This window comes from Tamandua tetradactyla, chromosome 3, assembly GCF_023851605.1.
Source record: "Tamandua tetradactyla isolate mTamTet1 chromosome 3, mTamTet1.pri, whole genome shotgun sequence".
Taxonomy (NCBI): Eukaryota; Metazoa; Chordata; class Mammalia; order Pilosa; family Myrmecophagidae; genus Tamandua; species Tamandua tetradactyla.
In genome coordinates this window covers 23,971,411-24,259,768 of record NC_135329.1, presented here as the reverse complement: position 1 = coordinate 24,259,768, position 288,358 = coordinate 23,971,411, and the positions used below count along the sequence as shown (strand labels likewise).

General features: G+C 43.1%; 4 protein-coding genes, 5 long non-coding RNA genes and 1 pseudogene across 24 annotated transcripts; 5 read left to right on the top strand and 5 right to left on the bottom strand.

Moving 5' to 3' along the window:
• The first annotated feature begins 26,852 nt into the window (after positions 1-26,852).
• On the top strand, positions 26,853-59,366 carry ENTPD4 (ectonucleoside triphosphate diphosphohydrolase 4). 7 transcript variants are annotated; one of them, XM_077152805.1, is made up of 15 exons: positions 26,853-27,029; positions 31,679-31,721; positions 31,997-32,097; positions 33,348-33,449; positions 34,847-35,044; positions 35,577-35,782; positions 38,778-38,928; positions 39,439-39,542; positions 41,682-41,741; positions 42,011-42,165; positions 43,870-44,036; positions 50,053-50,377; positions 52,146-52,231; positions 53,135-53,296; positions 55,146-59,366. In XM_077152805.1, the coding sequence occupies exons 4-15, from the start codon at positions 33,442-33,444 to the stop codon at positions 55,372-55,374; spliced, it is 1,851 nt and encodes a 616-aa protein (XP_077008920.1). In that variant the 5' UTR covers positions 26,853-27,029; positions 31,679-31,721; positions 31,997-32,097; positions 33,348-33,441; the 3' UTR covers positions 55,375-59,366. The 7 variants fall into 7 exon arrangements, with proteins under 7 accessions (XP_077008920.1, XP_077008919.1, XP_077008924.1 ...); XM_077152804.1 differs by having other exon boundaries at positions 31,676-31,721; XM_077152809.1 differs by lacking the exon at positions 31,679-31,721 and having other exon boundaries at positions 42,011-42,141.
• A 29,477-nt stretch (positions 59,367-88,843) lies between these two features.
• LOC143677148 (uncharacterized) lies at positions 88,844-95,622 on the bottom strand. The gene is made up of 3 exons (XR_013172405.1): positions 95,491-95,622; positions 91,396-91,601; positions 88,844-91,135 (listed from the first exon to the last, which is right to left on the bottom strand). It is a non-coding gene; the product is annotated as an uncharacterized LOC143677148 (long non-coding RNA).
• On the top strand, positions 95,212-190,256 carry LOXL2 (lysyl oxidase like 2). Of its 6 annotated transcripts, none has more exons than XM_077152793.1 (14): positions 95,212-95,396; positions 121,902-122,337; positions 127,318-127,493; positions 142,338-142,549; positions 146,734-146,956; positions 149,900-150,083; positions 156,591-156,742; positions 164,565-164,732; positions 171,654-171,816; positions 176,976-177,219; positions 183,688-183,803; positions 184,875-185,011; positions 188,258-188,369; positions 189,227-190,256. In XM_077152793.1, exons 2-14 carry the CDS (start codon positions 121,980-121,982, stop codon positions 189,304-189,306), a joined length of 2,325 nt encoding a protein of 774 aa, XP_077008908.1. In that variant the 5' UTR covers positions 95,212-95,396; positions 121,902-121,979; the 3' UTR covers positions 189,307-190,256. The 6 variants fall into 6 exon arrangements, with proteins under 6 accessions (XP_077008908.1, XP_077008907.1, XP_077008905.1 ...); XM_077152792.1 differs by having other exon boundaries at positions 149,882-150,083; XM_077152790.1 differs by lacking the exon at positions 189,227-190,256 and adding an exon at positions 188,482-188,988 and having other exon boundaries at positions 149,882-150,083.
• On the bottom strand, positions 95,726-108,054 carry LOC143677150 (uncharacterized). Its single transcript, XR_013172407.1, has 3 exons — positions 107,951-108,054; positions 107,368-107,570; positions 95,726-96,050 (listed from the first exon to the last, which is right to left on the bottom strand). It is a non-coding gene; the product is annotated as an uncharacterized LOC143677150 (long non-coding RNA).
• A 985-nt stretch (positions 190,257-191,241) lies between the features above and the next one.
• Positions 191,242-201,435, bottom strand: R3HCC1 (R3H domain and coiled-coil containing 1). Its single transcript, XM_077152797.1, has 8 exons — positions 201,259-201,435; positions 200,501-200,628; positions 199,944-200,081; positions 196,882-197,479; positions 195,599-195,771; positions 194,556-194,626; positions 192,961-193,056; positions 191,242-191,561 (listed from the first exon to the last, which is right to left on the bottom strand). The coding sequence occupies exons 1-8, from the start codon at positions 201,418-201,420 to the stop codon at positions 191,431-191,433; spliced, it is 1,497 nt and encodes a 498-aa protein (XP_077008912.1). The 5' UTR covers positions 201,421-201,435; the 3' UTR covers positions 191,242-191,430.
• A 300-nt stretch (positions 201,436-201,735) lies between these two features.
• Positions 201,736-205,542, bottom strand: LOC143677149 (uncharacterized). Its single transcript, XR_013172406.1, has 3 exons — positions 205,462-205,542; positions 202,834-202,942; positions 201,736-202,259 (listed from the first exon to the last, which is right to left on the bottom strand). It is a non-coding gene; the product is annotated as an uncharacterized LOC143677149 (long non-coding RNA).
• A 42-nt stretch (positions 205,543-205,584) lies between these two features.
• LOC143677146 (uncharacterized) lies at positions 205,585-225,382 on the top strand. Its single transcript, XR_013172402.1, has 2 exons — positions 205,585-205,933; positions 225,165-225,382. It is a non-coding gene; the product is annotated as an uncharacterized LOC143677146 (long non-coding RNA).
• A 222-nt stretch (positions 225,383-225,604) lies between these two features.
• CHMP7 (charged multivesicular body protein 7) lies at positions 225,605-237,585 on the bottom strand. 4 transcript variants are annotated; one of them, XM_077152800.1, is made up of 11 exons: positions 237,472-237,585; positions 237,026-237,205; positions 234,779-234,950; positions 229,242-229,427; positions 228,971-229,104; positions 227,907-227,955; positions 227,531-227,650; positions 227,143-227,241; positions 226,848-226,908; positions 226,171-226,350; positions 225,605-225,931 (listed from the first exon to the last, which is right to left on the bottom strand). In XM_077152800.1, the coding sequence occupies exons 2-11, from the start codon at positions 237,166-237,168 to the stop codon at positions 225,879-225,881; spliced, it is 1,197 nt and encodes a 398-aa protein (XP_077008915.1). In that variant the 5' UTR covers positions 237,169-237,205; positions 237,472-237,585; the 3' UTR covers positions 225,605-225,878. The 4 variants fall into 4 exon arrangements, with proteins under 4 accessions (XP_077008915.1, XP_077008914.1, XP_077008916.1 ...); XM_077152799.1 differs by having other exon boundaries at positions 237,416-237,532; XM_077152801.1 differs by lacking the exon at positions 237,472-237,585 and adding an exon at positions 237,445-237,459.
• Positions 237,362-256,957, top strand: LOC143677147 (uncharacterized). 2 transcript variants are annotated; one of them, XR_013172404.1, is made up of 5 exons: positions 237,367-237,765; positions 237,983-238,242; positions 242,702-242,861; positions 256,385-256,577; positions 256,851-256,957. It is a non-coding gene; the product is annotated as an uncharacterized LOC143677147 (long non-coding RNA). The 2 variants fall into 2 exon arrangements; XR_013172403.1 differs by lacking the exons at positions 256,385-256,577; positions 256,851-256,957 and having other exon boundaries at positions 237,362-237,765; positions 242,702-243,701.
• Positions 256,958-257,822: 865 nt separating this feature from the next.
• LOC143675514 (SEC14 domain and spectrin repeat-containing protein 1-like) lies at positions 257,823-262,350 on the top strand (annotated as a pseudogene).
• Positions 262,351-288,358: the final 26,008 nt, after the last annotated feature.

The following is a 288,358-nucleotide window of genomic DNA, read 5'->3' as shown; positions in this document are numbered from 1 at the left end:
AAGTGGTTCCTCGAAGGAAAACTGCAATGCTATTATTAAGAGAAAGGGGGCCAGTACTGGGCAGGCAAAACATCAGATGTCCACATCAGGTATATACAGATCAGCATGGGGATGTGATACTGAATCATCACAAAAGTTTGGATTTGGACTTCTGGTGGTCACTAAGAAAAACAGGGATAGGAGGCAGGATGGGCTTAGCACTGACAACTTTTTAGAGAAAGTGGACAGTTTTAGCGTCCCGTGCACTCGATCACCAGTATGGGGCTTTGTGCACAGCCCCACCTGCTGTTTTGTCGTGGCATAGAAGGCAGAGCCAAGGCACAAGGCGCAATGACTGCTTGCTCCTTCAGCTTCAGATGGTTTGGCAGCCCAGGAAAGGCAACACAACATTTGAAAAATGTTTGAATGCAATGGGGAAAGTTTGAGGAGGAAATGTTGTGGATGCATTTTTGTGCTGATGGAAAGGATCCAGTAAAAGAAGAGAAAGCAATGATTCAGGACAAAGAGAAGATAAATTACCACTGCCAAGATAGCAGCTCTTGGCAATCTTAAGAATTGACCTTTGGGAGACAGATGAAATTTAATCCATGTGGCACCAGAGTACAAAAAAAAACAAAAAACATCAATTAGTGTAAGCTAGAAGAAACTTTTGGTTTAATAATTACAACTAAAATGTTTAATGAAGAAGTGGGTTTCCTTCTAAGGTAGTGAGTTCCCTATTCCTCGAAGTGTTTAAGCAATGGTTTGAATGTCTCTAGTTAGAGATATTATATAAAGACTCCTGTATGAGTTGTGAGATCAAACTCAGAACTCTTTTATTAAAAACTGCTTTATTGGGGTGTAATTAGCAAAAAATACTTCAAGTATATAATTTGATAAGTTTTGACATGTGTATACACCTGCGAAAGCTTTACCACCATCAAGACAGTGGACATAAGGATCATCCTCAAAAGTTTCCTCATGCATCTTAACTTTGTAAAAAAAAATTTTATTAGACAAGTTGCAGGTTTATGGAAGAATCATGCAGAACATACAGAGTTCCCATATACCCCCTCACAAATGCAGATTTCCATGCTATTAGCTCTTTGCATTAGAGTGGCAATTTTGTTACAATTGATGAAACAATATTATTATAATTATATTATGAATTATAGTCCATAGATTTTATGAGGCTTCTCTGTGTTGTACAGCCCTATGGTTTTAAAAAACTGTTCCCCTTTTAATCACATTCAAATATATAATCCAGTGGTGTTAATTGTATTCACAATGTTGTGTTACCATTACCACAATGCATTACCAAAACTTTCCATCACCCCAAGCAGAAACTCTATACCAGTTAAGCATTAGCTCCTCATTCCATAGCCCCATCCAGGCCCCTGGCAACCTGTATTCTAGTTCCTGACTTGATGGATTTCCTAATTCTAATTATTTCATATGAGCGAGCTCATACAATCTTTGCCTTTTTGTGTCAGGCTTACGTCACCAAACACGATGTCTTCAAGATGCATCAATATTTTCACATGTATCAGAACCGCATGACTTGGTATGGCTGAATAATATTCCACTATATATATCACATTTTGTTTGTCCATTCATCTGTTGATGGACACTTGGGTTGCTTCCATCTCTTGGAAATTTTGAGTAATGTGGCTATGACTATCAGGGTAGAAATGTCTATATTTGGAATATGTGTTTAGAAATGGGATTGCCTGGTTATTACTTTGTGAGGAACCAGGATTTTCCACAATGACTGCACCATTTTGCATTCCCACCAACTATAGACGAGTGTTTCTATTTTCCACATCCTCTACAACACTTGTTATTTTCATTTTTTGAATACTAGCCATTCTTGTTGGTGTAAAATGGTATCTCATTATGGATTTGATTTGCATTTTCCTAATGACTGACAATGTTGACCATGTTTTCATATACTTGCTGACCATTTGTATGTCTTTGGAGAAATGTTTATTCAAGTCCTTTGCCTACTTTTTAATTGGTTCGTTTGTCTTTTGTTGTTGTATTGTAGGATTTATTTACATATTCAGAGTATTAAACTTTTATCAACATGTGGTTTCCAATTATTTTCTCCCATTCTGTAGGTTGTCTTTCTATTTTCACGATAAAATCCTTTGATGCACAAAAATTCTTAATTCTGAAGTTCCATTTATCTATTTTGTTGTTGTTGTTGCTCATACTTTTAGTACAAAATCCAAGAAGCCTGCCTGACACGAGGTCCTGAAGATGCTTCTCTGTTTTCTTCTAGGAGTTTTATAACTTTGGTTCTATACTTAGGTCTTTGATTCATTTTGGGTTCATTTCTGTATATGGTGTGACAGGGGCCCACCTTCTTTCTTGTGCATATGCATACTCAGCTTTCCTAGCACCATTAGTTGCAGCAACTATTCTTTCCTCATTGAGTGAACTTTTTTTTCCTTGTAAAAAAAAAATTTGACCTCTTAACAATATTTAGTTTTCTAATCCATAATCACAGAATGTATTTCCATTTATTTAGGTCTTTTAAAAATTTCTTTTTCTGGGAGGTTTTTGATGGTTGACTCAATCTATTTACTTGTTATTGGTCTGTTGTTATCTTCTGTTTCTTCTTGTGTCAGTGTAGGTAGTTTTTACCTTTGAGGGATTTGTCCACTTCATCTAGGTTACCTAATTTGTTGGAGTAAGTTGTTCACAGCATCCTCTTATAATTCTTCCTGTGAGATTGGTAGTAGTGTCCCCTCTTTGATTTCTGCTTTTGTTATTCACATTCTCGCTTTTTTTTTTGGTCAATTTCAGTGATCTTTTCAAAGAACTAACTTTTGATTTCCTTGATTCTTTATTGTTTTTTTGTTTGTTTGTTTGCTTGTTTGTTGTTTTTGTGGGGGTTTTTTTTGGGTGCATGATCCAGGAATCGAATCCGGGTCTCCTGCATGGAAGGCAAGCATTCTACCACCGAACCACCTTTATTGTTTTTTAATTCTCTATTTCATTTATTTCTCCTCTGATCTTTATTATTTCCTTACTTTTGCTCACTTTGGATTTAGTTTTCTCTTCGTTTTCTAGATCCTCCATTGTGAGGTTAGATTCCTAATCTGAGATCTTTTTCTTTTTCAATGTAAACATTTAGAGGTATAAATTTCCCTCTCAGTACTGCCTTTGCTGCATTCCATAAATTTTGGTATGTTGTATTTTCATTTTCATTTCCTCCCAAGGTATTTCCTAAACTGCTTTGCAATTTCTTCTTTGACCTATTGGTTGTTTAATAAAGTACTGTTAATTTCCACATATTTGTAATTTTCCATTTTCCCATTTGTTATTGATTTCTAGCCAAATTCCATTATGGTTGGAGGAGATACATTATATGATTTCAATATATTTAAATTTATGGCTATTTGTTTTGTGACCTAACATATGGTCTATCCTGGAGGATGAACTATATGCAGTAGAGGAAAATGTGTATTCTGCTGCTATTGGGTGAAGTATCCTATATAGGTGTGTTAGGTCTAGTTGGTTTAGAGTATTGTTCAAGTTTTCTATTTCTTTATTGACTTTCTGTCTATATGAAAGTGGTATATTGAAGTCTCCCTATTATTAATGTAGGACCTCTATTGCTCCTTGCAAATCTGTCAATGTTTGCTTCATATAGTTTGGGTCTCTACCATTAGGTGAATAGATATTTAAAATTGTATGTCTGCTTGTTGAATTGCGCCCTTTATCAGTGAATAGTAGCCTTTCTCACCCCTTGTAACAGTTCGTGACTTCAAATTTTTTTTTTATCTGACGTAAACATAGCTTACCCCATTTCTCTCTTGGTCATTCTTTGCATGGTATACATTTTTCCATCCTTTCCCTTTAAACCCACTTGTGTCTTTGATCTTAAAGTGAATACCTTGCAAATAGCATATGGGCTTGATCACGTTTGTTTTTTTAATCCATTCTCCTTTTGATTGACGAGTTTAATAATCCATTTACCTTTAAAGTTACTACTGATAATGCGGACATCCTATCATTTTTTTCTATGTGGTCTTCGTAAGTCTTGTAACTTTTTTGTCCCTCAATTCTGTGAACGCCTACTTTCATATTTATGTGATTTTTTTTTAGCATACTATTTTGAGTCCCTTCTCATCTCCTTCTGTTGATATGTTCAGATATTTTCTTCATGTTTACCATGGAGCTTAAATGTAACATCCTAAATTTATGACAATTATGTCTGATTCGATGCCAATGTAACGTCAGCAGTGTACCCTTCTGCCTCCCCGCCTTTCTGTTCTCATTGCTAATTTTATCATTATCTACTGCATGTCACATGCATTTATCGGTATTTTTATGCATTTACATTTTAGAATAGATAAGGACTAAAGAGTAGAGTTACAAACCAAAAAATACAATACAATAGTCCTGGTATTTGTAATTACCATATCAGTATCCCTCCCAGAGTTCTTTTTTTCTTAATGTCGCTCCATCCCACCATCTAGTGTTCTTTCCTTTCAGTCTGAAAAACTCCCTTTAGCACAGCTTGTAGGGAAGGTCAAGTGTGATGAACTCCCTCACTTTTGTCTATCTGGAAATATCTTCATTTCTTCCTCTATTTTGAAAGAGTCTCACTGGATATAAAATCCTTTGTGGGCCGTTGTTTCCTTTCAGCACATCAGACAGTCTGTCCCGCTGCCTTCTAGCCTCCACGTTTTCTGATGAGAAGTCGGTGCTTAATCTTATCGGGACTCCCTTGTACCTCACACATTGCTTTTTTCCTGCAGATTTCAGAACTCTCTCCTTGTCTTTGGCATTCAACGGTTTGACTACCGTATGTGTAGGCATGTATATCTCTGAGTTTATCATGTCTGGGGTTTGTTGAGCTCTTGATTAGGAGTATTCTTTTCTTTTGTTAACTTTAGGAAGTTCTGGGTCATTATGTATTTGAATATTCCTTCCACCCCTTTCTCTCATTCTCCTCCTTCTAGGACCCCCAGAATGCACATGTTACTATGCCTGATGGTGTCCTACCCTTCTCTTAGGCGCTGCTCACTTTTTTTCATTCTTTTTTTCTTTCTGCTCAGCCTGAATCATTTCAGTTTCTTGTCTTCACATTCATAGATTCTTACTTCTGCCAGCTCCAATCAACTTTTGAAATCTTCTTGGGAATTTTTCATTTCAATTATTGTGGTTTTTAACTTCACTCATTCTTTTTAAAAAGTTTTATCTCTTAATGGAGAGCCTCATATTGTTCATTCATTGTTTTCCTGATATCTTTAGTTGTTTCTCTGGGTGTACCTTTATCTCTTTGAGCATATTGAAGATCACTCTTAAATTTGTCTGTAATGTCTAGAGTCTGGTCTTCTTCATTGATTGTCTGGATTTTTATCATATTTCCTGTTTCTTTATTTGTCTTATAATCTTTTATTGCACGCTGTGCATTTTAATATTTTAAAGGGTTAGTTCCTGAGCCGTCTGTTCCTTGAGCTTGTATCCAGCTAGTGTTACGGCAGAGATTTCCTTGAGTTCTAGGAATTAACAAAAACAAAGAAACCAAGGCAATAAAATAATCGTCACAGTTTGAAAATTAGCTCTGTGTTAGTGTTTCCTTTAGTGTGTAGCACTTCTAACAAGAAGATCAGCCCAAGGTGAAAGAAACATGATGGGTCTTTGCCTTCTTTTCTGACCCTGAGTCTTGACCTAGGCATGTGCTTGCTCATGGACTTAGGAATTCCTCCCATTTATAGATATCCGTGGATAATCCTTTACTCCAGGCTGCTTCACCTCAATTGTTTTTTATGCTACTTCAGCTGTCTGTAAGCTGCTTCTGCCTGGCAGTCTTGTTCTGAGAGGGCAAGCCAGGAATGAGTTTTCTGGCTCGGTCTTTCAGACTGCCACCTGAGCCGGGGAGGAATTTCCTGGTTGCATCTTCCATACTGCCACCTGATAGATTGGTACCGATGTAGTGGCACCCCAGTATGCACATAGGGGTTGTTCTGCTCCCTCCGGAACAGGGCCAGGGACCCACGATAGGACCACAGGCTGGCTCTCCCCAGCCTGGGGAGAGGTGGTAGAGGGGCCAGCAAGAGTGACAGGAGTTTCTTCTACCATTTTTATAGCTACATTTTCTTGATTTGGCGCTCATCCATTTACTGCAAACTTTAACTTTTCCAGAGTATTGAGAAATCTGGCTCTGCCAGTTTTTGCTAATTGTTCAAAGATTCTGTGGGGAAATAGTATCCCGGAGCATCTTATGTGGCCATCTAGGTCAATCAGCCATCCCAGAATACTTTTAAGGTATCTTCCAGATCTAAATTCTGTGATTTTACTCACACCCAGAAGGAAGAAGAAATCATCAGTAAAATAGTCCAAGAGCTAGAAATTGTCTCCAGTGCCCTCTTACTTCCATTTTTTAAATTTCCTTTTCCTAAAAAAAAAAAAAATTTCCTTTTCCTGGTTGCAGGCACTGCCATAATATCTGTATGCACTTGATGCTTTCATGACGTCTACTGTATTCCCATCCAGTCACAATATCCCTACTGCAAAATTAGTCCCTGTTTCCCCAACAAAATTTCCAGGATCTGAAACCCATTGTCAACAATAGAGATAGGAACTAATGCTGGAATATCAGAATTTGAGGAACTGAGCCCTATTCGAGGAACTATAAACTTAGAATATATGCCATTTAATTTTAATAACTTTTCATTTCTTATCTTCTCTATTCATTTTTATGTGCTTTGATTAATCTTGGCTCTTCCAATCAGATTTCTGTAACCCATGCAAGGAGTCATATAATAAAATCTTCTAACCCTCCGCAAAACTTAATAATACAGTAATAGGAGATTAGTTCCATCCAAGATCCGTAAGTTAGTTCATTTTTTAAAAAAATGTATGGAGGACCACCTATGCAAGGAACTGCGATAGCTGAAAGAGTGCAAAGATGAATCAGACAGAGCCTTGCTGCATCTGAGAAAGTGAGACAAATAGTGCTTACAAAATGCCAGGACCTGTGTTACACACCTTCCATCATTATCTCATTACACTCTTATACCATTCCATAAGGGAAGGGTCATTAGATTCATTTTCTAAATAAGGCTGATGCCCAGAGAGGATTTGGCCAAGAAAGTGAGAGCCAAAACTCACCCATGTCAGTCTGACTCCATGCTTCCTATAAACAAATAAACACAATACAATCCAAGATAAATTTGCTTTCACGGAAGAAGACGTTTTCTTTTTGAGAGTCCCTAGGTACAAAAAGACCACATTTTACCTTTGGATGGAGAGGATGTATAGAGCAAAAACACCCTAGTTTAGTCCTAGAGGAAACCCAAATGGAATAAAGTAAAACCATGGACAGAGTGTTGGGTCTTACCCAGGAGAACTCTGCAAGTGTCCCTGTCAAAATGGGTGATAGAACCAACTTCACAGAAGTGCCACCGGTGTGGCCGCTGCGCTGCTGCGGAGACCACGAGCTTGGCCGCCATCTAGTGGCGTATCCGAGGCCTGCAATTGTCAGACTCAAAAAAGGATGTGGTGGCGACATGCCTCTATGATCTATGAAAAGCCAAGATTCCGAGTCAGCCGTAGTGAGTCCTGAATCCTAGGCCCAGAACCCAATGCGGCATCACAAAAGAAATTCATCTGCTGCCCATATGCCATCAGATCTGTATGCCCGAAATGAGTGGCCACTCCTAGTTTACACCCTCACATTCCAGGCTTTCAAGAGAGAAGTCTGAACCCCTTCTTTACTCTTCTTTGTATTTCCTTCATTTTAATCATGAATGGGGGCTTGGGTGGGGAAGAACTCACCTAATCTAGTCTTGCAGCTCTAACACACACACACACACACACACACACACACACACACACACACACACACACCACCTGTTGCCTGGTTCATTCATCATAGACCCTTTCCAGGGGTACTTTTTCTAAACACAAGAGCTAGGTGGGCAAAATCCAGCAGCCTGGGGAGGCAAAGGGATGAGGACCACCAAGGAAGAATATGCTTTCCTTGTGAAAGGAACCCCTGTAAAGGGAGTTTTGGAAACAAGGGCATCCTCAGCAACTTCATGATGTACAGGATTCAACTTTGAGCCTTTGCCCTCCCCAACTCCTCTCCCTTTTTACCTATTGCCACAGTATGTCACCCTGCCCCGCCCCCACCTTCCAACAAGTGCAGTCAGTTATATAGAGGTTGGACCCGGACAAGAAGCAAGGTAGTCTGCTTCAGTGGTCCAGAGATGCTAGCCCAGCCTTAGTGCCAGAGGGGATGAAGAGCCCAGAGAATCTTCTCGGAATATTACAGGATGATGCACAGTTCTTTGGGCATATAGTGAATTTTGTAATTGTCTCACCCCATTTGGTCATTCATTATTTAGGTGAATGAATAATATTTCGCATCCTGTAAATGCAAATATCTTTTTCTAATTTTGTTTCCATTTTAGGTCTTCTGGTAAGCAGAATGATGTCCGTCTCTCTCATCCCCCCAAGGCACCCATTCCTAATGCCCAGACCCCATGAATGCATGATCTTACATGGCCAAGGGAATTTTATAGATGCGATTGAGGTTAAGGACCTCTAGTGGGGGAGAGCATTTTGGATTACTCAGCTGGGTCTCATCTTATCACGTGAGTCCTTCACAGTCAGAGCAACCTTTCCACTGTGGTCAAAGGGAGATGTGGTTATGGAAGAAGAATCAGAGACAGATTTGATGTTACTGGCTCTGAAGATGGATGAAGGAGGCCACACATGAGCCAGGGAACACAGGCTGCCTCTAGAAACTAGAAAAGGAAAGATTCTCTCCTAAAGTCTCCAGAAAAGAAAGCAGCCCTGACAACAACTTGACTTCAGCCCAGTTAGACCGCCGAATTGTAAGATCCTGAATTTGTGTTATTTTAAGCCATTAAGTTTGTGGTGGATGTGGGAGCAACAGTAAAAAACCACTACAGATCTTCTTTAGGTTTTGTGATCTTGATATCTCAATATCAAAGCAGTTCTCAATACCACTTGCTACTCCTGCCAAGAGGCAGGAGATGTGCTGCCTCTAGGAGACTTTGTGTTCTGAACAGGCCCATATTTTCGGATTTTGTTGAGGACCTGGGAGAAAATACATCATTTCTGTTAATAATCTGCTTTAGGACTCAGATAATATTCACTTCAAAAACCAAAAGATCTCCTGTGTTCCACCTGATGGGCTCGGTCATGAGTGCTCCTGACCCCCTATGAATGGCTTCAGGATCTTTAGAGAGACCAAAATTAGGGGGCTCTTGGAGATGGCTTCTGTGCTCTGCATCATTAACCTAGACACCTTCTGAAGAGAGCAGAACATGCACTTCACAGAGGACACAAATTACTGTCTCTGCTCTATAAGGAATGCACATTGAATCATAAAGTTGTTCATACCCCATTAACGCAGTAATTCCATTTCAGGAACTTATCCTAAGGAGCTAATTCAAAAGAAGCAAACTGAAATGGGAAAATTTTCATAATGTCCTTTGTAACAGTAAAAGCAACAACAACCGAAATGATCTAGATTCCAACATAAGGACATTTTAATAAATGGATTCAAACCAGCATGGAACCATTAAAAATGACAAGTTGTCAATATTTTAGAACTATAGAGAAATGCGCTTATTATGTTAAGTGAAAAACAGCATATTATAAAATATATTCATTCCTTAACATTTATTGAGCACATACTCTGTATCAGTTATTATACCAAGCACCAGGCAATTGAAAGAAGCCAAAACAGACAAGCCCAGTGCCCTTATGGACTGAGATATGACTTCATTGCAAAAATGTTAAATGATCTATGCAAGTGGAAGGTAATGTACTAAAAAACGAAGGAAATTGTTTTGTGAGGGCCTGGAAAATATTCTATTTAATCTTCTTTATCTTTTCCTTTATAAAAAATATATCAAGGAAAAATATATATTGAGGGATAGAGCAGGAAGAAACACGAACATCTTGACCTAAGTCAACAGCAGAGCAGAAGGAGTAGCAGACTTATCACTGAGGAAGCAGGGCCTGGATGTACTGTTTAGAAAAACAACAAAACACAACCTGGCAGGTCAAGAGGCCAGCCTTTTCCCCAGCGGGGGAGAAGGAATCCAGCTGTACACACAGGTCCTTCCTGGGGTTATCCTTGGGAGGCCACATTTGGGCCTGAGCTGACACCCTCTATGTATTTGGAGAACTTTCAGTGGGCCTGAGGGACAGCCACACCTGTTTCCACCTGTCTCCCCAGGGCTGCTGAGAGGTTAACTGAAAGCACATGCACTGTGTAATGCATTATCTTTGCGCTACTGTCTGTGTGGGGCAAGCCATCTACTCTGAGCCTCAGTTTCCTTGGATGATCAGGGAAAATTTGGACATGCCAATTTCTAGGTGCCTTTTATAGACTGAAGCTGTGGGAGCTGTGCTAGGCTCTAGGCCAAATGAGGCACAGCCTCTGACTACCAGCAAATAGTCTGAAGACGCTTTTATGATGCTGCAGACATGAAGACCATTTAGACAACTGGATAACTATTGAGAAAATGAGGAAGGTGAGAGAGAGGCTGATTTGGCAATGTGCACTAATTGCCCAACAAGTCTATGTAGGGTAGGGTGTAATTAGGAAAGTCATCTTAAGAGATCAGTTCGTCTCCCTTGGTTCACTCTTCACTGACAAATAGGAGTTCCTTTTTCTCCCCCATTCATACATTTCATTATATATGAGGATGAATTATGATCATTCCCTTTTAGAAGGGAGAGCAGGGATTTGAATGCATTACACCTGGCTACAGAGCCTGCACTCAGCCACTACAGCTATACCAAGTCACTTTCTATTGGAAAAGATGGCTAGAATGGTTGTAATTGAGCAATTAGATTTTCTTTCCCTCTCAACAAAGTTGGGTGAAAAACAGCGAATTTCTTTTCTGAAATCACCATAGAAAGGATGCCATTCAAACAGCACATGTGCCCAAAATGAGACTGGTAGGTAGGGTCCCCAACTCATCCTAGTTTGCCTGGAACTTTCCCCATTTAGCACTGAAAGTAGTTTGGCTTCCTATTCAGCATTGCCCATCAGTGTCCGTGTAAAGTGTTCTCACTTGTGATCTGGACTGACCAGGCAGCTCTCAACTGAGCCCAGGATGGGGAACCCACCCATTGCCTATTCCCTTTCCCTTTCTCTTTTTAAGTTATATCTCAAAATTTCCAAAATTAACAAACACTCTGTACCCATCAAGTGATAACTCCTCTTTACCTCCTCCCCTATCCCCTTGTAACTTCTGTTTTCTGCTTCTATGAATTTGCTATTTCCAGGTATTTAATAAAAATGGAATGATACAATATTTGTCCTTGTTTACCTTGCATATTTCACTTAGCATAATGTTTTAAAGATTCACCCATGCTGTAGAATGTATCAGAACTTCATTATTTTTTATGGCGGAATAATATCCTAATGTATGTGTATACCATATTTTGTTTATTCATTCATATGTTGATGGACACCTGGGTTACTTCCATCTTTTGGCAATTTCGAATAATGCTATGAACACCAATATGCAAATATCTGTTCTAACCTCTGTTTTCCATTTCTTTGTGCATATACCTAGGAATGGAATTGCTGGATCATATGGTAATTCTGTATAACTGTTCAAGGAGCCACTATACTGCTTTCCACAGTTATTTATTTATTTGCGTGGGCAGGCACTGGGAATCGAACCCGGGTCTCTGGCATGGCAGGTGAGAATTCTGCCACTGTGCCACCGTCACACCGGCCCCCACAGTCATTTTTCATAATAATGATAATAAATAGCTGAAATTCATCAACTCTGTGCTCAGCACTCCACTTGGATTAATCCTCACAGCAACCCAAATACGTGGGTAATATTAATTCCATTTTACCTTTGAGAAAATGAGAGTTTAAAAAATTTTATAACTTGCTCAAGGTCTCTCCTAACTATACATGGGCCAATAACTTGGTTGAGACTACTGAACCCATACATTATCATTGCAATTGGACCTTGTTTCTGATTAATTCTATGAGTTTCTGCAAAACCAGCAAATATAAAAGTCAACTCTGCCCTCTCCATTTCCCCACCTCCAACCCAAAGTCACCAGTTAATCTCCCATCTAACTATATTTTGTGTCGCCATGATCTGAAATTGCTGCCCAAATAACATTTCTTTTTAGCAACAATATGGAAAAAGATGCAAACAAAACAAATTCCCGTTTCCTCCTCTCAGCCTGTCATGTGGTAAACACTTCTGTTCCAGCCCTAGTCACCTTCACCTTACCCTGTCTAGCACCCTTCTAGTCCTTTATATTGTACCTCAGGGCACAAGTTCTTAAGTTTGAGCATGCATAAGAGTCACCTGGAGGGCATAAAGCACACCCCCAGAGTTGCTGACTCAGTAGGTTTGGGCAAAGAATTTGTGTTGCCAGTAAATTTCCAGGTGAGGCTGATGCTGCTGGTCCTGGGGCCACACTTGAAGAACCACTGCTCTGGGGAACCTCTGCTGTTTTATTTTTTCCTCTGTTGCTAACCTTTTCCTTAAACTCCTCCCAATGTCTTAAATGTAGGGACACTTAAGTTTCCCTGGAAGGCACTCTTCCCAGGGTTTCTTCTCTTGGATCTTCCACCATAGGCGAGGAGGAGTGGTCCCCACTGACATTTCTAATCCCTCTGTCTCACATTTCTTGATTTCTCCCACTCTAACAATCAGTTCCCACACCAGCCACTTGTGGCGAGCTTGACCATACCGTGGTCCTTCCCATCACAAACAGGAGGGGGACTTCAGTCACCATTCCAGGTAACACCACCATCTCCCTGCTGCTTCCTGGGTCTGGAGAAAGTCACTGCTGGAGAGAGTCACAAACCTAGGACTGAGTCCGAAGTGGATCCAAGCCTACTGACCTCAGTTGGGTGCTGACGACTGTTCAGTTATCTTTGTAATCATTCCTAGGTGGCTCCCTGTCACATTCCCGATGGTTCTAATTTTAACCTTCTGCCAATCCCCTCAGTCTCCTACCTGCTCCATACACTCCTCTCCGGGTTAATGGCCTTGCCACCAGAGAGCCTGGCAAAATGGAGATGAGCCATGAGCTACCTCAGCTTCCTTCTTATTCACTTCAAAACATCTCTGATTCTTCATGCATTCTCTCTTCCTTCCCTCCAGGCTCAAAAGAAGAGGGACTTTCCTTGCTTCTCACACCAATCGCTTTCTTAGTGACCTCAATCCCATCTCATTCCTCCTCTTCAGGTGGCTTATTCCTACTATTTCCACCCCTCTTGGGTGGTTACAGTCTTGGCAGGGCCCGGGGAAAGAGTGTGTATACACATGTAAAAGGTTTTAAGATTATATATCCAGATAACCAGAAATAAAGTGTTTTCTCTTTCCTACTTGAAAGAACATTTCTTTATAACAATATTGAAAAAGATGCAAAGCTATGGTTTCTGTATGACTGAAAGTCAACGAAATAACAAGGATCCAGCAGTGCTCATTGACCACACTCTCCACCAGGCATTTCGACAAAGTAGCTTGGGCCTGCCCTCTCCCCCTGGGCAACAGCAGAAAGATTCTGCAAGCCAAGTCCAGACCTCACCCTCTGGCAAATAGGTTTGCCACCAGCAGGCTGTACATTCCTGTGTTTGCCAGAGAGCCAGGCAAGAGACATGTACAGTTATAAAGGGCCCCGTGCTTAGAGCAGCCTTGCAACTGGTTTCATGTTTTGCTGCTACTGTCCTTAAGTTCCTTATAATTTTTGAACCCAGAGATATGCATTTTCATTTTTTCCTGGGCCTTTCAAACTCTGTAGCCAATCCTAGGTAGCAATATCCTCTACTAAGAGGTCTGGATTCCGGCTTGGGAGGAAAGGGCAAGAGGGCTGGGAGTGTGCTTTCCTGGTTTTAATTCCCTATACTGTGCATTTTAAAAAGGAAGGAGAGTATAGGGTGGAAGGGAGACAGCTTGCAATTTTAGATAGGGTTAGAGAAGGTACCACAGAGAAAGATGTTGGATTGAGAATACACATTATACTCCACCTCAATTCCAACAGAAATGACAGAAAATGTAAAAACAGCATTCAACCTGCATACTCCCTTTGGAAAAAGTGCCATACAATTGGCAGAACTCTAAGGAATTTCCTGCTAGTCACAGGACACATGGGATCATAAAAAGGAGAACACAAAATTATGAGGAAAGCTAAAGCTTATCTCTGCATCATCCACTGCTTTCTCTACCTTTTCCCTGCCTTCTTTTCAGTGAGTTGAAGTAGATTCAGCAGAGAGGTGATCTCTTTTGTCAAGTTCCATCTGTCTTCATAATTCTTCTCCTTCTGATCAAGAAGAAAAGCAATATTATTTATTCATTCATTCCTGAACGGCATAACAAGCATATTTTGAGTACTCTATGTGCCAAGCTCCATGCTAAGTAAGGTAAAGGATGCAGAGCTGAAATCCCAGGACCTGTCTTCAAAGAGCTTAGAGTTTAATTGAAGAAGATATGGGAGATAAGATACACGTACAAATGACTATTATTCAAAGCCAAGAAGGATAATGAGTAAACTGGATGGCAAAACGTGAATTCAAAAAATTCTGACAGATAAAGCTGCTAGCCATACTTGAACAAGATGAAATGTAATTCAATTCAGTTCAAGGAAACATTACTGAGCACCTACTCTAACACATACCACCTGGATTTGTTTGGAGATAGGACAAAAGTAGAAGTATTCCTCAGGGGGGGAGGGACTTCGCTCCCTGTGGGAAAGAAATTTATTCTTCCCTGTGGGAGACAAGGTAGCTAGTCTTCTTAGTTTTGCAGGGCATAGGGCTGGGGAAACATCCTGGGAACACATAATTAATTTGTTGAATTGAACTCGTGTTTCCTCGGGTTAGGAAAACCCAGAGGAGTAAGAGGGTAGCAGAGACCAACACCAGTTAATACCAAACAATGTATTAGTGTTGAGAGTGATAAAGGAGAGACCTTCTCTGTCAGGTGAGGTTAGGGACAACCTCACAATAATACAATTTCCGAGAAGCAAACTGAAAAACGAGTAGGAGTTATCTAGGCAGCCAAGAGAGAGGAAGCATGTAAAGACCTAAGGCATGAAAATAAGGCACAGTTGGGGAGCATAGCTAGACATGATAGGACATGGGGAATGTATGGGGAGGTGTTAGCACGTGAGGCTCAAAGAGTCAGGAGGCTCTCAATTATGGCCTTGGGGTGCCATGCCAACAAGGCAGATGGGAGGCCAGTCTGTCTATGACATCTAATCAGCCATTGAGTCCCAGACCTGATTTGGTCAGGAGTTTCAACTCTATCCTAGAGGAGATGAGGAGTTCATGAATGATGCTGAGGAGTATGGTATGGCAGCTGGGGCGAGGAAGGGACATAGAAGGGGTGACGTTCCAGAGGACTAGTAAACAGTCTGCTTCTTCCTGCCAGGTCTAGATCATTTGAGAAACAAGGCAAAAACTAGATGAAAACCAAAATATCATCTTAATTGCAAATGAAACTATTTCAGAATGTGGCTTATATATCTGATCAGGACAACCTGAGTCATGCGCCCATCCAGAAATGATCACTGTGATCAGGTGATGAAATTGTCCTGCTTTGCCAGGCCAGGACTGCATTTTCTGTCCCAAATGGACTGGGGTGTAAGGTAGACATATTTGTACGGAAATCTGATGTACTTACCCAAAATGGAGGGAATGTGTCTCAAGCAGCAAAGGCAGCCTGTCCAGTACCTATTTTATGTGTGTATGTGTGTGTGTGTGTGTGCTTAATGGCCCATAGGACCCTCTACAGTGCTGCTTGATCACTCTACTAGAACAAAAAAAGGTGAAGGAAGTCCTTAATGTTTTTTCTTACAGACCATTTTTCACTCTACAACTTGCTTAACTCATCCCTCCTGTGAGACAGGTAGGAGTTTATTCTCTCTTCTTGTATATAAATGCATAGGGAAATTTTACCTTTTCAACCTTACCAGTTTCAATGCACTGTTTATTTAAAAATTATTTTATCTAAGTTTTTTTATTAGAGAAGTTGTAGGTTTACAGATAAATCATACATAAAGTTTCCATATACCACCTTATTAACACTCTGCATTAGTGTGGTACATTTGTTACAGTTCATGAAAACACATTTTTATAGTCCACAGAGGAAACCTTTAATTTTGGCCTTGCTCTGAACAAGTCATTTTCTCTTTCTGGATTGTAAGTGTTCTCTCTCCACCACAAAACACCATAAAAGTAAAAATTCTCTAAGCCTGTTCTCTGCCTTAGGAATGCTGGGCTTATAAATGAGGTTATGTCTGTGAAGTGCTATAATCTCCTTGGAGACAAAAGCTATGTGAATACATAGGATTATTAACCAAACTATGCAAAGCCATGAGTGTACATGAATGCTTTGGAAAGCAAACAGGACTGGAGGGAGGCAATAGAACTCATCAGTTTCTAGGTCCTCATGATTCTGTTGTTTCCGTCACATCTAGGAACTCATAGTCACCCTTACCTCCAAGTACAGGAGAGGTAGTTAATGGTGCAAGCATCACTTCTAGCCAACTTAGACTCCCTGAAACAATGGGTTAAAACATTTTCAGAACAAAATCAGCAGAATTGCAAGTCGTTGCCATGTTGAAGGGTTTTTCAGACAGGTAATTAAAAAGACATCTTGTCTAAAGCAAAAAAAAAAATGTTTATTTGGTACAAAATTTATATTTTGACTAGTGCATTTCCTAATATATCTTATGTAGATAGCTTGATTGAACACCATAAGTACTAGGAATCTTGGGTAGGACATGAGATTTTGTTGGTTTGTCCAGAGTGATGCCCCGATGAATCCCAGAGTGATTTGATCAATAAGTGGAAAAGTATTTGCAAAGTCCCCTTCAGGGAATGGTGACAGTGGGGAGAAATTCAACTTCCCCGAGTTGATTTCTTGATATTCTCACAAGCAGTGTGGACAACCAGAGCTATAGGCTGAGCCCCCAGTCTTGGGCTTTGTTCATATGAAGCTTACCCACAAAGGATAGGTCAAGTCTACTTAAAATTTAGGCCTAAGAGTCACCCCCAAGAGAGCCTCTTTTGTTGCTCAGATGTGGCCTCTCTCTCCAGCCAACATGACGAGCAGTGTCACCACCCTCCCCCTCTCTACGTGGGACATGACTCCCAGGGGTGTGGACCTTTCTGGCAACGTGGGACAGAGATCCTGGAATGAGCTGAGACTCAGCATCAAGGGATTGAAAAAATCTTCTCGACCAAAAGGGGGAAGAGTGAAATGAGACAAAGTGTCAATTGCTGAGAGATTCCAAACAGAGTCCAGAGGTTATCCTGGAGGTTATTCTCATGCATTAAGTAGATATCACCTTGTTATTCAAGATATAATGGAGAAGCTGGAGGGAACTGCCTGAAAATGTAGAGCTGTGTTCCAATAGCCATGTTTCTTGATGATGACTGAATAATGATATAGCTTTCACAATGTGACTGTGTGATTGTGAAAACCTTGTGTCTGATGCTCCTTTTATCTACCTTGTCAACAGACAAGTAGAACATATGGAATAAAAATAAATAATAGGGGGAACAAATGTTAAAATAAATTTAGTTTGAAATGCTAGTGATCAATGAAAGCGAGGGGTAAGGGGTATGGAAGGTATAATCATTTTTTTTCTGTTTTCATTTTATTTCTTTTTCTGTTGTCTTTTTATTTCTTTTTCTGAATTGATGCAAATGTTCTAAGAAATGATGAATATGCAACTAAGTGATGATATTGTGAATTACTGATTATATATGTAGAACAGAATGATCACATGTTAATGTTTTAGTTTGTTGTTAATTTTTTTAAATTAACAAATAAATAAATTTTTTAAAAAAGACGTCTTGTGTGGGTTTTAAATACTGATCATTGTCCACCTGCCCTAATCCATCAATCAAGGTTCCCACATGCACAGTTCTAAAGGAACCTGAAATTCAATCAAAAAGGAAAGGGCTCTTCTATCTTATTTTCTGTTTCATACGAACAGGAAGAGGAGGAGGAAAGGAAAGAAGTTGTTTCTAGTACTCTCTCTTAGAGGTCAGGAATTTCAGACCTGGAAAGGACCTGAGTGTTCCACCTATATATCTCCCCACAACCTTTATTTTTTCTAATTATGTGCACATGATGAGGCCCAGAGAGGTTAATTAAATTGTCTAAGCTTACATAGTCAGTTAATAGCATAGCAGGGACTAGAATTCAGGTTTCCTTCCTCCCAATTTGCAATTCTTCACACTATTTCATTCTGCCTCCCTTCCATTTTTATGACCTTGAGCAAGTCACTTTCCCCCTATGTCCCAGACATCCATTCAATCATATTTAGTGTCTTTTTATTCACATGGCTATTGCCTCATAGTAGCAAGATGGCTTCTCAATTCTAGGTGTCACATTCTTTTCAATACTTCTTTTAATACTTTAAAAATACCAGTCATGTGATGAGATGCTTTGTTCTTACAACCTTGCTAAATTCACTTACTAATTGTAGTAGATACTTCTGCAGATCCCTTTGGATTTTCTATATTAAAAAGCAAGTTGTGGGTGGTGCGACAGTGGCTCAGTGGCAGAATTCTCACCTGCCATGCCCAAGACCAGGGTTCAATTGCTGGTGCCTGCCAACACCAAAAAAAAAAAAAAAAAAAAAAAGCAAGTTGTTTCGAATAAGAAGTTTTACTTCCTCTTTTCCAATCTTTATTCTTTTTTTTTCTTGCACTATCACACTGCCTAGGACCTCTATTACAATGTTGAATAGAAGTGATAGGAAAATGAATCACTGCCATTTCCCAGTCTTAGGGAGAAAGTATTCCCTTTTTCAAAATTTATTAACATGTTAATTGTAGTTCTTTTGCAAATACCCTATCAGACTGAGAAATATTGCCATAGTTGGTGAGGGTTGTTAAAAAAAAATTGTGACTAGGTTTGTCAAATGCTTTTTTATATCTATTGAATGATCATATAAATTTCCTCTTTATCCTGTTTATGTAAGAATGGCTTTGACGCTGATTTCAAATGTTGAACCAAAACTTTGCATTCTCTGAAAAAATCCCAGTTTGTGATGTTATTTCATTCTGTTTAGACATTCCTGAATTTGATTTACCAATATTTTGTTAAGAATTTTTCCACCTATGTTCATAAGGAATATTGGCTTGCAATTATTTCCCTTTTAAAGTCTTGGTATTAAGATTATGCTAGCCTTCTATAATCAGGAAAGAGTTTGTGTAAGATTGTATTGTTTCTTCCTTAAAGAGCTGATAAAATTTACCTATGAGACCATGTGGGCCTGGAATTATCTTTGTGAAATCTTAAAAAATATAGGGCTATTAAGATGTTCTATTTTCTCTTGTGTCAGTTTTGGGAAGTTGTGCTTTTCAAGGAATTGTCCATTTCACCTAAATTATTGAAATTATCAGGACTAGGTTGCTCATGATTTCTTATTATTGTTTTTAATGTCATAGGATCTGACTGGATGCCCCTTTTATTACTCTTGATATTGGTTATTTGTATTTTCTTTCTTTTTTCCTAATAAATATTGTTAAGAGTTTATCAATTTTATTAACCTTTCACTGAACCAACTTGCCATCTTGTTAATTTTTGTGACTAATTTTTTGTTCCCCTGCTACTCACTTAGGGTTCAATTTGCCTTCTTATTCTAACTTCTTAAGGTGGAAACTTAGATAATTGATTAAAAATTTTTTTCTTCACAAAATAAACCTTTAAAGCTATCAATTTCTCTTTATGTATTTCTTTAGCTGCATTCCACAAATTTTGATGTATTGTATTTTCAATATAATTCTATTTGAAATATTTTATAATACTCTTAGAATGGTGCCTGGTATAAAGTAGGTGCTCTGTAAGAGTTACCTCCTGTTAACTCAGTTTTGTGTTTCTCTTCTCACAAGTGAGAATAAGCTGAGAGACCACAGCTCTGCCTTTTCCCCTTCAGAGCCCAGAATCCTTCCTTTAGACCCAGACCTCACCCTGTATCATTTAATTCCTAATCATCCTGCAAGTGTGAGCTCAATATCACTTCCTCAGTGAAACCTTCCCTGACTCCTCACATGTTACCTATTTTCATCCTGTCCTATTTTTTCCTAGAACTTATCAAATAGTTATTTTATATTAATTATTAAGAAATATCAATGGTATAATATGTACTGGGGTAGCGTTTCCATAGAGGTCCTGAAGAGAGATTACTATTAAGCCAAGCCAGAATTTCAAATGGTAAAGATTTTGAAGGACAGAAAAATTTGAGTCTGGCCCTAAAATCACAGCATGTTAGTGTCTACCTACTTCAGCTTCTCAAATGCTGACCCTAGATACATGTCTGTGTTAGTTTGAAAGCTGCCAGAATGTGATATAGAAGAACTGGAATGGCTTTTTTTTCATGATATGAACTGCATTAATTAAGTTCACTTGCCATCAAAAGTTAGAAAGACATAATTGTCGTAAGAGAAGCTTCTCCTGTCACAGAGAAGCTGATTCCTGCAGTCCCCATGGGAATAAGAAAGCAAAAGACAAACTTCTGTGGCTACTGTTGGCTTCCCTGTTTTGTTTATTTCTTCAGTGATTCATGGATTATAAGTCAGTGTTTTCTTAGTTGTCTTTGCAGTCATGCTCCACTCCCAATCATGCAGTCATCACATTTATTGAGTGTCTGCTGTGTACCAGGCATCCATTGTTCTAGGTCCTGGGGTGTTAGCAGTGAGCAGGTCAGAAGTGATCCTCAAGGAGCTTACATTTAAATATGTTACCAAGTAAAACCACAAGATTTCTTCCATTTTATTACGTGGTAGGTGCTATAAAGATTTTGTAGGGATGGTCTGGAAAGACCTCCCTGAGCAGGTGATGTTTGAATTCAGACCTGGGTGAAAAGTGAAGATGCAGCCTTGCCTTGGGGAAAGTTTCTGCAAGAAATTGCAGCCAAGAAAAACCCTGAGTTATAAGTAGGCCCAGCGTGTTAGAGGGAGAGAAAGGAGGCTGGTTCAACTGTGGTGCAAGAATCCATGGACAGTGGAGGGAGAGGAGGTTAGATGTAGTGATATATCTTTTTTTTTTTTAACTTTTATTACATAGTATAACATATATACAAAGCAAAGAAATAAAAAAGCAATAGTTTTCAAAGCACTCTTCAACAAGTGGTTACAGGACAGACCCCAGAGTGTGTCATGGGCTACCATATGATCCTCTCATATTTTTCCTTCTAGCTGCTCCAGAATATAGGAGGCTAGAGGGCTTAAATACGTTTTATCATCACAATCTACTTTTTTTGTGAAAAATAACATATGCACAAAAAGTTATAAATTTCAAAGCACAGCACCACAATTAGTTGTAGAACATATTTCAGAGTTTGACATAGGTTGCAATTTCCCAATTTTAGGTTTCTACTTCCAGCTGCTCTAAAATACTGGAGACTAAAAGAGATATCAATTTAATGATTCAGCATTCACATTCATTTGTTAAATCCTCTCTTCTCTGTATAACCCCACCATCACATTTTTTTTCACAATATCATCACATAGTTGTATATTCATATCATGATCATTTCTTAGAACATTTGTATCAGTTCAGAAAAAGAAATAAAAAGAAAACAGAAAGAAATTCATACATACCATACCCCTTACCCCTCCCTTTCATTGATCACTAGCATTTCAATCTACTAAATTTATTTTAACATTTGTTCCCCCTATTATTTATTTTTAATCAGTATATTTTACTCATCTGTGGGAATGACTTTTTAAAAGAGGAATTTAATAAGTTACAAGTTTAGAGTTCTAAGCCTATAAAAATGTCCAACTAGGCATCCATGGAAAGATACCATAATTCAAGGAAGCTGATGGGTGAGGAACACCTCTGTTAGTGGGATAGTCAGATAGCTGGCATCTGCTGGTTCCTTGCTCTTGGGCTCCGTTGCTTTCAGCCTCTGTTCCTTCAGGCATTCCTCACTTTATTTCTCCAGGGCTGGCTTTCATCTCTTGGCTTCCCTTGGCTCTTTCCCGGTTCTGGCTTGCTTAACATCTCATGACAACATTTTCTCGGCTCCAAGCATCTCCAAACATCTGTGTCTCTGTTCTTCACAGGTCTGCGTCTGTGTCAGCTCTGCTGTGAAGCTTCTGTCGGCTCTGCCTGCTCTGCCTGCTCTGTCATTTCTGTCAGCGCTGAAGTTTTTTGTTGCTCTGTTGGTTCTGAAACTTTTCCCAAAATGTTTCCTCTTTTAAAGGATTCCAATATCAAGACCCACCTCAAATGGGAGGAGCCACATCTCCATGGATATATCCAATCAAATGATTTGAACCTATATTTCAAAATCAGGATTAAAAGAAATGGCTGCTCCCACAAGATTGGATCTGGATTAAAACGTGGCTTTTCTAGGGAGCATAATACTTTCAAACTGGCACAACGTCATGGGTGTTTTTTTTTTAATGTATAAATTATCCAAACTGGTAACTTTCCATGGCAAAAGATTACCAAAGAATGTTAAAGCAGGAGACAGAATATTAAAGCAGGAGACAGGCTAGTTCTGCCTCTAGGCGATCTAGGGTAACTCACTCAACCTCTCTGAGTTTCAGGTTCCTTAACTATAAAAGGAGGTGGATGGGACTACAAGATTTCTACAGCCCTGTCGGTTTTAACATTTTATGTCTTTATCCTTCAGTGACACCAGTGATTCTTATATTTGTGCTCTTTTTCTTGTCTTCCATTTCCCTGAGATCCAATTCAAATTTTTCCATCTTTTGCCATTTGCTGTTTTGAGTGTTTGAAATCAGTTGTCTTGCCCTCTAGTTCACTTATTCTTTCTTCTGCCTCTTCAAATCTGCTGTTGTGTATCTCTAGTATGTTTTTTATTTGATCTACTGCATCTTTAATCTCTGTGATATCCACTACTTTTTTTTTTTTATTTTTTATTTTTTATTTTTTTTTTTTAAGAGAGAGGGAGGAAGGGAAGGAAAGACAGAGAGAAGGAAGGAAGGATGGAAGGGAGGAAGAAAGGGAAACATCTTTAAACATTTTCTTGTTTTATTGTATTTTGTTTATTTGTTTGTTTTTTACATGGGCTGGGGCCGGGAATCGAACCGAGGTCCTCCGGCATGGCAGGCAAGCACTTTGCCCGCTGAGCCACCGCGGCCCGCCCAATATCCACTACTTTTATATTTATTCTTTCAAATTCCTCTTTATGCTCCTCTAGTGTCTTCCTGATTTTCTTTATGGCATGAGCCATCTCATTTACTTTATTAGAGTTATATGAACATCTTTGATCAGTTGTTCCAATGTCTGTGTCTCCTCTGGTGTTTTAATTTGGTCATTAGACTAGGCTATTCTGTCTTCATCACGATATGATTGGTGATCTGCTGTCTTTAGGGCATGTAGATATCTTGATTGGTTTACTTTGGAAGTTGATTTCCTTCAGTACTCTAAAGCTTTGTATTTGCGGGATGGATGTGGAGCAGAGTGTGGGGTGTGGGGCGGGGCACAATAGTGTGGTGATGCATTGCAGCTCTGGTACAGGTACAGGTTAGGGGTGCCGCAATGGTGCCTGTGAGCATGGGGTGAGAGCTGCTGGGTTGTGGAGGTGGGGTGCGGGGGCCGAGGGTTCGGGGTGCAACTCAGGCAGACCTTGGACAGCAGGAGCAGGGTACAGTGTGGGGGACACAGAGGTAGAGCACGGTGGGAGGCAGATGGGGAGCCTGTGTTCATGCACGGGGGCTGGTGTTCAGGTAGGATGTGGGTGGGCATGTGAGCATCATGGGTATCAGGGTGGAGGGTAGTTGGCACAGAGGTCTGGGCAGGGTGCGGTTGTGACCTTGCACAGGGGGAGGGGTCTAGAGAGCCCTGGATGTGGCTGTGGGAGTGTCAGGGGCAGACACAGGTCATGGAGGTTGCAGGATGTGGGTTGCGGGGGGTGGCATCAGGTGGGCGGTGCCCTGGCACAGGTGCACAGGTGTGAAGGGTGTTGGAGCAGGTGTCCACGTGTGTGCAGGGCAGGAGTTATGAAGCACAAATTCATCCATGAGCACCTGCCATGTGTGGGAACAGGGTGCTTATGCTGGGGGGGAGGGGAGGATGGCATATGTACACATTTGTGAAAGGAGCTTGGGGTGCAGAGGTCAAGAAGTCACGGCAGGAATGCATAGATGCTTGGCGGTGGGTCTGTGGGGCGGGACCCTGTGCTGATCTAGGGGCCTGGGCCCTTTTGTGTCACATGCAAAGTTCACGGGCAGTGGGCTGGGGTGGTATCTGTGTGGGCTGGGGGTGGGTGTGGCTCAATTGCGTAGGTCAGCACTTGCTCAAAGCTGGGGGCGTGACTGGGGACCACGTGTGGATCTGGGAGGGCAGTAAACTGATCTATGCATGCACAAAACTCAGGGTGGAGGATGGGGGGGGGTGTTTTGCATGACTGTATGTGCTGGGTGTGGGTGTAGCCTGGGTATGGAGGTAAGCACCCGCAGCTTTTATGCGCTGGTGACTGCCTACAGGGGACAGGGAGAAGGAGGGAGGGTCTCAGGAGGGGTGGGGCGAAAGTGGACTTGCGCAAAAGAGGTGGGTTGGGCTGGGGTAGGCTTGGGTGCACTTGGGGTGGGGGTGCGGGGCAGTATGTGCAGGTGTGGGCAGTGGTGAGCAGGGGGTGTTTGGAGTGTGGGATGGGGAGTGGGTGATGGCATTCAGGTGCGTGGGGTGTGGGGGGAGTTGCGGGGCGTGGGGCTGCAGCAGAGGGTTGTGCATTCAAGGAACATGGCTTGGTTTATTTTGCTAGGCCCCATCTCCCCATCTGAGCACTCCTGAGGGCTCCGGGATCCATTTGGAAAGGGGTACATTAGGCTGTTTGCCCCAGCTAGAAGGTCTCTGGTTCTCTGAGCCTCAGTTCTTCTGCTTTTGCAACCAGGGTCTCTCTATGTGGTGTAAAAGACCCTTCTAGGTCACACCTTGGAATCACCACCTCAGTCACCTTCCTGTCCCTTCTCTAGCTGTTCCTTGGAGCAGGTGTGAACTTGGCCTATCCTATTCCACCATCTTCCCGGAGCTTATCCATTCTGTTTTATGATCCTAATGTGGGTCAATCTTAAGTCAGTATCTACTTCTAAAGTCTCCCTGTTCACTGCTAGCCTTCTTCCAAAGAACACTATCTGAATCCAGGCATGAAACATTACCATGAGGAGGAGGTGACCCAAGTTGGTGCTTGGCCAAGGAGGATTCTGCATTAAAATTTATAACTACTTCTGTCCAAGTTTGTTTTATACAAGAAGAGGGATGCAGTAGGCATTTCAAAGACTTTCATTTTTAAAAATGTTTTAAGGTTGCTAGACTACTTACTAGTTTGCTAAAGCTGCCAGAATGCAATATACCAGAAATGGAGTGGTTTTTTTCTTTTTCTGCATTGCCAGGCACTGGGAATCGAACCTGGGTCTCCTGGCATGGCAGGTGAGAATTCTGCCACTGAGCCACCATTGCCTGCCCTGGAATGGTTTTATAAAGGGAATTTATTACAAGTTTACAGTTTTAAGGCCAGAAAAACGTCCAAAGTAAGGCATCCAGGAAAGGATACCTTGACTCAAGAAGCACCAATGTTTGTCATATGGGAAGACATGTGGCTGACATCTGCAGGTCCTTATTCCCAGTTCCATTGCTTCCAGGTTCTGATGCCAGTGGTTTCCTCTCTAAGCATCTGTGGGCCTTCACTTAGCTCCTCCAGGACACAATTCTGGGTTCTGGCTTGCTTAGCATCTCATGGGATGGCACATGGTGGTATTTTCTGGGCTCTGCCCATGTCTAGGCATCTGCTCTCTTGCTGGCACTCCAAGCATCTCCAAACATTCGTGTCTCTGGCAGCTCTGAAGCAACTGTTCTCCAAGCACCCGCATCTGAGGTTTCTCCAAAATGTTTCCCCTTTTACAGGACTCTAGTAAACTAGTCAAGACCCAACTTGAATGGATACAGTCACATTTTCATCTAAGTAAAATGCCACACCCACAATTGAGTGTGTTACATCTCCATGGAAGCAATCTAACCAAAAGGTCACACCCACAACTGGATGTGTCACATCTCCATGGAAACAATCCAGTCAGTTTCCTACCCTAAACAATAGATCTAGCCCCACAAAATTGGATTAGAATTAAAACACGACTTTTCTGCGGTACACAATAGTTTCAAACCCGCACAGCTACTCACTTCATGTCTCAGTGTATTCGTCTGGATAACAGAGGGGAAAAAGAATGAAACCCATGATTCCCAAAGTTCTCTTCCAGTTCTCACATGCTAAGGCTCTGTGAATTTAAGACAGTTTATTCCTAAACTAGAACTGGCTCTTGAGACAAGTTCAGGCCATTGGGGTCAATGCCAGGGAGCGTACTCTTCCACATATTATCTCTTCCCATAAACATTGTATATGTCAGGGGTGGAAGGGGTTGTCTTCCAGGAATAAGCTCTAATATATGCAAATTTGGCAATGACTAAAGGATCTCGAGGGTCATTGAATGAATTTGAGCCTTAGTTTCCCAAGCAGGTAAACAGGGATAGCTATGGACCAAATAGTAAAATGTCAAGAGATGACAACTAGGCAAAGATGCTTAGTTCTCGTTAGGGTTTCAACTGTTGTTTTCCATATTTCTTAGACGCACACAGGAAAATTAAACTGCGGTGTCGTAAGCAGGTTAAGTCCAGTTACCAACCGCAGGCCTACGACCAGACAGTGCAGGAGGGGCGGTAACCACAGTATGGGGTACACTTCTCTTCACATTTTGCATTCCCGGCTCACGGCTACGCCTGCGCGGTTACGCGGGAGAACCCGCACTAAGCTGCCCCGCGTCCGGCCCCAGGCCCCGCCCCCGGGCAGCGTGCGCCCTCCCGCCGGCGACGTGCGCGCTCCGGGCGCGGGCGGTGACGTGACACCCGCGGGAGCCGGGCTGAGGTGCGGCTCGCGGGACCGAGCGGAGACTCCGGGAACCGGGTTCGTGCCGCCGCCTCCGCTGCCCAGACGCGGTGGCCGTGATGCGCCCCGCTGGCGGGCCTAAGCTCCCTGGAGCTCCGGCCGCCGAGTGGGGTGTAGCCGAGCAGGTGAGGCCCGGCTCCCCGGCGCTGACGAGGGGAGGGCGGGCTGCTCCAGCGGGCGGCCTTGGTGGGGACTGTTGGAGTTCGGGGGGCCCCGGGGTGGGGGGCGATGCTCTGGCCTCGGGACTAGCCCCTCCCCTCCGAGCGCCCGAGGTCCGGTTGGGAACTCTTCCCCGAGCCTGGCGGCGTTTCCCCCCCGCGTTGGTGTCCGCGCCGCTGCCAGCCAGGCTCTGAGGACCATCCGCTGACCGCTGGCGTTGGTCGCAGCCGCCTCCGGGCGCGGGCACGGGCACATCCGGGCGCCCCCGCTGTCAGGCTGTGACCCGGGCTGGCAGGTGCTCTCCCCCAGCCCCTGGCTGCAGAAGCCTTGGCAGTCATGCTGCTCGCCTGGTTTGCTGACTGCTCACACGTTGGCAGGTCTCGCCCGCACGAGGGAGGGGACCTGGCGAGGGAGAACGGATGCTGCACCGAGGACCCAGTGGGTCTCGCTGCTGTTTCATCATTGTTTACGCACGTTCAGCCATATGTTTGCTTTGCTCTGCTTTTACTAAGGTTCATGCCTTAGATTTTTCCTTGGGCATATGAAGCTGTTGTGCAATAAGTGACAGTGCAGAGAAGTGTTTCTCAAACTTGAGTTAAATATGGTCACCTATTCAAGAGACAGTTCTTTCATTTTTGAGACTGTGTGCCAGAACCTGCAGGAGTCCCCCCAGACCCCAGTTAGATGAACCTTGGTGTAGAGTATTTTGAGAGAATGACGTTTGTCACTATGTAGGAAAGAAAAGAGCTGCCCTATAACCAGGGATTTCCATGCTACAACGTAAACTAGAGCTATTAAAGAATTCCTAGAGACTCAAATCCCCAGTTTAATTTCACATTGTAGTCTTTAGTGTGTTCTGCTTTACATAATGAAAATACCGAATTGTCCAGCTTTGAGGAGGGCTAAAACAATCGTATTCTCTGGGTTATGTATATTTGATGTTCTGGTCTTTGTATCAGGTTTGCAAATTCTGTTTAATACCGCAGCAGAATTGTAAATGGCATAGTGATTTGTATACATGGTTTATATCTGTGTTTACCTTGTGATTTACACCTGTCTTTGTTGCGTATTGAATCAGTGACATACATTTATTTCCTAGCCCACACAAGATTTCTGCCCTTGAGTATATAACTAGAAAGAAGAGAAAAAATTGAAAATTGATCTAAGGAATTATATTCTCCATGTATTTATTCAGTATGTTTATATAGAATAGACTATATACTAGTCTATATATATGATGAGAAAATTCAGAGTGAGAAAACATTAGGATGTAGACTAAGTTAAGTCTTGACGAAGAAAAATATTGACCTTTATCTGGAGGGAAAGACGTATAATATTGAGAGGACATTTTAGTTCGGAGGAAGTGACATTAGTAAAGGTTGGAAGCATAAGTGAGAACAGTTTGCGTGGGAGAGAGGAAGGAGACCCGCTTCACTAGTGCAGACTGGATGTTGTCTAAGGGGTGATGAGAGAACAGGATGGTGAGAGAACGTGGGACCAGTTGAGGGAAAGTTTCAGGTGCCACAGGAAAGTTGGTGTTGACCCATAGACTTCCAGAACGTCCTTGAGCTTGCCGTACATTGTTGGCAGTGCTTTACAGAGATGAATCAGCATCTTTGAACAGCAGTGTTCAAAGTGAAGACAGAAGGTGGGTTCCCTGCAAGAGGTCTGTCTTGAGGTAATGATGTCTGCTATGGTCCCTCTTAGATTTTGGTAAAATTGGCAGGACTTGGTGAGTGATATAATGTGGGAAGGGAAAGGAGAAGTGGGAGCCAAAGTTGAGAATGAGATGAGCCCAATCAATGGTGATGCCTTTCTTAGATGTGGGGAATTGTGGAAAGTGTCAAAAAATTGTGACCCCAGATTTAATCTAGTTGAGTTTGCAGTAAGAGAGCTTGAGTAAGCTCAGGGTGTGGAACTGGAGCTTCTGAGGAAGGGCTGAGATGGGACTCACAGATTTGGGAAGCGATACAGGAAAAGTGTAAACTTAAAATTGTAACCAGAATTTTGCAAATGAATAGCAAGAAGTAGGGAGATATTTGATTAGGACTTGATATTGAAAAGTAAATATTAAATATAAAGACAAATATTGAAGAAAATAGAGACCATAAATGCAACTCCATGCCTTCTTCTTAAAACAAAGAATGAATCAGATATGTTTTGATGTAACACTTCCCCACAACTGTGTAATAGTGCCCACAGAATTCTTCACTTTACTTTGGACTCTCACGTTCATAAATGAAGTTAATTTTTATAGAGTTTTGCCCAAGTATTTGAGGGCTTCTTAAATTTTTCAAGGTCCTCTTGCAATCCTTTGATAACCATATCATTCTCTTTTAAAGCACCTTTCATAAATCATTTCACAAATCATCTTATTTTTTCTTATTCAGAGTTCTAGCTCTTCCAGAGTCTTGTCAGTTGCGATTCTGTAGTATTACCAAGAGTTTGCTTCCCTGAGGTCTGGTGCCAAGATTTTTAGCAGTACAATTGGAGTTTATGTTTTAACATCAATTACTATATTGTTAACTGCTGAGCAATAATCAGCCATAATTTTGTCCTAAAAAAAAGTAATTACTTGGGCAGTTTGTAAGTTGTGCTATTTTCTCTTTGCCTTTAAACACAAATTTTATAACTTACAAAAATATCTATTCTTTTTGTTGAAGTCCTCACTTATCTCAAAAAGAAGACCAGATTAAATAAAGGTAATTTAGTATGCTATGGTCATTCTAACCGTGCCCCTTCCTGATTACTTCCTGGATATTCATATTTTCCCTATACCAAATGACAAACCCCTTGAAATTTGGAGTTAGGTTTGTTACTCCTCCTGTAACCCTCATGTCATCTTACCTAATACTGGTCATTGAATTTTTAAGGATTTTTCTTCCCCTGAGGGCCAGTTTGCCTTTAACTGTGACTTTAAACTGTTAAGTAAAACTTTCTTTTCTTTGTTCTTGGTTAGCTATCACATAATTATCATGGATTTAAAATGTATATATTCTGATCGGAATTCCTATGTCATGGAGAGTTTTTAAAAGATAGGCTTTCTCAGGTTATCGAGAAGAGGATTTGGTGCTGGAAACTGGAGATATCATCAAAGGTAGCTTGTTAAAAATAGTTCTGTTGTTTCTTATGATGATAAAATTAATATGTGCCCTTTGAAAAATATAGGGAAGCCTAGGGAAGAAAATAAAGATGATCTATAATTTAACTTCCTAAAGATAACTAACCACTGTTAACATTTTGATTTCTCTCCATCTTTTTTTCCCAGTGCAGGCGAAATTTTTTCACTTAATATATTTTGGCTGTCTTTCCATGTCAATAAATACAAATATACATCATCACCTTTAATAGTCCATTGTATTACATTGCATTGTGCTTAATTTAACTCACCCCCTTTAATAGGTATTTAGTTTGGCAACAGTGTTTTACTATATAAACAATACTGTGATGAATATCCTTATTCCTATATTAGGAAATTTATCTTAATAATTCTTGGGATGGATAAGGAAACAGTTTGGGTTTATGGAGAGTAAGGAAACCCTCACAGAAGAATGATGCTTGACTTGTGTCATGAGAGTTATGTTGGAAGTGCAGCAGAGAGATACACAAGAGAGAGTTCATTCTACAAATGCAGAAGAATGTAGGGCCAAGTCAGTGATCTTTCGCTTGTGTTAAGCAGGAGAGTTCTGTCAGGGTATGGGGCCAGTAAGGTAGACCAGGGACCAGATCAGTGCTGCCCAAAGGAACTTTCTGCAGTGATGTCAAAGTTTTCTGTCTTGAACTGTGCTATAACACACGTATAGAGGTGAGTGTTTTATATCTTTATATCCCTTGCAGTGTGTCTAGTATGTCTGAGGAGCTGAATTTGAAATATTATTTAATTTTGTATAGTTTAAATTTAAATAGTCACAAGTGGCAAGTGTCTACCCTTGAACAGTGCAGGTTAGACCATGAGGAAACATCCTAAGCAGTAGGATTTTTTCTTAAGTGAGAGAGAAAAGTTGAGAGTGGGGTCATGATTCCTGTTTATTTTGGAGTAATCCTTCTAATATAGAGATTCTTTTTAGGTCCTAGAGCTCTGAAACTTGACTTCTTGCCAGGCACTGTTCTGGGCGCTGTGTTGCTAGACCTGCAGCAGTTAACCAAGTAGGCACACACAAGCTGTGGTGAAGTTTGCATTCTGGAAGAGGAGACAAATAATAAACAAGAGAAATGCAAACACACACACAATATGTTAGAGGACAAGAGCAGCATAGCATTATGACTAAGAATATGAATTCTGAAGCTGGACTGTAGTTTTGAATCCCAGCTCTGTCTTTTATTAGCTGTGTGACCATGGGCAAGTTACTTACCCTCTGCCTCATCTGTAAAATGTTCTGATAATAGAATCTACCTTACAGGTTGCTGTGAGGAATACATGGATATTTGTTGTGTTTGAAACAGGGTCTGGCCATAGTAAGCACTGTATAAGTATTTAATAAATTAGTAAGTTCATGCTAAGGACTCATATCAGGGTAGGGAGATCGGTAGAGAAGAGAGTTTGCTGAGAAGGTGACATTTGAGTAAAGACCTGAAGAAAATAAGAAATTAAGATGTTCTGATTGTTTTCAAGCAGAGGGAGCAGCAAGTTCAGAGGCACTGAGACCACAAAGTTCCTGGTACGTTTGATGACGGTGAGAATGCTAGTGTGGCTGGAGCAGAGTGGAAAAGGGGAGAATAATAGAGGATGAGGTCAGAGCAGAAATAGGTGGCTAGATTCTATAGAATTTCAAAGGTCATAGAAAAGAGTTTGGCTTTTACATTAAGGGAGATGGGAGCCATTGTGGGGTTTTGAGTGCAAAGGTGACACGATCGTGGACCCAGGATAGAGGGGGCAGGACAGGGGGAGAGACTGTATATAGCAACTTCAAATGTATTCTGTGATTCTTCACAGATGAAGAATGTGTGTCTCAGTGTGTTGGATGAAGAATTGGAGAGCCACTGGATCGAGAGTGCAGGTGGAAACCAGTTTGACTGCTGTGCTGACAGACCCAGGCAAGAGATAAGAACTTGTCCACAGGCAGAAATGATAAAGGGAGAGAGCAGAGTTTAGATAAATTGAGGACAAAGAAACAGAAGGAATGGGTAAGAGATTGGAGATGGAAGATGAAAGGGGAGGTAGGTTTCAGGCATGACTCCTGGTTTCTGGCTCCAGCAATGTGGTGCAGTTGAGATTGGGACTTCTAGGGAGGAACCAGTTGAAAGAAGAGGGAATGAGGATTGTAGTTTCGAAATTTTTTATGTTTCTGTTAGGTGGATTTTATTTAATTTTAAATAAATAAAATGATGACAGTAGGCAATTGAAGATAATATGTTTGTAGCTCAGAAACCTGCAGTGGAAAAAGAAATTCTCATGTTATCTGGTCATTTAAGTAGTAAATGAGGTTGAGTAGAGTAGAATTAGAAAAGAATGGAACCAAGACAGATAAAACCCTGGGGAATATAAGTATAGAAGGGGTTGGCAGAAAAGGAAGAGACCTAAAGGATCCTGAGAAGCTGTTTTTGAAGAGCTAAGAAGCAGACAAGTCGAGACAATTGTCTTGCAAAGCCTGGAAGTGGTAAAATAGTGCTAAGAGATCAAGAATAATAAAGACTAAAGACATTCTTTCAAGAGCTAAGAAGCAGACTAGCTGAGACAGCTGTCTTGAGAAGCCTGGAAGAGGTAAAATAGTACCAAGAGATCAAGAACGATGAAGACTAAAGATGTTCATTGAATCTGACACGTTGGACTGTACTACCACCCATGTCAAATTTTCTCTGAGATTTGAGGTCTGGGGGCTGGAGGAGGGACAATAATGGTGAAAGTAAAAGAGAACTAACTTGCGTGGTACTTTGTTCATAAGAGATGTCCAATGGATATTTATTAAATGAATGGATAGTTCAAATTCCCATTCACTTAATCATTATTTCCTATGGCCATCCCAAATCTTCTTTAACATTCAGTACCACAAGGGATTTAAGAGTTCTTCTATTTAAAACCTGATATTTTAGGGTCACGGAGATGCTCTAAGGTAGTGATCATTAATTAATGCCAGACTATTTTTATCTCTGTTGATTTAAGCCTATATCTCTAACAGTATGAAATTAACTTTGAAGTGTATTACTCAAAATTAACCCTTCCAGCAGTTTAAGTGCAAAGATTGTATGCCAGATTATGTGTTGTTGCATTTAAGCAAGCACTTGAACAAGAACCTAATTTTCTTTGATTGTGTCATCTTTGTGATTTTTCTCACTTCCTGGAACAGGAGGGCTCTAACTCTGTGAGGACCCCATTGTTTCTGTAATTGTGTATGAGAAGAACTAACTCCCAGAACATTGCCTGATTTCTGACCTGTCAGTATGGGGAGGTGAGTGATGGTGCATAATCACTGGCACTGTAAAACCTGAGGTTTTGGTGCCATAGAAAAAGGTCTTAAGAAGAAAAAACCAATCTCAATCCCAACTGAAAAGTTTTAGAAGTTTTGCCACACTTGTGTTGAACACCTTTAGCCTTCTAGGGTCCAGTGGAGCGCCTATCACAGAAAGTGATAATGCAAAGTGGGTTTTACAGGGATCAGTGGACTCCATGGTAAAGGGCATGTAGGCTGGGATCTGAAAGGGGGTTGTATTAAGCTCATGATAACTATCTGTAAGCCTGTAAGATATGGGGAGGGGGATGATGAATTCAATGGAGTGGCCCAAGAACTAGAGACGAGAAACTACAAATGAAAATTCCATTGGGTCAGCAGGATACTGCCCCCTTTAGTGAGATAGGTTATTCTCTTTTTAAAAGGAAGAGTGTGAAAATCAACTAAAACAATGAGATCCATCCTAAATACACTGAGGTTTTTAAGCCTGATGATAGTTCCTTTCATTCCTCACAGAAGTTGAGAAGAAAAGTTCCTGTTTATTTTCAAAGTGTGTTACAAGAATATTTCTAAAACCTGGATGAACAAAATTCATTAATTGACATTGTTATGGGGATATTGTCAGATACTATTTTCTCCCATCATTCGGTCATCTGCCTTGGAATTCAGTGTTAAGATCAATGTTTTGGTCACAAAGATGTTCAGACAGATTTGCAGGCCTACCTCATAGTATGCATTTCTGTGTACTACGTTTTCTTTTGGTTTCCTCATACTTAAACCTGATTTCATTATCAATTTGTATATTTATCTTATTGAATTTATTCTTGTAAGCCATTTCTAATCCTTTTTGGAACACATCAGGGTACAAATAAAAATATACACCTCCATGGCCTCCTAGCTTCGGTTGTGTACAATGAAGGCAAAGACACTTCATCTTGCTTTGCATTCAATAAAGTGTCAGACAATTAAGTATGTATTTGTACCCTTCATGTTGCGCCAACAATCTTGTTTCGGCATTATCATCCTCATCATGGTATATTCTAGTTTAAGCAAAAAGAAAAGAGCACTAGAATGTTTTGGTATAATCAATGGCTTTATGAATTCCCTTTCAAAAAGTAATAAAATCCCTCCTATTACATGAAAAAAATCTGCATAGTGCTCTCAAAAACAAAAAAACCCACATATGTATCATAAACCATCAGGACTGGATTCTCATAGAATTTTATACCAGTGGCTTCAGCAGCAAAATAGCAATGTGGAAGATGCTGGTATACAGATACCTACAGGCAGGGAAAAACAGGTAGCTCGAGCTGAGCATCTTACTGTAGGGTCAGTTTAGGTGAGGGGGCCTCTCTGGAACAGATTGCTTTAAACTCTTTTTGTTTTTTTAATTTCAGGATCAACATCTCCTGTCTTTTTCCTGCTTCCTGGCATTTTAGCATCTCTCCAGTAGGGTGTCCTCGAATTCTGAATACCAATTTACGCCAAATTATTGTCATCAGCATCCTGGCTGCTGCTGTTTCACTTTTATACTTTTCTGTTGTTATAATCCGAAATAAATATGGGTGGTTATCCAGAGACAAGAAGTTTCAAAGGTAAGAGGTAAAAACGTTGTTTTCCAGATAGGGTACAAACCTCCATTTAATGGCTGCAAGACATTTGTGGTTAGGTCTGAGTTTAAGGAACCTGTGGATTTAGGATATGTACTGTATTGTTGTGTACTGAGTACAGCATGGCATAAAAAATTAAATTGTCTAAGACTGGCTAACTGCTGACTATCAAATCCACATTATGAAAGACACCAGAAAATTATTTAAACATAGTTTCCTGTGATACCTTTTATGGTGATTTTTAAGTTAATGTTAATAGTTAGAAAATACGGAGTTTTGCTTTTCACAACTTGTTTGAACTTTCTTAGAGGAATGCTAAATGTGTATCTGATTTTGATTATCTTTATCATGACTCATTTTATTTTCTTTAGGCTAATCATTTGGTAGTTATAAAAAATTTATAGTGGGTAGTATTGCACAGCTTAGAAATCACTGGCATGATATTTATTACATTTTCTCTGTTAGATTTAGGGTGATAGTCTTTTTCTAAATAGAAGTGTTTGTTTTTCTAAACAAGGTACTTGGCACGAGTCACTGACATTGAAGCTACTGACACCAATAACCCCAATGTGAACTATGGTATCATGGTAGACTGTGGTAGCAGTGGGTCTCGAGTATTTGTGTACTGCTGGCCCAGGCATAATGGCAATCCTCGTGATCTGTTGGATATTAGACAAATGAGGGATAAAAACCGAAAGCCAGTGGTCATGAAAATAAAACCCGGTATGTGAATGATAAATATCTGATTGGTAACCATATTCCTATATCGTGTCCTTTCATTCTCTGTGATGTCTTTTATATATTTCCCTTTCTCTTCTCACAGTCATCACCCTAATTCAGAGATCATACCAGGACCCAGTGGTCTCCTTTCTTCGCTTTCTTTTTCTGTTGTCTGTCCATCTTGCATAAGATGACTAAAACCTTCATAAAAAAATCCAAAAACTATTTCTTTCTTTTTGTCTTCTGCAGAATTTACTCAAAGTTTGCTAGTTGCCATTAATTATGGAGGTTTTTTCCTCCCTGTTTGGTAGCCTTTGGTCTCTATTCTTAATGACAAGGTGATTTCAGAAATTTATGAAAGTCTTTGCTCTTTAATAAATTGGTATATGTTTGTCACTTTTAAAAATTGCTGCCGAAATAATAATCTAGGTTACTTAATAGGGGTGACCATAGAATTTAAAAGAGTTAAAGAAATTATGTCCAGGTTTTAAGATATCTTGATTTCTAAGCCCGTGAAATATGTGAAAATTGGAATTTGCCTTCACACATTAGAAAATGTAATTTAGTGGTTCTCAATCTTTTTCTGTGTTTTTACTCTTTCCATGGGCAGAACCTTTCTATCAGGTGTGTTAGAGATGGAAAGTGTCAGAAGCACATTGAAACAGGCCCGGTCTTCATAATTGATAATCACTTTTGTAACAGTGGACCATAGACTTAGTAGAGACGTAGTACATTTATTGTCCTCCATTTTAGAAATGTAAGTAAAAATGATATTCAGTTTTAACATGTTAAAATTACTGGTCCTATTAAAAAGGTTCCAAGCCACATTCCATTAGACTCTAACTCATTCTTCATTGAATAATTCAAGCCCTCTTCCTTAATCAGGTAGCCCTTAGGAAGTTAATTATTCTTTGGTGCTTGGGTAGCTATGGCACCAGCATATTACTCAGGCATTTAAAAAAAAAAACCTAGCTCATTTTTCAGGTTAAAGGGAGGGAACTAATCTAAGTCCATATACAGCATTATTTTGATAGCAGAATACAATTCCATAGATGAAGATAAATTTTTATAATAAGGCTTAGTGAATGGATGTTATGATTTTTAGTTATCTCTTTTCCTACCCCTTAAATTTTTATGTATTCCTAAGTTAGAAACATTTTAAAGGTTAAAGTAATATTGATCAAGTACATTCACCAAAAGACTGAAAAACAAAACTATAGAGCACACCATAAAGCATTCAAAAAATTCTGGACCTTTGCATTTCTTGTTCTGTAGTTTCACACACCAGATGCCTTGGAGTTGTGTTTAAAAGAAAAAGAAAAAGCACAGCTAGAGCATTATTCCAGGGCATACACCAGAATCTTGCTAAAATCAGGCTTCACAAAGTGGGACAGATGGGTCTCTCTGACTCTACACTAAGTGTTTGCAGTGAAAATAAAAAGGAGGTTTTTTTTATATCTCTTTGCTGTTCTGAGTGATGGACCCCAAGTATGGTAGTATAAAAAAGCTCTAGAAATTTCCTTGTTGAACAGATTCTGGCTACTGTGGGGCTTTATATCCTTTGGAATAGCACTGTACATGGAGTCAAAAGATTTTTAAACCGTTCTTGGCTAATACTTTTGACAAAACATTTCATCTTTCTGGGCCACATTTTCCTAATCTATGAAATAAGGATTTTTTTTTTACTTTTGAAGTCTCTCTTATAGTTGATATTGTGTGATCTTATTAGTCCACATGATTGCTGGAAATATTCGCTCACTCATGCTCATTCAACAAATAGTTTTTGAGTACCTACTATTTTCAGGCACTGTGTTAGGTGCTGGGAATATTAATTTGAACACGATACAGTTTGTGGTTTGTGCGACAGTTTATTGAAACTTCTAGTTGTTATGTAACAGGTAAGTTAAATAGGTAATTTAGATCTGATGTATTGAATGCTACAACTAGAGGTAGAGATAAGCATGGAATGCAGTGAGAACACTTAGGAGTGGGACTTAAATAATCTTCATGGCTCTGTTAGGGAAGATTTCCATGGAGGAAGTATCCCTAAAGATGAGCTGGAATAAGCCTGGTGAAAGGGGGTGGGGAGAGGGTAGAGAGGTGGATAGACAAAGAGAAATCTATTCCCAGCAGAGATGCAAAGGCCCTCAGGTATTTAGATATGCATTAAAGAAACATTAGTTCAGTATAGCCTAAGGCTGAATGGGAAGAGTTAAAGTTGGGGTGCATATGCTGGGCAGGGTTTGCTAATCTAAAGAGTTGGACTTTATCTCGAAGGCATTGAGGAGCCACAAAAAGGATTTTAATCCAGGAAGAGACACCCACCATTTGGATAGGAGTGGTGGGGAGATGACCATAACTGGAGGCTAGGAGGTATTGCATTGGGGATGAGAAGAGAACCCAGAGAGAGGATTTTTTCCAGGATACTGGTGTGGGGCACAGAGTGGCCATCGATGGTGGTCACTGAAGTAGGTAACAAGCAGTAAGACCAGGTATGTAGTGGAAGCTGAGTTCAGATTTGGATATGTTGAGTTTGGGGTGCCAGTGAGGGCAGCTGCATGGTGAAAGCCTGTAGACAGTTGCCACATACAGATCTGGAGGTTGGGAAAGAGATCTGGTTGCTGTTGGTAAGATTTGGAGAGCGTATAGGTTGTGATGGCAGTCGGGGAAGTGAGTGAGCTTGCCTAAGGAAAGTGAGAATATTTTTCCTAAGGTTGGGGGTGATCTCATTTGCAGTTGCTGCCAAGTTCTTGACCATTAGCTGCTCAATCAGTTTTGAGCTTTTCGATGATTGAGAAGAGGGAATAGAACTGAATATTTAGTGACATCTACATTTAAGAAAAAGAGGCTGTGAAATTAGTTCTCAAGAGGGGCAGGGAAAAGCTAAGAGTGTATGGTATCTAGCTTGTATTTCTTTCAATTAGCTGCATTGAAGAAATATACCTTATAAGTTAAAATAGTCGTTAACTGAAGTGTCATGCTTTGTTTTGTTTTTTAGGCATTTCAGAATTTGCTTCCTCTCCAGAGAAAGTCAGTGATTATGTTTTTCCGCTCTTGAACTTTGCTGCAGAGCATGTGCCCCGAGCAAAGCATAAAGAGACCCCTCTCTACATTCTCTGCACAGCTGGGATGAGAATCCTTCCGGAAAGGTGATCTTCCCATGAGGGCAGGCCTGTGGAGTTGTGGTTATCTTCCTCTTCCTCCACCTTCTCCTCCTCCTTCTTTATTTGATAAGGAAGGCATTAAAAATTCTTTCTTCCAATTTGGGGAATGGTACCAGAATTATTACTTTAGCTGGAACCAACCAGTTATCTTTTAATTTATTCATTTGTAACTACATATAGTAAACTATAAAGTTGTCAATAAAAAAAAAGTCTTCTATTTTATTAATTAAAGGAACAGTTGCATTTATAGCTTCACATATAGGAATCACTAATTCACATGTTCTGTGGCTTCACATCTGGGAATCACTCATTCACGTTTATTTTGAAAATTCTTTTCTAAAATACAGTCTTTTCAACAAATTGCTTTGATTTTAAAATTAACTTTTTGATATAGGCTTATCCCAGGGTGAGAGCTTTTCTGTTTTTGTTTTTTCCTTCTCAAAACAGGAAAATTCAGATTGTAATATTTTGTTATGTAAATATTTTTCCTTATAGCCAGCAGAAAGCCATCCTGGAAGACCTTTTGACTGATATCCCTGTGCACTTTGACTTTCTATTTTCTGACTCTCATGCGGAAGTAATTTCAGGGAAGCAAGAAGGTTGGTATATTGGCCTTCAGCTTAAAATTTGGGAAGCCATGCCTTTAAACTGTCCCCATTTTTCCAGTGTACAACTTATTAAATTACTCTTAATGTCTTAAAACTTGAAAATCCATAGCCTTGAAATATTACAATTTTTAATGACTAGTTTCTCATATGAATGGCCTTTATTACTCAAACATTGAGCCCCTTAAAAATAACTTAATTTATCTTCTCCATAATTAAGGAACATATGTTGGACTCCATTAGAAAAAGATGGAAAAAGTTTGTGTTCCTTGCTAAGTTATACAGCTTTTTGGAATTATGATAATTATTGATCCACTGGAGAGTTCTACTGATTTACTTACTAGGAAGGAAAAATTCTTCTTGACTTTGAAACACTGAGAAAATATTAGTTCTGTTTTCAAAGAGATAATTTTACCTGAAAGTAAAAAGAATCAATGAAATTATTTTGGGAATAGCTTCCTAGAAACGGAGATCAAAAAGCATTTATTTCAAAATTATCATTTCAGCAAATACCTCCTATGTGAAAAGCGCTGCAGAAAATACAAAAATAGATGAAATTAAAATATTGCCATTGAGCTACTTGTACATATGTGAGGTCTGCAGTTAACTGCTATACAAGGTAGAGTTTGTTTGTCTTTTTTTAACATGGGCAGGCACCAGGAATCGAACCAGGTTCTCCGGCATAGTAGGCGAGAACTCTGCCTGCTGAGCACTCTGCCTGCTGAGCCACTGTGGTCTGCCCCAAGGTAGAGTTTTGGTGATATAAATAAGATATAGAAAAAATACCATGGGAGCACAGAAGAGGGAAAAGTCTCTCTTCCAGCTCAGGTTTCTTTCAGCATCATGTTTGAACTGTGTCTCAAGAGTAGTTATAAATAGAACATGGTAAAAGTAGATGTGCTTGTTAGGTTCAGGTTTCAGCTTGGCCAGGTGATGATGCCCTGTTGCTATGGACTTAAATCATCAGCATGCGAAATTCATCTATGGCTAATTACATCTGCAGTCGCCTAAGAGGAGTGCCTTCTGCAATGGAATGATGTTTAATTTAATTAGCTGGAGGTTTAAGAGAGAGGTCAGAAGAGAGCTCAGCAGCTCAGCATACCTCATCTCAGTTCTCACCCCTCAGCCCAAGATGTTCTTAGATACAGAAAGGAATTGCCCCAGGGAAAGCCGTTGGAACCCAAAAGCCACGAGAGAAGGCCAGCAGTTATTGCTTGTGTGCCTTCTCATGTGACAGGGAAACTTAGATGAAAGCTAGCTGCCTTTCCTCTGAAGAACTATAAATTTGTAACTAAATAAATCCCCTTATTAAAAGCCGAGCCATCTCTGGTGTGTTGCATTCTGGTAGCTTTAGCAAACTAAAACAGTAGAGCTCTGAGGGAGGGATAGATTCACATTCCTAGTAGAAGAAATTATTTGAGTGAAAACATAAGTCAAAAAGAATGCACTTTGGCTGGAGGAACAAAAATATTTTAGTTTGGCTGGATGGTGGCCCTTTGAAAAGTACTGGTAATGTTAAAAGTTGGACAGGTAGGTTATGGTCAGATCATGAAGATCTTAAATTGTCAGGCTAAGGAATTGGGACTCCATTCTGTAAATCAGTCTACAGCAGAGTGTAGATTGGGTGAGGCAGAAAAATTTATTAGATGGGCTTCTCTCTCTAACAGCTTAAATCAAAGTGACAGTGAAAATGGGTAGTGATTGGGTATAGGAAATGTAAAAGGATCACTCAGACTTGGCAACTGAATGAATATGTGGGATAAAGGAAAGGGGAAAGTAAGAAAGATGACTTGAGTTTGAGTTTTTAAAACCTTGCAATTGATAGGTTTAACATCATAAAAAGTAAAAACTGTTGTATTTTGAAACAAACCATAAATTTCAAAGGAAACTAGCACCTGGGGAACTGTTTTAAACATATATAAATGGATATAAAACTATAAATATTAAGGCTGAAAGTTCTTGGAAAACTATTAGGAAAAGACATACGTTAAGAGTAATGTGTTATTTCAGATGATGTTTCCACAGATTATCAGAGATAGAATGAGATGTTTGCATGGACTGTTTTGGAAAGAGTTACACAAGATGTGTTAAAATTTTATTTTTTCTTATCTTTACTCCATGAAACGTGTATAGGTGTATATGCTTGGATTGGCATTAATTTTGTTCTTGGACGATTTGAACATATTGAAGATGGTAAGTATAATATTTCCAACTAAAATGTAGTTTTTCTGTTTAATTGAAAGAATAAATAAGAAGTTAAATTTTGTAGCACAGCTAAGTGTATATGAGTAGAGTCAGAGCAGCTGCATTTTAATACAATTAAATTTCATTTTAGTTGAGAGAAGTAGTCCGGATTTGCCTAAATATGTTTGAAATGTATCGTGAAAACAAGATGACTCTCTTCAAAACATACAGTTTTTTGGGTTAATTCTGTTCCAATGAATGTTTCTTGTTCTTTTCAGATGATGAGGCAGTTGTGGAAGTTAACATTCCTGGTAGTGAAAGCAGCGAAGCCATTACCCGTAAAAGAACAGCGGGTATTCTCGACATGGGAGGCGTGTCAACTCAGATAGCATATGAAGTCCCCAAAACTGTAAGCTTTGCCTCCTCACAGCAGGTTATTATCTGTACAAATTTCCTTCTGTTTGATTTGGTTTTCATTTAACATGTCTCCATCCGTTTTTGTTTTGTTTTCTGAATCTGAAAGCATCTTTACATGTTTGCTGAGGTACCACCTTCTCAACCCAGGAGAAAGCAGACAGGAAGAAAACAAGGCAAACCTCAGCTAAGCCAATTGTATTTGTTCATTGAAATCATCTGGTTTGTTTTATGAACTTACTGAGAGTTCTCTGTGGTATATATGTCAATCATACTTGCATTTGTGTTTTTATTTTATCTTTGCTCAATCACTTCCTTTCTCTACAGATTTTGTTAGACTTAAATAACAGTATCAAATTTCTTAAGTTGGTGGAAAAAAACTTTTTTTCCCTCATAGCTCAGACAGCTTTTAAACTTTCGGGAAAGGATTGAGGTTTGTATCCAGTACTTCCACAGTGCAGTTTAGTATGTCTTTTCTCCTTTACTCTTCAGTGCTCTCAGTCAGTCACTGCTTGACAGTTTCTCAGTAGGCTAGATGGCCTTGTATAGAGAATATCAGAATGAAAACCTGCCTTTGGGTTTCCACCTGTACTTCTGAATTGCTACGTCTTTATTACTCTGTTTCTATTCAGCTGTAAATTAATACCAAAGCTTGGTTTCTACATTTTCTCCTAGGAGATAGGGATGCAGCATAGTGTGATGGTTAAAAGTGAGGGCTATAGAGGGGAACAAGCCTGGGTTTCATCAACATTCTCTATTCCTACTAGTTATGTGACTTTGTGGAAATGACTTTACTTCTCTGAGCTGGTTTCTTCATCTGTAAAAGTTCCTACAATATAGGATTATTAAAGGATTAGATGAGATAATGTACATATTACAGGCACCTAGTATGTCCTCAATAAATGTCAGCCAATATATTTATTAAGGTGGTCTATAAATTTTTGAGCTCCTTGGAAAAAGCTTTGTGAATATTCAAGTAGTTATGCCTCTAGGAACTACTAATATATTATTTATAAAAAAAAGTTTTAATTTTTTTCTTCAATGTAAAGTAAAATGTACATATAAAGAAAGCTTAGAAAAATACTGAAAACTCAAGGTTAAAAATTTCCCATGGACGTTTCATCCAAAAAAAAACCCATTATTAGCATTTTGCTGTATTTTTTTGCACTTATTTTTTTTTAAATATGGTTGTTATAATTATACTGTTTATACAATTTCATGTCCTTTATTTAACAGTACATAGCATGTTCCATTATTACATAGTTTTCTTAACATTCTTTAAGTGCCCTAAACTGCTGATATGCCATAGTTAACTAAACCCTTCCTTGATATTATATATTTAGATGGCATCCAGCTTTTTCTATCATAGAACTGCAATGGATATCTTTGTGTATAGAGCCATTCTATGTTTAAGATTATTTCCAGAAACTAGGATTCCATAAATAGATTTACTAAGTCAGAGGATATGAACCATATTGCTAAATTCCTTTTTCAAAGAATCAATTATAGTATCACAAATATGCAATACATCTGAAATTTAAGTCAAAATTGTCATACTGAATTATGAAGGATGCTTAAAAAGAATTTGGGAAATGCAGAAGCAGAAATTTTGCCTCTCTCAGATGAGAATCTTTTTAGATTCTTTTTAGAGGAGTGTATTTGTCAGGAGGTAGTTATTTTTTATTGCTTAAAATTTTGAAATTTGTTATCTCTATGTTTGCAGGAGGAAGTAGCTAAAAACTTGTTAGCTGAATTTAACTTGGGATGTGATGTTCACCAAACTGAGCATGTATACAGAGTCTATGTGGCGACATTTCTTGGGTTTGGTGGCAATGCTGCTCGACAGAGATATGAGGACAGAATATTTGCCAGCACAGTTCAAAAGAACAGGTAAAGCACAGTCTACTACCCATTCAAACCTAGGTCTCTCCTCATTAAAAAAAATACGTAATCCAGACACACATGTTGAATTCATTTAACAAAAGTATATCTGCACTGTTAGCTTTATATTACTCACTACCATCTGAGTTGGGAGAAAGGATTAAGGACATCAGGGTATTCTGCCTTCAGCCCTGTAACCCACCAGAATCCAAAGAAAGATCTCTGTCTTTCTCTGACGTGTGCATTCTAGGTCCTCAGCTCATCTGATGAAGTAGAAATTTCGCTTTTGGGATAGTAAATGGTTTTGAGCCTTGGATGATGCTATTCTTGATTGCAAATTGTTTGGGAAACTCAATACCTAACTGATGTCTTGTAGGCATACAGTAAATATATGTCTTATTGTTAATGATAAATTGAAATATGTAAAGTTCTGGATACTTTATGAAAATCAGCCTGTACATTTATCTAGTAGTGAAGAACTGTGGTGAAGGAGGTTATTCCAGAGAAAAAAATGATCTAAAGCCAAAATTAGTGGTTGTTAAACATTTTTATTAGTGAAAGTTTTAAAAATAAGTTTATGTAGAATCCTAGTACAGAAAATATATAAGACAAACAAAAGCAACACGTTATCAGCATAAGTTTATTTTAAGAATATGGTGATTATTTATTTGAAATTAATCTGTAAGAATAGAAAAGCTGTTTAGGTAAGTAGAAAAATATAGTATCTGGAATTATTTAAAATATCCTATTAAGTTCTGTGTTTTATTTAATTTTAAAAATTTTTATTATATATACAACATAAAATTACCCATTTTAATGACTTTTCAAGTACACACTTCAGTAGTATTGCTTACATTCACAATGTCGTGCTACTATAATTACCATCCATTACCAAAATTTTTCTGTGAACCCAAACAGAAACTATATCCATTAAGCATTAAGTACCTGTTCACTTCTGCACTTGCTATTGCTGCTGATAACCTGTAATCTACTTCCTATATTTGCATATTTTATTTATTTATTATAAGTAAAATCATGTAGTATTTATCCTTTTCTGTCTATTGTATCTGGCTTATTTCACTCAACATGATGTCTTCAAGGTTCATCCACATTGAGCCTATATTAGAACATCATTCCTTGTTACAATTGAATGATGTCCCATTGTGTGTATATACTGCATTCTTTTACTGGGAACTCAGTTTGTGTCTGTGTTTTGGCTATTCTGAATAATGCTGCTATGAACATGGGTGCACAACTATCTGTTTAAGTCTCTTCTTTAAATTCTTTGTGGTATATACTGAGAAATGAGATTGCTAGATCATCTGGTAATTCCATGTTTAACTTTTTGAGAAACCACCAAAATGTTTTTCACAGCAACTGTACCACTTTACATTGCTACCAACAGTGTAAAAGGGTTACTATTTCTCTGCGTCCTTGTCATCACACACTAATTTATGTTGTGGTTTTTTTTTAATAATAGCCATTGTAAAGGGTTTGAGGTGGTAACTTGTGGTTTTGATTTGCATTTCCCTGATGCCTAATGATATAGAGCATTTTTTCATGTGCTTCTTTTCATCTGTAAAATTTCTTTGGAGAAATATCTATTCAAGTCCTCTGTCTATTTTTTAATTGTGTTTTGTCTTTTTGTTCAGTTATAGGAGTTATTTATTTAGTCTAGATTTTAAACTCTTAATGGATATATAGTTTTCAATCTCTTACTGTATTCTGTAGGTTGTCTTTTTATTTTCTTGATAATGCCTTTGATGCACAAAAGTTTTTAATATTGATGAAATACAGTTTATCATTTTTTGTTGTTGTTGCTTTTGCTCCTCATGTAAAGTCCAAGAATCCATTGCCTTGTACAAAGTCCTAAAGATTTTCCCCAATGTTTTCTTCTAAGAATTTTATAGTTTTAGTCATTATATTTAGGTCTTTCATCCATTTTGAGTTAATTTTTGTATATGGTGTAAGGCAGGGGTCCACCTTCATTTTTTTGCATATAAACTTTTTGCATCCAGTTTTCCCAGCACCATTTATTTAAGAGATTGTGCTTTCTCCATTGTGTGGTCTTGACACCCTTGCAACAATCAGTTGACCATACCTGTAAGGGTGTATTTCTGAACTCTCAATTTGATTCCATTTGTCCATCCTTGTGCCAGTACCACTCTGTTTTGACTACTGTAGCTTTGTAATAAGTTTTGAAATCAGCAAATATGAGTCCTCCAACTTTGTTCTTCTTTTTCAAGGTAGTTTTGGCTATATAAGGCCCCTTACTCTTCTGTATGAATTTGATGGTTGGCTTTTCCATTTCTGCAAGAAGGCTGTTGGAATTTTAATTGAGATTGTGTTGAATTTGTAAATTGCTTTGGGTGATATTGACATCTTAACATTGTTACAACTTCCAATCCATGAATATGAAATATCTTTCTATTTATTTAGGTCTTCTTTAATTTCTTTCAGCAACATTTTGTTGTTTTCTCTGTATGAATCCTTTATATCCTTGGTTAGGTGTATTCCTGAGTATACAATAGGAGTTGTAAATGGAATTGTTTTCATGATTTCCTTTTTAGATGATTCATTACTGGCATATAGAAACACCACTAATTTTTGTGGGTTGCTCTTGTACCCTGCTACTTTGCTGAATTCATTTGTTAGTTCTAGTAGCCTTCTTGGAGATTCTTTAGGATTTTCTATATGTAGGATCATGTCATCTGAAAACAGGGATAATTTTACTTTTTCCTTTCCAACTTGGGTGCCTTTTTTCTTTCTTGCCTAATTACTTGGGCCAGAACTGCCAGTACAGTAGGTTGAATACCAGTGTAAAAGCTAGCATTCTTGTCTTGTTTGTGATCATGGAGGAGAACCTTTCATTCTTTCATCACTGAGCATGGTGTTAGCTGTGGATTTTTCATACATGCCCTTTTTCAGGTTAAGGAAGTTCCCTTCTATTCCTAGTTTTCTGAGTGTTTTGTCAAAAAGGAGTGTTGGATTTCTTTCTGTTGTTTTTTCAGCATCAACTGAGATGCTGAAATTTTTCTTTTTTACTGTCATTCTGTTAATGCGTTATATTACATTAATTGATGACCCACCAGTACATTTCTGCAGTAAATCCCACTTGGTTATGGTGTATGATCCTCTTAATGTGCTGATGGATTTGGTCTATTGGTATTTTGTTGAAGATTTTTGCACCTGTATTCATAAAGGATATTGATCTGTAATTTTCTTTTTTTGTGATATCATTTTTCTGGCTTTGGTATATATAAGCCTAGTAATTATATATGCTCGCCTCATATAATGAGTTAGGCAGTGTTCCCTTCTGTTCATTTTTTTGGAATGAGAAGGATTGGTGTTTAATTCTTGGAATGTTTGGTAAAACTCACCCATGAAGCCATCTGGACCTAGGTTTTTCTTTTTTGGGGGATTTTTGATTGCTGACTTAATCTCTTTGTTATTGGTCTGCTGAGATCTTCTGTTTTTTTTGACCCTGTTTAGGTCAAACAAATTTCTAAGAATTTGTCCTTTTCATCTCGGTTATATAATTTTTTGGCTTACAGTTGTTCATAGTATCCTCTTTAATTGTTTTCATTTCTGTTAATTAGGTAGTAATATCTCCTCTTTCATTTCTGATTTTTATTATTTGAATTCTCTTTTCTTCTTTGTCAGCCTAGCTAAAGGACTGTCAGTTTTATTGAAATTTTCACAGAAACATTTTTCTTTGATTTTTCTCTGTTGTTTTTCTATTCGCTACTTCATTTATCTCTGTTCTAACCTTTATTTCCTTCATTTTACTTACTCTGGGTTTAATTTGCACTTCTTTTTTCTGTTTCTTCCAGAAGCAAGGTTACGTTACTGATTTGAGATCTTTCTTCTTTTTTAATGTAAGGCTTTACAGCTTGTTTGTTTTGATGGAATAATTTTGAGGGAAAAAATTATACTTTATAGAGATAAATGACAGTATGTCGTTTGATAAATTTAATCTTAACAAATGTGTGAAGGCCTGAACTTTTAAAAAGGCCAAGAAAGAACTATTCAGTACCACATTTACCAGAAATTCACATATGTGCTTGGAAAAGTAATAAGAAGCTTTTTCTTGTATCTGCTTCAAAAGTTAATTGAATAATATTAAAAGAGCTTTTTTTAAAAATTATTACATAATACATTCTGGGATATATTTTTTATAATCTTAAAATTGAAATGTTTTATAAATGACATTTGAACCAAGATTTTTGCAGCCACTGAATACCTTCTTCTGGAACCCTAATTTTTACTAAAATTGGTTTTAGTTTCAAGAAGTTTTATATAATGAGCAATTTAGTGTGATTCTTCTTAATTTAAATGTAATGTGTCTAAAGATAGTAGCATGAGGTATACATTTGACTTGTCTTGGACTTTTGTCAGAATTATAAATGTTACTTATCATTTTTCTCATATATCTTGAGCCTTGAAATGCATGATTACTTCTTAACCATTAGTAGTGGCAATAGATTTTTTAACTAAATTAAGATTTTTAAAGGCAAAAACCTTTATATTTGGGTGGTACGATGGTGAATCAGTAGCAGAATTCTCGCCTGCCATGCTCAGACCTGGGTTCGTTTCCCAATGCCAGCTCATGCGAAAAAAAAACTTTATATTTTACATTCAAGTGCTTTTTCAGTTGCCTGATGTTAGGACTACTCAGCTTTTCAGTTGAATGGAATGTAAAACCTGATTTTCTATCTGTGTCTGAATATTGAGTTCAACTACTCATCTAATAAACACCTTTTGAGTCCATGTGATTTCATGATATCAAACACTAGCATAATTTTAGCTTTAGCTTTCATAAGCTAGAAGTCTCTCCTTTGCTTATATGTTAATACACATAATTGGACAACAGATCTTAACTCCCAGAAATTTAGTTAGGAAGTAGTAAACCTAGTCCATTTCACTTGGAAAACACAAGTTAAAGTTAAGGTTTCTTTTCTGGAAGACTTCTCTGAGCCTATGTACATAGGAACTCTATTATCTGCTGCATTTGGACTGATATTTGATTAATGTAAAAAAAAAGCTAAAACATGGAATCTTATAAATATACTTACATTTTTGGATATTTTGTTCCACACGAAGGCCTTTTCTTAGAACATATACATTCATTAGAGTTTTCCATCATTTTTACTGCATGCATTGCACCCACTCATCCTGATGTCAGTTTGGATTTTTCTACAGAATATTAAGGACTTAAAGACATCTGTGAGTAATTTAATACCATATCCTTCCAGATTTTTGTCAGTTTTTAATTTTTTTTAATCTTGCCCATATCTAATTTGACAACAGTTTTCTAGCAATGTGCCTTTATAGTATTTTTCTAAAGGATCTAAGCTAGGACCACTTATCTTTTTTTTTTTTTTAAAGGAAAGACAGAGAGAAGGAAGGAAGGATAGAAGGAAGGAAGGAAGGAAGAAAGGGAAACATCTTTAAACATTTTCTTGTTTTATTGTATTCTGTTTCTCCGTTTTTGTTACATGGGCTGGGGCCGGGAATCGAACCGAGGTCCTCCGGCACAGCAGGCAAGCACTTTGCCCGCTGCGCCACCGCGGCCCGCCCCACTTATCTTTTTTTTTTATTTTTTTTTTTTTTATGATCAAATTTCTGTATTTGCACATGATTAAAATGACAAGCACTAGTCCCAAAATGAGTTTGGAAACAACAGATTTGGTATGCTCTCAACTGTAGTGAGTGACCTAGAGAGGAGCTAACTAACCTGGAACACTCAGCAGGCTGGAATGGAAGGCATTTAGTAATCTGAAAAGTTGTTTAACTCTGCTCTGTTAAAGTGTCTGCTGTGTGCTGATGTGTATCATGAATCTCCAAAGGGGATCAAGTATGAACTTCCTAACTTAATCAATATTGGGAGCCTTTAATTTTCCCACTGAACATCTTGTAGAACTTGTTTTCCACAGAGCATATTTTGAGAAACAGTGACCTACAGCTACTTCTCTGAAACAAATTTTCTATAGGTCCTGTAGTAAAGTTTCTTTTTGTCCTGTAGACTCCTGGATAAACAGACTGGTCTGACTCCTGATGCTCCGTACCTGGACCCCTGCTTACCCCTAGATATTAAAGATGAAATCCAACAAAATGGACAGACCATGTACCTACGGGGAACAGGAGACTTTGACCTGTGTCGAGAGACTATCCAGACTTTCATGAATAGAACAAATGAGACACAAACTTCCCTAAATGGTGTCTACCAGCCTCCAATTTACTTCCAGAACAGTGAATTCTATGGTTTTTCTGAATTCTACTATTGCACTGAGGATGTGTTACGGATGGGGGGAGACTACAATGCTGCTAAATTTACTAAAGCTGCAAAGGTAACCTTCAAATAAGCTATCTTCTCCTGCCTGCTTCTGAGACACTGCTGTGGATGATGACGGGTTATGTCCTTTCTTCACATCTGGATACCTATATCAAGAGAAAGATGGTGCACCGTGTTGGGAATCCTTTTCCCTTTGGTTGGGGAAGGGAAATAGTCATAGTAAAAGTCAAAAGTGTACTGTAAGCCAACCTCTGCCTACCACTACTATGGTCATCAGTGACCCCCAAATTATAATCTTATATTATTATTCTCTGCTACCTCTGACAATAATCCTTCTAGCCTTCCTACTCCCTTAGTGGCCAAAATACTGCTAGTCCTTTGTTCCTTCCCGTGTTTCTGACAATTCTGACAATTTTTTTTTTTTAGTTTCTTTTAGGGATTTCTCTTCTTCGTGCCCTTTGATCTAGGGTTCCACCTTTGGCCCTCTCTCCTTCAGGTCCTTGGATGGTCTCATTCATGCTCATGGTTTGCTGTAAGAGGCTCCAGGCCTGCTACCTGCCCAGTCACCAGCTAGATCTCACAGCTCGAGTCAAACCCTGAATTTTCTCCCCATTCTGTTTCTTTTTCTGTTGTGCTGTCTTGGTTAATGGTATCGCTAACTATCCAGTCCTCCTTGAAACTTAGAAGTTATAGATTTCTTCATATCGTTCAGTCAACTCTGCCTTTATATGCCTATATGATCAAGCATTAAGCATGGTATTTTTTCTCATAAATATTTCTCAACCCCATCCTTACCTTCTCTCTACCATCATTATTCTAGTCTAGGCCTTCTGGCTGCTACCTGCTATTGCAGGAGCCTCCTAATTGGTCTTCTTGCATCTAATCCCCTCCTGTCAGGTATTCTCTCCAGCATTCATCCTCCACACTGCTCCCAAAGTACTTTATCTGAAACACAAGGACAGTCACCTTGCTCTCCTATTTAAAATCTTTAATGCTTCCTGTTGTTTACAGAATAAATTCCATGTCTTAGCATGTACTACCTAACTTTGTAGCCATCTCCCCACCTAACCTTTATACTGCAATCATATCAAACTATTACTTTTCCTCACACTCGATGCTATTTCTCATCTGTGTCTTTGTTTATGATATTTTTTCTACCTGCAATGTCTGTCCATACCCTCTCAACCCAGGCTAAACACTGTCCCCTTTTGCATCTCTCTGGGCTTCAATGTCTTCATCTTTTAAACAGAGATTTTAATAATACTGTCTTGTGTTGTTTTAAGTATTGAATTCAGAAAAAAATACAACACAGATTTTGGTACAATGCTCAATAAATGTTAGCTATTAATATTACAAATAAGTAACTCCTATAAAAGGTGGTACCTCTTTCACATCCCCTAAAAATCAAACCTTTTGTAATCAACTTTGTCTTCTCAGTATGTTGTATTGTTTCTGGTATAGGAGAGGTATGCAGTTTGAACTAAAGTTTTGCTTCACTTTTCCAAAATTTTATGCCTATGACATATAATCATGGAAAGAGAAACTAAATTTTGAAGAAGTTGGTTGTGGGCAGTGAAATTCTTTTTAACAATAGATGTGGCAGAATTTTTAGGCCAAGAACAAGCATTGTAATAGTTAATCAGTAAGTATTCTCTGAGTATTTGTGTCTTATATTCATTGTACACACGTATAAATTAAGCTTGTGTGTTTCTTAATTGGAAGGATATGCTTATTATGAATATGTATTTGATAAATTTTAAATTTAAAAATAGTTTTAATAAACCTTTACTAATGTTTTATTTGGGGTAAAATTTTTTTTTCAGGATTATTGTGCAACGAAGTGGTCGATCTTAAGAGAACGCTTTGACCGAGGCCTATATGCCTCTCATGCTGACCTCCATAGGCTGAAGTAAGTGGTGAATGATCAAGCCAGGATATTTTTAAACCATTAATTCAGTATTGGCCCTGTTTGCTTGCCTTACCTGGACCCCAGTCTACATTTTTATCCTTGTCAATCTCTGCTCCTTTTCATATGCTCTTGGGTTCCTTTCAGACTGGACAAATGCTTGTTTCAAACATCCTCTATTGCCTTGCTCAGTTTTGCTGAAATTCCCTTATTCATACCTTTACTCGTTAAAATCCTCCCAAGGCTTCGAAGCCAGGTCAGATGCTGACACTCTCCAGTCTTTTCTGTCCACTCAATCAGAAGTCATCCTCCTCTCTTTGAGTGTTCTTAGCACTGATTATGCCTCTCTAATGGCATTTTATCATATTCTGCTTTCTTTTAATTTGTTGCTTTTTAAAAATCCCCTTTCCTTTTAAGTTACTTAAGAATAGTGATTATATCTTATTTATTATATCTTGTATAATTACTTAACACAGTGCTTTGTAAAAAGTAAGCCTCTAATAAATATTTAGTCATAGAATATTAGAATGGAAAAGGACCTTACAAATAATCACTTCCTATTCTCCTGTTTTATAAATAAAGAAACTCAGGTCAGAGAGGTTGGAACTTGCTCAGTATTTATTCAGTGAATAAATGATGGAATGCCTGTCATGGCAATATATTAAATTATACAGAGACCAAGTTTCATGAGCTAATTGATTTTTAAACATGACCTGTTTCACGTTGTAGGGCAAATGGCATAAGTCAAGTTAATCAACTGAAATACATACAGTTGCTTTGGCTGTCAGAGAGCTCACCTAATGAAGTTTTTACTCTGATGTTGATTAGTGTAAAAGGCCATCTCTGTGTAGAGTTTCATTTCAACAAGTGAATCATTCTGATTTATGCTTGTATTTATATTTATAGATATCAGTGCTTCAAATCTGCCTGGATGTTTGAAGTGTTTCATAGGGGCTTTTCATTTCCTGTCAATTATAAAAACTTAAAGACTGCCTTGCAAGTTTATGACAAGGAAGTTCAGTGGACCCTCGGAGCAATCCTTTACAGGACCCGCTTTTTACCCTTAAGGTATGAGTTAATTTGGTAATGAGAATCCAAAAACATGCTTTTCTGCAGTAATGATGCACTATGGAAACAGTATGTGACAGAGGCAGCCAATTGTGCTTTGGGATGTTTGTGGTATTGTTAGACCTGGCTGTGGGCAGGACTGTAAAGTCAGAGAAGTTTGACTTTGGTATTCCCCACTTCCTCACCAGTGCTTCCTCCCTTACCCAGCCTATACACCCTGTTCTAGTTTGCTAGCTGTTGGAATTCAATATACCAGAAACAGAATGGCTTTTAAAAAGGGGAATTTAATACATTGCTAGTTTACAGTTCTAAGGCCGAGAAAATGTCCCAATTAAAATAAGTCTATAGAAATGTCCAATCAAAGGCATCCAGGGAAAGATGCCTTGGTTCAAGAATGCCAGTCACAGTTTCTCTGTTGGCTGAAAGGGCACATGGCGAGCAAGGCATCATCTGCTAGCTTTCTCTCCTGGCTTCCTGTTTCATGAAGCTCCCCAGGAGGCGTTTTCCTTCTTCATCTCCAAAGGTTGCTGGCTGGTGGACACTGCTTCTCGTGGCTGTCATTCTCCTCTGCTCTCTGTGAATCTCTTTCATTCTCCAAAATGTTTCCACTTTTATAGGACTCCAGAAACTTATCAAGACCCCCCCAAATGGGTGGAGACATGTCATCACCTAATCCAGTTTAACAACCACACTTGATTAAATCACATCTCCAGGGATATTATCTAATTACAGATTCAAACATGCAGTATTGAATAGGGATTATTCTGCCATTACGAATGGAATTTTGATTAAAACATGGCTTTTCTAGGGTCCATACATCTTTTCAAACCAGCACACACCCCATAATATTATGGTGTCCTATGTTTGATTATACACAACTGTCTGTTCCTACAAAGGAGTTAATATAGGGGTTTTTAACTTTATGGCTTTGGATCCTTTCTCAAAATAGCATTTTAAAACACATAATGTAACTACATGTTATTATAGAAGAAACCATTATATTGAAGTGCACTTATTAAAATATCACAAGAAATTTTGATGTAGTAATGTTTGTGCTTCTTTATTAACACATTAATTAACAGTGTCTGGCAGCAGAGCTAGTAATTTCTTTAATTTCATTGTAGTGATGAGTGCCAAAGATATTTTGGGACATACGTGAAATCAGGTATCTGTGATTCACTAGCAACAAAGTCACATGCCCTGCTAATATCATAGTAGTTTGTTGTCTACATGCATGTTTGAACGAAGTGCTAAATTTCAGTCAGAGATTGGTGAAAATAAAGATGTGAATTTTTCCTCATTCAGGTTCACAGAGCTAGCTGGCTCTTGACCCCACATTAAGAGCCCTAGTTAACTGATAAATGAGTTAATAGCTCATTTACTTTTTCCATTTAATTGGGCATCTTTCAGCAATACTTTTAGCTGGGTTAATTGCAAAGATTGTAAGCAATGGGTGTTGTTGATAACAAACATGGGATTTGATTCCATAGTAGGTACAGTGCATTGGTGAAAAGCTTAGTCACAGTTCTAACTTTTCTCTGATTTTTGTTACCCAATTTAAAATAATAACTGCTACAGACTAATGGGTGTTCTTTCACATGTTATCTTGTGTAATACATATGATTACCCTGTTAAGCCATATTATCCAACATTTTAGTGTCTCAGAGACTCAGTTTTAGTAACAATTATAAAAAGTTAGGTTTTGTCTGCAGAGCTGCTTCCTAAACCAGGCCCTCTGAGCTGTATCCTGTACATTGTTCATTGCCTCACATTTTTTGTCTGATTAGTTCTATCTGTTATCTCTTATCTATTTTGTTGGTTTTGTTGGTTTTTGTTTCCACGTGGGCAGAGATATCCAGCAGGAGATTTTCCGGGCCAGTCACACTCACTGGCGGGGCTTCTCCTTTGTCTACAATCATTACCTGTTCTCGGGCTGTTTCCTGGTGGTCCTGCTGTCCATCCTCCTCTACCTGCTGCGGCTCCGGCGCATTCACCGGCGGACGCTCCGGCATGGCTTGGCTGCCACCCTCTGGATGGAGGAAGGCCTTCCATCTCAGAAGACTGCTGGTACCTTGTGAACCTGGGAGTTAGAGAGCCCCAGGAAGACTTTCTAAAGGAAAAGCCATTTTTGCCTCAGGGTTTCTCCTCTTTATTCTGATTTTATTTTTCCTTGTCCTTTTGGTTCCTTAAAACAAAAACAAAATTCATTGGTTTTAAGTTCCTTTCCTAAAGGGAAAGGCTTTTAGCCATTTTGGATATAGCTTTAAATTGACAAGTACAGAAAGGGGAAAGTCACTTGATTTTTTGCTGCATATGATATCTGCCAAAAATAGTAAGATTTATGTTTTTTCTTTAAGGTATGTTAACTTTTAATCAAATGCACTTTGGTATTGGAGGGAAATATGAAAGATATTTTCTATGAGTAAAGATAGGATCTAGGAGTAATACTTTAATGGAACCAAGAGATGTAATCCTCTTTTTTTCTCCCTTTTAAAAGCTCTAACTTAAAGAGGGTGATGTTTAGTTTTTATTTATCATTCAGGTCTACCACTGTTACAGAAAGTTACAGTGTTTGTCTGCAGGGCTGAGTCCTAAACCAGGCCCTCTGACCTGTTTTCATGGCAGGTTTAAAATTTCAAAACCATTTATATAAAAAATAGAGAACTGTAGGTACCAGGAGGTTACTGTTTTTAAAAATTATAATGAAGAGACCTGTAAAATGTGAAATACTGACTAGAGCTTTGTGTGTGTACATGGGAGCAAATGCTAATGAAGCAGAATGAGGGAATGCAGTGCTTTCTTTAAAAAAAAAAACACTCTTCAGAATTTACTGTTTCATTTCATTTTATTTAGAAAAATCCCCAATATTTTTTGTGACCACGTTTCCTTTCTTTAGCTCACATTTCAGTGGCCTTAAAACCCTTTATTTTTGAAAGAATTGGAAAATTCATAAAGTTCCATTGCTTTAAGTGTTATTAAAACCACATCTAGTACCCATTTACAAGCATTACAGTATTTCTTGGTTGTATGTTTTTGCTTAATTGTACTCCAATTTTGTCCAACTTCAAATTGGTATTTTTCCCCCTTAGTTAAAAGTCGTCTCAGCTGTTTTATTCTGTAGACCCATGCATAGCTTGAAAAATTCTCTACTACTGCTGAAGTTGAGGCTGTGTTGGTAATGCCTCTGTAAATCCAGACTAAGAGAAGGGTTTAAGTTGAATGCAAGAAATAAACTCACATTTTGAAGAAAACAAATTTGACATTTTAATAAAAAATAACTGGATTTGCATATGTGATTGGTTGGTTGTTCTTCACCTACTCATCTAGTTTAGAGGCTTTGGGAATTAGGTTTTAGTCGAAATTCTTTTTGTGCATATGTGTGTGTTTGCATGCTATTTTTAAAACTCCAAAATAAATTCATGTAATTGGTAACATGTGTATTCTGAGACTCATCAGCTGCCTTTAAAAAAAAATCATTGAATAGAGAAATAATTCAGATTCCAAAACCCTTACTTAACTCAGCAAAAAAAAGTTTGAGTTTATGTTGATTACTTACTAACACGACATACTGTGTATATATTGATGACTTAAAAATTGTAAATTTATGAAACAAATGTAAATTATCTTATACTTCTCTTCAAAATGGATATTCTAGCATTGAAAAAATATTGACAGAATGTTTACATCTCAGACATTCTAAAGATTGGAGTAGCTGAGTGGTGTTATAGAATTTAATGTGTAGAGATCTTGTTCCAGAGCATGGGGATGTATGTCTCCATGAACTTAGCAACCATCATCTGAAATGCTGGTCTCCAGCTATTCAAATCCTTGGTCTCTTGTAAACACTCCTCCTTTTAAGAACCAGCCACGAATGAGCTGGGTCAGAGATATCCCAAAAATGGAGTGAGCTGGCATATTTCTCCTTGAATTCTTCCATAGGGCTTGCCCCTGTAGACTATGGGTGATGTTATTGCTAAGAGGAACTAAATTTATACTTTAACTTTTCCACCATGGTTGGGTGGTAAGTCCCTAACCTGCAGAATGAAATTTTTAAAGTGCCTTGACTGTGTAATTTACCTTTAAAATCAAGAAAAGAACAAGGCAGCATAGACAGATCTAAATAGGCCTTAATTAAAACTTCCTATTTTAAATAACCACCTTCTACACAAAGGATGCTGATTTGATATAGCTCTGTAACTTTCAGAAGACAGAGTAGAGACGAGCATAGGGGAGCTCTGCTTTAAGCCTGGCCTAAGGTTCTCTGCTGCAGAGAACTCTGTCACTCCCAAACTAGGGTTCCAAGGTTCAGACAACTTTATCCTTCGTACAAGTAAGTGCCCACGCTCCCAACAAAGAATTCTCAGGAGCAAGGTTTGGCAAATTATTGCCAGTAGGCCAAATCTGGCCCATGGCCTGTTCTTTTAAGACCAGATGAACTAAAAAATATCTTACACATTTTTAGAGGTCTGTAAGAAAAAAAGAATATGCAACAGAGACTGTATGTGGCCTAGAGAGTCTAAAATATTTACGTACATGACCCTTTATGGAAAAAGTTTGCTGATCTCTGCAAGAAGAATCTGATTCAAGAAAGGTTGTAAACAGTATTATCATCTCTTAATTCAGGAAGGCAGGTATAATGAGTGAGCCCAAAAGATGGCCAAGAGAAGTAGTCAAAGGTCAATCTAAAATTATTTGTTTATTCAAAAGATTTTACTTCTTATCTTTCCTTCTAGATTATTTTCAAGATCAATTTTTTCTAACAAACCAGAGGACAAGATTCACCCCCCCCAACCGCCAAAATGTGTTATTCAGGAAGGACCATTATGTTATGCTGAAATGTATGCATTCACAACAAATCCATTCCAGGAAAGAGCTCATGTAGTTTCTCACCGTTCTATACCAAAGAAGGGAAGACGGGCTCTTTGTCCCAGTGGTGCAGGGATGGGATGAGAGGCAGGCAGAGGAGGAGCTTAATTCAGGAGGAGAAGGATTACTATCAATTAAGAAGGAGTCAAGAAAAAGGTAAACTCTCTATACGAGTAATAGAAAGCAAAATAAATTGTACCTGGAATGTGCCGAACACATTGTCAAAGGAAAAGTACTAAATCTTGGTAGAAACACTCCTACATAAATGTATAGTTTTATAGCTATATTGTGTGGTTTCTCCTTTTTAAACCCCTAAAGGTACAAACACATTGATATAAATCAGTAGTTTTTGCACATTTTCTCTCCGACACTGCTGGTCTCAGGCAGTGCTTCCCAGTATAGGGGCAATCTGAAGAAAGGCTGCCTGTGGCTTCAGGCCAGCTCCCTGGGGGATCTGCCTCACCACCCTGAAGGCCCAGGAAATCACTGTTTCACCACCATTGTCCACCACCACTGTGCACTAGGATTGGCAAGCTCTGGATAACAAATATTTAAATTTTAAACTCAGGCATACATAGAATAGTTTTTTTTTTTTTTTTTAATAAAGAGCATGAATCTCTTATCAAAAAACTACAAAGGCAAATGTGTTTTCCAGGCTTTTAAAAGAACTCAGCTTTAGAATTTTGTGTGGTAATGTGCAATGCAGTAAAACTACCTTTAAGTAAATTGTGTATTTAGTTATTTATTTCAGTGTTTTTTGTATTGTATGATACTCATTTTCCCTTTCAGTAATGCCTGATATGACCAGCCAAGGGCAATTCTTTGTTCCGTTACTAAAATTATATTTTACAATTAGGAATTATAAAAAACTTATAAAAAATTATAAAGAGAACATCTTTAAGTGTTTTTTTCTGTTTTGTTTTTTAAGTTTAAATAATGTTTTCCAAAATAAGAATATACATCTTGGGATACTGTTGTGGTGTTATAACTCTTTATTTTGACAACCTCGTATTGTTGCTCTTGCATATGAATGGGTGCTGAGCATAAAATGAAAGTTTACCTGATTGCCCATAGACTCTGTGTAGGCTTGCTTTCTTGTGATATAAATAGATTTTTCTCTGGTGTTTGAATCTTACTACATGTTAGAATGGTTCAATGAACATGAATCTAAATTCAGTCAAATAAATTGTCCAACTACTATGTACCCTATTTGCATCTGTTGTGTTTGATGTGGCTATGTCAACTGTGGGTTGCTGAAGGAGGGACCTCTGTGCCCTACAGCACAAATGCCATATTTCGACAAGGAAATATTTATCCAGGTGTAATAGCCAGGCACCAAAAAAAAAAAAAAAAAAGTAAAAAGCCATTATAAGGCAACTGTTTATAACCTTATAGCCTTAAATCGATAACCTTATCATTTTAAAGTATTTACTAACAATAGAGAGACAAGAAGTAAAACAATGCCATTTATATAACTTCATAGCTATTTAGCTAATTATTTGCAAGGAATCTGAGCTTAAGCTTTTGACTTATTTACAGTAAATGCCTCATTTCATTATCAGTGTAACTGGTAACTAATAGAGAATTAGAGCAGAACTCTCCTTTATAGCCATTTGGGAATATGTAAATAGAGGTATTCCTGATGGAGGAGGGTGGGCCTGAGCCATAACCTGAAAATAGGTGATGGAAAGGAAAGAGGTTCAGCTGTTCATAGCAGTACAATTAAGGCCTAAGAAATAGGTATGGGAAGGAATGATGGTAAAGCAAAACAAAATGGGAGTGCAGAGAGAGAGAAGTTAGCGCAAATATGCAGTGCTTAAGCCATAAACAGGAAACTGAATAATGATGTTAAACTGGAACTTGCTTAAATAATTTTTGAGGCAGTGCAAAAACAGGTCATGATGCTTACAGGTAAATACATAAAAGTATGTAAGCCATTGGTAAGATGTCTAAATTTTTATTCTACTTGGTTAAAGAGAAGTGCCTATTACCAAACAGCTAATCACGTTAACAGATCTGAAAGGCAGTGGTGCTATAGTTTTGTTTTTGATCTGTTTCAGTTTTTCTCGTGAATTTGCAATGTACAAAGTGGATTTTGTTTCAAGATCCTAAAATGCTAAGAATTTGTACAGTGGGATTTGCGTTGGTCATAGTGATCTGGCAGTGAGAAGTGAACGTCACCCCTGTCAGAGTCAGACTGTCTTCTCATGGTAAGGTCATCCAAAGGCAAAGGAGTGCTATTCTAATCCCAAAACACAATTTAGAAAATCTGTCCAATTTTCCTGGAGCTTCGGTGGCAGAATGAAAGGCAATACCTTTAAGCGTCTTACCCAGCCCCGCCGGTGTCAGGGGAGACCAAAGGAAGAGTTTATCTGTTGATGTGTTTTCGGCATTTTAACGAGGTCAGTTGCCCTCTTCCCCATGCAATTTACCTTTTCTATTAATTTATCCATTAAGGTTGAGTAGGGCCTGCCGCAGGGGAGACAAGAGGCGCTTTGGCTTTCTATCTTTGCCCTTCACCCTTGGTCCAGTTTGGCGGGTAAATTACATCTGGGCTCCAGACTTCACGGCCACTTAAACATTTCTGTCAACAGCCTGAGCCTGTTGTGTATAAACAAGAAGCCCAAACAAGAAAAGCAGGCCTTAAGAAGGATTTCTGCCCTGAGAAAAATACTTAAAGTTACTCACTGAACATAATGGTCAAAGGCACAAAACACAAGCTCCTTGTTTAAATACATAAACTCAATAGAGGGAAAAGGAGATTTTTTTTCCTCCTGTTCAATCATTAAATGGTATCTTAGGCATCTTGTATTGTTTTGTTGGGGGATTGGGATTTCAGTGAGTCATCTATGTGACAGGAAGGGGGAAAGCTGGTCTCCATGCAAATCCTGAAGAGACAGAGCCACATCCTTCTAGTTGCCAGTGTAGGATTTCATCTTTGTCTTATTCTAGAAAGTACCCATGCTGGCTCTTCTTGCTGTTCTTAGGTTTATAGTTAGTGGTTTTAATACCCCTTTTGCCCTTTATTGCCTTCATGACAATCAGAGTTTGAAGTGAGCAATTTTAGAAAGAGCCATCAACTTTGTCCTGTTAAGATTTCATCTTCTCTACCTGACACAAGCTTTATTACCAAGATTTTAGATTTAAAAAGATGGAGGCACTTAAATGCTTAATGGGTTCTGCCTTGCGAAGTTCTTTATTCAGCTCATGAGCAGCACAGGAGCATTTTCTGCAAGTCCCTAGCTGTTCATAGTGTTCCAACTATATTTTAAAATTCACTTCAACCTCACTATGGTTCTGTTATCCATTAATGTACCTACCTGTTTCATCCCCAAACCTCCTTGAAACAATTGGGTCACAATAGGTCCTGTGTTTACTTTCTATACGTCTGTACCTACCCAATACCTACCTTGTAGCACCAAATAAATATTCCATAAATATTTGTAGTCTAAGCAAAATCTAGTGCAAATCTGGTTTTTCAGTTCACCTCTTGATTTCCAGGGTTTGTTAAGCAAGTCTTTTAAAAATCATTTATTCTCCATCTTTCTTCTTTCTGGGGTCTGAAACTGCGTACAATGTCGATGTGAAGAGTGAAGTGGAATTTCAGGCCTTTTTCTTAATCATCTGTCCACTTTTCCCCTTTTACCATAAAGATTGTTAAGGCAGTGTTGCACTGAAAAACTGTATTTAGAAAAAAATTTAAGAAAACAAATTTATGTCAAGTGGTTTCCCTTTTTTCTTAACCTGTCGAGGATTGAAAAAGAGGAAGAAGAAATCCCAGAACTGGTAATAACTAGGCAATGAGAGACTTGTTTTCTGAAACCCAACTTAGAGAAAATAACTTCTGTGTTTATCTTATTCTAAACATAGCTTCAAATTTTTTTTCATTGAAAATTGTCCTTAAAAATTAGTTGTGTTATAAACATCCAAGAAAACCTCAGAATGTAAGGGGAAAAAGGATAGGTCTGATTACATCAAAAGTTAAGAATTTCTATTCAACAGACATCTTTGTAATATTCAACATACTCTATATTCACCATGGCAGCCTAACAGATGTCAGGCTGAGAAGGGCATCTGCAATGACAAATTGAAAAGGGATTAATATCTATTATACAAGGTTTCTTGCAAATTAAGGAAAGGAAACCCAAAAGAAAAATGGGCTGTGGATATTAATAGACAATTCATATAAGTGGAAGCTCAAATGGTTAACAAGAACAGATAGACTAGGGGAACCAGAGAAATGCAAATTAAAGAGCCACTGCCTTAAGCCCCTCAGGATTGCAAAACGTGTTGACAATGATGTGGGGACATATTTATGTATTGCTGGTGGTGGCATTAACCACTCCACGCTCTCTGGAAAGCGTTCTGGCAGCACTTTAAAGTTAGGTGTGCGTATGCTATGTGATCCCGAGGTCTCATTCATGTGTATGTTCCCCGAAGAAATTCGTTCACCAGTCCATAATGGAACATGCAGAAAAATGCTCTCTGCATTGTTACTTGAGGTACTGTGGTGTTGGAGGCAGGCAACATCTTGGATAAGTAAAAGGTGGCAGATGGATGCTACAGAACACTGTGTAGCCTTTAGAAATGATGCAAAATGTATCCTTAAAATAGTGGTCTTAAAATAGTGTTGAACACTTAGAGCAAGAAGTAGGATGGATTGCATAATGCCATTTACGCAAATGTAAAGCACTGCAATATGTCTTATAAGGACATGCACACTGCAACTATCAAACACATTAGAATGGATGTTGTGGGGGATTGCAGATTGCTTATGAAAGGAGGACACAAGATAAAGCTAGTTTCCTTGCTTTAGGGTTACCAATCATACTCATTTGCCTGGGTCTTGCGTAGTTATAGCACTTAAGGTCTTACATCCTGATAAATCCCAGTTCCAAGCCCACCAGAGTGGTTGGCCACCCATCTTTGACCAACTCTGTGTTCGACATGACAGCATTACAAAATCTAATTCAGCTACCAGTTGGCTTTCCATTTCATTCAAAGGAAGAACCAAAGTCTTTATAATGGCCCCTATGCAATATATCTCCTCCAACTCCAAAAAACTGATCTCATTTCCCAATTTCTTTTCTGGGCTTGCTCTACTCCAGTCACACTGGCCTCAGAACTTTCACCTCCTTCAATGACTTTATCTCCCACCGAGGCCTACCTGGCCACTACTGAAAACTTACACTTCTACCCTACCCCAGCATTTTCCAGCCCTCTTATCCTGCTTTAGTCCCCTCCCCCCATGGTATTTACCACCTTCTAGCACACTCTATGTTTATTATGTTCCTTTTTGGGGTCTCTACTAGGATGTAATCCATGAGAGCAGAGGGTTTTGTTTGTTTGTTTCCATGCTGTAGCTCCAGTGCCTGGCACAGGTCCTGATACACAGTAAATGCTCAATAAATATTTGTGGACTAAATGAACAGGAGGGGAGCCTGGATGGGAGGGGCAAATGGCAGCATGATGAAAATTGAGGATTATGTATAACTCTGCTATCTGCCCTGTAGGGTAGGGGCAAAGAACAGAGTTCAGACTTTTTACTGGAGGAAGAGAATGTGCATTCTGTGCAGAACAGTAATAGCATAATAATAGCTTATGTGCCAGGTGCTGTTCTAAGCCCTTTAACTTGTACATGCTTCAAGGAAGTGCTTTGTTACCCCATTTTATAGGGAGAGAAACAGACGTGGGGAGGTTGCATAGCTAGTAAGTGGAGTCTAGGATTTAGAGTCGGGCAGCCTGGCCTGAAGAGTCTATGCTCTAGAGCCACACGGAACAGTTATTTAGCCCCTGGGCACATGTGGCTATTAAACTCTTGAATTACGATCAGTCAAAATTGAATTGTGCTGGGCTGGCCACAGTAGCTTAGCAGGTAGAGTTCTTGCCTGCCATGCCCGAGACCCAGGTTTAATTCCCGGCGAATGCCCACGCGAAAAATAAAAAAAATTGAATTGTACTCTAGGTAGGTATATGAATCTTTACAACTGTATGTTGAATGAAATGTCAGGAACAAAAAGCCAAATATTAACGTGCCTCAATCATATGGACTATAATATAAAAACTCGGTGAACTGAAGTCGAGAACATGGGTTATCAAGTTGGGGTCTATTGTAAAGAGGTGTAAGCTCTTACAGCAGATACATATATTCAGGAATTGTAACTGTTATTTCTAAATTGTGAGATACTGAACTGTTTATCACCTGGTCATTTCCAGAAACTTTGGGTATTTATATGACACCTGAGACTCAGAGTTGGAGCTCTGAATCTGTGAAAGCCAGCATTCCCTCATACAGAACCTGTTAAAACAGTTGAAAAGTGATCAGACTTCAAGTAGAGATGTGAATGAGGCTGATCTGGATAGGACTAAGGTATATCAGAATACCACATAAAGGATGATATGATCCAAATTTCAAAACTTCAACTTCTATGTGAGACCACAGGGAGAGATGTTTATTTGGTGCCAGATTTATATTTTGGAAAGAGCATTTCCTAATTTAACTTATATGGTGAGTTTAGTTGAACACCATAAGTACATGGAATCTTGAATAGGGTGTGAGATCTTGTTGCTTTGTCCAGGTTAGTGTGATGCCCCCATATATCCCAGAGTAATTTGGGCAGTAAATAAAGAAGTATTTGCAAAGTCCCCTTGGGGGACTGGGGAAAAAGGAGAAAATATTCTACTTCCCCATTTGGAGAATTTCTGATATTCTAGCAAGGAGTGGGGACAACCAAATCAATCGCCGAGCCCTCAATATTGGGATTCACCCCTAAAAATTATTCCTGCAAAGGATAGGCTAAGCCTACTTAAAATTAGGCCTAAGAGTCACCCCCAGAGAACCTCTTTCGTTGCTCAGATGTGGCCTCTCTCTCTCTAAGCCAATTCGGCAGGTGAACTCACTGCCCTTCCCGCTATGTGGGACATGACTCCCAGGGGTGTAAATCTCCCTAGCAACATAGGACAGAAATCCTGGGATGAGCTGGGACCCAGCATCATGGGATTGAGAAAGCCTTCTTGACCAAAAGGGAAGAGAGAGAAATGAGACAAAATAAAATTTCAGTGGCTGAGAGATTTCAGAGTAAAGAAGTTATTCTGGAGGTTATTCTTAGCATTATATAGATATTCCTTTTTACTTTATGGTATATTGGAGTGGCTGAAAGGAACTACCTGAAACTGATGAGCTGTGTTCCAGTAGTCTTGATTCTTGAAGATGATTGTATAAAGATAACATTTACAAGGTGACTGTGTGATTGTGAAAATCTTGTGTCTGATGCTCCTTTTATCCAGAGTATGGACAGATGAGTAAAAAATATGAATAAAAATAAGTATATAATAGTGGGGAAAAAGCATAAAATAAATTGGGTAGATGGAAATATTACTGGTCAATGAGAGGGAGGGGCAAAGGGTATGGTAGTATGAGTTTTTCCTTTTTATTTCTTTTTCTGGACTGATGCAAATGTTCTAATAATGATCATGGTGATGAATACACAACTATGTGATGATATTGTGAGCCACTATATTGTGATTGTACACTATGTATGGAATGTATATGTGTGAAGATTTTTAATAAAAATATATTTTTTAAATTTGAGTTGTGCTGTTAGTGTAAAATATACACCACATTTCAAAGACTTAGTACAAAGTACAGCAAAGAGATTAAATACCTCAATTTTTATACATTAATTTGAAGATATTTTGGATATACTGATTTATATTAAACAGAATGTTAGATTAATGTCACCTGTTTCTTTTTACATTTTTAATATACGCTCTAGAAAATTTTAAATTATTATTGCTCACCTTGTATTTCCTTTGGACAGCACTGCTCTAGGTCCTTGCTTCTCAAAGTATGTATGGTCCTTAGCCCAGCTGCATCAGCATCACTGAAACTTGATAGAAATGTTGACTCTCAGGGCTCTTCCCAGACCCCCTGAATCAGAGTCTTCACTTTTTAAGATCTCCAAGTCACTTATAATGCACATTTAAACTTTGAAAAGTGCTTCTGTAAACCAAAGGTCAGCACAATTTTTTCTGAAGAGCCAGATAGTAAATACTTTAGGTTTTGCAGTCCATATGGTTTCTTTCTTTTAACTTTTTATTTTGAATAATTTCAAACTTACAGGACAGTTGAAAGAATTAGACAAAACCAGGACAGAAATTGCCAATGTATCCCCTACACAGATATCCAGATTTACCAGCTTTTAAATTAACATTTTGTCATATTTATTATATCATTTAATCTATCTGTATTCTAAATATTGAGTTGTATATTTCCTGAGAATAAGGATATTCACTTAGCCTATTCAGTGCAGTTACCAAGTTAAATTTAGCACTGATATCAAACATATTGTTTATTATTAGGGCTCTCCAGGGAAGCAGAATCAACAGGAGATTGATTTCATATATATAATGTAAAATTTATAGGATTTATTATAGGAATTGGCTCACGTGATTGTGGAATGAACAAGTACAAGTTCCATAGTGCAGGCTGCAAGCTGGGAACTCCAATGAATGTTTTCACTGACTTGTCCAGGAGAAGCTGGCTGGCTGAAATACAGATAGACATTCTTCTTTCTGACTGCTGAAATCATCGATCTCCTTTTAAGGTCTTCAACTATTAGATGAGACTTCTCTTTGTTGAAGGCGATTTCTTTAGCTAACTGTAGATGTAATCAGCCATAGAAGGAATCAACTTACTGATGATTTAAATCCACGAAATATCCTCATGATCAGTCCAGCATTTGTTTAACCAAACAACTGGATACCATAACCTAGCCAAGTGGACCCAGGAACTTAACCATCACAGTCGATATTTCTTTTTATTTTTCTATTGTCCCAAAATGTCCTTTTGGACATTCTCTTCCATTATTAGATCCTGTCCAGGATCTTATTTTGTTATATGTTGATGTCTCTTTAGCCTCTCTGTCTTTATAAAATTGTGAAAACATATATAACATAAAATTTCCAATATCAATGACTCCTAAGCATGCAATTCAGTAGCATTAATCACATTTACAATGTTGAGCTGTACTCACCACCATCCATTACCAAAACTCTTGTATAACCCCTAAAGAAATACTACCCCTATTATATATTAAGTTCCCATTCCCCCTTGACTCTGCCACTGGTAGTCTTTCCTCTACTTTCTGTCTCTATGAATTGCATATTCTAGTTATTTCATATAAGTGATACAATATCTGTCCTTTTGTGTCTTGTTTATTTCACTCAAAATGATGTCTTCAGGGTTCATCCATTTTGTAGTATGTATCAGGATTTCATTCCTTTTTGTGGCTGAATAATATTTCATTGTATATACACCACATTTTAAAATCCATTCTTCTGTTGATGACACTTGGGTTTTTCTACCTTTTGGCTATTGTGCATGGTGTTGTTATGAATACTGATGTGTAAGTATCTGTTTTTAGTTCCTGCTTTTGATTCTTTGGGGTATATACTTAGAAGTGGGATTGCTGAGTTATATAGTAATTCTTTTTAACTTTTTGAGGAGCCGCAAAACTGTTTTCCACCACGGCCGCACCATTTTATATCCCTACAAACAATAAATGAAGGTTACTATTCTGCGCATCCTCACCTGCAGTTGTTATTTTTGTTTTTTGTTTTTTTAATAATAGCCATTCCAGTGGTGATAACTCATTGTGGTTTTGATTTGCATTTCTTTAATGACCAATGATATCAAGCATCTTTTAATATGCTCATTGGCCATATGTATTTTATCTTTATAGAAATATCCAATTCTTTTGCCCATTTTAAAATTGTGTTGTTTTGTTGTTTTTGTTGTCGTGCGTTGTAGGGGTTCTTTATATATTCTGGATATTAAACCCTTATCAGATATGTGGTTTCTAAATATTTTCTCTAATTCTGTTGGTTGTTTTTCCACTTTCTTGAAAATGTCCTTTCATGGACAAAAGCTTTGTTATTTTGATAAAGTCCTATTTATTTTTTCTTTTGTTGCTCATGCTTTTGGTGTAAAGCTTAAGAATCCATTTCCTAATACATGATACTGAAGATATTTCCCTACATTTTCTTCTAAGTGTTTTATAGTTTTAGCTCATATTTAGACCTTTCATCCATTTTGAAGTAATTATTTTTGTATGTGGTGTGAGGAAGGGATCCAACTTCATTATCTTGCATGTAGACATTCAGTTTTCCCAGAACCATTTGTTGAAGAGACTTTTCTTTCCCCATTGAGGGTATTTGGCACTTTTAGTAAAAAATCAATTGGTATGGCCAGTGATTCTTGTGAGGATTATTTCTGAACTCTTAATTTTAAGATTCCGTTGGTCTGTGTCTGTCCTTATGCCAGTACCATGCTGTTCTGAATCAAAGTAAGTTTTGAACTTGGAATGTGTGGGTCCTCCAGCTTTGTTCTTTTCCAAGATGGTTTTGGCACTTTGGGGACCTTTGCCCTGCCATGTGAATTTGATGATTGGCTTTTCCATTTCTGCAAGAAGGTTATTAGAATTTTAATTGGAATTGCATTAAATCTGTGGATCACTTTGGGTAGTATTGACATTATAAAGATATTAAGCCTTCTAGCCCATGAGCACAGAAAAATTTCTCCATTTATTTAAATCTTTAATTTCAGCAGTGATTTTTAGTTTTCCATGTACAAGTCCTTTAGATCCTTGGTTAAATTTATTCCTAGATATTTTATTCTTTTAGTTGCTATTGAAAACAGAATTGTTTTCTTCTTGATTTCCTTCTCAGATTATTCATTGTTGGTTTATAGAAGCACTACTGGTTTTTGCACGTTGATTCAATTATTAGCTCTAATAGTTTTCTTATAGATTCTTCAGGATTTTCTACATGTAAGATCTTGTCATCTGTGAACAGCAAAAGTTTTACTTCTTCCTTTCCAATTTGGATACTTTTCATTTCTTTTTCATGTTTAATTGCTCTGACTTCCAGTACAATGTTGAATAGTGGTGGTAAAAGCAGGCACCCCTGTCTTGTTCCTGACCTTAGGGGGAAAGCTTTCAGTCTTTCATTGTTGAGTGTGATGTTAGCTGTGGGTGTTTCACATATGTTCTTTATCATTTTGAAGAAGTTCCCTTCTATTTCTAGTTTTCTGAATGTTTTTATCAGGAAAACAGGTTGGATTTTCTCAAATGTCTTTCTGTATCAATTGAGATGACCATATAATTTTCTTTTCTTTATATTATTAAAATGGCGTATAAAACATTGAATGATTTTCTTAAGTTGAACCATCATTATATTCCTGGGATAGATCCTACTTGGTCATAGTATATAATCTTTTCAATATACTTTTAAATTTAGTCTACTGGTATTTTGTTGAGGATTTTGCTTCTATATTCATAAAGGATATTGGCCTATAGTTTTCTTGTGGTATCTTTTTCTGGCTTTGGTATTAGAGCAATGCTGACTTCATAGAATGAGTTAGCAAGAGTTCTTTGAGTGTTTGATAAAATTCAGTAGTGAAGCCGTCTGGACTTTTCTTTGCTGGGAGATTTTTAATTAAAGATTCAGTCTCTTTATTTGTTATTAGTCTGTTGAAATCTTCTATTTCTCTTGAGTCACTTGAGGTAATTTGTGTGTTTCTAGGAATTTGTCCCTTTCAACAAGGTTATCTAATTTTTGGTGTGCAGTTTTCCTTAGTATCTTCTTATAAACCTTTCTATTTCTGTAAGGTTCGTAGTAATGTTCCCCTATCACATCTGACTTTAGTTCTTTGTGTCCTTCATCTTTTTTTTTGGTCAGTCTATCTAAAGGATGGTCAATTTACTGATCTTTTTAAAGAACCAACTTTAAGTTGGATCGATTCTATTTTTTCCTATTCTCTGTTTCATTTATCACCACTCTAATCTTTATCATTTCCTTCTGTATGCTCAATTTGTGTTTAGTTTGCTCTTCTTTTTCTAGTTGCTCCGGGTGTGAGTTAGGTTACCGATGTGAGTTCTTTCTTCTTTTGGGCCATCTGGCTTTCTGCCTGCAAGTTCTTAACTCTGCTCTTATGTGCAAAATGAACCATAGACAATATGTAAATGAATAGGTGTGGCAATGTAACTTTTAATTTTTTAAACAAAAAAAAGTTGGTGGGCCGGATTTAACTCACAGGCAGTGGTTTGTAAACTCTTACCGTAGACCCCCACACCATTCTGGGTCTGATATTGAAGGAAGGAACGTCTTCTAAAGTAGCATCCTCTGTCTTTCATTTCCTTCCATGATCCTCTCCAGCATTCTAGACCTTTAGTTCTATTTCCTACCAGGTGTCACCTAGATGTGCCTTAGGATTCTGAAATCCATGTCCAAATTTGAACTCCTTGTCTCCCACACCTTCTCTGTTCAGACACCAGCTGGTAACTCCGACCAGAAACCTGGCAGTCATTCCAGATCATTTCTCTTTTATGACCCCTCACTCTTCATCTAATCAATCACTAATCATGTGTCAGATCCACCACCCAAAACTCTCTCAAGCTGATCTCATTCTCTCCTTCCTTAAGCTAATATCCATTAATCTTTCACTAGTACTATTTCAGTAGCTTCCTTACTGGTTTCTCAAATGCTCTTCATTTCAACCCCTTCTAATCTGCTACCAAAGTGAGCTTTCGAAAAGGCATTTGACTTAGGTCCCTCCTGTGGCTTCAGGACAAATCCAGACACTTTACTGTGTCCCTTTATGGTCTCATCCCCTACCTTCCTCTCCAACCACACATCCGTCCTCAACTTTCTTCAGCTGTGCCTGACTACTTAGGGTTCCTGAACACGCTGTGCTTTTTCACATTACAGGACCTTTAGTTTTGCTGTTATCTCCTGCCTAGAATGTTTTTCCCATATGGTCCACACAAAAAGATACTTTAATATTTAGCTCAATGTTACCTGCCCTTGGGAAGACTTGCCCTGTGCTCACGCTCTTCTTTCTGTTCCCGAGGCAACTTCTCATAGTGTTTATCATTATAATCGTCTGCTTATGTGTCTTCGCTAGCCTCACCCTCTGCCCCACCCCCTAAACTTGGAAGCTCTTCAAGAACAGGGACAATGTGTCATCTTTATTTCTGTGTCCCTATGGTCTAGCGTAGTGCATCATTTGTAGCAGTGTTTAAGGAAAGAAGCTTAGTGGTCAGAAAGCTCTGGCTTTGCCTCACAATCAAAAGGTTTGGCTTGAGCTCTAGCCTTTCCATTTCAAGTGTGGCCTTCAACAAATCTTTTTACTTCTCTGCATATCAGCATCCTCACAAAAAAATACGAATAAAAATTCCTGTTATATCTCCCTTATGGAGAGGTTGAGAGACTCAAATCTGCTAATATGTGTGATGAAAACCATTACAAATATAGAGTTGTTATAGACATTATTTTCCAATCCAGAATTTTATTTCCTAGCCCCCCCCCCTTTTTTCCCTGGATATAAATGTCCCAGGACACAGCCTCAGGCATTCCATATGGATAGTTTCCTTTTATAGCCTAAACCAGTACACCCCTGCTCAGGGGCTGCAGGTCCGCTTGTCATATAGCTACAGAAAGGGATGCAGCCACCTAGTGGCTAGTTCCTCCCCACCCCCTTTCTCTCTCTCTCTCTCTCTCTCTCTCTCTCTCTCTCTCTCTCTCTCTCTCTCTCTCTCTCCCTCTCTCTCTCCTCTATCTCTCTGTCTCAAACAACTTCTCTGCTAAAAGGAACCATTTTATTGTGACAGTAAAAATAAGACACATGAATTTACACAGTCATAGAGACAGAAAATGCAAAACTTTCCACTGCCCCTCTCTTTTTTTTTTATTAATTAACGGAAAAGAAGAAATTAACCCAACATTTAGAAATCATACCATTCTACATATGCAATCAGTAATTCTTAACATCATCACATAGATGCATGATCATCGTTTCTTAGTACATTTGCATCGGTTTAGAAGAACTAGCAACACAACAGAAAAAGATATAGAATGTTAATATAGAGAAAAAAATAAAAGTAATAATAATAGTGAAAAAAAAAAAAACCTATAGCTCAGTTGCAGCTTCATTCAGTGTTTTAACATGATTACTTTACAATTAGGTATTATTGTGCTGTCCATTTTTGAGTTTTTGTATCTAGTCCTGTTGCACAGTCTGTATCCCTTCAGCTCCAATTACCCATTATCTTACCCTATTTCTAACTCCTGCTGGACTCTGTTACCAATGACATATTCCAAGTTTATTCTCGAATGTCGGTTCACATCAGTGGGACCATACAGTATTTGTCCTTTAGTTTTTGGCTAGACTCACTCAGCATAATGTTCTCTAGGTCCATCCATGTTATTACATGCTTCATAAGTTTATCCTGTCTTAAAGCTGCATAATATTCCATCGTATGTATATACCACAGTTTGTTTAGCCACTCTTCTGTTGATGGACATTTTGGCTGTTTCCATCTCTTTGCAATTGTAAATAACGCTGCTATAAACATTGGTGTGCAAATGTCCGTTTGTGTCTTTGCCTTAAGTCCTTTGAGTAGATTCCCAGCAATGGTATTGCTGGGTCGTATGGCAATTCTATATTCAGCTTTTTGAGGAACCGCCAAAGTGCCTTCCACAGTGGTTGCACCATTTGACATTCCCACCAATAGTGGATAAGTGTGCCTCTTTCTCCGCATCCTCTCCAGCACTTGTCATTTTCTGTTTTGTTGATAATGGCCATTCTGGTGGGTGTGAGATGATATCTCATTGTGGTTTTGATTTGCATTTCTCTAATGGCCAGGGACATTGAGCATCTCTTCATGTGCCTTTTGGCCATTTGTATTTCCTCTTCTGGTAGGTGTCTGTTCAAGTCTTTTTCCCATTTTGTAATTGGGTTGGCTGTCTTTTTGTTGTTGAGTTGAACAATCTCTTTATAAATTCTGGATACTAGACCTTTATCTGATATGTCATTTCCAAATATTGTCTCCCATTGTGTAGGCTGTCTTTCTACTTTCTTGATGAAGTTCTTTGATGCACAGAAGTGTTTAATTTTGAGGAGCTCCCATTTGTTTATTTCCTTCTTCAGTGCTCTTGCTTTAGGTTTAAGGTCCATAAAACCGCCTCCAATTGTAAGTTTCATAAGATATCTCCCTACATTTTCCTCTAACTGTTTTATGGTCTTAGACCTAATGTTTAGATCTTTGATCCATTTTGAGTTAACTTTCGTATAGGGTGTGAGATATGGGTCTTCTTTCTTTCTTTTGCATATGGATATCCAGTTCTCTAGGCACCATTTATTGAAGAGACTCTTCTGTCCCAGGTGAGTTGGCTTGACTGCCTTATCAAAGATCAAATGTCCATAGATGAGAGGGTCTATATCTGAGCACTCTATTCGATTCCATTGGTCGATATATCTATCTTTATGCCAATACCATGCTGTTTTGACCACTGTGGCTTCATAATATGCCTTAAAGTCAGGCAGCGCGAGACCTCCAGCTTCGTTTTATTTCCTCAAGATGTTTTTAGCAATTCGGGGCACCCTGCCCTTCCAGATAAATTTGCTTATTGGTTTTTCTATTTCTGAAAAATAAGTTGTTGGGATTTTGATTGGTATTGCATTGAATCTGTAAATCAATTTAGGTAGGATTGACATCTTAACTATATTTAGTCTTCCAATCCATGAACACGGTATGCCCTTCCATCTATTTAGGTCTTCTGTGATTTCTTTTAACAGTTTTTTGTAGTTTTCTTTATATAGGTTTTTTGTCTCTTTAGTTAAATTTATTCCTAGGTGTTTTATTCTTTGCCCCTCTCTTCAACTGAACTTTTAAGGGAGGGCTAAAGAGATGTGATCATGTGGACAACCAGGTCCCCCCCAGAGAAGGGAGCTGAGCCTGCCTCCCAGGGCTCCTCCACTGGGTGTTTTCAATGCTTAATGCTAACAAAGCAGAGTTTGGTTTAAAATCTGGAGAACTGAGGAAGGAAAATGGGCGTGTGGTTGCCAGGATGGTTTAGCATAACAGACCTATCCCTCAGTCTCACACAAACGAGTTCTTTGCATGGCTATGAGTGTTAGTGGCAGGATGGAAAGAAATTCACTTCAAATTGACAAATTGAAATAACAGTATTTACTTATGGAGCATTTTCTAGGAAGAAATGGTTCTTGTGATGAAATGGTTAATTGATATATATTATGGACTGCTCCTCATAAATGTAGGAAACCAGTGTGAGAAATTGACAAATTTATTACTGTTGTAAAATAATTTAACCCACTTCTCCCAGTTATTGATAAACCAAGCAGAAAAAAATCTATTGCATTTGAATAACATAATAAGCAAGCTTAATATAATAGATGGTTATGGAATACATACTTTCAAGCATGTGTAACATTTGCGAAATTTGAACCTAACACATCTTGAGCAATTAGGTTTACATTTCTGACCACAATATCATTAACAAAATCAATAACAAAGGATAACTTTAAAAACTCTAAATATTTGGAGATTTTAAGACATTTCTAAGTAACTTGTGCCAAAAAAGAAACCATATTGGAAATTAGAACTGAACATTAGAGAAATACCCATCAGGTGGTGCGACAGTGGCTCAGTGGCAGAGTTCTTGCCTGCCATGCTGGAGACCCGGGTTCAATTCCTGATGCCTGCCCATGCCAAAAAAAAAAGAAATACATATTAAAACTTGTTGAATGCAGCTAAAGATGTGCTTAGAAGAATTTGTATTTAAATGAATAGTAGAAAGGCAAAAAGATACAAAATTAGTGAGCCAAGCAGAAAAAGAACAACAGTGTAAACACACAAAAAAAGTAATAGGAAGCAAATAATAAGCAGAGAAAGAATCTTTTAGTTTGCAAATACTGCCAGAATGTGATATGCCAGAAGTAGGTTGGCTTTTACAAAGGAGATTTATTAAGTTACAAGTTTACAATTCTAAGGCCATAAAAAGGTCCAAACTAAGGCATCCAGAGAAAGATACTTTGACTTAAGAAAGGTCAATGGCGTCTGGAACACCACCATCAGCTGGGAAGGCACGTGGCTGGCATCTGCTGGTCCTTCTGCTTCTAGTTTCAGACAGCTTCCCAGAGGGGTATTTTTCTTCTCCATCTCCAAATGTCTCTATCTGTGTGGGTTCTGAGCTTTTTCAAAGTGGTTCCCTCTTCAAAGTAAGTGGATTAAAAGTCATTTTAAATGAGCAGAGACACATCTCCATGGAAACAATCTAATCAAAAGACCCCACCCACAATTGGGTGGATCACATTTCTACGGAAACAATCTAACCAAAGCTTCTACCCTAAACAATAGGTCTGTCCCCACAAGTGTGAATTAGGATCGAAAGAACAAAGATATTCTGAGGTATATAATGGTTTCAAGCCAGCACATAGAGGATCAGCAAAGCTGAAAGTTGGTTCTTTGAAAAGACTGATAAAATAGACAAATCTTTGACAATATTGTTCAAGAAAAAAAGAGAAGGCACAAATAAACAAGTATAGGAATAAAAAGATAAAGCATTTATTAGAAGGATAGCAGAAAACTATAAGCATATTAATACCACTGTTTGAAAGCTTCGATGAAATTGACAAGACCCTGTAAAATAGAGTATTCTAGCTTGCTAGCTGCCGGAATGCAATATACCAGAAATGGAATGGCTTTTTAAAAGGGGAATTTAATAAGTTGCTGGTCTACAATTCTAAGGCTGAGAAAATGTCCCTATTAAAGCAAGTCTATAAAAATGTCCAAATTAGTTTCCAGTGTTTTGGAGTAGTTGGAAGAAGGGAACTGGAGTTGTGGAATTGTAGCCCATGCCAAGTTCTGACTGAAATCTGTTCTACCATTAATTGTGCTGTGATTTGAAATTTATTGCTTTTTGCATATATGTTATTTTTCACAAAAAAAGTCAATTGTGATGATCAAAAAAATATTTATTCCTTCTAGCCTCCTAGCCTCCCATATTCTGGAGCAGCTAGAAGGAAAACTCTGAGAGGATGGTATGGGAGCCCATGATAAACTCTGGAATCTGTCCTGTAACTACTTGGTGAAGAGTGTTCTGAAAAGTACTGCCTTTTCCTTTCTTTGCTTTGTATATATATTATATTACACAGTAAAAAAGTTTTTAAAAAATGTCCAATTTAAGACATCAACAAGAGGTTACCTTCACTCAAGAAAGGTCAGCAAAAGTTCAGTGCTTCTCTTTCAACTGGAAAGGCACCTGGCAAACATGGTGATGTCTGCTAGCTTCCTCTCCAGGCCTCTTGCCTGCAGCATGTTCCAGGGACATTTTTCTTCTTCATCTCCAAAGGTCGCTGGCTGGTAGACTCTGTAGTTCTCATGTCTCTGCTGCTCTTGTCGTTCTTCTCATTCTGAAGCTTTCTCCAAAATGCTTTCTCTTTCAAAGGATTCCAGTAAACTAATCAAGTCGCATGTGGAATGGGCGGAGCCACATCTGTGGAGATAAAAAACAACATACGGTATTTAATAGGATTTAAAAGAAATGGCTGCCTCCACGTGATGGGTCAGGGTTAAAACATGGCTTTTCTAGGGTACATAATCCTTTCAAACAGGCACATATAGCCTACCAAAGCTGATTTAAAAAGAAATAAAAAACTTGAATAGTTCTACATAAGAGAATGAATTAGTAATTTTATATCTTCTCACCAAGACCAGGCAGTTTTATAGGCAAGTTCTATCTGATATGCAAAGAATAGATAATTCTAATCTTATGCAAACGTTTCCAAATAATATAAAATAGAGGGAACACTGTCCAGCATCAATAAAACATCACAAGTCATACAAAGAAACAGGAAGAGGTGGCTCATTCAAAGAAATAAATTAAAACAATAGAGAAAATACAAACATTGGAATAACTAATGTCTCATCACATAGAATTGCATGTAATCACAAAAACTAGGAATAATCTGTTCAATCACAGTAGAATGATTGAATAGATTATGAAATGCCACAAAATATTACACAGTTGTTAAAAAGTTAGATTTAAATATATTGCCCTGGAAAAATGTTCCTGATGTGTTATTAAGTAAAATGAGCAAGTTTCAGGGTAATCTGGATATTTTTTAAAATCAGTTTTTAATAGTCTTAATATAATCCATATGTTTTGATACATTTGTATGATACATCAAATAACAGAGTTATTTATATTAAATTTTCTTGAATATATTTGTTGCAAATACCTTTCCCCAGTTTATAACTTGTGTTTTTACTTTCTCTAAGCTAGACATCTTAAGATGGACAAAAGTTCCTTTTATTTTAGTTTTTAATAAAAAATTAGAATGTGGTAAAATTTTAATGCAGTATATTAATAAATAAAATGTATTTTTTTGTAGTTAACGCTTTTGGTATTTAAGGAATTCTTCCTCACCACCATGTCAGAAGGGTAATCACTTATACGGGTTCCAAAAGCTTTAAAATTTCGCCTTTGAAATTTAAGTTATTAATACCTCTGGAATTGATGTTGTGAATTGCTAGGAATCCAATCTCAATTTTTCATATGGATAACTAAATTTTCCATCTCCATTTATTTAATAGTCCTTTCCCCCAGTCATTTGCCTTACCATCTGCCACATATCAAAATTCCATAAATGAGTGTGATTGTTTACAGGCTCTCTTCTCTGTTTCATTGTCAACTCATCTATCCCTGCGCCAATAGCATACTTCCTTAATTAATATAACTTTATATTATAATACAATATAATGCATCTTTATATCTAGTAAATCAATTCTTCCTACTCCCTTCTTTTTCTTCAGAAGTATCTGGACTATTCTTCATCCTTCGCTTTTCCATGTTATCATGTAATGCTTCTGTTGGATTTTTACAAAAGTGGAAATAAGTCTATAGATGCATTTGGGGATAAATAACATCATTCTAAGATTAAATTTTCCTAATCCATGAACATGGGATATCTCAAAAAGAAATGACAAATAACCCAGAGAAAACACGGGAAAACAAACCCAGAGATAAAATGAATTATAGAAGAGGAACCCATGTAGCCGATAAACACTGAAGAAATGGTCAGTCTCACTGGCAACCAAGGAAATGCAAATGAAGAACACAAGATATCTTTTTACATGCATTCAAATGGCAAAAATTAAGATGTCTGACAGGTTTTGCAGAGAAAGTGGATCATTCGGATACTGCTAGAAGTGAAACTGGAACACTTTGGAAAACAATCTAGAATTACTATATAAAGTTGCTCTTTATACATCTTTGGACCCAGAAATTGTAGGGGGTATGAAAAGTCCAATTCTGGGTGCCTAGGGTCCAAATTAAAATGCATACTGTTAACACTTCTTACTTTAGAAAACGAATTTAAGGGAAAAATGTTATTTTTTGTTCAGATTATTAAAATGAACTTGATATACCTACAAAATGTAACCCCAGGAGAGAGTGACATCAGCAAGATAGTAAAGTAAGACACTCTGGGCAAATACAACACCCCACACACACACATACACACAAACCCAACACACACACAGAAACAATGAAAAGGCAGAAATGAAAACAGCAGAAATGGTCAGAACCAACTTTCCCAGAACTCTGGAAGGTACTTAAGGGTAACAGCAGCCAAGCAAACAAGGACTCAGGAAAAAGAAAATCTAAAATTAATAGGACAGCTGCAGGACGCTGTCACTTGTCCTGGTTCCCCCCATCCAGCCACCCCCATCTCCAGCTTGGTGTGGCACTGACGGTGGCCTGTGTTCTCAGAATGGTGATGTGGTTCTCAGACATACAGTGTATTTGCATGTCTGCCCAAACCCACTCCCTGAAACACTGACTAAAGATGATTGTTAGTTTGGCCTGACCTGGAAATCACGTGAGGCAGAAAAGCAGAACAGAGAAGCAGGGTGGAGAAATGGTACAGATCAGAGCAAACCACAGCCTCCAGGGTGAAGTATTGTGGTTGAGACATAAAATACAGCCTGTGGGGCCTGAGAAGAGACGCTTGGGAGAGACTTTCTGTTTTGGAGGGGAAACTAGGACATCAAAGATAATTTGTGCATACCAGGAGTTTTTGAAAGCTACCACACATGTATAGGGCAAAATGCATACACAGCGTTCTACTTTGCTAGCTGCTGAAATGCAATAAACCAGGAACAGAATGGCTTTTAAAAAGGGGAATTTAATAAGTTGCTAGTTTACAGTTCTAAGGCTGAGAGAATGTCCTAACTAAAACGAGCGTATAGAAATGTTCAATCTAAGGCATCCAGGGAAAGATTCCTCAGTTCAAAAAGGTCAAGAAAGTTCAGGGTTTCTCTCTCAAGTGAGAAGACACATGGCAAACATAGTCAGGGTTTCTCTTTCATCTGGAAAGGCACATGGTGAACAGAGCATCATCTGCTAGCTTTCTCTCCTGGCTTCCTGATTCACGAAGCTCCCTGGGAAGCATTTTCCTTCTTCATCTCTAAAGGTCACTGGCTGATGAACTCTCTGCTTCTTGTGACTATGTCTTTCTTCTCTGCTCTCTCTGAATCTCTGGAGAATCTCCCGCTTTCTCCAAAATGTTTCCTCTTTTATAGGGTTCCAGTAAACTAATCAAGACCCCCCCCCGGAATGGGTGGGACATGTCTTCACCTAATTCAGCTTAGCAACCACTCTTGACTGAGTCACATCTCCAGGGAGATGATCTAATTAAAGTTTCAAACTTACAGTTCTGAATAGGGATTGAATAAACAGCTGCCTCTACAAAAATGGGATTAGGATTAAAACATGGCTTTTCTAGGGTACATACATCCTTTCAGACCAGCACACACAGAAAGAATGAAGAAGAAACCAACCATTCAACATGGTCTTATCTATAAGCCCAGTATAAACTGAGCTAAGTATTGACAGAGACCCTCAACACAGAGCCACTTTTTAAACAGACTTCACAAAAGAAAGGAAGGAAGGAAGGAAGGAAGGAAGGAAGGAAGGAAGGAAGGAAGGAAGGAAGGAAAAGAAAGAAAGAGAGAGAAAGAAAGAAAGAGAGAGAGAGAGGGAGAAAGAGAAAGAAAGAAAGAAAGAAAGAAAGAAAGAAAGAAAGAAAGAAAGAAAGAAAGAAAGAAAGAAAGAAAGAAAGAAAGAAAGAAAGAAAGAAAGAGAAAGAAAGAAAGAAAGAAAGAAAGAAAGAAAGAAAGAAAAAGGAAGGAAGGAAGGAAGGAAGGAAGGAAGAAAGAAAGAAAGAAAGAAAGGGATGGGGGAGAGAGAAAGAAAAAGAAATCTTTAGAAGGGGGAGAATCTGACTTCCAAAGTTATCACATCAAAATAAACAAATGTCCAGACTTCAACAAAAATCGCAAGTTATATGAAGAAACAAGAAAAGATTCAAAAGAACAACAACCAAAAAAAATAAAGAAAGAAAGAAAAGAAACTTTTCCTGAAGAAACTTAGACATTAGAATTACTAAGCAAAGATATTAAGTCAACTTTCCTAAACAAGCTCAATGATATAAAGGAAAAAATGGGCAAAGAACTAAAGGAGATAAGGAAAATGATACATGAAAAAAAAAAGAAGAAATTAGAAATTTCCAGAAGGAACCAAACAAAAATACTGGAGATGAAGAATACAATAACTGAAATTAAATGTTCACTAGAGGGTGGGCCATAGTGGCTCAGCAGGCAGAGTTCTTGCCTGCCACACCAAAGACCTAGGTTCAATTTCCGGTGCCTGTCCATGCAAAAAAAAAAAAAAAAAAAAAAGAGACCTCACTAGAGGCGCTCAGTGGCAGATTAGAACAGATAAAAGAAAGAATTAGTGAACTTGAAGATAGGACAATGGAAATTATTCAGGCTGAGATGCAGAAAGAAGAAAGAATGAAAAAAGAAGTGAGCAGAGCCTTAGGGACCTGTGGGATACCATAATATACCCATTATGGAAAGCATAGAAAAAGAGAAGGACAGAAGAAAATTTTGAAGAAACAATGGCAGAGAACTTCCAAAATTTGCTGAAAGGTATGAATATACACATACAAGTAGTGAAATTTAGGATAAATTCAAAGGAATCTATAGTGAGACATTTTATAGTCAAACTATAGAATGCCAGGGGCAAAGAGAATCCTAAAAGCAGTAAGACTGAGGTGACTTATCAGGTAAGGGATCCGCAATAAGATTAAGCATTGGTTTCTCACCAGAAACTCTGGGGGCCAGAAAGCAGGGGCTTGACATATTTAAAGGACAGAAAGAAAAGAATCATCAACCAAGAAATCTATATCTAGAAAAAATGTCCTTGAAAAATGAGGGAGAAATCAAGATATTCCCAGATAAACTGAAGCTAAAGGAATTCATTACCAGTAGACCTGCCATGTGAGAAAAACCAAAAAAAGTCCTCCAGGAGGAAAGGAAAGGACACTAGACAGTAACTTACAGCCACATTAAGAAATAAGCATCCATGATAAAGGTATGTACATGGATAAATATAAATGCCAGTATAATCATATTATTGGTTTGTAACTCTACTTCTTATTTCTTACTCGATCTAAAATACAAACCATAACTCTATGTTATTGTGCACACAAAGTATAAAGATGCAGTTTGTGACAAGAAGACCATAAAGAGGGAGGGGCAGAGAGGTAGAGGAGCAGAAATTGTGCATGCTATTGAAGTTAAGTTGGCACCAAATCAAACGTGATTGTTATAGATGTAGGATGCTAAATGTAAACCCCATGGTACCATAGAGAAAATATCTAGAAAGTAAACAGAAAGAAAAATGAGAAGGAAGTCAAACTGTTTCTCCACAAAGCATCAATGACACACCAAAGAGGACAGTAATGGAGGAAAGAGGGACAGATAACCACAAGACTTACCAAAAGGAAATGGCAAAATAGCTGAAGTATGTCCTGCTTTATCAGTAATTACTTTGACTGTAAATGGATTAAACTTCCTAATCAAAAGACAGAGATTGGTAGAATAGATAAAAAAAAAAAGAATGATCCCACTCTGCACTATACGCAGCTTAAAAGAGATGCATTATAGATCGCCAAATACAAATAGGTTAAAAGTAGACAGATGGAAAAAAATATTCCATGCAAATAGTAACACAAAGAAAGCTGGAGTGTCTATAATAATCTCGGACAAATGTGTGAGGGAGAATAAGAGATGAGCTCCAGGAGATTAAGAATAAATGGCCAGAAGTATGTATATTGAACCACAGAAAGCTGCATTATTTTTACAACGGCTCAGGGGGCTCCAGGAGCCCTTTAAGGGAAAAGGGTTCCAATGCCCAACATGGAAGTTACTGTGGAAGAGAAGGGACTGGTGCATTGGGCTGAAGTTCCCCCTGATGGTTCCTAGCAATGAAGGAAGGCTTATGGCTGGAGATGGGTCTCTTTGGACTAATCCCAGACCCCAACTGTTGCTTTTCCATGGATTTCTCCCCTCTTAAAACCCACCTAATAACTGAGGCAATTTCCCTGTTTAGAGCATTTTCATGTTTAATCTCTTCGACCTTCTCAACAGCTCTGTAAGGTAATATAGGGAAGATATAATTATCAATCTACAAAAAAGAAAACCAAGATTCAGAGAAAACAGAACACCATTTTTATAGAATGAAGGGGCCTTCATTGACCAGTTCAACCCGTTGTTTAGTGAGGAGAAAACTTGAGATGAGAATCCAAACTGTCTGATGTTCCAGGTTCTCTCCACGACACCTTTCAGTCAGTCGGGGGAAGCAGCCCAGGCTTCTCCATTGCCAGGTCAAGAGAATTAGGATGAAAAGGGAAATAGTATTTTAGTATCATAATGAAGGTTGTTTGATTCTGCAGGCCCCTTTAAAGGTGCAGGGACGCTGCAGTGGCCATCAGACCACACTTTGAGACAACTGCTAGTCCACAGCCTTAGGGGTTCCGTGGGGATGGGCAGCTGGAGGAAAACAAGGCAGTGGTCAAGGGAAGAGCCAAGTGTGCTGGGAAGACAACCCCAAAGCTCGCCAAACCTCTTAGGGTATCTTTGGTGCATCAGGCAGTGGGGGTCACACAGTGAGGCCCTGCGGGCACAGGGAAGGAGCCTGTGTGTGAGGGAGAGGAATGCATCTGTGGGAAGGAAGGAGCAGAGAAGCAAAACCCCTCAGGGTCGCGAGGTTGGCCTCAGACGGGAGGTCTGGGGGGAAGCACCACTTGTGTGTGTTCCTGCCGTTTGGGTGTTGTGTTAGTTAGATTCAGTTGTCAACTTGGCCAGGTGAGCATACCTAATCTTGTTGCTGCGGACATAAGCCAATGGTACGTGAACCTCATCTGTTGCCAATTATATCTGCAGTCAGCTAGGAGGCGTGTCTGCTGCAATGAGTGACGTTTGACTTAATTGGCTGGTGCTTAAATGAGAGATCGCAATGTAGCACAGCCTAGCAGCTTGGCATTCCTCATCTCAGCACTTGCAGCTCAGCCCGGGCCCTTGGAGATGGAGAAAGAAATCACCCCGGGGAAAGTTGTTGGAACCCAGGGGCCTGGAGAGAAGACCAGCAGAGACCATCCTGTGCCTTCCACGTAAGAAAGAACCTCAGTGGAAAGTTAGCTGCCTTTCCTCTGAAGAACCAACAAAATAAATCCCCTTTTATTAAAAGCCAATCCGTCTCTGGTGTGTTGCATTCCGGCAGCTAGCAAACTAGAGCAGGTGTCCGGCCCTACCGGGGCTTGGGGGCTTTGTCTGGCACCATGGCTTCCTCTGAGGCTCCTACCCTCTCCAGCTTCTGGCTGGCCAGCTATTCAAAATAAAACCCGTGTCCACTGCTCGCTGGCCCTGGGCCTCCCTCCCTCAAGACAGGGGCCGGACAGGCAGAGCAGGATTGACGCTTCTCCTGCCTCTCCTGCGGCACTGAGCTGGGCCTGGGCACACCGAAGCCCTCATAAATACTGCAATGGCAGGGAGTCGAGATGTGTCCTCAGCCAACCCCGTGTCACCTGGGCAGGCAGCTGGAATTATTTCTGGAAGTCCGGCAAGGTTCTGCTGGGCCGCGGCCTGGAGCATGGGCCCTGCCAAATGCCGGCCCATCGCTCTGCAGAAAGGGCTCCAGTTCTGTCTGGCACGCCCCCTCACTTTTCTTGCTGCATCGTTGAGACAAGGTGGTGAGAGTTGGCAGAAGCCAGGTGTCTGGGAAGGAAATTTGAACCTGTTTTTGTTTTGTTTTTACTTTTTTCCCTTGAAATAACTATGCTACCCCAAAGACTTCCCCTTCTCCCAGCAAGAGGCTTTCCAGGTGGAGGGGGCAAGTGGGAAGGTGCGGGGAGCGTGTCGCATTGGCAAGCTCCTCTTCAGGACCCCCATGCCACATTCTGTGCCTTTTCTGAATTTCCAGGTCCACTCTATCCCCACTCCCTGTTTCCTGGGCTCTTCCTTGAGGAAGGGTTTCCCAGGTCTGTGTGTTTCTCGTGCCACTGTCACCTGCCCTAGACTGGAGGGCACTGTCCCTTCCTCCCTGCCTGTCTAGTCCTGACCTCCTTCTCAGCTCCCACCCCCCCCTCCACCACACACACGCACGCACACACACACGCACGCATGCACTCTTCTGCACACGTGCCCTCATAGGTTCCAGGGAAGCCCCAGGGACTCTGCCATCCCATCCCTCTCATCTCTGTTCATGGTGCTGGGCATTTTGCAGTGAATCTCATGACACTTTGTCTTGCGATTTGAGTGTAAGTGATCTTCTCTTCCAAATCAGAAGGTCAGCCCCTGGAGGACTGCATCAAGTTTTATTCATTCCTAGTATCCGCCTTCCAAATTCTGCCCCTTCCAAACATAACACAGACTCACACACTTACACACACACACACACACACACACACACCCATGCACACACACACTCTCACATCCAAGTACTCTCATACACACAGGGAGGTACAATGACACTCCAGGTGTTAGTGAGAAACACTCAATTCGCCTGCCTCTAACATGTCACCTCCGTGCAAACTGGTTTAAACCTAGCTGGCATCTGTCGTGTGCCAGGTGCTGCACTGAGCACTTCCCATTTCATTTCAGCCCTACAAGAATCCGAGGAGGTACCTCCCCATTTTACAGGTGAAGAAACTGAGGCACAGAGAGGTCTTGGTTAGTTCACACAGCTAGTAAGTGGTGGAGCTCGGACGCAAACACTGGCAGTGTGCTCTGGCTGTTGCTCTCTTAACCACAGATATTATGGTGTTGCCCTTTCCCAAGCTGTTTTAATTTTAAAAGAGGATATATGGGGGAGGGGGCACTGTGGACAGAAGAAATGCCCCTCCCTCCCCCCATTAGGTCCAAATCCAACCCCTGGAACCTGTAAATGTGACCTTACTTGGAGGGAAAAAAAAGTCTTTGCAGGTATAAATAAGTGAAAGCTCTTGAGATGAGGAAATCATCCTACATGAACTGTGTCCTAAATTCATTGACAAGTGTCCTAAGAACTACAGGGGAGATTGATAGAAGAAGAGGCAGAGTGGCCACAGAGGCAGAGGGTAGAGTGATGTGGCCACAAGCCAAGGAATGCTGCAGCCACCAGAAACTGGAAGAAGCAAACAGCAGATTCTGCCCCACGGCCTCCAGAGGGAGCCCAGCCCTGCCCACGCTTTGATTTCAGACTTCCGTTCTCCCAAACTGAACTGCGGGAGGAGAAATTCCTGTTGTTTAAAGGCACCCAGTTTGGGGTCATTTGTTATGGCAACTCTGGGGGTTAAAATAGGCATCAAAAGGACTAACTTTTAAGTCAACTTTATTATGTAAAAATGTAAATAAAATTGATCTATTTTAACTCCAGTTTGATGAGTCTTAGACAAACACATGTTAATGGACCGCCGCAATCAAGAAATAGAATATTTTCATCACCTGCGAAGGTTTTCTCAGGCTTCTTCCCCGTCAGTCCTCACCCCTACGCCCCGGCCACACGAATCTGCTTTGTCACTCCTCTTCAGTTTTCACTTTTCTAGAGTTTTGTGTGAATGCAGTCATACAGTATGTAACCCTTTTATTTTGACTTCTTTCACTTAGCATAGTACGATATTTCACTTAACATACCATACCATCGCGTGTATTAGTAGTTCATTTCAAAGGGACTAATTTTTTTATTATGAAAAATAACTTATACACAAAAAAACAATAAATCTCAAAGTACACCCCAACAATTAGTTGTAGAACAGATTGCAGAGTTTGACATGGGTTACAATCCCACAATTTTAGGTTTTTATTTCTACCTGCTCTAAGACACTGGAGACTAAAAGAAATACCAATATAATGATTCAGCAACCATATTCATTTGTTAAAGCCTATCTTCTCTGTATAAATCCACATTCTCCTCTGATCTTTCTCCTGCTCTTTAGGGGTACTTGAGCTATGCCCATTATAACTTTTTCATGTTAGAAAGGGCTGTTGATAATATAGGATGGGGGATGGGACTAGCTGATGCTCTGGAGAGGCTGAGCTCTCTGCATTTCAGGACTGATCTGGGCCAGGGACCCATGTGGAGATTGTGGGTTTCGGGAAAGTTACCCTAGTGCATGAAACCTTTGTAGAATCTCAGATAGAGCCCTAGGTGTTCTTTAGGGTTGGCAGGAATTGTTTGGGTTGGGGTCAGGCAAACCATGGTAAGTAGCAATATCTAGCTGAAGCTTGCATAAGAATAGCCTCCAGAGAAGCCTCTCAATTCTATTTGAACTTTCTCAGCCACTGAAACCTTATTTGTTAAAATTCTTTTCCTCCTGTTGGTCAGGAAGGCATTGTTGATCCCACGGTGCCAGGGCCAGGCTCATCCAAGGGGACTAATTTTTAATGGCAGGATCTCAGGTACTGTAACCCCCAGGAGAGGAGAGCTTGCTTCTATTTAGGAGTAGAACTTCCCTGGGCTCCTCAGACTGTACTGACCCTGGTAAGGCTTCAAGGCTGGGGAGACACTGGGGGATATCCGGCTAAACTGGAATAGAAGGGGATTCCAAGCGCTGGAAGTGGTCAGAAGGGCAGAAGAGCTGCCAGTACGAAACTCAGAGGGGCAAGGGCAGGTTAGACACAGAACCATGCATCTCCTCTCCTCCTCTTCTAGCCTTGTTTTTCTTCTTTACAGAATATAAAAGATTGCCTCTTGGCCGTGACTTCCTCGCTGGAGAAGGCTATGAGAAGCTTTGAGCTCCTCCAAATACACTGGCTTGTACCAGTTTATAAACTAGTGTGTACCCACAAACATGCTGTCAGTAGCACAATTAACAATAAATTCAGAAAAGGAAAAAGAAAGAGATGGAAGAGGATTTGTCCATACTATGGGACCAAAAAAAAAAAAGATTTCACCTCCTAGAAAATATATTTTATGGATGCAATTACACTTCCTAAAGATAAAACTGTTATGTTCCCTGGAGAAGAGGTAGAGGAATCCCAACCATTCCTGACATACACATATGCGCTTTACAATTACACTTTATGAGATGTGGGAACTCCAAATTTTCAGGAGATCTGCGTTCAAGTCTCAACTCAGAACGACTGCTAATCCACTGAGGTCAGCACCTCTCTGCATTTCTGGTTCCACGTCTGCAAATCAGGGGCTGGGACCAGGTGCTCTCCTAAATTTCCTGGTGGCTCCGTAACCGGGTTGGTTTTGTAACTTGGCCCTGAAGAATGCAAGGGCTCATTGCTGTGAGAGGCATGTACCACCAGGGGGCGCTGCCTCCCAGGGGGAAGCCAAAGTCCTCTCCCCGGCTGTCTGCCCAACAGTGTTCACACGTGGATGGAACACTGCAGACCTGAGATCAAGGGAAGTACACGCCAGGTCACAGAGTCTGCAGCTGTCTGGACACCATAGGACCAACAAAATATGTGAAATATGTGTTTCTCAAAGGTGGGGCCACCAACTCGGCAATCTGGAGTGGGCTCTGCCTCTGTCACCCTGAGAAGCCAGGAAATGAAGACCGCTGACTTTACGGGAATAAGAGGGGGACACCCTGCAGGGCAGCGGCCATGTGGTGTGGCTAACTGCCAGTCCCTGCGGACCGGCTCACCGCAGCTAGGCAGACAGCTGCTCAAGGACCAACCTCACGTCTTTAACTGCGACCCCCTCGCCCAGGCCAGGGCAGACAGAGCCAAGGTTAAAGGGAAAAGACTCAAATGGTGGCTCTTGGCTATGCTTCCAAAGGAACGCAGCGGGAACAGAAATCCCAAAAGGAGCAGAACCATGTTGATAAAGGAAGTACTTTTCTCTTTCCCTCTCTTTTTTTTTAAGGGGGAGAAATATTAAAATATTGTCTGGCGCAGCTTATGAAAATTATGATACTGCTCTCGTTTGCTAGCTGCTGGAATGCAATATACCAGAAACAGAATGGCTTTTAAAAAGGGGAATTTAATAAGTTGCTAGTTTACAGTTCTAAGGCTGAGAAAATGTCTCAATTGAAGCAAGTCGGTAGAAATGTCCACTCTAAGGCATCCAGGGAAAGATAGCTTGGTTCAAGAAGGCCGATGAAGTTCAGGGTTTCTCTCTCAAGTGAGAAGGCACATGGTGAACAGGGTCAAGAGTTCCTCTCTCAGCTGGAAGGACACGTGGCGAGCACGGGCGTCATCTACTAGCTTTCTCTCCTGGCTTCCTGTTTACTGAATCTCCCTGGGAGGCGTTTTCCTTCTTCATCTTCAAAGGTTGCTGGCTGGTGGACTCTGCTTCGTGGTGCTGCAGCATTCTCTGCTCTCTCCGAATCTCTCATTCTCCAAAATGTTTCCTCTTTTATAGGACTCCAGAAACTAATCAAGACCCACCCGAATGGGTGGAGACATGTCAGTCACCTAATCCAGTTTAACAACCACTCTTGATTAAATCACATCTCCAGGGAGATGATCTGATTACAGTTTCAAACATACAATGTTGAATAGGGATTAGAAGAAGCGGCTGCATTTACAAAATGGGATTAGGATTAAAACATGGCTTTTCTAGGGTACATACATCATTTCAAACCAGTTTGTTGAAATGACATTGGTTTGTTGAAATGACATTGAGTGAATTAGCATCAGGTTTAGAAATAATCTCCAACTCCCAGAGCTCTTTCCTATTCCTTCTTTTCTTGTTCCTTTCTCACTTTTCAAAACTGCACCCCCAGGCACTTGTTCTCCCAGCTGCTTAAACTCTCAGATAAAGGCCTGAATTCTAAAGACAACCACTAAGACATTGCGGGGGTGGGCATTGAGGAACCCAGGGAGGATCTCCTAGCACTCGTCTCATCACCCCACAACTGTTTTCCTGTGGCAAGTCTGGTAGCCCAGGGCTTAATTTCTTTCTTCAGGAAATAAAGTTCTATTCATTGATAGGGTGCCCACCATGGTTTCAGCCCATTTTAGATACTATTAGGAAGACTAAGAAGTCAAAAATTCCAGCCTTGAAGGGGTTTTGCAATCTTTTGGGGGAGACAGGACACGTTCTCATGGATAATCAAATTACAATGTCAGACATAATGGGTGTAACACACTCAGCCCTACCTCCTTTCCTACTGTACACAAAATATACATGCTGGACCATATTTCCTGATCTTTGGCACATAAAATATCATGACTTAGGCAAATAAATGCCCAAGAGAATGATTCAGATAGCATAGGCCTGGGCATTTAAAGACAAGGCAACTGCGTCAGGGAGTGTTTCCCAGAGGAAGAAGATATCAAATAGACATTTCAAAGGGACAGTACAGTTATTTGGAGAGTCCTGCCTCATGAGGCTGGACTGCAGTGGAAGGCGTGCTAGCAGGTACAAGAGAGGGCATAGACCCCAAAAGAACAGCTGGCCAGGTCTCCACCAGTGGACAACGACAAACCCTGGGCACAGACTTGCTTTTTTCTCCATATTTTTTTAGTTGTAAAAACAGCAAATCTAAACATCAAAGCACTCACATAGTTAGATCCCACTAACATAATTTCTTCTCCATTTTTTAGCACCTTTTGGCTTTGTTCAAGTTTCTACAGATTTTTACAATTTGCAATAATAGGGAAGCTGACAAGGTGAATTCTGATTTTTCATTTTTCATCATACCTCAAGTATTTTTATATTTCCACATATGCTTCATAATTATAATTTTATTGGATGTTTAATATCTTATTGCATGACTATACTGCATTCAATTTAATCATTATCTTAATGTTTAATATGCATGATATTTCCAAGTTTTTCATTAGTAATAATGTTTTAATGCCTCCTGCATAAACTTCAATCTTTTACGTGACTTCTTCTTAAGAATAAATCCCCAGAGTGCCATTCCTGATCAAAGAATCCCTCTTCGTTCCTTCCCTTGCCCCTTAACCTGCATTTCCAGATCACTTTCCCAAAGTGTTGGCCCAGTGTATGTTGCTCCCAGCACTGGCGTTCAAGTCACCACAAACTTTCCCGCATTGGCTGGCTGTGTGTTTGTTTTCGGGGGTACTCTTTTAACAAATACACAACGTGGAGCCTTTAATAAATTTAAATGACTGGTTTATCCATTCTTATTAGTATGTATGACTGTTTGAGTTTCCTTGGCTGCTCAAGCAAATACCATGCAACGGGCTGGCTTGAGCCATGGGAATTTATTGGCTTATGGTTTTGAGACTAGGAGAAGTCCAAATCAAAGCACATTCAAGGTGATTCTTTCTGAAGACTGGCATTCTGGGGCTGCCTGCCCGTGGTCCTTGGTCCTGGGCATCTCTGTCACATGGTAATGCATATGGCGGCCTCTCCTTGCTCTGCCAGTTTCTGTTGACATTCAGCTTCTGGCCGCGCCCTCTGTGGCTTTCTCCCTTTTTGTCGGAATTTCATTCTGCTTATAAAGGTCTCCAGTAATAGGCTTATGACCTGTCCTGATTGATGTGATCCACACCTTACCTGAAGTTCCCTCATCGGAAGTGCCTAATCACGATGAGTTCACACTCAGAGGAATGGAGTAAGTTTAAGAGCATATTTTTCTGGGGTACAGAGCTCCAAAGCACCATAATGATCATTAACAATGCCAAATCAGACTACTTCCCCCTCAACCGTGAGGTGTGGGCTTCCCAATATTTTCAGTTTAATCTGAGCCACTTCTACAAATACTGAAGGCCTGCGATCTCTGCGTGGTACGCTTGGGCCTCCATGGTGGCTGTGTGGCTAGGATTTATGGTTTCCATGCACAAGGTGCTTTTCATCCTTCAAAAGAGATAAAACAAATATATAAACAACTGTAATAAAAACAGAAAGTGATAAACAGCTCAGGCATGAAACAAGGTAGGTGCTGTGAAGCCTAGAGGAACAGGCTGTCTATGCTGGGCTCTTCTATCCCCAGATGTTACGTGCCCCTGCCCCCCACTCCATTCAAGCCTGTGCGCCAGTGATACCTCACTGCTGACCCTCCGTGGCTCCAGATGGATAAGGCCCCCCATGCTTCCCTCACCATCTTTCCTCCTTACTCAGCTTTCATGTCCTTCATAGCATTGCTTTTTCAGTTGTCACCCTCTCCTCTTCTGGTATGTAAACTCCATGAGAGCAAAGACTGATTGGAACATCAGCTGGGGCTTCATTTGAGCCTTAGGTTATATTTACTGGTAATTCAGTGCTTGCTGCAATGTAAATCAGTCCAGGTTTATGAGAGTGATGTGGTAATACAGCTCAAGAGCTAAAAAAAAAAAAAAAAAGAAAGAATAGAATATTCCACACCCTTTGACTCAATCATCCAAAGCATGGGAATGCATCTTAAGGAAATGATTCCAATGACATCTGCGAGCAGGGGGCTGCCCTCGTCTCCCTGTGAGGGGCCTGTAGGTCTCTGAGGGACGGGCCCAAGTTTATGCAGGGAGTTGGCACCACGGCAGGTCCGGCCTCCTCAGAGCCTTGCAGCACTGCACGAGTCGATGCGATAACAGCTAACGTTTACTGTGCAGTGCCAGTGCCAGTGCCAGGGGCTGTTTTAAACCTTGTAAATGCACTCAGCCCACTCGCTCTTCTAACAGCATTTTGAGTGAGGAGCTTCTTACAGTAATTGAGGGAAAGGGAGTCCCATGTCCAAGTCTGTGGTGGAGCCAGGATTTGAACTCAGGTACCCTGACTCCAGGAGTGTGCTCTAAATCCATTTTATGGCACTGCCTTTGCAGCAGTACAGAATCTGGGGTGGGCGTGGGGAGTGAGGGAGAGCCTGACATATGGACTTACAGACATAAGGCATATGGTCATAATTTTATTTCATCTAGAACAGGGGTCTACTGTTTTCCTGACAGTCTCTCATGTCTTCAGCTCAACAAAAGTGCATCAATAAACTACTCTGTGTGAGTTTCAAATATTCATTTTCTCTTAGGAGTGGAGGCAGGGTGAGGCAGTTATTGACTCACTGAAGCTTCTGGTACCAGAATGGGGCACTTAGTACTTGCAGGAGGGGTCAGGTACCCTTTAGTTATCTGAGCTTGATCATTTGCCAGCTCTGTGACTTTGGGAAAATGACCTAACCTCTCTGAGCCTCAGCTTCCACATCTGTAAAAATTAGCAACAACCACATAGTAGCTGCTCAATAAACAAAACTTTCATAAGGATAATTTTCATAGTATAATTTATAATAGTAAAAAGTTGTGAACAACTTGATGTCCAACATGGTAGTTTTGGACACTGAGCGAGTCTAAAACCATTAAAAATTATATCAAAAAGTGCATACAAAATAATATTGTCATAAAGGCAGGATATAAAAACTGTATGTACAATTTGGCTTAAAAGTAATCCAGAAGGAAATATCCTAAAATGTTAGGTGCTTATTTATGGCTAATAGGAACACCTGGGTTACAAGTTTCTACATTTTACTTTTTCACATTTTCTGAAATGTTCCACAAGGGTTTGCTTTTCTTCATAATCAGACAAAACATTTTTTCAGAATTGGTCTCCTTTCCTTTTATACCTCATTGGTTAATACTTTAGCAGGAAGGGGCAAAGACTAGAAGTGGAGTGACCTGAGGGATGGGAGCGGAGAAAGGAGAGGAGACTGTTCCGTCCCTCTGGCATCTATTGAGCATGTACTATTTGCAGGCAATGTGCAGGGTGCGAACCAGGACAGGTCCACAGGGACTGTGACACCTGAGAGAGATCTCAAAGAAGGTGGCGTCTGCTGAGCAGAAAAAGGCAAGGGAACAGAAGGTACAAAGGCCCTGAGGTGTGAACCAGTGGGCATGGCTGTGGGCACAGTAAGTAGTTCAGTAGGTCCTATGGGGGGAGACAAGAGAATGTGCCTGGGAGAGGGGTGAGCTAGAAATGACCTTGGCAGGCCCCGTAAGTGTACGAAGGAACTCAGATTGCATCCTGAGGGCCCTGGAGCCATTGTGGGTATTTTTTTAAATAAAATTTTTAATCGAGATCGTTGTAGATTCACACACAGTTTTAAGAAATAATACAGAGCAATCTCTGCATTACACTCTGCTCAGTTTCCCCCAATGGTGACGTTTGCAAAGCCATAGTAGTTCAATATCATAACCAAGATATTGACATTGATACAACCCGTCGATCATATTCAGATTTCCCCAGTTTTGTACTCATTTGTGTGTGTGTGCTAAGTTCTGTACAATTTTATTTTCTGTGTAGGTTTGCATGCCTATGTAGTTGAGATACTGAAGAGTTCCCACACCAGCACGGTCTCTGTGCTGTCCTTTTATAACCACACCTCCCACCATCTCTTCCACTGCAAGGTTTTGACCAGGGAAATAATACGGAGACGGCTGCACCCATGGGGGAGTTGGTTTTTCTGTCACTCATGTGGAGGGAGGGTTCGACTTGGGTAAGATGAGGATTGGGGACAGCAGCTGCAAGGCCACTAAAATAGCCAGATGAGAGCGGCAAGGAGGTTTGAAGTAAGTTAGTGGCAATGGGGACATGAATGAGGTCAGGTGGAAATAACTAGAAAGTAGGGTCAAGAAGTAAGAAATAAAAGGAAGGCGGGAAAGAGGGAGGGAGGGAGCAAGACAGGGGCAATAATGGAAAGGAAAGGGCAATAAAAGAAAAAGAAAATCCAGTGCGTTTCAGGCTCAGCTGATTGATTCACAGTGGAGGGAGGAGAGGAGCCTGAGAAGACCTCATTTCTGCCTCGAGACTCAGAGTGGGGTGGGGCTGTAAGTGGGGGATGCCAAGTTTGGGGCTTGCTAGGTTAGTGGCGGCCTTGGGGAGATCCAGAGGCCCAAAGGAAAATGTCCTGGAGGCTGATGGATTTACAACTCTGGAGTATTGGAGACACTTAAGGGATGGCACTGAGATTTGAGGGGGTAGTATGAGAGGAGAAGCGAAGGGGACTGGGGAAGTTTCCCGAAGAATCAACACCCTTAAGGCAAAGGACAGTGTCTGACCAAGAGGAACTGACAGTCCCCTGGGGGTTCTGCCTGCACAGAGGCTCACACTCCTCTTCAAAAGCTCCTGGGCCTCAGGACAGTGGCCCACTACCAACTGGCCACTGGTTTCAGTACTGGCGGCATCCTGCCTGGCAAAACCTCAAAACCTTGCTCTTGCTTAATGAGCCCTGGGAATGTGCACAGACCTCCCCTCCTACCGCCCCCCAGTGTGAGCCCGGCCGGGGATGTCGGTCAGAGCCGGGAGTCCTGCAAAATGCACATCCCTTAGCTGGGTCCTGCTGAGCCTCCAAACTGCAGAGCTGGTTAATCCCAGGGTTGAGGGACCTTCGAGGTCTCCGAACCCAAAGCCTTCAGTTTACAAAGGAGAAAACTCATCTTTGAGAGGGGAGACGCTTGGCCATGGTCACAAGATGTGATTTGCTGAAAGTAAAAGGGCTGTTTTGTTCTCACGCTCAACATGTGTTTTCTTCCCTGAGGGAGAACGAGAAGATGAGACCCCAGGCGAGATGGATGAAAGTTTCTGAACTCTCATTCGGCAGTTTTTACTCTCATTCGCCTAGTAGACGCTAGGCCGTGCCAGGCTCTGGGTGCCGAGATGGATTAGGCACGGGTACTAAAACTGGTGAAGGACCTCAAAGCGCCAAGTTCAGTGCCGCGTGGAGGGGGGACCGAGGAATCACCCTGCGGAAAAGCCCTTTCCCCGGCTCTTCGGGCTCCGGAAACCCGGCGGTGAAGAGCCTGGGAAGGGCTGCCCTGGCCGCGCGCAGCCTCCCCGGTCAAGCCCCTCCGGTCCCGGGAGTGGCCGCTCTCGAATTACAACAAAAGGCGCTGGAGGCCGGGCCTGCTGCAGCGGCCGCCTTCGGGGAAAGGGGGTGGGTCCGGGGAGGGGTTTGCTGTCCCACTCCAGTTAAAAGTCCCGGGAAAAGTCTAAGCCCGCGGCTCTAGCTCTCGGCTTCCTAAAACTTTGAGCTCGCTTTCTCCAGGGGTCAGAGAATTCTGCTAGCCGCCGCTGCCCGGGAAAGGGGACTGGGCGCGCCGAAAGGGGCCACGGTGGACAGCCCGGACCCAGCCAAGCCTGTGCCGACCCCTGCGGCCAAGTAAGAGCGACCCCCTGCGCCTCCCCTCCCCACGCGCCTCCCGGGAAAGAGGGAGCTTCGGGGGCGGGGGCGGGGGTCCCCAAGCCCCATTCACCTCGGGACTGCCTCTCAGCCGAGACGCCACATCCAAGGGAAAACTTCTTGTTCGAGAGATGAGAGGAACGTGCCGGCTAACGGGTCTGTGTCCCGCGCCGGGCGGGTCCACCTAGCCCCACCTCCGCGGAGCCGGGCCAGGCGGGGCGGGGCGGCGGGCGCGCTCCCGGGGTACCCCGAGCGCCTCCGGGCAGGCGGGACTGAGCCGGCGGAGCCCCGACGTGCGCTTGGTGCCCTGGTGGTTGCAGCGCGGGGCCAGGGACACTGCGGGCTGTGACTGTGCTGGGAGTTCTGAGCTCACTGGGGACGGGGGCGGCCCTGGAGCTGCTTCCCAAACTGTGGCGTCAGGGAAGGGGAGGGCGCGGACTTTGGGGGTGCAGCGCCTGGGAGCGCTTTCTCCCCAGCCTTCCGGAGAGGCTTTGGTGGAGCGCGGGAGCGCCAGGAGTCCTGCGGGCTGAGGAGCGCTCTGCACGCCTGGCATTCACTCCCAGGTCGTCCTTGCCCCTCCGAGGACCAGGGGACCGCTGTCGCTTCCCTCCTTTTTGTTATCACAGACAGGCCCTGGAGTAGGAAAGAACCGGCACAAGTCAGCCCGCGGATGGTGGTTGCGCGACCGTCCCCGGGTACGGCTAATCTTAGCGTTGGGCCCTTAGTCTGGCAGCCCCCGGTGCCGGCAGGTTTTACGCAGGCGCTCTGGCCACTGCACCTCCCCCCTCCATCCCCACCCTCCGCACCGCCGCCACAATCTGGGAGACCTCCGGGTGCAGCTGCCTTCCGGAAGTGTCGCTGTACGGAATAAAAATGATTGAAAGAAACAAGCGGGAGTCTTTGCTCTCCATCACCCCCAACCCGCCGTGGCAAAGACCACCAAAAAATAAGGTGGGAAGGGTGGAACAGGGGTGGTGGGGAATACTGAACTACTCAACATGAAACTGGGAAACCTCCAGTCCTTATGAGAGGAGGATGTGCTCCAAAGTTTTAAAGATCAGACCAGTGGTGAAGCTGAAGCTCAGGGCCTCCAGATTAGTCACTGCAGGGACTGGAATGCAGAACTCTTATTCCAGGGCTCTCCCCTGCACCACACCTAGCATATCTGTCCTGGAATCCCAAAAGCCAGTTGTCATCCTTGGAATTATTTAGTTACTTATGGTGCAGTGAACAAAGTATTGTGTACTTAATGGTCAGGGGCTTAGAACAGAAGAAGAAGAGTTCATTTTCCTGGTCAGTTCCCAGACAAATGAATGGATGACTCACTGGACACTGCTTTGGTTAAGTAATTCCTCTCCTTCCTTTTCTCCTTCCTGGGCTCGAATATCTGTCCCAGGATGATCACCAACATGACAAAGTGTATGCACCCTATGCGTCCCTGGTGGCTCTCAGAGGCAGCCCTCCAAGGGGATTGGGTCTAAGTGTGTGTGTGTGTGTGTGTGTGCACTTTTGTGCAGCTGTTTGTATCCCTGTGACTTTGCGTTAAAAAAATGACTTGGTCTAAGGTCATTCAACCATTAAATGACAAAGCTGAATATGAATGTCATGTCTGAAGGCAAAGCATGCACTTAATATTACAGATTGGTTGACATTTTGATGTCGTTTGACATTTATGCTTCACAGGCATAAGAGATTCTGCAAAGATTTCTGCATTTATCTCCTTTCCAGCTGTGCTCCTTGACTGACCTCTCCTGGCCTCTTCCCAAGTCCTTGTCCTCTGACTGCTCGATGACCAGTATGGAAGGGCCTTGTGAAGGAAACATGTTTTCTGTGGTCTAAAGATGACCAATGAAAAGCTTCCTAATGTCCCAGAAAATTCTATTCTGTTTACTTAAACTTGTTTTTATCCTGAAAATTTCAAATATGCCCAAAAGTAGAGAGAAGGGTACAATGGCCCTCCATGAACCTCTCACCCAGGTTCAAAATTTATCAAGATTTATCAAGATTTTGCCACACTTGTGTCATTTATTCCTTCTTTCTTTCTTTCTTCTTTTTTTCATTGAAGTATTTTAAAGGAAATCTCAGCCATCATGCTATTTATCCCTCTATATTTCAGAGATTTCTAAAAATATTAAATAACCATCTTGCTAATATTATACCTCATAAAATTAACAATAATAGTTTGTTATTATATAACAGTCAGTCCATATTAGAAAATTTCCCATTTTTTTCCAGTTCTGTTGGTCTTTATCATTGCTTATGTTCATATTGTGTGTTATTCCCTTTAAACCACTTTTATATCCACCATGCCATTTGATTCTAACAACAACCCACTAAAAAGCATGGTGGGTGTTATTGACTTCAATTTGCCCAGAGGAAGCTGGCAAGCAGATAAGATATCCAGACTATACAGCTGGCCATTGGACCTTACCCCACCTCTTCACTCTAGGCTGTGGTGGTTCTGTATCTCTGTGCTGCTCATGGAATTTCAGTTTCCTTCTGAAGAGTTCACCAGGGCTCTGACTTCAGCCTGGGTTTATCACTTCCTATGCATCTGCTGTCAGAAGTCCTTGTGTAAATATTTACTTATTGGCCCTTTGGTGCTTGAGATAAATGGCGGTAACATTCGGAAGCCCGTGTTAGTCCTCTAACTTACTGAGTACCTGTAAGAAAGCAACTCCCCTCTCCAAGGCTCAGGGTTGCCCTCTCAGAGCCAGGGAGCATTATCCTTCTTCGCCATCTGGCTCATAGGGCTGAAAGTAGGATGAGTGAAATGATTGCAGCTGGAATTTCTTGAAGTAACAAAGGCCCAGAAAGAAATCTGGTTGAGAACAATCTCCTCTCTTTGAGCCCTGCCAGAGTGTGCTGGCAGCTGGCATCTTCAGGCTGGAGCTCCTAAATACCATGTGTGAGAAGAGGAGCAGAGGCATGGGCTTCTCCTGAAGTCCCTGGTTTATGGACAACTTTGTTTGTTCTGCCGTAGTCTGTTGAGAATATAGAATATTATAACTTTTTACTTTTAGCATTATAATCACTTTTGTTTTTTGCTTTGGAAATGGGGTAATGATGAAGAAATTTTTGTACCTTATTAATGAGACTCATGAGTAGGAATTCTCTTTTCCATGGCAGGCTAAGGAGTCTCTTATTACCCAACTTCTAGATTTTCTGCTATGTTTGTTGCTCTGAAATAGGTAATAGTAGACCTTCCAGAAAATGGCCAAGTAGGGACAGGGGAAAGGGTTAATCCAATCTCATTATTCAACTGTAGGAACTTGAAAGGGACAAGGCATTAACCTTAAGCCACCCTGTCTTCTGGCAGCCATAAGTTCTCTTCCTCTTTAGCTAATAGGCTACCTCCATTGGGAGTAGAATTTCTGGGTGATTCCATATCAACAGCTGCACTTGCAAAAGAGTTGTTGCTTCCTTCATATTATAGTTTGGGGGATCTTAGGATGTATAGTTCACCACTCCCAGGGGAAAATGGTTACCTGGATTTAGAAAAGGAGCTTGTAATTATTATTCATATGCCTTTGGAGAAAGGCATTGGCAGTTGGTCAACATGGCAATGTCACACTGACCCACATGAGCCCAGACCCTGGGTGGGCCTTGAAACCTCAGTTTACATAGCCCATGCCCACCCTGCCCCAGGTCCACAGAACCAGCCAGACTGATGGTTGTGGACCGGAAAGAAAAGAGCCAAACCCACGACCACAGTGATGCATCAACAGCAATATACTGTTCAGCTTCTAAGTCTTCAGAGACCTGTCACCCTAAGATTCAATTGATTCACTCCTGCTGTTGAACATGGAGAATGCTCAGCAGTGAAGGCAACCTGGTGAGTTGTGTTGACAGGTCTTCTCCCACCATCTGCATCCTAGAGAGCTTTAGACACCAGCTCTGGCATTTCAGCATCCTTTCAGCAAACCACTAATTTGAGGATGATAAGGCATGATGGTGGCAGTTTAGACGAGATTTCTGTCCAGAATTTTACAATTCATTCCCCACTTCCTTTGTGGGAAACAATGTGTCCAGGCAAGTTGTGTGTGGCAAAGAAATGTGTAGTACAGGGACTGACTCGGCAGATAATAGGGATATGATTAGGATCGCAGTGAGTAGGTTCTCCTTGTCCAAGGCTTTCTCATTCCTTCACCTGGAATACTTTTAGTATTATATTTAATTATATTATATGCAAATGAAGAAGTTTTCTTTTTAGTTTTTTCATTGTCAGAATACATGTTGGACAAGCAGACGTAACTGGCCCATGGATGTGTCCATGACAACAGTTTCCATATGTCCTCTTTGTCTTGTTGCCAACAAAATGCTGAGTGTTTCTGCAAAAAAATATGATTTATCTATGAAGTGTTCCCCTTTATGAGAAGATTACTGATGTTTATAATTTGGGAACAGCTTCATTTGCTCAGGCAGATACTTTATACTGTGTTTCGTCAGCTAGGACCCATGAACTTCCCCCTCACCCCCAGTCTCCCAGGCTTGTTCCAGGGCACTGTTGATGTACAAGGGTAAACATTAGGACATGACTCCAGAGTGCCTGTGTGACTGAAAGATCTAGGAAGAAAGATGTTTCCTAAAATTCCTTCTAAAACAAATGCAAATATAAAATTGAGTAAAGTACATTTTTACTGTAAATCTTTTTCTAATTGAAGAATAAAATACATATGTAAAATGGCACCAAACCTAAGTACACATTTGGATGAACTTTTACAACATAAAGATGCCTTTGGAAGGTTTATCATTCCAGATCAAGATTAGAATTTTACCAAAAGTGTACGAATTTTAAAGGTAAAACCTATTATTTCAAATACATTTTGTGTCCGCATCCGGCTGCTTTAACTACTCCTCAGTGATCTTTGGATTGGATACTCCCTTTCTCTGCCATTTGGGGGTTTGGCAGAGATGTTTGAAAAACACAGTTTATAATCTAGAAGGCCACAAGCTTAGTTGTGAGATTTAGGTAGCTCCTCTCTTTAAAATGTCCAGGGAAAACCTGCCTGGGATTTGCAGTTGCAGCTGTCTGAGGATATCAGTACTAGAGATCATTCTTCCAGGAAGCTCTGCTTCCTAGGGAGGGGACTTTTTGAATCTGTCTGGGTTCCTGATTTTCTGTCAATTTCCATGAGTCTGAAGAACTGAGTGAAAACCTCTGTGACTATGTCCCGCCTTCCTGCCCCTCTTTCTTTCCTTTCTCTTTCTCCTCCCACCTGGCCACCCATCTCTTCCTAACTGAAATGATTGATTAGCGACTTGCTATGTGCCAGACACCCTGCCACGCACCGTAGGAGACATGAAGATAAATAAGGCATGATATTTGACGTGTGTGTTTTAAAATAAATCTTCATCAAGCCTGATGTTCTGAGGCTTGGCAGCCAACCCACACGGTGCCCTCTCCGTGCCAACAGCAGCCTCAGGGCAGAGCCAAAGAATTTGTGGGATTTGGGCTTGTTGCAACGCAGATGGAGAGAGGAAGAAAATTCATCAGGTTATCTGTAATGGCAGTGACTAGGCTCTAGCATGCCCATAACCAAATCTTCGAGAATAATCCTTTAAAATAGTTTTAGGCTGTCTTTTTGAATTCTGGTGCTCTGACAGCACTCTGCTACACATGGTGTTTGGGGGCTATTTTAGTGATTAAGGGGAAAATTTTTATTTCAGACAATGATGACACTTGTGGGGTCTGTAACTATTTTCATTGGCACTTGCGATTTTCTTCAATTGCTATTCCCCAGGTGATTTTTCTTCCCTATAGCCCTCAAAGTAATGCTCAGATCTCACCCCACTCCCACCCCTCATTCAGACCATCCTCCTGTGTGGCTGAAAAGTCACAGCAGTCTCCTAACCGGCCTGCCTTCCCTTGATCTTAACCACATGAAACCATCCTCTATGCAGTAACCGGAGAGACCTTGCTAGAGCTGGAGTTGGCAAGGATTTTCTGTAAAGGGCCAGGTAGCAAATATTTTAGAGTTTGTGGGCCATCCAGTTTTTGCTGCAACTACTCAGTTTTGCCATTTTAGTATGGAAGCAGCCACAGACAGTACATTAATAAATGAGCATGGCTGTGTTCTAAGACTTTATTTACAAAAACAGGCAGTGGGCAGAATTTGGCCCATGGGCTAGTTTGCTGGGCCCTGCTCTGGAACACAAGTCTGCTCTCATCTCCTCCTTACCTTCCATTGGCTCCTTGTCCCTCAAAAGAAAACCTCACATTTCTTAGCATGACATACAAAGTTCCTCATGGGCCTCCGCTTCCTTTTCCATCCGTACCTCTCCCACTTCACACCACACTTACCCTTCCTGTACTTCCACTCCTCACACTGCATTTCTGAGCCACAAATGGTGTTTTGGTTTGCTAGGGCTGCCAGAATGCAATATACCAGAAGTACGTTGGCTTTTTCAAAGGGGACTTATTAGGCTACAAAGGTACAGTTCTAAGGCCATAAAATGTCCAAACTAAGGCATCAACAAGAGGATACCTTCGCTCAAGAAAGGGCAATGGCATCTGCAGTTCCTCTGACACTTGGGAAGGTACATGGCAACTTCTGCTGGCCCTTCTCTCTTGGGTTGCTTTCAAAATGACTCTCATCTCTGTGGGTCCTCCTAGCTTCTCCTGGGGTGTTTTCTCTCTGAGCTCTCTCTCTCTCCATGAGCTCTTTTAAAAGTCTCTAGTAAAGGATGAAGACCCACCTGGAATGGGTGGGGTCACATCTCCATGGAAACAACCTAATCAAAAGATCCCACCCAACAGTAAATCTGCCCCCACAAGACTGGATTAAAAGAACATGGCCTTTCTGGGGTACATAACAGTTTCAAACCAGCACACATGGTTTCCTGAAGGACCTGGGTTATTTCAGATGTGCTGTCCCTGCTGCCTGGAACAATGGTCTCCCACCTACTGAAGTCTGTGCATGTCCTCCAACCCAGTCTCCTTTCTGTTTCCCACCCAGAACCCTCATTTACCATCAAATGGTCTTGGCAACCTCGTTGAAATCATTTGACCTTAGATATATCGGTTTATTTCTGGACTCTCAATTATATTCGACTGCTCTGTATGTCTGTCTTTATGCCTGTCCTATACTGTCTTGTTTACGTTGCTGTACAGTAAGTTCTTCAATCAGAAAGTGTGAGTCCTCCTACGTGTTCTTCTCTTCCAGACTATTTGTTATTCTGAGTGCCTTGGCATTCCAGCTGAATTTTACAGTCCGCGTGTCAATTTCCACAAAGAAGTTACTTGGGATTCTGATAGGGATTGCATTGAAACTATATAGACCAATTTGGAAAGTATTTTCATTTTAACGATATTAAGTCTTCTGATCCTGAACATGGGATGTTTTTCTATATACTTTGATCTTCTTTAATTTTTTCCAACAGTGTTTTGCCGTTTTCAGAGTATAATTTTTTCACTTCTATTTTTCCTAAGTTTTATTCTTGTTGATGCTATTGTCGATAGAATTTTTTCTTGATTTCATTTTCAAAATGTTCATTACAGTGGTATAGAAATACAATCAATTCTTATATATTGATCTTGTATCCTGCCACCTTTCTAAGCTCATTTGTTATACATGTTTGGGTAGATTCTTAAACAAAGAGTATGTGTTTAAAATATGTGGTGGCTGAGACTAAGGAGCAGCAAGTACAAGCACACAGAAGTGTGAAAGCAGGTGGCTCCTGGGGACCACAAACAGGTCAGCGTGGCTAGAGCTTAGGGTAGCAGGTTGAAGCTGGTGATTTTTCTGCTAAAGAGAGTGGAAGCAACAGTGGCAGCCATGCCATGTCTAGAAATGTGGTAAGAATATTAGAATCACCCTTAGGAGCCCCAGAAGAAGCTTCTAATCAGCACTGATGACAAACAATGGCTCATCTCTAGAGATAGCTGAGCAATTCTGTCCCCTTCAGTAAAAGCAAGAACTTCTTGGTCCCTTTGTTATATCACTACATTTCGTGGATGCCATTATCTTGATGAATGATCCCTGTTGTTCCAGTACCAGCTGGCATTGCACACGCGAGGCTAGCTAGCTTTGGTGATGTGGCGGCTGCTGCCTGCTGCTATTGCTTACTGGGCTTCTGGAAGGGATCCACAGCTGCTTTGGGCAGCAGTATCCCAGAGCACCATCTCCTAATGGACTTTAGAATAGCACCCTTTGTTTTGCACCCTCATATAGCTAGACATTTCTGGTTAAGCCCAAGCTGTGGCTATAGTCTCTGAGCCAGCTGTCCCTTCTTTCATTGAGTCCTCATGGCTTGGTTTTCATATGAGGAGCACAGGCCTGAAGAATCGACTGTTGGCCCAAATTTCATGGCTTGGAATGTCTTCTTGGCCTGGCAGTGCCTGGAGACACAAAAGGGGTACAGTGCCCAGGATGGGTTGTGCTGTGATGAGACCTAACTGAGGCACAAGGGAAGCTTAGCAGGGAGGGGTTTTTCATCTAGGAACTGAGCTCAAGAGGTGCCTCCCTGGGCACTTTGGAAGAGCCAGCTCTTAGAAAAACTGAAATTTGTACAGCATCTCTAGCCCAGTCCCCTCTGCTTTCCACCCACTACCCTCATCTTACCCTCAAATGCCCAAGCCCCCCCGCCCCCCCCGCCCCAGGTCTGTGCCCTGGACCCACCCTCTGCACACACCCCTCAGGAATTTGCGTGCAGTAGGCTGCATCCGTAACTGCATTTCTGCCCCTGGAAACACTGGAGTTGTTTGCAGTGACTGAACTGCTCACCCAGTTTCCATACCATTCTGGGCCAAGCTTCTGTTCTCCTCCCGTGCCTGCCTTTTATGGACTTTAACATCTCCCTCACAGTGCAGCGGAGACTCAGACCAAGCTGGCTGCTGATTGTTCGCGCTGGGAAGCAGTAGTGTCACCCCTCCCTGGGATTTTTTCGAGGTTGCTCCTGATTTTATAATTATAAGAGTACTCACCCACTGTGCATTCGCTATGAGCTAGTGATTGTGCTGGGCATTTATACACTTATTTAAGGAACAGAGACCCTAAGAGATATAGATATCATTATTTCCATTTGCAGAAGCCAAATTTCAACCAGAGACTGGTCTCAGATACCAGCATCATGGTCCTCCCTTTATTATATACGACATGTGGTCAAACAACGCCTCATTTAAGGGGGAGGACTGGGTTGTTTGGACCAGTGGACATCCTCTCCTCACAGCTGTTTCCTCTGTTACTCTAATAGCATTGCCAGCAAGCAGCAACACTGATTTTGGACTTTCCCTGCCCCTTCTGGGCTACGTGATGCCAGGCTCAGGGGACTGTGGCCTTCACTCACCCAGTCTCAGCAGAGCCTTCTGCAGGGACCACATGTCTTTCCAGATCAAAAAGTCCTAGACTATTTCAGCAGGAGGGGGTCCTGAAGATGAACAGCTGCCCGCTGTCCTCCGGCTGCATAAATCCTAAAGCTTTCTCACCTTAGCAGAAGTTGCAGTCGGCGTTTGCCCAGCTTTGGTCCACAAAGAGGGTCCTGCTGCAGGGCAGGACATAAGGACGGATGCTAGCAGGGCTCTACGCCCTTTCTCTGTCCACTGGGCATGACCTCCTCGCTAGGACGCCCAGGCAGCTTGTCTTCTGCCCTCCCTCTGTGCCTGCTGAGAGTAAGAGTGTGGCCTGCCGTCCCTTGTTCCAGAACTCAGTGTCCCCACTGGTTACCCCAGAGCCTGCCTCTTATCTCACTCCCAAGTCTCCAGGCATGGGGGCGAAAGTGAGTTCTGATTCATGTATTTCCCTTTGTACTCTCCAGGCTGCTTTTTCCCTCAGTAACAGTACTCATGGATGCCCAGCCCCTCCCTCTTTTCCTTCTTGTCTTAATCCTTACCTTGCCCAATTTTCTCAAAGTTCTAGTCTGTGTATAGCATCTTTTCTAGTTTTCTGTGACAGTGCATACTTTTCTTTATTTTTATATTCCTTTGGAGATTTTTTTAATAGTCTTTTTTTTGGAGAAGTTGTAGGTTTACAGGAAAATAATGCAGAAAATACAGAGTTCCCATATACTGCCACCTTCCCCCAACATAGCTTTCTCTATTATTAATGCTTTGCATTAGTGTGGTAACTTTGTTACAAATAATGAAAAAAAAATATTATAATTATGCTATTAACTGTAGTCCATAGTTTATATTAGGGTTCTGTTTTTGTTTGCTAATATGGCTGGAATACAATATATCAGAAACAGATTGGCTTTTATAAAGGGGATATATTGAGTTACGAATTACAATTCTAAGGTCATGAAAATGTCCAAACTAAGGCATCAACAAGAGGATACCTTCAATCAATAAGGCCAGTTGCATCTGGGCTTTCTTTGTCATGTTACGTCTGCTATCCTTTTCTCCAGGCTTCTGGTTTCAGACGGCTCTCTCAGCTTCTGTTGTGTCCTGGGTGTGTGTCTTGGTTTCATCTCTCTGCTCTCTGTGTCAGCTCTGAGCTCATTCTATGTTTTCTGCCTTTTAGTCTCTTCATATGGGCTCTAGTAAAAGGATTGAGACCCCCCCTTGAATGGGTGGATCACTTCTCCATGGAAACAATTTCATCAAGAGTCCCACCCACAATTGGCTGGGTCACATCTCCATAGAAACAACCTAATCAAAAGGTCCCACCCAATAATAGGTCTGCCCCCACAAGATTTGAGTAAAAGAACATGGCTTTTCTGGGGTACATAACAGTTTCAAACCAGCGCAGGGTCCCTGCTTGTGTTATTCAGTTCTATGGTTATTTAAAAAAAAATGTATTCTAGCAACATAAAAAAAACCTTCAATTTCCCCTTTAACCATATTCAAATATATAATTCAGTGGTGTTAATTACATTTACAGTGTGCTATCACTGTCACCATTCATCACCTACTTTTTCCATCAACCCAAACAGAAATTCTACCAATTAAGCATTAACCTCCATTCTCTATCCCCACCCTTACCCCTGGTAACCAGTATTCTATCTTCTGACTGTGTGAATTTGCTTATTCTTTTTATTTTATATCAGTGAGATCATAAGATATTAGTCTTTTTATGCCTGACTTATTTCACTCAACATGTCGTCTTCAGTGTTCATCCATTTAGTTGCATGTATCTGTACTTCACTCCTCTTTCATGGCTGAATAATATTCCATTGCATGTTGTGCCAGTTTGAATCTGTTGTGTATCCCAGGAAAGCCAAGTTCTTTAATCCTCATTCAATAGTGTTGGGGGGACCTTTTAGATTGTTTCCATGGAGATGTGTCACTACCCATTCAAGGTGGTGTTGTTTGCTGGAGCCCTTTATGAGGGAACCATTTTAGAAAAAGCTTAGTGCTGACAGAGCCCACATAGCCAGAGGCTTCTGATGATATATAAGGGAAATGCCCCCCGGTGAAGCCTTATGAAATGAGAAGAGAAAGCTAGCGGATGTCCCCATCTGCTAGATGTGCCTTCTCAGCTGACAGAGGTATTCTGGAACCATCAGCCTTTCTTGAATCAAGGCATCTTTCCTTGGATGCCTTCGTTTGGACATTTTCATGGCCTTAGAACTATAAACTTACAACTTAATAAATTCCCCTTTTTAGAAGCCATTCCATTTCTGGTGCATTGCATTCCAGCAGCTTTTACAAACTAGAACATATGTACATGCAGCATTTTGTTTATCCATTTATCTGTTGTTGGACACTTAGGTTGCATCATCTTTTGGCAGTTGTGAATAATGCTGCTTTGAATATCAGTGTGAAAATAAATCCCTGCTTTTAGTTTTTTGGGATATATACCTAGAAGTGGAGTTGCTAGGTCGCATGGTAATTCTATATTTAACTTTCTGAAGAACCACCACACTTTTCCACCATTGTTGCACCATTCCACCTTCCCATCAATAATGAATCTAGCATTCCTATTTCTCCCCATCCTCTCCAATACTTGTTTCTTGCCTTTTTTGAGGGAATTTGAATGAAGGAAAAGTTAAGCCCTTGGTCTGAGCTTACCGCCTTGAATCAGAAGCTGCTTTATATAGTCGGATGCTGTCATTTCATTTCATCCTTGTTTCCTTCTTTCATTCATCCATCCATCCATCCATCCAATGTTGATTGAATGCCATCAAATGTGCCAGGCACATTTCTGAGCACTGGGGATACCAGTGGGGATACCAGTGATGAACAAAACTGACAAATTTCTTTCCTTTATGGGGCTTATATTCAAGATAAGAGAGACAATAAACAGCTTACCAAGCACATAATAATACAATGTTGGATGTGTCTCTTAACAAGCGCTATATATTTGGCTTTTGCTTTCTAAATCGATCTGAGAGTCTCTAGCAGGCACATTTTAAATGTATGAAAGTGTACAATTAGCCTCCCTAGGAAACAGACTGGTCAAAATGAAATTCCACCCAGAGCCGGAGGGGGACTGTGGGGGACCCTCGAACAGTCACAACAAATTATGCTGACAATGACCTCTTTCTGGAGGCTGAAAAAAATTCAGCTTTGTATGTTTACCTCCTTCCCGCCTGGCTGTGCCCTGAGCATTCCCACTCTGTGACCAGAAATAGATGGGGTTGTGGTGAAATACCTTGGCCAGGGGCCAAACAGGGCAGCCTTGGCCCAGCCTAGTTTCAAAGTCTCCATTCTTGTCTAATGAGGTTCAGAAGAGCCCTCTCCTCCCCTGCCCCACCCCCATTCTCTGCACACCCCCCGTTCACCCACGGCAACCATGGAACACAGGACCGTGTTCCGTGTAGGGCCAGAAGTGTCACTGGACCACAGCTGGGGCAGCCGCTTCAGGCCATGAATGCCAACCATTCATCCCTCCTGCTGGCGGAGCTGGAATGCTGGGCAGGGAGATGCAGACGGCCGAGGTGGCCCCCCACCCCGTTCCCTAACCCTGGGTCTGAAGCCCACATCTGGCAGAGAGGTCGAGTGAAGCATTCTGTCTGGGTGACAGAATGGAGAGGCGCTCCCCCCTCCACTGCTCACCAACACTGTGCGAGTGTCCTTGGGTGGACCTGGGAGGGGCTGGGGGATGGCGCTGTGCTTCCTGTGTGGGGCAGGCAGGACCTTTACTGGATGCTCCAGAGCACAAGATGTGGAATGCTTGCTGGGAGGAATGAGTCATGGCCCTGCCCCCCAGGGGCCTGGGAAGTACGAGGTCGGTCACGCAGAGCTGCCGCTGAGCCAGTCCTGCTTTAGGGGGGCCCTGTGGCTCAGCTGTTCTTGCTGAGGGGGGCGGTTATGAGGCACAGTTGAGGAACAGGCTGTATCCTAGCAGCTTGAAAGGCTAAAAGCACTAAGTACACATACAACGTGTTTTCCCCCTTATCTGTGTGTGACGTTGTGATTGATTAGGAATCAGCTGGTCTCACCCAGATTTGTTTGGACTGGGTGTCAGTGGTGAGAGGCCATGGTTTGTTGTTTCATTTAAGAATGGTTTGGGAAAGTCAATAGCCACTTGGTTTTTCAGAAAGTATTGTTAGGCAGGAGAGTTCTGCAACACGGAATGCTTTCTTCAGGTAGATGATGAAGATGATTGCTTTTGCAGGAAGGAAAACTTTTGAGTAGCCCCAAGGAAATCCTAATGCTAAGACAACTTTTTGGAGTAGGTCTTTCACCTTCCTTCCTAGACAGAGAGACACAGCTGTCTAGATAGTAGCCTAAGAAGAGGACACTGGAAATTCAAGTTTTACATTTTTTCCTTTTCTTCTTGGCACCCTGTTGGGTCAGTATTAAGTAAGGCTTCATAGAGGGTTTTCAAATATCCATCCATTATCAGAACAATGGCACTCCCGGAATCACAGAAATCAGGGTTTCTAGAATGTACTGAAATGTTCCTAGGGTGAGAGATGTTTCAGGGCTGAAGGTGTCCACCAACTGAATGTTTGTGGAAAAACTGAAGTAGCATAGTTCACGACCAATTGAGAAACTTGAGCAAGGTCAAGGTTTAGACTCTCTTTTCCTTCCTCCAATCCCATCCTTATCCCCACCTCCCAGCAAGACTTACAAGACCTGGTGGACTTAAGCCTGCTTAAAAGTCTTATTTACAGATACTGCAGAACTCCCTGGAGCCCACCTACCCATTAGACTCAGCACAATTTGGAGCACCTGTCAGTAAATACAGCACATTTGAAGATACCTTTTTATTTAAACCATTAAACTTTTCTGCAAAATCGCAAGTTGTTTGGGGCAAATGTACATTTCTAGTTTTCAAATGACTTGCTACCCAGAGCTGGATCCAGGAGAACACCCTAGGCTCATCCTTGGGAGCTCCCAGTTCCCCATATAACACCTAGGGAAATCCGAAAATCAGAATTGAAGACAACCAATTACCTTGTGTAGCTTAGCATCAACCAAAACCGTAGTTGGCACTTAACTTGCCTAACATAAATCTAAGAGGCAGGACCTGTTTAAACCCAGATATAGTAGGTGACATTTTTTCTTTGATCACCTACTGTGGATGAGGAACTTAAGAAACATTGTATTTAATTTTTGCAACAGCCCTGAAAAGTAGGCATTCCTTCTTTTTTTTTCAGGGAGTTATTTCTCAGTGCATACATGTCCATTTTATAGATGAGATACTGAGACTTAGAGAATCTAAGTGTGTCTAAGGTTACAGAGCTAATAGTGGTAGAAATGGGATCTGACCTCAGTTCTGTGTGACTCTACACCACTAGTCCCTGCTGCCCACTGGCAATAGAGGGGGCGTTGTATCTTGCCCGTTCTTCATGGAGGGAGCCTGTGTGGACGGTGTGACTGGGTCACTGCACTGGACCTGTGCTGAAGGCCCTGGGAGAGGGTGATTCCAGGCATCCTTTTGCCACCTCTCTCAGGCTCCTGCCCTTCCCTGACTTGGGAGGCACTGTGCTTCTTGTTGCCAAAGCTTAGATGATAACAACTGTGTGAATGTTTGAATTGAATGTAAGCATGTCTTCCAGCTCAGCCAACAGCCCAGTGAGAAGATATCAAGGGAGATAATTTACCATTTTCTGATATACCACAGTCCCAGCCAACTTTTTCTGGCACTCTCTGACTTTTATTAGCATTAGTCAAATACTGCGGTCCTTGGGCATCTTGCCTTGAGCCCTCTGATTATGACCCACTCCTGGGCCAAACTGTGTGAATAATTAACACCATCTGCTGCAACCATTCCTAGACATCATTTAGATGAGGTTTTAACAGGTGGACTTCCTCTTGTGGAACTTACAACTCTGCATGCCTGGAGAGGGCTGCTAAGACCTGAGGCTGGGTTGGTATGTCTCAACTGAGCTGCAGAAATTCCCGGGTTTGTATTACTTGTGTTCTGCTGACCCAGTTGGCATGCGTGCTGTGCTCTGCTTGTGTTTAGAGTGGACGATGTCCCAGGAATTTCCATGATGCACAGTGATGCAATGTCACTGCCGTTGCCTCTTCTTGAGCTGGCAATATCAAGAGACGCCCTCGGAGGTCTTCAGTGGTAAATGCAGAGAACAGATCTTCCTGTCATCTAAAAACTCTCCCAACTATGTTATTAGATAGATGTCTCCACGAGGTTTTTTGGTTTGTTTCGTGAAATAAACAAGAGCTGATTGTGCAGGCGTAAAGAAGAGCAATAGGTCTTTAATCGATCCCAATTTCATCAGATGTCCAGAAGAGAGAGAACTTATCACATTCATTTATGTCTAGGCACTGAAAAGGTAAGAGACCTAGCACACTTCTGTTTGATTTTCTTTCTTTTGTCTCCTTCAAGTTAAAGTTCCAGCTTTATTGTTTGTTTTTGTTTTTTAATCATTTGGATCCTAGTACATTTCCTGGCTAAGCTCAAATCCTTTATTGCAAAGCAGACTCTCCAGGCCAATGGGCTACCAAGTTGGTTCCCGAGTGCAACAGAGTGAATAAGGGTATTCACTGGTATTTGGTGGCCTGGGTACAAATCTCAGCTCAATCACTTTTTAGCTAGGTGATGGTAGGAAAATCAGGCATACTTCCTGTCCCTTGATTTCTCTCCAGGGGAATAGGGATGCAGATGGTACCTTGCTCAGAGGGTTAGTTGCTCTCCAGTAGGGCAGCCACTGACTCCTTGGGCCCTGGAGCACTGGAAATGTTCTATCTGAAAGGAGATGCACCATGAGGGTAAAATGCTCACTGGATTTTAAAGCTGGTACAAAAAAGAATATAGAATGTCTCATTAATAATTTTATATTGATTACATATTGAAATAATATTTTTGATATATTCAGTTAAATAAAATGTTATTAAAATAAATTTTACCTGTTTTTACTTTTTTCACATGGCTGCTAGAAATTTTAAAATTGCAAATGTGGCTCACATTACATTTCCACTGGACAGCATTGTCTAGACTAGAGGATTAAATGAGTTAATACAGGATGAAGAACCAATATATATAGGTTTTTTTAAAAAATTCAGCTTTCTCTTTTTACAGAATCCCACTTTCAATACCAGTGCATGTGGTGTTAAGACTACTATATACAAATAGAGGTCATCCTTTTAGAACAAGGTGTCGGTGTGTGTGGGTAAAAATAAATAGATAAAATAGGCAGAAAAGAAGAAAGTTTATAGGTCTGTGGATGGGGGAAGCTGCTGTGAAATCACCTCACCCTAATCTTTGCACAATAAAGTTACCAGACCCCAAAAGGCAAAGCATATTGCCTCGCAACATCTTTTAATATACTGTCCCTGCTGAAAACTGGACCTCTCAGGTTACCCCATGATCCTTCCTTCTGCCTTCCTGAGGTTGTTATCTATTTGGAAATGGCCTTGGAGAGGGAGTCTAGTGTGCTTGGAGGGCCTGGGACACTTGAAGCAGGAGGGAATGTCCAACGATGCCCAAGCCCAGTGCAAAGATTCTGCAGGAGAGAAGCAGAGAAGGCAGCAGTAGCCAGAGTGGGTTTCCCAGAGGGGGTGGGTTTGAGGAATTGCTATTCTCTGTTCTGTGGACCCTCAGACACAACTGTGGGCTCATTTTTCTTACCTTCACGTGTTAGCGGCACTCACTGCCTCGGGCCTTAACAAGTCTTTCTGGGCACCGATGTCCTATGAGGATTCCAGAGGCTCATTCCTTCCTGTGAAGACAAGCAGTTGTGTGCAGCCAAGTTGGCACATTTCCTAAGAAATCAGCACTGTTGGGTTGGGATTGTGCATTTTTCTGCTTCTCCATGGTGCATCCTTCCAATTCATGACTCCTGAAGAGGCAGAAGCATCTGCTGGGGTGAGATTTTTAGAATCCCAGAGAACCTTTGTTGCGCGTAGATTACTCTAACATCTGCCCAACACCTTTATTACCCAGAGTGAATTTTGGAAACAAGCAGTTACCTACATCAGGTGATCTAAAGGGTAAAGGCCCACCCACATATGAAAAATCTAACTTTACTACCAACACTGTACAGTTTGAAAAATTCATATCTAGGAGTCTGCTATTTAAACATAAAAGTGCTACATCCCTAGAAAAGTAACCATTTGTTACTTAATGGTTTAGATTCCTTAATGTGACAAATTTATAAGGAGTGGGATTATCAACTTGCTTCTCAGGACAATTAGGTCATAGGAAAAGGGGGAGTTTGAAAGTGTGAAAATTTGAACAGGAATTCATATTTATCCATTCAATAAATATTTGAGTATCTATTGAGTGCAAGGCTCAGAGCCCCAAAATCAGGTGTTTTGGGTTAACAGGAAGGAAAGAAGAAAACTTAATATGAATGAATCTGTGTTCTGTCTGAGGATTTTTACATATCACGTCATTTAATCATCTGTCACACACATACTAATGCACACACACACACAATCACAGCCTTTTAAAAGAAGTTATTTTCTATCTTCAGAAGAGGAAATTGAGGATCTAAAAGTAAACTGCCCCCAAATCAAGAGAGCTAAGATGTGGTGGAGGCAGGACTCATTTCCAGGTGGTCTGATCCCAAGATGCCTGACTTCGCCTCTCCAGGTAAACAAATGGCACTGACAGACATTGTCAGCACAGGGATGCCACAAGGCAAGAGGGTCCAAAGGCCACCTCCATCCACTTCACTCTGATAGCCCTTTAACTTTTGATCACAGGGTACAGCTTGTTTTAAAACCCATATGGTCTCCTGGGAATGAGCTGGGACCTGACATCGTGGGATTGAGAAAGCCTTCTTGACCAAAACGGGGAAGAGAGAAATGAGACAGAATAAAGTGTCAGTGGCTGAGAGATTTCAAACAGAGTCGAGAGGTTATCCTGGGGGTTATTCTTATGCGTTATATAAATATCCCTTTGTAGTTTATGGTGTGGCTGGGGGTGGCTGGAGGGAATGACCTGAGACTGTTGAACTCTGTGCCAGTAGCCTTGATTCTTGAGGAAGACTATATAATGATATAGCTTTTACAGCGTGACTGTGTGATTATGAAAACCTTGTGTCTGATGTTCCTTTTATGCAGGATATGGACAGATGAGTAAAAAAAATAAGGATACAAAAATAAATAATACTGGAGGATAAAGAGTAGAAAATTGGGTAGATTGCAATACTAGTGGTCAGTGAAAGGGAGGGGTAAGGGGTTTGGAATGTATGAGTTCTTTTTTCTTTTTATTTCTTTCTCTGGAGCAATGCAAATGTTCTAAAAATAATCACGATGATGAACGCACAACTATGTGATGATACTGTGAGCCACTGATTGTATACCATGTATGGAATGTATATGTGTGAAGATTTCTCAATAACAATATTTAAAACAAACAAACCTGAAAAGCATTCAATTATCAGATAATCAACTGCCTGTGGACCCAGAGAATGAATGGGGGGGTGGAGCAGCCCTGGAGAAGGGGTGGTGTGGGGTGCACACACACAGGGGGCTCGCCCATGAGACTGGGGCGTCGCCCTCTCCGGCAGCCCCAGCAGGTGTGCAGAGAGCCAGGTGACTGAGGACATTTCGTATTAGCAGCCGGGCGTTGGCCGGGCAGCAGGGAGAGAGCCAGGCAGGAAGGTCTGGCAGCAGAATTGGGACAGCTGACAAGTGGCTCAGGGTTCACAGTGGGAGGGATTCAATCCCTAAAAAGTCTCATGAGAATCAAGGAAGGGCTCAGGCCTTGAGAGAGAGACATGGAGATGGTCAAAGGGAGGCTTTCTCGCAGGAGTAAAGTTTGGCTAATAGACTGCGGCCTGGGCTGGCTCGGGACCTGTCACGAAGTGGACTGCCGCGTCACCATCCTATTGCAGCGGACTACTTGATTTGGGGCACAGCGTGGTCAGCAGTGGGGAGATCCTGAGGTCCAACCTGTCCAGGCTCCAGGATGTGGGTGCAGAGATGGGGGCAGCCTCAGGCTCTCACCAGAGCCGGCCAGGCACTGCGCTGGGTGAGGTCTGCAGGCTGGGGGTGGGTTCAGAAGGGAAGGGAATTAAAGATGTGAGACAAGACATTATCTTTAGGGAACGAACAGTTTTCATTAGGGTCATTTGGAAATAATTATAACACTAAATACACTACAGCAGAGTCAGAAGACACTATACGATGTATTAAGTAAATGGTCCAATGATTCAAACATTGAGTATTTTGAGTTTTGAATACACTGGGAGGCAGTCCTAGTTTAAGATCCTTTTCAGCTCTGAGGCTCTGTCTCTCTGCTCTGTATGGATTGCGATGGAAATGAACCACTTCCCAAAAGAATACAGATGTTCATAAAACCTTAAAGCCTTCACTTTGAGGGGACAGATAACTATGTTTTAGAAAATATGGTCCATTAAAAAAATCCCTCTTCCTTTGGGATGTTCTCCTATCCTCTCTCTCCCAGATTGATAGGGATTTTAAAATTTTTACCTAAATCTATCCGTGGGAAAAACTTTCTGAACTTCGATGGTTTGGTTTATATGCTTGTAGATTTAGAAATAAATTGCTATATATGAAGCAGCCATAGCAGTCTTTTCACCTAGGACTCACACTATCTTAGAACCAGAAAGGCACTTAAGCTCCTCCATCTAGTGCCTGGAATGGCAAATGTCCAGCACATATGCAGTTGCTGTCCCACCCAGCCCCTGGCTGCCATCGCAAATCCATGCCAGCACTCTCGCCCCTTGGGTCCTGGTGCCACTGAGCATTCTAGGTAGCCACCAACAACTGGTTGGGTTTGACCAGCCTGTTGACATCTGTTTGCCTTCCTTGTCCAAACTCCTCAATCCACAGATAAGGCTCTAGAGGCCAAAGGTGGTGGGCACATGCTCAAGCCCACAGAGGAGACTGAGAGGCTGAGCTCTTCTCACAGTCCCTTGCTGAATTTTGGTGCCCAGCATGATTCATCAGGTCTTCTGTAAGCTGACCTCAGCCAGGAACTTAGAGGCACAAAATAAGGGCAGTCAGGGACAGCATAGGAGATAGAACTGGAAGCCAAGGTCTTCATGGTCAAGACAGGGCTTTGCCGAGTACTAACCACGTAACCTTGGGCCAATCAACTAAGCTCTGTCAGCCTCCATATCATTTATGTGTCAAGTGAGATGAGACCTACTTGATGATTCTATATTCTCTCCTGGCACTTTCCAGACACTGTGTTTCAGTCTAAATCTTCTCTGCCCCATCCCCTACACCAACTGTTTACTTCCACATCTATTGCTTTAATCACATCATCTCCTCTAATCTTCTAAGTTCCACCTTTTCTTTTCCTGATTATCCTGCCCATCCCAACTCAAGGCCATCCTCCTTTCATTGTCTCTTCTGACCATTGTGATGTAGCGAAGGGAGTCCTGGATTTGGAAACTAAGAGACCGAAGCCATATTCTCTGCCTTCCCACCCTCAGCTATGTGTCTCTGAACATGGTCCTCCTTCTCTCTGCCTGGCCATCTGGTCTTATGACCAGCAGAGTCCTTCCTGCCTCTAATCTTCTCTGATCTTTGCTCTGACTCATACTAACTTTGCAACCAAAGCTCCTAAAACTCTCATAGTCTGGACCCAACTATTTAATACTTAAATACTAACTATCCTTTTGATTCTCCCATTCCGCATAGGAAAAATAGGCCCAACCCAGGACATAATGGAAGAATAATGAGGACAGAATTTACATTCTATATGGGAAAACTGGACCCATCCAACAAGAATGTCGGGGCCACCAATATCTTTTGTCTCTCCCACAAGCAGTTAGCTCCATACTCGTTGCTTGAAAGGTAAAATACTCATCAGGGTACAATGATATTACCATAGTGCAATTTATAAAAATTCTATGAGTTGAAAGGAGGTGAATAAGGAGAAGCACATGTGTAGGTCGCAGGAACTAAGAGATCATGTAGAGTGTCTCTCTGTTCTTCCAGGAAAGGAAGGGCGGAAGTACCATGCGACCTCTTCTCACCTTCACTGGGAGGATAAATCCACAGAGGGAGCTTTCTTTGTAGGCGCTACCAAAATCCCATCAGCAACCCGGCATTTGTTCAGAAAAAAAAAAAAAAAAAAAAAAAGACGTCTGCGGTGGTTTGGAACTGTATGTACCCCGGAAAAACATGCTCTTAAATTTAATCAGCTCCTGTGAGTGTAACCCATTATAAGTAGGACCTTTGGGTGAGGCTACTTCACTTAAGGTGCAGCACATCTCAGTCAGGATGGGGCTTAATCCCGTCCCTGGAATCCTTTATAAGGGAATGAAATTCAGACTGAGAAGAACAAAGTCACAGGAACAAGAAGCTGAAACGGAACCCAGAAGAGAAGGGAGAGACCAGAGACGCCCTGCGACTTGCCATGTGACAGAGGAGCCAAGGATCCCTGGCACCCGCCCCAGAACGCCACAGTTTCTGGGGAGGAAGGCTTGATTTGGACATTTTCCCACAAGACCGTGAGTGAATAAATTCCCATTGTTTAAGCCAAACCATTTCAAGGTATTTGCATCAGCAGCCCAGGAAATAAACACAACGTTTTTCACCTCCTCTAAAAAGATTCTTTCTAGAGGAAACACGCATGTAAAACAAGACATTTATTATTGTCACTGTAGTAAAAAGCAGGAGGAATCTTTCTGCCTTGTTTGGAGTTTAGATACTGTCCATCACCCCACCCTCTGTGAGTTCTCATGACTGAGTACTGACACAGAGCGCAAAGGGAGAATCAAGTAGCAACTCTACATGGATAAGGCTGGGGTTGGAGATGGTCTCTTGGGTCAAAATGGAGTTCCCACCTCCTGGAAAAAAGTGAGGCTGTGGTAATAAGGTTTCTCCTTTGCCTTGCCACTTTTCTTGGCTGAATCTATTTTATCACAGGTCAGAACGGTCGTGCCTGTTGTATAGATGAAAACTGAAGAAAGGGGAAATTGTTTCCTAGGGCTAATAGATTCATTGCACCAACCTACAAGCTCAGTTTCTACCTGGTGCTCTGCACCCTTCTGTGTGCTCTCTGTCATTTATAAATTAAATTATGGCTCTTATCAACCATCAATCAGCAGGACATGTGGTCTGCCTTGCTGCCTCCGCCCATATCCCAGGAATGAAGAGGGGTCTACTCTGAGCCATCAGACACTGTCATTAGCCACCCGATATTTAAGAAGTTACTGTGCTAGGTCTCTGGGTCCAGTCCATCTCTGTTCACCAACAGCATCCCTACCTGTGCGAGGAATGCAAACACGGAGAGAGGGGTGCCTCTGCTCTCGTGGGCCCCAGCCCTGCCTAGACTTGGGTATCCTGACCCGGCCCCACCTGCAGAGAAGCGGCCTGGTGGCAACCCGGGGCTCCTGGCAGCTCCCTGCAGCCGCTGGCCCCCGCAGGCCTCCATCCCACCACCATGGTGGCCGCTCACTTCCACAGCTGAGCTGAGACGGCTGACCACCTGTTCCCCCTCTGCCGTCTGCACAGCGGGCCTCCCTTCTAAATGGGATCATCACAGTCGCAGGGCGGCCCAGGCTTTGTAAGCGATTGCTGTAAAAGGGGCACCACCCTGGAAGGCGACAGTCGGGGACTCAGGCCACGGCGGGGCTGAATCCGAGCTGAAACACGGAACTGAAGCTGGTGCGCTGGAGGAAGGGAGAGGCAGCGTGCATCCCACCCCCGGTGAGGACGGGGCTGCTGGTGAGGAGAGATACCAGGTTATCTGCTTTCCATCCGGGAAGGTCCTCTTTGGGACCTTGGCTTCTGCCGTTCTTTCCTTCTGAGGGTTGAACGGCTGCTAAGGTGACATAAATAAAACATTATTTCCCCCAAAGAAGGAATACAGGTGGCCAATAAACCTAAAAGAAAATGCTCAGCTGCATTAGTAACACAAGAAATGCTGATTGGAACAAAATACCATTTTTCCCTATTAAATTGAGAAAGACTTGAAAATATGGTCATGAGCAAAGAGTTTGTGACAAAACCACATCCTGCTGGCAGATGTCTAAATTGGTGCAGCTTTTCTGGAAGGCAGATGATATATTTTTGCAAAATTTTTGACCTTTTACGTACCCTTGGACCCAGCAATTTCAGTCTTAGGAATGTATTCCAAGATTGCACAAAGTTGTAGTTGCAAGGATATTCATTTCAACGTTTGGGGCAGTAAAAATTTAGAAACGTGTTTTCCTTTCCTAGTATACTATAACAAATCACCACACACTTGATGGCTTATAACAACAGAATTTTTTTCTCTCCCAGTTCTGGAGGCTGGAAGTCCAAAATCAAGGTGTCGGCAGGGCCATACTGCCTGGGAAGGCTCTAGGGAAGGATCTTTCCTTGCCTATTCCAACTTCTGGGAGCCAGCGGCAACCTTTGTTATTCCTTGGCTTCTGGCCACATTGTCAAATCTCTGCCCCATCGTTCTCTGCCTTCTTCCCTGTGTGTGTCTGTGTCCACATTTCCCTCTTCTGTAAGGACACCAATCATACTGGATTTAGGACCTGCTTTCATCCAGTAGGAACTCTTCTTTTTTTAAAAATTTTTCATTGAGAAAAATCTTTACACGCATATTTTCTATACATGGTGCACAATCAATGACTCACAATATCATCACATAGTTGTGTACTCATCACCATGATCATTTTTTAGAACATTTGCATCACTCCAGAAAAAGAAATAAAAGGAAAAAAGCAAAAACTCATACATCCCATACCCTTTACCCCTCCCTCTCATTGACCACTAGTATTTCCGTCTACCCAATTTATTTTACCCCTTACCCCTCCCATTATTTATTTATTTTTTTGTCCATATATATATATTTTTACTCATCTGCCCATACCCTGGGTAAAAGGAGCATCAGACACAAAGACACAAGGTAAAACATTACTTTTAACTATGGTCCATAGTTTGCAGTAGATGCATTTTATCTATGTAGTCCTCTATTATTAACTCCTTGTGATTCTGACATACATTTGTTCTAATTAGGTCAACCTTTTTAATCATGTTTTTCAAATCTTCAGTGTCTTACTGAGTTTGTTATCTGCTATCAGTGACTGACAGAGTTGTATAAAATCTCTCATGGTGATTATGAATGCCTATTTTTCCCTTTTAGTTCTGTTAATGTTTATGTATTTTGAGGCTACACTTACAAATTTAGAATCATTATGTTTTCCTGGTGGATTGACTCTCATCGTCATAAACTGTCCCTTTTTGTCTCTTGAAATTCCTCTTGTCTTCACATCATCTTTACCTAATTTGACGTACGGTACCAGCTTTCTTTTGTTTAATATGTACATGCTATATCTTGTTCCATCCTTTTACTTCAAACCTCTCTGTCTATACATTTAAAATGTCACTTGTAAGAAACATAACGCTGGGTTTTTTAAAAAAATCCAATCAGACGATCTTTGTCTTTTAGTTGGAATATTCATTTCATTTAATATAACTATTGATATATTTGGGTTTAAATCTACCATCTTATTATTTTTTCTGTTTGTGACACCTCTTCTATGTTCCTTTTTCTGTGCTTTATTTCTTTAATTTTGGATTAATATTTTTCTAATTATTTTTTAATTTTTAACCATTTTTAAGTGTACAGTTCAGTGGCATTACTTTTGCAATGTTATGCTTTCGTCCCCACCTTCCATTATTAAACAGTTTCATCACCCAAAGCAGACATGCTGTGCCCTTTAAGTAATAACTCACCATCAACCCTCTCTCCAGCCCCCATGAACTTTTAATCTACGTTCTGTCTCTATGAATTTGCATAATCCAGCTATTTCATATACACGGACTCGTTACACTGTATGCCCTTTTGTGTCTGGCTTATTTCACTTAACGTATTGTTTTCAAGGTTCATCCAAGTTGTAACATGTGTCAGAATTTCATTCCTTTTTATGGTTGAATAGTAGCCCATTGTTTATCCATTCCTCTGTCAGTGAATGGGTTGTTTCCAGCTTTTGGCTATTGTGACAATGGCTGCTCTGATATATGAATTGTCTTGGTATGCCAGAACTGCTGTCACAAATGCCGCACGGTGGTTTGGCTTAAGCCCTGGGAAAATGTTGGCTCATGTTTTTGAGGCTGGGATAAATCCAAAATTAAGGTAATGCTTTCTCCCAAAGTCTGTAACTTTCTGGTGGGGGCTGTCTGCAATTTTGGGGGTTCCTTGGCTTGGCTCTCTGCCCCCCTCACTTGGCGATATCCTCTCCTTTCTTGCATCTGTGATTTCCTAGTTCTCGTTATGGGGAGTCCAGTAATTCAGATTAAGACCCACCTTCATTCATTTGGGCCACCCCTTAACTAAAAATAACATCATCAAGAGGACCTGTTTACAATGGGTTCACACCCACATGGACGTGATTAAGATTTGTTGGGGTCCATAATTCAACTGACTACATTAATTACTTTCAAATAATTTCATCATTTCCACCCTTTATCAACCTGCTTGTTTTTTCGTTCTGTTTTGTTTTTACTATTATTATGGTGGCAACCCTAAAGCTTACAACATGCGTCTCTTAGACTTATGAAAGTCTGGGTCTTAGAGGATAAGAAGATTTAAAAAGTCGGGGAGAAAGAGGACTAGTGTGCTGGTTGCCCCTTCAGACCTGCTCTCCCCTCCCGCATCCCCTGCACCCTGGAAGCAGAGCTGCATAGATGATGCCACCAAAGGGCCCCCTACTCTTGGCGTTGGGTTGTGTTTGCCCAATAGGAGGTACCAGAAAGAAATCAGAGGAGAAGAGAGAGACCAGGTATACATATATCCTCCTGTTCCGTCCCTATGGGGTTGCTGTGGGCTGGCTCTGAGACCCGTTGCTGAGGGCCGCAGCCCTTCACAGGCAGCCCTCTGGGGGGAGCCCCTCTCCCCAGTCCTGGTGCCATTCCCTTCCATTCGCCCTTCAAGCCTAGGGGAGGCTACAGCTCCCTCTGCTGTGGGCCTTGAGGCCTGACGCTATGGTTCATTAATTCCCTGAGCTCGCCAACTTACGTTTGTGCGTGCTGTCTGCGTCCTGCTGGGAGCCCTACTGAAATACAAGCGTTTCAGAGATATGGGAAGGTGGGTGGGCAACAGAGGTGGGAATTCATTGCCCTGTCTGGCTGAAAGGTGAGCAGGGAGAGGAGGGCGGGTGGACCGTGAGGAGCCTTGAATGTTCAGCAAGAGTATGAAGCCACTGAACGTTTTGCAGATATCCGTAACCCTACGTTCCCTACTCTAACGCCTCTCTCCTCTCTTGCAGGAAACTCCCGCTGCTTTCAGCCCCTCCCAACTGCCTCAGTGTCCGCCCTCCGACAGATCCTCCCATCAGAGGACAGAGATGGAGAGACGCCGCCGGGGCACCTGCCTTTGCTGCTGCTGGGCGGTGCTCTCCCTCCTCCCCTCCCTGAGCCTGGCACAGTACGAGAGCTGGCCCTCCTACCCCGAGTACTTCCAGCAGCCCGCCCCCGAGTACCACCGGCCTCAGGCGCCCTCAGACGTGGCCAAGATCCAACTGCGCCTGGCGGGGCAGAAGCGGAAGCACAGCGAGGGGCGGGTGGAGGTGTTCTACAAGGGGCAGTGGGGCACCGTGTGCGACGACGACTTCTCCATCCACGCCGCCCACGTGGTCTGCCGGGAGCTGGGCTACGTGGAGGCCAAGTCCTGGACGGCCAGCTCCTCCTATGGCAAGGGGGAAGGTAGGTCACCGTGCTGTGGGACGGAACAGTAGTGTCACTTGGCTAAACCCGGGAACAGTCCTGCAGGAGCTTAGCCTGGGAAAGGTGGCATTCCTCTTAGGAACTCCATTGAGAGCGATCTCCTGTGGCTGCCCCACTTGTGTCCTGTGGAAAGGGAGTAGAGTGACCAGCTGTCCTGATCTGCCCGGGGCTTTCCTGATTTTGGCACTGAAAGTCCCACGTCTTGGGAAACCCTTTAGTCCCAGTAAAAAGGAGCCTGTCCTCCATCTTGCTAAGCTACCTGCCCTGCCCAGGAGCTGCATAAGAGAAAGGTGAGAAAGTTGCACCTTTCTCTAAACCGGTCCCTCAAAGAAGAGCCTTTGCTCTTTCTCAGAGAAGCTCCCCAGGTGCTAGTGTCTCTGACTAGCCCGTGGACAGTTCGTGGTTTGACACCAGCATGCTTTTGCGGGCTTGACCGTGAGGGAAACAGGGTTTTTTGGTTTTTGGATTTTTCACCTTTGGTCTTACTGTTCCTTCCATTATCAAGTTCAAATCAATTGGCTTTTAAACTGATTTCTTTAAAGAGCTTTAAGGGAGGGCAGATCTAGGAACCCAGAACCCATTTGATTTTCGAAGGAGGCACTTATCCTCTTTGGCCTCTGTTTCTCCATCCAGAAGTTGGACTTTCTAAGAACTCTTTACGCTCTGATAATCTACAGTCCCTAATGGGAAAGTAGATAAGGGTGAATTGATGGTTATTACGTGTAAAAAAAAAAAAAGTTCCGGGAGTTGAGGGTTTCCCACCCCTGGATTGGTAAAGCCAAGGCAGCTCTTCCACCTGGCAGCGTGCTTGGATCTGGCTGCTGGATTAAAGCAGGGATTCCCAGACTTCTGTTCTGGACTAATGGATTAATGCCATGGTGGCTGCACTAGAATGACTGGGAGGGCTTAAAAATGCAGAATATGTCAGACCTCAAGCTGTGATGCTCTGGTTTAGAAGGTCTGGGCTGGAGGTTAGGATCCTGTAGCTTTTCTGAAGCAGCCTCCCTGCCCAGCCCCAAGTGATTGTGTTATGAGGCCAAGTTTGGGAGACGTTGAAATAGATAACTATCAAAGTCCCTTCCAACCATGCTTTCTGTTATTTTGTAAATTATAGAAGGAAGAAAATGCCTTCCCATGTATGTCTCACCTCAATGCAATTAGAAATTTCCTATTAGAGTAACAAGATCAAGAGTCTGCACTTGGAGTAAAATGTTCTCTGAAGCTGACTTTGGGCTCCTTAGCAGTGATGAGAACAAAGGAGCAAAAGGACAAGTTAGCAAATGCTGGGCTTTTAAAATCCGATCTCTGTTGTATTTTCAAAAACTTATAACGCTTCTACATTATTCCTTGTCTATGTTTATTCCACCAAACTGAGCTATCCAGGGATAACTTCAGATTTATGATTTCTATTCCAGGCTTTCTAAGCCTTATTATTTTATAATAAGCCCTTTCCACTGACTCTGGGTTTTTTCCAGCACCAACTTTATTCCTACCCAAACTTAAAATGTACCTGTCCTCATACAGCATGGCTGTGATTATCCCCACCAATAATCACCTGCCAGGCACAGAGAGCTGGAGAGTTGGGTTTTTCTGGGTTGGATTTTGCCATGCAAGCATGATGGAGGGAGAAGAGTTCAAGTGAGTTGAAGGTTTATATGAGAGAGTGATCAAAATTGTGGTCTGTGGACTCTAGCCTTGGTAAGGAGAAAAATAATGGCATGAAAGAGTTAAAGGGCTTTGAGAAGTTGCAGGGATCAGTAGGTTATGGGATTCTGTTGGGGTCAAGATGCTAGAAAGGTTGGGAGAAGTTGGATGGGGAGCAGGATGGCTGAACTGGAGGTTGAGGAGGGGGTGCAATTATTGGTAATGGCAAGGTCTAAGTTATGACCATAAGCAAGTTGCTAAAGTCGGGTGGAGAGCAAACCTCTATAGAGAGGAAGTAAAGGAACTTAAGAGGCTCAGAGTACTGAAATGTCATCTGTGTTAAGTATAGAATCTTCAAGAATTATGACTAGTATGTATCAAAGAGAAGATGGAAAAACAGGTGCTCAAAAACTAAAAGCTGTCAATTGTCAGGGTTTTAAGAGTTATGCCCTCCCTATAAAGTTCCACTTGGTTCAAGTGAGGAGAGACCTTCTAAATACAAATGTATTCCCTTTCGTCAGCAGCAGTCCAGGGTTTTTAGGGCTGGGTACAAGGTGCACACTCAGTAAATGTTAGCTGATTGACTAATTGAAATTCTGCTTTGGGAGAATATATTAAAAATAAAACAAAACACTTGGCACAACAGTGTTTGACGTGGTGACCGCAGAATGTGCCAGGTGCCCCGGAGTGGGCCGTGATGGGTTCAGCCTGCGAGTCAGGCTCTGCTGCATGAGCCAGGAGCACCACAGCTCTCCCGTAGGAGTCCTTGACACAGGTTCGCCCTCTCTCTCCACACAGGAGAGGTGAGCCAGGCTGCAGGAATGCAGCCAGGAGAGCACCACAGTGGCCGCCCTGGCTTTCTAGCCTGGCCTGCCAACTGGTCCCAGGTAAATCACGGGCCCTTCTAGAAAGTTCTAGAGGGGGCATCTGTCCCATCTCCTACCTTCTGGGTGGAAACCCTAACATGGCTGCGCACCTCTGCCTGTCCAAGCCTTCAGAACCAAGAGACGAAGCCCATTTCCAACCGAAATGACAAAAGCCCCCCAAGACCTATAGCTGGGCCCCACAGTTTCTGAACTGAACAGTTTTATTGTCCTGGCAGAGCTCAGATATTCAAATGGAACTGTATTTATGAACTTTAATTTCTAAGTGGTCTGTTAATTTGTTTATGTATCTCTTCTCTCATCAAGAGAGGCATTTCATGGAGTAAATGGGTTGAATAAATAAAATCAAATTTTGCTTCTCATTGGCTAGCTTTTTGTGTCCAAAGCTTGAGCCTCATCGGTGTCCCAAGGACCAAGTCCCTCCTAGCTGTGAGAGAGCAGCTGCCGAACTGTGCCTGGAACCACCCTCCACTTAGCAGGCAGAACCAAAAGCTGGCTGCTTTTGATTCCAAGACAGCATGGTTGATGAGAATATTGATTTCAAATGTTCCTTATCAAAAACTGAAGTTGGTTCTCTAGTATCTCTGTTTTTCAACTCTTCCAAGTTTCTTTAACCATGTACTGGCCTGCTTCCCATCTCCGTAGCTAGTGTGGTTTCTTTCACTGCAGATGGAACAGGGGCACTGCTTCTTTGTGCACCTTCTCTATCCCTTTAGCAGTTTTGCTGCAGGATGTTCCAAGAAAGAGGCCCAGCTCCGATTGTGGAGGGTCTTTTCCATTACTAGTACTTGGCAAGACAAGCACTGGGTTGTTGTTGAAACAGCAATTGGTTAGAGACCGTAGGTTTCAGTGGAGCTGGACAGCTGGGAAACCAGGCCACATTGAGAAACCAGTTGGAAAACCTCAGCCCAGATGTTTTCAAAAAGCTCTTTGTTCCCCGCAGTGTGAATAAGGCCCCCTCACTTTGAGTCCTGACCAACCATCCATCACAACAGACATATTTCAATGAGACCAGAAGTCAGGAGATGACCCTGTGCTCCTTGACCTTGAAGAGTCTCAGACTCTCTTTTTGATTTTCTAACTCTACAATGGGAGAATATTCACCTGCTTTTCCCTCACGTCATGGAATCAATAGAATTCATTGTTTTTCTGGTTTACTGGGAAAAGAGGGGAAAAGGAAGGCGGAACACCTACTAGGCATATACATTATTTTATTGAATCCCCATGGCAACCTGTCTATTGGGTATCATTACTTTTACTTTAGAAATGAGAAACTGGCTTGGATAAGTAGTTGACCAAGTTACGTAGTGCCCAATCCACAGCAGAGGGGATTCGAACCCAGATTTATCTGATGACTATAAAACAGACTCCTAAAAGGAGTCATGAGAAAAAAAGTGATTTCCATTTTGTTTTGTTTTGTTTTTAGTGAACTTGTAAAAATCACTATTAGAAAATGCTCCAGTACTCAGTGTGAGTCAGATAAAGGAAAGGAGGTGAGCAGAGTCCTAAGGCTGCCTCTGGCATCTTGCCCTTCTCACATGTGCCTCCTAAACATGTGAAGGCAGCTCTGTGGGCTGGTCTAAGCAGCAACAGTCTGTGGATGGGAAGTATCAGGAAGAGAGAGAAGCCCTGAACCAGGAGTTAGGAACCCAGGTTCTGGCCTCAGGTGTGTGGCCCTGCACCAATGAATTGCCTTCTCTGAACCAGAGCTCTGGGTCTGTGAAATGGGAAAACTAATGCCTGCCCTATCCTTTTCCCTGAGGTATTGGGACAATCAAGGAGGTAACATGAAAATGCCTTAAAAACCTTAAACTCTCTATTGCAGGAAAGCTGACAAAATGAACTATTTAGCTTTTTCCTGAAGGGTTAGAGTCCAGACTCTGCTGCAGATGAAAGGGGCTCTGGTTTGTGCCACAGTCAATATAACTAAAATAATGGACCGTCATCACAGTTACCATGTTTGAGTGCCCACTATGGGCCAGCAAGAAACTACGCACATGCCATGTAAAACCCATACCAACCCTGCAATTCAAGTTTTATTATCATCCCCGCTTTCTGAGGAGGAAAGAAAGGGGCTTGAGCAGAGGTCGTATGGGCTAAGTTGCTGAGCCAGAATTCAAACCCAGCTTTGTGTCCAAAATCCATGCACTTCCCACTCTGCCTGGTGATGTATGGGGCTTAAGTCTGATTCTGATTCTAATCAGGCTCAGTCCACCACATCCCGAAACCATATCTGCTGCGTACCCTGACAAGGGAATCCAGATAACCTAGGACTACAGGCCCTATCTGAACATAATAAGTCAGTTGATGGTCACGTTCAGCTGCCAAAATTGGGGAGGGGGGTCTCTTTCCATGAAAGACATTAATGTCCCCCAAAACGCAAACCTATTTTGATGTGGTGCTTGGTTTCTCTCTTCTCTGCCTCCTTCAGGACCCATCTGGCTAGACAATCTCTACTGCACTGGCAAAGAGGCCACCCTCGCAGCCTGTACCTCCAATGGCTGGGGTGTCACCGACTGCAAGCACACAGAAGATGTGGGTGTGGTGTGCAGTGACAAAAGGATTCCTGGGTTCAAATTTGACAATTCATTGATCAACCAGATAGAGGCAAGTCATATGCCCTTTGTGAACATTCTCTTCCTCTCTATAACTCAATCCCCCCCTATTGATTTCAAGGAGTGCCTGTGAGTACCAAGGAGAGAACCTAACCTAACTCGGTTTGGTGTGGGGGCAATTTAGAGAAGGTTTTCTGGAGAAGGGGATACCTGAGATGCATTGGTGGAGAAAGAGCATTCCAGACACAGAAGACAACTTGAAAGGCACAGAGGTACAGAGGTGTAAACTGGGGGTGAGCAGTTTTGCACTGATCAAATGTGAATGTGGGAAGGATATGAAATAAGGATAGAAAGATGGGCATGTTCTAGAGCTTTCCCTTTGGGTTGGAAAAATGTGTGTTATCAATTGCTGCACCACAGATTACCCCCTATTTTAGCCATTTAAAACAAGTATTTGTTAACTCACACAGTTTCCCAGGGTCAGGAACCCAGGAACAACCGAGCTGGGTGATTCTTCTCAGCTTCTCTCATGAGGTTGCAATCAAGCTGTCAGCTGGCACTGTGATCACCTAAGTTCCAATGGGGCTGGAGGATCCTATTCCAAGCTCACTCATGTGATGGTTGGCAGCTGTAGTTCTTTGCTGGCTCTTGGGTGGGGCCCATAGTTCCTCACCACATGTGTCTCTCTATAGACTGACTGAGTGTTCTGAAGCTATGAAAGCTGTCTTCCCCCAGAGTGAGTGACCCAAAAGGGAGAAGAGAACATGATGGAAGTCACAGTCTCTTATAACCTCATCTCAAACATGATAAACCATCATTTCTGCTGTATTATTGTGGTCACACAGATCAACCCTGGTACAATATGTCAGGGTACCACACAAGGGAAATAATACAAAGGTTATCTTCTGTATTGTTCTTTAGAGGCCATCTTAGAGGCTGGCTACCACTGGATAGTTGTTCTCAAGCCTAGCAGGGGATGAGAATCACTGTGATTCAAACCTGCTGAATCAAAATCTCCCTCTATGAGACAAGATTTGTTTGTTTTTTGTTTGTGTTTGAAGATCCCCAGATGATTCTTATACTGCAAGCCTGATCCAAATCTGCATTTGGAAATGATAGAAGGATGGGTGACCCTTCTTCTAAATGTATAACTAAATTTCAGGTTGAGCTTTTCAACAAGTACTTTAACCGAGCAACTAAATTAACAAGTATCTCTTGTACTACTCTTGGGTGCAATGAATGTGGGGCATGGGGCAGAAGGAATAGATACATAAGAGTCCTTGTCCAGAGGTAATATATTAAATGTCACCCTCAAGGGGTGTGGGTTCTGACTAATCCAGGCCAAGGAGGCTTCACTGTCAGTCGCCATCTGACCCCAGGACTAACACTGAAGAAATGTGACTCTTGTAATTGTCTTTTTTGGGCTCCGTAAGACATGCTACCCAGACTGTGGTCTTTACATTTCCTACTCATGACTCACACTTTCCTGCTCTTTTCTCATATGTTCCTAGAGTACACCAAGTGCACTGGGAACTTGTCCAAGTCTGCATTATAGCAGGGAAAAGAATTTAGCCCCAGACTTGCCAGTCTTCTCCTAGATGAAAGGATGATGCCACTTCTACTCAGCACTCTTCAAAAGCTGCTGCTTTATTTGGGTTGACTAGAAGAGGTCATTTTAGAGTTTATGACCTTTATTTAGTGTTCCAGTTACTGATGATAATTTTGCTTTACCATGAAGTTTGTGATTTGGATGGGTGGATTTGTTCAAACCGTTTTCACAATACTTTCTATCCCCTCTCTTTATAACTTCTGATGGAGTAATTAGCACCCACTCGTATGTATCTCATCTTTCCAAGGAGACTGGAGGATCCTGGAGGACAAGAGATATCCCTTATTCATCACTGTACACCGATAGAAATAATGCCAGGCACTTAATGGGGATAATATCTCTATGTTTTAGTTCATAAGCTGCCGGAATGTGATATACCAGAACTGGAACCGCTTTTAAAAAGGAGGATTTACTAAGTTACAAGTTTACAGTTTTAAGGAAGTGAAAGTGTCCAAATTAAGGCACTGACAAGAGGTTACCTTCACTCAAGAAAGGCCGATGGGTCAGGAACACCTCTGTCCGCTGGGTCCCTTGCTCCTGACTCCAATGCTTTCAGTCTCTGCTCCTCTTAGGGTTCCTCACTTTGCTTCTCTGGAGCTGGTTTTCATCTCTTCACTCTCTCCAGGTTTTGGCTTGCTTAACATCTCCTAGTGACATCTGCCAGCCTCCAAGCATCTCCAGACATCTCTGCCTCTGTTCTCCAAGGGTTGGCATCTGTGCCTTCTGTCATTTCTAATTCTCTCCAAAATGTTCCCTGTTTTAAAGGATTCCAGTAAGCTAATCAGGCCCCATGGGAATAGGTGGAGTCATATCTCCATCTAATCAAAGGATCACACCCACAGTTGAGTGTGTCACATCTCCATGGAGATAATCTAATCAAAAGTTCCCAACCCACAGTATTGAATCAGAAGTAGAAGAAGCAGCTGCTCCCAAAAGATTGGATTAGGTTTAAAACATGGCTTTTCTGGGGTACATAATACTTTCAAACCGGCACACTCTATCTTTAAAATTTTCTTCTCCCTAGAATTCAAACCAAAGATTATTGTCTCCTTAGGTGGAGAACCTCTCAGGATAGAATATTAAACTAAAGAGTGATGAGAAGTAGATGGAAATAAATAATTTCTTCATATCATTGTCCTACTTAATGGGATGGAGAGTTTATTTATAATATCTTGGGTGGGCTTCTATTCAACCAAGAACCTCAGGATAGTCCACTTGAAATATCAAGTAAAGACCAGGCTTCTTGGCACAACAAAGGCATTGATGGTTTGAATAAAAGGGAGGTGGGGCAAATCATTGATAAATTTTAGTTTGAGAAAATGAGAAGAGTCAACTGTAACAAGAACAAAAATGACTCTGGAAAAAGGACACTGTAAATGGCACTGCACAAGATAAGCATTTATTCAGGATACTTACATGGAAAAATAATGAAATGTGACCCTGCTATACAGCATACAAAAAAAAAAAAGATAAATGTTTATTGAGTATTTTCTATATACCAGTTTCAATGCTTAACATTTTAAGGGGAAAATAAGATAAGTCACGTCAAAGAAAGAACCATAATGGGATAGATTCAGCATAGGAATGCATGGGGAAAAGTTTGCTGGAGAACACATTCTTATTTGGGAAGATGAAGTTTCTGTGATAAGAAAGCTAAGCACCTGCCTGTATTTTGGATGGTTGCAGAGTGCTACTGCACACCCATCATGGTTTAGGGCATTAAGAAACGAAAACATGGCCCTTGTCATCCAGGACCTTAGAACTTGTAAAGAAAAGCCATGGAAAAAGCTGAAAGAGCATTCCAAGGCAAGGAATGAGTTTATAGTAACCCAGAGAGGTCTGGGGAGCATCTGTCTTGAAGGGTGACATGACTTCCTCAGCCTTCCATGTTTTGCACTTTCTTAGAAGGCCTCCCTCTTGCTTTCAAAGTGAATTATACTGATTACTGCAAGTCAGCTGTAGCTTTCCTGTCCAGCCAGTCACTGAGGGAATTTTCAATTAATGAGCAGTCCCTTGTAGCATCTTCCCTTTGGAATCTGCTGAAAAGTGGATCGTGGAAAGGACCAGGTCTCAGGGTGTTGGAGGAGAATCTTTGTGAGTTGCCAGAAGATTCTTCCACCCAGGGCTTTGTGGCAAAGCTCTTGTTTACTGACAGAGCTGGCCTTACAGGCAGGGTGCCGCCTAGGCCAACTGTAGGGAATGATTTGTGGCATGCCAGAAAGTTTCTCCAAATACCTCATGCAATAGCCTGTGTCAGTAGCTGAAGTCATGGAATCATTCCTCTTGGCTAAAGAACTGTCCTCTATTAAATGTGAACAGGAAGAAGGTAGACGTGCAGTAGGGTGGAGTCAGAGCGGGCTGACTAATGACACCCAGGGAGAAGTGTTGGTTAACTAGTGTGGACACAGTAGGCCGTCTCTAATGGTGTACTCCAGGGCTCTTCTGCTTCCCTGTCATCAGGAATTTGGATGGAGATTAAAATGCTTACTGATAAAATTAATGAGAGATGCAAAACTGGGAGGGATTGCTGGAATGTAAAATTATGGAATGATTCTGAAAAACCTCAGACAGTTGGTTGAAATAATAATCCTAAACTATAACACGCAAGGGATGAATATAAAGTCTTTTATTAAATTCAGGGGGAAAAAAAATCAGCCATGAGAGTGAAAATAGGGAGAGGGACTGAAAAGTGGTGATTATTAAAAAGAAAAAAAGTCCCTGAGTGGGGGATTGGATGACTAAAAGCTAAGCATGAGTCAAAAGTTAGGATGTGGCTGCCAAGAAGTAGATGTAGATGTCTGCACTGTGAGAAGAATTATTTCCCTAAACTCTGTACTTTTTGGACCAAGAACAGAGTGCAGGGATCAGTTCTGGGATCATTTCTCTTTTTTTTTTTGCAGAGCAGGGATCAGTTCTGGGATCATCTCTCTCTCTTTTTTTTTTTTTTTTGCATTAAACTTGCAATTTTTTTTCTTTTTTTTTAAATTTTTATTGATACATCAACGTACAATCACATACATTCTTAACATACAACATTCCACACATGGTTTACAATCAATGACTCACAATATCATCACATAGTTGTATATTCATCGCCATGATCATTTGTTAGAACATTAGCGTGGGATCATCTCGTATCCCAGGTACCCAGAGGAGGGGCCGTCAGGATGCAGCCTGGTCTGGAAATCATGTCATAAGAGGAACTTAAGGTGCTTTGTCAAGAAAAGAGATATGGGAGAAGAGGGCAGCATGCTGCTTCTCTTTAAGTATTTGAAGTGCCATCATGGAGAAGAACGTTTATGATTTATTCTAACTCCCAGAACTAAAACCGATGGGAAGGTATTGGAAGGTAGAGTTCAAGGCCGTTGAAAACGCTACAACACTTAGAGCTGCCCTGCAATGGGCAGGACTCCCCTAGTTAGTGGAGAGCTCCTTGTCTCCGGAAAAGTTCAAGCAGGAACTGGATGACCTCCTGCCAGGAGTAATGTGGTCAGATTCCTAGATGGGGAAGGAAGTGGGACTAGGTAACTGCCAACTTTTACCAGCTGTTGTTGCTCAGTGTCTATGAAAATTTACCTGCTCCGGGCAGGGGGCACCTACCACCTGGCTATTGGAGTTGAAACCATTGTGTGAGTCATTGTCACCCATGTTTTACACGCACGGAGGGAGAGGGCACGCCTACTCATAGGGCTGCTGCGGTGCTCGGGCTCTCTCCCTACCTCTTCTCTGGTCCCGCCCAGACCAAAGCCCTGAAAGCATGGGCAGACCTTGTGCCCTCACTCTGCCACATCCAAATGTGAGAGTTAAAGCCCTCAACTCCCACGAGTCTGGGGTGGAAGTTGTGCCCATAAATTCAAAGGTGGTCAAAACAATAAATAAATTCAAAGGTGTGAAGTATAGTCAAGAGTGACGTGTCTAGTCTCTTTCAAATCATTTCTAAAAGTTAATCTTTCTCCATGTCTTGTGACTTCGGAGTAAAGAACTGGATGAATTAATGTGAAGATGCCCCCCTTCTTCCCACCCCTTCCCTGCAGGGGTGTGTGCCCCACTCTCTTACATTCACTCTTGTGGAGGGATTGTGGACCACTTAGGAACCATTAGACATGACCTTCGCAGGCTTGTGTCTTCTCCAGAGTGCACTGAAACTCCCCCAGCTGAAAGTGGAAGAAAACCTGCATCAGTCTAGACCTAGTTCAACCCACTCTGGGATGCCAGAAGCATGAGTCACTGAGCTCTGGGGCCTGGCCGATGGAATTTCACTTGATGAGCTGGCTGTGTTTTAATGGACTCCCACGTCTGCTGGGAGCATCCTTGGGGACTCTTTGCCACTTCATAAATTCTCTTTTGGAGGACAGAAAAAGCATACCTTCTTCACATGAATGACTCCACTAAGGGAGATCTCACATGCTTGTGACCTTGAGCTACCTGTGAGGCCAGAAGCCAGAACACTGGGCAAGTCCATTCTCTTTAAAAGGAGAGGGTTGGGTGCAATTCCTTCCAACTATGACAGTCTGTGCTCTAGAGTGGCAATGGTTTCTCCATTAGAAGGACGCAGCCTGCACTCGTTTACAAGGTGGTTTTGAATATTCTGCAGGGAAAACATCTGATGATTTCTGAAAAAGTGCTTTGCAAACTGTAAAGTGCTGCAATCAGTTCGCTTTACCACTGATTCAGCAACCGTGGTTTGTTTCATCCAGGAAATTAAGCAGAAAGGATCTGAGCTCTCCCCGTTTCTGACACAGGCTATGCTGTCACATTTTGCTGTGCAGTCTTAACCTGGAGGTGGAGATAGGATCCCTGAGCTCCAGTCCCAATGGAGACTGGAACTTGCTGCTCTATGCCCTGAGTGACTGACCTTTTTTGGATTCCAGTACACCCTCCTGTAAAACTGAGGTTTGGCTGTTTATAAGGAAAATGGATCTTAGTCGATCTTCAAAACTTTTTTAAAAAGAGGTAAGCAGGAACAACCAATGAAATGTGAAACACATTGGTTCAGAGTGAACAGATCCTTTTTAAACCCAGAAAACAGAACCCCGAGTAACACTTCTGGGGTTTCAGAGGCTCTTAATATCAAGAAGCTTTGCTTCCTGCCTGTGGAGAATGAACAATTTGGAAAACGCATTAGATAAGGAGAGATTACAAATCCAGATGCCCTTTTGAGCAAAACTCTGTAAATGGGCTGTTTTGCACGTTGTTATGCAATGTGCTCATAGAAATGCTCCTGGCTGGGTCCGTGTGTAGTTAGATGAGGGAACATGCAAGTCTTCTTTTCTTCATCTACTCCACCCCCTACCCCCAACACAACTTGCTTTCCTACCCACATTTTTCCACTTTTTTTTTCTTTTTTGGCATGGGCAGGCTCGGGGAATTGAACCCGGGTCTCCCACATGGAAGGCAGGCATTCTAACTGCCCCCTACCAACTTTTAAAGGCTATTTTGCATAAAGCAATCAGGTTATCAGAACTAATTGGAAATTCCAAGCCTATAAGGTTTAGGAGTTGCCTACACACTGTGTGACCTCTGGGCCTCTGTTTCCTCTTTGTGATAGTAGGGCCCATGAGGTCTTGAGAGGTGAACAGAGAGACAATGAGGGCAAAACTAGGAAAAGTCATTCATTTCCTTCAGAGGGGAGAAGGCGTGCTTCACTCTCCTCCCTTCCTTTTGAGAGAACTCTGCAAACTGAAAATGCTCTTTCTTGTTTTATGAACCTCAGGCCTGTACTGCTGGGAATTTTTTAAATTCCAGGATTCGAGGTTTTTATTAGTCACAGTCAGCTGCCAAATGCTCCAAGGTTGCTCTGTGAGTAGCAGTCTTAGGTCAGCCTCTAGGGGCTCCTATGGGGCTAGGGGTCAGGGGGATGCCTGGAGCCTGCACTGAAGTAATTAACTCCAGAAAGGTCTGAGCATGTCCCTGCAGGAGGTTAGTCCCCACCAGAGAATATTTGCACCAGGCTGTGCTGCAGTGGTTTAGAGAAGAACAGGGGTTCTGTTTTCATCTCCGTGAGGCTTAGAGGGTGGTGGTTTCTCCAAGCCTAAATATACACCTCCTTCCCCAGAGGGCGCAGGACAGTCCCCCTTTGTGGTGGGAAGAGAAATGGTTGCGAGTGGGCAGTTTGTACTAGACCCTTTAGCAAGCGAGTGAAGGCCTATGGCCAAAGCCAGCTGCCTCTGAATCCCATGGTCGCCTAACTGCCAAGCTGGACAGTGAGCTGTGGCTCTCATGGGTTTTGTCTTTCCTGGACCACAGGGAACTCGGACAAGAGGACATATAAGATCCTGTCTTGCCCCAACACTCCATGAGCCTATTAGCGCCTGTATGTACTCAGGGCTTGCCAGCCTCCACAAGCCACACAAGAGAAGGAGCCGTGAAGTGACCTAGTTTCCAAACTGAAAATAGGTCACGGAGTGTGATAAAGGGTATTTATGGAGGTAACAGAACCAAATATTTGAAATAGGGCTCATCCTGGCAAATCTAGGAACCTGGTTCCTGGCCCGAGTGTTGTGCATGAAACTTTGAAAAGTATACATGCCATTATAGTTACTTGCGAGATTAAATAAGTGAGTAACATTATAGTGGCTTTGTTGATGAAGTAAATGAATGAAGCATATGTAGTCAAACTTCACTTTGGTTGGATGGTAAATTGTGTGGCAGTTAGGAGAAGGGAGAGATTAATGGGGGGAGATCAGTGGGGTGGGGGATGCCATATAGAGGGCGTGGGGACTTGAGGTGGTTGGAAGAAAGCTTCTCTGTCTTGGGGCAGATCCATCCTGCAGGCCTGTGGCATGGCTAGGGCAGGGCTGATAATATCCAGTCTGGCTCTCCACTGGGCCTGGGTGGCTCTTTGGAGTAACCTCCACCATGCCAGGTGGTCAGTGCCAAGGAATTTCCCCTACTCCATCCTCATGAAACTGTTGCCAAGACAGCAAAGTGACTTAGCTGCTTGGTCATTCATTCATTCATTCATTCAATATCTTTTTTTTTTTGGTACGGGCAGGCACTGGCAATCGAACCCAGGTCTCTGGCATGGCAGGTGAGAATTCTGCCACTAAGCCACCATCGCACCGCCCTCACTCAATATCTTTTAGTTGAACATCAGACCCTATGCTCAGTGGTGGGAATAAGGGATTGATGAAGCAGCAGACAGTCCTGTCTTCTCAGAGCTTTATTGTCTAATACTGGAGAAAGACAATTTCACAAATAATTACCCCCTTTCTGTTGTGGCTGTTGCTATGAAGGAGAAGCACAGGTACGCGACTGGGGTGGGTGGTGGGCAAGCAGGCCTGGTCTAGGACTCGTCTGGTCTGTGGCCTCAGCACCCCTGCCAGGGCCAGGAGGAGTGGCTGGGTCAAAGGGACTGGTTGCCAGGGCAGGTGTCTCGCCAGCTTCCTGCAGACAGCAGGCCTGCCTGTTCTCCAAAGAAGAAGCCTCTGTTACCTACCCAAGTGCTTCCAGGCTGGAAAATGAAACAGAGAGCATTCAATTTTCCAGCAGTATTGCAAGTTGCAGAGCTCTTGATTTATAGGGCTGTTGGTTTATCCTGTCATGGCTTTAGCATGACCTCAGCTCTCCATGCCTACACACACCTCAGAGCCCCCTCCACGCCAACCGATCTCCATCCCTTAGAGCGGAGGACCAAATATCATTGACATTCCTTCCCTCTCTCCCTTTCATCCTTTTTCATCCCTTTTCTCCCCTTTCATCTGACCCAGTCAGAAGTCACAGGCCAGAGAAAGGTACAGACTATCTGCTTAAACTGGTAAACCCGACTTGCTTAATCAAAGGGGGATAGTTACATTGCTGCCAGACTCCCCTAAAACAATGTGGCTCACTGTTTACAGGTGAGATCCATTCGGCTAAACCATCAAAATGTATGCTGAGCACCAGATCGGCTTTTAATTCAGATCAATACCTGTTTATTAGCTCAGGAGACAAGGGACTGCACAGACCAGGAGCAGATGCTCCCCCATCTACTCATAAGGCACCCAAGTAGTGCTTAGATTATAAAGAGAAGCAAGGACTGACTAACGGTTTATTTTGCATTCAACAAAGAATAAAAGGAGTCTTTATTAAAATTTTGGCTTGGGAGCCCGCTATTTCTAGCTAAGCTGAACTCCTCGTTGTAGGAATTTAAAAAAATTATTATTGGTTCATTTGAAAAATATTTGAGGTCCCACTGTGTGTTTGGCACTGGTAATATGGGTAATATGAGCATGAAGACAGCACCATTTGTGCCTCCAAGGACTCACAGTCCAATTGGATGGCAAGAACACTTAGGAAGAGAAATAATAACAAGATAGTATAAGCCAGGGACAAAACGAGTGACTCAAAAAGTCAATGCTAAAAGAGTTAAGAAAAAATCAAATCTATGTGGATGAGATATTTGGCGATGGAGGGGAGTGGAAGTTTTCCTGGAAAATGGTGCTGTTTCTTTCCCACTGAGTAAGGCTAAGGGATTTGCCTACCTGGTTTACCTCTGTTCCCCAGGACCTAGCACAGGACATGGGGCATAGGAGACTCAACAAATGTCTTTCAATGAATGAATGAAAGAAAATGCCTTTGAGCGTTGATAGGATCCTTGTAGCTAGAGAGAACTGGAGAGAGAATTCCAGGGAATGGCTCAACATTGAATTAAAAGTGAGAGGAGCTCTCTATCTGGAAAAGGAAAAAGGAATAAAGGAGATTGGAAACACAGATTGGATCTGAGCAGATAGGCTCTTGATCAGGAGGCTGAGTCAACTCTACTCAGTAAACATTGGGGAACCACAGGAAAGTTTCAAGATAAACAGTGTCAAAGTGGATGAATGTGTTGGCAGTGTGTGAAGGGGACGGGGTCATTCATTAAATCAGAGACGAGGAGAGAGCGTGGGACCTCAATGAAATGACAAAATTAATTTACTTCCACAATTCTCATTGCACATGTTACTAAAAAATAGAAGTGGGAATGGAAAAGTAATGGAAGGACAGAGACGGTACTGCTGAGGCAGAATTGGCTATAAGGGTGAAGAAGAGAAAGGGTAAAAAAAAATGCATGCAAGATTTTTAGTCTGCAAATCTGGAAGGGCAGGAATTTGATTGGATGAAATGAGGAAAAATTGAGAACATCTTGGATGCATTTTGTTTGAGGAGCTGAGGAAGGTGCCAGGTTGGCAGTAGGAAAAATGGGTCAGTATGTGGAAGGCCATTTTTAAAATATAGCTGGAACAAAGAAGGCTGAGGGCTTAAGAGCAAGATACAGGATCCTGTAAGCAATTGAGGGAGGGGAAATGTTCAATGAGCAGAAGTTGCATAGAACTAACCAGCCGGGATGTTGACATGATAGTATGTTTCTCCCACATGGTTCACCCCAGTACCACTCCAGGTATGGCCTCTCAGGTGAGAAGGGCTGAGCTGATTTTTAAATTACAGCCTCCAAAATAAAGGGAAGAAGATAGCTCACGTGGGCTAAGATTGGGCTTGTGCAGAAGTGCTGCCCCAGGAGGCTCTTTGCCTAGTGCTGAGATTTTAAACCAAATTGTAACGTGAATTCTTGCAGGCTTGCTTGCTTTCTTGCTTGCCTTGCCTCCCTTTGTATCTTTCCCTGATGCAATCTCCAGCCAGACTTTCAAAACTGGTGATTTTTTTCCTCATTGGTGACAACCCCAGATTGTCATATTATGGAATTTGCATGTCATCTGCAGATCTGCAAATTATAAATGTTGTAGGCATAAACCTGGAGTCTGAGGCCTTGTGCTCTTCCTCAGCCTTCCTTTCCACTAACGTGCCAGGCAGACCAGGGGACGTCCCCAGCCTGGCTGTGCCTTGGTTTCCCCACAGCCTCCCTGTGCACATGATAAGGACTGAGTAGGAAAGGTCCAGAAGGTTCTGTGAACTCCTTGGAGGAAAGCCTTTTAGAGGCCTGGGGCACTATTTTTTCTATGGCAAGAGGGATGACAATCAGACAACTTCTAAAAATTAAAACTTTTTTTAGAAAACCAAGATTAAAAAATATAGGGAGCATAAAATTGTCATTTTAGCCATTTTAAGTGTACAATTCTGTGGCATTAATTGCATTCACATGGCACCATCACCATCATCCAGTAACATTTTTCCATCATCCCTAACAGAAACCCTGTGTCCATTAAGCACCCACTCCCTGTTCCTCCTTCCCCATAGCCTCTGAGAACCTCTAATCTACTTTCTTTTCTACTTTAATTTGAATTTTAAAATGTGCCAGATGCTTAATGAGCTTTTGGTCTGTTACGTTTAATTTTAAATGAGCAAGTACTAGAGATCCATTCACTTAAAAATACATATGTGAATATAGTATAGTGTTTCAATATATTCACTTCTCTTTTGGGAGTGAACTTCTGGGGGAAAAATTCCAGTGCTTGTGGTTATGGAAGGGATTCCTCAGCGGTGAAGTAAGATGGGAAGTTATGTGTGTATGTGTTTTCTTACAAAGAGGTCTCCGAGCGGCCTATATAAACTAGTAAACTAGCAACGAGCGCTGCAAGTGTGCCAGGAAGGCGCTCCCTGCTGCCTGCCCTTGGCCCGAGCACAAGCACAGCTGGGAGCGCAGCTCTCTCTCACGTAGCCTCTCCTCTCCCCATCCTGACTCACAGCTCCTCCAGGCGGGGCACAGAGGGGACATGGAATGAGCCCAGCCACGGGCAGGAAAGGGACCCCACAGAAGCCCCACGCCGAGACCCTGTCCTCTGTGGGTTCGTCCCCATGCCAGGAAATGCACAGGTCCCAGGTCGTGAGGGCAAGGACTGCTCAGACAGCAGCAGCTGCCAGCCTGGACGCGGGCATGGAGGCAGAACTCGGTTTTCATCTTCATTCACCTAACCCATCGGCCGTGTGAACTTGGACAAGTAGGAAAACCTCGCCAGGTTTCTCATATTGTTCCACCTGTAAAATGGATATAACATCAGCTATCTCAGGTTCTCATGGGGATTGAGTGAAGTGGAGGAGGTTGAGGTGCCAGCGCTGAGCCTGATGTGTAATTAATTAGTGTTTGATATCTGATCATCACCGTCACCACTGAGCCCCAGGGCCTTTCTCCTCCCGCTTTAGCAGGGTGAGTGCCAAGGCTCACATCTCCTCTCCAGCATGGCTGCGCTGCGGCCCCATGGGGGTCGGGGTGGGGGACACGTTGCTAGGGAAAGGCTCTGTGAATGTAATAAAGCTGGCCCGGCCTTCCTGCCCCCGGGAAGCCGGGAAGCCGCAGAGCTAATGTTTCTGAGCAGTAACTTTCCTTCTCGGCATTAGGCAGTGCGCGCAGGAATTCCAGCCGGCTCCCGAGGTGGGAAGCGGCTGAAGGGAGCTGGCTTCCGGGCGGGTTTTACACCTCAGGCCCTTTCTTGGCTCCCCCTGTCCACGTGCCTTGGTGGCATGAGTCCTGGGGCCTCAGTGGGGCTGAAAAGGATCCAGGATCCAGGCTGGAAGACATAAGCCTGCCCCTGGCGGCCTTGCTTCCAGCTCGGCATGGAGAGGAGCCAGGACCAAATACCACCACTCTGGGCCCACATGCTTTCCACCGCCTTGTAGGACTTGCCGAGCAATGCCTGGCTCTGCACCCTCCAGTCAGCGGCCAGGAGACACGACTCCCTGGGCACCCAAATAATGGATCCGTTCAGCCTCAGGGTTCGTTTGCATTCTGGCTGGACAAGAGACTTGGGGCACCCAGGCCGCTGGATCCTCCCTGCCAGCACCCCCTCTGACATGCCCCACCTCTCCCGCTGTGACCCAGCATCGAGCTTTCTCTCTGGTGGGCCTCCAAGAGCTTCTCACGCTGAATCCCAGGTGCTGTCCTGGGTTGTCCAGGGGAGGAAACCAGTGCCAACCAGTTTTCTGGCATGTAAACTAGGAATGACGATAGGAACCTATCATTATGTTGCTGGGGATGAAGTAAGAGAATGCACAAGGAGCACTCAGCCCAGGCTAGGCCTGTGGTGAGTAGGCTATGGCGGCTTTATGATGATGTAACTCATTGCATCTGAATGTAGACTGTAGAGTTGCTAGAATCTGTCATGAAGGTTCATGGACCATATATATCCTTGTTATATTCTAAGGCCCAAATTATTCAGCTGAGTGCACACAAACCCATTGTCAAGGAACAATATTAGTTTTATGTTTTAGAAAGAGCCCTTTGGTAGCTGGTCCTGTAGAAGGTGGATGGAGGGGGAGAGAGGCAGGGACTCAGGGACCATCATGAGAGCTGGTGATGGATGGCCCCACTAGGCAGTGGCTGGAACAGAAAACAAAGGGGCTAGAATGGAAAGATTCAGGAGGGAGCTTCAGTAGTACTGTATTTAGGGGCCCATCTGGCATGCGTTGGGGAAGCCCAGGTGTCATTGTACCTCCATGGTGCTCCTGCACTCCTCTCATCCGGCTTGGCTTCTCCAGGCCCCCTTTTCTGCCGGTTCTCCGGAACTCTGAGGCCTAGGTGGGGCTCAGTGTCTGAGGGGAAGGGGAAAGCCCCCTTCCCTGCCTCCCCTTCCCCTCAATCTCCTCTACTTCCTCCTGTCAGGGTCCTGCCAATTAATCCTCCGCCCCCCACCCCTCCCAGTCCCAGCTATTCCAGCCTCTCTGTCATTCACTACCACAGAAGGATGGGTATGAGCATGAGGAAGGGGTTTCCCGGGGTCTCCAGGCATTCAGAACCCTTCCTTTCCTGGCCACAGCCAAATGATTGGGCTCAACCCTATTCCAGGTCCCGGGTCCGGGTCCGGATGCTTCTTACTCCCTGCAGGTGTGGGTCGCCTGCCCGCAGCAACACAGGAACCCCTGCTTCCTCCCCCTCCCACTTTCTCCTAAAGGCCCGCCACTCTCCCCCTCCCGGGCCCCTCCTGGGGTTTTCAGACTAAGGAAAGCCCACCCCAGTGGCATCTCCAGCCTCAGGATGCCTGAGACTCACCTGCCTGAAACTTAAGTTTTACTGAAAGATTAATGGGGAAGGCGCGTGTGCACACACACACCCACACTCACATGCACACTCACACACACACATGCTCTGGAGTAAAATGCAAAAGGTGTATGACTTTTAATATAGAATACTAAAATTCAGAAAGCTGTCTTTCGCTCCTGTGTCCTTGTTTTGAGAATCGGAATTGCTGGCCCATGCCCTCCGGGCTCTCTGGTAGGATGTGGGAGAGGCTCCGGGAGCCCTTCAAGGCTGCTGCAGGCCGTGCCCCGCTGCTTCTCCTTGGAAAGCTGCAGCCCCACCACCGGCCGCACACACGGCACAGTCAGCCCCGCGAGGCAGCGCCCGGCGATCCCTGCCCTCCCGCCCCTTCTTCTTCCCAGAACCTGAACATCCAGGTGGAGGACATCCGGATCCGAGCCATCCTCTCTGCCTACCGCAAGCGCACCCCGACGACCGAGGGCTACGTGGAGGTGAAAGAGGGCAAGACCTGGAAGCAGATCTGTGGCACGCACTGGACAGCCAATAACTCCCGCGTGGTCTGCGGCATGTTTGGCTTCCCCGGGGAGAAGAAGTACAACACCAAAGTGTACAAGTAAGCGGCCGCGTGGTGCTGGGGGGGCCGGGACTCTTGCCCGGCTTTGCTAAAATAAGCCCTTGCAGTGCTGTGCGGGCCAAGGGGAGTCCTTTCTGCCGCCGGTCACCAGGCAGCAAGCCTGCAGGAGCACCACGGGGTGGGGTGGGGGGTGCCGTGCTCACACCCCTGGGGGGGCAGCCCTCCCCTCAGCAAAATGATTATGCAAGGCACTATGAGCTCAGAAAATCTCTCAAAAGGTGTTTCCGAGACCACGCAGGGACCTGGTAGGGCGAACAGGGGCGGCGCGAAGCCTGGGCAGGCTATGTGCACCTTTAAGTGAGGTGTTTCCTTGCCCTCAACAAACCCCTATTCTGAGAAATCAGGACATTTCCTGCCTCTGCTAGGTAATTGAGAAACTCATAAATTCAATTTGGTTTAACAGATCCCAATGGCATCTTAAAATCCTGTTGTGGTTTCCAGCATTCCTGTCTCCCGGGGAGGCGGGAAAAAAGTAGATAGTAAGGGATTTAGAGTAGTTTGATCAGAGGGGTGTCTAGTGATTTAGGTGCCGTGACAATCCAGCAGTGGGAGTTTATCTGGTTGGAAATGGGATGTCTTTTTTTCTCCTCTTAATAATGTTTACTGTTGACTCATGCTTATTAGCTAGAGTTTACTGGGTGCTTAGTTTGTGCTAGCCACTGGTCTTAGCCACTTGATTCTCAAACAGCATTAGCAGACAGGGGTCTATTTTAGAATGGAGGAGACTAAGTCAGGGAAAAGTTACACAACTAGAAAGTGGCAGATCCAGGACTCAGACGTCGGTGATCCAGCTAAAGAGCAGAGACTCACAACACTGCATTCTTTTTCTTGCAAAGCAGAGGGAGCCTGTGGAAGGAGAGGTGGCCTTAAAGTCAGGAGACCTGGGTTCTAGCCCCAGCTGTCCCTACAGTTCCCTGGGGGTGTACAGCAACTGGCACCCCACCCTGGGTCCTGGGCCCTCTCCTGCCCAGGCCGTGGCCTCACGAGGCTAAGGCCATCTAAGCTCTGGTGAGATCCCTCCCAGCAGGACGGGCTCCTCTAACCCCCTGGGGGTGACCTCAGTGGTGGCTTCCACTCCCGTGCTGCCCCCAGACATGGACCAGACCTTCCTCTTTGCTCCGAGGGTCCCCATCCTCCCCACAGCTGGCCAACTCTTTCCCTTGTGACATCGCTTCAGCTTTTCCTTCCAACTGGCAGCCAAGAAAAGCAGACACCCTCCCCTGATAAGTTTCCTGCAGGGCTGGCCCGACCAGAGCCCCACCCCCACCCCCTCCCCCAGCTGGTGCTGGTCTGACCTGGCCCGCGGCTGGGCCCTGGGATGTCCCCTGGGAGTGGGAGTTCATTTGAACCCGGTCTCCCCAGCTGGGGGCCTTCCAGGATGCATCCCCTGCTTTCGAGGCGAGTCTCAGACCCAGTTTCTGCAGCTAGTCTGTGTTTAATCCTCTCATGTGATGAGACTGAAACCCCCTCTCCCTGTTCCCCACACCCCCATGTCTGTGACTTTGTCTTTTCCAATCAGAGCAGGAAAAGTCTTCCAAGTCTGGGAGGCATCCAAGGATGGGGGTTCTCTGCCGAGATGCAAGATGCTTAACAGATGCTGCCCGAAACCAGCCCCTCCTCCCAGTCTGTCGCTGGGGGTGGTTTTCCATCACAGCAGAGGGGCAGGAGGGTGGAAATGAAACTGTCCTGGCTGATCTCTGCTGCTCTGTGTTAGTGTCTGGGACTCAGAAGCCACTGTGAGGGTGGGCACTCTGCATAGTCCCTGAAGCAGAGTGCCCCAAAAGAGAAAGGCAGGCTGGGAAGTTCCTGTGCCTCCGTTATGCAGTTAGAGGCTGAGACGGCAGCGGGATGAAAAGACATCATTAGCAAAGAATGAGGACTCTGGGATCTGGGTGAGGCCTCAGAGCTCACCCAGGCCAAGCCCATCAGTCCACCCAGGGGGAAACTGAGGCCTGAAGGGCAGCAGGTTCGGGGAGGGTCTCACAGCCGACTCCTGGCAGAGCCCAGAGAAGAGCCCAGGTCTGCTTCCAAGGACAGAGTCCATCTCACACTTGAGACCCTTCCAGCGCTAAGCCTCCCTGGAGGCAGGGCCTCTTCACACAGCTCAGACCCCCACCCCCTGCCCCACCCTGCCACATGGGGCTTGCTGTAGAGTCTGAACCCTGGGCAGGGCCGGTCCTTTCGGAGGGGGCATCAGCGGGCTGTGCTCAGGAAGTGAGAACAACAGAGGTCTGGAAGCCACAGTGGAGGCTGACACCCTGCGTGGCCCCCAAATCAATGACCTTCTCATCCTGGCTTCTGGTCCCATCTTACCCCATCTCCTTTTCACCCTTCCTACGGCCAGCTGTGGCTGTCATCACAGCCTATGGCGTGTGAAGTGGCCTCCCAGTGCACTGCCCACTCTAGGAAGGAAGTTGTTTTAAAAGGAATTCTTGAGCTAGAGTGGTGATTCAGAACCCGCCCCACCCCCACCCCCCAGCATCCACCCAGGCCCCTAAAGGGCTTTGCAGCCTCTAAAGCGAAACTGGGCAATGCCTATGGCCCCTCTTCCCTGGGGGTCTCCCCACCACCCTTCTGCGGCTGGCTCATTGGCCTCAGAGTGACCCCCACGCCGGTAACTGCAGCTCTTCTGAGCGTCTCCTTCCCTCCGGTCAGAGGATTCCAGGCAGGTTATCTGCCTTCACCTCAGAGGCCTCTGCATCCTCAGACTCACCCAAGAGTGGACTTAGGGGCTCCTCCCTCAGGGGTGCTCCCTCCCCGGCCCCTGGCTTTGTTGTGGAGCTTGACCTCTGCGCCCGGGCTGGGGAGCCAGGGTGCACCTCACAGCTAAGGAAGCTTAAGCTTCAGGGCTCCTCAAAATCCGCCTTCACTCTGAGCTGGATTAGAACCAGGAGGACTTTTCACCTGAGCTAACCTGGTCCAGCTCAGCGTTCTTCCTGCTACCCCACCGGGGCCTAGACACCCCTCTCACAGGCTGGCTTCCTGCTGGGCCAGAAGCTGGCCCCATCTCCAGGCACGGCATCGGAAGCCGGCTGCCCATCCTCCCCGACACGTCTGCAGCCCTGGGGCTTCTCCTGAGTGAAGGCCGGTTGTGGAGGCCAGTGGTGGCCATCACACATTCCCGTGGGCTGACATAAGAGGGAAGGGGGGCCGCCTCTGGAAGGAAGGAGCACGTCTTTGGGCAGTGTTTGCTCTAGGCTCTTGGCTCTATATTAAGAGCCCAGGGCATCTTGTTCCTGGGAGAGGGTGCTGTTCTTTGAAAGCTGGAAGCAAAGGGACTTTCCTGAGCCAAGTGCAGGCTGGTGAGATCTGACCAGCCCTTCACCAGCGATATCCCGACCCTGTTCTCCAGTCCAGATGTGGGATGTAATGGGAACGAGCTGGAGGTTGTGCCTCCAGGAGCGGAGGCCTGACAGGAAGTGGGAGGGGCAGTGGTTCTTGAGTTATTAATAGTTCTCTTGTGTAATTCTCTGCTCTAGGCCTTGCTTATGGTGGGCATGCATCCTGAATTTTCTAGGATAGCCCTAATTTCAAACTTCTGTGGTATCGTGCCCACGGGTGCACAATTGTTATGGGTCTCAAGTTTGGGTTAAGGAAAGAGGCTGGTGAAGTCTGTAGAATTTGTCCTTCCTCTGTGTTCGCATCTCATTCACCCTGAGACAAAGCACGTACTCCCAGGCCTGGCACAGCAGCAGGGACATGACCTTACTTCTGTCCCCGAAAGGGCTCAGCCTATCCTGAGGAAGGGTGAGGAAGGCTCACCCCTGGGCAGCTGGCAGGGATGCTCTTTGTGCTGTCTCTGGCAACGGCCTGGGTTCTGCCAGGCAGGGACGAGCACGCAGGCCCCAAATTGCTGGAACAGAATGAGAAGACAGGCTGACCTCCCAGCCCTCCACCTGTTCCAGTGCTATTTCTCATTCAAGGCTTGGTTCAAATCCCACCCTACCTTGCAGGGCCCCGCGTAGACGAGGTGCCTGTAGAATGGACCATGGTGGAAACCCCATCTATGAAACGGGGCTGAGCTCAGGGTGCCAGGGAGCACGTCTGTAGCCTGGCACCCAGCATGATGGCTGGTCTAGAGCAGATGCCCAGTGCAGATTTGTGGAAAGAATGAGAGATGGGTGTGCCCAGTGCCCTGGTCACCGGGTCTCTCTCTCCTGCAGAATGTTTGCCTCCCGGAAGAAGCCGAACTACTGGCCGTTCTCCATGGACTGCACGGGCACAGAGGCCCACATCTCCAGCTGCAAGCTGGGTCCCCAGGTGTCCCTGGGCCCTGTGAAGAATGTCACCTGTGAGAACGGGCTGCCAGCCGTGGTGAGCTGCGTGCCAGGCCAGGCCTTCAGCCTCGATGGACCCTCAAGGTTCCGGAAAGCCTACAAACCAGAGGTGAGGAAGAGCAGGAGGTGGGACCACTTGGCACCCGTGTGTGGGGTGAAGGGCCGGGCAGGATCCCCGGGACAGAGTGAGGAGAGCCAGGCCCAGGCTGAGACCAAAGACCATTTTCCTAGCGGGTAAGATGGCAGAAAGACGGCAGTAAGTAGACTGTCCCAGAACTTAGCACGGCCATCCTCACCTGGATGCTTCCTCCAGGTGAAATCATCAGCTGGGCCTCTGTCCCAAGTTATCAGCAGCCCCTCTTGTCCTTTCACCATCATTGCTCCCCTCTCTGAGAATGGAGACCCCTCTGTGGAGCGCAGACCCCTGGAAGGAGGAAAACTCCTCTTCATCCGCTGCTCTCTCTGCTGACCCAGCTTATATACAATGCACAGGGGGTGGGGCGGGCAGGGGATCTTGTGCAGCTGCACAGTTCCCAAAGGGAAAGCTCATTTTGGAACTGCTGGAAACTTGACACAATTCTCAAAAGCACCCAAAATCAGCTTCCAATGTTATGAAACACGTATGGGTTGATTTCTGCAACAGAAAGCATAAAAAATTTTGAAAGCGTTCACAAAGATGGAAAAGGAAAATCTACCATTATCATGTCCATGTGATCTCTACCCATTAGTTATATTTGTGAACCAACATCTTTGTGTGCATGTGTATGAGTGTGTATATGCATGTGAGAGTATACATGTGTGTATGAAAGGACATGTGTGTGTGTTTGTGTGGGTGTGCATGTGTGTGCAAGTGCATTCCAAGAGATATAGGTGTACATCCGCTCATATAATTAACACCCCCACTTTGACTGACTGATGTCGATGCAAGACTGAATTATCTCAGCCATGTGCTGGCCAGACCCAGCCTTTGAAAACCAGAAAGGGCACTGTTACATCTTCTCTCTATAACCACTGAGCTTTTCTTTTCCTATTTGTCTTTATACATAATTCCAGCAAAGGGTCTCTGTGATTTGAGTGTTCTAGAAACAGCGGGTTGGCGCTGGTGGGTAGGAATAGTATAGAGGAAGAGGCGAGGGACGGGCAGCGGAGGTATTTGGTCATTTGTTAGGGGATGATTCTCTGTGTCAGATAAAAAAAAATACTTAGGAATCACCTCTGCAGGAGTGAGTTCAAAGTCAGCTCCATGGAGGAATGGGGCCTGGGTCAGGGGTGAGAGGGACCAGAGGAGGGGGACAGGCCGTGATGGGGGCCAACGGGGTACGTGTGAGGCGCCGGCTGTGGGGCGGGAGTGGCAGGGGGTGAGTGGAGTGGCTCGCCCTAAGTCTGGCAGGTTTGGCTTCCTGCATCTTCTCGCCTCTGTCCCTACTCCCTTCCACCTTTCTTCTCTGCCTGCTCTGATCTTCCCTCCCCCGTGACACCTGGAGACACGCACTTGGAAAGGGTGTGATGGAAAAGAGAAACTGAGGCAAGAGACTGGATGCAGCCCCTCCCAAGCTGGTGAACTTTGGCAAGATGCAAAGCGAGGGTAAAGAAATGAATGTGTGGTTCCAGCTGTCAGCCGAGGGGATGGGAACTGTCTGGAGAGCCTCCTGGCACTGCTGCTCGGCCGCCCCTGTGGGTGAGCTGGCCGGGCCGCCTGGTCCCCTCATGGCTGCCGAAGCACGCAGATGCGATTCCGCCATCGAATGTGCCAGCAGGCGGCCCAGGCGTACATGGGCAGCCACTCCCGGGCCCTCTTCCAAGCAACCCCCAGTGCCCACCTGCCCTCTCCTGCTGCTGTATTGGAAGGGCCGCATCCTGCTTAGAGCCTCAGCTGGAGCCTCTGGGCTTTCCTCATTTGTCATCCAGGATACCAGGTCCCACTGTTTTGGAACTCCTCTACTGTGCGGTTTAAAGCAAAGGAATCAAATTCATACCAAACCAATTAAAAAAAAAATAGAGCAAGAGAGACTTATATCATATTTTCCCTTGGTTTCTTTCCTTTTCTCTCCAGGGCCAGCTCATTCTCTGCCTGGCCACTGCTGGGCTGGGCTGATGCAAAGTCACTTGACACTCTGCCTCCTTTCGGCTTGGGGCCTGGACCGTCTGCCTGAGGGGAAAGGGGGCCCTGGCTTCCCGATAGACAGCTTGGGAAGGAAGGTGGGGGAAGCAGGAGGTGGTTTTTTGTTGTTGTTCTACAGAAAACAGAGGCGGGAGCCAGGGGTTTTAAGTTTTCTTTTGTCTTTTAAAGCTGGAAGGAAGGTTCCTGCGGCCATAGGGCAGTTTATATGCACCCTTGTCCCTCTATTCTCCTCTCCCCCCCACCCAGTGCCAAGGTCAGAGGAGTCCCTGGGGTGTGGTGACTCTGAGTGACGGCACAGCACCCCACCCTGCCATAGACAGACAGACAGACAGACACAAGGCATGGTCTGTGGAGGAGCAGAGTGGGGTCATTTTATTGGAGTAATGGCCACTCTCCACCAGCACCGTGACATCCCTGGGTCACATCTTACAAGATGGGCAGTTCATCACTTGACTCCATCTGCTCCCACACCCTGGTTTCTGTGTGTGTGTGTGTGTGTGTGTGTGTGTGTGTGTGTGAATTATAACTGACACCTCTTTCTGGAGCTCTAAATCACGAGGTTCTGGGGTAGGGGTGGAGGAAAGTGCTGATGGCAAGGGCCTTGAGCCTGGGTCGGGCATGGGTTTGGAGACGAGGGGAGAGGAAAATGAAGCAGCCATGCGTGGGTCATGGCTGATGATAAGCTGCTGGGCTCCCCAGCCTCCAGGAGCCGGGGAGCTGGCAAGAGCAGATTTTGTAAAGTGAGTGCACACACACACACACACACACACACACACAGAGCTCAGTTTCAGCTCCTAGGTGCGTGCCTGGGCAGGGAAGTGGCGGGGGAGCAGGGTAGGAAGTAGGAGGGAGGGGATCGTGCCTCCCCAGCTCCCGCCAGCTGGGGCATGCATCAGCTTCTCCGCTCAGCAGGACCGTGTGTCTCCTCAGCAACCCCTGGTGCGGTTGAGAGGTGGCGCCAACGTCGGGGAGGGCCGTGTGGAGGTGCTGAAGAACGGAGAGTGGGGCACCATCTGCGACGACAAGTGGGACCTGGTTTCTGCCAGCGTGGTCTGCAGAGAGCTGGGCTTTGGGAGCGCCAAGGAGGCCATCACCGGCTCCCGGCTGGGGCAAGGTAAGGAGTGGGCGGGCGCTGGCGCGGCCTCTTCGCGGGAGAGCACTGCACACCCTCCCTCCAGGTGTCCGGCTGACTACTTCGGGCTCGTCGGGGTCTCCTTGCTTTTCCCTCTCCTTTCAGCAGCTCCTGCTCAATTAAAAAAGTGAGAGCCTCTCCCCAGACAGTCAGAGCTGGAAGGGGTCTTAGAGAACATTGAGTGCAAGCCCCCCATTTTATGGATTTGGAAGCTGGGGCCCAGAAAAGGAAGTAAGTTGACCACAGCGAAACAACCTGTTAGAAGCAGCGAACCTAGGTCTCCCCACTCCTAACCCAGTGTCCTCCACGGCCCCACACTAAGAAAGCTGGAGTTCTCAGGCCCTTCTTCCAGGATTCAACAGGCGGTCTACTACCCCTGGAGACAAAAAAAAACAACCCAGGTGTCATCAGCTCTTCTGCTTTGGTGCAGCACCTCGAGCATCCCCCCACTTTCACCAGAGAGAGGAAGCAGGAAGCCTGGCACTGTCTCTCACGAGACCCGAGCAAGAAGGGGCCTGGTTTTTATTAAGTGCCCTGAACACATCTTTTGTCTGAGCAAATAACAAAAGTCTAGCAGGCTTACGTGGGCCAGTCCATTGAGAGAAACGCACAATCACGGGACTGCAACAGAGCAAATCGCTTCCCCTCCCTGGCAAGGCCCTGCGAAGACCAGTTATCCTCGCAAGCCCCAGTTCTTCAGAAGACAAGCATTCCCCAAAGCAGACTCTGCCCCCCACCCCACTGATGGCCCAGCCCTCCCCCAGAGAGCTGCGGTTTGAGTGAAGGGGGGTCCCTGTCATTTCCTGGAATCTTTTCAGTGCTGACCAACATGAGGGCTGCTTCAGGCTGGGGGGAGGGGATTGCTCATGCCCAGGGGAGAGGGGGGGAGGAAGGAGGATGGGCTGTGGCAAGGGTGGGGGTGTCCTGAGGGGAGAAGAGGTTTTCCATGCTGTCAGAATGCAGCACCCCTCAGAAAGGAATGCGGTGAGGTCACTGGCCACAGTCCTGGGGAAATAACAGTGGCCGGTCTCCCAGGCCTGAGTACCACATCCATTGGTTTACTTGTGGGAGACTCTAGAATGATGGATTCAACTTAGCTTCCAATGCCAATAAAGAACATGGAGCTTTTACATTTCTTGAAGTAGAGCTCATCTCATGGGGGTTCTTTTTACACTCTGTCCATGCCTGGCCTGAGGGGGTCACCTCTTTCGTGTGTATGTATGTGTGGGTCCCAAGAAAACTTTATTTGCAAAAACAGGTGGCAGACCAGATTTAACCTCACAGGCTTCAGGATGCCAGCCCCCAGTCTCGAGTCAGTAGTAGCAAGTTCGACTCCCTCAGATTGTGTTCGTTGCAAAATGGTTTTTCTTCTGATCAGAGAAGTTGTTGGTTTGGGAGTCAATCTCAAGGGTTCCCTTGTGGTTGGATGGAGGCCTGGTTGCTAGTGGACTGGAGAGAGGAGTCCTGGAATCATAGATGTCACTGCTGGCGAGGTGCTCCGGGGACGCGTAGGCCAACGGATGAGGAAATTGAGACTCAGGAGAACAAGTAACTTGGCCGAGGCCATCGCCACAGTCAGTGGCAGAGAAGGACGGGAATCCATGTCTCCTCACTTTCCGATATGGCCTTTATCTTTTACTCTGATCTTGGCCCAGTCCTCTTGCATTTGGAATGTCTCTTCTACCTCCAGTCTGCACCAGCTTCCTAGGTGTGCACTGAAGTTCAGGGGTCTGGAGCAGACTTTGATGTAGCATCATCCTGTGTGGCAATTTCCACTCACGATACAGGATTCTCCTCCCTGGTCAGGGCAAGTTCTTAGGGTCCCATTGGATCTCGAAGATTCCCACGGCCCATTTTCCTGAGTGGTTGACATGTTGATTTGTGCTCTCCCAGGACCCACGGGACAATGATCCCTCATTCTGAGGAATAAACAAGCACTTGGATGACATAAACATTCCATTCATCATGGGTGTGTGCTATTTGACCTAATTATTTCACTGCCGGGAGCAGCCAGAGGTTTCCACGGCAGCACGGCCCTCTGGATCCTGGAAGGAAGAGATTATTCAGTAGACATTTCCAATGTGGTCCTTGAAAGAACCGTTGGATGATTTATGTCTTCTGCCTTGCTGGAAGGGGTCACCTGTAATAGGCAGAAAAGGAAGAGCACCACGTTCAGTGTCAAGTGGCAGAGCAGACCAGTCCCTCCATCCCGGCCCCAGCTGGCACATCAGGTGGCCACACCCAGAGCTAGGGGTAGTGAAAGGACGAGACCTGAGGTTCCTGGCCTGGCCCTGCCCCCTACTCACTCTGTGGCCTGGAGCCACCCTCTGGGCGTCAGAAACCTTCCCTATAAAATGAGGCGGGTGGATTAACGATGTCTGTGGTTTTGATTGTCTCCAGACTGGGATTCTCTAAGAGGCCCGCTCTTACCACCAGGCCGAATGTTAGGTCATGGTCAAATGTTGCTGTTTTATGCTTCCGGGTCACCTCGCACATCTGCACACTACCACCCTGCTGCTGTCTGTCCGCTGCCCCCACCCTCAGAGACTGAGAGTGACATGAGGGTACAGCCCGTGCCCTTACTGCCCAGTCCGTGCCCAGCACACACTGCTGAAGAATAAGAATGAGGAATGAAGGAATGAATGAGCTCCAACTGAATAAGTCAGGTCAGCCGAACAAACACGGTGAGGAAATTTCAGCACTCTAGAGCAGAGCTGTTCAATAGGAACATAAGATGAGCCATGTGTATATCTGAAATTTTCTAGATGTCATGTAAAAAAGCTAAACTAAAAAGAAACCCATGAAATTGTTTTTAATATTTTATTTCATTAGACTCAATATTTCAAAATAGTATTATTTCAACATGTAATCAATATAAACATTCATGAGATATTTTACTATTTTTTTACACTAAATCTTTGAAATCCAGTGTGTATTTTATACTCACAGCACACATTTTAATTCAGATTAGCCACATTTTGAGTGTTCAGTAGCCACTTGTGGCCAGTGGCTGCAGAGTTAGACAGCTCTGGTCTAGAGTAGTGTCCTTAAAACTCTTTTGCCTCCAATCCACAGTAAGAAATATGATACAGAACGTGCCACACACATAAAACTGAAACAAAAGTTTCATGAAACAATGCTTACCTTTACAACATGCAAAACCTTATAGTATCTCTCGATCTGTTCTATTGAGCTGTTTAAAATCTAATTGCAACCTACTAAATTGGCTGGTTTACCAGCGGGTCTCAAACCACAGAGTTGTGCTGTAGTCTAGCAATCAAATTTATTACTGTTGATTGATAATGATGATTATGGTGGTTACAATGATGATAGCTAACTTTTACTGAACACTTACGATGTGCTGGATTCTGTTCTAAACACATTATTTATACTAACTCATTTAATCATCACAACAACCCAACAAACGAGGAAACTTGGAACCAAATATTAAGTAACTGGCTGGACCTACATCCTGGAATGAAGAATTTATTTATTCCATGGACATTTGTAATAACAGATTCTGCCCTCCAGGAGCTCAAGCCAAGTAGGAAAAGTCAGAAATAACCCCAATCAAAAATAACTAACAAATAGAAAATGATGCATAAAACACATTACTGACGATATCTACCATTCACTCACTCCCTAGTAAATGCCAGTCACTTGACATACTCTGTCCCTTTCATTCCTCATGATCTCAACACAGCACAATGGATATTATTATGTCCTATTACTGTTGCTCCAGTTGAGGCAAGTGGCGCTCAGAAAGATTTCATCACAGCCCAAAGAGACCCAGGCTGAATTCAGTCTCAGGTTGACTGCAAAGCTCATTGCCCCCCCCCCCCCCACGTGACAGGTACAAACAATAAACCCTGCAGAAGTTTAGATTTAGGTGAGGTCGTTTAAGCTGAGCCGTGGAGGAGAAGGGATTCGAGAAGTCCATAGAAGACAAGCTTCTACTTGGACAGACAGAATGGAGAACATGGCGTTCTCTGGAACAGGCTGCTCAGCTCTTTCCCAGAGAAAACCTCTTGCTAGAGGTTCCAACACAGGATTTTCTCACCTGAGTCTCCTGAATGAACTTCAGAAATTGTTCAAGATCTTGGGTCTAAGATCAGTCTGCCTGGTTTGAATCTTGGCTCCACCCTTGGGCCAGGTATTTAATGTTTGCTTCCAGGTTTCCTCCTTTATTGGGTTGTTGGGATGATTAAATGAGTTGGTGTAAGTAATGTGTCTAGAATCCAGCACATAATAAGTGCTCAGTCAGTATTAGCTGTCATCATTGCAACCATCACCATAATCATCACACTCAAACGAGCCTCTTCTCTGACATTGGCTTCCCAAGTCCTAGGTTGCTGCTCATTTCTATGGTCATCTTAGTCCACAAGCTGTAGTTCTTGCTTGCTTCAAAGGACTTGTTTAGGATCTGCCTTTTATCACAGATTTTCCATTCTGAATTCTTCTCTGAATGCTTCAGCTATAGTCACCAATGTGTTTTATAAGTGTTTTAAAATTTTTATGAACAAGGGACTGAAAATTTCATCACTAATGAATTGCCAAGGAAAATGAAAACTTGGCTCTTACCTATAAAGCTGGGTTGCTCCTGGAAGTTATTTTTTGGCCTTGGTAAGCCTTGATATTGGGTGGCCCCAGAAACCCCAGACAGGGCCAAGGCACCACCTTTGACCTCCAAAGCACCCACAGTCACCTCCATTTCCTGAGATGGGGAATGATTTGGGGCAAGATCTTAGTGCCAGACATGGAAGCAGAGACAACAAAAACAGATAACTCTTCCAACTTGTTCTCCCGGAAGGGTAGGGGCATGACAGGCCAGGGAGGTGTGGGGTCATCAAAAAGTTGGGAGACTTTAGAGCATGTTTGAATGCGGGGGATAAGAGCCGAACAAGAGGAAGACGGTGAGGCCCGGGAGAGCTAAGAGATCACCTTCAAGGCTCAGCCCGAGAAGATGGGGATAGATAAAGTCCAGCCCCTGGAAGGAACTGGACTTTGATGCTTCCTAAGGGGTGTTTTATGTGTTGGTCAGACTGCAGAGAGAATCCTCTCTCCGCAGCAATGTGAGGCTCACTCTTGTGATCTCAGTGCTTGTAAGAGAAGCTTCCCCATGGGCTCTCCATGGGGGATTTGCTGGATGTCTTCTGTCTGCCCCTCGGGGTCCACGCTCCACTTTTGCCCATATTGTCCCATCCCCCAGAAGGCTCAGTTGGGTTTGACTAAGGAGGACCACTGGCAAGAGATGGGAGGAGGGGAGAAGAGAGCGGCCAGGGTTTTCATTCTCCAAGAGGGAGAGCGGGGTGGGATGTCCTCCATCAACGGCAACCGCTGTGATCAGGCGGCCTCTCCACGCAGCTCTGTCACTGCCCTGCTTCAGGTACTGGCTCCCCCCGCTCCCCCACCCCCTGTCCTCATGGTGGTGCCCCTGCCCCACTGTTCTAGCCCCTGACTACTGGACTACCCTCTGTGATACCCTTATACTCTGCCCACACCTTTTTTTTTTTTTTTTTTGTATGCTGTATGGCAGGGTCACATTTCATTATTTTTCCATGTGAGTATCCCATAATTGCAGCACCATTTGTGTGAATTTTTTGTTTGTTTTTTTTTTTGCTTGTTTGATTTTTGGGACGTGCATGGACCAGGAACTGAACCCAGGTCTCCCACATGTGGGCGAGAATTCTACCACTGAACTACCCTTGCACCCCCTCCACACCTTTATTTTTAAAAATCCCTCTTTCTAACTCTCCTAAAATCCTCTGATTTAAGAATGCCGTCTGTTTCCTGCAGGGACTCTAACTGATCCAGCGATAGTCATCCAGCACCTTCATTTTGCGATGAAAGCAATACTCAGAGAGGCTGTGATTTGGTCGAGGTCACACAGCAAGTTAGCAGCACACTCTATATATGAACTCCAAAACAAAAAGCAATGATTTAGCATCAGAAACCTCATTCCAGAGATACATTTTCTTCTCTCCCCTGGGTCACTGAACTGATTATCGGAGGCAGCTAGGAGAGTTTTAAGAATGGGAGAGGCCTTTTATCTACCATATCAACAAAAGAGTAGAACATACGGAATAAAAATAAATAATAGGGGGCATAAATGTTAAAATAAATTTAGTTTGAAATGCTAGTGGTAAATGAAAGCGACGGGTAAGGGGTATGGTATGTGGTATGTATAACTTTTTTTCTCTATTACCGTTTTATTTCTTTTTTCTGTTGTCTTTTTATTTCTTTTTCCAAATCGATGCAAATGTTCTAAGAAATGATGAATATGCAACTATGTGATGATATTAAGAATTACTGATTATATATGTAGAATGGAATGATATCTTATTGTTTTGTTTGTTGTTAATTTTTTTTTTAATTAATAATAAGAAAAAAGAATGGGAGAGGGATTCTCATTGTTTGGGACTTTCTTTTCAACGCTGGAAAATTCTCCCCAGAGACTCACAGCGTGTGTTTTTTTTTCTCCCTCGCCAGGGATAGGGCCCATCCACCTCAACGAAATCGAGTGCACTGGGAGCGAGAAGTCCATCACAGATTGCAAATTCAACGTCGAGTCTCTGGGCTGCAACCATGAAGAAGATGCTGGTGTGAGATGCAACATCCCTGCCATGGGCTTCCAGAAAAAGGTCAGAAACCTGGGCGCCTAGAGAGGGCTGCGTTACGGTTTTGTTTACAGCGGCCCCAGGAAGTGTAGACCAGGTGGCCTCAATCTGAAGTTTTCCAGCTGGTGGTACTTGAGTGCTCTGGTGATGAACTTAGGAGGTGCTGGGGCTCTCCTGTCATCACCATTAATGACCGTCACCCAGCACATGTAAGCTTGTTAATTGAGAAAGCCTACAGGAAGCACCACCCTGAGCTCCCTCACAGGGCGGACATTCGGTGTCCACGGTGTGCCACGCCCTGTGTTGGAACTGGACACACATGCAATCGTAACTCAGTGTTTACTGCCAGGGACGCAAGCTCCACAGCACCTGTGATGCCGGGAGCCCGGGCCCTTTCCAAGGACCCAGAGGAACCACATCCGACAGCATGCGCACAAATCACACCGAAATGTAAGCAAAATGCAGACAGTGTTTTGGAAAGGAAAACAGTATTTTGGTAACCAGAGGGAAAGAACAGGGATGCTTACAACATTATAGCCAGAGACATACTCCTCCATTCCTGAGACAGGGGCTCTAAAAACTACACTAGCTTCGGTGGCTTCGCCCGAGTAGGTAACTGACAAGTCGAAGTCCTCCTCGCTGCAAGGTCTCTCCTGTCCTGCAAAAGGCACAGTACATCCCACTTAGCCATTGTCACTATATCACAGAGTTGTCCGGGTGCTGCATGTCATCCAGCACAGGGCTGGCATGTTGGGAGAGCTTTTTGAGTGCTTACTTTAAAATTGAGCAAAAGCAGACACAGTGGGGTGCAGGGTGGTTCTCCAGCTGGGTCCCTGCTCTGACAACAGCTCTTGGTCCTGCCACCAGCACACCTAAGCCGCTACTCAACTGGTCAGCCACAACTGACCTCAGGCAACTCACTGCCCAGATGGACCAGAACATGGGGGTCACCACCAGCCCTCGGCTCAGCCAGGCATTCAGTTGTGGGTGAGCAGGAAAGGAGGGCCACAGTCCCCACAGCTGCAGGGAAAGCTTACAATCTGTAACTGCCCACCAGCATTCTGAGACAGCTCCAATAAAGCTATAAAAAGCACTGGGCTGGGAGCCCCAGTATGCAGTGGCACTATTCATTTAACCCACATGGGAGTTTGGTGGTGGTGGGGGTGGGTTTCAAACCAGATGAAAAACCTACGCCAAAGAAGTGAAGGACCATGTTCTGATTAGTAGGTACACCTGGGCCAGGTGACAGTCAGGCTAGTGGAAGAGCACAGCTCCACCCAAACAGCCCTTACCCTTTCTTCAGGTCACTCTAGATTCTCTGCACTCCAGCGTAGAGAGCAGAAGAATGTTACACTTTGATTTGCTTAACTCCATCCTCCTCGGAATAAATGGGGAAACCCACCAATCAAATAAATGCATATGGGCTGCAAGAATTGCCTTACAGTTTACAGCAAGACACAGCCTGGCATGGTGTGTGGACCCAAAGGGCCTTACCAGTGACCCTGGGAGGAATTTGGAATCCCCAGTTTTGTTCCTCACCAGCTGTGTGACTTCCAGCTGGCTTACTAATCTCTTTGAGTTTTCAGTTTCCTCTGAAAATAAGGAGGTGAGAGACATGATGTCCCTCTTCCCTTCCAGTCTTCAGTTCATTAGGAAATTAACTTTTCTAAACAACTAGTAAAGCCTGCAGACTTGGAACTAGATGGTTTTGTCCGTCCAGTAACAATAAAGTTTCTTTAATTGCCAGGAGAGAGGAGCCAAGGTGGGATGGCTCTTGGAAGGGCAGGTGGGATTAGGGGAGCTAATCTATCCCCGGGGTTCTGCCTCCTTTGTCGACCTCCAGTTAACCTCTGAACCGGGGCCCTGGCCCTGGCCTGGCAACAGGACCAGGCACATGTGTGGAATTTGAGTTGGAAAGTCACCAAGTGTCCTTTCATGCTAAACATCTGTCTTGTGTTACCTCTTCCCCAACTCTCCCACCTCCTAAAAGTAGGTGTGGGGCTGGATAACCACAGCCTTGTCAAAACATGGCACAGCCTTGCAATACCCCACTGTCCAGAGGTGTTTAGTTTCCCAATTTGTGCTCAGAAAAATTTAGCTGCCCACACTTACACTCCCTTCTTTAAAACATCGTACTTCTGACATAGAGAACCAAAGGAAGAGGAAAAAGGAAATGTCTGGGTTGTTTTAAGAAATTTTGAGAAATTTTGAGAAGGGTTTACTTTCCCCAACATCCTGATACTTGAAATTGGTGTAGCTGGATGAGAGGAGAGGTGACACCAAGCCTCCTGGCAATGAGGGGAAAGGAGAGCCAGAGGCTCCTGGCTGATACCAAGGCTCCTTGGGAGTCCATTGACACTGGTGAGGTGCTTTAGTTTTCCAAAGCTGCCGGAATGCAATATACCAGAGATGGGTTGGTTTTCTCAGTGGAGATTTATTGGTTTACAAATGTACAATTCTGAGGCCATGTAAAGGTCTCAGTTAAGGCATCAACAGGACAATACCTTCTCTGAAGAAAGGCCGCTGGCATCCGGGATTTCTCTGTCCCATGGGAGGGCACATGGCTGGCATCTGTGATCCTTTACTCCTGAGTCTTGTTGCTTTAACTCTGGTTCCTGCAGCTTCCACTCTGTGTTCTGCAGGTCCTCTCCTGGTTTCATCTTTTCTCTAAACTCTCTCTGTCCTTTATACTCTCATAAAGGACTCCAGTAAAGGGCTAAGACCTACCTTGAATGGGCTAGGTCACATCTCAATTAAACCTAAAGTTTCCACCCACTGTAGGTCTGCACCGGCAAGAATGGATTAGAAGAACATGGCCTTTTCTGGGGTCCGTAGATTCAAACCAGGATATGAGGTCAGACCACCTTCAGCAAGCAAACCAGGCAATTGCCATGTGGTTGGCCCCTGCGGTGGGGCTGGGGAATGGAGAACTGTGTCTGGGCCAAGTCAGAACTTTATGGCAAGCCACTCTTGTGCCTTATTGTTTTCTCTGGAAAACAGGAAAAGCTCCCAAAGGCATCTTGAAGTGCCTGGATTCCTTCCAGAGCATTTGAACCCTGCTCCCTGCCATAGAGACTGCTCCAGGCCTTGAAGAACCCCTGCAGGATCTGGGGGCTTTAGGGAGCACTTCAAGGAGAGGTGCCATTGGTGACCACATGTTTTCTTTGCCCCAGAATTGATGTGGCAGTAATGTTCTTCAGCCAGAGCCTCTGAGATTTTCCTCAGCTTGAAAATCCAGAACAGGAACACTGCCTTATGGCCATCCAACTCCAGAATGCCCACCCAGGCAGCAGTGGGCAAAGGAAGAGGGTCCTCAGGTATGCTCCCAAAGGAAGCCCTAGACACAGGAGCCTTCACAGTTAGACTTTGAGTGGGTGCCCCACAGCCCTCTGGGAGTAGGAAAAGTGTGAACCAAGGACTTCTTCAACATCCTCCATTCTCATTCATTGATCTCAAGGCAGCCAAAGCTTTTGAGATGCAGTGGCATTTGAAGGGGATAATGGGGGCGCCACCTGCTCCAGGTGCAGTCATAGGTAGGAATGGTCTGTAGGAAATTAAAAAAAAAAACAAATCCCATTAAAAGTCATTCTGCTTTTTATGGTCACCATGTGCTGGCACCCTAAACTGTCAGTGTTGACTCCCTCCCAGCAGCGGTCCATGCCCCACGGGCTCACATGGGCGCAGGGGCCTGTAGCACCCCAGGGTTGGAGGGGGACATGCTCTGGGGTGGGGAGAAGGGCAATGACGTGTCCCTCCCATAAAGAAGGGAGCTTAGCTTCAAGCCTCCCAAAGTCAGGGCTCAGGCTCTGAGGCCCCACCCTAAGGCCTGGAAATAGACCTGCAGACTCTAACCCATTGCCCATTGTATATGCGAGTCCTTCTTGGACACACAGTTTCACCCCTGTCCAGGCCAGGAGGTTGGAGACTCAGGGTAGAACAAAGGGGTGAGTGGGAGGGGCTGGCAGCTACACCCCGCCAAGGGAAAAGCCACTCAAAGGCAACGAGGTGGTTTTCACAAGGGACAATATTGGGTGCTTTAGTGAGTTCCGAAGCATCAGGGTTGAGTCCAGACCCCAGAACCCCAGTGGACAGTAAACACCTCAGGACACTTGGGCCCAGGACCCAGGCCTGGACCTCCTGTCTGGAGCCCTCTGTCTCCCATCCAGACTCTGTACATCCCTGCTTGGTGCTCAGTTCTGTTTCCCCCAAGCTCTGTGGTATAGGCAATGATTCCTGCCTTCACACAAAAGCATCGGTGGGGATGGAGCTTACCTAAGTGGTTGAAGGTGGTCTGGCATGGTAATTAAGAGATGATTATTTTCTCTGAGTCTCTGCTTTTCCATCTGTAAAATGGGGGTGACTGTTGTGCTGCCTCATAGGCTATTGGGAGGAGTGCCAGTATGAAGCTGTTATGAATCCCAGAAAGGCCATGTCCTTTAATCCTGATTCAATATTGTAGGGAGGAAATCTTTGATTAGATTGTTTCCATGGAGACTGACCCACTCAATTGTGCATGTGACCTTTTGGTTAGATTACTTCCATGGAGATGTGACATACCCAATTGTGGGGGTGAACTTTTGATTATATGGAGATGTGACTCCACCCCTTCCAGGTGGGTCATGATCAGTTTACAGGAGTCCTTTAAAAGGGGAGACGTTTTGGAGAAACTGCAGATGCAGACACTTGGAGAATAGTTGCTTCAGAGCTGGCACAGTGTTGCAAAAAGAAAAATACCCCCCAGGAAGTAAGCAAACCGGAACCCAGAGTGTGCCCCAGAGGAGCTCAGTGAAGGCCCACGGGTGCTTAGAGAGGAAGCCACTGGCATCAGAAGCTGAAAGCAACAGAACCAGGAACAAGGGCCAGCAGGTGACAGCCACATGCCTTCCCATGTGACAGACATCAGCCTTCTTTAAGTCAAGGTATCTTTCTCTGGGTACCTTAGTTTGGACATTTTTATGGCTTTAGAACTGTAAATTTGTTACTTAATAAATTCCCTTTTTAAAAGTCATTCCAGAGCGGGCCATGGTGGCTCAGCAGGCAGAGTTCTCACCTGCCATGCTGGAGGCCCAGGTCCGATTCCTGGTGCCTGCCCATGCAAAAAAAGAAAAAAAAAAGAGCCATCCCATTTCTGGTATATTGCATACTGGCAGCATTAACAAACCAATATAGAAGTATTCAATGAGCTCATGTCCATAAAGGCCTTGTACAGGGCCAGGAACAGCGAAGCTTCCCCAAATCTCCCAGTGCCTAGCGTAGTGCCTGTTACATAGTATGTGCTCAATAAATAATGGATGACTAAATGGATCAGGTGAAATCCACACACAGTTAATTGGATCTCTTGGGAGGAGTCCATGTTACTAACAGGGAGTTCCTTAAGCACATAAAGGAAGTATGCAGTCCTTGATTATGTCTCAGATAAGCCAAGGAACAGACCTAGAGACGTCCTTGCTAAGTTTACACACACAGGCTGCTGAAGGGCTGCTGCCCTGCTTCCCTGGGAGGGTAAAGTTGGGTGGCCTGCCTCCTGCCCGCATCAGGACATCCTAAGGCTACCCCTATGGCTCTGTTCGTCTTCCTAGTTTGTGTTTTTACATAGGTCCAAAGATAGGTTAGTCATGAGTGAGACAGTCAACATCCAATCCAGGGTCCACGACCTATCCTAGCCCTGGGCTCTCAGCCTGGAGACACCCCGGAAGACAAATTTCAGCCTCCCTCAGGCCAGCCCTCTTCTGGCCTGCTTCTGTCTCATCTAAAGATGGGGCTCCCCACCCTAAAAATTTTAATGGTTACAATCATGTCTAACATTTCTTGAACATTTATTATGTACCAGACCCTGCTCTGAGCGCTTTGCCTGAATTACCTCATTTCATTCCCCACTCAACCTGGGAGGAGGATCTAGCACTGTCACTGCCCTTGGCTTATCTGTCTGTGCTTCTCAAACCTTGTAGCCCCTAAATCCACAATAAGATCAAAACCCATGCCCTAGGGGCTCCTGCTGTGGCCAGGGACCCGTGAGCTAACAGCTTAATGTGCTAAGGATTGCTGCATATTCACAGAGGATTCCTAGGGTGCCATACCTGCTCCCAAAGAAACAACTTGCTAGAGGAGGGAACTGTTGTCATGTAATGGGAAGCAGGCTAAGATACCTGGTTGGGAGTGAGGATTGCATTTTCAGAACCCTTCCCCAAACTCCACACCTACCTGCTTGTCCTCAAATATGTTGACCCTTCATTTCATAAGGTTGTTCATTTATTCATTCATTCCAAAAACACTTGTGGAGTACTCTTAGGTATTGATGTCACAATAAACCAAATCAATACACCTCTGACCTTTGGAGCTTATGTGGTAGTAGGGGAGACAGATGTTAAACAAATAGTTACTAGTTTAATCATCATTGTCTCAATGCTAAGAAAGAGATGTATAGGGAGTATAGGATATGTAACTGGGGTGCTGACCCCAATCTGAGGGAAGTTTCACTGGGTATAGAGTCTGAACAAAGAGCAGGGACTGACTGGGCGGGGCGCATCTGTACCTATGGGTTATAACAGGAAATGGGCGTCTCACTTCATGACGGGGTTAAAAAAATGAGTTGCTCCTGAAACTGAAAGAAGGCTCATGTGCCTGGAGGACCGAGACCAAGGACAAGAGACATGAGATAAGGCTAAAGAGGAGAGTAGGGACAACACTGGGGAGCCGCTCACAGAGGGGAGCTACATGAATCAGATCTGGGTTTTCAAATGATCATTCTGGCTTCTGAGTAGAGAAAAAAGTGATAAAGATAAGAGTAAAACTAGGGAGGCGAGGAGACTCTTACTCAGTCAGAGACGATATCAGAGGACAGTTGGACTGAAGTTGGAGAAAAGTAGATGGATAAGAGAGAGGTTTAGGAGCTAAAGTCTACAAAATGAAGATTATGATAGGACATGGGGAATAAGAAAGAGGTGATGTGTCAAAACATTGATTTGTATTACAGAATAGATTAGGGGTTATCGAACCTGCCAGCCAAATCCTGCCCACTTTGTTTTTTGTTCTGTTTTTTTTTTTTTTTGGCATGGCCGGGCATGGAGAATCGAGCCCGGGTCTCAGGCATGGCAGGTAGAATTCTGCCACTGAGCCACCGTCGCACTGCCCCCACCTGTTTTTGTAAATAACGTTTTATTGGAACTCAACCACATCCCGTCATTTCTACTTTGGTAATGGTTTGATGTGCCTGGTTTATTCACCTGTTCAAATGAGGAGATTGTTGTCTTTTGTAGCACTGATAACCAGGAGAAGCCATTAGAAGCTTCTGGTTGTTTTATTTCTCATCAGGTAAATTTTAAGGTTTTCATTTGTTCAGTATTGTTTTTTTTTTTTTACACTGTGGTACATATAAGCAACTTTAATAGGTGATAAATGGATAAATGTACAATAACTAGATTTCACCTGCATATACATTTTTCCATTTTATGCTATGATCTGAAAAAAGAATGCTCTTTGAACTGTATAAGATTTATGTCTACTATAAACACTGCTTAATTTTTTTGCTCTTAATTTTTAAAAGACAGTTTTATTGAAAACCCTATTGGATATTGCAGTCTATGTAGTGTACTGAATGGCCTTCAGTGGACCCCCCCAGCCCCACCAGCTGCCTCAGTGGCTGTGTCTGGGCATGGGGACCCAATGTGTAAGGCCATGCTGGGCCCGAAGCTGGCGTGTCGTCGGCCCTCGGTGGATGCTGTTGAGTGTGTGTGCCCCAGGCAGGCAGGACGTCTGGGCCTGCGAGGATCCTGGCTGATGGCTGTATGGCGGGGAAGCTCCCTTCCCCCCTGCCCTCCTGATGGCCATGCCTTCCTTCCATCCGCAGCTGCGCCTAAACGGAGGCCGGAACCCCTACGAGGGCCGCGTGGAGGTGCTGGTGGAGAGAAACGGGTCCCTGGTGTGGGGCACGGTGTGTGGAGAGAACTGGGGCATCGTGGAGGCCATGGTGGTCTGCCGGCAGCTGGGCCTGGGGTTCGCCAGCAACGCCTTCCAGGTGAGATGCCCCTGCCTCAGCCCCACTCCCCGCCCTTCCTCTGGGTCTTTTTTCTAATTAGAGAAATCGTGGGTTTACAGAATAATGAGGCATAGAATCCAGGATTCCATACACCGCCCTATTATCTTTTATAATTGTCCTGTTAGCTGTAGTCCGAGGTTTCCTTAGGGCTCCCTGTATATAGTGTGGTTCCGTGGAATATTCAAAAAATTTTCATTCTAGTACTGGGTATGCAGCCTGACACTTCCCCTTTTAACCACTTTCAGAGGCATATTCAATGCTGTCATTTTGAACCTGTCCATCTTTTCGTCTGTTTGTTTGTTTAGAAACGTATTTTGTTTAACATTTTTATTGACAGATCTTCACACACATACATTTCATACGTGGTGTAGTCTGTGGCTCACAATATCATCACATAGTTGTGTGTTCATCACAATGATCATTTTTTTGAACATTTGCATCACTCCAGAAAAAGAAAAAAGAAAAAAAGCAGACATACCATATCCCTTACCCCTCCCTCTCATTGACCACTAGTATTTCCATCTGCCTAGTTTATTTTACCCCTTATCCCCATTATTTATTTGTTTTTTTATCCATATTTTTTACTCATCTGTCCATACCCTGAATAAAAGGAGAGTCAGAGAAAAGGTTTTCACAATCACAGTCACTTGTAAAAGTTATATTGTTGAACAGTTGTCTGCAAGAATCACGGCTACTGGAACACAACTCGACAGTTTCAGGGACTTCCCTCCAGCCACTCCAATACACAAAAAACTAAAAAGGGATATCAATATATGCATAAGGATAACCTCCATGATAACTCCCAAATCTGTTTGAAATCTCTCAGCCACTGAGACTTTATTTTGTCTCATTTCTCTCTTCCCCTTTTGGTCAAAAAGGCTTTCTCAGTCCCATGATGCTGGGTCCCGGCTCATCCCAGGAGTTCTGTCCCACGTCGCCAGGGAGGTTTACACCCCTGGGTGTCATGTCCCATGTAGTGGGGCGGGCAGTGAGTTCACCTGCCCATCTTTAATCAGCCCCCCTCGTCCATGAAGCCAGCCCCACCTACCCAGGAGGGATGAACTGGGAGTCAGGCAACCTTATTCTGGCCACCACTCTGCTCCTTCCGGCTCTGAGTCCTTGGACGAGACCCTGTCCCTCTGTGGCCTCCCTCCGCCTCTGTGGACTGAGGGTGGGGCTCTGGTTTCCTTGGTGTTCCAGCCTGCAGGTTGGAGTTCACTCTGGGCTGAGAGCTGGTCCTGGAGTGCGGTGGGAGGCAGGGGTTGCCCCCCAGCCCCAGGCCCAACACTCTGGACTCCTTAACTTGCCCTGCTGGGATCCCTCTCTGGGCAGAACATATTTCCCCACTGGGCATCCAGGCCTCACCTGGGATCATTGTTGCGTTAGCTGCAACTGCCTTCCACCAGCTGAGAGCAGCCAAGCTCTGAGTCTCCACGCTCCTGCCCCCAATCACAAGGCAGCAGGAAATGGCAGGTAGTGCTTTGTCTTTAAAAGCATCCCATTCTGAAGCCTAAACCCGGAGGGAACAGGGGACCCCTAAGGCAGAACTTTGTCAGAAGGAGGCTAGGGTGGGTGGTGGCCGGGAGAGGCTGAGGGTAGGCTGCCCGGGTCTGCTCCCGGCTGTGTTCCCACCAGCCGGCTGCACCGTGATCTGGGGCAGAGAGCCCCCCTTAGCTTTCTGCTTTCCTCCCTGTGAAATGGGCCGAGTAATCCCAACTCCTCAGAACATGTTTTGTCTGGCTCTAAACATGTTCATTAAGCTTCTTACAGAACAGGAAAATGCTTTGAGGATCCCATCTTGCTTTGTGAACCCTGATTCCAGCCCTAGCTTGAGAAAGGGCCCTTTAAGAAGAGATGAGATCTCTGTGATGGTGAGATCTCTGTGACAAAGAGAACCCTGGCATCCCTGCTGGCCTGTCTGCCTCTCAAGGGCTGGTGGGAGCTTGAGCAGAGGTCCCGTGGCAGCTGGGAGGGCTGCCCTGCACTCCCTGTCCCTCGCTCGCTCCTTATCCCAGCACCCGGGAAGGAGGAGGCCTCTGGTACAGCTGCTCTCATTCTTTGGGAGCTCCCCGGAACCACAGAGTGCATCTGCTAACAGTGTCTGTGACAAGCCAGGGCACTTTCTTATTCTCAGTGGAGTGGGAAACACTGCCACATTTCACCAGGGCAGCTGCCCAGCTTTTCTTGTTTCCTGTCAGCTCATTCCTAGAACCCAGGGCCTGAGGCCTCCAAGGCAGGCTCTAGATGGAGTGGGGCGGGCAGGTTGTATGCTTGATGACAGCTGGAGTTGTGAAATGGGCCTGGACCGTCGGTCCTGAATCTGCCACTGATTACAAGCTCCATCCCCTCTCTGGGGAATGCTGGAGTTGGAGGATGTACATCCAAGGCCCCTCCTGTTCTGCTGCCCTCCCCTCTGAGGTCCCCAGGGAGACTTGCCCGAATCCTAATCCTGCCTCGAGTTCCATAAGCCCAAGAGACCTCGGGCTCCTCATTCCCACTCTGCACCTAACTTTCCCCTTCTGTTTCTCATGTTTCGCTGCTAGAAACTCTTGGGAAGTGTGACACTTGACCCCATATGTTCTAGTTTGCTAGCTGCCAGAATGCAATTTGCCAGAAACGGAATGGCTTTTAAAAGGGAGAGTTTAATGAGTTGCAAGTTTACAGTTCTAAGGCCGAGAAAATGTCGCAATTACAAGTCCATAGAAATGTTTAGTCACAGGCATCCAGGGAAGGATAGCTTGATTCAAGGCCGATGAAGTTCAGGGTTTCTCTCTCAAGTGAGAAGGCACATGGTGAACACAGTCAGGGCTTCTCTCTCAGCTGGAAGGGCACATAGCGAACATGGCGTTGTCATCTGCTAGTTTTCTCTCCTGGCTTCTGGTTTCATGAAGCTCCCCGGGAGGTGTTTTCCTTCTTCATCTCCAAAGGTTGCTGGCTCGTGGACTCTCTGCTTCGTGATACAGGAGCATTCTCTGCTCTCTCTGAATCTCTCTCCCATTCTTCAAAATGTTTCCTCTTTTATAGGATTCCAGTAAACCAATCAAGACCCACCCAAATGGGTGGAGACATGTCATCACCTAATCCAGTTTAACAACCACTCTTGACTAAATCACATCATCCAGGGAGATGATCTGATTACAGTTTCAAACACACAGTATTGAATAGGGATTATTCTACCTTGATGAAATGGGATTTTGATTAAAATATGGCTTTTCTAGAGGACATACATCCTTTCAAACCAGCACACTCTCTTTGTGATATTGCCATTTTAGTTGTTGGTATTATGCATGGTTTGGAGTCCCAGAAAATTGAATCTATCAACCTTCAGATATTAAAAAAAATGACCTTTCATTGTAGCACTGAATAAGATAAGTTGTATGATTGGAAAAAGAGCCCTGAGTCTGATGTGGTGGCTACTCTCTGAATCTCTCATTCTCCAAAATATTTCCTCTTTAATAGGACTCCAAAAAACCAATCAAGACCCACCCAAATGGGTGGAGACATGTCATCCCCTAATCCAGTTTAACAACCATTCTTGACTAAATCACATCATCCAGGGAGATGATCTGATTACAGTTTCAAACACACAGTATTGAATAGGGATTATTTTACCTTTATGAAATGGGATTTATATTAAAACTTGGCTTTTCTTAGGGGACATACTACCTTTCAAACCAGCACATTCCACTCTCTGGCCCCTAAAAAAGACATGTTTTTCCCATATACAAAATACATTAATTTCATAACAATATCAGAAACCTTAAACCTTTCAGTAGCAATACAATGAAGTACAAAAATTAGAGACAGTATGAAATCTCATCAAGTCAGTTACAGGGATGGTCTGTCCTAAGGCAAAATTCTTTGGCTCTGAACCTTTGAAAACTCATAACAAGTTATTTGCTGCCAACATACAAAGGAGGAACATTCATAGGATACATAGACACATTTCCATAGGGAGGGAGGAACACAGGGGTCGCCGGACCCATACAGTTTCGAAAACCTGCAGGGCAAAGTCCATTAGATTTCAAAGTCTGAGACTCATTTATCTTCGGGGCTTTAGAAAGTGGCAGTCCCACCCTTTCCAAATGCCTACGCCTGCCTCTCTCTGAATGCAACCTTGGGGGATACTGAGAAGACCACCTTTCTCTCGGCTCCACCCTCTCCAAGCATTGGGGCCGCACCCGGGCTCTCTGCCATCTCCGGGGCACACGCTCAACCCCTCCATATGGTGGCAGCCAGGTTCTCCCCAAACCCCAAGAAATGTGCTTCACTCTCTCCAAGGCTTGAGGCGGCATGACTTTTCCACTGCAATGAGGTGAAAGGCCCATCCTCTGCCTTTGGGGCAAACTCACCCTCTCCACGTGCTTGGGTGGGTCTGCTCTCCTGGCCCGAGTCTTCCTGACTTCAGGCCTCAGCCTCCATGGTTTTGCCTCTGAAGTTATTTTTCCTCCAATGTGTCCCTTCTCCGAACCCCTCAGTCCAGACTGGCAGCAGCTCTGTTTATACAGGTCCCACAGCATCCTCGTTGGCTTTCTATGCAGTAGTGTTGGATCATGCCCATCAGACATAAGGAGTTTCCACAAATCTTTCCTGGATAACTCCATGTCTAATCCTGACTTTCTCTGAAATGGCTGGCTGGTTCCACATTTGTTTAAATCCACACACAGGGCACTATGCTCTGGAGTCTCCCTTTCTGTAGGCCCAGAGTTTTCCAGGACCTCAATTTCTGGTTTCCTTGTACTCAAGAGTTCAGTTTTCAGCTTATCTCTTTCCTGTCGTATTTCACTATAAGCTGCAAGGAGAAACCAGGCTGCACTTTCAACATTTAATTTGGAGATCTCTTCTGCTAAATATCCAAGTTCATGGCTTTTAAAATCTGCCTTCCAGGCAAAGCCACTAGTCAATTTTGCCAGATTATCTGCTATTTTAAAACAAGGATAGCCTTCCTTCCAGTCTGCAATAGCACATGCCTCATTTCTGTCTGTCTAAAGCCTGGTCAGAGGTATCTTCCGAGTCGACATTTCAACCAACAGTCTCTTCAAAGCATTCTAGGCCTTCTCTATCAAGCGTCTCCCAACTCTTCCAGATTCTTCTCTTTATCCATTTAAAAAGCCATTCCAACGTGTTTGGTATTTGCGAACTGCAGCACCATAGATCAGAGCGGCCTGTTTTAGTTTCCTGGGCTGCTCAAGCAAAGGTCATGTAGTGGTTTGGCTTAAACAACAAGAATTCACTTGCTCGCTGTTTTGAGGTAGAGATAGAAATCCATATCAAGGCATCATCAAAGTGATGCCTTCTCCCCAAAGACTGGCATCCGGGGCCTGCTGCTGGTGATCTGTGGTCCTTAGCCCATCACATGGCAAGGCATATGGCGGCCTCTCCTGGCCTCTCCCTTCTCTTCTGGGTTCTGCTGACGTTCAGTTTCTGGCTGTTCCCTCTGTGACCTTCTTCCTTTTTGTCTGAATTTCACTCTCTTATAAAGGACCCCAGTAATAGGATTAAGACCCATCCTGATTAGGCTGCTCAGGCACCTTAACTGAAGTAACCTCATCAGAAGATCCTACTCATGATGGGTTCACTCCTGCAGGAATGGGTTAGGTTTAAGAGTATGTTTGTCTGTGGTGCATACAGCTGCAAAACAACGCAGGGCCCAGTAAATCTTAGCAACATAAACTTGGGGCTTCCTCAGTCTGTATAGAACCATCTATTAATTACTTTCTTTAGAAGTAAACCCAGATATTAGACTTTGTGATCTGATTATTGACATAGGCTGTTCTAGTTTGCTAGCTGCCAGAATGCAATGTACCAGAAACGGAATGGTTTTAAAAAGGGGAATTTCATAAGTTGCTAGTTTACAGTTCTAAGGCCGAGAAAATGTCCCAATTACAAGTCTATGTAATTACAATTACATAGAAATGTCCAATCAAAGGCATCCAGGGAAAGATACCTTGGTTCAAGAAGGCTGATGAAGTTCAGAGTATCTCTCTCATCTGGAAAGGCACATGGTGAACACAGTCAGAGTTTCTCTCTCATCTGGAAGGGCATATGGTGAACACAGAGTCATCTGCTAGTTTCTTCTCCTGGCTTCCTGTTTCGTGAAGCTCCCCAGGAGGCATTTGCCTTCTTCATCTCCAAAGGTCACTGGCTGGTGGACTCTGCTTCTCGTGGCTATGTCATTTTGCTCTAATTTCTTTGAATCTCTCATTCTCCAAAATGTTTCCTCTTTTATAGGACTCTAGAAACTAGTCAAGACCCACCCAAATGGGTGGAGACACGCCTCCAGCTAATCCAGTTTTTAATCCTTGATTAAATCACATCTCCAGGGAAATGATCTAATTATAGTTTCGAACAAACAGAATTGAATAGGAATTAGAAGAAACGGCAGCCTTTACAAAATGGGATTAGGATTAAAACATGACTTTTCTAGGGTACATACATCATTGCAAACCAGCACGTAAGTAAATAGATTTCTTGTCTTCTGCCAATTTTGATCAATTGGTGGTGTCCTCCTGGACTGGGTGGAGTACTCTGAGATCACATTCTGGCTCAGAGGAGAGAGTGCTGTGGTTGATTAGTGATGTCTGCCATGGGCTCAGGGTAAGGGAGGAGGCAGCATGAGCTGCAGGTGCGTCCCATTCCTGACATGCAACATTGAACACCTGTGTGACTGTAGCCTCAGCTGTGCAAGGGGGACGGTTGTAAAATCCAAGTACTGGATCAGAAGACTTGGATTTTAACTGCATGACTGGGTAAGTGACTCTCTGTGCTTCAGCTGTCTCCATCTGAAAAATGGGACTATATAAGGTTGGGATTTTTGTGAGGCTGAAATTTGGTTAAGATATGAGGAAGTGACAATTCAAGGTGGCGGACTGACCATTTTTTTTTTGTTGATTCATCCAGGAGACCTGGTATTGGCATGGAAATATCTATGCCAACAAAGTGGTCATGAGTGGAGTGAAGTGCTCGGGCACGGAGCTGTCCCTGGCACACTGCCGCCACGACCAGGATGTGACCTGCCCCCAGGGCGCGTTGCAATACGGAGCCGGAGTTGCCTGCTCAGAAAGTGAGAGCTCCCCCCATCCCTGCCATGCCCCTGGAGAGACCCGGAGTCTCACCGGTTATTCCACGCAAAGCCCTGGGGCCTCAGCCACGAGCTGAGCAAAGAGGGGAGGCAGAGATTGAGTCCCATTGGGTGACAAGAGATGGGGCAAAAGGGACCACCCTTCATGCCCCAACCACCAACCCAGCCTCAGGACAGAGCGTAAAGGAAAGTAGGAGGGAAGGACTTGGGAATCTGGGAGCCCTACTTGCAAATCCCAGGGCCACTGTTGACTATTTAAGTGACCTTGGGCAAATTTTGTGGTTGAGGACTCAGTTCTCATCTGTTAAATGGAGGAGTAGAACACCTTCCTCGGAGTGTGTTTCTGAGGTTACTGACGCCCATGATGCATGGAAGCTGCTCAGCTCCCTTGCCTTCCCTCCTGCTCCATTTCCTTTTATTATAAAAGGCAGTTTACCTTCCCGGTTACTCCCTGAGGGTCACAGGGAGAATGCAGATCCAGAAGGGGGACCCCAGCCAGGATTCAGAATGGCCCATCTCTTGAGGGCTCCCAGATTCTGAGAGAGGAGCAGCCAGTCCGCCTTGGGAGTCTGAAACCCCATTCTCACCCTGGCCTTATAAAACCACATTTTGGTCATCCCTGTCATGAGCCTGGGAGGTGGACCAGGTGAAGGATCCGGTGAGAGAATCTGAGAATAAACTTGTCACCTATGAGCAGATGTTGGCTAAGTTAGTTAACTGCTATGATCCATGGTTGCTGTATCTTGTTTTCTAGAAACTGGGAATTAAGTGGGGCAATGAATAAACTGTTGTGCCTAGTAAACAGCCATGCGATGCTATTATCCTCTTTAGGGAGAAGGTTAAACCAGAGCTTAGTTGATTCAATTCTCCCACCACCAACCCCTTTTAGACTTAGGTAGCATCTTCGATCCTTTGTAAAGCAGGATTCTCAGTGCCCAGAATGAGCTTCTCTGGGGAGACATCACAAACTCCCATGTCCCGTCTTAGGGGAGAGATGACGAGACCACCACCCTGGCCAGCCTCCATGAAGGGGCACACCCATGCAGGGAGAAGCCAGTCACACCCCCTTCAAGGGCCTTTTCTTTGTTTATTCATTTATTTATATTTGTAATGTCCCACCTTTTCCAGAAAGAAATTAAGATAATAAACCTAAATAAAATGAAAGATACCTTATATTAAAAGCAGATTGGCTTGTTCAACGGTGGCTCAGTGGCAGAATTCTCACCTGCCATGCCAGAGACCCGGTTTCTATTCCTGGAGCCTGCCCATGCCAAAAAAAAAAAAAAGCAGATTAAAGAAAGGCAGTTACCAGAAAAGGAATAGTGGCTTAAAATTGGAGCCTGAAGAGGGGTTAATTAAAAAAATAGGTGCCATATACTACCTCTAGGTAGGTCATAAATTTAACAATCAGCTTCCTAGCAGCCAAAGGAAAGAGGGAAACCAGGTCACTAATATAATTTATATAGCCATGACATAGAAACAAGCCCAGTAGTGAAGAGAAGCCCCCTACTCTCAAGGACCTAGAGTTATGAGATGAATAATGCCCTGGCCATCCTCAGGAAAGACCCCAAAAAAAAATTTCATGAGGCCATTGCTCAGAACATCCTCAGTTTAGGATGAAGACCTCACTCCAGTTGCCTCTGCAGGGGACCAATAGCCCTTCCAGCCAAAAGCTGCTCTGGCTTCATGTGTGTTAGAACATTTAGAACCCTGAAGAGTATTCTTCAGGCAATCCTTTATAGTTACTTTTTCTCATCCAACCAATTAGTCGAGCCAGAAATCTGCAAGCCCTCCTTGTGATCTCTTCCTCACCACCTGCATATTCAGTCCATCTTGATTATTTCTTTCGATACTTTTCAACTCCTACATCTTTCCATCCCCCGGTCACTGCATCCAGAAGACCATCCTCCGTGCTGACATCACCACATAGGCTCCTCAGCGGAACCCCCACAGAGACACGTGCCCCTCCAATTGCTTCCCCTCCCCAAAGCCAGAGCGAATGCTGGTCACCAGCTCCTGCCACTCTTCATCCACTTCCCTTCCCAGGTTTCTACTGCATTCACTTGAACGTAGGGAATTCAGCCAGGCTCATGTTGTCCAGCTCGACTTCCAGCTCCCTCCCTTCCACCCCCACTAGTCCACCCTCCAGGTCCTGACCACAGTGGCCTCCTGTCCTTCCGCACACACACTCTGATCCCCTGTCACACGTCGGGGCCTGAGCACTTGCTGCTTGTCCTGCCTGAAATGCTTTCCCCGCCCTCATGCCTTAGTTGTCTGCTCCAGTCCCAGCTTACCTTCAGAGAGCAACTGCAATTCTCCTGCCACACCCCCAGACTCGGTCTCCCCGCTATAATCCCCCTGTGCCCAATACTTCCTCTTCAAGCTCTTGTCTCAGTGTAGTTGAGAAACTAATATGTGCTTATGTCTGTCACTCCTGCCCGAGTATAAGGTGGCTCCACGCCTGCCTTGCTTTGCATTTTCCACAGGGCCTGGCACAATGGGACAAATGGATGATGAATGAATGTCTCATTGAAGTTTTAAATGTTTTGGTGATTATATATATATATCATAAAACTTGCCATCTGTTCTAGTTTGCAAGCTGCTGGAATGTGACATACCAGAAACCGAATGTCTTTTAAAAAGGGGAATTTATTAAGTTGCAAGTTTACAGTTCTAAGGCCATGAAAATGTCCAAATTAAGGCACCAACAAACAGTTACCTTCACTCAAGAAAGGCCGATGAAATTCAGGTTTCTCTCTCAGCTGGAAGGACACATGCTAAAGTCTACTATCTTTCTCTCCTGGCTTCTTGTTTCATGAAGCTCCCCCGGGGGCATTTTCCTTCTTCATCTCCAAAGGTCTCTCGCTGCATGGGCTCTAAAGCTTTTTCCAAAATGGTTCCCTCTTAAAGGGCTCCAGTAAGCAACCCCACCTTGAATGGGGCGGAGACACAGCTCCACAGAAACCATCTAATCAAAAGTTACTACCCACAATTGGGTCATAGCTCCATGGATACAATAAAAAATATTCCACCCAGCAGTAGTGAATGAGAATTAAGGACCCCTTTTCTGGGGTCCACAACAGATTCAAACTGGCACTCCATCCTACCATTTTCATCTATTACCAAAATTTTTTCATCACCCCAAACTGAAACTTTATACCCTTTAAGCAATAACTTCTCATTCTCCTCTATCCCTGGCCCCTGGAAAACTCTAATCTACTTTCTGTCTCTATGAATTCGCCTATTCTAGATATTTCATATAAGTGGAATTATACAATATTTGTCCTTTTGCATCTGGCTTATTTCACAAAGCAAAATGTTTTCAAGGTTACCCATGCTGTAGCATGTGCCAGAATGTCATTCCTTTTTATGACTGAATAATATTCATTTGTATGGACATACCACATTTGTTTATCCATTCATCTGTCGATGGACACTTGGGATATTTCTGCCTTTTGTCTGTTGGGAATGGTGCTGCTGTGAACATTGGCGTACAAGCATCAGACAAGATTTTAGTGTATTTTTGATGTTAGGGTGGTCAAGACCTTATTCCGTGGTAGGTCCCATGAGCACAGCTCCCATGCTGCCAGCTAAGAGCAGACCTTGTCATGTGAACAGATTCCTCAGAAGAGAAGGCCTCAGAAGACCCCGCTGCTGAGCTCTGGCAAGCAGAGGGTTGTCTGCTGAGTCCTGCCTCATATAAAGGCAGATGAATAAATGAGACCCACACAAGTCTCTCAACAAAAGTGTGCCCCGAACATTCCTTTCTGAGTGGTCTGCATCTTTGGTGTGCCCTCCAAGATGGAAAATTTGCAGAATGTCAGCAAATGACAATATCCTGACCCCACATCTCACTCCCCAACCTCCTCCACTACCCTTCGGCTCCACACCCTATTCTGTGGGTGGACTTGCTCTGAAGAGGCTGAGGGGCACCATCAGGTGCCTGCGAGCTCCCAAGTGTTCCCTGGGAAGCTGTGGTACATTAACTGAACAGGCAGGGGATGTGTTCCCAGCCACTGGTGAAGATTAGGGGAGCAGAGCAGACAGATGTATACCACTTGAGAAAATTACAGACAGACAAGATGGCTGGATCTTGTTTTAAATAATTAGGTGTGCATATAAAACACTTTGGCTAATTAAAGCATATTAACTAACGTGCTCAATCGGCACTGGCTATTTTAAGGGAAACTTATGGTTTGATCTTTTTCGTAAAGAGGGTAAGCCTCAACTCAATTGCTTAATACATATGGATTTAATTAATCAGAAATTTTTTTTTAGCATCTGCTGTGTTCAATGCACCAATTGAGTAAATCGAGCTTATTTTAAAAGCTATGCACCTGGGGAAAACTCTCAGGTAGCCCAGCTATATGGGTGGAGACTGAAATAACCTGTAAAGAAGCCAATTTGGCAATGTGTCATAGCCTTAAAAAGATGTTACTCTTGGCGCTAGCAGTCTCACTTATGGAAGCGTATTCTAAAGAAACAATGAATGTCGCATACCGAGATTTACTACAGGATGTTTATCACAGCTTTATGCAAGCGAGTGAAGAACTCCACACCAGCACAGTATCCAAAACTAAAGGATAGGGTTATGAATTAAATATTATGTGGCCATTGTAATGGATATTTATTAACATGGAAATATACCAAGATATATTTTAGAGGAAACAGTATAAGTGGACCATAAATCTACGTATAAAATTATATATGTTGGAAACTATATTATATGTAATTCCCAGAAGAATCAGACCAAGATATTTTCAGCTCTCTCTCTAGGTAGCACAATTCCATTGTTGTCATTGTCATTTTTACTTTTTATTGTGGAAAATTTCAAGCCAGTTAAAGCTAGAGAGAACAATATAGTGAGCCCTCTAATATTCCTCACCCAGATTCAACAATTGTCAACCTTTTGCCCATCTGAACTGTTATACTGGAGACATGTCAAAAAGACTCATAAAAAGGAAGGAGTCATTTGGGGTGGGGATAAACAAGGAAGGTGACCTTGAGGAGGACATAGTGAGCTCATTCCAGAAGGTGGTAGTCGGCAGGTGTAGGGGTTTTGTCCCAGCTCAGGAGTCAGGTGATATGCTTGGGGCAAGGGTCTCTCGTCTTGTTTGATCACCGCATCTGCCGCTCCCCAGCTGCCCCTGACCTCGTCCTCAATGCGGAGACGGTCCAGCAGAGCACCTACCTGGAAGACCGGCCCATGTTCATGCTCCAGTGCGCCATGGAGGAGAACTGCCTCTCGGCCTCGGCTGCCCAGACCAACCCCACCACAGGCTACCGCCGGCTTCTGCGCTTCTCCTCCCAGATCCACAACAACGGCCAATCCGACTTCCGACCCAAGAATGGCCGCCATGCATGGATCTGGCACGACTGCCACAGGTAAGCCTCCCTTCGACAGCGGCCAAGCTGCCCCAGCCCGACACCCAGCAGGGCCACAGATAGGATACTTGGAATCCCCAGGGTCACTCAGAGAGAGTCAAGAGGCCTCAGTCCAGTGGGAATGGTTTTCCCAGGTTGGATGAGTTGGGTTGGCCTTGCCAGCCTTCTGCATTTACCCAGGCCATTCTCCACTCCCAATTCCCCTGGCCCATCTCACCTTCCCAGAGCCCTATCCTCTGTCTTGCCTCCAAAACCACTCACATCAGGAAACAGACTTTGTTTTGAGTATCCAATGTCCCCTTTCCTATGCTCACACAATGGTTTTTCAAGTTGTGTCCCTCCACAAATTTGCGCTCTGCAGGGTACTTTGGGGTTCTGCAATTGTTTGACTCTGATTTCATTGAAAAATATTTTTTAAGTATTAGTATATATTTTAAACATCTCTAGGAAGACAATGGGTGTCTTCCAATGGCAAGAGCCTAGGAGTCAAAAGACCAGGTCCCTAAATCCAGTTGGGCCTCGAATGGCCCTTGCAGCTCTGTCAGCATGGGGGTCTGATTCCAGTGCCATAGCCCCTAGGCAAAAATGAGTGGAACCCTAGCCACCTTGCCCACCCCTCTGCCTTTCCTTTATTTCTTGTGCCCTGATATCTCATCTCATCCAGAACTGCCACCCCTGCTTGTTCACTTTCTCTTGCTCAGCCCTGTCAGTAGAAGCAAGCGAACTATGGAAAAGAAAGTGAGAGAGGCCTCTGCCTCAACCACTGCATGAATCCCCTGAAGGGGTCTGCAGACATTCACCCAGTACTTTCCCTCCTTTGCCAGACAGCCCTTCTGTAAAACAAAGCAGTGGTGCCTGAACCCTCCTTCTAAAAGTGGGGTCCAGGGACCAGCAACATTGGCATCTCCTGAGAGCCTGAGACATGCTGAGTCCCAGGGCCTACTGCAGCCCCATGAGTCAGCACCTGCCTTTTCCCATGTTCCCAGGAGATCGTGTGCATGACTAAGGCTGAGAAGCCGGGGTCTAGGTGCTCTCCAGGCTCCCTGCCAGCTTTAAAATGTGATTATTGCGAGGGGCTATATGCACAACCATGTGATGAGGCTGTAACCCAGTGATTGTATACTTCAGATGGAGTCTATGCTGTGTGGATATATATCAATAAAATTGCATTTTAAAAAAACCCAGTTGCAGTCCCCTGTCCACCCCCAAAAGGACTCCCCACAGGCAACTACTGTCAACTCTTTCAGCTGTTTCTTCTGATATTTACCTCCATATTCATAAATACCTGTTTCTGTTGCTCTTTGTTGATTTTTCCATTTTAGACATTATCTATTGACTTCCTACTATTAGAGGAGTAGGAGTTAGCTCTCTGCCATCACCCCTAAAAGTCAGGTGGGCACCAGTGAACTAGAACCCCAGTGCCCCATCTGAAAGAGAGGCAGCTCCTGCTCAGCGGGTTACTGTCAGGCAATGTAGCTTGTGCTGGCAGGTTGAGTCATCTATTACTTGTGTTATTCATAAGCAACTGAAACAGCAACAACAAAAAGATGTAATCACTGATAGGGGCCAGAAAACTGTCATTTATTGACCCCTTTCTAAGTGCCAGGCTCATCTAACCCTCATTTTCATTGGTAAAGAAATGGAGGCTCAGCCTTTATACAACAAGAAGTTACAGAGCAGGGATCCCAACTCAGGCTGAAGCCGGTCTCCCAAGGGCATGCGCTTTCTGTTACCTCTGCCAACTCTTAATCCAAAATCTTTAGGCATCTTTCTCATGTCACGATTTATGGCCTAGTCACATTCCAGTCAGTTTGGGGGTAGAGTTGTTTAACCCGTTTCAAAAGAAAAGACTGTGATATAATTGAGGGGGTGCTGTTTTTCCTTTCTAATTATTATCCGAATTTTTTGAAAGCTCTAATTAGCCAAAGAAACTTTTATCTTCCTATAGAAGCATGACAGTCTAATTTAGGGTGGAAGCCAAAGGGTGAAATTAAAGCCATGGCAATATTGGTGCCTGATGTCCTTTAGAGAACATGTGAGTAGAAGTCTTGGGCTTGCAGGGGCTGACACTGCTTATGGGTTTATAAGTAGATGGTAATTGCATCTCTGCCCTACATATGGTGGTCCTCCCAGAGATTACATGGTAGGAATCTCTGTGTGGCATATACTTAATGTCCAAGGAATCAGTCTCTCCTCCAAGAATAGTCACTTGGTATCATTGCTGCAGTGTTTCTTATGTGGAACCTTGGAGTCTCTGCTCTCTGGCACCATGCCCCACCTCTACCCTCCATCCTTTTCCTGTGATCTAGTTTGTTTCTTTGCTCACAGATGTTCTAGTCAATGGTTCAAGAGGGATGGGTAGGAAGGAACCTGCTGGCTAAAAGCAGATATCCCTTCAAGCATCTTCTCCCGGTCCAAACCTCTGTGAAACTATTACCATGAGCTTCAAGGATAAGAACTGGCCTCTGGGGCTCCAGATGACTTCTCCAGGCTCTGAGGGGAGGACCTTTCAATAGGGCTCTTGACCCAAACCTCTGTTGGGGCATCTTTTTGGGAGTCTGATGAAAGCTGGCTCTTCTTTCCCTCAAAAAAAAATATTTCTAGAAGACTTAACATATTATTTCAGCAGATTCATAGACACTCCAAAGCTCATCTAAGGAGCCCAGGCTAAGAACCTCTGGCTCAAGTTAGTGTGAGTGTGAAAAGCTCACTCACAATTTAATTGATCCTACAACGGGATACAGAGTATGTTCTTTGAAAGTTCTAAGATTAACATCTACCTCCACACACACCTTGAGAGTTTACAGCCAACCAGAAATAGAGGAAAATGTCCTCAGGGTCTCTCTTGTCTGGCCTCTGGCCTGTGGATTATGATTTCAATAAGGTCCAACCTTGATGAGGTCCACAGATGTGGGGCCACACCTGCTTAACTGGCACCTAATGTCACAGCCTTTGATAGGGCCAGGAAGAGCTGGGCACAGATATACCCAGAGTCCAGAGCTGCTCTGCCCTTCCTGAATCTCCATCCTTGCTGTATCCAAGGGATTTCAGAGGCACAGCCTTCCCACCTTGAGAGAGCCCTTGGAGAGGAAAGGGAGCTAGTGAAGTGGGCAAATAGAGGTTCCAGCACAGAGATTACAACCCTTCCAGTTGGAGAAAAGATGAGGACCCTGTTGCAGAAGAAAGACATCTGCTTGCTCCATCCCGACTTTCCCATGTGCTCAGCAGCCCCCGCAGGAGCCAGAGCCCTGCAGATGTGATATGAGCCAATCTGTTAGCCAATTTGAAGCCCTCATCACATCTGGAAGCTTTATACTCCCAGGGGACTGTGTAGCACATAGCACATAAGATGTTGGAATGGAGCAATCAGAAGGCCTTCTACTCCTCTGTGGCAGTACCTCCTGGGACAGGAAAACATCCTCAGAATCTCTGCAGTGAATACAGAGGTCAAGAGTATTATTCAGCCACAGGAGAGCCACTGGCCAGGACTGTCCGTTTTGGAGGCACTGGGGGATATACGGCAAGGGTAGTAAAAGATGCAGGTCAAAAAAACATCTCATCTACAATGGACATTGATTCTTAAATGAAAGTTTTATTTAGGCCCTGTGTTAGTTAGATTCAGTTGTCAACTTGGCCAGGTGAGCATACCTAGTCCTGTTGCTGCGGACATAAACCAATGGTACATGAACCTTGGTACGTGAACCTCATCTGTTGCCAATTACATCTGCAGTCAGCTAGGAGGCGTGTCTGCTGTAATGAGTGACGTTTGACTTAATTGGCTGGTGCTTAAATGAGAGATTGCAACGTAGCGCTGCTAAGCAGCTCGGCATTCCTCATCTCAGCACTTGCAGCTTAGCCCAGGCCTTTGGAGAAGTCACCCCGGGGAAAGTTGTTGGAACCCAGGGGCCTGGAGAGAAGACCAGCAGAGACCATCCTGTGCCTTCCACGTAAGAAAAGAGCCTCAGTGGAAAGTTAGCTGCCTTTCCTCTGAAGAACCAACAAAATAAATCCCCTTTTATTAAAAGCCAATCCGTCTCTGGTGTGTTGCATTCCGGCAGCTAGCAAACTAGGACAGGCCCCAAAGACCTAGAATAACAAGAACATAACCAATCTTCCCATCTTTCTCTGAACTAGCTTTTGCTAGAGCTTGACTGGTACAATCTCTTAGAATAAAGAGTTCCATGATCGTATGGCATAAGGCCACCCTTCCATTTTTCTAGATTGGAATGACTTCCAACAAGTGTCAGTGATACTCTCTCCTTTTTGTGTTCTAGAATTTCTTTCCAAGTCTATGTTTCCCTCTCTCTACCCCATGAATCAGGCTTCTTTCTAGACTTTCAAAGGTCAGGACTTCACAGCCTAGAAAGAGAAAAGTATATCTTCATCATCAGGACGCTCCCTCCCATCTACCAAGCGTTCCTGTTCTGGATTTCTGGAATGGGGAGGATGGGGGAGGGAGTCCTTCAGGTCCCTCCATCCAGCCAACTGGAAGCAAGACGTGGTGCGGGGATCATGTCCATGGGCCTGACAGGAAATCAGAGGGCTCCAGGACAGAAGCTCGCTGAAATTGCGAGGCTCCAAAGCAGGCGGTTCCCCTCCCAGTGTTTGCAGGAGGAAAGACTGAAGAGCTCCAGAAGAATCTTAAATCAAGTCTGCAGGAGGCAGGAGGAATCGGACAAGGTCAGCCTTACAACAGTCCATCTGTGGGCTCTGTCTGAATTCTGTTTAGACAACGAAACATAAACCTATTTCTCTTCAGTCTTTCCAGCCACTAAACAGGGTAACGTGAGCCCCTCTCAACGATGCGAACATATTTGAGGCAATGAGTCAGACCTCATGTCTCATCTTGCTCCTTCAAGAAGCCAAAATAGACTCTCAAAGCCCTCACCTCAACGGCCACAGAATGCCTCCTTGTGAATATTCGCACTGGGCCCCTGGCTCAGCATCATTTTGCTGGAAACATTAGTGACCTGGGGAAAGCCCAATGCTGGTATTATTTTTAACACAAGCAAACATAGTAGGAAAGAAAAAGAAAAAAAGAGTCTCTGCTACCCTCTCAGAAAACCTATCCTTGTAATTCCCCTCTCCCGCCTGCCCCATGCCTGCTTCCCAGCGGAGGAGCCTGAGGCCACGTACAGGGGGCTAGGGCAGCCACAGTGGGCCTGGCGACGGGAAGAATGAGCAAGCGGACAGCCACCAAGCACTCCCTCTGTGAAAAGCCCGGCTTTAGGTAGCTCATGTGACTGACCTTATGTGATTCTTATACTACCCCTAATGGTGGGTACTATTATTATCCCCATGTCACTGAGGAGACTCAGGTCACATAAAGAAAATGAGCGACTCTTGGTCTCCAGACTTTGAGACCTTGTTCTTTAGTTTTTCTCAATTTTTCAAGGGTCCCTGTAATGACCGAGACAAGCCTGTCCGAAGAGTTGCAGATGCTCGTGACCTACACGTTGCAGCTTAGGATGGGACCCTCTTCCTTTAGCCTGGGCCTGTCCTGAGCCAGCCCAGCAGCTCAGGAAGTCCTTACAGCAGAGTGCAGTTGCCAGGGTTTCCCCCTGTTTATTCTGAACCAAAGGCCTCACTCTCTGAGAATCGACATCTGTTTTCATCATCATGTAAACTATCCGCAGTGATGAGCTGCCGGGATCCACGTGTTCTCCCTTCTTGGGCTGGTGCTTTGTTTCCCTCCCTGGGAATGACTCACTGCACCATTGAGAGCTTTCTCCCCCTCTATGTTTCATTTGCTGAATGCAAGGAACAGACTTCCTGCTGCTCAGCTGTCTCTTCTCAGCTACTGGGCTGGCCCCCGCATTCCAGGGGCCAGGAGGCGAAGCCGCGGGCCCGTTTGGGGCAGCTAAGGTCTTCTGCCTGTTGGCCTGGAGACACACCCATCTCTGGACATCATTGGTGTACGTGTGCCTCCTGCTCTCTTTATTGGTGCTTATTCTTCCTTGCCTCTCCCCCTTACTCTACTTATCCCTCCTGCTCTTTGTTCTCTTCTCCCTCCTTCCATAGTCCCACTTTGAATAGTTATAAAAAGACTTCAAAATTTGATTTTTATTTAGTCTGGAGAAAGTGTGTTAAGAATAAATGAGTTGTAAGCTCCACTTCAGAGATAGAGAGGATCCCTGCTTATTAAAAATAAGAGCTTAATTTATTAAGCTCATTGTATGCCCAGCCCTATGCTGGGCATACATTTTACTCCCTGGTGCCCTCTGCACCCATAAATTATGTACATTGTCATTCCCATCTGCCTGACTCCAGAGCCCATTCTCTAAAGCACCAGGTTCCCCAGCTTCTATTTCTTCCCTGACATTAAGCTCTTTTTTCTCACCCCTCTCCTGCCTGGCCCCCCTTTGGACCCTGCTGGACTAGGTACTCCTGGGGTGAATCCCAGCTAGGCGGTTGAAGGCAGCAGTAGCTCCAGTCACTGACCTTGCACGCCCTTCCTCTCCCTCCCAGGCACTACCACAGCATGGAAGTATTCACCTACTATGACCTGCTGAGCCTCAATGGCACCAAGGTGGCAGAGGGTCACAAGGCCAGCTTCTGCTTGGAGGACACGGAATGTGAAGGAGGTATCCCGTGGGTGGGGGTGACAGGGGGTGGATCACAGGGACACGAATGGCCCCACCACCATGCCCACCTGGCCCAGAGCCCAGGCTTGACCTAATGCTGGACTCTGTCATTCTGGCCACTGCCAAATCTCCACACGACCCTTCTCTACACTGGATTTTTGTTGGTCTAAGTGTGGAGAGAAGGATCTCTAAGGTCTTTCATGTCTACAACTTGGGGCTGGAGAGTGTGGAGCAGACACCGAGGTCCCCCAGAGTTGAACTGGTAGGTCCACACGGTCTCCAAGGTAAAGTTCAAACCCTCTAGCCTGACATGCATATCCCATGCAGTCTGGCTGCCACAAGCCTCTCTCCCTATAAATCCCAACACCAAGCTCAGGCAACCCTCCAGATTCTCTCAGACTTCCCCAGGCAGAGGCAGCACCTGCTCCCCCTAGCTCAAGCCACAGCTGCGCTGGAATGACTTGTTTGCACTTCTGCATCCTGACATGACTGAGGGCCCTCCAGACAGACATGCTGGTTCTGCCTGGTCTAGCCAGTGCCTAGAAGAGTGCCCAACATGGTAGCATTCCAACTGGCTACTCAGTGATGTGGCTGCAGAATCAAACAGCAAATGGCTTTTGAGCACCTACCATGTGCCAGACCCAGTAAGGGTGACAAAAACAAGTCAGATATGAGCCATACTCCAGAAATTTCCTGGATAAATACACAACTCCCAGCTAATGACACAGACATAAATCCAGAATTTCCCAAAAAGGTCAAGGTAGACCAGAGTGGTCAGGGATGGGTTCACGGAGGGGGGGGGACTTGACCTGGGCCTGAAGAGAGGGGTGTGATATACGCAGGGATCAAGTGAAAGGATTCCATTTAAAGGAGAGTAGATCAGAAACCCACCCCAGGTGGGGATGGGATGCTAAACCCAGGTGAAGTCAGGGTGGGCAAGAGGGATGCTGTTAATGTGGGATCTGTGGACCAGCAGGACTGCGGGCCATGTGAGAAGGTGGTATGTAGAGAGCAGAGGGAGAAGCTTGGGACAGCGGGCCCATGACTGGGCTTGCCTTCTGCCCCACCCAGACATCCAGAAGAATTACGAGTGTGCCAACTTTGGAGAACAGGGCATCACCATGGGCTGCTGGGACGTTTACCGCCATGACATTGACTGCCAGTGGGTCGACATCACTGACGTGCCTCCTGGAGACTATTTGTTCCAGGTAAGGGGAGCTGGAAGGGCTGCGAGGATGGTAGTGTTAAGGCTGTCAAAAGAGCAGGATCCTACCCCAAAGGCCATTAAGGGTCAATCAGGGAGCCTAAGTGTGTGAGGCATGGGGATGTGAGAAATGGGGAGTGCTGGGCCCTGTGGGGACCAAAGACTTTTAAGATGTTCACATGCAATTCCATTAACACCTGGTACTTGCAAATCAAAAGGCATCTGCAGGCCAGGTCTGGTCCTCAGGCCAGGGATTTGTTCTACAACTCTAAGGCAACCCACACTTTTACCTTAACCACATTCTCCTCCCACCCACTCATGCAATTTCTCCCAATGCCTTCACTCTATCTTAGTTAGCTCTGTGCTGTCAAGGCTGAAAGTGGTGAGCCATTTACCATCAAGTGTTTGTGACTTACCTTGCCCTGAAATGTCTTCCTCATAAAGGAGGATCCGCAGAAAGGGGTGATCTTTCCTTCAAAAAAATGAATCTATAGTGGTAGAATATCAAACCCCAGAGACAGCCTATGCAAGTGACTATTTTTGTGGAGACTTCCTAGGAGTTCCACATACTCTGCTGGGGGTGGCCAGCCAGACCTGGAGGGCAACCAGGAATACCTTGCCCTCCCACCGTCCTACAAATAGCTGCATGACCTTTCCCAGGGTCCTAGCTGGTAGGAGATGAACTGAAAGGGGAACAAGGGGCTCCATATTCTTAATGTGCCTTCCTCCAGTGTTGTGCTTTTGCCTGCCAGTGGTTCCATTTTGCCTTCTTTTTCTCTCCTACATCCCCGCCCATATTGCTTTCAAGCTTAGCTCAGTTGGGTGGCAAAGTTGAAGACCAGAAATGTGCCATTCTGAAAGCTTTCCCAAGTGGGGACAGACAACTCAGGTCTGGTCCCTGGTCCCCACCCTACAGGCACCTGCAGAGAAATGACCACAGAGGAACTTTTGAAAGATTTCCTGGGCAATTTCAGAGGCTGGAAATCGGACAGCAAGCCCTTTTCCACCCACAACCCAGAACCGCAGACTTGGAAAGGCCCAAAGAGCAGTGTGCTCTTTATTTAACAAATGAGTATCTGTGTCTGTGAACATGTATGCAGCACATGGTGGCTTGTGTTTGAGGTTTCCATCACTTTGCTGGGTGAATGTGAATCATCGCTTATTCTGACAAGTACCAGCTACTTAATAACTTTGATATATTGAATATTTATGATGTGCCAGGCACTGCCTAAGTTCCATGAATGTATTCTCACTTAATCCCCCATGAAAAGCACATTGCCCTTATCCTTATTTTCTAGCCAGTCAAACCCAGGCCACATCAACTCTAGACTGTGTTCTTGAACCCTAAACTATACAATTAGCAAATTAACTCATTAGGGGCACATTAAAGCCTCCAGTCAACCTATAAGAATATTTCCCTTGAGAGAGACATGTGAAAGCCCTGGCCTGGAAATTCCCTGGCGCTTGTCCTTTGCCACGTGAACCCAAATCCCCTGCCTTCATGACAGGGGATGAGCCTGGCCAAGGAAGAAGTGGCGTTCAAAGCAGAGAGGCCTGGTGAGCAAAGGTTCAGAGGCATGGCTGAATTTGTTACTAGGCACCTGGACACCCTTTTAAAATACCCTCTTTCTCATCATTTCTTAGATTCACAGCAGATTTTTCTTCTAAGAAACCAAAGCAACTTCCTTCAGATGCTCACAAGATTTAGGACCATGAGAGTTGGATGGGACTGTGGAGACTGTCTTCCAGCCCCCACCCCCTAAACAGGCCAACCTGGCCCCCGCAGCCCTGATGCAGGCCCTTAATGCATCCCTACCCTGTGGCCTCACTGCCAAGCAGCCTGGACAGCCCCCCACCCCGGGTGGCACAGCCGTCCTCCCGCTCAGAGAGGCAGAGCCTTGGAAAAGGCACTGCATGTGCAAGTGCTTTCGGGAAACTTCACGTGAGGAATGTGTTTGCCCAGGGCTGTGTGCTATGCATGGGCAGGGTGTGTGGAGGGCCAGGGGACAGTTAGGGTCATTGGGCAGAAAAGAGATGAAAGGAAAGGAAAGCCACCAGAGCAGGCATTTGCCTGCCTAGCTGAAGAAGCAGGGGACAAGTGGGCCAGAGCCCCTCAGATGCAAGCCCCCCAGAATGGCCCCCACTGCGCCAGACACAGGACTGGGGGCCATGCCAGCTTGTTTCCCACAGCGTATCTTTGGGCAGGTCTGGCCTGCCTGCCAAAGGGTCCTGTCCAGGCCTATCAGAAGGAGAAGTCCCATAGGCCACAACCTAAAGAACTGTTCACAGTGAGCAGTTCACACTTCCTGGGAGGCAAGTCCTGTCACTGTGTCCTCCACACCTGGGTCCACAGCCCCAGTTACTGCTTTTGTCTCTTCACCATCCTGCCTCCTCCCTTTCTTTTTTTTCAGTCTCATCTCCCCTCAGTGGTCCCCTCACAGAAGCCCTCTCACAATGATGACCCTGTCTATTCCTGCTCCCTTGCGCCATGACCTCCTAGCTGGGGAAAGGAGGAAGAAAAAAGTATGTGTGGGGGGGGGGAGGGGGCAGTCTCCGCAGCAGTCACAAGGCCCCAGGGCCCCAGTACTCAAACTGGCAGACTGGGAAGGGGACTTGGAGATCACCCAGTCCAGGTCATCCTCTCACAGTGGAAGCACCAAGGCCCAGGGAGAGGGAGAAGCCTGTCTAGGGGCACACGGCTGGGACCAGCATCATCTCCCAACCCCTTCTCTTCTTACTCTCCACACTGCCGGCTGTTCTCCCCACACACTTCCAGTGCCTTCCAGCTCCCTTCTAGTTCTCTTCCACATCTTGTTCTGTGGCAACCCAACTCTTGCCTTTCTACCACCTTCAAGCATACTAGAGCACCTAGGAGAGGGTAATTCCCCCCCTTTTTTTTAACATGGGCAGGCACCAGGATTCGAACATGGCAGGCAAGAACTCTGCCACTGAGCCAACATGGCCCACCCGGGTAATCCCCTTTTTGTGGTCTGGTGTGTGAGTTACAGAGGAACAGAGATACATAGGGGTCTCACCCCTCCAGGCCATGCTCATATCTGCCTCCCCTAGGATTTTCTTGAGACCCACAAACTCTTTTCTGGCCCTCCCTGCCCCTGACTCCAAGGATCTGCCATGCTCCCCTTTATGAACTCTGGCTCTGGAGGCTGAGCTGTTGCCTCGCAGAGCCCCTGGACCTGGGGTGGATGGCTGAGGAGGGAGTCCACAGCCTTCTGACTTGATTCCTCCCCAGGTTGTCATCAATCCCAACTACGAGGTTGCAGAATCTGATTACACCAACAACATCATGAAGTGCAGGACTCGCTATGATGGCCACCGCATCTGGATGTACAACTGCCACATAGGTAAGACCCTGGGTCCTCCTGAGGATGCTGTCTCCCCCTTCCTCAGGCCTACGGCTCCCTCCCTGCAGCCTACCCTCCAGGAAACAGGCAAGAGCTGCCCTACTTTCTGTAGGAACCAGAGGCAGCTTCATAATTTGGGTAAAGATCTTGGGGAATGGAGCCAGCATCACATGTCCACGTTCAAGAAGGAAACCACAGACACAGAAGCCCGGGATGGAGTGTGAGTTTTCACAGCCAGCTCAGGCCAAGCAAAGAGGGCAGTACTGAACTATGCCTGCCCCACACAGACCCCAAAGCTACTTCCAAGCTGGAGCTGAAGCCAACTCATTATGCTTATGACCTCAAAAATGTGGGCATCAGCAATTTGTGGGCCCCAAGTATCAGGTATTCCTGTCAAGAACTGGAGGTTAGCAGACCTGTTACTTCTAGTTTCCAAAAAGGAAACATTTTCCTTAGATTAAATGACTTGGGAGAGAAAAGGGACAGCAGGAAAGCTTCCACAGGAAAAGTAATGGGCCTCACTCTTGGTGAAAGTCAAAAGTACAATGCATCACAGGCAGTGCAATGGTGGCTCAGTGGCAAGAATTCTCACCTGCCCAGCTGGAGACCCGGGTTCAATTCCTGGAGCCTGCCCATGCCAAAAAAAAAAAAAATACATGCATCACATTCATTCATCCATTCAACCTCTACAGAACACCTGATATGTACCCAGCCCTGATATGTACCTGGAGGTCCTAGTCCTAGAAGAGGCTCCCTGCCAGGCAGCCTTGAGAGTGGGGGTTCGAGAGCTCCCTGGGGCCAGTTGCTCTGGTTTGGAACAAGTCTGCTAAACTCTCTCCCTGATTCCCACCCTTTAGGTGGTTCCTTCAGTGAAGAGACTGAAAAGAAGTTTGAACACTTCAGTGGACTTATAACTAATCAGCTCTCTAAACGTTAAAGAAGCAGATGTGGCCACTTCTTGTCTTCAGGCCACGCCTGATCTTTCCTGGAACTTTACCCCTCTTACTGCCACACTCCCCTGCCTCCCTTTCCACTCCTCCCCACACTCCCCTATTCAGCCCAGCCCTCCTCCCCCTCAACTGCCTGCAGTCATGCCCAAGCTCAGGAGGAAGAAGATGTTCCTGACATCTATTGGGTACTGCTGCCTGATGTCTGGAGCTTGGGACAGTCCCTGGGGTCCAGGGCTAGAACTGGGCCTGGGGCTTATCCACTGGGCCATGGAGGCAGTGCCATATGGTACCAAGAGCCAGACTTGTCCAGGACCCCAGGTGCACAGTTTCAGCCCTTGACTTCGGGCGTCTTCAACCTGTCCCAACCAAGCCACAGTCAATCCAAGCCTGACCCCACTTAGCTCACCACAGATCAAATCTGTGGGGCCATTTTCTTCTCAAATTATGTTGGCAAATTTGGCATCAACCCAGAAGTGGTCAGGCTGAATCCCATTTCTCCTCCTCTTAGGTCTTTCTAGCAAACTTGAATATCTAGACCTTTCTTCCAACTAAACAAATTGCCTCTACTCTAGTGTATTCACATATATAAATGCTGCCACATGATTTCTGATTAGGTGAGGTCAGAGTTAGTGTTTCTACCCCACCCCCACTTTTTCAAGGATACCATTATTATATTATATTTTCACAGACTCTGAAATACAAAGTAATTTAGTGGCATTTAATATTGGGCATCCAAGCTTTTGAAAGAACAGCTCCAAAGAAAACCCAACCCACCTGTGTAAGTGACTCGCCTTTCTGTTGTTCCAATGCTGTGGGTAACTGATTCAGTGGTGCTATAACCAGGGTCCTGGGTGACAAGGACACTCACCAGACGCCATGTGTCATCATCGACACTTACACGTACTTGAAACTTCAAATAAAAGATTTATGATATGCATCTTGTGTTTCATTTGGGCTACTCCACCCAGTCCCTGGAGCAGATGGATCCCTTTGTTGAGTCAGCACAGCATAGCTTCAGTTCAAATCCATCAGCTTATGGTTTTAACCCTGCAGAGCTTGGTTCCCTACTGGCTGATGTAGCCACAAGATTCCTCATTCAGTACAGACCACAAGAGGAGCAGCTCCTGCCTTCTGAAATGTAAGGACATCACAGAAAAACAGCAAAAAATACAAGAGAAATAACTTTTCTTGAACTACTATGGTTTACGGAAATTTGGGGGGATGAAGGGGGAGTAATAGCATATGAGGACCAGATGGACAGCTACACTTAAGCAATCACTAGATTTCCCCAAGGGCAGTGCTGGACTTGGACACTAAGGAAGTGGGTGGTGACAGAGAATATGCATGTCAGCAGAGCAGGGACTCAGGGTTCTTCTGGCAGCAGCAGGGCCACTCTTACACAGATACCGAGCACCCAGTTGTATCAAGAGTATGTTAGGGCCCAGAAGATCAGAGGATCCATGTGACCCCAAAGCACCAGCTAAAGCCACCTTGGCACCAAGTCTGCTCAAACCTGAAGGGACCCTGGCCTCACCCATTCCTGTGAGGGAGGCAAACAGCACACATATCACATTTCACCTCTCGGCTCTGTCCACACTGATTTCTGCAAGGAGCTCTTTTGTAACCTACACCAGACAAGTAACACGAGGACCATCCCTTGGCAATGCCATTAGCCCCCAGTTAGCTGCTCTGTAGCACAGGATGGAAGGTTGGGGTACCCAACCTTTTGCAGGAGACTGGCAAGTGTCACAGAACAGGAGCAACCAACACCCCTACACCTGTGCAATGAAACCCTGTAGGCCCAGCTGGGATCTTCCAGGCCCAGCTCCTAGGGCGCCCTAATTTCAGCAGGCCCAGGCCTAACAAGGGAGATTGGACAGCACCCCCTAGTGTCCATGGCAGACCACCACATTTTGAAGCAATCACATTATAACTTTAGATTTTAATTTTTTCTCAACTTCTTGAACTAGACCAAACTAAAGCCCACCACACCCCACAGTGAAGCTCCCACACTAGTGCCAGCCTATGCAGGGCTGCTCTGGTGTCTACAAAGGCTTTTGGTGTTGGGGCACCAGGCTTAGTGCCCAGGCACCTGCTCAGCCTTTGGGGCCTCAGGGTGGTAGGGGCTTCTCTACCCCAGGTCGCTCTTTCTTTCTGTGTTGGAGCCCCAAAGCCCGGGCCACCAGCCTCCGGGCCACCGCTGTGTTTGTCTGTGGTCTCTCCTTTCCCAGATTCAGGAGCTCTAAAAGGAAAGCAGAACATTGTACACCTAATTAACAGCACTGAATAAGATATCTGAATGTGGTTAAAAAGGAAAATTTTAGGTTGTATAATTGTTATTAAAATAAAATTAAAAAAAAATCCATAGGGCTGTATACAGACACTGAACCCTAAAATGAACTATGGACTATAGTTAATCATACAATTATAGAAATGTTCTTTCATCAACTGCAACAAATGTACCATACTAAACCATATAGAAACTGTATTTTATGTGTGATTTTTTGTAAATCTACAACTTCTCTAATAAAAAATTTAAAAAATAAAAATAAAATTAAACTAAGAAACAGAAAGGCCCACGGGGTAATGAGTTGCACTCAAGGCTCTGGCTACCTCTCCCCATGATACAGCAGCCTTACAGGCACTCTAAGCCAACTTCTAATTCTGTGTGTGTGGGGTCTGAGGCTCAGCTGCCCCCATGGCATGCCAGATGCTAGTGAGGGGGGCCTACTTAAGGGCTCCAGGCCTCACCGGACCGAGCTCCCTGCAGGATCCTGACCCAATCCCCTCACCTTTGCTGTGCCCTTGTTTCCCCATCTGTAAACACTGTTAACTCTGCCTACCTCCAAGCTTTATAGGGAGCGCTCTTTGGGAAGGGATTCACATCAGGATGGGACACCTAGAACTCTCTGACCTACCAACAGTACAACAGGATATTGACTGTCCGCCAGAAGTCTGGGACAAAGCTATTTTAGCAACCATAAGAGCACAGATGCCCTCAGCAGGCCTCTTCCAGGCCTGGTTTGCTGGTCACTGCTTTGCAGCCACAGAAACCTGGTCTCTGAGAACTTCTACCATGCTCTCTAGAAGAGGAAAGGTGAAGGAACTAACATTTCATTTGACACCTCTGTGTGTCCATCACCATCCTAGGCTGGTCTCCTAGGCTGTTCCTCTCAATCCTCCAGTCTATTCTTTACAATTTACCCTCTACAGATAAAGAAACCACTCACAGACATTAAGTGACTTGCTCAAGGTCAACTTAAATAAGTGACAGCCAGGATCACACCCCAGGCTGACCCCAAAGCCCAAGCTCTTTTTACTTTATTACAGAATGTTTCCAGGGCCTACACAAAAAAGACCAAGCCTTTCCCTAACAACACCCGGAAGAGAGTGTGAGTGTTAGCACAACCACCTCCCCCACCCCCCAAAAAACAGGAGCTGTCAGTTACTATCCCCTGATGGAGCCCTCATTTCTTAAATACCCCTAAGCCTTTGGGAGAACACAGCCCCACCAGTCATAGCCCAGGGGTCCTAAAGAGCAGAGAAATGAAGAAGGGGAAAATGAGTCAGAAGGGAGAGACCTCACCCTGCCCAAACTTGCACATATACCCTTCCCATCCAGAAAGAACTGGCTTCCTTACTTGGTCTCTGCAAGGCTTTAAGCTTGGACTGCTTGGTTCCCTGTGTGAGGGGCCGGATCTTAAGCATTGAGAATTCTCTGGTCAGGGCTTCTGCAGCTATGGAAGGAAAACAGATCTGGAGACATCCCCAGCCTCCTGCATTAGGCCCCCTCTGGTCCTAGGTGCACACGTATCACCCCAAACTGATGCTACCTGCTCTGTGCAGCCCATTCAAGGATCAGGGACAGGGCTGCTCTGGCTCCACTGTGAGGGCAAGAGAGAACTGCCATATACATTCCTTATGCCCTGGAGCCCTGCAGGCCTGCGAGAGGGATGCCTATGCTCTCAAAACTATGTATAATCCAGCTTCCCCACACTCCCCACTATACTGATCAGGGGCCACCCAGACAGGTTACAATTCTGACTTCAGGAGAGGCAGGCTTCCTGCCTTCCAGGAAAGCCCAGATCTTAAAACAAAGTGTACCTTTATTTACCATTCAAGATCCTCCTGGGAGACCTACACACACTGCTCTGAGTTACACTATAGAATGAAGTCTTCAGGACCATGGAGCACTTGGTACATGTGCATTTAGACACACATGTAAGAGCTAAGGGGTTTCAGGTCCAAAACACCCACTATTTTACACATGAGTTAGCAAACCAGGACATGTCAAGTCCACACAATTTGTGGCAAAGCCAAGGGAACAGACAGGGATCCCTCTTCCCCACCCCCCAGCTCCATGCTCACCAGGTGGCCTCTTGGCCTTCTCTTCCTCCCTCCTTTTCAGCACAATCCTCACTGGGGTTTGAGCCCCAACCCCACTGCTCCCCAAACACCAGCCCCCTTCCCTGAAACCTCAGGCTCTGCTGAGGACTGACCCACACCAGCCATGGCTGCTCCCAGCTCCACTGTTTAGAGGCTATGGTGCCAAGAAGCCCAGCCAAGTGCATGGGGGTAAAGGGTGTTACTATTTATAAATACACAAAAAGGGGCAGTAGTATGACAGGGGCAGTGGACCCTTGCAGCACAGAAAAGTAGCTGAGGGGTGAAGGGACATGAGTTATAGTCAGGAGGCCTGGGTGGTATCCCCAGCTTTGATTCTGAGAGGCTCTGTAACCTTGAACAAACCACTGACATTCTGGGAGTCTCAGCTCTTTATCAGTGAAATGGAGGTCATTTCAGTGAAAACTGAATGAGAATGCATTAGCTTGCATTATATAAAACTACCAGTATTTGCATGCTTTTGATCTATTAAAACAGCACTTTCATATGATTTAATTTAATATGTAGAAATACCTAGGGCATGACAAATGCTCAGCAAATGTCACCTGAATCCAAAATCCTTGAACTGAAGGCACTAACCTGAATATGAACGGCTAAGGATTTATTACTGTGAGCTTCCTGGGTCAAGTCCCACACTGCTCCCACTTGGATTTAGGGATAAGGTTGGCTGGGGCAGAGCTCCATGAGCCTGCTTGGTCAGCTTAACCTGCACCCTGAAGAATGGCAATCCTTCCCCCAGGAAAACCAGTTCTCCCTGGATTCAAGGGTCCTTCCCCTCTCAAGGGTGGTCAGAGAAAGGGCTGAGTCCACTGTGAAAGCTACATTACATTACCTGATGTCAGGCAGGGAAAGATGCCGAGTGCATGAGTGTCATCCACCCACTGAATCTTGAAACCCTTCTCTCTGTGCCGGGGGAGAGGAGACAGAGTGATTATGAAAGCAAACGATTAAAACACTTTCCTCCTAAAAGGGAAGTTCCCTTCCACTTTCAGGTTGCAAATACTGTAAGTCCAAGACAAGTTCTAACCTCTTGGAGAAGAAGACAACTAATTGCAGCAATTTCTCTGAAAACCATTAAATTAGCTTCAGAGAGACAAATGCCATCCCTGTTAATATGTTAGGTGGGTCCCTGTCTACAAGAACTGAAGCAGCCAGGACTTGAAGAGTTCATATAGTACAATGCCAAGGATGAGGAAGGTTCCTACAGGCACCGTCCCAGCCAGGCCAAGAGCATGGATTCTGAGGCCTGAGATTATAGGACCTAAATTAAGCCTATCAATGTTACTGTTCCCAGTAAACCTTTATTTCTATGGCTCAGGAAGGTACCACCAACTCTGGGGCCCGCGAAAGGCCAAAAGCAGTTCTGGACCACCCACCCGGCTCCGTGGGAGCTCAATGAACCCCACCAGGTTGTTCAAGCCCAGCTCACCCAAGGAAAACGACCCCACACAGGCCCAGCTCACCCAAGGAAAAGGTTCTATACAGAGACGGGTCTCAGTCTGCTGGGATATAGGGCAAGAGCAGATGAGAGGGCTGCTGCCCACCCCAGGAACCTGATGGCGGGACCCCTAGTCCTGGCAGATGTGAGCACACACAGCAGGGTGGGGATCCACTGCTCTATGGCAGCAGGACAAGCTCTGGGGCCTCTGGAATGTGCCTACAATAAAAAAATCAGCTCTCCTCTTCCCCATGGTCAAGGCCAACAATATGAACTGCTCAGAAGCACAGAGCCCAAAGCAACCACATCCATCTTCTACCTCTCTGGATCATTAGGCACAGGAGATGGGGCCAGCAAGTGTTTCCAACAGCAAAGGGAGTTCCTAGAAGCTCCAGAAGGCAATACTACTGCCCCCCTACAGCCCTGCCAGCACTCACCGGAACTCAGAAAATGCCGCCAGTAGGTCCTCTGTCTTGAGTGCTGGTTCAAAATCATAAATCTCCACCACATGGGCCAAGTCCTTCTCCCCTGGAAGTTCCTCTACAAAAGAGGATGTGTCCACATAGATCTTCTCTACCTGAATCTCCTTCTCAGTCAGGTTGTCTGTTATCTGGGAGAGAATGGACCCTTTAGCAAGGGGAGCTCTGATAGGCAGGGCACCAAATACCTGATACAGAAACCACACCCTGAAAGTCCTGCAGGCTCCTCATTTGACAGGGAGGAGAGGGTAAAAGGTGGCATTCCACAATGGCCCTGCCTGGCGGGAATTTGGGAAGGTGGCATGATAGCAGCCTGGGCTGGAAAAACAGGAAGCATGAGTTTGAGGAGAGGTAATTTTCTTCTATGGGGTTCTCACTAGGAGACTGGTGCTCAGTTACATTGCTTTATGTAATCCTGAAAATAACATTAGTAAATCCATTTTACAGTTGGGGAAACTAAAAGTAAAGAGTTAAGTAATTTGCCCCAAAGGACAAAACCAGTAAAAAAGAGAGCTGGGCAAGTGCAAGAGCTTTTCTTCCCTTAGAGATGATGGTATATTAATCAAGTCTTTCTGGTCTCCACTCCTCATCTATAAAACAAGAAAAGGTGTCCGCCTTCCCAACCTAACACCAAAAGCAGTCTCAGGAGCACACACACAGTTCCATGGTTGTAAAACAAAGCTTCAGGTATAAACGTAATTTTCATGACCAACATTTGTTATGAAACACTTCCACTTCCACTCCATTACCTTGTGAAGTATGTATATATGTATGCATGTATTATTATAATATTATCTGCTTTTTTCAGATAAGAAACTAATACTTAGAAGAGCAAAATGACTTACTCTAGATCAAATGACTCCTAAATGGTTGGACTGAGACCCAGATCCACACCTCCCCTAGCTCTACAGCTTGGGCCTCCTCTTTTCCGACCTGTAAGACCCGACTCCTTCTGGCAAGATCCCCATGTCGGGTCACGGTGGCTCAGCAGGCAAGAATGCTTGCCTGCAATCCCAGAGGGCCCGGGTTCATTTCCCAGTTCCTGCCCATGTAAAAAAATATATATATATATCCCCATTTCCCTCCCCAATGCTTCCTAAAGGAACAACTATCACCCCATACCCAGCTCTAACTCATTCCATACAAACCCACCCACCACACCATGACCTTTGTCCTCGTCCACCCACAGCTACACCCACCTCGCTTCTGCCCCCCCTTTTCTGGGCTTAAGAGCTCATCACCTCCTGCAGAAGCTCACTGTAATCGTCCTCTGAACAGCTGCCAGGCTCTGCCTCTTCCACCTCTTCCTCTTCCTCCTCTGCCACTGTGCTCTTCTTCAGCTGATTCCCACTCGCCTCTTCCAAGTTCAACCGCAGGCTGGACACAAACTGTTGGGTCATCTCTAACCCTTCTCCCTCTCCTAAGTGACTTTCAGGTCCTGGGGACTCAGTGCCCACCGGGTCCTGCAATGGCTCATTCACACAATTTTGGCTCCAGCCCTTTAGGTTCTTTGTTGACTGAGGCACTGATACAGGGAGTCCCTCATCAGGATGAGGGTCCCCAGTGCCAATATCTCCACATTCTTCTGGGGTCCCACCAGCCACAGCCTCTCCCTTGAACCCTGGAGCAAGGGTTGGTGCCTCTTCTTCTTGCCTGCACCGCACTCGGGGCACATATAAAACCTGGTCCGGCTTGCGTCCACGATGCCACCGGCCGGCCCACGACCCTCGGGGACCAGCGGCTGTTCCCTGGTTTGAGCTGGGCCGAAGACCACGGTACTTGCCAGGGTGGGAGGCAGGAGGGTGGCAGGGGCCAGAGAGGCCATCTGAACTGGGCAACCTGAAGCAGGGGCAGGAGGAGGAAATCAGTGTAGTGTTTGAGCCCAAAGGAAAATGGTTCACAGGAACCACTCATTCAGGCATCAGGCTCTCGAATCAGCATTAGGCCAAATCCAAAGCCAAAATGATTCACAAAAATCTCAGGGAGGCATCGTGTTAGAGGTTGAATGCCATCACCCAAGAAGTCGAAAGCAGCTAGTTCTCCCCCCAGTGTTGCAAACCAAATTAGAGAAGGCTAGATTTTTGGTTAGTTACCAGGCAAGGTAAATGTTTGCATTTAGGACTGTGTTAGTAGAATATGTAACCTCATAGATACTGGGTAATTGGAGCTGAAGGGATACAGATTGTACAACAGGACTGATTATAAAAATTTAGAAATGGATAGCACAATACTACCTAACTATAATACAATAATGTGAGAACACTGAATGAAGCTGAATGTGAGAATGATTGAGGGATGAGGCCTAGGGGCACAAATGAAATCAGAAGGAAAGATAGACAATAAAGACTAAGATGGTAAATCTAGGAATGCCTAGAGTGTATAATGATATGTGCAAATTTAAAAATGTTTCTGCATGAGGAAGAACAAAGGAATGTCAATAACGCAGGGTACTGAAAATAGATGGTAATTAATATTTTAAAACTTTAACGTATGTGTGAGACAAGCAAAAAAGGTTTATTTGGTACAAAATTTATATTTTGACTAGTGCATTTCCTAATATAACTTATGTGGATAGCTTAATCGAACACCATAGTACTTGGAACCTTGCGTAGGGCATGAGATTTTGTAGGTTTGTCCAGAGTGATGCCCAGATAAATCCCAGAGCGATTTGAACAGCAAATAGGGAACTATTTGCAGAGTCCCTTAAGGGGAATGGTGAGAAAGGGGGAAAATTCAACTTCCCCAAGTGGAGAATTCTTGATATTCTCACAGATAGTGGGGACAACCAAAGCAACAGGCTGAGCCTCCAATCTTAGGGCTTGTTCATATGAAACTAAATCCTACAAAGGATAGGCTAAGCCTACTTAAAATTAGGCCTAAGAGTCACCCCCAAGAGAAACTCTTCTGTTGCTCAGATGTGGCCTCTCTCTCTCAGCTGACACAGCAAGCAAACTCACTGTCCTCCCCCTCTCTACGTAGGACATGACTCCCAGGGGTATGATCTTCCTGGCAACATGGGACAGAAATCCTAGAATGAGCTAGAACTCAGCATCAAGGGATTGAGAAAATCTTCTCGACCAAAAGGGAGAAGAGAGAAATGAGACAAAATAAAGTGTCAATGACTGAGAGACTCCAAACAGTCCAGAGGTTATCCTGGAGGTTATTCTTATGCATTAAATAGATATCATCTGTTTAGTTAAGGTGTAATGGAGAGGCTGGAGAGAACTGCCTGAAAATGTGGAGCTGTGCTCCGGTGGCCATGTTTCTTGAAGATAATTGTATGATGATATGGCTATCACAGTGTAACTGTGTGGTTGTGAAAGCCTTGTGTCTGATGCTCCTTTTATCTACCTTATCAACAGACAAGTAAAACATATGGATTAAAAATAAATAATAGGGAGAATAAATGTTAAAATAAATTTAGTAGATTGAAATGCTGATGATCAGTGAAGGGAGGGGTAAGGGGTATGGTATGTATGAATTTTTTTCTGTTTTCTTTTCATTGCTTTTTCTGAATTGATGCAGATGTTCTAAGAAATGATCATGATGATGAATATGCAACAATGTGATGATAGTGTGAGTTACTGATTATATAACAAAACCAGAATGATCATATGATAAGAATGTTTGCATTTGTATGTGGTTATGGTATCAAATAAATTTTAAAAAGATTTTATAATAAAAATATTTAAACAAAAAAAGGGAACCATTTTGGAAAAAGCTTTAAAACCCATAGAGCCAGAGACTATGGGAGATGTAGAAAGAAAATGACCTCCAGGAAGCTGTTGAAGAAGCCTGGAGAGAAAGCTAGCAGTCATCACCATGTGCCTAAAAAAAGAAAAAAAAAGAAAGAAAAGAAAAAAAAAAAAGAAAAATATGTAACCTTAAGCACCAGGATCATAGTCATCATGATTAGAGTGCTCATTCTGAGAGATGCACATGGAAGGAGAGACGCCTAAAGCAGCAGCATACTTGCTTCTCCATTTCCTTGTCTCTCTGGGATACTACCTTACTGGGAAAAATGGGAAAACCCTCACTACTTAAATTGCTCTCTTTCTCTCTCTTTTTGCCCAAAAAGTTTATAGTTGAGTTTGCCAAGTGAATTCCACAAACAATGTATGTTGCCACTACTGCTGAAGCAAAAGGAGCACTAAATTTTAGCAGGTAAGCTGGAGACAGAGGCAGCAGCCTAGGGATTCCCAGATCTGGTTCCCAACAAGCACCGCCCTCCCAGGGGCTGACCAGCTGACCTGACCACCCACAATGAACCAAGGAAGGCCCTCTGAGGCGGCAGAATACAAACCTGATGTCCACATGACAGATGACTGTTCTCCTCTTCCAGCCCTCCCCAACAGAGAAACTGCTCAAGAGATCAAAATTTTCTGCTGTCCTATGAATCAAGTACCTGAGGCGACTGGAGAGCGGAGGGAAAAGAAGTACCCTAGGAAGGGACCAGAAGAAGTGCTGAGCAGGGGCTTCAGGTCCGTATCCCAGGCCTGACCCCTACCAGGTCCACTGACAGTTTAAAGTTGACGTAACACTAGGCTCCTTCTGCCCCTCTTGGTTCCCAGCCAGACCGCAAAGGACCTGAGCATAGAGATTTTTCACAGCAAGGATCCAAAGGGAGCTACTGGTCCCATCCCCATTCCTTCTTAGCCCCTTCAGTCTCCAGGTGCTACTCAGAGTTACAAAGAAAGGATGCAGTTGGGAGAAGCCAAGGAATGTCTGTTATTAGGATTAAAGGTCAAGGTCTGAGCCAGCTGCAAGGGGGGCGTAGGTGGCTCCAGGTAAACCCTGCCCTTCCTAGGGACAAACTGGGCAGGCAGCTGCAGCTCCTCCACTGCCCTCACCCCAGCTTACTTTGACAGCTGTTTCTGGAGCAGGAAGCGGTCCAGCTCCTCCTGAATCCGGTGGACAAAGTCATTTTCAGCCGAGGAGAGGAAGACACCGTCCAAACAGAGAAGGGCCAGGGTGACAGGTGGGAGAGCCTGCGGGGAAGATGGGCAGGGTCCGGGATGAGAGCCCAGATCGTGGGCCCCCCCACAACCCTGCCAAGTCGGTGCTAAAAGGGCCTTAGGAGACCATCTGGTCCAACGTCTCTCCTTTTACAAAGGAAGAAACGGGCTCAGAGAAGGGGAAGTGATGAGCCCAGAGCCACCCCACCCCCGGCAGGTCAAAAGAAGGGCAGGGGGCAGGTCTCCTGAGTGCTGGTTGAGTGCTCCTTCCCCCGCACCGAGTTTAAGGCCGAGGAATGGCGGCCGACCCCGCGCGCGTCTCTCGCTCTCCCAGGGTGTTCCCAGTTAGGGCGGCCTCCTCGCCCAGCCCCGTCGCTTCGGCGGCTGCTGGGAGGAATCCTGGGTCCCAGCGGCTCGGCGCCGGCCCTCGGGAAACCGAAAGGAGCCGCCCCGCGTCGGCCGCACGGCGCGCTCACCCCGGCTGCGGGCCGGGCGGGGCTGCCTCGGGCCTGCTCCTCCGGCACCCCGCACCGAGCGCTGGCGGCCCGCGGCCGGCGGCCAGAGCGCAGCCCCGTCGCCCCTTGCCTGCTCTGGAACGAGGGGGCCCCGGGCCTCGCCGGGCAAGACCCGGAGGGGGCGACCCTGCCCAGCAGCCGCACTCACCCAGCCCACAGCGCCGCGTCGCCGCCGCTCCGAAGGTCCCCAGAAAGCCTGCGTTCCCCGGCGCTCCGAGGACAGGCTGGGCCCTCGGCGGAGCCGCAGCGCCCCCGCGCGGCCTGGGGGTGGCCTCGCAGGGGCAGCTGAGAAAGCCGAGTCGGCCCCCATTGGGCGCCCGCACCTACCACTAACTCAATTATTGCTTATGCCCAGGACAGGCATAGGTTGTTGCTTTTTTTTTTTTTTAATGAGAAAACCTTGACCCAGAAAGGTAAAATAACTTGTCCAAAGTTGCACAGATAGAAATTCTAGATTTTTGCTTTGAGAAGAGATGGGTCGGATTCCCAAGTTTTTTCTCTACATTTTTTGTCTCCATGTCAGCATGCCGTGTTCCCAAATCACTTAAGTTCAGCAAACGCTTTTAAGTGGCTACTACATACCAGGTAGTACCTGATTTCTGGCCCATGAGTCCTCTCCCTAGGGACATAATAGGAATAGGGTGGAAGGGGATTTCTGAGAACCAAGTATTTCAGCACATTTTAACCACTACGTCCCTTGCATTTTCCCTCATTGAGGGAACCTGCAAATACAGGGACCTCACTCTATGGATCTTTGACAGCTATACAAGCCTGTGGGTAACTGACTGGTTAGCCACAAGCCTAGTGATTTTTGGGCCATCAAATTTCACTGCCCTGCTCCATCCAAAAGTAACTCCTGCATCCACCTTAAATAGGACTTGACATCCTGACCATCAGACAGCCTGTTGGGCGGGCTATTCTAATCTAGGAGACCAAGGAATCTCCTTTTCCCTGAGAGATGTTAAATGTAAGCCCTTGATCATCCTGAATCCAGAAGTTTAGAGCAAAGCAGGGCCCTGAACTAATAGCTCTTAAGGTACAGCTTTTAGTACCAGGGTGGTACTGGGTGAGTGGCCCTGCAGTAGGGTATGGGTGGCGTTAGAGGAGGGAGGAGGTATGTCCCTGGAAAGGCCGACCAGAAGAACAGGGCTGGGAACACAGAAATGAAGAAAAATTAAGATGCATTTTGCTCATTCACAGTTTTTCCCAGAGTATTTGTAAGAAAGCTGGTGCTGTTCTACTACATTTATCTTCCCAGATAACCATCAAGAAGAATAAAAAGGACTGAGAATAAAGACAAAACCAAGTTCAGAGGGAACTCAGGGAACCAAGTCATGGGTCTCCCTTCACAGCATGGTTGGGAGAGGAGATTCTGAGGAGCTAATGGGACCCCTGTGCCCATCCTGGGGTCAGAGGACAGGAGGGCAGTGGTCAGGACAGAGAAACCCGTTTGCCCACGCTCCATGCTGGCTTAATGGAAGTGGGAGCAGGGCTAGAGAGTGTTTGGTGGCCACACAGAGGTGTTGTGTTCTCTGATCAGATTTTCTTGCCTTGGGAAGTGTGAGGCCAGGAGGTAACCCCATTTAGCAGCTATTGGACCAGATGTGAACTGGGGAGGAAATCCATGCTGACTCAGAAAACAGGCCCAACTTTCTCAGCAATTCGGCTGTCTCTCTCTCCAAAGTGGAGGAACAACTCAAAAACTCAAGAAACAAGCCCTCACCTCTTTACGGCTCGTCCATGGTAAAGGTATTGCACAAATCCAGAGAGATTTGGTAGAAGCAAAGCCGTCAGAGGAAGGCTGCCCATGAACACAGTTTCTACCACACCCTCTTCAGGTAAGTCAGATAATGAACAGAAAAAAACAGTTCTTAGTGCCCAGTCCTCCACCGTGCCCACACTAATTCATACCAAATAGCAGATATGGATAAAGTAGTTCCCATTCAAAGGTGAGTAAACAGAACAGCAACAGCAAGAAAGCACAAAGGATGTGCAGAATTTCTGCAGCAAAAACAAAAGAAGAAAAAAACCCATCAGAGCAGGAAAAAGATGATAAAAGTATTTGGAAGATTCCCTTTGAGAAAACCGAAGAAAATTCCAGTTAACTGCTTCAAACACTCGAGAAAATCAGAGCATAATTTCCAAATCAAAATGGATAAACCAACAGACTGAAATGAAAAGGGAACTGTCAGAGTCCTGGAAAGATATAAATGAAAAAGTCGTTTTCATCATAGAAACAGCAAAAATTAGAGTCAACAAGGCTGAAAACAGATTAGTGAGATGGGGTAAAGAATTCAGAAAATAAAAGGTAACTATTATTTATAGAAGTTTACCATATAAACTACATTCATTTAATCTTTGCAGTGGGCGGGCCACGGTGGCTCAGCAGGCAGAGTTCCCGCTTGCCATGCCGGAGACCCGGGTTCGATTCCCGGTGCCTGCCCATGCAAAAAGAAAAATATAATCTTTGCAGTAGCCCTTTCAGGTGGAAAGTGTTACAGTTTACTATGGGAAACAAACTGAGGGCTAATGGAGAGGCACCCAGCCACATGCAGAGTTGGGAATCAAGACCAGGTCTAGCCTGGCTGCCCAGGTAAACACCACAAGGCTCTCTACCTTTAGAATGCTGTTAGTATTATCTTGATGCTATAGCAAATAGCCAGGAGCAGAAGTCAGACAGTAAATAAACTAGCTGAATCCAATCAGGTGGGGTAAGTGCTATAGAACATTCATACCTCCTATAGAAAATAGGAGGTATGAATGAAAGATTATAAAAGAATCGAACCCAGGGTACATATAGTTACAAACAGTCCCATAGTGACTCTAAATGACAATCTGGTGTAACTTCCTATGCCATGGGCAGAATTACTCCGGCCTCTGTGTCCCAGTCTCAAACCTCTCACTCTAAAAACAACCTTAGCCTGCTTGAGCTAGGAATACCTGGGCCTTAAATTGTCTACCCATAATCTCAGCTTGTTTGAGATGACACATTGCTCTCTTAAAGTTTAAATCTCTTTTCTACTCCAGGAAGGTTAAGTTTAAGAAGACTTAGTTTATGTTTGTTATTTAAAATGCTTGTAATATTACATGGTTTGGGTATATTGGAGAATCTAACACATTAGGTGGTGTGCCAGTTTGAAAGGATTTATGTACCCTAGAAAAGTCATGTTTTAATCCTGATCAATCTTGTGAGAGCAACAGTTTCTTCTAATCCCTATTCAGCACTGTGGGTTGGAAACTTGATTAGGTTATCGCCATGGAAATATGGCTCAATAATTGTGAATATTAAACTTGATTAGATGGAGATGTAGCACCACCCATTCTAAGTGGGTTTTGATTAGTTTGCTGGAATTCTATAAAAGAGGAGACAATTTGGAGAGACTTCCTTTTGAGAACGAGGAGAGAGCCGGAGAACCACGACAGAAAGACGAGAGAACCAGAGAGTTCACCAGCCAGTGACCTTTGGAGATGAAGAAGGAAAATGCCTCCCCAGGGGGCTTCATGAAGCAAGAGGCCTGGAGAGAAAGCTAGCAGATGCTGCCATGTTCACCATGTGCCCCTCTAGCTGAGAGAGAAACGTTGAACGTCATCAGCCTTCTTGAACCAAGCTATCTTTCCCTGGATGCCTTAGATTGGATATTTCTATATCCTTGCTCTAATTGGGACAATTTCACAGCCTTAGAACTGTAAACTAGCAACTTATTAAATTCCCCTTTTTAAAAGCCATTCTGTTTCTGAAATATTGCATTCTGGCAGGTAGCAAACTAGAACAGGTGGTAATTCCAATACAAAATATGAAATGGATCTCAAACTTACAGTTTTAAATGGGCAGATGTAAGAGATTTTGATTAAGTTTATAAACAGTGTTATAATGTTAAAGAAAACAGATTTACAATATTTTAAGATCCACCAAGAGTAATTAAAGTACAGGACAAAGGAAGGTTTTGCTTCATAAATGTCAGTTCACCAGTTATCTATTTGATGTGTTTGGCCAAAAAAGCAGTACGTTTGCTTCTGGGAAAATGAAGTGGACACACTTTTTTCCTATTCCTTCCTCTAAATACAACTCGGGACATGTATATAAAACAAACATAGGAAGACAGCATTGTAAAAATAGAGAGAAAAAGGAAGACTGGCTTGGGACCTCAGAATCCAAGGAATGACACTATGTTGAGTTCCCTGGATTTTCTTTTTGCCTCATATTCTTAACCTGGAACTGAAGAAGCCAGCAACACAGACATACCAGCAGACACAGCCAAAAAGTCCCAATAAAAGCATTGTCTCTCCAGTCTAAGAACCAGGAGAGGAACAGCCTAGCAATACAGAAAACTTTGAGACACAACTGGGATACCTCACCAACCACCATCCCATCCATGCCAGCTAAGGCCAAGTGGGAGTTTAGACCTCCACCCTCGCCAGGTTGTAACAGGGCACCGCAGCCCCCACCAACATGATGTCACAGAAGGCCAAGTAGGCAGCCAGGACTTGCATCCCTGCCTGGTAGTATTAAGTCCACCCACCTCTGTGGCATTGGCAGAAACCGTGTGGGAAGCCTGGGCTTCCATCTCTCCTGGAAGTGACAAGGCACCCTTTTCTCTTCCCCACTGGAACATGTTAGAGGACACCTCAGGAAAGTCAGGACTTTCACTACCACCCAGGAAAGAAGCTACCCACCCATGTGGTATCAGTGAAGATCATATGGGGACTATAATGGGACACTTCTACTTTCCCAGCTAGGAAGGTATCAGTGGAGGCCTTGTGGGAGGCAAAACTCCCATCCCTGTCCAACAGTAATGAGGAGCCCTCTTCGGGTGTCAAATGAGGTGAGTAGGAAAGCTGGACTTTAACCCAAATTTAGCAGTAATAAAGTGACACACACCCACACCCCACATTCAGTTTCTCTGCTGGAGTAGTGATGGAGAAAACCACTAAAACAAAAGGTATAAATAAGGTCAGGAGTCTAATAGCTTCCCCAAATGTCCAAGATCCAATTAAAAATAACTTGTCATAAAGAACCAGGAAGATTTCAAACTGAATAAAAGGGGGAAAAAGAGATATCAACTCAATGATATCAGAAATGTTAAAATTGTCTGATAAAAAGTTTAAAGCAGAATGAAAATGCAATTTATGGACATACTTCACACACACACACAAACAGGGAAGAAATAGAAGTTCTCAGCAAAGAAATGCAAGTAAAGAAGGACCAAAAGGAAATTTTTGAACTGAAAAATACTATAAATTAAAAGCTTGGTGGACAGGCTCAAAAACAGAATGGAGGGAATAGAGGAAAGAGTTGAGCTAGAAAATAGAATAATGGAAATTACCCAATCTGACCAACAGAGAAAATAGACTGGAAAAAAGGTGAATAAAGCTTCAGTGACTCAGGAGTATAACAAAAGATCTAGCATTAATGTTATCAGAGTTCCAGATAGCAAGGAGAAAGAAGCTGAAGTTGAAAAAGTACTTAAAGAAATAATGACCCCAAACTTCCCAAATCTGTCAAGAGACACAAATAAAAATATTCAAGAAGATAACCCTAAAACAAGACAAACCCAAAGAAATCCATGCCAAATTAAACTTCTGAAAACTAAAGACAGAGAAAAATCTTGAAAGCAGCCAGAGAAAAGGAAGATTTTATATGTAGGGAAAAAATAATTAGAATGACAGTAGATTTCTCATCAGAGGCCATGAGGCCAGAAAGAAATGACACAATATTTTCAAATAGAATATTGAAAGAAAAGAACTATCAACCAGAGTCTTACATCCAGTGAAACTATTCTTCAGAAATGAAGTAGAAGTAAGCACATGCTCAGATGAAGGAAAACTAAAAGAATTTGTCACCATCAGATCTAACCCAAAGAAATGGTTAAAGGAATTTCTCTAAACAAAAAGGAAATGATAAAAGAAGATGCTGGGGACATCAGAAAGGAAGAAAGAACACTATAAGCAAAAGTATGGGTAAATATAATAAATTTTCTTTCTCCTATTGAGTCTCAAAATCAGGTTCTACTGCCAAAGCAAAAATTATAACATTGTGTGATATGGTTCTGAATGTATGTAAGAAAAAAATGTTTAAAACACTCATTTCATAAATGGAGGAGGGTAAAGGGATATAAAAGGAGTTAAGGTTTCTACACGTCACTCAAACTGAAAAAATGACAACACCGGTACACAGTGATAAGTTATGCAATACCAAGGTCAACCACTAAAAAAACTATACAGAGATATACTCAAAAACACTATAGATAAATCAAAATGGAATTCTAAAAGATTTTCAGGTAAACTATAGGAAGACGGGAAAAAAAGAAAAAATGAAAACCAAGAGAACAAACAAAAAATAAAATGGCAGACTTAGATATCAATAATTATACAAATATTGTGGTCTAAGCATACCAGTTAAAAGACAGATCGGCAGTCAATTAAAAAACAAGATTCGGCTATAGACTATAAAAAAACTCACATTAAACATAATACTATAGACAGATGACAGTAAAATAATAGGAAAAGCTATATCATGGAAACAATTTTAAAAAGCAGAAGTGACAACATTAATAACATAAAGTTGACTTCAAGGCAAAAGAAAAAAATCAAAGAGAGGGATTTTTGTATGGTGATAAAAGGGTCAAGCCACCAAGACAACATAGAGCTTTTAAATGTGGATTATGCACCAAACTGAATATGTGAAACAAAATATATGAAGCAAAAACTGATAGAACTGAAAGGAGAAAGAGACAAATCCACAGTTATAGTTGGAGATTTTAATACCCCATCCCACCCCATTCTAGCTGCTGGAATTCAATATACCAGAAGCAGAATGGCTTTTAAAAGGGGGAATTTAATAAGTTGCAAGTTTATAGTTTTTAGGCTGTGGAAATGTCCCAATTAAGGCAAGACTATAGAAATGTCCGATCTAAGGCATCCAGGGAAAGATACGTTGGTTCAAGAGGTTTGGGGTTTCTCTCCCAGCTGGAAGGGCACATGGTGAGCATGGCGATGTCTTCCAGTTTCTTCTCTAGGCCTCTTGCTTCATGAAGTTCCCGGGGGCTGTTCTCCTCCTTCATCTCCAAAGGTCTCTGGCCGGTGGAGTCTGTGGTTCTCTCGTCATTCTGTCATCATTCTCTGCTCCCTCAGAATCTCCCGTCGTTCCCTTTTATAGGATTCCAGTAAACTAATAAAATCCCAGGTAGAATGGGTGGAGACATGTCTCCATCAAACAAGTTTAATACCCACACTTGAGTGAATCACTTCTCCCTAGAGGTTGGATCAGCATTAAAACATGGCTTTTCTAGGGTACATAAATCCCTTCAAACCGGCACACCCCCTCTCAGCAATTAATAGAGGAATTAGACAAAAAATCAACAAGGATATAGAACCAACAGCATCAACCAGCAGGATCTAATTGCATGTATTGAACACTCCACTCAATACCAGTAGGCTACACATTATTTTCAAATGCCCAGGGAACATATACCAAAATAGATCACACCTTGGGCCATAGAACAAACTTCCACAAATGTAGAATAATGAAATCATACAGAGCATGTTCTCCAGCTACAATGGAATCACACTAGAGAGCAATAGCATCAAGACTATTCCTAGTGTTTGGAAAATCTCCAAACACTAGGAAACTAAATACACACTTCTAAATAATCCATGTGTTGAAGAGGAAATATTTTGAAAATACAATGAATGGAATGAAAATGAAAATGCAACATAACTAAACTTGTGAGACACAGCAAAAACAGTGCCAAGGGAAGAATTTAGAGGACTAAGGAAAATCTCCAAACACTAGGAAACTAAATACACACTTCTAAATAATCCATGTGTTGAAGAGGAAATATTTTGAAAATACAATGAATGGAATGAAAATGAAAATGCAACATAACTAAATTTCTGAGACACAGCAAAAATGGTGCCAAGGGGGGAATTTAGAGGACTAAGGAAAATCTCCAAACACTAAGAAACTAAATACACACTTCTAAATAATCCATGTGTCAAAGAGGAAATATTTTAAAAATACAATGAATGGAATGAAAATGAAAATGCAACAACTAAACTTGTGAGACACAGCAAAAACAGTGCCAAGGGGGAATTTAGAGCACTAAATGAATATATTAGAAAATAGGAAAAAATCTCAAACAAAGAGAATAGGAAAAAAATATCAAACAAAGAGAATAAACCCAAGGTGAAAGAAGAAAATAATGAAGAGTAGAAATCGATGAAATTGAAAACCAAATAAAAACAATAGAGAAAATCAATGAAAAAAACTGCTTCCTTGAAAAGATCAATAAAATTGATAAACCTCTTGCAAGACTAACAGGAGAAAAAGGAGCAAGGACAAAAATTACCAACATTAGGGGAAAAAAGCAGAAGCTATCACTACAGAACCTAAAGACATCAAAAGTATAAGGAATACTATGAGCAACTCTACACATATAGCTTTGACAACTTAAGGGAAAAATAAAATCCTGAAAGTTTACTTGCCTTATTTCATTTCTAAAACATTTTGAAAAGATAAAATTTTAGAGAGTACAGGTATTAGAAAAGGTGGATAGGAGAGGTGAGAGGGAGGTGGATGTAACTTTAAGAAGCCACTGCAGTGTGCTGGTTTAAAGCTGTTCTGTGCCCCAGAAAAGGCCATTTTCTTTTAATCCAGCCCTGTGGGGGAGCAGACCTATTGTGGGTGGGACCTTCTGATTAGGTTGTTTCAACTGAGATGTGACCCAGCCCATTCAAGGTGGGCCTTAAACCTTTACTCCTTTATGAGAGGATAAAAAGCAAGACCTTTGGAGGGAGCTTAGAGAGAAATGCCCCAGAGAGGCTAAGAGAGGACCCACAGCTGATCAGAGAGGAATCAGAAGCTGAAAGCAAGGGAATCTAAGAGTGAAGGACTAGGCGATGCCAGCCATGTGCCTCCCCATGTGAACAAGGAACCCTGCAGTCTTTCTTCAGAGAAGGCATCTTCCTCTTGGTGCCTTAATTTGGACATTTTCATGGCCTTAGAACTGTAAATTTGTAACCTAATAAATCCCCACTGTAAAAGCCAATCCATTTCTGGTATATTGCATTTCAGCAGTTTTAACATCCCAAAACAAGGAGCAATCCTTCTGGTGATGGAACTGCTCTGTATCTTGACTGTGGGGTTTGACACATGAACTCACACATGCAATAAGATCGAATGGAACAAATACACATAGGCATACACATACAAATGAGTACAGGTAAAACTAGGGAAATCTGAATAATGTTGGATTGCATTAATGTCTGCACCCTGGTTGTGAGATTGTACTACAGTTTGCAAGATGTCACCATTGGGGAAACTAGTAAAGCACATGAGATCTCTTTGCATTATTTCTTACTACTGAATGAGAATTTACTATTAACTCAAAAATTTAAATTAAAAAAAGAAAATCGAACATATCAAATTTATAAATGCAGTTTAAATGTTTAATAACTTAATAAATATGAGAAACATGGAACCAAATGTTAAGTGAAATGTGTTCTGTCATCTTGAATTTATCAAAGACATTCTTATTTTATATAAAATATACTAAGTATATAAATGAAAACAATTTTGGTTAATTGAAATTAAAACATTAATGAAAACCTAGATATTTAAATTTGTTATTTCTATAAGCTAAAATAATTTGAAACTATTTTTTAATTAAAAAAATTTTTTGTGAATAAAAAGGCCCTCTCAGATAATCAAAAACTCAACACTGACAAAACTACATGAGATGCAAAGGAACTAAAACATGGAGATTAGAGGAGTTGAAGAAAAGATATGTTGGCACTGGAGAGCCAATATATAGTTAATAAGTATACCTGAGAAAGAAACAAAAACTATTGGAATAGAAATAAAATTAAAGTGCAGTAATATTTTCTTGAAACAAAGGAAAAGGTGATCCTACATATTGTGTTCTAGAAGAAAAATTAAGTAAAAGGCAACCAATACTGATACAGATGATGGTAAATTAATTTCTCTGGGGACTAAAAGATTACCACAAAATTTAGGCAAAATATGAAGAAAAAATCTAGCAACTTGAAGATGTCCCTTAACAACTAATTTACCAGAAGAAAATGAAACAATATCTGTAGAATTTTAAAGGGACAATGTCAAGACCGGTGTGCTGGTTTGAAATGATGTATGAACCCTATAAAAGCCATGTTTTAATCCCAATCCCATTTTGTAAAGGCAACCGTTTCCTCTAACCCCTATTCAGTATTGTATGTTTGAAACTGTAATTAGTTCATCTCCCTGGAGATGTGATTTAATCAAGAGTGGTTGTTAAACTGGATTAAGTGACAACGTGTCCCCACCCATTTGGTCGGGTCTTGATTAGTTTACTGGAATCCTATAAAAGAGCAAACATTTTGGAGAATGAAGGAGATTTTGGAGAGAGCAGAACGATATAGGCACGAGAAGCAGAGTCCATCAGGCAGCAACCTTTGGAAGTGAAGAAGGAAAATGCCTCCTGGGGAACTTCACGAAGGGATGTCAGGAGACAAAGCGAGCAGATGACGTGGTGTTTGCCATGTGCTCTTCCACTTGAGAGAGAAACCCTGAACTTCATCGGCCTTCTTAAACCAAGGTATCTTTCCCTGGATGCCTTTGATCGGACATTTCTATAGACTTGTTTTAATTGGGACATTTTCTTGGCCTTAGAACTGTAAACCAGCAACTCATTAAATTCCCCTTTTAAAAAGCCATTCCGTTCCTGGTATATTGTATTCTGGCAGCTAGCAAATTAGAACAACCAGAAAATTTCATAAACTGTGATGCCAACAGAAAGATAAATTCCCAAAGCTGAAATTACTCTGAAAGTCTATTATTTGAGAAATTCTGCTGAGGGAAATGGAGTGATCCTGGCTATTCTAAGTTGGAGATGCCAGGAGGAAACTGGTGAAAATTGCTCAGGGACAGTCTGTTACATGTCTTGCACAGTTCACTTTCAAGACCTTATAGAAAATCAACAAATGACAGAAATTGTTTTCTCTACCTAACCAATAAATTCCAAAATATATTGTATAGACTGGCCTCTTTGACAGCCTCCAGTTAATTACCTTAATTAGAAAAATCAAATTATTTTTTCCTAATCTTGTACCTTTTTCCTTTCCCCTTTCCCCTCTTTTATGCATCCTTTTTTTTAAAGTGAGAGAAATAACACAACACAAAACTTTTGCAGAATAAAAAAAAATAGGACAAACATTAAAACTGATTCAAACAGCAAAACATAATTATATGTTCTTCACTAAACTCACACCTAGAACAAAGTGATTTGCTAAGGTTGAAAGTAAAATAAGTGGTAACAAAGACTTTGTTCAACTACTTTGCTCAACTCATACCAATTCATTTAAAGATCTAAATGAAGTAATCAAAACAACACATCATACTTAATGGGGAAACACTAGAAGTACCACATTAAATTCAGGTCAAGACAGGGGTCTCCACTAACACCTCTTATTTAATATTTTTCTAGAAGTATAACAAAAGCAAATTGACACAAGAAAGAAAAAAGCTAAAAAGGATAAGAAAAATTACAATTGTTTGCAGAATACTTTGTAAAAATTCAAGAAAATCAACTTGAAACAATCATAAAAGCAAGAACTGTTTCAGAAATGAAGCTCCATCCTAAAGCAGAAGTGGAAGTGATAACAACCAGGGAAAGAGAGGGTAGGGATGGGTGAGACTGTAGAGAAAGGACAGGATCAGAAAAAGAAAGGGAGAGGTGAAGAGCTGAAGGAAGGACTGAGAAATCCATCCCCAGTCCCTGCTTTACCTGGTTGGCCTCCATGTGTATCTAGCAGCAGTGGGTCCTGCAATCTCTGAGACACTGCCCCCACTGAGGAGGGTTGCCCCCTTAAATCACTGATACTTTTGTTGTCCTTCAATTCTTAGGAGACTGATTTACTCAGCCTTTTCCTGAGAGTTCTGGTTACCTTCTTAAAGGGTGGTCATATGGACCCAAATGGGGTGAAGGGGGAATAACTCCAATAGGCCATGGGACTCAGGCCTGTCCTCATCTTAGTGGGAACATGAGGCTCCTTATGGGAACTCCTTAGATGGACATGAAGACATCACAGATGTTTGGACACTGTTGTGGTTTGAATGACATGTACCCCACAAGACATGCTCTTAAATTTAATCCATTCCTGTGGTGTGAACCCATTGCAAGTAGGACTTTTTGATGAGGCTACTTCAGTTAAGGTATGCCCCAGCCCAACTGAGCCGGGTCTTAATCCTATTACTGGAGTCCTTTAAAAGTGAGTGAAATTCAGACAGAGACAGAGAGAAAGCCGCAGGAAGTAAAAAGCTGAAATCAACTGAAAAGTATGGAAAGGCCAAGAGATGCCACCATGTACTTTACCATGTGACATGATAAGGTCCAAGAATCGCCAGCAGCCAGCCCCAGAACGCCTCAGTCTTCAGGGAGAAAGCATCATCTTGATGATGCCTTGATTTGGACTTCCTTTTATCCAGCCTCAGACCATGAGCGAATAAATTCCCATTGTTTAAACATATCATAGGGACCTCCAGGAAAACGGCGGAATAAGAAGGAGCTTTACGGCTCACTTCTCTCCCCAAAGCAGCAAGTGGACAGGCAGAAACTGTCCACATCAATTGTTCTGGGGCTCTGGAGCCCAGGAGAGTTCTGTGTGGCATCCAGGGAAGTGCGTGACAAAGAGACTGAGAAACAATGCTGAGAGAGAATGAGTGATTCCGGCCACAGCTCCTGGAGCCCCTCCACCCCCCCACCCCCAGGAGGCAAGAGGCTTTGGGCAGTCCCTTCCCTGACTGGTGGGCTGCTGCAGACTGTAATGGCTATGGGAGTTCTCTGCCCCAAGTATAGAGGGGGACCAACACAGCCTAGTACTGATCCAGCTGTTGGCCAGTGAATTTAGACCTCGGGGTCTGCTGTTCTAGCCCATCCCAGTCAGCCACAACCAGCCACTGTTTCAGCTCCCACAGAGGCAGAACTGGCAAAGGACTAAAAATAGCCTACCTTCAGAGGGTGGAGGAGAATAGATTGCTGAAGAGTGTTTGATGTTTCAGGGAAACATCAAAATAAAGTTTTGGAGAAGAGTGCCATTTGCTGGGCAGGCCAGGAAAGTGCAGTCTCGGGAAGACTTGGGAAGATAAAAAAGAAAAGGTTTTTTGAAGTCATTCCTGCTGTCCTCCCCAGGGCCCTTTGGATCTGGTCTGCTAAAATTACAAGCCACACCAAGAAACAGGAAGATAAGGCCCAGTCACAGAAATAAATTAAAAAGTCATAGGAGATACAGACTTTGGAACAACTAATCAAAGATGTTCAACCAAATATCCTAAGTCAATTCAACTAGATGAAGGAAAATATGGCTAAAGAGATAAAGGATATTAAGAAGATATTGGGTGGGCAAAAAGGAGAATTTGAAAAATTCACAGAGAGAAAAATAACAGCTCCCAAGGGAATGAAAGACACAATAGATGAGATTGAAAATACACTAGAGGTACACAATAGCAGATTTGACCATGCAGAAGAAAAGATCTGAAATCGAAGACAGGATATCTGAAATCTAACAGACAAAAGAATAGATAGAGAAAAGATGGAAAAAATAGAGCAGGGTCTCGAGAAATTGAATGATACTGGGAAGTGCACAATCATACGCATCTTGTGTGTCCCAGAAGGAGAAGAGAAAGAAAAAGGGGCAGACAGTGTATTTGAGGAAATAATGGCCAAATTTTCCCAGCTCTTATAAAAGACATAAATAAACATATCCAAGAAACGCAATGTACTCCAAACAGAATAAATCCGAATAATCCCACTCAAAGACACATACTAATCAGACTGTCAAATGCTAAAGATAAAGAGAAAATTCCAAAAGCACAAGAGAAAACCAATTCACCACATATAAAGAACACCAAGTAAGACTAAGGGCTGATTTTTCATTAGAAACCATGGAGGCAAGAAGACAGTGGCATGATATATTTAAGATACTAAAAGAGAAAAATTGTCAGCCAAGAATTCTTTATCTGGCAAAACCGTCCTTCAAAAATGAGAGCGAGTTTAAAATATTCACAGATAAACAGAAGCTGAGAGAGTTCATTATCAAAAGACCTGACCTATAAGAAATACTAAAGGGAGTTCTGCAGGTTAAAAAGAAAAAGCAGGGGAGAGAGGCTTGGAGGAGAGTGTTACAAATGAAGGTCATCAGTAAGGGAAACTAAAAGTATAAAAAGAGACAAGAAAATAAAATATGACAAAAGACAAAGGATAAAATGGTTAAAGTAAGTACTTCTTTTATAGTAATAACATTGAAGGTTAGTGTTCTAGTTTGCTAGCTGCCAGAATGCAATATACCAGAAATGGAATGGAGATTTTAATAAGTTGCTAGTTTACAGTTCTAAGGCCAAGATAATGTCCCAATTAAAGCAAGTCCATAGAAATGTCCAATCAAAGGCATCCATGGAAAGATACCTTGGTTCAAGAAGCCCGCTGAAGATGAGGTTCTCTCTCTCAAGTGAGAAGGCACATGACGAACAGGGTCAGGGTTTCTCTCTCATCTGGAAAGGCATGTGGCGAACATGGCATCATCTGCTAGCTTTCTCTCCTGGCTTCCTTTCATGAAGCTCCCTGGGAGGACTTTTCCTTCTTCATCTTCAAAGGTTGCTGGCTGGTGGTCTCTGTTTCTCATGGCTATGTCATTCTGTGTGGCGTATTTCTCAGGGACTGGAGCCTAGCCAAACTTAAAATTTTTTAATGTTTCTCTCCCTCTCTAGGTTCACTCTCTGCCCCCCATATCTGTAACCTAGCTCACTGTTCCCCCCTTCCCCCTCTTGTCGTAGACCGCCCATTTCCATAGCCCACCACAAAACAACAGGCCTTCCTGTTATTCTCTATACTTCCCTATCCCCGAAACATACCCTTCTGCCTAGCAACTGCCGCTAAGCTTGTGTGAGTGGCTGCCTCCTCTTGACGTGTGCGCCCAAGACTCCACCCCTCCCCGAGAGTACTTAAGCCCCACGCTTACCCCGCTCTGGGTCGTCCGAGCCCCGGGGTCTTCGGACCCCAGACGTCTCACTCCTCGAGTTCCCGGGTGGCCCATCCCGGTGTGTATCAATAAAAGCGTTAACCCGAATCTGGCCTCAGTGAAGACCTTTCTCACGACCGCCGGCTGGGGAAAGCGCCGGCTCCAGCTTACCCAGGTTAATTCCCTGCGAGCTCGCCCCAAACCCACCCAGTGTACCGGTCGCGCGGCCCGGCTGAAGCTATCGGCGGCAATTCTGCTCTCTCAGAATCTCTTATTCTCCAAAATGTTTCCTCTTTTATAGGACTCCAGTAAACCAATCAAGACCCACCCAGATGGGTGGAGACACATCTCCCCTAATCCAATTTAACAACTACTCTTAATTGGGTTACATCTCCAGGGAGATGATCTAATTACAGATTCAAACATTCAGTATTGAATAGGGACTATAATGCCTTTACAAAATGGAATTTTGATTAAATCAGGGCTTTTCTAGGGTTCATACATCCTTTCAAACGAGCACAGTTAGTGAATTAAAAGACAAAAGACAGATTGGCAGAATAGACTAAAATATATATATATGATCCATCCATATGCTATCTATAAGAGACTCCTTTTTTTCCGGTGAAAAGCTGGCGAAGGATATTCCATGCAAACTGTAACCAAAAAAGAGCTGTGGTAGCTATACTACTATCAGACAAAATAGACTTTAAATGCAAAAATGTTATGAGACAAAAAAGGACATTATATATTAATAAAAGGGGCAATTACCTAGAAGAAATAACAATAAAAAAATATCTATGCACCTAACCAAGGTACTAGAATGGGCACTATTAAACAAACAGAAAACTACAAGTGTTTGGAGAGAATGCAGAGATTTTACTGCTGGTGGAAATGTAAAATGGTGCAGCTGCTATGGAAGACAGTTTGGCAATTCCTCAGAAAGCTAAGTTTAGAGCTGCTATATGATCTGGCAATCCTGCTACTATAGGTATATACTCATAAAATCTGAAAGCAGTGACGCAAACAGACAATGCCTGTTCATAGAGGCATTATTCACAATTGCCAAAGGAAGGAAGCAACCCAGGTGTCCATCAACCTATGAATGGATAAACAAAATCTAATATATACAATCAATGGGATATTATTCAGCTGTAAGAAGGAATGAAGTCTTAATTCATGCAATGACACAGATGAATCGTGAGAACATTATATTGAATAAAATAAGCCAGACTCCAAAGGGCAAATATAGTATGATCTCACTGATATGAACTAAACATAATAAGCAAATTCATGGAGTTCATATCAAGCCTATAGGTTAACAGAAGAAGATAGAATGAGGGTTGAGAATGAGGAGCTGATGCTTAGTTTGTGCAGAATTTTTAATAAGGTGGATTATAAATGTTTGAAAGTGGATAGAAGTGACAGTAGGACACGATGCTGAGTGTAATTAACAGCACTGCATTGTATGTGTGAGTGTGGTTGAAAGGGGAAGTTTAGACTCATGAATGTCACTAGAAGGAAAACCAGGGATGAAACATGGAACTGTGTAACATAGCGAGCCTGTTGTGGGCAACAAAGGTGGTTAATGGTACAAACATAAGAATGTTCTTCCGTGAACTGGAACAGATATATATCACTATTATAAGGTGTATAATAGTGATATATGGGAAAATATACCATTTTTCCATATGGTATATGGAATAGGGTGGTATATGGGAAAAATACACCTAATGCAAACTGTGGACTATAATTAACAGTAATAATATTCTTCCATCAATGTGTCAAAGGTACCAAACAAATGCTAAGCGTCAATAATAGGGAAGAATAAGGGGTATAGAGTTTTTCTTTTTGGAGCAATGAACACTCTAAAATTAATTATGGTGACGAAAATACAACTTTATGTTTGTACTGAAAGCCACTGATTGTACACATTGGATGGATCGTATGGTGGGTGAGTAAAACTAATATTAAAAAAGATAATTTTATGTTTTCTTCCTTTTCACAAGGTGAATTGAATTGATTTTCAGGTAATAAACTTTCTTTGCTCTCATGGAATAAATTCCACTTCATCTTGAGGTATTATACTTTTAATATATTTCTTGGTTGTATTTTGTTTAGGATCTTTGTATCTATGTTCATAAGAGAAATTAGCCTGTATTGATTTTTCTTTTTTGTAATGTACTTGTCTTGTCAAGATTCTCCTGAACTCATAAAATCAGCCCAGCAACGTAGACTCTACTTTGTTAGAGTATTAGTGCAAAATTGTTATTTTTTCCTTGAATGGTTGGAAGAATTCATCAGTGAAGCGACAAAATCAAGTGTGCATGAATGGCACCTTTCCGTCTTTCTTTCCTTCCCTGGGGGGACAGGACAGGTGCTGGTAAGGGCCTCTTGGGGTCTCCCTTCCAGCCAGGCACACGCACCAGCTCCAGCACAGAAATCCTGTGTAGCTGATGCTGGAGGATGTGGTAACGTCATTGGTGACCAGCACGACCAGCACAGTGATGGAGAAGCAGACCAGAGAGAAGGCTACTGCATAGGTGCAGTTGAGGCTGGGGCTGCATCTCTGAACCCTGATAGTGGGCACTGTACTGTCGGGTTGGGTGTCCATCTGTGCCACTTGCTCACCTGCCTGATGTCCGTGGAGCTGGACAGGGATGGAGGAGATGAGATCAGACGTCAGCCAGGTCACAGCAACAGTCACCAGAGCAGCTCTGGGGTTGCCTGCTGCTTGTACTTAATCCTCCAGGCTGATGAGGCACAGGTGCAGGCTGGAGGCAGTGGAGCACATGCACAGCCTACCCAGACGTCGCTGGAGCCAGCTGCTTGTCTACCACTGTCCAGGGCATCACCAACAGAGTCACCAGGAGGACCGAGATGGCCAAGAATAAAGTGAGGATGTTGGTGGACTCGGAGCACAGCTGGCCTCCCCACGACCCCTGCCGTCTGCGGTGCTGCAGGAAGGGCTTCTGGCTCGGAATCCTGGTGGCTCCCGAGCTGGGGGGGAAGAGAACTTTAGCTAGGTGAACGTGTCCCTGGGAGTGAGGGACAAGGCCCAGGCTGGAGGGCCAGAAGTGGAGGCACCAGACTCCTCCCTAAATTGGGCAAATGCGCCCCAGCTTCCTGCGAGGTTCTTTCCCCTGTGCCGAAGAACAGGTGCTCCTGGCAGGATTTGGCTGTCAAAGGGAGACAGGTCCCTGCACAGAGCAAAGAATGGGATGTCAGGGTTTCTATGCGGTGAGGGAAGAGGAGTGGTTCCTGCCAGTGACCCCGCTGGCTCCTGCCAGCGTCGGAAGAGTTTAGGCCCCGGGAGCAGGTGGGGAGCGGCGGGGATCGGAGGCGGGAGCCAGTACGGGCCACAGAGAATGATGACTGGGGGGCCACAGTGTGTGGCGTGGGTGGGGACACGAGGGGCCTGGGCGCACGATAGGGAAGAGTTATCTGGGACGCGTTGGGGGCGCAGGTTCGGGACAAGCAGACGGACTCCACGTGCTTCTCGGCCGCCGTTTCCTGGAGGACCGCGCCCGGACTCCACGGTTCCCAGCCCCCGGCACCCCGCGCTCGCCCCCCAACGGAGGAGCCTTGGGTGCCTGCCCGCCTTCCCTGAGCCCCCGCCGCGCATACCCCCCTCTCGTCCTTCCCCCGGGAGTCGCCTGCCCCTTGGGTAGGCTCCAAGAGACTTGGCCCCGCCTCGGTCGAGAATGACCCTGAGAGGACAGGGCGCCGCACTCCCCCGCCCTTCTAAAAAGGATCACCTCTTCCCTCGCTGGATGCGGGACGACCAGAAGACAAGCTCTCTTCCAACAATGGTTTTGTTTCTGTTTGAGGCGACAGAGGATTCCGGGGCAGCCTGACGCCGGAGAGTCCTGTTTCCGGTGTCAGTGGCAGAGAATTGGAAAAGAGCAATAAAGAGGCTCACTCTTCTCATCTGTCAGACCTCTCTATTGAAGATGATGCCTGCGTCACTCTTCAAATTCTCAAAACTGTTAAAGACAGGTAAGATGTGGATCCGGTTCTGTAAAGGCTCCCCTTTCTCCCCTGAGAAGACTTAGTAACAGTAGACAAAAACTAAAAGCAAATCCCTCTTGTTTCTGGAATTTTCAGTCATCTCTGCTTAAGCAAAGGAAGTTTATTCATACAAAACCTGTAGTAGAAAAGCTGCAATCAGTTTACAAGAAGCAAGATGGAAAGTGTGTGACCTTCACAAATCTTCACAACTCTCGCCCCAATTGTGGTAAGAACAGAAAAAGAGAGGGAAAAAAATTAAAAGAAAAATGTAGGGTGAAAAAAAAGTGCACATTGACCTAGCTAAAATCCTCTTCCATCACCTACTGGTGACCATCGGCAAATTACTCAACCTTTCAAAACCTCAGTTAAAGCATCTGTAAAATAATAGTGCTCATCTTATTGGGAAAACTAAATAAATTAAAGGTTACATAAATTAAGAGTTTAGCCCAGTGGGTAAACACAGAGATGTGCTGCAGGAAACAGGGTTGATAGAACAGGGACTGGGGATGCACACAGCAGAGGAGGCGAAAAGCCAAAATCTTCTGCTTCTTTTGCCCATCTTAACCCAGGTTTCCTTTTCAGGAAGGGAGAATGATCAACACTGCTTCAGGGTCTGCCATAGCTGCAGAATCCTCAGCTAAGATCACTCCCTCTCCAGGGGCAACTAGTGACAGGTAGAAGAGGGCATGGATAAAGGCTTGACCCTTTCTGCCTGACATGAGACACTGAAGGGCGATACTGGCTCTAGAAGACCCCACCAGGCTAGTCAAGGCTGAATAACAGTTTGGCTTCTCCCTTTCCCCAGTCCTGTTCCCAAACTCTGTCTCTGCTGGAGATCCCAACCTGCAATATATAGTACCCAGCAAACAGTATGCACCCAATAAATGTTAGTTATTATTTATTTTTATTATTGTGTTGAAATAGAAGCCAGAGTCCAAGATGGGGCATTTGTTCCAGACCTATCCAAACTGCTCTGCAAAAGTTTAGTGCTCTACTAATCCTTCACTGTGCTAACATCTTGAAATTACCCTCCTCTGACTTTAAGTTTCTTGAGAGCAGAAGCCCTAAAATTTACTTATTTCTTCCACTGATTTGTTCTTTCACACATAATAGGTACACCATTTGGGTTTGTTGGTTAATTTTTAACTTTCCTGGGCTGAGAAATGCAGTTTAATATTTTGAATACCTGAATTCTCTTCCATCAACTTTAATCTAAGTTTCTTCTTTCCTAGGCTAATCCATTATGTGGTAACGCAAGCCAGTAGACATTCATTATGTCAGGTAGAGTGATGGTGATTCCATTAGCTAAGATTTGAATCACACTGTCATTCACAATGTGCTCTGGGAGGTACTGCAGCACCTAGTCATAGTATTGATATATCTCACATGTGGCTTAAGCCCTGCTCCCTCAGGGAGTGCTGTAAAGCCCATAGCTAGTATTTTTTTTCTGCACAATTGATCTGCTTGGCTACAAAAAATAAAAAGTTACTACAATGTGTGGATTAGTGAAGAAACAGAGTTAGACCACCCCTGGTTTAAAAAAAAAAAAAAAGCTGGTATATCTTAGACCATTTCAGATCCACAGATGGCTGTGTAATGAATTGCAGGACTGTCAGCCAAAGGAAGCCCCAAGTGGTTTGCCAACCCAAACCACTAACATTGGGTGTTAGAAATACACACTGACCACGGAAAGTACTTTTGAAGTTATTTGGTTTGAGGAGTCTGAGTTAAGAGTAGCCTGGCATAACAGAAAGAACATGGAACTGAGAGTCAACATACCTAAATTCCCCTGCTAGCTTAGTGTCCTTGAGCTTCATTTCCTCATCTGTAAAATCATCTGTCAAATGGGGGCTTTGCCTACGATTGTGGAGGCTCTTTACGACTCTCATATTCTAAGGTCTCTTCTCTTGTATTGTTTCTATGCAGGAGTAGAAAAGGAATCATATTTTCCCCCAAAGAAAAACTGCAGCTTGAATAAAAATGAGATGTTGGCTGGGGAGACATTGAAATACTTCAAAAGAGGACTTCCAAACTCAACCACAAACCTCAAAGCAGAGCTTCATTTAGATTTCTAGTAAGCAACTCTCAGTGGTCTCATTTTTCTTAACAGCTTTGATAGTTTATGCCTCTTTCCTGCTTGCCTTGATTGTATTTCCAGCAGATTAAATCAGAATATCAAGATCTTTCCTTAAGACTGTTGAACCTGGGACTCTCAATCTGGCCACTTCAGGCAAACAATGGTAATGCAATTTAACTCTTACTTACCCCTTTCACAAGATGTCTGATTTCGGAGCCATCCCAGAGGTTCCAGAAAGATGCTGGTTAAGAATCCCTTTTAGGGAGATATGATGGTTAAGTTCATGTGTCAACTTGGCCAGGTTGTAGTCAAGCCAACCTGGCTAGTTGTTTGGTCAAGCAAGCACTGGCCTGATTGTTACTGTGAGGATATTTTGTAGATTTAAATCATCAGTTAGTTGATTACATCTATGGCTGGTTACAACTATAATCAACTAAGGAAACAGCCTTCAACGACAAGAAACGTCTCATCCAATCAGTTGAAGGCCTTAAAAGTAGAAGGGATGATTTCAGCAGTCAGAGGGAAGAATTTCCATTCCTCCTTCAGTCAACCAACTTCTCCCGGGGAATTTACTGAAAACCTTCATTGGCGGTCCGTTTGCAGCCTGCCTTGCTACAGTTGCCTGGGCAATTCCTATAACAAACCTTATAAAATGTACATCAAATACAGATCTCCTGTTGGTTTTGTGTCCTGGAAAATCCTAATACAGGAGGCACAGGAGATTCTGATGCAGCACCCTTCCCCCACCTCCCCAAATGCTTACTCTTACCCCTTTCCACTCCTACTCTCTGCATACTCATGTCACACGGTGTCTGAGACACTCCAGCTACTGAGGGATACTAAGACAATCAGAATTTTGGAAATCATCTTGTCTATTTTCGGTTTACAGAACAGAAATGGCAGGCCTAGAAGAGGCCTTTTTCCAAGGCCATAGAACTAGTTATTGACTAAGGCAAGAACCGGAAGCAGATTTCGTGATTCTCAGCCAGGACTACGAGAACCTCTTCTGACAGGACTTCAAAAGTAACCTAGGATTCACTGCATTTTTCTCTCATTATCTCAGTGAAATTATAGATGATTTTTTAAAAATGCAGGTTGCTTTACAAGGTTTTGAATACTCAAGATAATAAAGAAAATGAGAGATGGAATGTCATCTCTTCCATAAGTCTTTATTCTCTGAACTTTTAGTTCTTCACCTGTACCTCTTAAGGTACTTTACCTTCAAGAGAGCAGGGTTTGTACCTAATGTATCTCCACTTATAAGAAAACACATCAATTTCCTTAATAAATCAAGTTTGTTCCTCCAAGAGGAACCTGCATGTGGCAGATACAAATCTCAGCCTCCCTTAGAGGATCTCATTCTAAAAACTGTGGCCACGACCAGACAGGGCCTCAGAAGTCCCTAGTCCTTGTTCTCACTCTGATCTCAAGTATATACTCAACATCTTTTAATCTCTTGAAGCATAACAAAGGAGCAGGCTAGAAAGTTGAACAAGGTCCATCAGCAATTCAGGATAGCAATTAAAAGCCCCATGAAACCAGATATGGTGCTCACAAAGTACAGATTACTTACCTTCAGTTCCCTTCCAAGAACTTGGCCTTTTTACCTTTTCTGCTCTAGTCTGAGCCTTCTCACCCAGTGATTCCACCCCACTCGACCACATTTTTTCAGCTCCTCTCGTCCTTTTGATCAGGTCCCAAGCCTTGACATTCTCCTGAGGCTTTCTGGGCTACTGCTCCCAGCACATTTTCCTGGTTGGTACATCTGCTAACTTACCTAATAAATGCTGCAGCAGATCTTTCAGCCTCCTTGTTCCTGACTGCACTCGGCCTTAAGGCCCATCTTCCCCACAATGCATGCATGGCACACAGCATGCATATAAATATTGGTGCTAGACTAAAATATGGTAAGATCACACAGGCAGAAGAAATTAGGTCATGTAAAGAATATAAAAAGAACAGGCAATAGGAAAGAATAAGTAAAACCGATGGCAAACTCCTACGAAGCTATTCAAAGAAAGTGTCCTCCCATGGAACAATGTGAGTATGAGTGACCAACTACATTGAGCACCTCCTCCTGCTGCTCAGTATTCACACTATCAGGGTACTCAGCATTCTCCTGTAATCCTAAATTCAAAAACCAAAGCAGGTATATGTTGGGAGTGGGTGGCAGGGGGAGGCATGAAGGAACAGGAAATTTTATCCAACCTAAAGAAGAGGCAAGGAGAAGCACTCATGTTTTTTCTTTTAATTGTTTACCAGATAAAAAAGAAAAAAATAGTGATTGTTTCTCTTCACCCCCAACATTTCAGTTTACTAAGATAGAGTGGGAGAGAAATTTGTTGAACAGTGATTTGTGCTCCTGGTTTGGAGCAAATTCTTCCCCTCTGCTCTACCCCACCTCAAGCAGGAGGGTCAAGGCAAAGGGCTCCAGGCAGAAATACTTGAACTTTGGCAGCCGAGTGGCAGTGTAGCTGTCATCTTTTCTTCTTCATGTTGCCAGAGCCTTCAGACCCTCTCCTTTCTGTCCCCCTACACCATCCTCCCCAAATTCATCAAAGGAGGTAGGAAGGGGCTTCAGGGAGCAGGGGCAGGTGTAGAACAGGAACCAGGGAAGCACACGGCAGGTATGGCAGAAGGCCAAAATCTTCTGCTTCTATTGCACATCCTGGCTCAGATCCCCTGTCCTGAGCAGTGAGTTAAAAATAAAATGCTTTTGAAATTCAAACAATGTCTTATGTCAGGCTCAAGAAGGGGAGGTGTGTTGTTGTGTGGCTTGTTCTGGAATATACATATATGTGTATATATTTTGAGTTATTCCGTGATGGGGGAAGGGCAAGGCTTATACCTCTTTAAAAAGCAAATGGGATTTTGACATCTTGGGTCCCTGCAGTAACCTAGGCTTCTCCCCACCAAGTTCAAAAGACCAAGAATAACCCTTTCTCCTTCTTCCACCTTAGATCTTCGGCATAAGACGGAAGAGGCATCAGTGTCCACCAACCACACCAGAACCTGCCCCAATTGTCATGACTCTGAGCCACTTAGGGGTGACCTCTCTTCTGAACACCTGGAGAATTTAACAAATAACCCTAGAGAAAAACCTTTTACACTGTATGTTTCTCCACAAAGTAGCAGCTGTTAAGTCCTCTCAAATTAAATTTTTAAGTGATTATCATTATCCTCATTACCAGTGAAATGGAGTAGGACAGGCATAAGTTGTTTAAGTGACCACACAGACAAATAATCCCTCTAAAGAAACCAGTGATGGTGGGGGGAAGAGGACAGATTTTGATTTGGCAAAGCTGCATATCTTTCACTTTCATTGGCTGGAACAAAGCTGGTGGGTGAAGACAAACCTAACTGAGCCAATGGCAAGAACTGCAGGCTATGAGAGACGACATGTCAAACACAGAATTGTATAAACTGTGGCACGATAAAGATGAGAAGGCAGGTCCATGACACCAGCTGGCAGCAAGCTTTTGGAGCATCGCTTCCAGAAATTATATCTGTCCTGTAGTAAGTGGTAGCATCCAGATAAATGAAGTAGTTCTCCATTCTCCTCTTTCCAACAAATTCTGAGAGTTCCTCATTTAAATAACTATGTACACACACACAAAAAAAACCTTGTCTCTCTTTTACATGAGGGTCCTTCACTTGAGGGTCTCCCAATGGCTTTAGAGAGTTGGTTCCAATTGCCTTTTTGGAGATTTACTGCTTGGGACCAAACCTGCAAGGAGAAGAAATTACTCAACAATATAACAGGAAGATCTTTACAATGAAAGCATCTCATTGTTTAAGAGACTGAGACTTAATAAATTAGCAAACCCACATCTCCTTCACAGGGCTTTGGTACCCTGGCAAGTTGAGTGGTTGGGCTGGGACCCATTAACTCCATTCTCTACCCCTGGCTGCGCTGACTACAGGGACCACATGCCTACCAGCAATCCAGAGAATACAAGTCCATACCTCCCTCTGATAAGGACAGTTTCTCAAGTTCAGCTTCAAGGTCAGCATCCGAGATCCTAGGATTAGGCACACTGTTGGTATACAATGTCTCATGGGGGTTGTCAGGCAGATCCAAAGGTTCTTTGGTGGTATCCTGAAGGAGGATGTCCAGTTCCTTCTCTAGCTCCTCACTGTCAAAATCTGGAAAGAAAAGACAACATGGACACACAAACTCCAGCAAGGAAACACATTAATGAGTCAAGGATTAGGGTTACCAAAACCCAGCTCAGCACTTCAAAAGATGCCCAGGCCCCCTTGTGGGTTGAAAAATAATGTGAGTTTTATGAGGTCACTAGTGACAGAGAAAAAAAAGCAGAACTTTTTTTTCCATACAGAAAGGTAAGTCACCAGGAAGTTATATTTTGGTAAACCCAGGGAACTGTCCCTTTTACCTTCAGCATGAAGATGAATCTTCCAGTGAAAACCCTTGTGAACAGCACAGAAGGGTCATGAATATAGCCTACCAAGGAGGAAATGGTAGTCTCCTATAACTTCTCTTGTGTATAAGCCCCAGAAACAGGATAGGGTGGAAAAGACCTACCTGTACTAAGAAAGGCAAATCTGTGATCAAACCTATGACCAAGGAAGTGAAGTCCTCTTAGAAAGGAAGAATGGAAGGAAATACCCTGTCAACTCACCTAAGCCATTGGTTACCCCACCAGCCAGAGTCTGAGAAACTTCATCCTGAGTTTCACACAGCTGTAAGAGAAAAGTACAAAGCCTTTAACTATGAAGGGTGCCTCTGGGCATTTCCAAGTCTTTTGAGGAAAATGTCAGGGTTACAAAGCAATACTGCCCCATATGAGAATCGAGGAAAGCTTTCTCAAGTTCACAAGGTAAAGCATCAAGTTTAGGAAAAGAGAAAGGGCAGCAAAGTCAAACAGCTTCAGTAACATCCTTTTGTATGTGTTTCTCCCTAGCCCCTTCCTGTACCTCTTGGATCTGATCCACAAGGCTCTCTGCCTTCTCGACTGTGACGTCCTTCATGGACAGTTTAAGAGCTCCTACCCCAGCCTGGTAGGCATTAAAAACCTAAGAAGAAAGCAGAATGATTAGTGCAAATGAAGAGCACCTGCAAAAATTCAAGCACTATTGTTTGATCTCCAAAAGACAGCTTTTTTTGCCACCCATATTTGATTCACCTCATGCCCACTGAGGCCAAAACTTCCCAAATGGAAAGGCAAAGAAAACTCTTGTACAACCTAAAAGTAACCAAGGCCTCCTCTAAATAGCAAAGCACTGTGGAGGGGAAGTGTAGGGTATGAGGGAGAGGTTGGCTAAGTACTGGAGCAAAGAGGGAGTTTTTTGCTCTTTGATCTACCATCTGATCTGTCTGGGAGGCATAGATCCGGTCCAGGATGCCTTGAACAGTGTCCAGCTTGGCATGCAGGGCCTCGATGCGCTTCTCTGTCCGTTGCTTGCTCTTGAGAGACCTCAGTGCCTAGGGGAGCATGGAGACTCAGGTCAGGGTAAGACTGGGCAGAGCCAAGGGGCAAGAAGAAGAAAACCCTTCCCAGAGGATAAGACCAGCCGGACCTTCTTCCCCCTCATATATAAAAGAAGCTGTGGTGCTGGGTCAGCTGCACACTGTGTCCCCCCTCTAGCGCCAAGATGGTTGCTCTCTGAACAGCTGGGACACCTCTTACTGCCAGCCCGGGACCCAGCTATACAGCTGGAGAGCAAAAGAAAGAACTCACCAGTTGCTTCTTTCCAGCTCGGCAAGCCCGGCGGGCATCTTCTTTACACCTATGAAACAAAGGGGCAGATCCAGATGACTGTGACACAGGACAGGGGGTGGAGCAGTTTTGAAGAGTTCCCAAAAGTGGCTCTTTGTTTAAGATCTGAAGACCAAATTCCACCCATTGGCACCATTCTACCCATGGTAAGAAAAATGATGCCCAACTCTTGCAGCAAGTCAAGATCTAAGCTTGAGCATTGGCATATGGGAAAGGTAAAATAAAGGAGGACAAGCTTGTTTCAATCCACAGGGAGACAGGACGTAAAAAAAAAGACAACTTAAAAACATATTTCCATTTTGGGAGGCAGGAGCTAGGGAGTCAATTTCAAATACCGCCAATGGCCTTGGACATATCTTTTCTCCTTCTAACAATGTTTGGTTTCTCCTACTGTAAGACAGAGTGAACAAGTAAATTCTAATTCAAGGTCTGCATATCCTTCTTTTCAGAGAAGTACTCAGGTAACTTTACGAAGGACACCCTATACAGTCATCCAAGGTGATGAGTAGGAATCTTTTAAAAGGAGTTCCATGAAGGCAATGGCTTGTCTTGTTCACTAGTGTGTCCCCAGTACCTGGCTCAATAAATACTGGTTGAATGATACAAGCATGGAAGAACTAAAAGATGTTAACAGCCATAATGTTTGGGGACAAGAATTAAAGCTCATGATGGTTTGTTAAGAATGTTGATATCTCTGTTCGTTTATAATAAAAATATTATAAAAAAAAGGAGAAGAAGAAGAATTACGGCTCATTTTTTCCTCCTTTGTGATACCCCGTGTTTTTCATGATTTTTTTTTGGGGGGGGTGCATGGTCTGGGAATTGAACCCGGGTCTCCTGCATGGAAGGCTGGAATTCTAACCACTGAACTACCCATACACCTGTCCGTTTTCTATGATTTTTGCCCTGAGCAGTTAGAACTCTTGTAGTAAAAAAATAACCTTTCTTTCTGTTTTTAAGAGCCCACAGACACCAATGCTTTGTCAGCTCTGAGGGCCAGCGAGGGCAGGAGGGTTAGAGGTTACCTCTCTGCTTCTTGGGATAAGGACTCCACCTTGCGCGAGAGGAGCTGTTCACTCTGCATCAGCTGGTAAACCCCAACATCTACGTCGTTGACAGGAGAGACCTTGGCATGTGGTCCTCGGGCAAACTTCACAATCTGAGGGACAGGGACAAATTACTCCTGCCTCTACCACAAATGCTGAGAAAATCCCAAGCAGAAATGCTGATGTGCATATCAATATATACTTAATAAATCACTGGTAAGTTATTCAGTGAACAAGTAAACTTCCTTACCTTTTCCCCATTCTGCTCAAGGACTGTGACTCTCTTCTCTTTCTGTAGCTGCAACAACACTAAGTAGAAGGTCCTCTCATCTGGGCAGGAGCTAGCGCATAGGGTGCTCAGCTCTGACAGGGCCACCACAGGGTGGGAAGAGAGAGGGGAGTTCTGATACAGACGATACACCTCCTCAGCCTTTTCCTGCAGGCAAGGGCAAAACATGCTTAAAGGCCCTCATCACAGTTCATGGAATCCAATGACCTCTGGCCTCCATGCTTCAACAACATAATCACGCAAGGTAAGAGAAGGGGACTAACCCAGTCTTCCCTTAAAGTAGCAATTTTTTTAAGAAAAGGAAAAGTTATTTTTGCTTTTTTCAGCCTTGGAGGAAAATTTGATGAATATGCATGAAATATGGGGACCCAACTCTGCTTGCACTTTCACTAGGGGCCTTGCATTTCTGCCTATCCCTGCTCCACAGTTCCCTAGGTGACGAGTGAGGTAGTGTGGTATGGTGGGATGAGCCATGAACTAGGTTTGAGAACTGATTTCCAGGCCAGGGTTTTAGGCCAACCACAGTCTCTTTGGCCCTTAGTATTCTTCTCACAAACTGCAGAGGATGGATGAGATGACATCAAAATTTCCTTCCATTTCTGGTCTCTCCATTTTTATGTCAACTGGCAATCCTGCAAAAAAGAACACTACTGAGTCTATAAAGAGTCTCAAAAGAAAAGTATGTGACAGATGGGACAGGGTCACTATGAGAAGTCTAAAAGACATACATTCTAAGAAACAACGCCACTGTCTCCCTCATGCATGAAAATGACTTTTTCAGTCTTCAGCAAATAAGAAGTTTACTGAGGAATGCACAGGAGACTATGAACAGTATAGGGAAGGAATGCCCAAGGGTTCAAAAGTTTCATAGTGAAAAAACGATTGTGAGCAAAATTCTCGAAGGTAAGCTGCTGGTGAAGAATAGTGGGATGGGTGTCTCAGAAAAAGGGACAGGCAGAAGCAATGGCCTAGAAGCATGATGCAATATGTCGTGTGTGTTTACATGCAGGGGAAAAAGGAAGAGAGTAAAGGCATTTCTATCACATATAATGTATAGTATCTTACTTATCATCCTTTATTCTGCAGTGACTGAAGGGGAATGACATGACTAGATGACAACTGGGAAAGTAAGGATTCTAGAGACAGAATTAGAGGCAGAGGGACCATCTATGCAAGAGAATATGAGGGACTGAACTCAGGCAATGGTAACATAGGTGGAGAAGGGAGGGGTTCAAACAAAGTTTAGAAGATAAAATTGGCTGTACATGGTAACTGGGTAAGGAGAAAGAGGAGTTTAGGATGATGCCTAGGTTCTGGCTTGGGTGACTGGGTGAATGTGATGTTATTAATTAATATGAAGAAAAGCATATTTTTAAAAGAAAGACAAACATTCCATTTTGGATATGTTGGTAAGGGATTCCTGAGGGACAGCCAAGAAGATACAGATAGCAGATAATTGGATGTACAAATCTGAAGTTCAAAGGAGAGCCCAAGATAGCATTTAAAATCTAGAGGTCCTTAACGTAAAGACAATAATCAAAAGGACAAATGCATATAAGATAACCCAAGGAAATTAAAGAGAGGAAAGAAATAAGCTAAAGGCACACCAGAGTTTAACAGATGAAGGAGCCCAAAAAAGAGACCCAGAGAGAACCTGGGAGAACCAGCATAATGCAAAACAGGCAATGAAATGGAAAATTTTAAGGAGAGGTCAATAGCGTCACAGGCAGCAAGAGTTTAATAAAACAGAGACTAAAGTTTTCATCAGATTTGATTGCCCTATCATATAGTAAGATTATATGACTACTGTACTGAGAACAGTATGGTATCCACATACAAGCAGATTAATGGTATAAATATTAATAAATTGTGTTGCGATAATTGGCTACCCATTAGGAACATACTAGAGGTTTCCCTCACCACATATGTAAAAATAAATAGTAGAATAATTTAACTTATAAAATATAATTATAAACTGATTAGAAGAAAATATAAAGGAATATCTTATTAATCTTGAAGCAGAGGATGCCTTCCTAAACAAGAATGAAAGTTCACTAGCCATAAAGGAAAAATTTGAGAGAACTGCCTGCAGAAAAATGAAATCTTCTACTTGATAAAAGACATCATCAACAAAAGATTGGGAAACAATCTTTACATCCCTAATAGTAAACAAACTATATGTATTTTAATACATAAAGCGCTCCGATAAATTAATATAAAAGACAAATACCCATTTAAAAAGAAAAAAACAGGCAAAGGCGATGAACAGGTTAATTAACAGAAGGGGGTATGTAAGTGGTTAAGATACAGGTGAAAAGATGCTCAAAACACAAGTAGGAAGTATCAGCTTTGTTCATTAAATTGGTAAAAATTCAAAACACTAACATCATCTAGTGCTGCCAAGAATGTGAGGAGACTGGATATTTAATATAATCTTGATCAAAGTGTAAATTAGCACAAACTTTTTGAAAAGTAATTTGGCAATTTGCTAACATTTAAAATACACCTTGGGTGGGCCACTGTGGCTCAGTGGCAGAGTTCTCACCTGCCACGCTGGAGACCCAGATTTGATCCCTGGTACATGCCCATGTGAAAAAAAAAACACATCTGATTGTTTCTAGAAATGTATTCTACAAAAATAAAAGCAGAAGTGCATCAATAAAAGCACAAGTTGCTCAAAGTAGCCTTTATTTGCAACACAGAAAAAGTGGAATGATTTAAATGTCCACTGGTGGGGCATCTACTGAATAAACTGCAGTATTATTTAGAGTATAACACAGCCATCAAAAAGAATGGCATAGAACTATGTGTATAGACCTAGAAAGATGCCGTGATATATTAAAGTGGTGTGGTGGTGTGGCAAGTAGGTAAAATAATATGCCATTTCTAGAAAAACATGAAATGTATACAAATGTGCAATTGTATATTCATTCAATCGACAAACATTTATTGACTGTTTACTATGTACCAGAGTCCTAGAGCCCATGGAACTTCACCTTTTTAGTAGGAGACAGATAATAAACAGAGAAATAAGATGATTAGCCAGCACTAAATGCCAACAAGAAAATAAAATGGAAAGTAGCATGATAGGGAGTGACAGGGTCAATAAAAAATGTCTTGAACAAACAAACAAAAAATAAATGGAGAAGGAAACGTACCTAAAGAGATAGAAATGGAAAAAATAGAAAGGAAACTTTTATTTCTTTGTGTGTATACACACACACACACACACACACACACACACACACACACACACACACACACACACACATATATATTTTGGGGGGCGGGGGGGGGGTGCATGGTCCAGGAATCGAACCCGGCTCTTCCACATGAAAGGCAAGCATGCTACCACTGAACCACCTTTGTATAATTTTTAAACAGCAAAATCATATGCAATTTTTACTTTCTTACATTTTTTTTCAAATAAAGTAAATTACTGGCTGTTTCCTGTGTCTATACCTGGGAAAAATCAATTTAACTCTAAAACAGACTTTCTCTGTTTTGTAAAAATCTCTAGTTAAAACCCTTTAGTTTCACAAATGCAAATAAAGTCCCCATCCCAGGAGGAATCGGTGAAGTCACCACATATTTGAATGCAGATGCCACAGAACAAGATGTTAAGTGTTCTGTTTAGTGATGTAAACTGGGTATATATTAACAGTACTGTACCCATGCAGAGCCAGGTTTTTTTTTTTACTTAAATAGAATTAGACTAGATTGTTCCCCCAAATTATTTTGGTTCTGAGAAGATATATGTAATTCCCCCCACCTGCAACGTTTGCTTTCAAAAGGCTAAGTCCAAAACCACATCTGTGAGGATAAATGGGTTTGACTTCTCTTTTGCTCCAGGTTGGAGAACACAAGACTGAAAAGACAGTGACAAGGAACTGTGCTTGGCCCAGAACCATCCAAACCATCCTATAGTCTCGGTGGTGACCCTGACCGGGGCCTTGGAGGTCAAGGTACTGGATAGTGGGAATGGCCACCGTGAGGAGTAAGGGAGGGGAAAACGGGAGTCCCCTGAAGAAATTGTGAGCTGATCGGTCAAAAGCCATGGGGATTAGGGAGAGATTGGAGGCAGAGGACCTGCGGAGTGAGGAGGAACTTGGAGGTTCTCCTGGAGCTGGGGGGAAGGGATTCCAAGCTGAAGCCTTCAGGTTGGGCTTGGGTCTGTGAGTTTCAAAAGCAACTACTGTCTGCAGTATACGTCTGTTACTTCGTGTTCAGTCAACTTTTATAAACACACACACACACACACACACACACACATCGCTGCAACCTTGTCCATAGCAGTTCTAGTGGAGTGGCCAAGCTTAAGCTGGTCTGCAGTGCTTACAGTGTGAGTGGGAAGTGAGGAAGTGAAGACAGTGCATGCAGATTATACTGGAACAAAGCTTGGTTGAGGGGGAGATGGTCCAGGGGCCAAGGTCCCATAACGGTGCCATTTTGTGATGGGAAAAACTTGAACAGGTTTAGAGGCTAAAGGAGAGTACGAAGAGTGAGGGAGACAGAACATACAGGTCAAGAAGCTAACTGACAGGACAAGGGACAAGATAGGTAGGGACAGCCTCAAAGATATATGCAGAAGACAGAGAGGAAACTTCATCCTCTGAGTCTGGTGAGAAAGAAGGGCTCACATGGGGCTAAATTTGAGGTGGAGGAACAGAAAATGGAAGGTGTTGACTGAGGAGAGTGTACCTTCTCAATGAAGACGGGTGGAGGGAAAAATTGTCTGCAGAGAGTTGAGAAGGTGGAGAATGAAACAGGAATGTGATGGGAACGGGCTGGGAGACCACATGAAAAATGGGCTATATTGTGGCTTTGTTGACTCTCCTAGTGCTGGGGATCATACATATGGGCAGTCTGGGTTGTAGGGACATTCTCCCCAGCAGGGATACAAAGATGCTGAAGATGTTAGTCAAGCCAGGAGCCACACAATCTAGGCTGGGTAGGGAAGGCAGACCAGGAGGAAGCCAAATGACCAGGAGAGTATGAAGGGATCAGGCTCTGATGCCCTTTTGAGACATGAGAGCAGGTACGGCAGGAAAAAGGCCTTCAGTGAGCTGAAAGAGGAGAGGGTTAGAGTCATTGAGCAGGAAACAGGTAATCTGAATGTAATTTTCTGATTTAAAGCAAAGCAAAGTCCCAGGTCCCAAGTCCTTAGAAATCCTGATTAATTCTTATCAGTAAACTACAACTAAAAATGGTACAGCATTTTCTAAACTTTAGCTTATCATTAATCCCTACAAATCCTAGAAAATAATTCATTGTACATCGCTGACAATTCCTAGACAAAGGATCATTCTTGAAATGTCAAAGTCCAAATAACAAATAAACAATACTACAAAGTACAGCATTATCCACATAATTCAGATAAACTTTGTCACAATGCAAAAATATATATATGGTCTTTTTCTGAGAAGACATACGGAGAATGTAGAGGATCTTGTTATCACACCAGATATCACCCAGGCCTCTCTCTTCTAAATACCCACCTTAAGCAGCTCCACAGCCACAAGTACCTCCTCAGCAGGAACCTTATTATCCCCCAGCATGTTAGAAAGAGTCCACTTGAGGGGCTTCAGCAGGAAGACCCCGACTCCCCAGGAGATCCAGCTGCTGTCTACACTGGCCATAAAGTCTGACTCCCGTTGCAGCTCCCCTCGACTAGGGGGAAAGAAAGAGAAGGCCATGTCAGTAATGCTGAATCCAATGTCTCATCCCAGTTCCCATTTCCTCTACCATCTCCCCTCATCTCAAAAGATCAATTTCATTATCTCATCATAATAACCACTTTATCAGCCCCTACTCTGGGCCAGCTACTACAAGCAGCACTCTTCATACCCCAGCTTTAGGCCTCACAACAACTATGCAAAATAGATGGTGACATTGGCCTTTTCATTAATTAAAAAAACCCGAGGAACTGAGAAGTGATTTGTCCAAGGTAAGAAGAAAGGCCAAATCTAAACTATGATCTGTCTGGCTCCAAAATGCATGTATTCTACCAAGACAAGAAAGACAAAGGAGGCTACATGGCCTATGTCAAGGTTCTTTTACAAATGGAGCACAAAATAATAAAAAACAAAAATGACAAAAAATGATCAGCTGTCGAGTGCAACACACTGGGAAGACTACAAATAAGTACAGGGAAAGGATTTTCTGCTATCCTTAAGCTAGAGTGCAGAAAGCTTTTTATGGTGCTGGCAATAACAGGAGCTAAATTTGCTGAATGCTTACCATGGGCCAGGTGCTATGCTAAGAGCTATATAAGGAATATCTCTTCGAATCCTCACAATAAACCTAGATGCAATGATCATCACCATTTTATAATTGGTCTAAGGTTTACAGAAGTAACATAATTTAGCAAGTGGCACAGCCAGGATTTGAGCCTGGGCGGTATGGCCCCTGAGCGAAGCTTTTAACTACTATGTTGCTTCCATGTAGAAATATCTGCCCAAGAAAATCTTCAGGTTGCAGACACAGTCAAGCACCAAGAAGCTTCAGTAGAGTGACAGCGGTTAGGAGGGGAGAAATCACACTATTAAACCTCTGGATCAGAAGCGGTAGATCATGGTCCTGCCACAGTGCGGAAGCCCAGCTGGCCTTGTCACTCACTGACTTCTTCAGGTACTGTCTCCTCTGTTCTCCACTACATGCATACACTAAAACTTTCTCCACAGTATACTTTCTTAGAAAAAAGAAATTTCAGGACAGGCTTGTTACACCAATGTCAGCCTATGGGAAGGTACTGTGAATAGAAGCAGAGAAGAAATGAAGGTGGCTTAATCAAACAGAATAGTTAGCTTAAAAAAGTATCAAAGTTTGACTTTCTCCTTCATTCACTGAGTCAGGTACTGTGCCAGGCTGGTCTAAATGGGATATGTAAGTGAAAAGTGCAAATGATTTAGAATCAGAAGACCAGGGTTGAGGTCCTGGCATTACCTCTAACTGCATGACCCTGAATAAGTCAGCTGGTCTCTCAAGCTGTTTCTTCTTCTGTCTTCTGAAGATAATCTTACCACCTCACCCACAGAACTACTGAGAGGGTCAGAGGGAACGTGAACACACAGTATCTGTACACTGTGAAGTGCTGTATGCTATTTGCTATCAATGTTATCTCTTCAGGGAAGTTTCCAAACACTATACCTGTTGCCTACAAATTACCTACAGCTCCTTCTCAGTGTACCAAGATAATCAGTAAAGCGCCCACCCTCCTTCATGTCCTGTCCACTGCAAAGGGCCTATGCCAAGGACAAGCCAGGACAGACCTGACACATGACCTATGCCAAAGGGGTTCTTGGCAGGATCCCTAGAGATCTCTTCCCCAGACTGCCCTCTCCTTAGTTCTGGTCCTCCCTACTTCAACAAATCCTATCTCAGACCTTCTGTTTCAGGTGTAAATCAAATTTGGAGGCCCTTAAGAAATAGCTATATAAGGGGATTCCAGTCTAGGTAAATCATTGTCACCTGTGCCAGACTGTCCTCTCTTACCATCAGGATCCCATCTAATCAGACTATTTCTCCCCAGCCCACTAACCCCTCTCCCAACAACACTCCTAACCCAGCCTCATTTCCTTCCTTCTTCTCCATCTGTTCATTAAACGTGGAACGCCTACTCTGCCAGACTCCGAGTTGGGTGCAATACGCTGTCAGAGAAGAGAGAACAGGACCCTGTCCCCGACCTCAGGGAGCCGCCCTCGCCCCCGCCCCAGCCCGGACCCCGGTCCTTGCCGGCCCCTCACCGCAGCAGGTCCTGCAGCACGGTGGCCAGGCCCAGCGGGACGCTGCCTTTGCGCTGAAAGGCCTCCTGCAAGTCTCGCAGACGCAAGCGCACCACCCCTTGGCGGCGGCTGTGGCTCAACACCAACGGCGCCCAGAAGCCCATCTTGCTGTCCCAGTCGGTGCTGTTCACCTCGCGACTCCTTTTAAAGGCAGAGAACAGGAAGGACATACGCTCCTCATCCTCCTCCCACTCGGGGGGCAGTAGGCACGCGGGGTCTCCCCGGGCCGGGGCCTCGGCCTCCCGCTCCGGGGACCACATCGGAACCCCAGCCCCGCAAAGACTCTGAACACAGCCTTGCTTCTAGTCCCCTTCCGCCCTAGTTCCTTCCCGGCTTCCGTCCCTTGACCACCTCCTCCCCTGTCATCACGTCACCGCCACCTCCGGCATGAAATAGGGGCTACTCGCTTTCAGGCGCATGCGCCGCGCTGGCCTCCTTTCGCCAGAAGGCGGGATGATAATATTCTCAGACACACAGGACGCTTGCGCCGATTCCTCAGCCCGCAGTCTTTGTGAGGAAGGAAGGTTTTTGCGCATGCGTGGCCGGTGGACGCGCGAAAGGACGCATCAAAGATCATAGAGTTTGCGAAGCACGATAGAGAGGCAAATGTTTATGCCTTTCCATAATGCGGCTAGAGAGTCCACGCTAAGGGGCGTGTCAAAGGAAAAGCAATTGCAGTGGACAATGTGGAACAGACAGGGGTGAGTTAATTCATGACGACCATGATAGGGAAGAGACAGTAGAACTCAACTTCGAGGAACTCAAAGGGTTGGTTGAATTTTATTGTCAGGACAAAGGTAGTGGAAAAATACCAGTAGGCTATCCGGAGAAAGTGGGGAGGCGGAGGTGCCGGGCGAGGTTGAGAACTTGAAATAGCTTGTATCTGAAGTTGTCTTTTTCCCTTTTTTACCTCTGCAGGCTGAGTTGGTTTTCTCTGCAATCCCAGAGCTACAAGATTAGTTTCAAGTTAGTAGGGCGGGGAAGGGAGCGGATTGAGTCCCCCAAGGCGCAAGGCTGGCGGCTTGGTCAAGAGAAAGAAAAGCAGTATTGGTCAGGTGTCAGGACTACCTGGTGGGATTTGGATTCTCTGATCAAGGTTTACATCTCCCCAACCAACAGTTCTTGACTGAAGACGTTTAAACTTCCAAGATCTCTTCCTTTTGCCGCAATGTCATCAAGTAAGCAGAACTGTCACTCAAACTCTGTGACTGTGTATACACTGACTTTTGAGAAATATATGAGCTTCCACTATTGCGCCCCCACCCCCACCCCACCCCTTCTTCTGCTCTAGATTTTCCCTGTTTCACTTTTTGAATATCAGCAACCTATTGATCCTTTCCAGTCAGACTCAATTCTAACTGTTCCTTGAAACCTTCTCCAACTATCCTGATTTATTGATGATCTCTTTCATAGACTACACAGCTTAACATTTACTCCTGTTCCTTCCCTGATTCTCTGAGAGCAGGCACAATGACATAAATGTCTTGCTATGACACATAGGTGGTGCTGAAGAAATATTCCATAAACTGAAAAGTTTATGACTTGATACTTGCCCTTCAAATATCTTAGAATCTTGTTAGAATGAGAGCTCATATATATGATAAAATTCTCTCTGAGAATGTTACTAGCAATGACCGGGTCTAGGATGGTGAGAATAAATTGGTTTTCTTTTTAATTGAGCCTTTTAAAAGGTGAAAAGAAAAGTTGCCTGTTTATTGAAACTAAGTATCAATCTCCAGATTTGAATATAAATCTGATCTCTGTCACTTACTGGCTGTGTGACCTTGGTCAGGTACCTAACCTTGCTGAATCTGTTTCCCTGTAATGTAAGATAATATTTCCTAATAGGGCCATCATGAGGAAATGTTATGATGTATATAAAGCCTTGAATGGCTGGCTGTATAGTTGTGTTTTCAAATGAATTTTAATGAGGGAATTTTTTTCTTTTTTAATGCAATTTGAGATGTGTTCACAAACTGTACAATCCATCCAAAGTATACAATCAGTGGCTCATAGAATCACCATATATTCAAGCATTCATCACCACAATCAATTTTAGAACATTTTTATTACTCCAAGAAGAAAATCCAAAAACATCCCATATTCCTTATCTCTTCCTCCACCACCCCTGTTATTGACCCCTCGCATTGGTATGGTACATTTGTTACTACTGATGAAAGAATGTTAAAATATTACTGTTAACTTTGTGACGCTTATGTATGTAGTGGAGAAGCTTAGCCTACCTCTAGATATGCTTAAGTGTTACTTCAGGAGGACCTCTTTTCTTGCTTAGATGTGGCCCCACTCTCTCTAAGCCCAATTCTGCAAATGAAATCATCACCCTCTCCCCTGTTTGGGACATAACATCCAGGGATGAAAGTCTCCCTGGCAGCATGGAAGATGACACGTAGGGAAGAGTCTGACCCTGGCACTGTGGGATCAACAATGCCATCCTGGCCAAAAGGGGGAAATGAAGTGTAACATATAAGGTATCAGTGGCTGAGAGAGTTCAAATAGAGTCAAGAGGCTGCTCTGGAGGTCACTCTTACACAAGCTTTAGTCAGACATTGCTACCTATCATAACTTGCCAAACGCCAACCAAGACCATTCCAGCCAATCCTAAAGAATATTTAAGGCTGTATATAAGATTCTACAAAGGTTCCCATGCACTAGAGTTAATTTCCAGAAACCTACAACCTCCAAATGGGTTCCTGGGCCAGATAAGTTCTGAAATGCAGAGGGGCCAGCCTCTCCAGAACATCAACTAGTTCCACCCCCCATTCCATATTATTGACAGTCTCTTCCAACATGAAAAAGTTAGAATGGGCATAGCCCAAATACCCCTAAAGAGTGGGAGAAAGATCAAAGGTGATGGTGGAGTTGTACAGAGAAGGTAGGGTTTAACAAATGAGTACGACTGATGAATCTTTATACAGATATTTTAGTCTCCAGTATCTTAGAGCACCTAGAAGTAAAAACCTAAAATTGTGGAATTATAATTCATACCAAACTCTGAAATCTATTCTACAATTAATTGTTGTGTTGTGCTTTGAAAATCATTGCTTTTTTGTATATATATTATTTTTCTCACACACACACACACACACACACACACACAAGTCAATTGTGATAATAAAAAAATATATACTCCTTCTAGCCTCCCATGTTCTGGAGCAGTTAGAAGGAAAAATCTGAGATGATGGTATGGTAGCCTATGAAAAACTCTAGGATCTGTCCTGTAACTACTTGTTGAAGAGTGCTTTGAAAACTATTGCTTTTTTCTTTCTTTGCTTTATATATACATTATATAATACAATAAAAAAGTAAAAAAAAACTACTGTTAACTATAGTCCATAGTTTTCAATAAATAAATACATTTTCCCATATTCTACTCTAATATTAATTCCTTATAATAGTGACATATTTGTTCCAGTTCATGAAAGAACTTTTAAAATATTTATACTGTTAATCACAGTCATTTTCCACCACAAGATTCACTGTTTTGTACAGTCCCATGTTATAACCTCTAGCATTTCTTGTAAAGTGACAAACATGACTCTGAACTTCCCCTTTCAACCACATTCACGTTCAACTCAGCACTGTTAATTATACTTACAGTAATGTGTTACCATTGCCTCTATTTATTTCCAAATATTTAAATCAACTTGGTTAAAAATTCTTCATATATTAAGCATCTGCTCCCCTTTTCTTGCCTCATTCTATCTCTCAGGAATTTATATTCTAGACTTTAGGTTTATGAGTTTACATATTATAATTAGTTCATATTAGTGAAATTATACAATATTTGTCTTTTTTGTCTGACTTATTTCACTTAATGTTCTCCAGTTACATCATGATGTCATGTGCTTCATGATGGAATAATACTCCATCATATAAACCACATTTGTTTATCCATTCATTTGATGGTGGACACTTGGGTTGTTTCCATCTTTTGGCAGTATGAATAAGGAGGGCAAATGTCTGTTTAAGTCCCTGCTTTCAATTCTTTTGGGTATATACCAAGTAGGAGGATTGCTGGGTCACAAGGCAACTCTATACTTACTGTTCTGAGGAACCACCAACTGTCTTCCACAGCGGCTGTACTATTTTCCATTCCAATCAGAAGTGAATAGGTATTCCTATTTCTTCACATCCTCTCCAACACCTGTAGTTTCCTGGTTGTTTAATATTGGCCATTCTGGTAGATGTGAAATGATATCTCATTTGATTTGTATTTCCCTAGTAGCTAGCGAAGCTGAATGTTTTTTCATGTACTTTTAGTCATTTGTATTTCCTCTTTGGAGAAATGTCTATTCATGTCTTTTGTCTGTTTTTAAATTGGTTTGTTTGTCTTTTTATTGTTGAGTTATAGGATTTCTTTGTATATTCTGGATATCAAACTCTTAGCAGATATGTAGTTTACAGCTTGAGAAAAATATTTTCTCATTGAGTTGGCTGCCTTCTCACCCTTTTGACAAGTCCAGAAGTGTTCAGTTTTGAGGATGTTCTGTTAATCTATTTTTTTCTTTTATTGCTTGTGTTTTGGGAGAAAGATTTAAGAAACTACTGCCTATCCTGAGATATTAAAGATGTTTCCCTACATTTTCTTCTAGGAGTTTTATGGTGCCAGCTCTTATATTTAAGTCTCCGATCCATTTTGAGTTAATTTTTGTATAGAGTGTGAAATAGAGGTCCTCTTTAATTCCTTTGGAAAAGGATATCCAGTTCTCCCAGTACTATTTACTGAAGAGACTGTTCTATCCCAGTTGAATGGACTTGGGAGACATCAAAAATCAACTGACCGTAAATCTGAGCATCTGTTTCTGAACTCTCAATTTGATTCCATTGATCAATATGTCCAATCTTTATGTCAGTACTATGCTGCTTTGATGACTATAACTTTATAATATGCTTTAAAGTCAGGAAGCGTGAATCCTCCCACTTCATTCTTCTTTTTCAAGATGGTTTTGGCTGTTTGAGACCCCAATAAGGGAAAATTTTAATGAGCATTTTGAAGAATGCAATATGATTGGTTGTAAGAAGAGTAAGTATCAACTGGCTAATATGTATTCTGCTACATTCTACTTAACACTTATACAGTCAGTATCTCATCTAATACCCGTAACAATCCTGTGAGGTGTTTTAATATTTTCCCCATTTTACAGAAGAGAAAATTGAGCTACAGCTATTTTGTCTGGAGGAGAATATTCCAGAAAAGAAGACTAGTATATGATGTGAAAAATAAGTTGTGCTCTAAGAAGCACATTTCTGCCACATAATGTCCAATAAAATGGCTAGTTGGTTTGTGTCCTGGATGACACCAGGTTGTTTTCTGTCCCTCGGTTTAGCCATGTCAAAATAGTCCTCTTCCTAAGCATTTTTAGGAGAGCAAAGGCAGGTAACTGAGGGTGTCATTAGGTATCTGGAATTTCCAGGCAAAGGGTATTCTGCTTTCATCTTTTGGAGGCCAGGAGGGCTACTCAGTGCAGTGGAGAAAGGAAAAAGAAAGCTCTGCTGATCTGACAAGGGCTGTTGAATGTATCACAAGCCATTTCTCACCACAGGTACCCTTGATCTTCCTTCGGTCTGCTACACTCATCCTCTATTATGCATGACTGGTGTTTTCTCATCCTTTAGGTCACAGCTTAAAAGTCAACTCTGCATGGAGGCCTTGTTTGAATGCCCTCTCTAAAATACCCCCTTGGTATTTAAAAATGGATGGGTCAGTGTGACAACACCTGCTGTTTAATCTCCACATCCCCCCCAAAAGACAACCAGATGTTACATGCCTCCTGAAGTAAGTACTACAGTACGAAGTAAACAGCAGCACCTATGACGTCTTTTTGTAAAAAAATATAGAACCTGAATCTGATCAAGCCTCTAGATCTAAGGGCTAGTTTGTGGGGAATAATAATACAAAGAAAAAAGTAGAAGATAGAGGAACATGTTACGTGAAAACTGAGGTTGCGATCAGCAAAATCCAGACTGTGGGAAATCCTATTTGATAATGACCTTGTTTCTGCAACAAAAAGACTTTTAACGTGTAATGTGTGGACATTACTGGATCCTGATTTGTACAAACAATCATAAAATTCATTTGTGAGACAATTAGATAACTTCAATATTAACTAGATATTTCATGATACTGGTGTGGTATCTTGGAGCCATGTACCCCAGAAAATCATGTTCTTAAACTTAATCCATTCCTGTGGGTGTGAAGTCATTGCACATAGGACTTTTTGATGAAGTTACTTCAGTTAAAGTGTGGCCCAACTGAATCAGGATGAGTCTTAATCCTGTTGCTGAAGGCCTTGTAGGGAAGACCACAGAGAAAGAGAAAGCCACTAGGAGCAGGCTGAAGCTGAAAGTCAATGAAACTGGAAGAGAAGTGCGAAGAAGCTCTGTGCATTGCTGTGTGAAAGGAAAGCCAAGGGCAAGGATTGCCAGGAGCCAGCCCCAAAGCCTGTCTTCTGGGAGAAAGCATCACTTTTATGACAACTTGGTTTTAGACTTCTCCTAACCTCAAAACCATGAGCCAGTAAATTCCCATTGTTTAAGCCAACCCATTGCATAGTTTTTGTTTTAGCAGCCAATAAACTAAAACAGTAGAGCATTTTTTATTTTGAGGGATAATGATACAGTCATATATATGTATATTCATAAATATTTTTATTGTAAAAACTTAACATACAGACATATATTGATGACAAAAACATTCCATATATGGTGTACAATCAATGGATCACAATACCATCACATAGTTGCATATTCATCACCATGATCATTTTTTGAACACTTGCATCACTCCAGCAAAAGAAAGAAAAAGAAAAAAGAAAAAAGCTCATACATACCATACCCCTTACCCCTGCCTCTCATTGACCAGTAGTGTTTCTATCTACCCAATTTATTTTACCCTTTGTCTCCTCTATTATTTATTTATATGCATGTATTTTACTCATCTGTTCATACCCTAGATATAAGGAGCATCACACACAAGGTTCTCACAATCACACAGTTACATTGTAAACATTATATCTTTATGTGGTTGTCTTCAAGAATCTAGGCCACTGGAACACAGCTCAACAGTTTCAGGTACTTCTCTCTAGCCATTCCAATGCACCATAAACTAAAAAGAGATATCTATATAATGCATAAGAATAACCTCCAGGATAACCTCTTGACTCTGAAATCTCTTAGCCACTGAAACTTTATTTTGTCTCATTTCTTTCTTCCCCCTTTTGGTCAAAAATGCTCTCTCAATCTCTTGATGCCAAGTCTTGGCTTATCAAAGGCTTCCTGTCCCACATTGCTAGGGAGATTTACACCCCGGGAAGTCATGTTCCACTTAGGGGTGAAGGCAGTGAGTTTACATGCTGAGTTGGCTTAGAGAGAGAGGCCACATCTGAGCAATAAAAGAGGTTCTCTGGGGGGTGACTCTTAGGCCTAATTTTTAGTAGACATAGCCTGTATTTTGCAGGAATAAGTTTCATAGGGGCAAACCCTAAGATTGAGGGCTCAGCCTATTGATTTGTTTGTCCCCACTGCTTGCAAGAATATCAGGAATTCTCTGAATGGGGAAGTTGAATTTTCTGCCTTTCTCCCCATTCCCACATGGGGACTTTGCAAATGTTTCTTTATTCACTGTTCAAATCACTCTGGGATTTATTGGGGCATCACACTAACCTAGACAACCTACAAAATCTCATGCCCTATTCAAGGTTCTGTGTACTTATGGTGCCCAATTAAACTGCTCATATATGTTAAGTTAGGAAATGCACTCATCAAAGTATAAATTTTGTACCAAATAAACATGTCTTGCTTTAGTCTCATACAGAAGTTGAAGTTTTAAAATATGAATGACCATCTATTTTCAACACCTTGCAATATTGACATTCCTTTGTTCTTCCTCATGCAAAAACATTTTTAAAATTTGTACATTTAGTCACTGTTAGGTCGGGGGAATGGGGAAGGGCACTGCAACTTGAGCTGCGGAGGCTGTGTCGCCCCTCCCAACATGACTTCCGGAACTAATGAACCCCCCTTCTGGACATCACCTGACCTCCATCCTTAAAAGCTGCCATGCCAAAGACCGCATGCGGACTCATCTCTCTCCATCTTGGGTTCGGTGAGCTCTGCCCGGGATCGCAGACATAAACCCGCCCACTTTAAATTTCCTGGTCTACCTTCCTTCTTTCTCACCCTTTTACCTCCTAAACCTTTCATCTTGGTGCTGAAACCCGGGAGAGGAGTGCAGGTGCCACCCGCCTGGCCAGGGGCGCCCTGGCTTCCTCTCCTCCACATAGCCAGCAACAAGGGATCCTTTGGCCCTCCGCTACATCCACCACAGATTGGGTAAGTCCCTTCCCTCCTAGCCCTGCTGTCGGGTCTCACCATTCCAAGAGAGCCTGTCTGTAAATTACTCCCCGAAAACTGTGAATTCACATCAGGTTCTCTTCCGAGGGCTGAGGTGAACAGGGACACCCACAAGACTTACTCCCTTTTCCCGGGACTCAAAAAGTTGTGGGGACACCCTGCTTCTCGTTTCCCTCCCAAATTCAGGTCCAGGACCTGAAAGGGCCTCAAACCAGGGTGAGACGTCCCCTGTGGAGATGAGCCCCCACTCGTAAGAGCTCCGAGGACTCTCTCAGGGCATTGGGACGCCAACACCCCCTGGGCCAGTCCTTTGTCCTTTGAGACCCATCTGTATGGGCAATAAGTCCTCAAAGACCAAACCTTATACTCCTCTGGGTTGTCTTCTGACAAACCTATCCACACTGGAGTTACTTCCAGACATCCGGCCAAAACGCCTCACTTACTTTTGTAAAAAGGCTTGGCCCCAATATCAATTGGATAATGATTCTCATTGGCCTGAGGATGGGACTTTCGATTTTAATATCCTTACAAACCTCCACAACTTTTGCCAGAGGAATGACAAATGGGCCAAAATTCCTTATGTCCAGGCTTTTTTTCTTCTGCGCTCCTCCCTTTGTACTTCCTGCTCTGTAGTTCAGGTTCTTCTAGCCAGAGAAACCCCCAAATCCCCACTTCTACACAAACAATCTGATGAAACTTCCTCCTTTTCTGACCCCTTCGATTCATCTTCCTTTAAACGACCAGGGCCACCACCACATTCAGGGAAACTATCCTCTTCTACCCCGCTCTACCCTCCTCTCTGTCTGGCTGTGTTCCTGCCGCCATCTAGCCCTCCTCTTCCTCCTTCTCTGCCATCGGTGCTCCTGCCGCCATCTAGCCCTCCTCTTCCTCCTACTCTGCCAGTGGCTCTCCTGGCACCATCTTGCCCTCTACTTCCTCCTTCTGCTCTGGCAGCACCTCAGCCACCATCCTGCCCTCCACTTCCTCCTTCTGTCCTGGCAGCACCTCAGCCGCCATCTTGTCCTTCACTTCCTCCTTCTGCTCTGGCAGCACCTCAGCCGCCATCTTGTCCTTCACTTCCTCCTTCTGCTCTGGCAGCACCTGAGCCGCCATCTTGTCCTTCACTTCCTCCTTCTGCTCTGGCAGCACCTGAGCTGCCATCTTGTCCTTCACTTCCTCCTTCTGCTCTGGCAGCACCTCAGCCACCATCTTGTCCTTCACTTCCTCCTGCTCTGGCAGCACCTCAGCTGCCATCTTGTCCTTCACTTCCTCCTTCTGCTCTGGCAGCACCTCAGCTGCCATCTTGTCCTTCACTTCCTCCTGCTCTGGCAGCACCTCAGCCACCATCTTGTCCTTCACTTCCTCCTGCTCCGGCAGCACCTCAGCTGCCATCTTGTCCTTCACTTCCTCCTTCTGCTCTGGCAGCACCTCAGCCACCATCCTACCCTCCACTTCCTCCTTCTGTCCTGGCAGCACCTCAGCCACCATCCTGCCCTCCACTTCCTCCTTCTGCTCCAGCAGCATCTCAGCCACCATCTTGCCCTCCACTTCCTCCTTCTGTCCTGGCAGCACCTCAGCCACCATCTTGTCCTTCACTTCCTCCTTCTGCTCTGGCAGCACCTCAGCCACCATCCTGCCCTCCACTTCCTCCTTCTGCTCCAGCAGCATCTCAGCCACCATCTTGCCCTCCACTTCCTCCTTCTGCTCCAGCAGCACCTCAGCCGCCATCCTGCCCTCCACTTCCTCCTTCTGCTCCAGCAGCATCTCAGCCACCATCTTGCCCTCCACTTCCTCCTTCTGCTCCAGCAGCATCTCAGCCACCATCTTGCCCTCCACTTCCTCCTTCTGTCCTGGCAGCACCTCAGCCGCCATCTTGTCCTTTACTTCCTCCTTCCATCCCAGTGGCAGTCCAGCCACCATCTTACCCTTCTCTCTCTCCCTCTGCGCCGGCAGCGCTCTAACCACCATCTTGTCCTTCTCTTTCCCCTTCTGCTCTAGCGGCTCCCCAGCCGCCATCTTATCCTTCCCTACCTCCTTCTATTCCAGCGACTCTCCAACCACCACCGTGCCCTCTTCTCCCTTCACCGTCCTCAGTGGCCCTGCCATCCTCACCTGTAAGCTCCCATACCCACTCAAAAAGTACTTTACTCTGCCCCCCTCAGGGAAGTTGCAGCACCCGAAGGGCTAATTCAAGTACACACTCCCTTTGCCCTGGCCGATCTCTCACACGTTGGAAAACAATTGGGCTCCTTCTCCAACAATGCAACTACCTATATTAAAGAATTCCAATATCTGCCTAATGCCTATGACCTTACCTGGCATGATATCCATGTAATCTGCTCTTCTTCCCTCACTACCAACGAAATGGACTGCATTTTCAATGCGGCCAGGACTCATGCTAGCCAGGTGCATATAACTGACCACACCAGCAGCATCTCAGCCACCATCTTGCCCTCCACTTCCTCCTTCTGTCCTGGCAGCCACCATACTGGTGGGGGCCGAGGCAGTACCAGATCAAGAGCCAGGGTGGGACTATCAGACTGACACCCCAGCTGGGAGAAACAGATGGGTTAGGTGAGACAAGATTCTTACATGCCTCATAGCTGGCATGCAGAAAACTTCCCATAAATTCGTAAACTTCCATAAGCTAAGGGAAATTACTCAAGGTCCTGAAGAAAACCCTGCCGCTTTTCTAAACTGGCTCACAGAAGCCCTCTCCCAATATACCTGCCTAGACCCTGACTTGGAAGCTGGTAAAACCATCTTAGCCACACATTTTATATCCCTGTCAGCTCCAGATATAAGGCGCAAACTTAGAAAAATCGAGGATGGTCCTCAGGCCCCTATTCGTGACCTGGTGAAAATGGCCTTTAAAATTTTTGATACTCGTGATGAATTGGAGAGGGTGGAAAAGGAGTCCTGGGACCGCTGAAGGGCGAACTTACAAACCCAATCCCTGATTGCATCCCTGAGGCCCACTTCAATTGACGAGAAGCTGGTTATGACTAATCCACCACCAGGAAGGTGCTTCAAATGTGGCCTCGATGGACACTGGTCCTGCCAGTGTCCAAATCCTCGACCGCCCAAGGGACCATGCCCCCTCTGTGGGAAAAAGGGACATTGGAAAAGTGAGTGCCCCACGGCGCCTGGCCATGAAGGGGCCGTCCTTCCAACCCCTGACCCACCACTGGTGGTCCTGGGTCTGGCCACCAATGACTGATGACGCCTGGCCTCAGCGACCCCGATCACCCTCATCGAGCCCAGAGTAACAATCAAGGTAGCGGGTAAGTCTGCCTCCTTTTGAATGGACACAGGGGCTACCTTCTCCATCCTCCCCTCCTACTCAGTCAACTCCTTCCTTCCCAGGTCACAGTTATGGGCATAGATGGCCGTCCTTCGTGCCCCTTAACTACCAGACCACTTACATGTTTAATAGATGGCTACCCCATTATACACTCTTTCTTAGTCATACCTTTTTGCTCCACCACACTAATGGGGTGAGACCTTCTTGCCAAATTAGGGGCCTCACTACACTGGATACAAAAACCTCAAATGAATTTACTATTACCCTTATGTGTGGCCTCCACTTCCACTCAGGAGTCCACCCTTCCTGCTCCTCCCCTACCACCTCACCTAGTAAACCCGGAAGTATGGAATACCTCAACTCCCCTGATAGCTTCCCATCATAAACCAGTTCTCATCCGACTAAAAGATCCATCCTCATTCCCATCTTGGCCACAATTTCCCATCTCCATAACCCATCGGAAAGGACTCCAACCCATCATTAACTGGCTCAAGGTACTCCTCGTACCCACTAACTCATCATATCACACCCCTATCTTGCCTGTCAAAAAACCTGATGGTTCTTACCATTTAGTCCATGAACTCTGACTAATTAATGAGGCTGTCATCCCCATCCACCCAGTAGTTCCCAATCCATATACTCTTCTCTCACACATACCTCCTCACACTACTCATTATTCTATCCTAGACCTCAAAGATGCCTACTTCACAATTCCTCTAGACCCTTGCCTGTTACTATTTATTTGCCTTTACCTGGGAAGGCCCGGACTCTTCGGCAGCCCAACAACTTACATGGATGGTACTACCTCAGGGGTTTTGCGATAGCTCCCATATCTTTGGCCAAGCCCTATCCAGGGACCTAACAGAGTGCAATCTAACTCCCAGTATCGTTCTCCAATATGTAGATGACCTGTTAATTTGCAGCCCTTCTGAAAAAACTTCCACAAAGGCTACAGCCACGTTATTGAATTTTTTAGCTGACAAAGGATATTGAGTCTCACCTGCCAAAGCTCAACTTTCTTCCTCCACCGTCACCTACCTGGGGCTCCGCCTCCCTCCCACATCCTGACACCTAACAGTAGACAGACAGCAAGCCCTCCGAGAACTCCAACCTCCAGAAAATGCTGAACAAATTTTGTCCTTCCTAGGTTTTGTGGGGTTCTTCCGACACTGCATCCCCAGTTTTTCCCTCCTAGTGAAGCCTCTTTATGACATGGCCAAGGCAACGCCTGTGGGACCCCTAGACAACCCCTCTACTGTAGCCAAAACTTTCTTGGTTCTCCATGATGCCTTACTTGGATCACCTCCACTCGCTCTCTCAAATTCTAACAAACCCTTCTTCCTTTTCACAGATGAAAAGCAAGGAATAGCGGTGGGAGTCTTAACCCAACCTCTGGGACCAACTTATAATCTAGTAGCCTATCTCTCTAAACAGATGGACCCCACCGCCCATGGATGGCTTCCCTGTCTCCGAGCGCTGGCTGCAGCTGCTACCCTAATGTGTGAAGCTCTTAAACTTACTCTGGATAGGCCTCTCCAAGTCCTGTTGACACATCGTCTACAAGACCTCTTATCCCATAAATCTCTCTCTCTCTGCTCACCCCTTCCCATCTCCAGGAATTTCATTTGCTCTTCCTGGAAAATTTGGATGTCACACTCTCTGTCTCGCCTAGCCTCAACCCTGCTACTCTCCTCCCTCACGGTACCCTATCAAGCCCCCCTCCACAGCCCACTCACCTTTGCACCAAAATCATGGAAGAGCTCGCCTCCGCACACCAGGGCCTCTCAGACACGCCACTGTCACAAGATCTCACCCTTTTTATAGACGGCAGCTCAATTATAGACCAACAGGGACAGCGCGGGGCTTCATATGCTATAGTTTCTCCCACCGAAATACTTGAAGCTGTATGGGTCCCAGAGGGAACCACATCCCAAAAAGCTGAACTAATTGCCCTCACTAGAGCCTTACACCTAGCCAAAAACAAATCCACCAATATCTACACGGACTCCAAATATGCTTTCCTAATCGTGCACTGCCACTTAGCCATCTGGAAGGAGCGAGGGTTCCTGACCACCAAAGGCTCACCTGTAATTAACGCTAAGCTTATCCAACGCTTGATTCAAGCACTTCTATTGCCCTCACAGGTGGCCATCATCCATTGCAAAGGGCACCAAACAGATAACTCCGATATCACCTGCAGAAATAACTGGGCTGATGCCGTCGCGTGAGGACTGACCAAAGAGCCCTCACCTTTAAGCCCTCCAGCACCGATTCTTTTCTTTACTCTTCCTTCCCTCCAACCTGCCTACTCTTCCAGGGAATGTGAAAACCTCCTTGCACTGGGAGGCTCTACTACACTGGAGGGCTGGATCTTCCTCAATAACAAGGTGGCTCTTCCAACAAAACAGGCCCCTGATATTTTTTCTCAAGTACATTCGTCACTTCATATCGGACCCAGGGCCCTCACACAGTTCCTCCAGCCCTTATTCCATCACCCATCCCTGACTCATCTCATAACGTCAGTCTGCTCCTCCTGTCCCACTTACCAAAGAACAAACCCGCAAAGAGGGTTACGCCCCACTTGCCCAACCCATCAACTGAGGGGCCACTTCCAGGGCAGGACTGGCAAATTGATTTCACACATATGCCCACTCACAAAAAATTATGAGACCTACTAACTACAACTGACCCCTTAACAGGCTGGATAGAAGATTCCCCTACTACATGGGAGACTGCTGATGTGGTGGCTGACATCCTCCTGAAACAAATCATTCCCCACTTTGGACGACCCACCTCCATCCAATCCGATAGTGGCCCAGCCTTTATTTCTCAGGTGGTCCAGCAAACCTCATCTGCCTTGGGAATAGAATGGAAATTACATGTTCCTTACCGACCCCAATCCTCTGGTAAAGTAGAACGAGCTAATGGTCTTACCAAGACACAACTAACCAAGTTAACCGTTGAACTACGACAATCCTGGGCCGACCTCCTTCCTCTAGCCTTTGCCTGACTACGCACTACTCCATGGGAACCTACTTTCTTAAGTCCTTTTGAGCTCATGTAAGGCCGCCCATTCCTACTTAATCACCACCTGCCAGTGCAGCCTCCCTCTTTGGGCTCTTACTTACCATATCTCTCCTTAATCAGGCAGTTGCTGCAGGAACACGCCGATCAATACCTGCCACAAGCTGGGGAAACTAATCCTGCTGATCCTCCCCACGGTCTCTGGCCAGGAGACAAAATACTCCTTAAACAGCTTCAGCCCAAACCACTCCAACCACGGTGGACTGGCCCACACACAGTGATTCTCACCACTCCTATGGTGGTAAAACTACTGGGCGACTCCTCTTGGCATCACCTATCATGGGTCAAACTATACAAACAGGATGAGAACCCCTACACTTATTACCCCCTGGGGCCCACTCATGTTCGCATCACTCACGCTATTCATTCTCCTAACCCCCATTGAGGGCCCATCCTACGTATGGAACAAAATATTCAGACCTTAAACAAACTAAAAGAAGATCTCTACCACAAAAAACAAGGAACTAACTGTGCCTTAGACCGGATTTCTTCTCCCCTGGAGACATGCTCCTCCCACTAATTGGACCAGTTATCCTGATCTGTCTCTTTTTTGTCCTAGCTCACTGTCTCCTCAGCTTCCTTCAGGGACACATGAAGGAACTATCACGGGTAGCAGTCAACCAAATGCTCCTGCATCATTACCACTGCCTACCCTCCTCACCAGATTCCTATAGCTAACCTCCTCCCTCTCCTGACCATGACGACCCCAGCCTATCATGCCACATTGCCCCAGTACAGCAGGAAGTAGCCAGAAGAATCTTGATACCCTATTATCACAAAAAGGCTTTAATGTTAGGTCTGGGGAACAGGGAAGGGCACTGCAACTTGAGCTGTGGAGGCTGCGTCGCCCCTCCCAACATGATGGAACTAATGAACCACCCCTTCTGGACGACATGACTTCCGGAACTAATGAACCACCCCTTCCAGACGTCACCTGACCTCCATCCTTAAAAGCTGCCCACACCAAAGCCCGCGCGTGCACTCACCTTTCTCCATCTTGGGTTCAGTGAGCTCTGTCCAGGAGTGCAGAAATAAACCCGCCCACTTTAAATTTCCTGGTTTACCTTCCTTCTTTCTTGCCCTTTCGCCTCCTAAACCTTTCAGTCACTATCATTGTACACTAGGCATTCCTAGATTATACCATCTTGGTCTTTATTGTCTATCTTTCCTTCTGGTTTCATATGTACCCCCAGCCCTCCTCCTATCATTCTCACATTCAGCTTCATTCAGTGTACTTACATTATTGTGCTACAATCAGGTGGTATTGTGCTATTTATTTCTGAATTTTTACAATCAGCCCTGTTGCACAATCTGTATCCCTTCAGCTCCTATTACCCAATCTCTACCCTATTTCTATCTTCTGATAACCTCTGTTCTTAACTGAAATTCTCCAAGTTAACTCATTAATGTTAGTTCATATCAGTGAGACCATACAGTATTCGTCCTTTTGTTTCTGGCTAATCTCACTCAGCATAATGTCCTTAAGGTCCATCCATGTTGTTACATGCTCCATGACATTATTCTATATTACAGCTGTGTAATACTCCATTGTATGTGCATACCACACTTGTTTAGCTACTCATTTGTTGATGAACATTTTGGTTGTTTCCATATCTTGGCAATTGTAAATAATACTGCTATAAATATTGATGTGAAAATGTCTGTTTGTGTCCTTGCCTTTAAGTCCTCTGAATAGATACCTAGCAATGGTATTGCTGGATCATATACCATTTCTATACTTAGCTTCCCGAGAAACTGCCAAACTGCCTTCCACAGTGGTTGTACCATTTTATATTCCCACCAACAGTGGATAAGTGTGTCTCTTTCTCCACATCTTCTCCAGCACTTGTCATTTTCTGTTTTATTGATAATGGCCATTCTGGTGGGTATAAGATGGCATTTCATTGCGATTTTGATTTGCATTTCCCTAATAGCCAGAGAAGTTGAGCATCTTTTCACATGCCTTTTAACCATTTGTATTTCCTCTTTTGAGAAGTATCTGTTCGTGTCTTTTGCCCATTTTGTAACTGGGTTGTTTTTCTTTTTGTTGTTGAGTTGAACAATCTCTTTATATATTCTGGATACTAGACCCTTATCTGATGTCATTTCCAAATATTGTCTCCCATTGTGTAAGCTGCCTTTTTACTTTCTTGACAAAATTCTTTGATGCACAAAAGTGTTTAATTTTGAGGAATTCCCATTTATCTCTTTCTTCAATGCATGTGCTTTGGGTGTAAGATCTAGGAAACTGCCTCCTATTACAGGTTTTATAAGATATTTCCCTACATTTTCTTCCAAAAGTTTCATGGTCTTAGCTCTAATGTTTAGCTCTTTGATCCATTTTGAGATAATTTTTGTATAGCTCTAGTAGTTTGCTGTGGATTTTCCTGGGTTTTCAACATATAGTATCATATCATCTGCAAACAGTAAGAGTTTTACTTCTTCCTTTCCAGTTTGGATGCCTTGTATCTCTTTTTCTTGTCATTACCCTGGCTCGGACTTCCAACACAATGTTGACTAACAATGGTGACAATGGACATCCTCGTCTTATTCTTGATGATGGATGATACTAGCTATGGGTTTTTCATATATTCCCTTTATCATGTTGAGGAAGTTCCCTTCTATTCCTATTCTTTAAAGTGTTTTCATCAAGAAAGGATGTTGAATTTTGTCAAATGCCTTTTCTGCATTAATCGAGATGACCATTTGGTTTTTCTGCTTTGATTTGTTGATATGGTGCATTACATTAATTGATTTTCTTAAATTGAACCATCCTTGCATATCTGGGATAAATCCAACTTGGTCATGGTGTATAATTCTTTTAATGTGCTGCTGGAATCGATTTGCAAGAATTTCGTGGAGGGCTTTTGTATCTATATTCATTAGAGAGTGTCATGGTCAGGTTCATGTGTCAACTTGGCCAAGTGGTGGTACCTGTTTGTCTGGTTGGGCAAGTGCTGGCCTGTCTGTTGCAATGAGGACATTTCATAGAATTTTAATCAGCCAAGGGGAGTGTCTTCTGCAATAAGTGATGCTTAATCTAATCACTGGAGGCCTTTTAAGGAGGATTCAGAAGAGACAGGCTCTCTTCCTGCTTCGGCTGGTGAGCCTCTCCTATGGAGTTCATCCAGACCCTCCATCAGAATCGTCAGTTTCACAGCCTGCCCTGTGGATTTTGGACTCTGTGTTACCATGGTTACGTGAGACACTTTTATAAATTTTATATTTTGCGAGTATTTCCTGTCGACTCTGTTTCTCTAGAGAACCCTAACTAATACAGAGAGATTTGTCTGTAATTCTTTTTCTTGTAGTATCTTTGTCTGGCTTTGGTATGAGGATGATATTGGCTTCATAGAATGAGTTAGGTAGCCTTCCCTCCTCTTCAATTTTTTTGAAGCGTTTGAGCAGGATTGGTACTAATTGTTTCTTGGATGCTTGGTTGAATTCACCTGTGAAACCATCTTGTCCTGGACTTTTGTCTTTTGGTGAGCGTCTTAATGACTGATTCAATTTCTTTACTTGTGATTGGTTTGTTGAGGTCATCTGTTTCTCCTCGAGTCGTTGTTGGTTGTTCATGCCTTTCTAGAAAGTTGTGCATTTCATCTACATTGTTCAGTTTATTAGCATAATGTCCTCTCATTACCTCCTTTGTTTCTGCGGGGTCAATAGTTATGTCTTCTCTTCCATTTCTGATTTTATTTATTTGCATCCTCTCTCTTCTTTTTGTCAACCATGCTAAGGGTCCATCAATTTTATTGATTTTCTCATAGAACCAACTTCTGGTTTTGTTGATTTTCTCAATTGTTTTCATGTTCTCAATTTCATTTATTTCTGCTCTAATCTTCATTATTTCTTTCCTCTTGCTTGCTTTGCAGTAGATTGTTGTTCTTTCTCTAGTTCTTCCAAGTAGACAGTTAATTCCTTGATTTTTGCTCTTTCTTCTTTTTTGATATAGGCATTTAGGGCAATAAATTTCCCTCTTAGCCCTGCCTTTGCGGCATCCCATAAGTTTTAATATGTTGTGTTTTCATTTTCATTTGCCTCAAGATATTTACTGATTTCTCTTGTAATTTCTTCCTTGACCCACTGGTTGTCTAAGTGTGTGTTGTTGAGCCTCCATAGATTTGTGAACTTTCTGTCCCTCTGCCCATTACTGATTTCCAACTTCATTCCTTTATGATCTGAGAAAGTGTTTTGTATGATTTCAAACTTTTTAAATGTATTGAGACTTGCTTTGTGACCCAGCATATGGTCTATCCTTGAGAATGATCTATGAGCACTTGAGAAAAAGGTGTATCCTGCTATTGTGGGGTGTAATGTTCTATAAATACCTGTTAAGTCTAGTTCATTTATTATATTATTCAAATTCTCTGTTTCATTATTAATCCTCTGTCTAGATGTTCTATCCATTTATGAAAGCAGGGAATTGAAGTTTCCAACTATTATGGTAGATATGTCTATCTCTCTTTTCAGTGTATGCCTTATGTATTTTGGAGCACTCTGGCTTGGTGCATTAATATTTATGATTGTTATGTTCTTTTTTTTTTTATCTTTTATAGGTGTATTGTGATTTGATCAAACCTCTTGCAAGAAAAATCGGGACAAAATATTTAAAGCAACAATTGACTCAAAAGGAGCACCCAGGACATTTTTCAATTTACCTTAATACACACTGGCTTCTGAACTATATAGAACTATACAACTATCATCTAACTATGAAAGACTTCCAGTAATAAAGCAGAATCTACTGATGTAAGGATTAGTCATAGTCAATCACTTCATGATTCATGATTATTTGGGAATCCCTTTCCATACTTCTAAAAGTTCTTGTGTCTCAATTTAAATAGCTAATAATTGATGCATGAGTCCTCTAAGGAATTAGTCCAGGTCTGACTCTTTATAATCCTGTGAACCATCTTCATGATTTATTTCAGATTTATTTTTTAGAAATAGTGTATATATGTATGTATGTGGTTGGGCTACTTGTTTTGTTTGAGCTTTTTTTTTTTTTTTCCATTTTTGCAGTATCTCAGAGAAAGCAAAGCAACTGCAGAGCGCAATGCTAGCTGCTTGCTCGACAAAGCACGTGGTCTGTTCTAAAGAGGACATTGCTGGGCCAAGAAGAGGCTGTGTATTTTTATGTACAATATCTATTGATATTTGTAGAAATGCATCTTTGAATGTCAATTATTTTCTGACATTCTTGGAATTACTTTCATTCTTTCCATTTTCTGTAATCAACATATAGTTCATGGTAAAACTGTAAGTTTAAAGTCTCGTTACAGGAAGCAATTTGAGCTATTACAAATCATAGCTTACATGGTACTAGATTGAACCACAAGAAGGACTTTTTAATGTATCCTTCAAGGCCACATTTGCAGCTTGATGACCTCAGTAAAATAATAATTTGGAGCACTGGGAATTGTGCTTTATTTTTGACCCAGTTACTAGTCTACTAGTAACCGGTAAATTCTAGACAAAGCACCTCTCACACTTCAATGTGCATTTAGAGTACTTGGAGATGTTACTAAAATGCTCATTTAGTAACATCTAGTACTACATACGTAGTAGGTCAGTAGCCGGGGGCATTTTCTTAAAGGTTCCTAGACGGGGCTGGTCCACAGACCACACTTTGAGCAGGGAGGCGCTTATCTCCCCAGAGATATCAGCAGCTCCTCAAGGAGAAATGCCGACACCAGTGTTATCTTCATCTAAGGGAGGGCGGGAAAGGATTTCTTGTAAGTAAAAAGGACTCAGATGTGACCCAAGGTTGGAGCAAAAGGTCACAGGAAGACCTGCGTCTCCACCAAGATGGTTAGAGGAAGATAAAAAAGGGCTGTAAAACGTTTCCACGCGTTCATATAGCTTTAATTTCTTAAATATTCATTAAAGAAAGCACGTACTTTTTTGGCTGCTTGTATGAATGCCTCAAAGAAGGGTCATGTGTTCAGAGCCACAAACCTTAAAAGGTACAAGTAGTTTTACAAAATCGTACACATGAATGACAACGTATGTTACGTCATCTCCCACGAACAAATCATTTGTATCTGCTGATTTGCCATCGGGTAGTGTTTACAAAATTGCCCATCTGCCTGTCCGCAGACAGTGAGAGCACAGGCGCACTCTCGCAGCTCGGATTCTTTAAAAAGGATTCCGCGGGGTTCAGCTGCGCCGCCGCCACCTGCGCGTCCGCTGGCTCGCGAGGACGCGGGTCCGTCCCAGCCCACGCCGGAGGCGCCAGGACGCAATTGGCAAGGAGTGGCTGGAGCCGCCTGGGTCGCCGCCGCCCCGAGCCTGCTCCGCCGCCAGCCGACCCTCCTCCCGCCGTTCTGTCCTTACACCCTCCGCCAACCAGAAGTAAGGAAGTTTCTTTCTTCCCTTCCCTCCCTTCTCCTCCCCTCCCCTCCCCTCTCCTTCTTCGCTCTCTCTCTCTCTTTCTCTCTCTCTCTTCTCTTTCTCTCTTTCTTCCTCTCTCTCTCTTTCCTCCCTTCCTCCCTTCCTTTCTTTCTTTTTCTTTCTCTCTCTTTCTCTCTCCTTCTTTCCTTCTTTCTTTCTCTCTCTCTCTCTTTCTCTCTCTCCTTTCCTTCTTTCCTTCTTTCTTTCTTTCTCTTTCCCTCTTTTTCTTTCTCTCTTTCTCTCTCCTTCTTTCTTTCCTTCTTTCTTTCTTTCTTTCTTTCTCTTTCTTTCTTTTCTTCCTTCTCCCTCCCTCCCTCCTTCCTTTTTATTTCTTTCCTTCCTTCTTTCTCCCTCTCTCTCTCTCTCTCAAATTTTTCATTGTATAATATATATACAAAGCAAAGAAAGAAAAAAGCAATAGTTTTCAAAGCACTCTTCAACACATACTTGTAGGACAGACCCCGGAGTTTGTCATGGGTTACCATACTCTCATCTTAGATTTTTTCTTCTAGCTGCTCCAGAGCATTGGAGGCTAGGAGGAATAAATATTCTTTTATCATCACAATTGATTTTTTTTCCTTTTTTGTAAAAAGTTACATATAAACAAAAAAGCAATAAATTTCAAAGCACAGCACAACAATTAGTTGTAGAATAGATTTCAGATTTTGGTATGGGTTACCATTCTGCAATTTTAGTTTTAGTTTTTTTTTTTTTACTTCTAGCTGCTGTAAGATACTGGGGACTAAAAATTGCTTATGTTTTTTTAAATTAATTTATTTATTAATTTAAAAAATTTAACAAACGAACTAAAACATTAACATGTGATCATTCCGTTCTACATATATAATCATTAATTCACAATATCATCACTTAGTTGCATATTCATCCAGAAGTAAGGAAGTTTCTTGACTGCAATGGAGACCTAGGTAATATTTACCCGTTTTGACGGAAAAACTAGCCTTCTTTTCCGGAGGAAAGGACAGACGCGGTGATCTCATTTGGACAATTCCTTTATGCCCGGAACAGAGTAATATGGATGAGCTCGGTGTTACTCTAGACTGTCTCCTGCGCTGTGTGGGTTAAAATCTGTGGTGTATCCCAGAAAAGCCATGCCCTTTGGTCCTCATTCAGTATTGCTGGGTGGGAACTTTTTGATTATCCACGGAGATGTGATCCACCCAATTGTGGGTGGTAACTTTTGATTAGATGGTTTTCATGGAGATGTGTCTCTGCCCATTAAATGTGGGTTGCTTGCTGCAGCCCCTTAAAAGGGAACCATTTTGGGAAAGAGACATGAGAATACAGGCAACCAGAGACCTTTGGAGATCAAGAAGGAATACGCCCCTGGGGAGCTTCATGAAACAAGAAGCCTAGAGGAGTTGGCCATGTTTGCCATGTGGCAAGAAACCCTGAACATCATCGGCCTTCTTGAACCAAGGTATCTTTCCCTGGATGCCTTAGATTGGACATTTCTAAAGCCTTACTTTAATTTGGACATTTTTCATGGCCTTAGAACTGTAGGCATGCAACCTAGTAAATTCTCCTCTTTAAAAGCCATTCGGTTTCTGGTATATTGCGTCCTGGCAGCTTGCAAACCCGAACATCAGCATTCCAGGCTATTGCTGTTACATTTTAGATATAAACAACAGGATCAGATATGCATTCCAGGCTATTGCTATTACATTTTAGATATAAACAACAGGATCAGATATGGAACCATGATTCAGAAATCATGGATATGAACCATGATTCAGAAATCAAATTCAAGATTTTCTGACAGTGAAAAGTGTGAGGCTAGAGGATTTACTGTGATATTGGAATGTGGTGAAAACAGTAGTCTTAATGCTATAGAATGTTGTTCCAGGGGAGGTGTGTTAGTTTGATTCAGTTGTCAACTTGGCCAGGTGAGCATACCTAGTTCTGTTGCTGCGGACACAAGCCAATGGTACGTGAACCTCATCTGTTGCTAATTACATCTGCAGTTGGCTAGGAGGCGTGTCTGCTGCAGTGAGTGACGTTTGACTTAATTGTCTGGTGCTTAAATGAGAGAACGCAATGTAGCCCAGCCTAAGCAGCTCGGCATTCCTCATCTCAGCACTAGCAGCTCAGCCCAGGCCTTTGGAGATGCAGAAAGAAGTCACCCCGGGGAAAGTTGTTGGAACCCAGGGGCCTGGAGAGAAGACTAGCAGAGACCATCTTGTGCCTTCCACATAAGAAAGAACCTCAGTGGAAAGTTAGCTGCCTTTCCTCTGAAGAACCAATAAAATAAATCCCCTTTTATGAAAAGCCAATCCATCTCTGGTGTGTTGCATTCCGGCAGCTAGCAAACTAGAACAGGAGGTATCAGTTGTTTTTATAGTGAAGCCAGATGGATTCTGGGATACAAAAGTAACACATTTTTGGTTTTGGAAGAAAAGGATAAACTTGGCTTTGAGGTTATTTTAGTGTCCACCAATAAATTGACTAGTTATATAGAACCATACCAGTTAGAAGATTTTGGGAATCTTAACTATGATCACATGGACTGGTTAATTAAGAAGCTCTTTTTGGAGAAATGCACAAAGGAATCTACATCATTATTAGATGAACTTGCTTTGATTAACAATGGAAGTGATTAAGGAAATCAGCAAGAGAAAAGTCTGTAGATCTAAACCTTCTTCCATGGGTTGATCCTGAAATGGTTCTTCAGACAGGGCATGAATTATTTTCCAAATTATAGCAATGCGTTAGTGGCTCAGATGGAGGGTCTCATGATCTCCTATGGGTGATGAACTGCTTGCACAACCAAAGGTTATGAAATTACTAGATTTATTTCGAGAGCAATATACCTGCTACCAGGAAGTTTGTAGGCAATGTGGTAAGCGCACACAGTTAGAAGAGATTCAATAGAAGCTGATGCCGGTTGTGAACTGGCTTGAAGGACCTGGATCAGAACAACTAAGAGCCCAGTGGGGGACTGTGGACTTCTGGGCTTCCCAGGCCCTGCAACAGGTACACGAAAGGATTGAGAGCCAACAGAGTGAATGATTTGCAGCATATCTGGAGCTTAATCAGCAACGTGCAGCACTCTTAAATGCTGGGGATGAGGAAAATCTTGTGAAGCTGAAGTCACTGCAGCAACAGCTTAGTGATGTTTGTTACTGACAGACCAGTCAGCTAGAATTTAGGCACAATCTTCTATAAGCATCTCTTGAATTTCGTGGTTTTGCCCAAGATTTGTCTCAGCAGTTGGATGACTGATTAAGGATGTTGTACATAGATGTAGCACCAGCTGATGGAGCATCGATTCAGCAAACTTTAAAACTGCTTGAAAAGAAGCTGCAAAGTGTTGATGTAGGACTGCAAGGCTTATGTGAAAAAGGTCAAGTTCTTCTGGATCACATCTCCAATCAGTCATCCTGGGTCTGTGGAAAGGATGTAACCATTGAAAATAAAGAAAACATGGACCACATACAAGGAGTGATGGTAGACATGCAGCTTAGGAAACAAGGATGTAAAGACATGGTAGGTGTGCAAAGGTTAAAGATGCTCTGAATGGTGCTGCTGCTTAAAGGTGAAGAAGCTGCTGCCCAAAGCAGAATGGCTAAGTGAGCTTCTGGATGCTCTACTTAAGACCCCCATAAGATTGGGCAATGAGGCTCAAGAAATGAAAGTTTTACCAGAAAAGCATAGAAAATTTGTTGATGTTGCACAGAACACTTACGACATTGGAAGACAGTTGTTACAGGCCACAGTTTCTCGATCATCTGGGGATATGCTTCCATGACTGAATAGAGACGGAGACAGTTTACAATAGCATCAGAAGAGAAAGTAGATATAAACAGGATCAAATATGGTTGAGAATGGCTATGCATTTCACTCAGATACCGGAAAGATTTTGCAAGACTGTCCAGAAGACCCTGAAGTTGTTAATGATGGGGAGCAATTTGATGAAATTGAAGGAGTTGGGAAATCACTTCTAGATAGATTAATTGTTCCTGTAGTTTATCCTGATGGAACTGAACAATATTTTGGGAGTCCCAGTGATATGGCTTCTACTGCCGAACGCATCAGAGAGAGGATGGAACTAGTTAGTCTCAAAAGGCGGCAGCTGAGACATCCTGAAATGGTGATCACAGAGAACTCATAGCTATCAACTCTCCACTGATCTGCAGTTCATAATCCCACATATCATTGGCATATGGCATTAGACACAATATATTAAGATGCATTTCATAGCCATGATGATTCTCATTTTTTTCCATTACACACTTCTTTCTACATGGTAACATCGTGCAACTACCAAGGCATAATTAAACATGTTTTGAGACCATTGATTTCAAGTATATTAAAAGAAGGAACTGTAAGCATTGTACTGAAAGCTTGCTTTAAAGTTTTACCTGACTGTTAGCTTATAGATGAACAACTGATAATAAGTTTTGAATGGTGCTAATAAAAGTTTACGAGTTCTCTCTATGAAAAATGTTACCTTCTTTCCTAGGTAATGTGGTAAATTTAGACTGTAGTTAAGCTATTATTAGTAGAAAATGTGTCTTTGAAAATTTACTTTGTAAGTCTTCTTCAAAATTGATTATTTTTATTGTGTCAGTATGGAGAAAACCCTTCAGATCTTTGATACATCATACTCATTAAAAGACATTTTCCTACTTGTATTGATAATGTGCTAAAAAGTTGTCTGTGCTTAATAAAAGGCTTCATTTAACACCTTTTTTAAAAAAAAGATTCCTTAAATGCTCTGCAGCTGGGAATTGGATAGCTGCTTGTCCTTGTGTATCTGGAACTCCTGTAGTATAGGTCCTAGGTGGAGCTTTCCGTTTCCATGATGCTACAGAGCCCCACTGGACCAGCCTCAGGATCATGCCACTAGCCTCTTTTTTGGCTGCTGGCAGAGGCTCAAGGCCTGGCCTGCCCTGGCATGCTGGCTCTCTCCTCACAGTGCCCTCGGGAACTCAAATATTAAAACCTACTATAAAGTTATAATAATTAAAGCCATGTTGGAGGGCGGGTCATGGTTGCGCAGCAGGCAGAGTTCTTGCCTGCCATGCCAGAGACCCAGGTTTGATTCCTGGTGCCTGGTCATGCAAAATAAATAAATAAATGTGCCATTGTAAACTGTTTTTGGTTTGTTGAATGCTTCCAGAATGCAATATACTAGAAATGAAATGGCTTTTAAAAATGGAATTTATTACATTCCAAGTTTACAGTTCCAAGGTCATAGAAATGTCCTAACGCATCCAGAAAAAGATACCCAGACTCAAGAAAGGCTGATGTCTACTACATGGGAAGGAATGTGGCTGGTGTCTGCTGGTCCTTGTTCTCAGTTTTGTTGCTTCCAGCCTCTGATGCCAGTGGTTTCCTCTCTAAGCATCTCAGCCTTCACTTAGCTCCTCTGGGACACAACTCTGGGTTCTGGCTTGCTTAGCATCTCATTGGAAGGTATATGGTGACATCTCTTTGGCTTTGTATCTCCAAACATCTGTGTCTAGGATATCTGCTCTCTCTGTTGGCACTCCAAGCATCTCCAAATGTCTGTGACTCTGTCTTCTCTGAAGCAACTCCAGAATGTTTCCCCTTTTAAAGGACTCCGGTAAACTAATCAAGACCCACTTTGAAAGGGTGGAGTCACATTTCCATCCAATCAAAATGCCATACCCACAATTGGGTGTGTCACATCTCCATGGAAACAATCCAGTCAAGGTTTCCACCCTAATAAATACATCTGTCCTCACAAGGTTGGATTAGAAAAGAAAGCAAGGCTTTTCTGGGCTACATAACACTTTCAAACTATCACATAAACCTATGACCAACTGGTTGCAAGTGTGGTTCCAGTAGCGGAAGTGGAATTTGAGGAAGCAAAAACAGAAGTAGAGGAAAAAGCAGAAGCAAGAAAAGCAGAAGCAAAAGCAGCATAAGTGGAATTAGAAGGAGAAAAAGAAGAAAACGTAGCAACAGCAAAAGTAGAAATGGGCAAAAGCAGGACCCGAGCAAAAATGGTCACAATAGCAGAAATGGAATTAGAGGAGGCAAATCTGAAGCAGAGGAAAAAGCAGAAGAAACAAAAGTAGAAGCAGAAGGAAAAGCGATAGCAGGAGCAGAAGCAGTGGAAATGGAAGTAGAAGAAGCAAAAACAAGCAGAAGTAGAAAAAAGAGTAGAAGAACACAGGCAGAAGCAGCCAGGGTAATATAAGCAGAAGCAAAAGTAGAAACTGAGTAGAAGCAGAGGTGGCTAAAGCAGAAGCAGCAGCAGCAGAACAAAAGCAGAAGCAGCAGAAGCAGGACAAAACAAGAAGCAGTAGAAGCAAAAGCAGAAGTAAGAGACTTCCTGTTGACAAAGATGATGGAGTAAGATGCTCCATGATTCTGTTTCCCTACAGAATCTTCTAAAAACCACCAAAAATGGGCAGAGCCATCTTCCTCAAAACTCTGCAAAACAGTTAAAAGGTTTCAGTAACTGGGTGAGCACCCAATCAAGAAAACAACTTAAAATTGGTAGAATAGAAGAGGGAACTGTGAGAAGACAGTGGCACAGGAAGCTCCAGGAATCAGTCCCTCCATCAAAATAACTATTGAACTGGCAGGAGCTGCATGAATTAACTACTTTGAAACTCCAGAGTATGTGGAACACTGTGCAGCATTCAGGGAAGAACTGCGGGAAGAGGCGGGTAAATTGCCATAAATTCCAGTAAGTTTCACCTTCCCTACAGCGGTTACCTTTCTCCTTCCCCAGCCTGTGGCAGGCAGCACTTGGAACTGCAGCTTGGTCTCCTGGCACAGTTAGCTCATGCCAGGTAGAGTCACAAAGACCAAGTCCTCCAAACTCCTGAGATGTGTTGTCTGATCATACATCTCTACCTTTGATCAGCTACTTCAGATGGCTGAGGGCTGGCTCTGAGGACAACCATTGCTCCAACCTCCCCTTGGGTGAAGGTAGCAGAGAAATCTTAAAGACATTAACCCTCCTCAAAACTGCAGAAAACAATTAAAGGACTGCCGTAACCAGGCATGTGATGAATTATGAAAATGCAGCTTCAGAAGCCATCAAATTTCTGGTGCCCTTGCTGGCTCCCAACTTACTCCCTTTACAATACTGGGTGGAACCAGCTTGTGCTCCTATCTTGGGTCCCTGGCCCAGTTCCAGATAGAGTAGAGTGGCCCCTGTGTGCATACTGGGGTACATGCACATCAGTGCCAATCTATACGGTGGACGTCTGAGAGACTGAGCTGGGGAGTGAGTATGGGATTCACCCTCCCAGAGTTCCCCAGCCGGGACTGGGAGAGGAACATGTAAGTTGAAAGAGTCAGGGGCAAAGGACAATCTGAATTAAATCGTTCAAGAGGGAACCTAAAAGGAGGAAGAGGTCTACTTCAAAGCGCGTGGAGGGGACTTTCACTTGAATGCCTATAAACTATAAATGGGGAATTCTTAAGGCTTCTAGAGAACACAAGGTCAGGAAAAGAAGCATGATCAGATAAGGGAGAGGACCCTTCACTTTCCATTTGCCATGGGTTGATCCTCTTGATAGGAAGGCTAAGCTCTGAAGGAGATCACCAGCCAAAGCGGAAGCAATTTGCAGACAGTGAAAGATGCTTTTTTGCCTTGGTTTGTTTGTTTTGATTAGATCCCGGCATTCAAGAAAAACTCTGTCATCTCACTAGCTGAACACAAATTTAAGGAACAGACAGCTCAGAGACTAAATCCCAGGTTAACACTTTGAAATATTTAAAATGGACAGTGTGCAACAAAACATTACAAAACAAAGAAACAGGAATTGATGGCCCATCAAAAGAAGCAAAAATCCAAAAACAATCAACAAAGAGGACCAGACTTTGGCCTTACTGGACAGATACTTTAAAAAAATTAATCTTAAATATGCTCAAGGACATAAGGGAAAACACAGAGGAAGAACTAAAGGATATGAGGAAAAAATGAATGAACAATGTGGATTTTTCATAGAGAAATACTGGAGTTGAAGAACACACAAAATGAAAAAATGCCCTTGAGAGTTTCACCAGATTGGAGGTGGCAGAAGAAAGAATCAGTGATCTCAAAGACAAAATAAAGTGATTCAGGCTGAGGAGCAGGAAGAAAAAATTAAAAGAATGAACAGAGTTTAGGAGACCTTTGGGAGTCCCAGAAGGAGAAGAAACAGAAAAAGGAACAGAAGAAATATTCAAAGAAATAATTACAGAGATATGAATTTAATAAAGATATGAATATGCATATTCAGGAAGCCCAGTGAACCCCAAACAGGATAAAGTCAAAGAGAGCTACATTCAGGTATACAGTATTCAAACTTTCAAATGCCAAGGAAAAATGGAGTTCTGAAAGCTGCAAGAGCAAAACCACATATTATGCATAAAGGAGTTCCAATAAGGGTAAGTGCTAATTTCTCATCAGAAACCTGGAGGCAAGAAAGCAGTGGGATGAAATATTTAAAGTGCTGAAAGAAAACAATTGCCTTCTCCTTTGATCTTTCTTCCAATCTTAGGTATATGTGGGTTATGCCCATTCAAATGTTTTTCATGTTAGTATAAAAAGGCGTGCAAACAATATGGGATAGGAGGATGGAACTCGTTGAAGTTCTTGAAGATACTGACCCCTCTGGGTTTCAGGACTTATCTGGCCTATGAACCATCTGTAGGTTTTAGATTTCTGAACAGTAAACTTAGTACATGCAACTTTTGAAGGATCTCAGATACAGCCCTGGGTGTCTTTCTGGGTTAACAGGAATGATGTTGTTTGGGGGTTGGCAAATCATGGCAATTAGCAATGTCCAGCTGAAGTATGCCTAAGAGTAGCCTCCAGAATAGCCTCTCGACTCTATTTGAACTCTTTCAGCCACTGATACCTTATTTTGTACATTTCTTTCCCCATTTTTGGTCAGTAAAGCATTTTTAGTTCCACAGTGCCAGGACCAAGCTCATCCCTGGGAGTCATGTCCCACATTACCAGAGAAACACTCCCCTCAATGTCATGTTGCAGTGCAGGGAGGAGGGTAATGATTTTACTAGCAGAGTTGGGGGGAGAGATAGAGAGAGAGAGAGAGAGAGAGAGAGAAGGAGGGAGGGAGGAAAAGAGAGGGAGGGAGAGACAACATCTGAGCAATAAAAAAGGTTCTCTGAAAGTAACTCTTAGACATAATTATAAGCAGGCTCAACTTCTCTGCTACAGAAATAAGTCTCATAAGAGCAAGTCTCAAGATCAGGGCTTGCCCTATTAACTTGGGAGTCCTTAGTATTTGAAAGAGTATCAGGAGATTTCCCAGTGGGAAAGATTAATAGCTCCAGATTTTTTCTTGAGTCCCTCAAGGGACTTTGCCAATACTTTTCAGATATCTGCCCAACATATTCTGGGATGTATCCGGGTATTATTATAAGCTCCACAGAATTAAAGACCCTCGTTCCCATTCATGGCTCCGTGTGTTTGGGTTGTTTAAATAAGCATATCCAAACCAGTTGAATTAGAGTGTGTGCTACAGAAAATTTAGGTTTTAGATAACATAAAGCTCTCTCCTTTAGTCTCGTAGAGTAGGTGAAGTTCTAAAGTAAATACACTGTCGTCCTTTACCTTAGTTCTGATTTATCTTAGTTCTAACCAAATTGGCTTCATTCTTATATGTAAATGAAGTCTGAAGTCTTTCTCAGTTTCTTTAACAGTTGTTGTGTGTAGTAATGCTAACTTTCAGAGCCACAGAACTCCAACTCTGACTCTTAGGTGTCACACAGGTACCCAAAGTTTCAAGGAAATACCAGGTATTTACATAGGGCACAGCATCTCAGAATTTAGAAATAACAGTTAAAACTCAGGAATAAATGTGACTGCTGTAAGAGCTTACAATCTAGGCCCTAATTTTCTTGTAGGAATTTTCTAAATGAGACCATAGAATATTTGTTCTTTTATTTCTTACTTTGTATAACATAATGTCCTCATGGTTCATTCATCTCATTTCTTGCCTCGTGACTTTGTTCCTTTCTGTAGCCACATAGTATTCCACCATATATGTACATCAGAGTTCACCTTTCTACTTCTCAGTCATTCTATGCTTTGGCCACCTCCATCCATTGGGCTTCATGGATAATGTCCAAAATAAATAATCTATGTCTCACATTATTGTCACTTATTTGTACAATCATCATTACTCTCAATTTTAGACACTTTTTGTTACTACAAAGAGAAAAATAACAGATAAATATACCCTCACCAAAGAGAAAACCCAAAAAATACCTGTCATGGTTAGGGACAGGTGTCAACTTGGCCAATTGCGGTACCTGTTCATCTGATTGGGCAAGCGCTGGCCTGTCTGTTGCAATGAGGACATTTCATAGGATTAGGTCATGATCACGTCAGCTACATCCACAGCTGATTCCATTTGTAATCAGCCAAAGGGGAGTGTCTTCTGCAATTAGTGATGCTAAATGCAATCATTGGAAGCCTTTTAAGGAGGACTCAGAGGAGACAGGTTCCATTCCTGCTTTGGCTGGTGAGCATCTCCTGTGGAGTTCATCCAGGCCATCGGAGTCATCGGCTTCGCAGCCTGCCCTGCGGATTTTGGACTCTGCATTCCTACGGTCACGTGAGACACTTTCATAAATTTTATATTTGCAAGTGTTCCCTGTTGATTCTGTTTCTCTAGAGAACCCTAACTAATACACTACCCATAATTCTTTTCCCTTACCCCCAATTATTTTCCCCCAGTATTTCTGTCATACGGTGGTATCTGCCTGTTAAATATATGCCATAGCATGCAATAGTAATTTTCCCCTATGCCCCTCTATTATTGACTCTTTGTACAAGATTCATACCTTTGAAGTGCTTCATGCAAAAACTTATTTATATATGTAGTGATAATCAGTGAGATACATAGCTCTATACAACCCATTTCAATCATGTTCATCTTCAATATGGCAGTATTACTTATAAATCCACCAGTAAATTGCCATCACGTCCATCCATTCCTATAGATTTAAGTTCGAGCTCATTAGGTACCCATTCATCCATTTCCAGCTTCTGTGTATCTCTGGGTCCCCTGTATTCTACTTTATAAGACTCTGAGTTTATCTTTACCAGGGTCATATTAGCAAAATCATACAATATCTATCCTTTTGTGTCTGGCTTATTTCACTCAACATTAGGTCCTCAAAGTTTATCCATGTTATCATGTGCTTCAGGACCTCATTTTATCTTACTGCTGCATAGTATTCGATCACATGTAAATACGACATTTTGTTTGTCCACTCGTCTGTTGACAGGCCCTTGGATTGTTTCCTGTATTGCATTTTTTCATGGACGTCCACTTCTTACAGGTGCTAAAATGAAAACACATAAAAATTAATGATAAATCACTGGTTTGGGGCATACAATTATAAAGATATAATTTGTAACAAGTATAAAAAATGTGGGGAACAGAGTGCTTTAGGAATAGTGTATGCATAAACTACTGAAAATAAATTAGTATCAAATAAAATTTGATTGTTATAGATTTAAGATGTTAAATTTTGACCCCATTGTACTCAAAGAAAATACATGAAAAATATATTCAGAAAGAAATGAGAAGGAACTCAAAATGGTATGATGCAAAAAACAAATAAATATGGAAGTAGGCATTAACAGAATAATTGAGGTTCAAAAAGGTATAAGACTTACGAATACAAAAGAGCAAAATGGTAGAAAAAAGTACTTTATGATCAATAGTGACTTTAAATATCAATGAATTAAACTCTCTGATACAAAGCCAGAGACAAAAGGGCAAAATGGATAAAAAAGCATGACCCAACTATATGCTGTTTACAAGAGATGCACCTTAAATTCAAAGAATCAAGTAGGTTAAAGTAAAAGGATGGAAATAATATACTATACAAGTAGTAACCAAAGGAGGACTGGCGTTGCTATACTGATAACAGATAAAATAGACTCTAAGTAAAAAACTGCTATAAGGGACAAATATGGTTGTTACATACTTATAAAGAGGTCATAGAATTATAGAATTATAAATATATGTGCACTTAACAGCAGAGCCGGAAAATATATGAAGCAAATAGATTTGAAGAAAGTAATAGACAGTTCTACCTTAACAATAGGATACTTCAATATATCACTTTCAAAATGGATAGAACTTCTGGACAGAAGATCAACAAGGAAATAGAATACTTGGACAATTCTCTAAGCCAGTTAGACCCAACAGATATTTATATAGAATACCTCACCCATAAGCAGCAGAATACACATTCTGACAAGAACCATTCTCCAGGATAGAGCATATATTAAGTCACAAAGCTAGTCTCAATAAATAAAAAAATATATTGAAAGCATACAGTGTACCTTCTCTGACCACATTGGAATGAAGTTATAAATCAACAGAGTGAGAAATGGAAAATTCACAAATATATGGAAAATTTCAAATGTACTCTTACATAACCAATAGGTCAAAAAAGAAATCACAAAGGAAATTAGGAAATATCTAGATGTGAATAAAAATGAAACACAACATACCAAAACTTACAGGATGCAGGAAACTCAAGGAAAATTTATAGCTCTAAATGCTTGCTTTAAAGAAGAAGAAAGATCTCGATTCATAGAACTAACCTCAAAAACAGAGGCTCTAGAAAAGGGAGAGCAAACTAAGCCCAAAGCAAGCAGAAGGAAAGAAATAACAAAGATTAGGGCAGGGATAAATGAAATAGAGAATTGAAAAAAAAAAACAATACAGAGGATAAAAAAAAACAAAACCATAAATGGTTCTTTGCAAAGATCAATACAATTTACAAGCCTTTAGATTGACAAAGATAAAGAGAGAAAGAGGACACAACAAAAATCAGAGATGAAAATGAACCCCACAGAAATAAAAATAAGTATAAGAGGATGAGGATACCACAAACAACTGTACACCAAAAAATTAGATAACCAGATAATATGGACACACAAACTACCTATACTAACAAAGGTGAAAGAGAGAGCACAGCAAAGAGATTGAATCAGTAATCAAAAACCTCCCAACAAAGAAAAGTCCAGGACCAGATGACTTCAAAGGTGAATTTTGCCAAGCATTCCAAAAGATTTAACATCAGTCCTGCTCAGACTTTTCCAAAAATTGAAGAGGATGCATTCTATGAGACCAACATAATCTTTATTCCAAAGAAAAGAAAATTGCATTCCACCAAAAAGAAAATTACAGACCAATGTAATTTATGAATATAAATGCAAAAATCCTCAGCAACATACTAGTAAACTGAATCCAACAGCTCATCAAAAGAATTATACAAAATGATCAAGTGAGATTGATCCCAGGAATGCAAGGGTGGTTGAACATAAGAAAATCAATAAATGTAATAAACCATATTAACAGAATAAAAGAAAAACAAAACCCACATGATCATCTCCATTGATAACAAAATCTAAGGCCACTTCTTGACAAAAACACTTAGAAAACTTGAAATAGAAGGAAACTTCCTCAATATGATAAAAGGCACATATGAAAAACCCACAGCTAATGTCATACTTCATGGTGAAAGACTGAAAGCTTTCACTCTAAGATCAATAACAAGACAAGGATGCCCATTGTCACAATTGTTATTCAATATTGTACTGGAAGTTCTAGCTAGAACAATAAGGCAAGAGAAAGAAATAAAAGATATTCAAATTGGAAAGGAAGAAGTGAACCTTTCCTGTTTGTGGATGACATTTTTTTCTATATACAAAAAAATCCTGAAAAATCCACCACAAAGCTACTGAAACAAATAAAGAAACTCAGCAAAGTGGCAGGGTAAAAGATTAACACCCCCAAATCAGTAGTGTTTCTATGTACTGGTAATGAATAGTCTGAAGAAGAAATTTTTAAAAAATCTATTTACAACAGTAACTAAAAGAATCAAATATCTAGGAATAATTCTAAACAATGATGTAAAAGACTTGTCCACAGAAAGCTACAAAACATCCCTAAAAGAAATCAAAGATCTAAATAAATGGAGGGATATTCCATGTTCATGGGTTAGAAGAATAAATATTGTTAAGATGTCAATTTTAGCCACAGTGATTTGAAGATTTAACACAATCCCAATTAAAACTCCAACAACTATCTTTGCAGAAATGGATACGTATGTCATCAAATATATGTGGAAGGGTAAGGAGCCCTAAATAGCTAAAGCAATCTTGAAAAAGAAGAGTGAATTTGGAGGACTCCCATTTGTAAAACTTACTACAAAGCCATAGTGTTCAAAACAGCATAGTACTGGCAGAGGAACATACATATAGACTAATGGAATAAAACTGAAAGTTCAGAAATCAACCCTCATGTTTGTGGCCGACTTACGTTTTTACAAGGGTGCCAAGTCCACTCAATTAAGGAAGAAGAGTGTCTCCAACAAATGGTTCTAGGAAAACTGGATCGCCATAGCAAAAAATGAAGATGAATTCCTACCTCACACCATAAGCAAAAATCAACTCAAAATAGGTCAAAGACTGACATGCAAGAATCAAAACTATAAAATTCTCAGAAGAAAATATAGGGAAGGATTGTAGTTTGGAGCTGATATGTACTGCAGAAAAAGCCATGTTCTTTTTTCTTCTTCTTTTTATTTATTTATTTATCTTTAATTTTTTTTTTTTTTTTTTTTTGGAAGAGTGGGCATGTTGTTTTAATCCATTCTTGTGGGTGCAGACATATTGTGGGTGGTACCTTTAGGTTCAGTGGAGATGTGGCCTAGCCCATTCAAGGCGGGCCTTAATTCTTTACTGGAGCCATTTATGAGAGGGTGAATGACAGAGAAAGGTTTGAGAGAGATGAAACCAAGAGATGGCCTGCAGGAACCAGAGTAGAGGCCACAGGAAACAGAGCTGAAACCAACAAAACCTGGTAGTGAAGGACCAGCAGAAGCCAGCCATATGCCTTCCCATGTGACAGAGGAACCCCAGATGCCAGTAGCTTTCCCTCTGAGAAGATATCATCCTGTTCATGCCTTAGTTGGAGCATGTTTATGGCCTTAGAACTGTAAATTTATAAACAAATATATACCTATTGTAAGAGCCAACCCATTCCTGGTACGTTGCATTCTGGCAGCATTAGCAAATAGAAGCAGGAAGTATTTTCAGGACCTTGTGTTAGGCAGTGGTTTCTTAGACTTTATTTCAAAGCACAAGCAGAAAAGAAAAAAATAGATAAATGGGACCTAATCAAAATTAAAAACATTTGTGCATCAAAGGACTTTATCATGAACATAAGACTACCTACTCAGTGGGAGAAAATATTTGGAAACCACATATATGATAAGGGCTTAATACGTAGAATATAAAAAGAAATCCTTCAACTCAACAAGAAAAAGACAACCTATTAAAAATGAGCAAAAGACTTGAATAGATATTTCCCTAGAGAAGATAAACAAATGGTCAAAAAGCACATGAAAAGTTACTCAACATTATTAGCCATTAGGGAAATTCAAATCAAAACAATGGAATACCATTTCACACCCACTAGAATGGCTACTATTAAAAAAAATGGAAAATTGCAAGTGTTGGAGAGGATGGGGAGAAATAGGAACACTCTTCATTGTTTGGTGAGACTGAAAAATAGTGCAGCCGCCATGGAAGACAGTATGGCAATTCCTCAGAAAGTTATGTATAGAATTACCATGACCCAGCAGTTTCACTTCTAGGTATAACCCAAAGAATTGAAAGCAGGGACTTAAACAGACATTTGCACACGGGTGTTCATAGTGGCATTATTCACAATTGTCAGAAGATGGAAGCAACCCAAGTGCCCATCCACTGAAAAGGGATACATAAAATGAAATATCATTCAACCATAAAAATGAAGTTCTGATACATGTGACAACATGGATGAACCTTTCAGACATCATGTTGAGTGAAATAAGCCAGACATAAAACGACAAATATTGTCTGATATCACTGATATGAAGTAATTAGAATAAGCAAACTCATAAAGTCAGAAACCTGAATACAGATTGCCAGGAGCTGTGGTAAGTCTAGAGAATGGGGAGTTAATGCTTAAATTATAGCATTTCTTTTTGGGTTGATGGAAATGTTTTGGTGATGGTAGTACAACACTGAATGGTATATTCAAATGTGGTTAAAGGGGAGATTTTAGGGTGTGCATATGTTAGTAGAATGAAAAATTAAAACAAAACCTCCCAAAACATGGGACTGTACAACACGGTGAACCCTATTGTAAATGATGGGCTATAGTTACTAAAACAATTATAAAAATGTTATTTCATTAATTGTAACAAATGTACCACACTACTGCAAGGTGTTAATAATAGAGTGGCATATATGAACTTTCTATTTTCTACATGATTTTTATGTAAACCCATTAACTTCTCTAAAAAACAAAACAAACAAATGTATTCAGGAATTATATACAAAAGATGCGCAAGACTTGTCACTGAAAACGTACAAAATATTGTCAAGCTTAAGAAAAGGAGATCTAAACAAATACAGTCAGTTCATGGGTGAAAACTTAATATTCTTAAAATGTTCATTATTCCCATTTGCATTCAAATCCCAGTTTTAAAATCCCAGTTTAATTCCCAGAATTAAAAAAATTCTTTTTTTAAGCTGAAAATTTTATTCTATATAAAATTGATAGGAAAGACAAACAAATTTGTGGAAAATAAAATAGTTGGAAGGCTTACCTGTTTTCAAGACTGAATATAAAGCTGCAGTAATCAAGACAATATGCTTTTAGGTTTAGGATAGACAAATAGATCAATGGCACAGAACAGAGAATCAAGAAATAGTGCCATACTTATATGTCAGTCAAATTTGAACAAAGGTTCTAAGGCTATTTAATGGGGACAGAAAATCTCTTCCACAAATGGTTTTGAAACAACCTGGAAAAATGTTTGGGGAAAATATGAACCTCAATCTCTGCTACATACCACACACAAATTTTAAAAGCTTCCAGAAGAAAACAAAGGAGATTATTTTTGAAACTTTTGGGTGGGCATGCATTCCTTAAACAAGACATAAAAGCACTAAATATAAAAAAAGTGTGAGAAGTTTGATCTCATGAAAACTAAAAAACTTCTGTTCATCAAAAGATACTTAAGAAAATGAAAAGGCAAGTCACACCAAGAAAATACTCATAATACAAAAATCTGACAAAGGGATTATATCTAGAATACATAAAGAACTTCTACAACTTACTTTTTAAAAAAGCAACCCAATCTTAAAAAGTAGGCAAAAATCTTGAACAGATACTTTAGTGAAAGGAGACAAAAGGCCAATAGGCAAGTGAAAAGGGACTCAACGTTTTTAATTATTAGGAGAAATGCAAATTTAAACTACCACGAGAGAAAACATTATATAAACAATTAAAATGAATACTATTAAAAAGAATGACAACTGTAAATTTTGGCAGGAATTTAGAACAACAGCTTGAACCACATTGCTGGTGGTAGTATAAAAGGGTTAATTGCTTTGGAAAACTGGCAGTTTCTTATAAAATTAAACATATACCTATTTAATGACACAGCAAATCTTCCCAAGAAAAGTGATGTGTCTATAAAATATTTTTATAGAGTTTCAGTTTTATTCATGATAGCAAAATGTTTGTAGCAGTTTTATTCATAATAGCTGCAAACTGGAAAGAATTCAAATGTTGGCCATCAGAATAAACATTTTGTGTTATATTCATACAATAGAATACCATTGTGCTTGTTTGAATCTGTTATCTATCCCCAGAAAAGTGTATGTTTTTTTAATCCATCTCGGTGGGTGCAGACCTATTGAGGGTGGGAACTCTTTCTCAGCTTTCAGAAGCCCTGCCCGTGAACCCAGGGGCCATCTGGAGGCCTGAGCAGTGTACCTATCTAGGAAGTGGATCCAAAGCAAGCCCTTCCACTACTGTTAAATGAGATGATTCTGTTCCAGCAAGAGGTTTGCAGATACTGGGCCAGTGCTTGCCTGAGGCACAACCAGCAGGACCACAGGGTGTGAGCCCGCAGCCATGAGAAGGCAGGTCCACATGCTGCTGGAAGGAGACACACCCATAGAAGACACAGGGACAAGTCTTCATGACCTGGAGAATGGATCCTTAGATATGCTTCCAAAGTGTGAGCAACAAAAGACAGAATAGATATATTTAACTTCATCAAAATTAAAAATTTTTGTACATTGAATGACATCAAGAAAGTGAAAAGACATCTCACAAAATGGAAGAGAATAGTTGCAAACCACGTATCAGATAAGGCCAGATTAAGTCAGACTACATAAAGAACCAAACAAGACAACCACAGAAAAGACAAACAACTCAATTAAAAAATGGGCAACGGACTTGAGTAGAATATATACAGATGGCCAATAAGCTCTGAAAAGACGCTCACCATACATAGGGAAATACAGATCAAAACCACAGTGAGAAACCACTTCACACCCTGAAGAATGGGTGTTGTTAAAATGACAGAAAATAACAAGTCTTGGAGAGGATGTGGAGAAATTGGAACCTCTGCCAGTTTGAATCTTTTGTGTACCCCAGAAAAGCCATGTTCTTTAATCCTCATTCAATATTGCTGGGTGGGGGCTTTTTGATTATCCATGGAGATGTGACCCACCCAATTGTGGGTGGTAACTTTTAATTAGATGGTTTCCATGGAGATGCATCTCCATCCATTCAAGGTGGGGTTGCTTCCTGGAGCCCTTTAATAGGGAATCATTTTGGAAAAAGCTTGAGAGCTATGAGAGCCACACAGCTAGAGAACTTTGGAGATGAAGGAAAACGCCCCAGGGGAAGATTCATGAGACAAGCACCCTGGAGAGAACACTAGCAGATGTCGCCATGTTCACCATGTGCCTTTCCAGTTGAGAGAGAAACCCTGAACATCATTGGCCTTTCTTGAACCAAGGTATCTTTCCCTGGATGCCTTAGATTGGACAACTCTATAGCCTTCCTTTAATTTGGACATTTTCACAACCTCAGCACATGTAAACCAGCAACTTTTAAAATAAATTTCACAACCTTTGCACATGTAAACCAGCAATTTAATAAATTCCGGGGGTGCGAGGGTAATTCAGTGATAGAATTATTGCCTGCCACGCAGGAGACCCGGGTTCAGTTCCCACTTTTCAAACAAACAAGCAAACAAACAAACAAAAAAACCGAACAAAAATTCAACAAATGATGCTGCAATAAGGGATACTCACATGGAAAAAGAATGAACTGTGACCCCCCACCATACAGCATGCAAAGAAGAGAAAAAGCCATTTCATTCCTGGTATATCACATTCCAGCAGCTTACAAACTAAAACAGAACGCTTTACCATTGTTGGCGGCAACCTCTGTGGAAAGCAATATGGCAGCTGCTCAAAAAAGTTAAACAAAATTATCATATAACACAGCAATTCTACTTCTAAGTATATACCTGAAGAAAATGAAAACCAGTTCTCAGACACATGCTTGTACACCAGTGTTCATAGCCGCATTACTCACAGTAGCCAGAAGGTGGCTTCATTGCCCTGACCTCAAGTGTCCATCTACAGAAGAATGGATAAATAAAATGTGGGATATCTATACAGTAGGATATTATTTATCCAAAAAAAGAATGAAGTTTTGAGATGCGCTGCAACATGGAACAGCTTTGAACACATTGAGCTCAGTGTAATTAGCAAGACCCAACAAGGACAAACATTGTATGACGTCGCAGGAGATGTGTGGAAATGGCAAAACTGCAGAGACAAAAAGGTAGTTTAGAGATTATCAGGAGATGGCGAAAGGGTGGTAAAGAAGTGGGTATGTTTGGTGGATATGGAGTGTTTGTAAATAAAATTAATTTTTAAAAAAGATAGGCCCCCCCACTCATCCATGCACTGCTATGGTATAAAAAGGCAGGGAGGGTGGTGCAACAGTGACTCAGTGGCAGAATTCTCGCCTGCCGTGCCAGAGACCCAGGTTCAATTCCCAGTGCTTGCCCATGCCAAAAAAAAAAAAAAGGGCCGGGAGACTCATTGCCCGGTGGAAGAAGGCACAGCCATGCACTGCTGGGGCGGGAACTTCCCTGATTTGCCTCTCCCAGGCTTCAGGGGCTTTTCTGGGGGGAACAAGGGAAACTGCCAGAGCAGGAAGTAGACATCCTGTTTTCTTGGGCAGTGGAAGCCACATGGGCCTCTGGTGACTTCGCCCTGGGAAATAGAGGGCTGTTGAGTGGAGTTTTTCATTTTAAGAAGATTATAATTATTTTTCCCCATCATAAAAGGAGCATTTGTTTGTTTGAAAACAAAAATACATGAGGGAAAAAGAGAATCTAAAAGTCACCTGTTAGGCCATCTAAAGAAACCACTGTGAAAATTCACATATCATAGAACTCAAAAAAAAAAAGAAACCACTGTGACTTTTTTCGGCATACAGCACCTTTGGTACTTTCCCTCAAATATTTTATCTTACATTTTTAAAAGTTCAGTGTTAAGCACATCAGTGTCCATAACATGTAAATAAAAAGTACTAAATATGCTACAACACGAAAAAACCTTGACAACATTATGCTGTATAGTTCCATTTATAGGAAAGGTCCAGAGGAGGCAAATCCATAGAGTCAGAAAGTAGATTAATGGTTGTCTAGGGACTGGGCAGAGGGGAAATGGGGAGTGCTAATAGGTATGGGGTTTCTTTTGGAGTAATGAAAATGTTCTTGAATTGAGTGTGGTGATGGTTCTACCACTCTGTGAATGTACCAGAGGCCACTGGATTGTACATCTTAAATGGGTGAATTAGATGGCATGTGGACTATATCTCAATAAAGCTGTTATAAAAAAATAAGAATATGGGTTATTGTGTATATGTTATTAAGATAAAAGCTGAATATTAATTTTAAAGTTACTTGAAATGTACATAAAACGAAATTAATGAAATGGGAATTGCTGAATTTCAGGTACTGTTTCTTCACTATTAGCATTCCTAAAAGACTGAACTTCTTAAGTCAAGAAAAGTAATTAAATAAATTATTGGCAAGTTGCAGCCATTGTTTCAGATTTTGACGTATGAGTGGACTCCCTGCTCTGACAGATGAAGGAATCGCCCTCTTAAATTTCCTCCCACTTTGTTGCCCTGACCACATGATTTTGTTGCTTATATTATTTTCCTTCTCTAACCTGCTTCGGCTAATCCTGTACTTGTGCAGCCTTAGTTCAATATATGGTTAGATTTTATGCACACTACTAGTCCTTTTTTGATTCATTTGATAGTTTAGTATTTTTTCCATGGAAGGATTTGGATATAGAGTCCTCTGGGTTCTTTCCTGTTTGAAAATGTCTCTCTTATCTTTTAAATGGGATGTAAGTTCCTGTGCTATTTCTATCCTGAAAAGTTCTCACTCCATGCTGCCATCTTTTCTTAATGCAATTTTGTTGCGATATATCCACATATCATATAATCATCCAAAGTGTTACAATACAGTGGTTCACAATATCATCATATAGCTATGCATTTATCACCACCATCAATTTTTGAACATTTTCATTACTTTAAAAAACATCATGTAAGAATAAAATTAAAAAATAAAAATGAAAAAACACCCAAAACATCCCGTCTCCCTTGTCCCCTATTATTTATTTATTTATTGTCCTTATTTTTTTTACTCATTTGTCCATACACTGGTTAAAGGGAGTGTCAACCATAAGTTTTTCACAATTACACGGTCACACTATAAAATCTATATAGTTCCACAATCATCTTCAAGAATCAAGGCTACTGGAATACAGTTCAACAGTTTCAGGTATTTCCTTCTAGCTGTTCTCATCCACTACAAACTAAAAAGGGACATCTATATAAATGTATAAGAATAACCTCCAGAATGACCTCTTGACTCTATTTGAAATCTCTCAGCCATTGGAACTTTATTTTGTTTTATTTCTCTTCCCCCTTTTAAGAAGTCATTTTAAATCCCTTGATGCCAGGGCCAGTCTCATTCTGGGAGTTCTGTTCCACGTTGCCAGAGAGATTTACACCCCTGGGAGTCATGTCCCACGTAGAGGGCAAGGCAGTGAGTTCACCTGCCGAATTGGCTTTAAGAGAGAGACCACATCTGAGCAACAAACGAATACAATATTTGTATAAATTTTAGTGTTAGAATTCTCATTGCAACTAAAGTCCATTTTAAAAAAGATGAGAACTGAACCATGCAAATAATGTTAGTTCAATAAGCATGTGCTGACTGACTACTCAATGACAGGTGGAGTACTAAGAATAGGTAAGACCAGGGGTGTCAAGACAAGCTCTGACCCTGCAGGTCAAGTCCCCAGTGCATTGGGGGCAAGAATAGAGCATGAGAAGTGCCCCAGTAATTGCACTTGATCTGTTCCAAGCACATCCCAGCTTGTAGCATCCATAGTTATCTGGGAGGTTTATATTTCATGCTGATAATTAATGAACAATCATTTCAAATTTGCTGGAGAGAAAACTAGGGAAAGACTTTCCACAGGACAACTTGAAAATGGGAATTAACTAGAAATAGAAGCATTCTGAATGCTTCTCCTCTTGTGTCATGTCAAGCACTGCTGAGTCTGAGAACCCAATGAACAAGACAGACAGAGTCACTGCTCTTGAACCCCACCAGCTACAATCCATTGCGTTCAGTGCTGGCTTCAAGGGAGACAGATTGCACGAGAACCGTGAGAAGTACTTCTCAGCCTTTGTGGGCCATGGCCTCAGGTTTCCAGGATGAAATGAATTAGGCCCTGAAGGATGAGTAGGCGTTGATCTGGCGAAGGGGGAGAACGGTGCGAGTCAGGCCAGGATGCCCCACACAGGCAAGCACCTGACTTTCCCATTCCACCTTCCGTGTTTATTCCAGCTCTGTGATTAATGTCCAAGTCAGCCAGGCCCTTTAGTAAACAGGAAAGAAATGCAGTTGGCTGGGTTTTATATTTCAGTAGGAAGATGGCTGCAGAATCAGACATGTGCTTAGAAATGTTCGTTTACAAAGCTCAGGGTGACTCTTAGGCATAATCATAAGTAGGCTTAGCTTCTCCTTTATAGGAATAAGTTTCCTAGGGGCAAGTTCCATGTTGCCATCTTTGATGTTACAAAAGGGCTAGACTCTCATTTCCTCCTCAAACTTTTGACACAATCTAATAAATAGTGTAAAAAAAAAAGTTGTAGCCTAGTCCATTTTGATAGTGTCCAGGTTCAGGAACAGCTATGAGAGCAATTCAGGACATCTCTGTTAATTTAGATGAACTGGGAATTGGCTAAACTGAATTAATAAAAATGCAGGATTATATACTATTTTAAATATAATTATATTTTATTTGAGAACCAGACTTAGAGGACAGATCTCTAGAGAATAGAGTTCATTAGACCAATGAAGAGCTGCCCCAGAGCCTGGAGGTTATATGGACCCTAGAACCTGAATGTGAGGCTAGAGTGTGGGCCCAGGGGAACAGAATCTAAACCCAATTCCTAGGATATAGATGCAGGGTCAGGGCAGCATTTTAATGTCTCAGAGTGAGGGTTATCGGATTCCCATTTGTATCAGGTAAGATGTGGCCAAGAGGTAAGACGTTGGGTGAGCCTCCTCTGGGCCTCCACATTGCCAGGAAGCAGGAAGCTCCAAAATTAGTTCAGAAAATGGTCAAAGACCTTTTTCGAACAGGAAAGTCAGGGAACCTTGATGATAAGTGTCAGGATCCACCCTCCCTCACTTTTGTACTCAGCTAACTTTGAGAAGAAATAGGCTAGAAGAAGAACCAGGGAAAGAAATGCCTTGGAAAGCAGAACAAAAATAGGAGGACAGGGCGTTAGTTCAGGGAGGGTCTTAAATGTCAGACTAGGAAGTGGGGGCTTTGTTCTGGCAAAATATAAACAATAATAGGGTGTTAGGCATGTGCTACGTCTTTCCTTGTTTTCAACTTTCCTTGCAGATGTTGCCACCTTTGATCAGGAAACCATTTTTTGGCTCTACAATGGATGATTGATGCCCCTATCCCACCCCAAATATCTCTACCACATACATTGTGTAGATGCATTGCCTTAAAATAAGGTATCTTAGGAATATACTCTAACACCACAGCTCAGGATAGCCTAGATGACAGGAAGCCTGAGACTCAGAATTGGTCATAATATTTTATGAAAAACATTATTTAAAGATATAAAATGTTCCCGGTGACTTCCCATGTAAAGAAAAAAAAAAGGAAAAAAAACAACAATAAAAAGATATAAAATGTTCTGCCCATTCTGTAAGAGATGTCTATTTAGTACTAAATATTTCTCATAAAAAATAAAATACTTAAAAGCAAACACTTCTGCAACAGGAGGATAAACTTTTTTAGATCTTGAGACACACCCATTCATGAAAGGGAAATTCCAGCCAGATTCCAGAAGGAGCAGTCACTCCTTGACTTACTGATTTACAGTATTTGGTGTTATTCAACAATAAACAAATTTATTCAATCTTACTATATACTAGGCACCCTAAAATCCATAACTTTAATAAGTCCTCATATTATGCTTTAGAAGTAAACAGTAACAAGCTATTAACATTTTCACTATCCCCTGAGACTGCTTTGCTTTATTCCAAAAAAGAAAAAACAATTTCCAGTCTTCACTTTTGGCTGTTATACAAGAATTGCAAATGCTTCCACCTTACATCATCTAAACCAAGAAACGGAACCTGGTCCAGATCTCCCACTGGGGTCTGCAGGCTTTGTTGGGGAGCAAGGTGGGGCCTTGCAGAACCTGGGTGCTAAAGGCCTTTGTAGGACACAGGCACGGAGTTTCAGTAAGTTAGTCTTGAGCTCAAAGCACCTGACGATGTTTTCACTTATTAAATGGAGCCAACAGAAAAGCATTTTCTTATGTTCTGGACATGAATTTGTAAGCAGGAAACCATACTTATTCAGAGACTTTGAAAAAAAAAACAGTAAGTGTATTGTTCATACAGCCTCAATGTCCAGAAAGGAAACTGGGCAATGAGCCTCCTTTATTTGTTTATTCTCTTTTTCTAGCTAAGAGCAAAATAGATACTTGGAAAAACGTGGTGAGGGACTTAAAAGTCAAGGATGAATAGGTGCTCTATCCAAGAGGACTGGTGGAGGGGGAAAGATGGAAAGTGGGGAGGAGAGGTTGTGCCGCAATAGATAAAACCCAGACATCATCCTTCCACATAGCACTACTCTCAATGCAACCTATTTAACTCTTAGTTTTCAGTCTGTTGCTCCTGGCAGCCTCCCGAGAGCAGGAGGTTAAAAGTCAAGGATGAATAGGTGCTCTATCCAAGAGGACTGGTGGAGGGGGAAAGATGGAAAGCGGGGAGGAGAGGTTGTTCCGCAATAGATAAAACCCAGACATCATCCTTCCACATAGCACTACTCTCAATGCAACCTATTTAACTCTTAGTTTTCAGTCTGTTGCTCCTGGCAGCCTCCCGAGAGCAGGAGGTTAAAAGTCAAGGATGAATAGGTGCTCTATCCAAGAGGACTGGTGGAGGGGGAAAGATGGAAAGCGGGGAGGAGAGGTTGTTCCGCAATAGATAAAACCCAGACATCATCCTTCCACATAGCACTACTCTCAATGCAACCTATTTAACTCTTAGTTTTCAGTCTGTTGCTCCTGGCAGCCTCCCGAGAGCAGGAGGTTGTCCTCGGCTCTGGCACATGGTTGGGCACAGAGAGATGGCCTGTAAGGCTGACCCCATGTCTGGGTGCCCAGCACACAGGGCCCTAGGCTAACCCTTTTGGTGAGTTTCAGTGCCACTGACGAGGCTCACTGCCCTACGACCCACAGGTCTTATTATTCTAGGTTGATCTATGGACTGTATGTTTGTGTGAATGGAGAAAGGTATGTAAAGTTTCTTCTATCTAAAAATTTTGTATCTTCAAACACAAAATATGTTAATAAGAGCATCACTAACATTCTGATACAGCTTTTTTTTTTCTGATACAGCTTATAGGATAAGTTTCCTAGACTGCTTAAAGAAAATACTATGAAATGACTTGACTTGAACAATGGAAATTTATTGGCCTTCAGTTCTGAGGCCAAGAAAATGTCCAAATCAAGGCATCAGCAAGGCGGTGCTTCCTTCCGGATGACTGGCTGCCAGCAATTCTTACCTCCTTTGCCACATGGCAAGGCACACAGCAGCGTCTGCTGATTCCCCTTCTCTTCCGAGTTTTGTTGATTTCAGCTTCTTGCTTCCGTGGTTTTCTCTGTCTCTCTGTATTCAACCTATTTATAAAGGAGTCCAGTAGGAGGATTGAGTCTCATCCTGTATAATGTGGGTCACATCTTAACTGAAGCAGCCTCATCAGAAGATCCTACTTATAATGGGTTTATAAACTAGGAATGGACTAGAATAAAGAACATGTTTTTCTGGGGTACATACAGCTTCAAACCACGACAGATTCAAAGCCCAGCCTCATGGACTCACCCAATGGCAGAACTCTCATTTTTCTGTGAGTGTCATACAGCAAGTTCCTTCTCCTGGAGCTGATTGTGTCCCAGAGTACTGTTCAGTGGAGTGGAGGGACCAGGGACAACAATATGCAAATGGTGGCAGCAGCCACAGATATTGGAGGCCTCGCCCAGATACTGGCAGATGAAATGAAAGGTAAAGGGAAATAAAAGAAGCTCTGTGGTGTGGGATGGACAGTATTTGGCACCTGCATTGCTCTGACAATGGATATGGAATAATCAAAGGTGACTTAGACATATGTCTTTGAACCTGGAAACAGGGGAGGGAGGACAGAAGAAAGAGATGTCTGTTTACCATACTTCAAACATTCTATCAGAGAGAACCTTAATTTTATAAATTGCAGGGGAAAAAAAAGTAAATTTATCAGACCATTCATATGTACTGGTAATTAAAGTCCTAAAACTGTAGACTTCCCGATAGAAAACATGATTCATTGCTCATAAAATCATCTTTTTAAGTCATGGTAAGTTGGTCATTAATTAACAAATACTTATTTTTAAATGCCTGGGCAAAAAGTGACAACCTGCCTATCTTACTCTCTAAGTATTTACATTTTGTAAACTAAAATTGAACCATTTCTTTTTTTTTCTGCAATTCAAGGTTTCTTTAGGGTAGTGTGGTTTTCAATTCAGATTCTCTACTTCCTGTATTGGCTTCTGCACAATTCTGAGTTGGGAAAGATAATCTTCAGGATAGGAGAAGTACCTGGAATCATAAGAGAATTGTAAAATTACATCTATTCTGAGATTGTGAAACAGTCTAGGAATGCCATCTCTCCTGGCTGAACAATGGGCTGGAAGCCCCTCTCGCCACTCTGCTGCCAGTCCATCCTTACCTGCCCCTTCCCAGGCAGCAGGCCATCCTGGGCACTTTTCAGGGACAGGAAAAGGGTCCGTGAGGCATTCTGCCTGCAGGAACAGAGCCAGGAATTGGAGAACTTTAGTCCCCCGACCAAATGACCAGCTCTCCACCAAATTCCCCTCATACAGTCTTCACACCAGCCTCTCAGTAATTCTCAGCTCACCCCCAGCTCCGAGGAAATTCTGTGCAAGTGTTAAAAAAGAGGGGGATCCAGGGGTGTGGACCTCCCTGGCAACGTGTGACAGAAATCCTAGAATGAGCTGGGACTCAGCATCAAGGAATTGAGAAAACCTTCTCAACCGAAAGGGGGAAGAGAGAAATGAGACAAGTTTGTCAGTGGCTGAGAGGTCTCAAACAGAGTTGAGAGGTTATCCTGCAGGTTATTCTTATGCATTATATAGCTATCCCCTTTTTAGTTTACTGTAGAACTCTGTTCCAGTGGCCATGTTTCTTGAAGATGATGGTATCAAGATATAGCTTTCACAAGTGACTGTGTGATTGTGAAAACCTTGTGTCTGATGGTCCTTTTATCTATGGTATGGCCAGATGAGTAAAGAATATGTCTTAAAAATAAATGAATAATGGGGGGAAATGTTAAAATAAATTGAGTAGATTGAAATACTAGTGATCAATGAAAGGGAGTGGTAAGGAGTATAGGAAAAAATAGAGGGAACAAAGGTTAAAATAAATTGGGTAGGTGGAAATACTAGTGGTCAGTGAGTAGGAGGAGTGATGTATGAGGTTTTTTTTTTTTTCTTTTTTCTTTTTCTAGAGTGATGCAAATATTCTAAAAAATGATCCTGGTGATGAATATACAACTATGTGATGCTATTGTGAGTCATTGATTGTACACCATGTATAGAATGTTTGTACGTTGTTTTGGTTTGTCATTTAAAAAAATTTGGAAAAAAAGAAAAGAAAGAAAGAAAAAGAAGCGGGGAATCCATTTCCAAGGACGTAAAAGGAAAGATAATCAAGGTATAACTTAAGTGTAAAAAGCTCCAATGTTCAGAAGGTCAAAGAGTGCAAATCTATTCTTTTCTGAAACATATTGCATGCATACAGGGAATTCTGAGGGAACATCCCGAAAGAGTTTAACAGGTTATCTCGGGAGCACGGATAAGGGAATCATGAGGACCCCCAAATTTCATAGTTCTAGGTAAATTTGATTATGTTTAAAATTGACACGCGCCCGTTCGTCACCAGGAGACTGTAAAGATGCGCGCGAAGTCTCTAGCCCAGAGCCCGGGCTCCGAGAAAGACGTCGGGGTTGCGGACGGTGCGTCTTCTTCACCGTGGCGGGCACGCGAGCTCCTCCGGACCGCAGCGCATAGCCCAGGGCAGGGTCCCCGGACAATGCACTGCGCGTGCTACTCGCTGGGCACCGACTCTACCTGGCGCAGGTGGAGGCGCCCCGCAGAGCATCCCTAACTCCGCCCTCGAGGGTCAAGCGTGCTAGGGTGATACTAATTCCCCTCCCGCGGGTCCACTTAATCACCAGGAAAGTGTTCCTCCGCCACCGCGTCGTCGTCTGCCCGAGCTGCCCTCTAACCCCGGCCCGCGCAGCGCCTTCTTGCCGGCCGCGCCCCTCCCGGGAGCCGGGGGCGCGCCCGGGGTCCATTGGTCCTGGCGGAGACTCGAGACAATTCTGGCCCCGTATTTCGTTGAGCTGAAAAACTCTTCTTCTTTTCCGTAGTGTTTCACGTCGAATTTTTCGTTGAACCACATTTTGGGGAGCCCGGAAATTGTATGTTTGTGTGTGTGTGTGTGTGTTATTAAGTACAAAGATCTAAAAAGCGGTGTCCTACAGATGGAGTGGTTCCCAGCGCTCAGCGCCCCTCCCTGCTCCACAGCGGGGCGCATCCTCACGCCACCCCTGTGCTGAAACCTGAGAGGCGAGGCGTGTGGCGTTGTGCGCGGTCAGACAGTCGGTGAGTCAGACCCAGGACTGGGGGTTGGCGGGCGAAGCCCTCTCCGCTGCGCTGGCCTAGTAGAGCCAGCCAAGTAGAGTCCGTGGGCCCCCGACCCGTAAAACTGCGACGAAGCCTGGAGCTGCAGGCGCCCTTGGGATTGCCTTCCCCTCCCACCTAATCTCCAGCCTTAAACCGCTCTGTGAGCACCCGGCAGGCAGGACCTCGATTTAAGAGGCATTGAGTTTACAGGACTCCACCGCGTCCCAGGTTAGCTACCGAGGTGGGTACGCGGGGACGGCTGGAAGGACCTCAAGACCAAGGATCCCTCTCTAAGTCCTTCGGTTTCAGGTGAGGAATAGTCCCCAGAGGTTCAGCTTCTCGGAGATTTTAAAGAATCCAACAGGGAAGGAAAATCCCGAAGAAGGCCGGCTTGGGTTCCTGGGGCTGCTGAGGCAGTAGGGTAGGGATGGCATTTTAATTGGCATAAAACCTTGAGGGCAAAAGAAAGAAGACTGACATGGTCTTATTAGAAAGCAGAAAGTGGTGATGGGGAGAGGGTGTGGAAGCCTCTGTGAACCCAGTCCAAACCCTTCGAAGGAAAATTGCACCACAGAATTTTAAACAGACAAAGATGACTTTATAGCTACCATGGAAGGGGGGAGAGAATAGAACTCAGCTCCCAGGAAGACAGAGTGGTGGTGATCAGTTTTATGGTCGAGGGAAGGACAATGGAAAAATATCAGTGGGCTATGTGGTGTGAGAGGGAAGGGGAATACGCTTGATAACTTGGTAAAATTAGTATCTGAAGTTGTCTGTTTTCTTTTCTGCAATACTGTTAGTTTTACTGTGCAGCCCTACAGCTCCAAGTCCTACAGGTTGGTCAAGACAAAGAAATCTTGGTCCGATCCTGCAGGTCATATCCCGTGTGTTCTCGGTTTCGTCCACACATCT

Excerpts from the sequence above, each read along its gene's own strand:
- CHMP7 (XM_077152798.1), bottom strand. The coding sequence starts at position 237,324 with ATGTGGTCCCCGGAGCGGGAGGCCGAGGCCCCGGCCCGGGGAGACCCC. Across the intron at positions 227,651-227,906 it reads GAGCTGGAAAGAAGCAACTG|GCACTGAGGTCTCTCAAGAG; the intron begins GTGAGTTCTTTC and ends ATGCTCCCCTAG. Across the intron at positions 225,932-226,170 it reads ACTGTCCTTATCAGAGGGAG|GTTTGGTCCCAAGCAGTAAA; the intron begins GTATGGACTTGT and ends TTCTCCTTGCAG.
- R3HCC1 (XM_077152797.1), bottom strand. The coding sequence starts at position 201,420 with ATGGGGGCCGACTCGGCTTTCTCAGCTGCCCCTGCGAGGCCACCCCCA. Across the intron at positions 200,082-200,500 it reads CTCCAGAAACAGCTGTCAAA|GGTACTTCTTTTCCCTCCGC; the intron begins GTAAGCTGGGGT and ends GTCCCTTCCTAG. Across the intron at positions 193,057-194,555 it reads CTTTCCCTGCCTGACATCAG|CTGCAGAAGCCCTGACCAGA; the intron begins GTAATGTAATGT and ends TTCCTTCCATAG.
- ENTPD4 (XM_077152806.1), top strand. Across the intron at positions 41,742-42,010 it reads ATTTGAACATATTGAAGATG|ATGATGAGGCAGTTGTGGAA; the intron begins GTAAGTATAATA and ends TGTTCTTTTCAG. Across the intron at positions 44,037-50,052 it reads AGCACAGTTCAAAAGAACAG|ACTCCTGGATAAACAGACTG; the intron begins GTAAAGCACAGT and ends TTTGTCCTGTAG.
- LOXL2 (XM_077152795.1), top strand. The coding sequence starts at position 121,980 with ATGGAGAGACGCCGCCGGGGCACCTGCCTTTGCTGCTGCTGGGCGGTG. Across the intron at positions 150,084-156,590 it reads CGGCTCCCGGCTGGGGCAAG|GGATAGGGCCCATCCACCTC; the intron begins GTAAGGAGTGGG and ends CTCCCTCGCCAG. Across the intron at positions 177,220-183,687 it reads ATCTGGCACGACTGCCACAG|GCACTACCACAGCATGGAAG; the intron begins GTAAGCCTCCCT and ends TCTCCCTCCCAG.